General features: G+C 36.5%; 5 protein-coding genes across 11 annotated transcripts; 2 read left to right on the forward strand and 3 right to left on the reverse strand.

Moving 5' to 3' along the window:
- Window positions 1-1,403: 1,403 nt before the first annotated feature.
- FRZB (frizzled related protein) lies at window positions 1,404-36,413 on the reverse strand. 2 transcript variants are annotated; one of them, XM_007190374.3, is made up of 7 exons: window positions 36,027-36,413; window positions 34,502-35,274; window positions 27,485-27,532; window positions 11,133-11,198; window positions 6,826-7,030; window positions 6,414-6,477; window positions 1,404-2,688 (listed from the first exon to the last, which is right to left on the reverse strand). In XM_007190374.3, exons 2-7 carry the CDS (start codon window positions 34,977-34,979, stop codon window positions 2,572-2,574), a joined length of 978 nt encoding a protein of 325 aa, XP_007190436.2. In that variant the 5' UTR covers window positions 34,980-35,274; window positions 36,027-36,413; the 3' UTR covers window positions 1,404-2,571. The 2 variants fall into 2 exon arrangements, with proteins under 2 accessions (XP_007190436.2, XP_057406639.1); XM_057550656.1 differs by lacking the exon at window positions 36,027-36,413 and having other exon boundaries at window positions 34,502-35,615.
- Window positions 36,414-69,761: 33,348 nt separating this feature from the next.
- CUZD1 (CUB and zona pellucida like domains 1) lies at window positions 69,762-89,319 on the reverse strand. The gene is given in 7 exon segments (XM_057551340.1): window positions 69,762-69,903; window positions 69,905-70,015; window positions 70,017-70,064; window positions 70,066-70,135; window positions 70,138-70,324; window positions 81,639-81,734; window positions 89,278-89,319. Coding segments are annotated over 7 exon segments (696 nt in total).
- A 4,798-nt stretch (window positions 89,320-94,117) lies between these two features.
- On the reverse strand, window positions 94,118-189,858 carry NCKAP1 (NCK associated protein 1). 2 transcript variants are annotated; one of them, XM_057551081.1, is made up of 31 exons: window positions 189,491-189,858; window positions 173,693-173,803; window positions 154,142-154,234; window positions 153,885-153,941; window positions 153,013-153,155; window positions 152,835-152,925; window positions 150,112-150,249; window positions 149,250-149,298; window positions 145,262-145,418; window positions 142,569-142,625; window positions 139,693-139,789; window positions 139,201-139,307; window positions 138,320-138,452; window positions 135,767-135,848; window positions 134,057-134,115; window positions 128,080-128,225; window positions 125,892-126,024; window positions 121,284-121,403; window positions 120,496-120,635; window positions 119,494-119,625; window positions 116,957-117,175; window positions 116,638-116,768; window positions 116,304-116,401; window positions 108,111-108,204; window positions 102,517-102,599; window positions 101,984-102,064; window positions 99,867-99,960; window positions 97,275-97,391; window positions 96,580-96,689; window positions 95,400-95,489; window positions 94,118-94,359 (listed from the first exon to the last, which is right to left on the reverse strand). In XM_057551081.1, exons 1-31 carry the CDS (start codon window positions 189,596-189,598, stop codon window positions 94,243-94,245), a joined length of 3,387 nt encoding a protein of 1,128 aa, XP_057407064.1. In that variant the 5' UTR covers window positions 189,599-189,858; the 3' UTR covers window positions 94,118-94,242. The 2 variants fall into 2 exon arrangements, with proteins under 2 accessions (XP_057407064.1, XP_007190434.1); XM_007190372.2 differs by lacking the exon at window positions 189,491-189,858 and adding an exon at window positions 174,852-174,911.
- Window positions 189,859-214,981: 25,123 nt separating this feature from the next.
- DUSP19 (dual specificity phosphatase 19) lies at window positions 214,982-236,257 on the forward strand. Its single transcript, XM_007190371.2, has 4 exons — window positions 214,982-215,374; window positions 220,294-220,340; window positions 228,229-228,381; window positions 233,534-236,257. Exons 1-4 carry the CDS (start codon window positions 215,149-215,151, stop codon window positions 233,786-233,788), a joined length of 681 nt encoding a protein of 226 aa, XP_007190433.2. The 5' UTR covers window positions 214,982-215,148; the 3' UTR covers window positions 233,789-236,257.
- Window positions 236,258-247,454: 11,197 nt separating this feature from the next.
- On the forward strand, window positions 247,455-284,882 carry NUP35 (nucleoporin 35). 5 transcript variants are annotated; one of them, XM_007190369.2, is made up of 11 exons: window positions 247,761-247,807; window positions 248,000-248,096; window positions 249,420-249,525; window positions 250,637-250,807; window positions 252,563-252,690; window positions 255,239-255,299; window positions 277,013-277,154; window positions 279,760-279,829; window positions 280,585-280,713; window positions 281,775-281,939; window positions 284,231-284,882. In XM_007190369.2, exons 4-11 carry the CDS (start codon window positions 250,648-250,650, stop codon window positions 284,306-284,308), a joined length of 933 nt encoding a protein of 310 aa, XP_007190431.1. In that variant the 5' UTR covers window positions 247,761-247,807; window positions 248,000-248,096; window positions 249,420-249,525; window positions 250,637-250,647; the 3' UTR covers window positions 284,309-284,882. The 5 variants fall into 5 exon arrangements, with proteins under 5 accessions (XP_007190429.1, XP_007190430.1, XP_057407900.1 ...); XM_057551918.1 differs by having other exon boundaries at window positions 247,766-247,893; XM_007190368.2 differs by lacking the exons at window positions 247,761-247,807; window positions 248,000-248,096 and adding an exon at window positions 247,467-247,562.
- The last annotated feature ends 3,476 nt before the right edge of the window (window positions 284,883-288,358 follow it).

Consider the following 288,358-nt stretch of genomic DNA (forward strand, 5'->3'; position numbering starts at 1 on the left):
AAATCCTGAAAGTGAACAAAATTTTCCAAAGAAATGTTAAATTAATTTTGTAGATCTCAAGCTTACTGACAAGGAGGCATATATATTAAATTTTTAGTGGCTTTGAAAGTTAATGCTTGTCAGAAAAGCCTGTAGAGGGGCATTAATTAGACGTATTTGTATTATGGCAATTACAGGGTAGAAATGATTCTGCAGTCTGGTTGGAAACGTGACCATTAAGATAAAAAAAATCATGTCATCCTCCAAAATAGGCCTATACAGAATTTATTAATGGAGATATTGCAACTATCAAACTGAAAAAGCAAATGTACTTTATTCAGGGACCTTATACCATTAGAAACTGCAGCTGACAGAGGCTTGTACTGATGAGCAAAATGGAAGGTGGAAAAAAACACAGCTGAATCTAAAACTCTGGTCATCTTTTGCTTATAAATATCACAATTGTATATGTATTGAACATAAATTGTGTCAAATCTCTACACAAATATTATTGCCCTCCCCCCAGAAAAAGAAACCTGCAGGAGCTGCAAACAGCTGTGGGTTTCATTGTACCTCAAAAGATTTTGCTACTTAAAATTCCTCTTACTATGGTTTGGAAGAGTTGATGACATTTTGTGGATTTGAGAAACCAATTCCTTTAAATCTCCTGCAGCCGGTTCTTGCCCTTCTTCCCTCATGAACATGAAAAAGGCATGAGAGAAACAGGAAGAGGCAGAAGTGCTAGTTTCCAGTCCTCAGTCCTTGAAGCTCAAGTTGAGGTCAGGACGAGAGATACTGAGGTGCAGTTCATCCACTGTGGGACTTCACTACTACCCCGTGACACCCAAACTCCCCTTTGTGGGCTACAACAGCAGCATCTGGAAAGAAATGACCCTGTCTTAGCCATCTGAGAGTAAAGCCCAAAGGGCAGATGGTGAAAATACCTGAAAGCAACCATATGGCAGCTCAAAGACTATGTGGTCCTGATGTAGGCAAAGGTGAGAACTCCTTCTTCTGGGATTGTGGAAATGGTTAGGGTTTGGGGGTCAGTCAGGAGGCAGGGATGTTCTCTTACTTCCAAAAGAGGGAATTTAGATGAATTGTTATTTACCATTTTAGGGAACTTTTGTTCAGGAATGAATTTCTTTCTTGAATGTTTGTCCTTGTAGAAGGAAACAGCACCATTTGCTTCATAAGTGTTTTCTTTTCAGCATACCACAGCTTAGAAATTTGGTTCTATTAATACTAATATCAAAAATGTAAATTTAAGAGAATGAGACTGTCAAGTGATGGGCACAGGCTCTAAAGAACTCCTGCTGGAGGAAGAAGTGAGAGCATGATTTGTTCCCCATGGTCCCCGGAGGGACCCCACTGCAGCTTGGGTAATGAGAATGAGCATTTGTTTCAAAAGTCAGAGTCACCTCTCTCCTGACAACCGTAATTCCTTTTATTAAGCATATTTTACTGAGCATTAAACAGCACAAATCCAAATGATAAAGTGCAGGCCACTGCACAGGCCTGTAATTCAGTTCAGCTTGGGTGTGAGTGTACGGACACACACCCCACGCTAACACACACAGACACACCCACACCCAGAATCTTGCACGTTTTACCATCCTGCAACTACAGCATTTTAGAGAGCCCCATATCTTTAAAAAAATAACACCCTGGTGCATATGCTTACACACTTTCTTTTCCTGGTCAAATGCAGCAAGTGAGACTTATTTTAAAAGAAGAAGAAAAAAAAGACTTACACCAATGGGTTTATCTAAAAGGAAGCAAATTAAACAGAGCCATGCTGATAACAGCTGATGTCTGGTTATAATTCACTTCCCTAATGCTGATTAATATATTCACAAACAAATCGAATGTGTTGCCAAAAGAGAAACGCTGCTGTTAACACCCCAACCAGCTACTGGTTTCAGTTATGCTTCTCGATCAGGCAAAATGCTCTTTCCCCAGCTCCTAACACTATTTATTTTGCTTCCTGCCAATCTTGCAAATAATTCTTCTTGCGTGTCGTTTCCTCATAAATGCTTCCTGGTGCTTGATCGCTTTGCCTGTGTGGCATTTGATTTCAAACTGCCATTTTACCTTTATAAACATTTAGAACTTTCTAAGCGTGAGGAGAATGCCCAAAAGGCATGCAAAAATGAGGCTGTAATTAGATCAGCAAAGTATGCTTTACAGCCTATCTAGCTTTCTGTGTATACCAGAAATCTCTCTTTGCATCCAATATTGCATTCCCAATCTGGGTGCAGAACAGTAAATTAACATTTACTCCAGCAAAGAGGCCCTGGTATCAACATGTTTAATTTATTATTATTGCAAAGAACAGTTTTCCCATGATTAGTGAAATAGAATACATATAATATATTTAAGGATCTGCACCCAGACCACAAAAAAGGGGGGTAGGGATGGAGGGAAGGAGAAAAGCAGAAAACAAAGAAAAAATAGAAGTAATATCAGTTACCACCTGATTTTTGTGGTTAAAAAATAGAATATGACGTGCAATAGTGCAATTTTCCTTTGCTAGTCCAGCAACGCAAGTCTTAATAGGAAGTCCAGTGAGGATTTTCTGCATTTCAGGATTTAGTTGCGTGCTTGCCGGGGGTTAGCGTTCCTACCAGACTTCTGACTCTGAGTGGAATCACTATGGCTAGAATCACTTTTATTCAGTCCAAGATGACGGAGCTTCAGATCCCAGCGCTGTGAAATTTAAAACAGAAAATGGTCACAAGCACATATTACCAGGGTCATCACTTCTATTATTCTAACAACTGAGTAAGACTGCAAAATCAGATCTCAAAAGCATTTTACTACTTTTCCAAAAGTATAAAATCTATATCCCAGGGTAACAATGAGATGGACGCTATATAAACATAATTCTTTGATTTGAAAAAGCACAAAATTGGCCACTTGTAATGTATCAGTAATGCTTTCATATCAAATCTTAAACTTAAAATCTCCAATAAATGGTGACACAAATATACATTGATATCTGTGGGTATTTCCTGAGGTAACATATACAAGTCTAGTACTTACTTCATGGGTGACCAACCAATGGAAGATTTACATAGAGAATTTGAAGAAAGGGCTACTTTTTATTTTCCTCTCTTATGACTCGTAAAAACACAGCCTTTTAAACCTGTGTGATTTGAGCAGTGAAAAAAATGAAAATGGGGGGAGGGGGTAGAGTCCCTTAAAAATATTTCCTAAATAATATCTACCAAGTGCAACAAAACAGAACAAAGTTCTGCCCCATTCTACGTTTTACAAAGCAGACATCACCAATGTTTCTAATAACTACAATCAAGTTTATTAATATTTCATATTAACAATTTCAATAATGTCTACATTATTGAATATAATAATTTAAAAAGAAGTTATATTATGGTATTACAGGTAGTAAATAAGAATAAGGGCTATAGCAGTACTTCTTTTTTTTTTTTTTTTTTTTTTAAATTTATTATTTATTTATTATTTTTATTTTTGGCTGTGTTGGGTCTTCGTTTCTGTGCGAGGGCTTTCTCCAGTTGCGGCAAGTGGGGGCCACTCTTCATCGCGGTGCGCGGGCCTCTCACTATCGCGGCCTCTCTTGTTGCGGAGCAGAGGCTCCAGACGCTCAGGCTCAGTAGTTGTGGCTCACGGGCCCAGTTGCTCCGCGGCATGTGGGATCTTCCCAGACCAGGGCTCGAACCCGTGTCCCCTGCATTGGCAGGCAGATTCTCAACCACTGCGCCACCAGGGAAGCCCAGCAGTACTTCTTAAACTTCAGTGAATATAGAAATAACTTGGGGATCTTGTTAAAATTGCAGATCCTCATTCAGTGGGTCTGGGACGGGGCCCAAGATTTTCATACCTAACAAGCTCCCAGGTGATGCCAATGTTGCTGGCCCAGGGACCACACTTTGAGCAGCAAGGAGCTAATGTCAGATGGCCCAAGTTCAAATTCTGACTCCATCAGTTACCATTCGAAGATTCTTGGACTTACTAGACCTTATCATTTACATATTAGAATTAATTCTAGCATCTGCTTAGTGTTCTGAAGATTCACAGATGAAAAATGTATAAAATTCTTAGTAGATAACAAATTCTCTATTTTCAATTACTGAAATTACTGAAAGTAATTCTTCATTTTAGCACACTTAACTCCACAATCTTACTGGATTTTCATATTTTAAAAAAGTCTGAATTTCAGCTCCCCAAGGCAGGCAAAATATCTTGATTTGAACAACCTGCTATTACAGAGACTTAGGTTTAAAAAAAAAAATTTGCATTGCAAAACCATAAAAAAGTCTTTATCTTGATCTATCCCTGAGAGCAAAAAAAATCAGCTGAAAAGGACAACTCTTATTTAAAAAAAAAAAAACAGTATCCTCCCTAAAACTCTTTTTTACATCTTCAGAACTGACTGGAAAACTACAGTAAGAATCTCAGTGATTCTAGCCAAAAGAGGTTTCCCATTTATGGTCTTTAACCCTGAGCTCTGCGTGTGAATTAAAAATTGTTCAAGTTATTTCTTCCCTTCAGCATGTTTAAATCCAGACTGAAAATATAAATGAGTTCACAATAATAACTGTGAGTTCCCTGTCGAAAGCAATGGAAAATATCTTTGCCTTACTAGGAAAAAGGACAAACACGCCATGTGTCCTGGGTCTTTACACGATGATAATTGTTTTGGTACCAAAAGAGAAGCAGCAAGCCGTGTTATATGCTTTGCAGCAATGATGTTGAAAGCTCTTCCAACTGGTACAGGAATTTAGGACAAATTCCTGTTCTGCATTAGCAAGCAGAAAACGGAATTAAAAGGACAGTAAGAGATTCCAACACACTGAAGAAGAGTTACTTTTTAACAGACACCAAACAAATTGAAGAGAGATACAAATAGAGGATTCTCATGAGTCTGAACTTGAAATACATCTCACTTTTGACAAAATACTGGGGTGGCGGTGGGGGGAGAGCTTTCCGGAGGGTATTTTCTCCCTGCAAAATAATGCCCTCTACATTTCTTGTAGGTCACTTAAACTGAAATGTGTCTGCTGTGTCAAGTGCCAGGTGTATAAGATAAACTGCCTGGGGTTGTTTAACTTACCCTTGTAAATGTTTCCCAAGCCTTCAGACTCAAAGAGGGAAGAGGATGTATTATGTTTGGTACAATTCCCACTCTCCCCTCCCCCCCTTTCTGCCCACTACACACACACACACACACACACCGTTTTTGATTCTTTGCCCTTCTGTGCATACTCCCCACATTCCTTTTGTTGAAACAGATTTGCTTAGTAAGGGGAAATGGAACCTTCTATAATAAAGTGATTTACTGTGATTTTTTTTTTAAATGCATCACTTACAGAATCTAAGAGTCATTGGCTTAAAAATCAAGCTACGTGGGGCTTCCCTGGTGGCGCAGTGGTTGAGAATCTGCCTGCCAATGCAGGGGACACGGGTTCGAGCCCTGGTCTGGGAAGATCCCACATGCCGCAGAGCGGCTGGGCCCGTGAGCCACAATTACTGAGCCTGCGCGTCTGGAGCCTGTGCTCCGCAACAAGAGAGGCCGTGACAGTGAGAGGCCCGCGCACCGTGATGAAGAGTGGCTCCCGCTTGCCACAACTAGAGAAAGCCCTCGCACAGAAACGAAGACCCAACACAGCAATCAATCAATCAATCAATTAATCAATAAAAAAATAAAATCTTTAAAAAAAAAAAAAAAAAATCAAGCTACGTTTCTGCTCTAAGGACCTAATTTGGTCAGATGTCTTACATACAGATGAATGCGGCTGCACCTTGTACATAGGAACTGGTGTCTATGCATTGGGACAATATTGGCCGTTTTGTACCCAAGCTTTATTCTCCCCTTCTTCTCTGACTCACGGAACTGCAGTTGTTCAAGGAACCAACATATTCAGCTAAAAAAACTACATTTTCCAGCTTCTCTTGCAGCTAGGGATGGACAGGAGACCCAGTCCTAAGTAAAATTGCTAGGTAGGATGCTTGGAATCTATTTTTACCTCCCTTTTCTTTCTCCCTGAAATGTAGGTGTGATGTGGAGGTAGGGCAGCCATCCTGTGACGTCCAGCTAACCTTGAATATGGAAGCAATATCTTTAAAAATGACAGATCCGTAAGCTAGATGGAGCCCGGAGCCCTAATGATAATGCGGAGCCACCAGAGCAGGGCTGGACTAACTACAGCTAGACTTCCCATGGTGAGAAGTTAGGCAGCTGTAGTTAGATCTCTGATACACACACAGAGAATTTGCTCCTTAAATGAAACAGACACTACAGACAAACTCAGTTCTTGGAATATTAAATATATATGTATCAGGTTTTAATATTTCTCATGACGTTGAGGGCAGCTATTTTGTTTAAATGACAAATGACTGTCTTTCTACTTTTATTTTCTGTTTATCATTTTGAACATAAAATTTAGGCTTACCTTAACTTTTTTACCAAGTCGATCCTTCCATTTCTCAGCAATAGAACCTTCCACCAACAGTAATCTATATTTTTAAAGAAGCAACCATTTTTGAAACATTAAAATATATTACTGAAAAGTACAAGGAATCATTGTCAGAAAGACTTAACTGTTTATACCAGACTAGGACAGCCAAGTTTTAGAACAGTAATTCTAACTAATTGGGAGTCATGGACCCCTTTAAGAACAAATGAAGTTATAATCCCTCTCCCCAGAAAAATGCACACCCACAAATTTCCCACATATACTTTTGTATCCAATACATGAAATTGAAGGATCCAACTAAAACTGATCTTTAATCCCCCAGAAGGTAGACAGATCCCAAAGTAAGAACCCAGGAGTCATTATTCTGAATCCTTAAGGAGTGAATTACCTGGAGCGTTCCTCATCTTCATAGCCCATGATGAGATACTCCTCATTGACGTTAAGTGGAGGACACAGGCAACCGGAGCTGGTGTAAAGGTTAACAGTGTCCCTTGGAATGTTTACCAGAGAAGCCTTTAAAATCTCCTTCACCTCCACTACTGCAGTCACATCATGGCACTTGATCTTTACTTCTTTAACTTTAGCCCGAATGACTGGATAAAAGACAATAAAGCTGATGTGGTAATATGATACACAACAGGCACCCCATTCAAAAAAGATACATAGGCTTCTTTCTAGTCAATTCATATCCACTTAATGCTCAAAGAATAGAGAGGAAAAGTCAACCATATATTTTCACCTTAGACAGTAGTGAGTGACACACTACACAACACACCTGCCCCCTTAATGTTCAGCCCTGATCCCCTTTGCATGTAAGTTTATATTTGTGTGTATATAAGCATACATGTGTGCATGTATTTCATGGTGAGAAACCATTTAGATAAGCAAAGATTGAATCTGGATGTAATTTTCCTTCAAAATTTCTTTTTGGTTGTGTGTATATGTATATGTGCAGTTTCAGTTGTGCCAAGAAGAATTTAAACTATATTAATTTCACTATATGTAAAGACCTAGTACTTAAATATTCTTTGTTGCTTTGTCAGCATTCTTCTATAGGGTCTATTAATAGATTTTCTAAAGAGTTGGGGTTTTCTTTAGTGTCGTAAAGCTGTTCTGTTCTACGGTGTTCCCAAGCTTGTTCTTCAATCTTTCCACCTTCCTCATCTTAGCTCACTGTTCAGACATCGGCTCCTTTCTTCCTTTGTTTCAGTATAGATTATCTTTCATACCCTCCTTTAGGTATACTGCATTTTCTTTTTGAATAAAAACTGTCGCCACTCATGTGCTATGGAATGTGGTCTACTATGTCAATTGCATTAATTTACCTCTCTCAAGGGATATTCTAGCACCCAACTTATAAGACTCAGCTTGACTTCTCAATATAAAGACAAACTGCCTTAAAAATAATTCAGTTGCAAAGTCAAAGTATTTGACTCAGAATCTAGAAAGTACAGTTCTCCTTCTTTTCTGTATTTCTCTCCTTTGGAAGAGCCAAATTCTTTAGATTCCTACTTCTGGTAAATGAGCTTTTTACTTTTTTTTTTCCTACAGGGGGAGTTTGAAAAAGCCTAAGAAGAAGCAAAAATGTCAATTAGTAGGAAGCCAGTGGCTTTTGACCAGGCAGCCTCATTGCTCTAGTTCAATATCCATGGATGTTATACAGAGGAAAACACAACATATCTAAATGAATGTACTTTTTGAAAGCCTCTTAGGCATATATCTGTAAACTACTTTCATCTGAGTCCCTTCCCATGTATATTAGGGGTTTAGAACTACAAAGAAAAAAGTAATCCGTGAAAATATAAAGCCAGCTAATAAGCCATTGCCTCCCGTCAATGCCCCAATTCCATACAGAAACTTATTCAATAACATTCCACCAGTACAAGACACATACAATAAAATTTAAGCTACTAATTCTAAAAACTTTAGGACAAAACCTCATTTTTGCTTCACAGGTATTTCAATCTTCAGAGAATTAGTTGTCTCAAGTATGAGAGCTTATACTAAGCAAAATGTAACTGCCCAGCTGTCCCTGCTTGGTGTGATTTGTGAGTGAAGGAGTCCCTTTTTATTAGTGTTCTACTCTTATTTTAACAAAAGATAAGATTGCCCTTGTTGAAATGTCATTTGGGAGAATCAGATGATAGATTCACAACCCCAGATAGCAGACATTTTTGTGCGTCCTGGCTTATGTGAATGTGCTTCATAGCATTCATCAACTATCACAGATTAGTGAACTGTGCAAACCTTCTCAGACTAATGATTTATTTACCCGGTGTGTCTACTATTTTCATTAGAAATTTTTAGCACATGTACCCACTCCAAAATAAATATCTCTCTACAAGACTTACTTTATTATTCAAGCAATTTTGTTAAAGCTCAAGAGCTTTTAACTGAATTAATCTGAATGAAGCAGAGGTTTTATCTGAATTATCAAATGCTCCCACCCCCACTTTGTTTTCTCAGTAGACACATGTAGATATTTAAGAAAGACAAAAATCAACATATTTTGGAATTTAAAATGTATTTTCTTTGCAGGGTTTTTCCTTCTATTTAATCATTTCAGTGCCTGCCTTCCCTAAAGAAGCTCTGAGTAAGCCTCAGACAAGTGAAAATCCTTAAACTATGAGCAATCTAGTTATTGTTTGGCTATGAGAAATAAATTATCTTTTTTCCATTAACTGTGCTCTGTATCCCATTTTCGGTTGTAATTTTCACTCAGCTACCTCGTTGCTGATTTTCTCTTCCCATGACTTGTAACCAGTAGTATTTTATCGTTTAACAAAAATAGCAGCACTAACCACTGCAGCACTAAGAAGGTTGGGTATAGTAAAAATTAATAAGTAAAATAAATATAAATTCAACTAAAATTCCCCAATATAAAATTTCTATCATGTTTTTGTTTTTAATATAACCGTACTTAAAAGTTCATATAGCATTTTTCAGTCTTACAAAGCTAACCTCCTAAAAATTAAGACTTCCCTTTTCTTGTGATATTTCATATCACTTTGTAGAGGAGAGGGTCCTCAGGTGAGCAGCCAGGATCATCTTAGGTAAACATTTCAACCTTGGAAAGTGTGTCTACCATTGGCTAAGAGAAACTATAGATTCCTCTAAAGATGTTAGTAAACAAAAAATAAAAATTGATTCCATTGAAGAAAAACTTGAGAAACTAGGTATATTTATTTTAAAGAGATTTAACTACACTGAATCTTTTACTCGATACCTTTCAATACACAGTATTCTCAAAGATATCAAAGATTACTCTTACAGAGATTTACTCATTTCTCTCCATACAATTCCCAAAATTATAAAAGTAGGATAAGTCTGCTATGTATGTCCTATATTCTCTAAAGTAAGGCATGTAAACTCAGTAATAAAGCACTCATTTTAATAATGTAGGTGCCTTTAAAAATCTATTTAATTGCCATGTTTATTCATTTACTCAGCATCGACAGAGACAGTAACATGGACTTTATTAATCTCATAAATGCCGGGGGGGGTGAAATCATAATAAAATGCCTATGGAATACAGCAAATACTGATTTGTTCCTTATTTTATCAACTGGAAAACTCTATTAATTGACCCTTTGAAATATAACGGTAATTGATATTTGTGACTCTGAAGCATCCCAGTACCCAAAAGTAATTCTGAATAATCAAAGGAAAGACAACTTAGGTTCAATAATCATTGATAAAATAAGGATAATAGAATGTCTCATGGCGCAGTTGAGAAAATCACATAAGATAGTGTATGGAAACCACCTAACACAGTACTTGGCACAGAGGCAGCAGGCTTTTTCCTCTTCCAGTTAAATTTGTCAGCTACATTTAGAATGGTAGCTCTTCAATTAATATTTTGTTTATCAGAATACCAGATATCTAGGTCAGGCTAGATAACAAAACATTTCCTTAATTGAATACTAACAACTTTTGTGTTACTTTTCAATTCTGTCAATGTTTTCCCTGAGTTAGACTGAAGAAACCCAGGGTGATTCTTTTAACCACTCATAAGCATTGAAGTGCTCCTCTGTTTACCCCACTTACTGTTCACCCCCGTAAATCACAACTGATGACCCACTGCAGCTCCAAATCCTCCCTGGCCTGTCAGAAAGGGAAGAGTCCCTCCCATCTGTTTTGAAATGTATCTCTGTGTACTTAATTGCATGGTTCTAAGATGCCAGCAATGTTGCCTGATATGCTTCAAAAAAATCAAGCATTTGTTGAGAATGGTCCCCTTATGAGACCGTTTAGTTGTTTGGAACAGGGAGAGTTTGCTCTTAAAAGTTGTCCCTGTTGGGGCTTCCCTGGTGGTGCGGTGGTTAAGAAACCACCTGCCAATGCAGGGGACACGGGTTTGAGCCCTGGTCTGGGAAGATTCCCACATGCCGCAGAGTAACTAAGCCAGTGCACCACAACTACTGAGCCCATGTGCCTAGAGCCTGTGCTCCATGACAAGAGAAGCCACGGCAACGAGAAGCCTGCGCACCCCACCCGAGCCCCTACTCGAGGCAACCAGAGAAAGCCCACGCACAGCAATGAAGACCCAATGCAGCCAAAAATAAATCAATTAAATCAATCAATCAAAAAAAAAAAGTTGTCCTTGTTTGTTTTTAAGCCTCATTCTTATTTACACACACATACACATCCTTTCTTAACTCAGCAGTTTATAAATCAGTCATGAGTTAGCCTTACCATAGTTGTAATTGTTTCGGAAATAGGTCTTCTGTGTGGCTCTGATAGGTTTACATTTGCAGCGTTCTAAAAAAATAACATTTTATCTATTATAAGCAAAACTTCAACATCAGCTTTCTTTTGTTTATGCACATTTTTTGGTAATATTAGATCCAAGTTCGGCAGCAAGGAGGCTCTTAGCAATTCTACGTGTCTGGTCTCTTTCTCCTGGAACTACATTCACGTTTGTTCTAGCTACATAGCCTCTTATTCAATGTCAAATGCTCATAAGATCCCACTCTCCAACAAACCACCCAGATCCTGAGGAAACACTTCACCACCATGCAGGAGGAGAGCATGACTCCAGAGTCCTGAAAGAGACATGCTTAGTGCTTGTGGCAGAAGAATCAATGCTAACTGAGAGGCAATTTATGCTTATGCTCAGGTAACTGGTTTACCCCTGTGCAAGACCACTTGCATTCATAGACATTTTACAGATTACACAGCACCCCTCCAAATATTAGTTTCCGGATCTAAAAGCAACTCAGTGAGATAAGCAGGTAGTGTTATAACCCAGTGAACTTATTGAAGAGGCATGAGTTCCTTCTTTTTTATTTAATTTTTTTAATTTTTACTGTTTAAATTTTTAACTGAAGTATAAATGAGTTACAATATTATACTTGTTTCAGGTGTACACCATAGTGATTATCATGACTACCTTCTACAGGCAGAATAACTGCCATTAAACTCAATGGTATTTTTATGTGTATTGGCAGAAATTACTAGATACATATTTCAAAATGAGAAGTTCTGTGCTTTTTAAATATCTGGTGAGTGGTGACCAGAACACATATTCTATGTGACATAATACAGGTGTATGTAATAAACATAGTTATCTCAAAATGTTTCATGTATTGGATAAATCATTTAACATCTTGGAGAGTAGATTACTATACTGTTTATAGATGACTTAGCTAAGAAATATACAACATATATACATCATACATCATAATATGTATACATCATAGTAAATTCTTAGTCATTAAAGTCAATATAAAAATAGGAAATAATACACAATTACCTTAGAAAGCATTTTAGTTTATGTAAAGATTTCTTTAAAATAGTACCCCTGAGAAAGCTTCATTTAAGATGAAATGGTATGTGTTTCTTCTATTTTCACACAGAAAAAGGAAAAACGAACACAGGAAACACAGAAAAGAAGCCAACAAAAAATTTTTGTTTAAAAAGTGTTTTATGTTAGCATGTAGACTAATAAAAGGCAGAAGCTTTCCTTGACCATTTGACATTGTGTTTTCTAATCAAAATAAATGTTATTTCCGGTTGAACTCACAGATAACATGCCTTGAAGTAGTAGTCCCAAGGGATGTAACACCTCACTACCCGCTTTTCAGTTCTAGAAATAAGCGTCTCTACTGGGGACAGGTGCTGGTCTCCAAAGCAGGAGCAGCACTGCTATTGTTCTCACCCAGGAGAGAAGTGAGGGTGTCCTCAGTGCTACACACAGCAATTCTCTTGCTCTGCAGGTCATTTTTAACACTATTTTTGTGGAAGAACAATCTCAGCCCAATAAACCATACGTAACATCAGTGCTGGTTGCTAGTTTGAAGAAGACTCTTCAAAAAATAACTTTCTTATTAGCAAAACATTTGTATTCCCATTTAAAACAGAATAGAAAGTGATCTAGTTCTACTGTTTTATTTTGTACCAAAATATTACACATTTTTAAAAGAGAGATATTCTTGAGATTGACATTATTTCTGAAGAAATATATGTTATGGTCTTTGACTTACAAATTATCCTCACCCATATATAGATATGGATTTATGCTTTTCTATCTCTTTATATTTTTTTTAATTAAAAAGCATTTTTTTATTGGGGTATAGTTGTTTTACAATGCTGTGTTAGTTTCTACTATACAGCGAAGTGGAGTTCCCTGTGCTATACAGCAGGTTCTTATTAGTTATCTATTTTATACATATTAGTGTATATATGTCAATCCCAATCTCCCAATTCACTTATGCTTTTCTATCTCTTTAAAAATAGATATTTATTCATTAAAAATAATGAATGTAGATAAATTATCTACATGTTTGTAATTCTTCAGAAAATTGCACATGTTCTAATAAAAAATTCTTGGCAAAAATACACCAGCTGTTACTGGATTGCATCTAATATGATGTTGTTACCATATAACTTTGCTTGAAGCATAAAAAATGGATTCCAAAACACTTTCCAGGCAGAGATTTTTCAAAAAAATTATATCATAAAAAAATTTAGGAAGATTTCAAGTAGGTGTTTCCACAACCATATGTACAACTACATGTATTAGCTAGTCTGTTTCCTAATAGCTAATGACCTAAGCAATTATTTTCTTGGGACTAAATTTTGTTCCTCCTCAATGCACTTGTTTCTCCTGCTGGCCTCAGAGGTGGCGATGCCATACTATATGTTTGAAAACTTTCCTATGCTCCAAACCTTAGCTCTTGCTATCAGCAAATATCTGTCTGGTTGAAGTAACTAGTAGCTCAAAAAATAACAGAGTAATAAGGAGGAGTGGAATTTTATATCCACAAGGCTCAAATACAGAAGAACTTTCACTTATTTATGCTAACTCAACTCAAACATTCATATTTGAAGGTTTTCATGAAAAGTGTCTCTTAGATTAACATATCTGGAAGATTATCCCTTTTCTAAAGTATTTCTACCCACATCTACATATATGTCTCCAAAAGCCCAAGAACTGGGAAATGGCCAAAAAAAAAAATCATAGAGGAATACACCGCATGCATTATTTACTACATTTTTTTGTACCAGCCACCCTAAATCAGACTGCAACAGCTTCTTTTTATTTTACTACCAATAGTTGACTTCTCAGACTTTTTATTGGGCCAGTAGCATTATCATCATATCTACTGTAATTCATCAATAATTTTGTCACTAGTCTCCCTCCCCCAGCTTCCCAATGGCACAAGGTCTTATTTTTTCCCTAAGTGGCAAAGTAAAATCTATTATTTTACTGAGCTTTGCACAAAAGACCACTAGGTATTGATTTGCTTGCATTCCACTGTTGAGAAGAAAAACGTGTAAAGGAACTGCCTTGGTGCTCTTATCTAAGGAAAAAATACGGCAAAATTTAAAGGAGTTGGCTGTGACACAGTAAAAGAAGTGACAAGGAGTTCTTCAAGTGTGGGGAAAGTTTTAATATTAGCAATTCATTCACCTCGAAGTCTAGAATTAAATACAACCTGAATCACAGAACAACATGCAGTCCTATATCTCACAAGCATCCGTGGAGCACAACCAGGAAACTGTCTTGGGCAGCTTTCCCTCATATTCTCTAGCTAGATTCTCTCAGCTACTCTTCTAGAATCCAAGATCTCCTACTCCTCTGCTAATGAAACTGAAAACTGTTTATTATCCTAGTATGAACATGAGTTTACCACCCTAGAACAGATAGGAGTTTGTAAGATTAACATGCCCAGTGCTGCACAGAACCTGGTCTGCAATTCAGGGGAGCTGCCCTACGGTGCACTGCAGTGCCTGAGCCGGGAACAGCTTCACTGTCTCAACACTGGGGCTTCTTAGAAACATAGTTCCGGGTGGAAAGTCATCACATCCTTCTTTATTCATTTTTTTACACATAAAAATAAGAATCAGCTCATTTATTGAAAATACATAAAGACAAGAGTCTTTTTTAAAGGGTTCCATGATTTTACAAGTCTAAAATTTATAAGTACCTGACAATTATGAAATTTGATACTCACCGGACCTTAACTATTTAAGGCAACCTTGTTTGAGTTCAAGCTTAAGTGTGATATGACTTTCTAACTAACCCTGACCTTTGTTTGAAATTGACTTCTCTTGGGTCTTCTCCAGAGCTGTAAGACTATAATTAACTTTGGCAGATTCCAAAACCCCTATAACCTTTCATGTACCATGACTTTGGAATACTACCATCTGTGAGTGAGTACTTTTCTGCTTTTTTTTTAGGAAAAGGCCTTAGATCTGTGCTCAAGATTTATTTTCAAAAAGTAGGGGGAAAAAAGAAAATACAATTCTATTTGCATTACAATTTCTATTATAATTCTTTCAAGACTGACTCTAATCAGATCAGAGTTTAAATAATTTTAATTTGTACCAAATGAACTGTATGTTTTATATTTGACCCTGGAAGCCCACTTGTCCACCTTCGCTCCATTTTAAGACACATAGAAGACCACAACAATTTTTAAAACAGATGTAAAATATAAAATGTTATGATCCTTAACTATGACTTCTTTACTGAGATCCAGATCTATATTTTCAATTGCCTATAAATGGAGTCAATGGGCAAGGCTTGAGTAATTTTAAACATATGTCAATGTCCATCACACCATAAACTTGTCTTTCTTCTATAGAAATAGCGTTTTCTGACTCTACAACCCTGGGATTAACTATGCTTCTCTAAATATAAGATGGAAAAGGAAAAGAGAACTAACATTTGTTGAACCCTTTGAGTCACTTACATATTAATTCATTCATTCTACAAATATTTATTGGGTGTCTATTACATGCCAAACTCTGTGCCAGGCATGTAGGACACCTGATGAGCAATACAGACAATTCAGAATAGGATACAGACATTGAACAAATAATTACACATGAAATAATTTATTTTCATATGTAATACATCCTATGAAAGAAAAGTACAACGTGCAGTGAGAACATACAAATTGATGACCTAAACTAGTCTGGTCTTCAAAGTCCTCTGAGGAAATGACATTAAAGCTTGAAACCTGAAAGATCAGCTGTAGCTATCTAGGCAGGAACTACATCTTCATACATAAGATAGTGACAAAGAAGACCATAAAGGAGACTGAGAAGGAGCATCCAAAGATGGAGAAGAAATACAGGAGAGTATAGAGTCAAAAAGCTGAAAGAAGATGGTGTTTCAAGAGAAAAGGAGAGCTCTCTTTGAGGAGAGCACCCTCAAAGCTCAGATGACTTAAGAGAGAAAGGGGTCCATTAAATTCAGTTGGCAAGGGGACTTCCCTGGCAGTCCAGTGGTTAAGACTCCGCACTTCCACTGCAGGGGGCATGGGTTTGATCTTGGGGAACTAAGATTGCGCATGCTGGGGGGCCAAAAAAAAAAATTTAGTTGGCAAGGAAAAGATGGGTGAAAGCCAGAGGGACACTCTAGGACTGCACAAGAAGAAAAACGAGAGAGGGGTACTGATGTTGACAGCTTCTAAATCTGTTGCTGGGATGATGAGAGTTCATTCTGATGGCTTTTACTTTCTCATTGAAGGATGAAGTCATCAGCTGTGGGGAAGGAGAGGCTAAGAGAAGCAGGGTATGGAAGAGTAAGGAGAGAAGAGAAAGTATAAAACAGTTATTTTATTGAGTGGAAAGGCAAACTTTCTAGAGAAACAAGATAGGATTGCTAGGCAATGTTGATCATGTATTTGAATTTTGTCTTGAACTTAAAGTAAAACCAGTCACCCTACCTAAGTAATCTTCTCCAGCATCAGGAGTTGAGAGTTTGCCAGGTGACTAAGGCAGAAGAAAAGATAGGCAAGGGAATTGAGGGTATTTTCAAGGGAATGATTATTACAATAGACCATGAAATCTCAGGTAGACAAGGAGGTTAAGGTTGAACAATAATAGTAAGTGGTATATGATGAATAGGTCGTCCCAGTGGAGTAACATTTTAGCAGTGATGATACTAAAGCAAATCTGCTGGAATGAAAAGAGATGGTAGGCAAAGAAGTGGATACTTGAAATTAAGATTACAGAGCTGGCACCACTGCTAAATGGCAAGGTACAGAATGCGCCCATGGAAGTGGATGGCTGGGGTAGAACAAACAGGTTAGTGAAGTGAAGGAGTCAATGCACTAGATGGATGATCTACTTTATCATCAAAGTCATCAAAATGGCAACAGGGATGGGTGCCATTATGGAACATGTACAGATAGAGCTTAGTGCAGGGTGGGCAATGTATCATTTGGCCTTCTGGAAGTCAGTTTCACTACCCTTCTAGAAAAAAAGAGATGGTGAAACATCCCTAGATGCCACCCCTAGGACCACCTTCCCTCTTCCCAAAATTACAAGTCATGAAATGGACACTGTATTGAAAATCTAGAGGATATTATTATTCCTGGTGCAGTAAAAAAAAAAAACTAAAACAAACAAAAAAACAGAACCCTAATGTCCTGATCTCAATAATGAAGGAAAAATTTTAAAAAGAACAGCAATGCATCTCTTACAGAATCAGGAACCATGTTGATCTATACCACTAAGAAGATCTATACCACTCAGGCAGAGTCCAGGAAACACCATGGTTAAAAGGATGGACTTTTATTGTGAGACACAGCTGGGTTTGAATGTAGGCTCCATCTCTTACTATTTTTGTAACTTTTAATATCTAAAAGGTGGTATCTTGCAGAATAACTGAGAGAATTAAATGAGATAATACACATAAAACACCTTTCACAGTACCTAGCACACCACGGCCCATAAATGTCAGATTTATTTTTGTGCAAGATTCACTGGGAATCCTAATCCCTCATTTGTAAAGACCATTTAATGAGTAAGATAAGCAATATTTTCCCAAGGCTCCTTGCCACCTACAGAACTGTGGTGCCTACCAAAAGTAAGCAAAGCGATCAGATTTTTTTCAGTAGTGCCTGACTCTGCTATTTTGATTCAGGTACACCAAGCTCATTTCTTTCCTGACGTAGGAAGTCCATTTGAACTATTATGTACGCATCCAAAATTTGAAGGATCAAACTTAGCGAGCCAAAGTGATCATATATGTGGCCATTCTAATAAACATTAGTGCTAAAGAGTATGGCAAAATTAAGGGCACATGAGTTTAAATCCCATCTCTGTCCCTTCCTACTTATGTGCCCTTGGGCAAGTTACAAAACCCATTTCTAAACTAATGCTGGCTACCTCATAGGGTTATTGTAAGAATCTAAAGAGTAATTCACATAAAGAATTTGGCACAGAGCCTGGTACTTAATCACTCATTGGAGGTTAGCTAGTAGTAGTAGTAATATATAAGCAAACCAAAAAGATTGGAAGGAAGATACTTATGCAAATTCAAGAGCAGTTTATGAAACAGAAGAGATAATTTTCTAACAAAAAAATGATCTATAAGTTTGAGGATAAAAATTTGCTAATTTTTTTCCTAGAGATAGAAACTTAATTTAGATTATTACATTTTGTTTTGGGGGAACTGTATAAAAAGAATAGAATTTAGAAATCATATTGGTATTATGCTCACACAAAGGCATACTATTTCACAATAAAATGATACACAGAACTAAATGGGTAAATCTCAAAAGCATTATACAAAAACAAAAGCAGCCAGTCACAAAAGAGTATGTACTGTATGATTCCACTTCCATGAAGCCGAAGAACAAACATTAATTTATGGTAATAAAAATCAGACCTATGCTCACCTCACGGTGGGGTAGGTGATTGACTCGGCACAAGGGAATTCTCAGGGGTGATGGAAATGTTCTTTATCTTGATCTGGGTGACAGCTACACGGGTATATACATTTGTCAAAAGTCAATGTGCCATAGACTTAAGAATTGTGCATTTTACTGTAAGTACCATTGACATAAAAATTCATACTTATATGAATTCCTTTCATTTTTCCATAAATTAAAGTGTCATGACTTAGCAGCTGTTCATTACATGTTTAAAATAATATTTATTTCCTAAACATATACATTGGGCAAAGAATATCATATTAGATTCTATTTTGGATTAGAGCAGTATGTGTAAAATGCAGTGAAGTTGATTGGTGAACTCAGGTAATATAATCAGGCTTTAAAAAGCAAAACTAACATCTGCTTAATTTAGCTCAAAAAACAAACCTCGAACATTGTAATAAAGGTCTCAATTCATAGTAATTTGCACTTTGTAAAAGGGAATTGCTTAAGATTGAGGGAACTAACACTATATTAATATGAAAAGGAAATTTTTTTTTTTTTTTTTCCCACACACACACACTGTATTTTATTTTTACAAGAGATAAATAGACTGACACCAAGCATTGTACATGGATGACCACAACAAAAGCAACAATGATTGCAATTACCAAACATGAAACACAGTTATACTATGTCATAATATTGACATTCAGTCCAGTAATCCTCCACTGTAACAGCTCCTTTACTTTGCAGTGAAAATTGATTTGTATATTCTTTTCCTCTGAGTCCTTGTGGGATTTTTTTTTTTTTTAATTCAGACAGAAAGTCACAAAAATTATACTCATCCTCATCAGTTCACTCAGTCCCATGTAATTAATTTCTTTTTTTTTTCATCTTGATCTTTTGTTAGCACTTTTATGAGTTCATCAGTTTTTCATTAGAGTTCTGAAAATGCTTATTCATTCAGTTCAGCAGTACAGTCAGTTACCAGAAACCTGTACTTGTCAGAGTCTTTTCCATGAATTTCTTGAAGATGAAACCCTTTTATAGGAACATATTTGCAAAATCATCAGAGTACACCCAGAATGAAAAGGAAATTTAGTTTTATTCCTTTAGGATTTATATCACTGGAAATTTTAAAATGAACTGTCTTTCAGAAGGTTTCTGGATCCACAAGTCATTCAGGATATACAAAATGTAGAGAACCAATGTGATATGCCTGTTTTCTCCTGTGAGATCTGAAGTGTTAGTTTTGTGATATATAAAAGCGGTCAATTAAGAGGGAATTCCCTGGCAGTCCAGTGGTTAGGACACTGCACTTTCACTGCCGAGGGCCCTGGTTCAATCCCTAGTCGGGGAAATAAGATCCCCGCAAGCCACTTGGTATGGCTAAAAAAAAAAAAGGTCAACTAAGAGAAAAGCAAAGTGGGTCTTTCAGAACATCATGCATCCACTCAATGTCAACCACACAGAAAAGAGATGGGAGAAAAGGGTAGTGCAGTCAACTGTGCACTCCTTCACTCCCTCCCTGTTCTTGGCATCAAGTATGCCTGGTACAAGGGGTGGTCATTAAATTTTTGATGAATGGTGGGTGGATGGACTAATAAGTTTATCGGTAGATGGACTATGAAGTTTCAGTACCCTTTTAATGAAAAGAAAATTATTAAATAATGTAGTATGTGAAGTACAAATAGGCTGCCCAGGTAGAAGTGTTCCCTGGAGGAGAAATGTGGAACTCTATCTGCGAGAGTGATCAGAGCTGTCACAAGAGTGATCATTAGGCCTATGTGGCTGAATGACTTCCAGCAGGAAGAACTCATTGCAAGGAGGAGCAGAGGCCAAGCACAGTCCTGGGGAATGCCCATAGCTGGTGGACAGGAGGAAAAGAGCTAGGACAATTTGGGTAATAGCTCAGGGAGAAGAATACTTAGGAATAAGTATTAATCAAAAGTGTCCAGGGACTTTCTTGGTGGTGCAGCGGTTAAGAATCTGCCTGCCAATGCATGGGACACGGGTTCGATCCCTGGTCCAGGAAGATCCCACATGCCATGGAGCAACTAAGCCCATACGCCACAACTACTGAGCCTGCACTCTAGAGCCTGTGAGCCACAACTACTGAAGCCCACGTGCCCTAGATCCTATGCGCGGCAACTACTGAGCCCACGCACCGCAACTGCTGAAGCCCACACCCTCTAGGGCCTGCGTGCCACAACTATGGAGCCCATGTGCTGCAACTACTGAAGCCCTCGTTACCTAGAGCCCGTGTTCCACAACAAGAGAAGCCACCGCAATGAGAAGCCTGTGTACCGCAAGGAAGAGTAGCCCCAGCGCAACTAGAGAAAGCCTGCTTGCAGCAACAAAGACCCAACACAGCCAAAAAAAAAGTGTCCAATACTGGAAAGCAGTGAAAAAAGCATATATTTGTAAGCTACTATATAATTACAAAATATGATTTTTATCTATCCTAATTTTATTTTCAAATAAAGGGTAGAAGTTGCCACAAGTTAAGTCAGTCTCTATAGTCAGTATACATTCGCACCAAAGGAAAAAAAAAAATTGGACTCCTTCCCAAAATTAGTAGAAGCCAAAGGGGAGGAAATAAATTTGGAGAAGGAAAGAGAGAGAATGGGTCTGTACTACCCAAGCTAGGCATTGGTCATCCCAATAAAAGGGGGGGGGGATTGTTGCCGGGGCAGGTCTGGCAGGTGCAGGCAATCAAGAATCACCAGTTACTCAGCTGCTCAGAGGAGTTTCTCAGAAGCAACTTTGAAAAAGGGTCAGGAAGGTGTTAGTGAAAACTGGGAGAGTACCCAACTTAACACCAGCAGATATTACTCATGTTTCCCTAATTTGAAAATATATCAGATATGGGACTTCCCTGGCGGTCCAGTGGTTAAGACTTCGCCTTCCAACGCAGGGGGTGCAGGTTCGATCCCTGGTCGGGGAGCTGGGATCCTATGTGCCTCGTGGCCAGAAAACCAAAACGTAAAACAGAAGCAATATTGTAACAAATTCAATAAAGAGCTTAAAAATGGTCCACATCAAAAAAAAAATCTTAAAAAAAAATTTTTTTAGAAAGAAAATATATCAGATATATATCAGAATTCAGCAGTCAATATGATCTGATTTTATATTAAAAAAACAGACCCAGAATAACAGGTTAAGTAATTTGGTCATGCTTATACAGTTAATTAGTGTCAGAATTTACTAACTATATCACCTCTTTGGGGAAATTTGTGTTTTTCAAATACAAAAGCTCATAAATTGGTCACCATCACCAAGTAGAAAACTGGGGCGGGGGGGGGGGGGTGGATTCTTTTTCAGAATTGTTTTAATAAACAACATATCTTTTCATTGCACCATTTGAATACCTGTCTTAATTTTCTGTGTTGATTTGACAGACGAAGTGACTCAGCAGAACAGAACTAAAATTGTTTTTCTCCATATTCCATGTTATGGAAACTAGAGAGAATGTACCCTTTATTATGATAGTGGATTTACAACAGCAAAACACACTCACAAACTGGAAGCTGTTCAGACAGTCACTGTCTCCCAAAAAAGAAGACTGTTAGGCTTTGAGGCAAAGGATAAGTTAACCAGAGAGAAAGAATTTCATTTCCAAATTCCAGACAGAAACAGCTTGACACTTTTTTGAAAGAGGGGTTATGAGGGTTACAATGTTTTTGTGTCTTCCTCATTTCCTGCTTTATCATAATCAACCTCAGCTGTTGCATAACTCCAAAGCACAAAATTTTGAGTGTGAACAAATTTTCTTTTCTTTTGGAACATGTGACTATGTCAGTGTGTTTCTTCACAAGCAAATGAGCTTGGTTTTGCCTCCCTGCTAATTTGTTTTCATCACTCCCATTGTACCAGGGGACAGGAAAACATTTATAAAAGAGAAACAGTAAACACTGAACCCTGGAACACTGTATTCATTCGAGGTAGTTTTACACATTGAACTATCTTTGTGTATGAATTTATAGTGTCATTAATGTCTTCTCTCTTTCACACACTGAAGTGCTATATTATTATAACCATAAATTCTGGACAAATTGATGGCACATGCATGTGCTTGGCCTGAAATTTTGACTCACTAATTGTACTATATACTAATGAGGTTTTCGGTTTGTTTTCAGCAAACATGAACATAGCAGGAGTGATCCTTAAAATAGCACCACTACTGGGCACCAGTGATTTCCAGCTAATTTTATGACACTATAAGAACACTCAATTACATTAAAAAGGTAACAACATAATTCTAAATAAATCATTTTAATTCACTTGTGTTTTTAAAAAGATAAATGTTTGTTTGGTGCACACTGCCTCATGTCAAATACTTGTCACTCTGATAAGATTCAGTGGAAATCAACAGTGAAAACTCTTCCAATCTAATGAAAATTGATGTTTCAAACTTATTTACAACTTAATAAAGATTCTACTTCCACCTATAAGACACCTTACAAGGCAGTACATACAGACCCAAATCAGTGCACATTACTATTTCCAGAAAGTAAAAAAGAAGTATACAGTAACTAATTGTAGTTGTAATGTTCCTGCAGAAACAAATGCAGCATTAGTCATAGTAAAAAAACAAAACAAAACTAGAAACAGAGCAAACGTCCAGGAACATTAGAATGAATAAATGAAGTGCGGTATACTCATATGATAGAATACTATATAGCAATGAAAATTTAGAAGTTCTGCTATACACAGCATAATGAAGAACAAAGGAAGCCCCACACACGCACACACATATGCACACACACTATATATATATTAGGATTCCATTCATAAAAGTTGAAAATCAGGCAGAATTAATCTATGCTGTTAGAATTTCTGCTAGTGGTTACCTCTGGGAAGAAAGGTGGAAGTAGTGGTTTGGAAGAGGCACAAGGAAGTGTTTCTGGAGTGCTGGTAATGGTATACATCTTGATCTGTGCAGTGGTTACATACGAGTGTTTACTTTGTGAAAAGGCACTGGGCTGCATGCTTATGATTTGTGCCTTTTCTGCACGTATGCCATACTTCACTTAAGGGTTTACTTTATGGAAAGATGGGGTAAGTAGACTCCATCATGTATCTCCCACTGAACACAGTTATAAAACAGAACGCAAGATGTTGCTACTTAAGGACTCTGAAAAGTAAACAGTAGCAGGAAGTTTGAGGAGAAGCTCCGTACCATCAGACTGATAGTGGGTTCATCATTCTTTCCACCTCTGGTACCTCCCAGCCTGGTTTCAACACAGCCAGGAAGTAGTCATCATGCAGAGAGTCCTCCAGGAAAAGCCCCCTGGTTCTGACTCAGGAAGTCAGAAAGGGTCTCCTAACACTCCATTCTCTTCTATCCCCATCTCTGAAGGAATCCTGGGACAGTGATGGCAGCAACAGCTGCTGCAAGGGAGGTCCCTGGAAGCCTAAAATGCCGATGGAGGGGAACCTTCCTTTCTGATTGGATGACATGTGGTGTCAAGAGACTGGGACAAACCCCCATTGCTTTGTCCTCCACCACTTGGCCCCTGATACAGAAGAAGTCACAGGAAGTATATCACAGAGTGGGATAAATAAAGCTCCAGCTTTCTGGCCAAAGGACAAAAAGGGGGAGCCCCCAAGGAACAGAAAAGTACTAAGGCAATCACAGAGAGGGAGGAGCTTGGGAAATGATCCCATAAAAATATTTATGAACTGCTGGGCTCACCCCTGGGTATGTGTGAATCTGACACTAAACAGTATACTATAGACTTTGAAAACTCGACTATGGTATAAATCACAGCCTTGATCTCACACTGGCCACTGAGTAGTGTACACATGGGATAGATCTGAAAGGCACCGCAAATGCCTTTGGACGTGGAACTGATATTGAAATCACAACCCACAGAAGACTAGTCAGAATTTGCAGCCTAACCCAGTTAGGTAGACTGCTGCTAGAGCAAAAATATCACCATTCTCCATATGATTTTAAAGACCCAGAGTCTTAGAACATAATATGCAAAATGTCCAGAATCTAATAAAAAATTACTCCACCCATGAGAACCAGGAAAATCTCAATCTGTATGGGAAAAAACAATCAGATGACACAAATGTTGAAATTATCCAACCATGATTTTAAGGCAGTTTTATAAAAATTCCCCAGAAAGTCATGGTGAACACCCTTGAAATGAAGGGAAAGATAGAAATTCTCAACAATGAAATTCAGGATATAATAAAAAACCAAGAGGAAATCTTAATTTTGAAAATTACAATAATGGAAATTTAAGAGTTCAGTGGATGGGCTCAACAGCAGAATGGAGAGGACTAAGGCAGGAGTCAGTAAACTTGAAGACAGGCCGATAGAAATTATCCAACGTAAAGAACAGAGGAAGGCTGGGAGGGAATGAACAGAGCCTCTGGGACCTGTGGGAAATATCAAAAGGTCTAAAATTCATATCATCATCAACTCTCAAGTAGAAGAGAATGTGGTATAAAATATTTTTTGAAGAAATAATTGCTGAAAGCTTCCCAAATCTGAGAAAAGGTATAAACTTATAGATACAAGAAACTCAATTAACCCTAAACAGGATAAACCCAAAGAAATCAATGTCCAGACATACTGTAATCAAACTGCTAAAAAGTAAAAACAAAGAAAACATTATTGAAAGCAACCAGAGAAATCTGATGCATTACTTACAGGAGAACAACGATCTGAATGACAACCAATGTCCCATGAGAAACAATGAGGACAGAAGTAAATGAAATAGCATTTCTTAAGGACTGAATGAACTGCCAACCCAGAATTCTATATCCAATGAAAATATCCTTCAGGAATGAATATGAGATGAATTTTTAGATGAAGGAAAACTGATAGAATCTGCTGCCACCAGAACTGCTCTAAAAGAAGCATAAAGGAAGTTCTTCAGACACAAGGGAAATGATACTAGAACATCAGGGAAGAAGGAAGAACAATAGAAATTATAAACATCTGTAGAAATACAGTAGGCTATTTTTCTCCTCTTGAGCTGTTTAAAACATATTTAATGTTTGAAAGAAACATGAATGGTTCAAAGAGAAAATACTACATTGTCTCATGGAAAGATAGATATATATATATCACACAGACACATACATGGGTGTGTCTGTGTGTGTGTGTACACACACATGCACATGAAACAGAGAGAGAGAGAGAATGAGAGAGAGATTCATTCAAATAACCCAAGAGAAAGCTAGGAAATTGGAAACAGGAATGAAAAAGAGAGGGAACAAACATAAAACAAATAAAATAGTGGCTCTAAATACAAAGATATTAATAATTACAACAGATGTAAATGATCTAAATATACTAATCAAAAGACAAAGGTTGACAGAATGGATAGAAAACCAACACCAACAAAAAAACCAACTATATGATGTCTAGAAGAAATTTATTTAAAACATAATGATGTAGGTAAGTTAAAAGTAAAAGGATAGAAAAAGATACACCTTGCAAACACTAATCAAAAGAAAACTGGAGGAGCTACATTAACATAAAACAAAATAGACTTTAGAGAAAAGAAAATTACCAGAGATAAAGAGGAACATTACATCATGAAAAGGGTCAATTCACCAATAAGACATAAAAATATTAAATGTGTACACACCAAATAATATCACCTTTGACTTCATGGAACAAAACTGACAGAACTGAAAAAAGAAACAGAAAAATCCACGATATTTGGAGACTTAAACATTTCTCTCACAGTGATTGATAGATGTAGTAGATAGAAAACCAGCAAGAATATAAAAGAAGTAAAAAAAAGTATCAATCAATAAATCTAATTGACATTTAAAGAACATTCCATCCAGTAACACCAGAATATATATTTCCAAAGTACACATGAAACATTCACCAGGATAGATCATATCCTGGGTCATGTAATAAATCTTAACAAATTTAAAAGATTAAAATCATACAAATTATATTCTTTCACCATAATGGAATTAGAATAAAAAATTAATAGCATAAGAAGAACAGAAAAACCTCCAAACAGCACCAGATTTAACAACACAATCCTAAGTAAGGCATGAGTCACAGAGGTAATCTCAAGGGAAATTATAAAACATTCTGAACTGAAGAAAAATCAAAATAAAACCTATCAAAATTTGCAGGATGCAACTAAAGCCATTCTTAGATGCAGAGCACCTAGAACTCTTAAGTATTGCTAGTGCAAAATTGAACAGTCATTTTGGAAACAGTTTGGCAGTTTTTTATGAAGTTAAACATACCTTTATCATTTAGCCCAGTAATCATATTCCTAGATATTTACCCTAGAGAAATGAAAGCTTACATTTACACAAAAACCTATACACAAATGTTTATAATAGCTCTGTCTATGATAGCCAAAAAGTGGAAACACCCCAAATATCCTTCAAGACATAAATGGATAAACAAATGGTAATACATCCAAGTAATAAAATATTCAGCAGCAAAATGGAATGGACTATTGATACATGCAAAAACTTAGATGAATCTCAAAGGCATTTTGTGTGTGAGAGAAGCCAATGTCCAAAGGTTACATACTCTTATTATCCCACATATGGCAATCTCAAAAAGACAAAAGTATAGCAATGAAGAACAGATCAGGGATTGCCAGTGGTTAAGGGTGGGAGAAGCTCAAGGGAACTGGGGTTTTCTTGTTTGTTTGTTTTGAGGTTATGGAACTGTTACGTATACTGACTGTGGTGGTAGTTACACAAATCTAAACATGCATTAAAATTCATAGACCTATACACAAAAACAAAAGATCAAATTTTACCATGTTAATTTAAAAACTAAAATTAATACAAATAAATATTTTTATAAGTTTACTTTGAAAATATAAGACACAAACTTCCCCAAATAAGATGTGAATATCTAGGTAACATCAAGACTAATCTGACCACAAAAGAAAACCAGGAAGATAGTGATATACTCACCACTGCTTGCCCCTCTACAGTTTCCATTACTAGAATCCATAGGAAAATCTGAAAGGAGGTGATAGAATAAAGTAAGAATCATAACATATTCATTATTATTTCAAGAATTCCCGTATTAAAATCTAATTCAGTCACAAGTTGATTTGGGTAAGAACCCAGGTGTCTCAAGGAAATTGATTCTTGTTAGTGTTGTGAGGTTGACACACTATCATTTGTGGGTCAAATAAGGACACGATGTATTCTTTCATGTGATTGAAAGTTGATATACTCTTTTGAATCTTCATCAACTGTGCATACTATTTCAGTATGTAATAAAAAAAGTTTCTGAGTTTCACAAAAACTTCCTGTAACTTTAAAGCCCATGAATATATTAGGTATTCACCCAACACATTTCTTGATGGCTAAAAGAACTAAATACACCTCTTCGATAAATAGATGTATCACACTTCACTGGCATACATTTTAATTCTTAGTGCTTAAGGAAAGCATGCAGAAAGCATTCTTGTGCTTTGGGTTAACTGCAGACTAAACAGTTCGTTAGCAGAAAGGAAGCCTACCATCCAGAGACTACTCAAGCCAGTGCAATTAACAGACACAGTAATAATTGGAAAGTGCCATCGACTCTTTTCATGATCCCCAAATCCCGGAAAATGATAAAATGATAAATGGTAATGAAAATGGTAATTATGTAAAATTCTTCTTTGTTCTAGTTTAGAAATCAGCCTCTAATGAATAACACTGAGTGCCCCAGCAAAGCACTATGCTGTACCTAATTATATGTTCTTACTGACACTTCAACTCAGTACACTTACACGAGCATTTTACATTTGTATTAACACTTTATGTTAAGTGAGTTTAATGCCTCTGTTTATCCTAATAGAAAATAATGTTCTTCCTCTGTCCTTTTTCTTCACAGGTCATATTATGAATAAACTAAACAAGGAGGGGTAATACCATTTTAGAACAATAATACCCAAAATTATAACTAATGAATTACTTTCCCAGGCTTAGTAATCATTAGCTGGTATTTTAAAAGTTATATCCTAGGGAGTTTCCTGGTGGCCTAGCGGTTAGGATTCTGGGCTTTCACTGCTGTGGCCAGGGTTCAATCCCTGGTTGGGGAACTTAGATCCCGCAAGCCTGAGGTGTGGCCAAAAAAATTAATAAAAAATAAGAAAAAAAGCTATATCCTAGGAAAGATGGCAGTCATCAAATAAAAATATAGATAATTAGGCAACAAATACTTGATCCTAAAATGTTTGGTTCCACTCAGGTCAGATTCTATGAATTCTACTCTTGAATAAGTCTAATCATCATGTGATAATATGCATATGATTTATACAAAGATGATCTCTCCATAAATTAAAAAAAATATTGATCCACATTTAAAATAATTGTTTAATGTCAAAAGATTGAAATAAAACTGAAAAATAAAATTCTTCTCTTGGAAAAAGAAAACCCCTTTGAAGCAGCTGAACCTGGGAGATTGGTTTTCTTCTTTTACTCTTATTCATAGGAAAATGTTTCTACACTTTTTAAAGTGCTAAGACATCAGTTGTTAGAATTATAAGAGAGAAAACCAAAGTTTTCTGGTCATAAATAATGCAAAAAAATGTTTTCAGAAGGGTAAACTTAGGAATTCTAACAAAATTATCCTAAATTAAAATAGTGGGTATTATTAGTAGGTTTTAATGCCCCAAGGATTTCAGGTAGGGGTCATAGAGGTTTCCAGGAGAAGAGTTCTAAATAAGAGCTGGAGAAGGAAAGGAGGGTTTTCCAAATAGAGAATAGCACATGCAAAGGTCTGGGGTGAGAAACCACAGGACTCATCAAAGGACCTGCAAGTCTTCCAGTGGGGCTAATAGAGTGGTGTAAGCAGAGAGAAAGGAAACTAGAGAGGTAAGAAGGCATGAGATCATGAAGACTAGAGGCAGATATCAAAGGATTTTAAACAACAGATTTGTATTTCAGAAAGATCACCATGTTGGAATAGGGAGGCATCATACTGGAGGTCAGCAAGCCAATTATCATTCTAGCTCCATAATCCATGGAAGAAATGGTGAGGCCAAAACAAAGAAAGTACCATTAGGGAAGAAGGGGAGCGAACTGGATTCAGAGTAGATCTCATAGCACTTGATACCTACTGAATGTGGGGGATAAAGAAAAGGGTGGAAGCAAAGCTGACTCCCAGGCCTGGAGTATGGGTGTGGTGGTGTCTCTTAACAATATAGAAAATACTAGAAGAGAATAGGCGTATGAAGGTAAGGAGATGATGAGTTCACTCTGGGGCCTGCAGAGACTGAGGGGCTCAGTGTTAGACAGGAGAGTCTGCAATGTATGTCTCCTGCTGTCTCAGAAGTTCAGAGAAGTACTTATCTCTTATCTCTTGGAATCCATTGTCCAGGACTGTCTTCTATTCTCTTAGGCCATATATAAATGGGCTTTTGAAATGCAATGAAGAAAACTTGTTCCTTTAACTGAAATCTGATGGTCGAAAGACACAGATTCTCTGTACAGTTAGTATCACCTATTTCTTCATAAGAGAGGACGTATAGCTTAGAACAGGTCCTGGTTTGAATCTTCTTTCTATTAATAGCTTTATGGACTTGGTGCACTTAACTTCTCTAGATGCTTCAGCTTCCCTTTCTGCAGATAAGAGTAATAGTATTATACCTACTGTGCAGTTATTATGAGAATTAAATAAATTAATATGCATTGCCCACTTAGAACAGCACCTGGAACACACTAAGTGTTGTTAGTTCTTATTCTGTGGCCGCTAATGATTCCTGTTCCTCTTCCCAATCACATTAATGTTGATTTACCATTTATCATTCACTTCACATGAATATTTCTTTTTGTTCTTCACAATCCCAATGTTAAGGTCAGATGACTTGCTCAAGGTACAACATTAATGGCAAATCTGGGATTCCAACTAAGGGCCCGTAACTTTTAAACTGGTGTTCTTTAAACTGAGGATATATAACCAATTCTTCATCATTTAAAACTCTATATGGTGGTTCTTGGTCTCCTCTTTTGATACACCTAGTAGGAGGAGAAAGGACAAATATAACTTAGTCATTTTTGCTATTTATAGCAAACAACTATTTAGAATTTTGTGGGAATAAGATAAAAGTGAGTTACTGAAATACAGTTTGGAAACTACATGAGATTCCATTACCACTAATAATTGTGTTAGCTATAAATAGAATTTAATATCACCGAATTCTAAAATACTCTTCCCTACCCCATCCAGAGTGCCTTTCAATATTTTACATTATGAAGAAGCTTTAGAATCATGTTTTCTCTCTAGTCTTAATCTAAAATGTCCATTTCTCCTTTCCATTCCATTTTCCTCCTCATATCACACTAAATAATTCTCCCTTCTTGGTATTTGGCCCCTCAAATATTTGTAGAACAGGGCTAAAGAAAAGGCTGCCTGTTCCCCAGAAAGTGGAGAAATGATTAAACAGCAGTGCATGCATGTGAAAGTTGGCACAGCTCTGCCAGGCGAGAGAGGGCTGGGAGAAATGTGCTGGGCAAGAGCTGGGGTGACAACAAAAAGCAGCAATGACTGAGGAGCGATTATAAAGCCCTTGGCATGGCAAACCAGGAGGCTGTATAAACACCAGTTAACTATCAGACCATAAATTTTCTTAAACACTCAACATCTACATTTCTCAGATAAACTATTTGTAACTAACAGACATCCATCAGACTCATTCTTTATACCTATTGCTCCCAAAGGGATTTGTTCTTGAGCCTGAGGTCCAGGTCCATTTGTGTACAATGAAATACTAAGTTTATATTCAGGAGAAATAAGATCCGCTTTCCCAGTTTGTTCTCAGTGTGAAGCTTGTTTCCCAGAGTTGAACTGATAAAAGTTCTAGGCCGTATCTACATTTACCAACAGACCATGTTTGTCCAAAAAAACAAACAAAAAATCAATTTGAATAACAATGATAATAATGGTAAAATAGCAATAGCAACAGCAGCAATTTGTTGAGGACTTACTATGTACCAGACGTCCATGGGGTGTAGGCAGTATGTCCCCATGTTACAGATTAGAAAACTTTGAATTGGAGTAGTTATATCATTTCCCTATAGTAACAGTTGGTATGAGGCCAGAGTCAAGATTCAATACCTACCTAGTCTGCCCCATTCCAAGCACATACCCTTTACTCACTATACGATATTAAAGATTTGACTAATGTCTTAATTAACTGGCTGAATGACTAAATTGAACTGAATTCTCAGATAAAGCAGGTGTACATGCAGTCTCAACTCTCTAGTAAATATAAAATGTGGAAAAAGAATAAATTTCATGTGAATTTCTTGGTAATAATCAGGAAGATATGATCTTTTCTTTATAAAAATATGTTTGCCCCTAATATTTCAAAACAAAAAGTAGTTTGAAGCAATATCTCATTTCAATAAGATTTTGCTTTGTAAAATGTCCTTAAACTTGTTGGTGGAGTCATAATGTACTACAAGGGAACAGATCTGTGTGAATGGTAGGATTTGAAAATCCTCTTGACATTGAAGGAACGTAAAAGGTGGTTCCATTTTGTTCAGGGAGACCTCATTTTTATCTTCTGCTAGATTCTAGGCATAAGACATAGGAACTCTGTTTATACCTAGAGGAAGGAAAAAAAAAAACAACCCTGCTTTGTGAACTAGCATATCCCACTGAACCAAGGAGCATATTGCATCGTAAATTAAACTGGCCACATGTGGTAGTTCCTAAGTAATTCCAGGTGCCTGACAGTTTGACCCAGGATAGGGAATGTAATTTTCAGCAAGCTGGCCTTGGAATCCACCATTCCATTCCCCTTCCCTGCCTCCCCTTCAGCTCCCTCCTGCCACCACAGTCTCTGATTCACACTGAGGGTTATGGTAAAGGGAAGGGGAAGGGAGACCATCACTAAAATACAGTTCCAACTGCCACCTACCCCTACTTCTTTTTCTAGCAAGGATGCTGTCAGCAAAGCACATTATGGCATTTTAAAGCAGCTTAGCAATCAGGTTCCATGGACTGACAAATTGTTTACATGCATGTCCTATTTGAGGGCTTCAATGAGGCAATTGTTCTACATTTGGTCCACGATGATAGGTAACTTAAGGGACACTTAAGGAAACTGCTTTCCATTCATATTGACCATGGCTTTTGAGAGCCATTAACCTTGCCAAACCTCTCTCATTTGAGGTGCATCTCTTAAGAGAGGTTTCAGAGCAAGAAGAGGAATGTATTTCAGTGTGAACCGTGGCCACCTCGTTCCTAGCCCTTGGCCTGAGAAGAGCACCAGCATTTAACTAATCTAAGTGCCTGGCAGGCCAGGGCAGCAACTGAGCTCTCCCAGTGTCTGCACAGCCTTTAAGGTTAATGAGTACAAAAGCTCAAGAGTGCTCTTTTAGACCAAAGATTAATAAGAAATACATTTCTTTTTGATTATTTTAAACAACCAGTCGTTGGTTCGTCATTAAAATCAAGACGACAATAGGGGTAGTCAAAGGTGATAAACTGAGGTAACCATCAAAAAGCTCTTGAAATCTTTCTGTTCAGTTTGGTTTTGCAGCTATTTGTACAAGTACTTTTCCCCTCCCCACTCACTGTATGTTAAGTGGGTCAATGCAATGTGCACAGAAAGCAATTTTTCCAAATCAATTCCCGGACCACCAAGAACTATTTTACCTAGAAATGGACTAAGGACATGAGCTTAGGCTGAGCAAGTTGAGAGGCAGAAGAAAAAGTTGATGCCCGAAAAATGAACAGAGAAGGAGGTATAAAGACATCACATCTAAGGGCAGAGTTGATCTGGGGAGGGTGTGAAAGAGGACCAATCATAAAAGATTGGGTTTATATTTAAAGTATATGAAGGGTGAAATTTTCGAGTTTTGGGTAGTTGGGAGGAATGATTTTGAGTTAGAATTAAATGGACCATAATGAACTAGGTTTAGCTGGGGTCTTAAGAGTTATGACTGCCCTAATTAGACCAAACACTAGTGAGAAAACAACTTGTGATCGATTCCATTTACTGTAGAACTGCAATAAAGTTTTACAGTAGGGAAAGATTGAAATGAACCGGTGCTTGATGCACACAGAGAAAGAGCATAAAATAAAGTATCGAAGACAAATTATTTGCAGAGCTTAAGAGTGGGATAAGGGGTGAGATTAAAAATAACATTACATGAGTGTATGATGATAACACGCCTTAAATATAACTCCTTTCATCCATATGTCATTTACAAAATGACTTGAAGGCATGTGGGAATGTGAAAGGAGCCCAGCAATTTCACTCCGCCAGCTCTGTGGCTGCAGGAAGTCTCAGGAGCTAATTAGCAGTGCATGGCAATGTTTCCCAGCTATGTCAGTCTGGAATGGAAGAACAATTTATCTCATTGAAAGGAAGGGGAAATTTAAGGTGAAGGTAATTGCTCAAACTGGATGTTGAGCAAACACATACCACTAACATCTGTGGGTTGGAGTAAGGTTACTGGAATTATCTTGGCATTTTTAACGATTAGAAGAAAACAGTTCTTCAGCTCTCTGTTTTCACCATACAATCTTGACAAGTAGCTAAACACGAGGAATATAGAAAACTGATGACTGAGAATGCAAGAGAATCAGGCAAGAAAGTTAAGTGATTCTAAACAAATTAAGAAAGTAAGAAAAAAGCATCACTCTAGGAGATGTGGTTACTTGGACATGGAAAGAAGAAGTGAAGGGGCAGTGTTGAGTAGAAGTGTAATGGGAGTGGAAGGAACTGAGTGTTTTAGAAAGACAGATCGCCTATTGGAATAGAGTGCATCCGTTTGGAAGGGTGATGAGGTGAGAGAGAAAAAGGCATGGTGCTCGATAGAGCAGTAATTGAGAGAGACATTAAGAGAAGTGATCCACAGAGAAGAGACAGAAATCAGAGAGTAAAGGCGAGTAACAAGGACTCCAGGAAGTGAGCGGCTGGAGGACACGCTTGGGCCGGGGGTTGGGGGGGGCGCAGGTTGTGCAGTGTCAGGACTCACCGGCTCCGTCTGCAGTGACGATGGCCTCGGGAGAGATGCACACGCCGCGGTCATAAACCGGCAGCTCCTCACAGGCCAGGCTTTCCGGCCACGAGTGGCGGTACTTGATGAGGATGGGCTCGCAGCCCTGCCGGGCCCGCTCGCACACAGACTTGCAGGGCTTGATGGGCTCGTGCTGGAAGTCAATGGTGCAGATGGGCGCGTACATGGCGCAGAGGAAGAAGAGCAGATCCGGGCTGCAGTGGGTGCCCAGCAGACCTTCGAACTGCTCGATGGCCAGGATGGCGTTGGCCTGGGTGCTGTGGTGCAGGTGGTTGGGCATCTTGGTCATGTTCCAGGGCAGGGACTTGCACAGCGGGATGCGGACGGGCTCACAGGCTGCCGCCCGAGCTCCGGGCACGCGGAGCAGGCAGAGCGCAGCCAGGGCGAGCAGCCCGGCCCGCAGCAGCAGCATCCCTCCCGGGCTACCGCAGACCATGATCCCGGCGGGACGGGGCAGGGTGCAGCAGTGCCGAGGACGCCAAGAGGCCGGCTCCGCCGTCTCCTCCTCCCCCCCTGGAAGTGGACACAATGATCTGGGAGCTTCTCCTCCCCCGGCAATCTCACAGCTTCCTTGGATCAAATTCCCCCAATGGGGTACCACGAGCTTCGCCGAGCTCCAGCCGCCGCCGCCCCTGCCGCTCCTGCAGCTCTGGCTGCTCTTTCCCGACGTCTAAGCCTTCTGGGGCCGCAGCATCTATTTATTCCTCGCTCCCTCTGGCAGAAGCATCGGACTTCGCAGATGAAATCAGATGAGAGGAAAACAAGAGGAAGCGAGGGAGAAATGAAAACAAAAGTAGAATTCAGCTGAGGTAGTTGGAGTTCTGGGGTGTCACCTCCCCTGGATTACAAAAAGGTGCTAAAAGAAGCATGAAATTCTCCCAAGTGAGGAGGAGGACCGGAGGGGGGTTGGGGAAGCGGGCAACCAGAGGGCAAAGACTCCTAATGCGGGAGGAGGGTGCAGGAAGAGTTTGCAAGTCTTGCAGGCTGAGCAGAAGATCCAATTTTTGGTGTGAGCTGCGGCCAGCCAGCCACAGGCAGGAGGGGACCAGCAGGAGGAGCCTCGACGGGAGGTCTATGGCTGCGACCCTCTGCTCTTCGCTTTCCTACCTACCGACCCGACAGGCAGCTCCGCCCCGGTGCAGTCCCAGCCCTCCAGCGCTCGCTCCCCTTCCCGGGAAGGGAGTGAGGGGTCCGGAGAGAGGTCTGTGGGTTGGAGGCGGAGGAAAAGGAAGCCTGGAGAAGCAGTGAGGATGCGAGAACCCAAGACAGATCGGACTTGAGACGACCACCTCTTCCCCACCCACACACGGGGGAGCACCCCCTCAGCCCCCCCAACCCCCGGTTCCAAAGGAGAGCCCCCGGCCTCTCACTGAAGAGCCCACCCCAAATCCCCACGAAGGAGCGCCCCCAGTTCCCCACTTGGGAACCCACCCGAGCCCCACGCTCCCTGGAGATATTTCCTTTAAGCAAATTATAGCCTCACCTCTGTGATCACCGGCTCTGCAGAAAGTCAGACCTGAGGGGGAAAGACTTAAGCAACGTCACTCAATGTCCAAGTCGCAGGAAGCAGGGACCCCTGCAGCGGTGTTGGAGCCTTATCAACCCAGAGCTCCCGACTACAGAGGTCTGCATTTTGAATAACTAGGTGGAGGGAAATCGCCTTTCATAAAAGGAGAAGAAACGCTATATAATTACAAATAGGCCACCAGAAGCAAGATACGGGTGGGTTTTTTGTTGTTGTTGTTGTTGTTATTTTGTTTTTCCTTTGCCCTGCAGAATTAAAACTTTTGAGTTTTGCTTTTTAAGTTTCAAATTGAAAACTGCTTTAAAGTACTTGGGCATTTTTTTCCCCCGATTTTACTCACTAAAATAAAATGGCATTTATTAACTCTTCTCACCAATAATTTCACCTAACACTGGAGAGATGTATAGGACAATTACACCACACTGGTAATGATAATGATGATAATGACAACAATAAAACCCTTTTCATCCAAATGAGCTCAATCTAGAAAAGAAAATGGAAAACAGATCCCCTCCTGGTCTGCTCCTTCCACTAATGAGCCGCCTCTTTTCCTCCCTCTCCCCCTTCCTCCCTTTTCAGGGCAAATTGTAAATGAATGACCTGCAGAGGCACTCCTACCCTGCCCTTTCAATGGGAAATCGCTGAGCAAAAGGATTGCAGAATGTCAGAAAACACAGCCTTCATTGAGAAGAGAAGGAAACAAACCCTAAAACAAAACAGGAAGTCACCTTTGCTCTGCATCACTGAAACATTTCGCTGCTTTAATCCAGCCATTTCTCACAGTCAATAATAAGCAGACAAAAGATGCTTCCACTTTAGAGCACCAAGTAAGCTGGTTTCCATTCCCCAGCATTGACTCGACAGCACTTATAAAATGTCAGTGCTAACCTGAGTTTATGGAATTTTATCTCTAAAATGACCATAAACAGCCATTTGGGACTGCAGTAAATTATTTCAGAAGGAAGTTTCTTCCACTTAGGAGAAAAGAAAAAACAACAGATGGCAGATAGGGAGTCATTTAAGTGAGTATACCAACTTTGCCTGGTCTACAATTATTTAGTGTTATTTAACAAAAGAAAGCCAAAAATTGTATAAATGAATTAGATGAAAAATGATTTAGCAAGTAAAATTTAGGGGAAAAAACAAATATAAAAACAGTTAATAATAGAGCCTTTGGGGGGCTCTGTAAAGAAAATGTAGGTGGAATTTTCAATAAACTAGAAGGAAGAAGTGAGGAGTAGATATAATAGATTGTTTGATAAATATATTTTCCTGTTCATCTTAAATCTTAACAGCATGAGGGGAAAAAAATGAGCCAGTTGTTTTAATGGTTCTACAATTATCTGAAATAAAGTGTGTTTGCCTTCCCCTGCACATAAGTCAAATATCCCCTTTGTCTAACATGTACCCTCACAACTTTTCTCTAATCCAAATTTCTCTTTATCAAAACCCAAAATAAATTTCACTGCCTCCCAGAAGCCTTTTTGGGTTTTGGGGTTTTTTTAATTTATTTCTTTATTGAACTATAGTTGATTTACAATGTTGTGTTAGTTTCTGGTATACAGCAAAGTGATACCGTCATATATATATATATATATTATTTTTCATATTCTTTTCCATTATGATTTATTACAGGATATTGAATATAGTTCCCAGTGCTATACAGTAGGACCTTGTTATTTATCCATGCTATATATAATAGTTTGCATCTGCTAATCCCAAACTCCCAGTCCATACCTCCCACAAGCCCCCTCCTCTTGGCAACAAGTCTGTTCACTATGTCTGTGAGTCTGTTTCTGTTTTGTAAATAAGTTCATTTGGGTCATATTTTAGATTCCACATATAAGTGATATCATATGGTATTTGTCCTTCTCTTTCTGACTTACTTCACTTAGTATGATAATATCTAGGTCTATCCATGTTGCTGCAAATGGCATTATTTCATTCTTTTGTATGGCTGAGTAGTATTCCATTGTATATATGTACCACATCTTCTTTATTCACTCATCTGTTGATGAACATTTAGGTTGCTTCCATGTCTTGGCTATTGTAAATAGTGCTGCTATAAACATAGGGGTTTGTGTATCTTTTCAAATTATAGGTTTTTTTCCAGATATATATATGACCAGGAGTGGGATTGCTGGATCATATGGTAACTCTAATTTTAGTTTTTTAAGTAACCTCCATACTGTTTTCCTAGTGGCTGCACCAGTTTACATTCCACCAATAGTGTAGGACGGTTCCCTTTTCTCCACACCCTATCCAGCATTTGTTATTTGTAGACCTTTTAATAATGGCTATTCTGACCTGTGTGAGGTGGTACCTCATTGTAGTTTTGATTAGTGTTTCTCTAATAACTAATGATGTTGAGCATCTTTTCATGTGCCTATTGGCCACCAGAAGCCTTTTTGAGTACCCTGCCTGGTTCTGATCATTTTTCTACTTAGTTCCCCTTGGACATCATTCATTTTTGCAAATTATTCTTTAGCACTTGCCAACTTACTGCTTCAAAAAAATTTCTTCATTATTTCATCTGGGTGGGCTGTGCCTTCCTAAATAGCATGTATGATTTTTTTTTTTTTAAAGAAGAGACTTCATCTTCTATTTCTTTTGAAATAGTCATTTGAGAAATGTTGGCTGATGGAACTTGGAATGCAATATTTTAAACATTAAAATATACATATCTTAAAGAGAAGTAAAATACAAACTGAGTAAATTATGATAGCCAAGTTTGAAAAGTATGCTATACAATCATGAAGGAAACACAAATGAGATATGGCATAGTTTCCACTAGTAGATGAGATGTACCCTCAAAACTGCGGGCCTTCAAACAGGCCCACACTAGAGAAAATTAAGGGAAGGCTGAAACCGGGTGCCCCAGAAGAAATAGGTCATTGGTAATTTGTTTCTCTTATGTTCTATTTTACACCACTTTATTTAACCAGCGTTTAACTGACAGAACACTGATCTTTTTGTAAAACTGCACCTTGGCTACATGAAAGACAGCTGATTGCTTTAGACATTTCTCCCTATCTGGTGAAGAAATTTCAAAGTAGATAATCTGTAGGCCACACAGAAGGGGCTGGAGAATTGGAGCTTTTAAATGATATTTTGATGGGCATAGCTATAGTGATCTTTTAGAACTCACATTTTGGAACTAAGGATGAAAATCAAAGAGTTTTATGCAGTGGATTTTATATTTGAGAAAGTTATCAAGGCAGCAAATGCAACTTATTGATGTACCAGTACCTTACTGAAAAACATTTTATGAAAACCAGTTTCCAGGACTTTGAAGGGCTCCTCAAGGCTCATCCGGTGAGTTTCTTCCAGGGATGAAGGCACTTCAGAGTAACCACATGGCACCTGGCTCTGCAAGAGCTGCAGCCTAGCAGCCCCCTTGAACTTAGTTGGGACTGTGGGTCAATTCTGAGCTCGACGGCTGCTTAGGAACTACACCCAGACCCAGTCATGGCCAATCAGTCTTCTTATAATGCCTCATGGCATCATGGTAAGTACCATTCCATTTAAGTACCCGATAAGTGTTCCTGTGGAGACATCAAAAAAAGATCTTGCTAGAGGTTATCACTGTGAAATAGCCATATTTCCGAAATTTAAGTTTGACCAATTAAAAAGAATTTTGCAATGTCTTGTTTTGTCAATAATTTAAACATTAACATAATTTTCATCTGTTAAATACACTTTAAACTTACCCCAGCTGTGGTTTGTAAGACTGTCCACATCTGTCCTGTAAGGAAATGTGCGGGGCTGACGTGTGAAGTAACTAACAACTAGGGCGGCTCAGACACTGACCAGTCAGAGTGACTGCAGCCAATCTCATTCTGCACCAACTGAGCATCAGCCCTAAGTACCCGGGGAGCAAGGGGACTAGTGTTTATTCAATACCTACTATGTGTGAGGCACATAAACCGCACCACGCTTTGCCAGAGGTATTGGTTACAAAGATGAAGAAACTGAGGCTCAGAGAAATGAAGTCATTTCCCAAAGCTCTCACAGCTGGCTAAGGACCTGTCAGAAGTGGGACTTGAATCCATGCTCTTTTCACAATTACAACAATCACACTTCTTCCTGGGCAGAAAGGAGCTGGGAAATGGGAGAAACAGGGCTTTCTGTGAGACTGGGTCTCTGAACACGGCCACACTGGCGGTCAGCCTCTGGCTCTGCTACCCAGGAATAGAATGCAAAGCTTTGCCCTCCAAACAGGGACACCTTCCTGCTTCATGGCCCCTGCCCAAGCTATTCTGCAGACCTAGTAATTCCTCTTTAGGAAGATCTCACGTTTCCAGTCTCCAAGCAATCCAACAAAAGCTTCCCACCTGTTAGCTACAACAGCATTAGGGCAGTGACAAACTGTAATGTGTAGCAGAATCCCCTGCAGGGTTTCTGAAAACACAGATTGCTGGGCCTCGTCCAGAGTTTCTAATGTAATGGGTCTGCGGTAGGGCATGAGAATTTGCATTTCTAATGAGTTCCCAAGTGACGCTGATACTGCTGTCCAGGGACACTTTGAGTATCACCGTTTTGAACTAGATATTAAGCTCTGATTTACCTTTAGTAAACTCTTTACATGCTATAAAGATTTCATGATTTTTGTCTCCTGGTTATCTTCTCTTACTTGAAACAAAATTTCAGTAAAGCAGTCTAACAGCTAAATGACACTCTGAAAGGGGTAGGAAAAAAGAGAGGACTAGATGCCTCTGTTAGTTATTCAAAGGTCATCCTCAGAGCCCCATTGAGGCATGACAATAAAATCAGCTGGCTCTCTGACCCTAATGTACTTTTCTAAAGGAAAACAGCACCACTCCACCCCCATTGCAACAAAAGAACAATAGAGCCAGCTTCAAAGAAGTTCCAGAAGGAACCATAGTATCTTAGTAAAGACATGAACCACAGCAATATAGCCCACCCACCTGTTCCCCCTCCCTCACCTCCCAGCCTTCCATATCTTAATTTGAAGAGAAAACTCAGAATTAAAATCACTTATGTAAAGTCATGAAGTCAGTTAATGGTAGTTAAAGGTTCCCGGTTCAATATTCTTTCTATTTACACCATCCTTCTCTGTTGAAGGTGTGTGTTTTTCATCCATTTGGAAACACCAAGTGCCTATATAAAGTTTATATGATAATTAAACATAATGGTATTCAGTTTACACAATCCCTTAAAATCTTGCAAACCTTCCAAACAGCTTAAAAGGATTTGGGAATCCAGAAGAGAAGGTATGGGACACATCCAAGGAAACCTCGCCCTGTGGCACTTCCTGTATCTAATGTCAATTGAAACCTAGATGATCCTGGATTTCTTTCTAATCTCCCTTTGAGAAGATTTAACTGCAGATGATTTCTGGAATACCCTTTCTATCATCTTACTCTAGAATAGACCTCCATGTTTTGCTACATCTTTCATCTTATCATATGTGTGGAAGTCTTGATTTACTCCTCAGTTCCCCCTCTTATGGTGCCAGAGGAGAAGTCAAGTAACACACAGGTCATCCCAACCTGAGTTACGATGTAAACAACTGAGCAACTGACGGTGGCCATCAAGGCCACATTAGAAAATGGCATTAAAATGATCCCCACAAGATTAGAAATCCTGCAAAAAAAAATCAATAAGAAGCAATAACCCGGGAATTCCCTGGCAGTCCAGTGGTTAGGACTCCTTGCTTTCACTGCCAAGGGCGCGGGTTCAATTCGTGGTAAGATAACCCAGCTAGTCTTCTGTCATCTGTGATTTGTTAAATGTGAGTCGCACATACCATATTTAACCTGGAAGATGATTCGGTCTCTTCCATGGTTATATAAATAACGAGAACATGAATCTGCCAACTTGGCAACTATATCAATTACTAAAGGCAATGAATTTAAAAAATTTTTTTTCAGTTTTGAAGAGTAATAATGCTCATCAGAATATCAGAAGTAGGTATTGAAAGATTTCTACATTCAAAGTGAGAGACTTCAGGGACCTACCTGGCAGTCCAGTGGTTAAGACCCTGTGCTCCCAGTGCAGGGGACATGGGCTCAATCCCTGGTTGGGGAACTAGGATCCTGCATGCCACACAGCACAGCCAAATAAATGAATAAATAAATACTCATCTGCTTTATCCCACAGCATACATATAACGTTCTTAGAATAAAAATAACAGCACAATCAGCAACATGATTACTGTAAACACTAAAAAAAAAAAAAAAAAAAAAAAGTGAGAGACTTCAAAATAAATTACCCAGTGTAAAGATCCTAAATCTTAACATGGATCCTCTTAGTGCTAACAGGATCTTTCCTGGGACTAGGCTTATTACCCTTATATCACTGATCAACTAATTTGCCCCGTGTGAGAATCCTGACCTGCTGAACTTCTTGCTAATCCAAGACCATTAATTACTCTGTGCCATTTTCCTCCATGATCCTTTCTAATTGAGGCCCTTGACCCTCAGGTTGGCCCTCAGCTATCTTACTCTTCCCATCACCTGTTAATAACTCCACCTCTGACTAATACTCTTTCAATCTTTCTCTCCATTCTTCCATCATAAAAACTGGATCATTATAGTGCAGCTCAGGCCAGAATCGTGGGAACCACCCAGTGCTAACAACTTTAGTAACTCAGTAGTTGAGTTAGTAGTTAGAGAGTTTTCTAATTGCAGCTCTCAAAAGGTAAATGCAGACATTTTGCCTCTTTCTTGAGATATATTTAATCACATTTCACAGAAACAAGGTATTATTTCTTAGAATGTAGCAACATGAGGAGGCAAATGCCGATGTTGTTTTCCTTTTCCTCTGTGTTTTTATTGTTGTTGTTGTTGTTATTATCTTTCTGAAATCTGTCCCTTAGAAATCCATTTTTCCTTACTCCAACTTTGGCTCCTTTTTTCATACGTTTACTCACTAAGTTGGAAGCAGAAAGAGTTGGAATTCAGTCAGCACCAAAAAGTTATGTTTTGAAGTTTGTGGACTATATATAATAATAATAAATATTTATATAGCATTTACTATGATTTACTATGTGCCAGGCACCATAAAAACATCTAATTCATTCAGTCATCACAACAACTTGATAACATGGTAACATTATTCTCACTTAGGAATGAGGAAGCTGAGTCACAGAGTAAATAAATAATTTCCCAAGACCCCACGACTTAATAAGAGGTCACGTCAGGATTCAAATCCAGACAATCCAGCTGTAAGACCTGTGCTCTTCCTCTTGGCCCTGCATTGCCTCCACATAAAAACTTACTCCTGCAGTCTTGGCACAGTGCTCATTAGGACAGTGGGGTGTGCTTTAATATAAATACCTTACCTACTAAGTATCATGCCAATCCCCCAGATTTTTTTTATAACATCTATATTGACATATAATTTGCATAAATGATATAAACTTCGTTCTTCTAAAGTATATTATGCAGTGGGCCTTAGATTATTCAGAGTTGAGCAACCACCATCACAACCAATTTTAGAACATTTTCATCATCCGCAAAAAGAAACCCATTCCAGTTAGCAGTCACTCCCCATTTCCCCCAAGCCTTCTAGCCCTAGACAACCACTAATCGATCTTCTCTCTCTATAGTTTGCCTATTCTGGACTTACATATACCTTTTCATATAAATGCAATCATACAATATATGGTCATTGTGACTGGCTTCTTTCACCTTTCATAATGTTTTTGGGTTCATCTATGTTGTAGTATACATCAGTACTTCACTTCTTTTTGTTGCTGAATAATATTCCGTTTTATGGATATACCACATTTTGCTTATCCATTTACCAGTTGATGAACATTTCAGAAGTTTCCACTCTTTGGCTATTATAAATAATGCTGCTATGACGTTTCTGTAAAAGTTTTTATGTGAACATATGTTTTCATTTCTCTTGGCTATATACCTAGGAGTGCAATTGCTGGATCACATGGTAACTCTATGGTTAACCTTTGGGGAACTGCCAAACTGTGTTCAAAGTGGCTGCACCATCTTCCATTCTTACCAGCAACATATAAGGGTTTCCAGTTCCTCTACATCCTTCCCAACACTTAATATCATCTGTCTTTTTTATTACAGCCATCCTAGTGGCTGTGAAGTGGCATCTCATTGTGGTTTTGATGTGTATTTTCTTAATGACCAATGATGTTGAGCATATCTTCAAGTGCTTATTGGCTGTGTATTTGTATATCTTCTGTGGAGAAATCTCTCTTTGGATCCTTTGCACTTTTTAATTGGGTTGTTTGTCATTGTTGGTTTGGTTTGTTTGCTTTGTTTTATGTTGTTTTGATTTGTAAGAGTTTTTAATACAGTCTAGGTACAAGTTCCTTATCAGATATATAATTTGCAAATACCTTTTCTCATTCTATGGTTTGTCCTCTTATTTTCTTAATTGTGTTCTTTGAAGCAGAAAAGTTTGTAATGTTGAAGTTCAATATTTCTTTTGTCTTTTGTGCTTTTAGCGTCAAATCTAAGAAGGACTGGAGTAACCCAAGGTCACAAAGATTTACTCCTGTTTTCTTCTAAGAACTTTTGCTCTTGTATTTTGGTCTATGGTCTATTTTGAGTTAGTTTTTATGCATGGTGTAAGGAAGAGGTCCAACTTCATTCATTTGCATGTGGCTATCTAGTTGTCTCAGCACTGTTTATTGAAAAGATTATTCTTGCCCCATTTAATTGTCTTGGCATTCTTGTCGAATATCAGTTAAACATAAATGTAAAGGTTTATTCTGGACTCTCAATTCTATTCCATTGATTCCCCTGATATCTTGATTCATTCAGATGATAATTAGTGAAGATGTTAACACCAAGATTGGTTTTATCTTAGGAAATTTGTCTTGTAAAACCTGTCTCCTTTGAGGAATCTCTCAGAAATGATAAAGAAAGACAGGAAGATTGTAATTTCCAAATCCTACGCTGAATGTATGACTGATCGATACAATATTATTAACTGAACACAAGAGTAAATAATTTCTTTTTGTTTTTTTATTCGGAGAGTCACAAAAATTATAACCATCCTCATCAGTTCACTCAGTCCCATGTAATTAATTTTTTTTCATCTTGATCTTTTGTTAGCACTTTTATGAATTCATCAGTTTTCCATTAGAGTTCTGAAAATGCTTATTCATTCAGTTCAGCAGTATAGTCAGTTACCAGAAACCTGTACTTGTCAGAGTCTTTTCCATGAATTCCTTGAAGATGAAACCATTTTATAGGAACATTTTTGCAAAAGCATCAGAGTACACCCAGGACTGTCTGTAAATGACAAAAGACTTAAAAATGACCATGGTTAAAGATTTGATGAAAGTTCATAATAATGCAATTGACAAGGAAATTTAGTTATTTCTGAGATACACATTTTAAAGTAATAACTACAATTATGACTTATAACATTATACCAGAACATATAAGATTTTTAGAAATTTCATGTAATGTCTGAAACATTTATGTTAACATATTTCCATACAAATAACCCAAAGAAAGTTTAGTGTTAGTTGTGTTTTTTGGTTTGTTTGTTTGTTTGTTTATACTGCAGTTTCTTATTAGTCATCAATTTTATACACATCAGTGTATACATATCAATCCCAATCGCCCAATTCAGCACACCACCATCCCCACCCCACTGCGGTTTTCCCCCCTTGGTGTCCATACATTTGTTCTCTACATCTGTGTCTCAACTTCTGCCCTGCAAGCCGGTTCATCTGTACCATTTTTCTAGGTTCCACATACATGCGTTAATATACGATATTTGTTTTTCTCTTTCTGGCTTACTTCACTCTGTATGACAGTCTCTAGATCCATCCACGTCTCAACAAATGACTCAATTTCGTTCCTTCTTATGGCTGAGTAATATTCCATTGTATATATGTACCACATCTTCTTTATCCATTCGTCTGTCGATGGGCATTTAGGTTGCTTCCATGACCCGGCTATTGTAAATAGTGTTGCAGTGAACATTGAGGTGCATGTGTCTTTTTGAATTATGGTTTTCTCTGGGTATATGCCCAGTAGTGGGATTGCTGGATCATATGGTAATTCTATTTTTAGTTTTTTAAGGAACCTCCATAATGTTCTCCATAGTGGCTGTATCAATTGACATTCCCACCAACAGTGCAAGAGGGTTCCCTTTTCTCCACACCCTCTCCAGCATTTGTTGTTTGTAGATTTTCTGATGATGCCCATTCTAACTGGTGTGAGGTGATACCTCATTGTAGTTTTGATTTGCTTTTCTCTAATAATTAGCGATGTTGAGCAGCTTTTCATGTGCTTCTTGGCCATCTGTATGTCTTCTTTGGAGAAATGTCTATTTAGGTCTTCTGCCCATTTTTGGATTGGGTTGTTTGTTTCTTTAATATTGAGCTGCATGAGCTGTTTATATATTTTGGAGATTAATCCTTTGTCCGTTGATTCGTTTGCAAATATTTTCTCCCATTCTGAGGGTTGTCTTTTTGTCTTTTTTATGGTTTCCTTTGCTGTGAAAAAGCTTTGAAGTTTCATTAGGTCCCATTTGTTTATTTTTGTTTTTATTTCCATTACTCTAGGAGGTGGATCAAAAAAGATCTTGCTGTGATTTATGTCAAAGACTGTTCTTCCTATGTTTTCCTCTAAGAGTTTTATAGTGTCTGGTCTTACATTTAGGTCTCAAATCCATTTTGAGTATATTTTTGTGTATGGTGTTAGGGAGTGTTCTAATTTCATTCTTTTACATGTAGCTGTCCAGTTTTCCCAGCACCACTTATTGAAGAGACTGTCTTTTCTCCATTGTATATCTTTGCCCCTTTGTCATAGAGTAGTTGACCATAGCTGTGTGAGTTTATCTCTGGGCTTTCTATCTTGTTCCATTGATCTATGTTTCTGTTTTTGTGCCAGTACCATAGTGTCTTGATTACTGTAGCTTTCTAGTATAGTCTGAAGTCAGGGAGTCTGATTCCTCCAGCTCCGTTTTTTTCCCTCAAGACTGCTTTGGCTATTCGGGGTCTTTTGTGTCTCCATACAAATTTTAAGATTCTTTGTTCTAGTTCCGTAAAAAATGCCATTGGTAATTTGATAGGGATTGCAATGAATCTGTAGATTGCTTTGGGTAGTATAGTCATTTTCACAATATTGATTCTTCCAATCCAAGAGCATGGTATATCTCTCCATCTGTTGGTATCATCTTTAATTTCTTTCATCAGTGTCTTATGGTTTTCTGCATACAGGTCTTTTGTCTCCTTAGGTAGGTTTATTCCTAGGTATTTTATTCTTTTTGTTGCAATGGTAAATGGGAGTGTTTCCATAATTTCTCTTTCAGATTTTTCATCATTAGTGTATAGGAATGCAAGAGATTTCTGTGCATTAATTTTGTATCCTGCAACTTTACCAAATTCATTGATTAGCTCTAGCAGTTTTCTGGTGGCAGTTTTAGGATTCTCTATGTATAGTATCATGTCATCTGCAAACAGTGACAGTTTTACTTCTTCTTTTCCAATTTGTATTCCTTTTGTTTCTTTTTCTTCTCTGATTGCCGTGGCTAGGACTTCCAAAACTATGTTGAATAATAGTGGTGAGAGTGGGCATCCTTGTCTTGTTCCTGATCTTAGAGGAAATGTTTTCAGTTTTCACCACTGAGAATGATGTTTGCTGTGGGTTTGTTGTATATGGCCTTTATTATGTTAAGGTAGGTTCCCTTTATGCCCACTTTCTGGAGAGTTTTTATCATAAATGGGTGTTAAATTTTGTGAAAAGCTTTTTCTGTATCTATTGAGATGATCATATGGTTTTTATTGTTCAATTTGTTAATATGGTGTATCACATTGATTGGTTTGCGTATATTGAAGAATCCTTGCATCCCTGGGATAAATCCCACTTGATCGTGGTGTATGATCATTTTAATGTGTTGTTGGATTCTGTTTGCTAGTATTTTCTTGAGGATTTTTGCATCTATATTCATCAGTGATATTGGTCTGTAATTTTCTTTTTTTGTAGTATCTTTGTCTGGTTTTGGTATCAGGGTGATGGTGGCCTCATAGAATGAGTTTGGGAGTGTTCCTTCCTCTGCAATTTTTTGGAAGAGTTTGAGAAGGATGGGTGTCAGGTCTTCTCTAAATGTTTGATAGAATTCACCTGTGAAGCCATCGGGTCCTGGACTTTTGTTTGCTGGAAGATTTTTAATCACAGTTTCAATTTCATTACTTGTGTTCTGTCTGTTCATATTTTCTGTTTCTTCCTGGTTCAGTCTTGGAAGGTTATACCTTTCTAAGAATTTGTCCATTTCTTCTAGGTTGTCCATTTTAGAGGCATAGAGTTGCTTGTAGTAGTCTCTTAGGATGCTTTGTATTTCTGCGGTGTCTGTTGTAACTTCTCCGTTTTCATTTCTAATTTTATTGATTTGAGTCCTCTCCCTCTTTTTCTTGATGGGTCTGGCTAATGGTTTATCAATTTTGTTTATCTTCTCAAAGAACCAGCTTTTAGTTTTATTCATCTTTGCTATTGCTTTCTTTGTTTCTATTTCATTTATTTCTGCTCTGAGCTTTATGATTTCTTTCCTTCTGCTAACTTTGGGTTTTGTTTGTTGTTCTTCCTCTAGTACCTTTAGGTGTAAGGTTAGATTGTTTACTTGAGATTTTTCTTGTTTCTTGAGGTAGGCTTGTATTGCTATAAACTTCTCTCTTAGAACTGCTTTTGCTGCATCCCATAGGTTTTGGATCGTCGTGTTTTCATTGTCATTTGTCTCTAGGTATTTTTTGATTTCCTCTTTGATTTCTTCAGTGATCTCTTGGTTATTTAGTAACGTATTGTTTAGCCTCCATGTGTTTGTGTTTTTTACGTTTTTTCCCCTGTAATTCATTTCTAATCTCATAGCGTTGTGGTCAGAAAAGATGCTTGATATGATTTCAATTTTCTTAACTTTACTGAGGCTTGATTTGTGACCCAAGATGTGATCTATCCTGGAGGATGTTCTGTGCGCACTTGAGAAGAAAGTGTAATCTGCTGTTTTTGGATGGAATGTCCGATAAATATCAATTAAATCTATCTGGTCTATTGTGTCATTTAAAGCTTCTGTTTCCTTATTTATTTTCATTTTGGATGATCTGTCCATTGGTGTGAGGTGTTAAAATCCCCCACTATTATTGTGTTACTGTCGATTTCCTCTTTTATAGCTGTTAGCAGTTGCCTTATGTATTGAGGTGCTCCTATGTTGGGTGCATATATATTTATAATTGTTATATCTTCTTCTTGGATTGATCCCTTCATCATTATGTAGTGTCCTTCCTTGTCTCTTGTAACATTCTGTATTTTAAAGTCTATTTTATCTGATATGAGTATTGCTACTCCAGCTTTCTTTTCATTTCCATTTGCATGGAATATCTTTTTCTATCCCCTCACTTTCAGTCTGTATGTGTCCCTAGGTCTGAAGTGGGTCTGTTGTAGGCAACATATATATGGGTCTTGTTTTTGTATCCATTCAGCCAGTCTATGTCTTTTGGTTGGAGGATTTAATCCATTCACGTTTAAGGTAATTATCGATATGTATGTTCCTATGACCATTTTGTTAATTGTTTTGGGTTTGTTTTTGTAGGTCCTTTTCTTCTCTTGTGTTTCCCACTTAGAGAAGTTCCTTTAGAATTTGTTGTAGAGCTGGTTTGGTGGTGCTGAATTCTCTTAGCTTTTGCTTGTCTGTAAAGCTTTTGATTTCTCCATCGAATCTGAATGAGATCCTTGCTGGGTAGAGTAATCTTGGTTGTAGGTTCTTCCCTTTCATCACTTTAAGTATATCATGCCACTCCCTTCTGGCTTGTAGAGTTTCTGCTGAGAAATCAGCTGTTAACCTTATGGGAATTCCCTTGTATGTTATTTGTCATTTTTCCCTTGCTGCTTTCAATAATTTTTCTTTGTCTTTAATTTTTGCCACTTTGATTACTATGTGTCTCGGTGTGTTTCTCCTTGGGTTTATCCTGTATGGGACTCTCTGTGCTTCCTGGACTTGGGTGGCTATTTGCTTTCCCATGTTAGGGAAATTTTCGACTATAATCTCTTCAAATATTTTCTCATGTCCTTTCTGTCTCTCTTCTCCTTCTGGGACCCCTGTAGTGCGAATGCTGTTGCATTTAATGTTGTCCCAGAGGTCTCTTAGGCTGTCTTCATTTCTTTTCATTGTTTTTTCTTTAGTCTGTTCCACAGCAGTGAATTCCACCATTGTGTCTTTCAGGTCACTTATCCGTTCTTTTGCCTCAGTTATTCTGCTATTGTTTCCTTCTAGTGTAGTTTTCATTTTAGTTATTGTATTGTTCATCTCTGTTTGTTTGCTCTTTAATTCTTCTAGGTCTTTGTTTCACTATCATTATTCTGAATTCTTTTTCTGGAAGGTTGCCTATCTCCACTTCATTTAGTTGTTTTTCTGGGGTTTTATCTTGTTCCTTCATCTGGTATATAGCCCTCTGCCTTTTCATCTTGTCTATCTTTCTGTGAATGTGGTTTTTGCTCCACAGGCTGCAGGATTGTAGTTCTTCTTGCTTCTGTTGTCTGCCCTCTGGTGGATGAGGCTATCTAAGAGGCTTGATGGGAGGGACTGGTGGTGGGTAGAGCTGCCTGTTGCTCTGGTGGGCAGAGCTAAGTAAAACTTTAATCCACTTGACTGTTGATGGGTGGGGCTGGGTTCCCTCCCTGTTGGTTGTTTGGCCTGAGGCACTGGAGCCTACCTGGGTTCTTTGGTGGGGCTAATGACAGACTTTGGGAGGGCTCACACCAAGGAGTACTTCCCAGAACTTCTGCTGCCAGTGCCCTTGTCCCCACGGTGAAAGAGCCACCCCCCACCTCTGCAGGAGACCCCCAACACTAGCAGGTAGGTCTGATTCAGTCCCCTCCGGGTTCACTGCTCCTTCCCCTGGGTCCCGATGCGCACACTACTTTGTGTGTGCCTTTCAAGAGTGGAGTCTCTGTTTCCCCCAGTCCTGTCAAAGTCCTGCAATCAATTCCCACTAGGCTTCAAAGTCTGATTCTCTAGGAATTCCTCCTCCCATTGCCGGACCCGCAGGCTGGGAAGCTTGACATGGGGCTCAGAACCTTCACTCTAGTGGGTGGACTTCTGTGGTATAAGTGTTCTCCAGTCTGTGAGTCACCCACCCAGCAGTTATGGGATTTGATTTTACTGTGATTGCGCCCCTCCTACCGTCTCATTGTGTCTTCTCCTTTGTCTTTGGATGTGGGGTATCTTTTTTGGTGAGTTCCAGTGTCTTCCTGTCGATGATTGTCCAGCAGCTAGTTGTGATTCTGGTGTTTTCGCAAGAGGGAGTGAGAGCACGTCCTTCTACTCCGCCATCTTGGTTCCTCCTCAAGAGTAAATAATTTCTTGAAACCAAAGGAAAAACATCTGGTCAAACCTGTTAATTACAATGACATTATGAAACATGACAGTGTCTGGAATAATTCTAGTGGAGAATTATATCTTCTATCTCCGAATAAAACCTTGTTTTTGTTTATTTTTTTCATAAGAAATAAATTCCAAGACTATTCAGAAATGATTATAATTTACAAAAAATAATATTTGTTTTGATTCTGTTTATTAGCTGCCAGTCTGATCATTATTAAAGGATTGTTATTAAAGTATATTATTAAAAGGAAAAAGAAGTGAGTCTCTCCAATTCCTTGCTTGACCTAATGTGGTTCAAAATTTGATAGGACTTTGCACATAGATCATCTGGGAAAACCACGCCCTCCCCCCTAGTTACACGTCATGTCAAAGGTAACACATTGCATGGGAAGGATTCCCAGAGAGAGAATTAGGGAAAGATGTTATATAGAGTGACATCACTGAATTATTCCATCCGAAGTGGAAAGAGAGATAGGAACAGAAAATCAGCCGTTGTTTCCCTTGGCCGATAAGGATAAAAACCTGACAAAGTTATGAAAACAACACACATGAAGATCAGTTCAGGTCATTCAGATACTTTTAAGCATAGACTTTTTATAAATCCTTCATCTCCTCTCTTGATAGACATTCAGATTTTGACTTCTTACTAGTAATTGCCAGACAAAAACAATTTGAATTCTTTAAATATTTTGTAAGAGTGAGAAATAGCATCCCTTTTCTTAGATTTCCTTTCTTCCCAATTTTGAAACAAAAACCATTTAAATTTGTAAGATTGGAATGAAAACAAGTAAGTCTTTAAAGAGGACCTTTTAGTAGAGTGCCCATTGGAGTCCATTTATACTGTTTTATAAACAATATTAATGTTTTTGATTATGATGATAGTGATGGTTATTAACACAATGACAACATAGCTATCAAGGTCTAGAATATTATGTCTAATAGCACCAAAGTGAAGAAGATACAGAGGAAACAATGAAACTTCTCTTTGGCGGAGGTGAGGTGGTGGAATATAATCTCTGAAGAGAGTTTAAAAGAATATTGTTATCCTGGAAAAGATCATTCATCCATTCATTCATTGAACACATATTGCTATCTTCTAAGTGCCAGTTTTAGGTTGTGGAGATGACACAACAAACAAAGTCTGAGCCATCATAAAACTTACATTGTTATAATTTTTCTCTACAAAATGGAAAGAACTGTATAATGGTTGGTCCTATATTTTAACTGAGAAAAGACTAAGTTACAACATTATGTTACAGCAAAGAAGATTTACACTAGATCTGAAGGATGTTCTCTGTTGAGGTTGATAAATTCCTGAAATTGGTCCCTTAAAAACTAAATTAGTGTAGAAAGAGAGAACACCTTTTTCTTCCAAGGGTTTAGATGACACCACCCTACAAGCACGGTCACAAACATCACTGTTTTCTTCAGATGGGCCCCAAACTTAAAGTGGAAGGAGGAGGCCCTGGGAGGTGAGGCTTTGAAAGAATTGGCAGGTGGAAAATGGTTAAGCTGGCATTTTTGATAGTACCTCTAAACTGCTCTTGAAAAACTGCTTACATTTCCCTAACATATTTTCACCTCGGTATATATTTATTTAGTCACTTTTCATATAATAAGAGCCTAAGTGTGTACATTTGAAATGATTCTTTGTCATACAGGTGACATGTTTCATTTCACCAAATTATAGGTCCATATTTTCCTTTTATTTTTGCTTCTTCCCCACATCACCCATGGACATGCTTTTTGCAGAAGATTGCATTTCCTCTTCTAGGTATGAAAAAATTTTAACTAGAAGTATCTGTAAGACCACAATAGCCAGGGTGGTGCAGCCCTCAAGGAACCCTGTCACACTGCACCACATCAGCCACTCAGTGGGTGCTGCCTAGTGTTAAAAATATCATTTATGGTGAAGGATAGTTGGGGAACTTTGCAGTGCTTTACATCTGCTATGCATTTTGTTTCAGAGCTCACTTTTCTCGGAAGAATGTGGTCAGGCCAACAACATGCTAAGATTTTCCCTAAAGTATTTAAGAACAACCAAATAGAAAACCATGAAGTTGTAACACTTGATTCATAGTAAGACTTTGACTAAGGCAATCAAGAAACTACTTTACTAGAAAAGAGTTCAATCACATTTAGAATAGAAAAAAGTATCCAAATAGACAGCCAGTCCATTGTTTCTATCTAGCTATTTTTGCCTCCAGGGAAACACAAATTTGTAGGTTCTTCTTATGAATGAACTTATTCTATATTTTAACAAATGTAAGGTATTCACGCATTCCATGTTTTCAACCTCAGTAAAAATTTACATTTTCTTTCCTGACTATAGAGAATTAATATTTGCATCATTTCATATATAGATCTCAAAATATACAAAGTATATGTTTCCATTTTTGCATTTATAAATAGGTATAACAAATAGTATATATCCCTAAGGCCATGATATATGATTGAAATAAATTATTAGGACAAAAAAATGTTTGATGGCTGCTCATGAAGTCCCCCTCGCCCACCCCAGGAAGGGAAGGAGAACAAAGGAGAGAACAAAGGAAATGAAAAGAGGTGCAGCAAAAACAGGTTGGAAGGATGCGAGGGATGAACTTAATGCTAGTGGGGAAACAAGAGATAATTCCACAGGGAGGTGATGTCCACTCCTCCCCAGGACTAAATACATGGGAGGAACCTGACTGGAAGAGCCACTTTTCCGGCCTGTGAACTTGAGCACAGAAAGCTACTGGGCTTTTCCCTCTCCTTTGGAGATCTTCAAGCCCTCTTTGGTGCCCACTGTGGTCACTTCTAGAGGTAGTGCAGCCACTGCAAGGAAGGCCTATGATGGCCCAGCACTCCTGTGACTGGGTACTTAATTCTCAGTCCTGGGGTCAAAAGTTAGCAAGTCCTGTTAGCCATATATCTAAAGCCACTTTCTCCAATCAACTTTGTTAGATTACTAACAAAGTAATCATACCCATCAGTTGGTCTGCTATAACTTTTTTTCTAACTGGAATCCTAATTTGGATTGGTAAGAGAGGTCTTTGTTTACTAAACCCCTTCAAGGTTTACCAGGAGTCTAATTTCATCCCACTGGCCTCGGGGATGACTATGTCCCTGGGGTCTAGTTCCCCTTATAATAGGGATAGTAATGAGACCTCTGTGCAGTGCCTCAGCACTACATCACCACAAAGGATACAATTTCAAAAAGACGATTCGATGCCAAAGTACTACTCTTATTAATAATATTGTTTATTTTTATAAAAACAATTACAAAGAACAAATAGGTCACAGATGATAAGTATAAAGGAATATTTACCAGGACTTCAACTCTCACCATTTTAACTTTTCTCATGTGTGCCACGACCCCCAACCAATTTTCCTCTCATATTGCCTGTTCTTTGCCTATCTATAAACAAAAATGCCCTGGAGATTAAGTGCTACAGAAATATAAGATGGAACAGATGTTGTGCTGAATAACCCTTTCCCTGCCCCTTCGAGAAAACCCAGGACTAAAGGTGCTTTTGACATACTGTATGTTTTTATAAGGCCAAAACTGTGTTACATCTTTTTACGATAAGAGTAGTGTTCGGGAATCTGATCTGTACTGTGGCTAAAGCCATAAAATATTATAACATTCTGGGGTAAGATCCATGAAAACCGCTGAGCTTCTGTGTAAATCTGCTTGTAATTCAACATATATCCCACCAAGTTTATCATTTACTGTCACCAAGACTCTCCTGCTCCTTTTATTTGCAACTCCCCACTGATAAAAGTAATGAATTCCAAGCATGTTCACATGGGTCTGTGAACTAAGACTCAACTCAAGACATAATGGTTACAAAATATTTATGCCTGAGAGGTAACAGTTTCTATACAGTTTCACTATTAATTAGTTTATAAATTGCTTATAAAAAATGCACATCTGTTGAATCCTTAACTAATCTCCCCCAATTTCTTTTTTTTTTTTAAAGAATGTCCACCCATAGATACTTATTTACTAGATAACAATAGCATGTAATTCCAAAGGGAGTGGTAAGTACTGCTAAGATATTCCAAAATCTTTTATCATTTGGAAGGATACTTTGATTGTCTAATTATTAATATTAGACTGTGTTAGGTTAAATGTATCCCTTAAAGCATCTCAGGTAACCACTACAAAAATAGCAACAGGGCATATAACTTTCAAACTAATGAAGGGGAAAACACAAGAGAAGCAGAGATGAAAATGAAACTAAAAACCTCAAAATGGATCGCTGTACCTGAGACCAGACATGGTCTGAAATTGTTTACATTTACAAATATTCCAGAGGATACATAACTTCTCCACCTTGCAACCTTCAAACCCCGCTTTCTCACCAAACCCAAGGTTCTTCTCTCTTCTCTCTCCCTCTCTCTCCCTCCCTTTCCCTTTCTTTCTCTCATTGTACATACACATACTTATATTTGTATACTTATATTTGTATACTTAATTCTTATGTTCTCTATTTATTTTTAGATCAATCTTATGTCTAAATTTTAAGCCCTTAGATTGAACCTACATATTAATAAAGAAATTTGACTAATTAAGAACAAAGAGCCAGGTTGAATATAATTGAATTTTGACTTATCTGGTTGTTTGGTGGTGGTGGTAGGGCTTTTTGAACCTATTTTTCAATGATAAACCAGCTCTCAATTAAATTTATATAGCTTAAATTGTTCCATTAGCTCCAAAGTATATATTAATTGTTTCAATGATAATGATAATTTAGGGGAGAAGGAGGAAGGGGGAAAAAACAGGTCATTGAGACACGCAGAGAAACCATCCAGGGTTGGGAATCAGTTGCACTAGCAGATAGAGGGTAAGAAACTTCCTGGCCAATTTCATCAGCCATTTATCAATACCATCTCTTTCCCTCTTTCCAGCTCTGATGAGATGGCTCTGATTTGACAAGTGAAGCACCATAAGGTTAGAATTAGATTCAGTGTCTCATTACTGTGGCCTCTAGAAAAAACAAGACAGTGTCTACTTGTGAATAATGCCACCAACTATAGCTAAGAGCTGCCCAGAGCCTTGATCTCTGCATCAAGACAGGAGGCCTTGAAATTGGATTAAACATGAACAAAATATAACTCTTTAGAAAGGCATTCTATCCTATTTTAAAGAATAGAATTTTCAATGTGTAATTTATACAGCTCTTCAAACCAGCAACAAATTTTAAATCCATTTGATTTAAAGTAAACTAATTAGAAAAACTTTAAATTAGTTAGACTTTCCATTACAGTTTGGTTAATATGCCAATCTAAAATTGAAGCCTCTATAGTAACTTATTTACATTAAACATTTTCTAGAAACCCATAAAATGTTACATTGACTTGAAAATTCTCCTAGACTGCCGTTTTGTTTCAAGACGGCATATTGAACTACAAATTTAACTTACTTTGTGTATTTGATGGTAGACGCATGTTAGGGAGTCTTTTTCAGACAAACAGGAACTGTCAAATGGCCAAGCTTAAACAAAACCTTATTGCTACCATTTAAAGTTTCCTTAGTGTAACGTTTTGAAAATGTTTCAGAAATCTCAATTTAGAAAAAAAAAAAGAATGAGCTTTTGCCAAAGTCAGGGTCACTGCATTTACCCCCTCCTAAATGGACAATATAGGAGTTATGGCCCTGAGTTTTAAGAAAGCAAACAAAAAACATTTTAGATGAACTATGCCAAAAGTTCTGGAGCTCATTTATTCCCTTTTGTCTTTGTTGGGTGGCAAAGACATGAAGTGAACATTGAAATTTATGAAATGGTCACAGTGCTTATCTTTTTTTCATTAGAGCAAATACAGCACTTAAAATACATTCTGAAGTTCAACGTGGTCTTTCCAAAAGAAGGCTTTCAGAAGAAAATCTGATGTTGTTAATCATGGAACAAAAATGCTCTGACTAGAAAAGTCTTGAAACCACCTATCCCACCAAATAAATGCCTTATGCATCTTTCCCACTCAGTGGAAAACATCCCTTGTTATTGGAATAAAATTATAAAACTAAATCAGTTTAGCACTAGGTTTTTCTGTAGGCCATTAACTTTCAGGGTGAGCACATGGGCAATCTCAGCCCTGTGACTGACTGCATCAAAAAGAACAGTTTGGCTTTATTCAACAGAATGTTTGGTCATTACTTTTTCCTTTGAGGCACACAGGTGCAGGGAGTAGGTGAATTAAACTGAACCCCTGTTTAAGGTTATGAAGAGTGGATGTGATGGGGCACATATGCAAATGAGGTTTTTTCTACCAGAAAGTATTCCAACCATAACATAACATGACGTGAGCCTAAGTCAGGGACCTCCAGAGAAGGCAGGGAATTGTGCTCCGTCCATCGCGTGTGTGCTCAGCACGGTATCTTGCATAGTAGATGTTCAATAAATGTAGGTTGTGAGAGTGAGTAAATAAAAATAAATAAGTAAACAAAAGAATATGTGTCATTTTGTCTAGTATAGCAATCTTTTATCCTTCAAAAATGTTTTGATATAAAAAATCATGTTTTTTTAAATTTAAGGACACATTTTCCTAGCGAGGTTAAATCTAACACAAGTGGGGGTGAAGGGATGAAATAAAGCAGTCCTTGGACATCACCCTCTGTGCCCCTCACGCTGAGGTTTAGGGAGGACCCAGGAGGTCAGTGGGCCTACTCAGCCTCCATGTTCAGCATGAGAAGCTTCCCAGAGTCCTGTTGTCCAGCCTTCCCCAAACTCATGCCTCTTCAGAGTGGCATAAGAAGAGAGCTGGAGCTGAGGCTTACCTTTGGAAGTTTTTGTCAAAACTTACTTTTGGAACCTGGCCTAGGATAGCCAGACCCTTGACATTCTCCCCCAACTCAGGCTGCACTCCCATCACCAACCACCACCACCCCAAGGCTCCCTTGATCCTGGCCTCTTCATGTCCCTTACATAGACCTTATCCCACTCCTCCATCCAAGCCAACACACAGCTGTTTCTCAATATATACTCTCTGCTCCAGGCAGGCTGTTGGATAAGCATGACCTTTATGACCTCTTACCCAATCTTGGCAGGCTGCAGTGACTACACTTATTCACCACTATATCGCTTAATCAGAATACCCCTTGTTATAGAGGCATGTTACAACTTGTGATGCCTCAAGGTTGAGGGCCATATCGTAACTCCTGTGTGCCCCACTATACCTTGTAGTATGCTGGTCCCATAGTAGATGATTAGAATTTGTAATCTAATTGAGAATAGATTCTTTTTCTATTAGCTTCTTTATTTGAGGCATGTTAATCCAGAGCAAAGCCCTTTCTGGACCAACACATGATAGTAGTACAATAAGAGGCGTCCCTCGTTATGTGAATGACAGTTAAGGAATTTCTCTACCCAGCAAATTTACCACTCTCCTGGATATGCAAAGAGGTGAGATGTAGACTTGCTCTGCATAGCACTGCTATGGCAGATCCAGTTCACATAATCGACATCATGTAACAGTTACATGGTCATGGAAGTGATGATGGTGTGGGGCGTGGTGGTGGTGGGGTCACAGACTATTTGGACACTTAAGAGAGTCCTGGTGTATTTTCTACTTAAAAAATGATCCTTGAAATCCTCATCTCCTTCATTTCCTTAATGTTGGAGGGCCTCAGGGCTCAGTCCTTGATCCTCTTCTTTCCTCTGTATTTACTCCCTTGGCGATTTCATTCAATCTCACAACTTTTATGTTCTATCTCGAAACTGATGACTCCCAGATTTATGTCTTTTAGCTCAGACTTTGACCTTGAAATGTACTCAACTTCCTACTCAACATTTCCACTTTGATATCTAATAAACACCTCAAATTTAGCATGCCCCAAATTGTGCTCCTGATCTTTTACCACCACCATGCCAAAAAAAAAAAAAAAAAAAGAAAGAAAGAAAAGGAAAGAATAAAAAGTTTAAAACCTGGCCTACTTGCAGTCTTTCCAATCTCCGTTAATGATAGTTCCATCCTTCCAGTTGCTCAAGCCAAAATCCTGGGGGATCATTCTACTTTTTGGCTCCACCTTCCAAATATATGAAGAAACTGACCATATCTCATCACCTCAACTGTTAAAACAGTGGAACAAGTCTGATATCACAATAGCCTCATGACCAGTGCCCCTGCTTCCATTTGCAGTCCCTTACAGTCTAATCACAACACATCAGTGAAAGTGATCCTTTATAAATATGTCAGATTACGTTACTCCTCCAGTGCCCTTCATTTTCACTTAAAGCAAACATCGAAGTCTTTACAAGATCCACAAGACCCGGCTGAATCTACCTTCCCCTTTCCTCTATGACTTCATCTCCTACTTTTCTTCCCCTCCTTCACTCCACTCCACCACATACATTCCTTTGCTAGCTCTTGAACATACTGGGAGTGGAAATGCTCCTAACTCATGGATTTTGCCCTTGCTGATTCCTCTGTCTGGAGTGCTCTTTCTCCAGATGTCCATACGACTCAGTACTGTACCTCTTTCAAATTTTTGCTCAAATGTTAACTTCTTAATGAAGACTTCCCTGATGACCCTATTTAAAAAGGCAAATGCCCAATCCTGTGTCCCTCTTTATCCCTCCTCTTCCACTGCTTTATTTTTCTCCCTAACTCAGCACCTTGTAGTATACTCTATATGTATTTATTTTATTATGTATCTTCTTTCCCTAGAATGTAAGCTCAATGCAGATAGTGATTTGACCATTTGCTCTAGCGCCTAAAACAGGCAACTAGAAGGCACTCAAAAATATTTGTTGCATGAATTAATGAATGAGTGACTGTGAAGAAGAGTCTTTACTGATGGTTATAGGAAGGAACAGCAACACTGAGAAGTTATTCATTATGACAACCTCACCAAATATGAAGACTAGCAAGGCACAATTGGTTTGAGTCCTAGTTCCATCTCACACTAATATTTTGACCTTGTGTAAGTCACTGAACTTCTCTGACCCTCAGTATCCTGATCTGTAAAATGGGCATAATAGTTCCTTCTCATTTGACATCAAAAGGCAGTTTTAGGGTAAAATAAGATAATGTCTACAAAAAACATCCATGTCTCTGAAGAAACAAGTTGGAAAGGATAAGCAAGGTATACTTTCCCCTGGAGAGCAGAATTAAATGTGTGTGTAAGCAGAGGGAGGAGGAATTTAGCCACTTACTTTACACCATGATGATAAAAAAGATGGGATAAGTGGTGTTTATGTTGTATTCCCATCATTTTTCAAATAAAATTTTTTTTTAAAATTTATTTATTTATATGTATTTTTTGGCTGCGTTGGGTTTTCCTTGCTGCGCGCAGGCTTTCTCTAGTTGCCGCGAGCGGGGGCCCCTCTTCATTGCGGTGCGCGAGCTTCTCATTGCAGTGGCTTCTCTTGTTGAGGAACACTGGCTCTAGGTGCGCGGGCTTCAGTAGTTGTGGCACGCGGCCTCAGTAGTTGTGGCTCGCGGGCTCTAGAGCGCAGGCTCAGTAGTTGTGGCGCACAGGCTTAGTTGCTCCATGGCATGTGGGATCTTCCCAGACAAGAGATCGAACCCGTGTCCCCTGCATTGGCAGGCAGATTCTTAACCACTGCGCCATCAGGGAAGTCCCCAAATAAAATTTTTAATAAAAAAATTACTTGTTTCCACAGCTCTTCAAGCACTCTTAGCAATGCTTCAGAAGTGAGTCTAGGGGAAGCAGCCTCCTAGGTCTGATTTGTTGGCAAGGGTGGGGGACAGAGAATATTTCAGATGCTGTGGCCAGGACACAGGAGACCATGTCTCCTTTTTAGTGATAATATAAAAACAGATCTAGAAAACAAGCCCCAAATCTAAACACCTTCAGAAAAGAATATTCCACAACCTCTCTCAATGATGCCTGAGTCTGCTTTCACAATTTACATATCCTGGAATTATCTGCTCATCTCCAAGGACTCTTTACATGCCTGAGCCAGTGGTTTCCTTTTTCCAACAGACTCCAGGGACCCAGCCACTATCCCTGACCTGTCTCTTGGTCCCACACTCAATTTTCCTTACTGCTCCCAGGTATAAGCACTCCATTTCATTTCACTTAAAATTGTAAAATGAATTTTGACAGGGAATGAGAGGAATGACAAAGATAGCCAACATCAGAAGTTACAAAGTTGGCAACTGCTAAGAGTCGTGCTACCAGGTTTATGCTTGCCAACTTACTTCTGGAATAGAAGCGGAAGCCCCTAAGATTTTTGCCCTTCATTTTAATTTTTCTGGGGTTGGAGATTACCAAGTTGGCTATTTCCCCCATCCATCATTAGAGGAGGTCACCAACTTTCTGTGTAATCTTGAGCAAGTGTCTCAACACTTCTCAGCCTCAGTTCTCCCTCTGTCAAGTGGAATGATAACAGTACTGGACCTCATGAGGTTGCTGTGAGGATTAAATGAGATAATATGTGTAAACAATTAGAACAGTGCCTGGCCTGATCAGTGTTAGCTGTTGTTACTATTATTAGTAGTATTAGTATTAGTATTATCTGTGAAAGCATCTCTCCCCATCCTAAAAATTTCCCACCCCTTTGTCAGGTGGGCACATTACCTATCCGAGCATCTCTCTTTTAATGGTACCTGCTCTTCCTACATATAACCTGGACATTTCCCCCACCTTCCCCATTCTGAACTCATTACTTGTATTTTCTCATCAAAGGAAATACGTAATTAATAATTGCTCATCCTTATCTGTGTAAGAGCTTATTATCTCTATAGAAGCTTAGGGACTAACAACAGATTTTTTTCCATGTAATAACAGTTCCAATGCTTGTCAATGAGGCGATTTCTGGCTTTGGATGAGTCACCTCACCCAATGGTACCCTTTGTGGCTAAGGAGGCCACCTTCATGATTTCTACAAAGGGTGTGTGGAGGGATTTGCACAGCTAAATTGGAAATTCTCACTCTAAAACTTTCTGCTGTTTGTTTCTCCTGGACTGGAAAGGGTAAATGGGTCTGTGATCTGTGTCCCCTCTAGGTGGAGCCCAGGCTGGTCCCAGCTACCCTTCCTGGTTTGGGATTCCTGAAAAGTTAGGTCAGCTCAGTCCTTGCTTGTGGACCTTTTAGTCACAAGTTAGCATGCTGGATGAAAATAACTTTATTTTAAATATGGGAAACAAAGAGAAACTGATCTTTCTTTAGGAAAATAATGAGTTTGTTCATTCGACAAATATTTATGAAGTATCTGCTCAATTCTAGGCACTGTTCTAGGTCCTGAGTTTACAGTGATGAACAGATCAGACATAACAGCTGGCTCCGTGGCCCTCGGAATCCAGTGAAGCAATGCCATAATTAGAAAGTGTCTGGCAAAAGGTACAAACTTTCAGTTACAAAATGAGTAAATCATGGGGCTGTAGTGTACAGCATGGTACTACAGTTAATGATACTGTATTGCATATTTGAAAGCTGCTAAAAGAAAGTTCTCATCACAAGAAAAAAAATCTTGACTATGGTGACAGATGTTAACTAGACATTGTGGTGACCATTTTGTAATATATACAAATATCAAATTATTATGTTGTACACCTGAAACTAATATAATGTTATATGTCAATTATACCTCAACCAAAAAAAAAAAAAAAAGAAAGTGAGCAGATATCTGATCCCCTTCCACTCCCAGACCTACTCTCTCCACAGTGAAAACTGAGTAAATTCATAGCAGGCCTTAGAATCCCTCCACAACATACCTCTTTCCCTTCCTTCTTCCTTGTTTTCCTCCTTGTCTCCTTTCCTCCCTTCTTCCCTTCTTTCCATGTTCTCTCCTTGACTTTCCTCCTCATCAGTGCTGTTTTTTGCTCTACCTTACTAAACACCACACTAATAACTTGCCCCTCATTCTACTTTTTTTCCAGCCAGTTCTAAATGGAACAGACTTTTTCAGCTCTAGTGTAAATACCTGAGCTGATGAGCTCTGCCCAGGTAGGGTGTAGGTGGCATGGGGTGGGGCTGCCCTTGCATCCTAGAGATGTTGGTCTTCAATAAACACTACGAGATTACAGTTTATTAAGTTAATAAATATCATTCATTTTCCTCCTTCCTTTCAACGAAGGTGAAATACAGCAATATCTCAGGCAACATCAGGAAAAGCAGAATAGGTGTCAAATCCCTGGTTTTTGCAGATGATAAAGATTAATCTTTGAGTTCTAAGAATTATGTAAATGTCCTCTTTCATATAAAATGTCCTAAACTGTGTTAGGCCTGAGGTTGATAGGGTACTTACAAGATTTTTTAAATGCCAAAGGCATCCAAAGCTGTCCAACAATGGCTCAGCTGGACACAAGGATGAAAAGAGAACCACCCCCCACCCCGCCTCCTCAACACCCATCCGGCCCCCTGCTGCTGCACATCACATACAGATACACCCATCCACACAGACTCACACAACCAGACATGTGCACACACACTGCAAACCTTGTAGACCACTTGTTCCCACACAGGTCTCTTTAGCACCTATACTGCTGGGAGCTGAGCCGCAGTGAGGCATTCGCAGAATGCCCTCTGCAGGTGGGCTCAGCGGGGGCAGACTGGTGGTCTCTCTGCATAATCATCTTCACCTCTTCCGCTCCTTCTGTGAGAGAAGGATTAAATTAAAACTCTCCACGCTATCTTAAAAAAAATTGCTGGGGGCTTCCTGGTGGCACAGTGGTTAAGAATCCACCTGCCAATGCACGGAACACGGGTTCGAGCCCTGGTTTGGGAAGATCCCACATGCCGCGGAGCAATGAAGCCTGTGCGCCACAACTACAGAGCCTGCGCTCTAGAGCCCGCGAGCCACAACTACTGAGCCCGTGTGCCACAACTACTGAAGCCCAAGTGCCTAGAGCCCATGCTCCACAGCAGGAGAAGCCACAGCAATAAGAAGCCTGCACACTGCAAAGAAGAGTAGCCCCCGCTCGCCGCACTAGAGAAAGCCCACGCGCAGCAACAATGACCCAATGCAGCCAAAAAAAAAAAAAAATAGAAACAAAAAAAATTGCTGGCTCTTTTTAAAAATACTTTTCTTGGGCTTCTCTGGTGGCGCGGTGGTTAAGAATCCGCCTGCCAATGCAGGGGAAACGGGTTCGACCCCTGGTCCGGGAAGATCCCACATGCCACGGAGCAACTGGGCCCGTGGGCCACAATTACTGAGACTGCGAGCCACAACTACTGAGCTCGTGTGCCACAACTACTGAAGCCCGTGCACTGCAATAAGAGAAGCCACTGCAATTAGAAGCCCACGCACCGCAACAGAGACCCAGTGCAGCCAAAAATAAATTAAAAATAAATAAATTTAAAAAATACTTTTCTTCCTTGGAATTGAATATACTCAATATTGTTCCATCTATTATTCAATCAGCTATCGTTTTTAAAACAAAAGGTCTCACATATTTATTGCTGAACCAACCTATTAGTGCAGAAGCATAAAGAAAAAAAATATTTTCCCAATAAAATATGTCCAACTGGACAGGTAGTGGCAATTTTTCAGCTTGATAGGGTAAAATGCTAGTGACCTTTATACAGCATAAATGTGAGCCTCGGATGTGCGATTCCTTATAGACACAGCCTGGTTCCTTGCCAGTGTCTCCTCTTGGAGCTGTACCTGACTGTATTGTGAATTTTCATTTGAAGTCTTTGGGGAATGAAATGACTCTGCTTTTGTTTCTTAGCCAGATATCACCTGATCCTGAAAGTCTTGTAGAAGACATGACAAGGAAAGGAGTCAACCGCACATACCACGATGGTGGAGAAAGGAGTCGATCAGTTATTATTTATTACACCCACTACATGAAAGTCTCTGGGTCAAATCAAAATGTGTCAGACACAATCTTGCCATCAAAGACTATACACTCTTGTACAAAGATAAGAAACACTATTGGGTCAATAAATAAACCGGGTAGTTCGTAGGTATAAATTGTTTAAAGAAACAGGGATTAATCTGATCTCAGTATGAGATACATCTGGAACCTACCTCCCTAAATAAATTTATATGCTTAAAATATATAAGCAGTAGGGGAAAAAGTTGCCAACACGTTTTATCTTAACAGCTAGCAGCAGAATTCTCCTTAGAAAGGACACTATCTCAGTTTAGGAAATGTTTTCATAAACACCTTGGATGAATGCCAGAGCTAAAGGTCAGCAGCCGCCAAGACAACAAACAGAAATGTGGGTGGCAGAAGAAAGAGAAGAGATAAAGAAGGGAGGGGAGCGCCAGGTCACATAGCGCAGGGCAGATAACAATAAGAGCGATAATGATAGTAAGAGTAGACGGAATGGCTAACCACTTCATGCCAGGCATTGTTCTAAGTGTTTTTCATGGTTTACATTATTCAACCCTCACAACAATCCTATGACTTAGGTATTGCTATTTATCACCATTTTATAGAAACTAGAGCCCTCTTTTCAAAAATAGCCAAGGCACTTTCAAAATCAAGAATATCCAACATTTAATTTGTAAGTTAACATGTCTGTAAAATAAATTCCTCTACCTGAAACTTCAGTCAAGTTTTCTACATACAAATAAATATCTTTTGTGAGTACTTTTTGTGTATGTATGCAAAATAAAATCACTGGGTGACATGCCAGGGTCAAAGTGGCACGAAACATGGACACATTCATGGCATGGTGAGACAGTCCCTTAACAAATAATTTGGCAGAAGCAGGAGACGGGAGCCATAGGTGACCATGACCATAAGCTCCTCAGGAATTCACGGATATTTGTTGGGAAAACACTGGATTTTCTGCAGTTAGTGGAATGGTGTTCAACACTTAAGAGGGCAAAGTAACCCCCAGTAACACCTAGTGGAGCCAACATACTTTAATAGAGTCCCAAATGATTGTTTATCTCACCTCCTAAAAAATGTTTTTCTGTAGGCCAAGCTTGTGCTAAATGCTGGAGCTACGTTATCTCATTTAATCCTAAGACACTGTGAGTTTTTAGGTCAGTCCAATAGCAAAGAGCTGGTGAGTAGTAGATTTGGATTTGAACCCAGGGCTTTCAGACCCCTGACCCAGTCCATTTAATATCACCAATTCCAGGACAGTATTCTCTTTTTACCACCTATAGCTGAAGGATGATGCCGCAGGCTAAATGGCACTAAGGGTCCATTCCATTATATGTTTACCTGTTTTATATTAGAGAAACACGCAGGGATGTTCCATTGGAGATAAAGGGAGTCAATATAAAGAATCACAATTAGAAGCAGATTCTCTCTTCTTCCTCTACTGGACAAGGCTATGGAAACCTTGATAACCTAAAATAAAAGGAGAATATAAAAGAGCAAGAAAAGATTGAAATATATAGAAAAGGGGAAATAAAAGAAAGAAGTCAGAGATGAGTGTGAAAGAAGACAAAGTGAATAGAGATAGGTGCATATGGGAAAATGGCAGATGCTACACAGGGGCAGTAGAGTCTTGGGACACCTACCTCTACCCAGACCGTGCCTACCTCTATCATTAAATACTTTCTTCCCAAATTGCATTTTCATGTGTTTTTGTTGATATTCTGCATGAATCCAATGCAGATTATCCCATTTTACAGTAACTCCTAGAGTACATCTATCCTTAAGTATGCAGCATTGGTATTATACATTTTATATAGCAGCCCCTTAGAGCTAGTTCCTCTTAGTTTGTGAAGATGCTCTTAAATACCACAGGTTAATATCTGAAAATGCAACAAAAACTAGGGTTGAATAAATTCTGACATATTGTAGACTTCGCAAAAACTTTTTTCAAATATTTTGTTTTAGCAAAATGTATTTTCCAACCAGTATAATTTTCTTAAGTCAATGAGTATTGTCAGAAAATTTAATCTATTTTTTAAATTTATACTTTACTCACCAATTCTATTTAAAGGATATTTTGATATCCAGGAATTTACTTTAGTTTCTTTTTACAAGTCTCTTTTGTTTTTTAGGAACTCTAAACACATTTTATTAATTATTTTTTTAACATTTTTATTGGAGTATAATTGCTTTACAATGTTGTGTTAGTTTCTGCTGTATAAGAAAGTGAATCAGCTATATGTATACATATATCCCCATATCCCTCCCTCCTGAGTCTCCCTCCCACCCTCCCTATCCCACCCCTCTAGGTGGTCACAAAGCACAGAGCTGATCTCCCTTTTACAGATCTCTTTAAAACCTATTTTGTCCTGAAGTTGCCCTGAATTAAACTCTCACATATTAGAATTCATTTTGAAACTCTGAACTGAAAAAAATGTATTACTATTACAAAATGAACCATGCCACTCAACTAAAATAACAGTTCTTTGAACATATAGTTAAATGAAATTCTGGCAATATACCTTAAAAAAAGAAATATAACTGGGAACTCAGCTGACCAGGAGTCTGTTCTTGGTCTTTGCTTGACCTAATCTTAGTTTCCTACTTCAGCCAAATATTGAATGTTTTTCACTAAACCAAGTATAACAACCCTTTTCACTCCCCTGCCTAGTAGAGAAGAAATTGTTAAGTGGATGTCTGCGTGACACTTTGAGCTGTTCTGATAAAGAATACCCTATAAGAGTTTAAAGTAATGTTTGGTAATGAGGCAGGGAAGCAGGCCCTCTCAAACCCTGCAGGTGGAAGTAGAGATAGGAACAGACCATCTGGAAGACAGTGATGTTGAATAGCAGAAGCCTTACAATTTTGGCTCATAATTCTACTTCTACGAATGTATCTTAATAAACAATAGGGGACTGGTAAAAGTATGGCACATGGAATACTATGCATTAAGCCATTAAAAAATGATTTAGTAGACTATACTGTAGTAGAAGAAAATGACACGGAAAAATGCTCATGATATACGTTAAGTTTTAAAAAGTTATCAAACAGTGGGTACTGTATGATCTCAAGTAAGTGTATATAGATATAGATGCTGAAATAGATAAGTAGATCAACAGATCAATAGAGATGTACGGGGTAGATGTAGATATAAATGTAAATATAGAAATGCATATAGCTCTAGAATGTATATATGTATGTATGTATACATATCTATATTTATAGATATATCTAGATATACATCTTTTTTTGTTTTGATTGTTTTTCAAAGAATGATTTTTTTTTTCAAGATTTACAAGAACTGGTATTTATTACCATGAGGTTCAAAGTATATACCTTTATAACTCATTAGTTATCTCTTTTATACATAGTATCAATAGTGTATGTATGTCAATCTCAATCTCTACAGATACCTTTTTACCTGTATCTAGATAAAATGTTAATAAAGATGGGATTTGGGGTGATTTAACATTTGTGTTTTTTCCTTGTCTGTATTTTTCCTGAAAAAACATGGATTTTCTTCAGTAAATATATGTTTCCTTCAATAAACAAGTATTACTTTATAAAATGGAAAAATTATTTAAGTGGATGACACTAGAAGAAAAAATCATATATTAACCAATTAAAAGACTACATCATACTCAAAGAAAAAAAATGCATATTTTTATGTGTTTACACTTTCCAAGCCCAAATTCTATCAATGTAGTCTCATGCCCTTTAGGCTTTGTGGCAGGCAGAGCTGATCTCCTGTGCTGTAGGGCCTGGTGACATGGGAACCAAGTCACAGTTGCCATCCCAGGCCTTGGGTTGGGAACACTTGCACTGACAGCTTTTGAACTCCTAGGACCTCCTGAGGCAACTGACTTTTCACACAAATTTGAGGGCAGTGAGCCTCCCATAATCTGAAACATGATAAAAGGGCATTTAATGGTTGCTTAATGTACTCTAAATTCATCTGGGAAACATCTTCAGATTTTTGAAGTGAAGATGAACCTAATTCCACACAGTACCTTTACATGGCAAGCAAAATGGTAGCTAACCTGTCAACCTAAGTACTGATGGCTGGGGAGTACAGGGAAAATTGTTTCAGCATCCAATTCCTTCTTGTTTTATCCATCTAAGACTGCCTCCCCAGTTTAATAACAAAGGAAGAAATGTGGTTACCTCCACAAGGAAATATCACCTTAGCGTCCAGTAGTCCTAGTATAATATCCTCTCTGTAGAATGCCGGCTCTTAAGATGAATGCATTAAAGAAATAAATATGGAAATGTTATTTTTCAGCTACAGAAGATTGGGATTCAACCTGATGATGACAGAGGCCTAGGTGTTGTACACGTAAAATATGGGAATCATTAGTGAATCCATTTTTGCATTATTATTTAAGCTATGGTACACTCCAGAAAATAGCACATAGAGTAGAAATGAATATATCCTAAAAGGTTCAGTGTAAAGGTCTCATGGAAGGAGATTCTTTATTTTTTAATTTTCTTGAATGTGGTTTATAGGTTTTCCCCCCTCTTTTATGGGGCCCTCTTTAATCTATTCCTAATGTATCTAGCCACAAGGTAGCACTTCTTCAACACTCAGGAGAAATGCATTTCACTTAAGTCTGAAGCCTTTAGTTAATAGTCCTGCAGCTTCTGGACTTTGTACTCTGACTCACAAACATGCCTTGCTAGAATTGTAGCCACAATCACAATATTCAGAACAAGGACCATGAATGAAAAAAGATGCAGATTGTTAAAAGGTTGAATCTGAGTTTCAATGCGTTTGATACTGAAATTCTGAATTTCCACTTGCCCGTCAATCCCTTTTCAGATGAATGCATCCTATGACAGAATTAGTCTTCTATTTGTATGAAGAAATGTCTCTTTTCCTTCAGAAAAACAGTCTGGTGGCAGTGAGACTGACTACTACTACCACTATGAAACCTTACACTCGAGATACACGGAGCCCAGACAACTCAAGAATTCAAAGGAGTTAAACTGGAATCTTGCACCTTACAAGTCTCATCTCAATTACATCCACTCTTGCTGAGGTCACAAAGTCAGTCGGGAGTGGTGCTGCAGGTATCCTGGAACACCACCAAATTTGGATCTGAGGTGCATAGACTTACTTGAACAAAAAGTTTGGTTCAAACCCACATATATGGTGACTCCAGCATAGGCTTTCCAAATGAACTGGACTCAAAAAAATACAATTGTTTCTCCTTTTCTTTCTTTTTTAAAGGTTAGTTTTCTGGTGACAGTAATTAAAGAATAACTATGTTGAACTTCTCGTGAATGGGCTAAAAGAAAGGGCGTGGGTATCATTCAGGTTCATAAATAATGACTCCTTGAAAAAATATATTGAGCCAATAAACCATGTGCTTGACATATTTCCTAGTTTTTAAGTCACCTTTTTTCTATTCAAACTAATAAAATGTAGTATAACTTTTTTGGTCTAATTTTTAAAATTAATTAATTATTTATTTTTGTCTGCGTTGTCTTCATTGCTGCACGCGGGCTTCCTCTAGTTGCGGCGAGTGGGGGCTACTCTTCATTGCGGTGCGCAGGCTTCTCATTGCGGTGGCTTCTCTTGTTGCGGAGCACAGGCTCTAGGTGCAGGGGCTTCAGTAGTTGTGGCTCACAGGCTTAGCTGCTCTGTGGCATGTGGGATCTTCCCGGACCAGGGCTCGAACCTGTGTCCCTTGCACTGGCAGGCGGATTCTTAACCATTGTGCCGCCAGGGAAGTCCTTGGTCTACTTTGCTCATGGGAAATGCCATTACATATAACCTTTCACAAACCCAGCGTCAAATGCCTCTTTTCTCTTCATTTCAATATCAGAGTTGATTATGTGCTACCTACAGTGCAGACACAAGCTACTATTACAAAGAGGTGGCAAATATACAAAACAGGTTATTATTCAGCAGAGGCTATTTAGCAATACATAACTTACAATGTAATTTACTTGTTTCGCCCACAAAGTTACATGACTATTGCGAACACCATAAACTATGTTCAAGTCAGTCATAAAAAGAGGATTTATTTTATGTTTTCTGCTTCAGCTGAGATCTTATTATACCTCCCACAGGTAGTCAAAACACAAGAGAATTTTAACTTCCTTCAATAATTGCTCAAACTTGAATGTAGCTAATATGGAAGGAAATAAGAATGGGCTATAGGTCTATCGTATCCTCTGGGTATTTGAGAATCTCTGGTTTGTATTTCTAAATTGATATGTAATCATTTTGCCTTTTTAAAAAATTAATTTTAAGAGTTTTTTCCTTAAGAAAAAAAATCAACTAGCTTGTTAAATTTTACATAGTATATTGGACTATATCATCAAAGCTAGATTTCCTCAGCCACATTTTAGGCCCTTCCTCAGCAATATACACTTGCTTCTTAAAAAATAATAAATAATAAAAATCATTTTCCCAAGCACCTCAGTCTAAAGTTACAGCTGTATCTGGTTACTCTTTGGATGGGAAATAGGCCGGTTGCTTTTCTTCTTGGTCCTCCAAGCCTTGCTCCTGAATCCTTTCCACACACACGACTCTTATTTCAAAGAGAAACCCCACTGGGAGGGTGGAAGACCTGACTGTGAGAGAAGGAAGTTATGCTAATTTCCCACCCCAAAGACGCCACTGAGCATTTCAAATACTTGCAGTTTAGGAGGGAAAAAAGGTTTCATTCTAGATCAATTCAAAGTTAGGTGATCACAACTGCAAGTTTTCAGGCTATGCCATCTCCTTCCTCACCTCTCACCAGTGCCGTCCTCAGCCCAAGAAACAGCGTTGCAGCCTGAGGAACCGAGCCAGGCAGAATGGGATGCGGTGTCCCCACGAGAGCCGGGCCCTGTGCTAATTGAAGACATGGAAGGCTGTGTTGTTTCTGGCTGCACCACAGCCAGGACTTTATATTTGGAGGAACAAATGGCTCCCAAGTGTTCGGGTCACAACTTGTCTGTGTAGCTTCTCTGACGTTCAGGAGTACTTTGCCTCTCAAATATGAAAGATTCCAGAAAAGGGGAGCAGGGAACTCTGGGAAAGGAAACAATTTTTTTAAAATGTTTACTCATTTACCTTTGTTAGTTGAGGAGTTTCTAAAGGAGATATTGTTCAAGAAGAAATGGTACATATTAAAAGAAATCTTTCAAGAAGAAATACAGTCCAATGCAAGCATTCATGTAACAAATATTTTATATATGTCATATGGTGCAATTATTCTTAACCTTTTCCCTAGCCTCTTTGAAAATCTGATGAACAATATGAATTACTTCCCTAGGAAAAAGCATACACACATGTAAGTACAGAGCCTTTGTCACAAACTCCCTGAAGTGGAGGCAGGAGTGATATTACCAAAACAGTGATGGAGAAAACCCTGCCCTCCATCCCCCAGTAAAGATCAGCAATTAGACAGCTCTCCATGAATAAGAACAACTCTGGAGAGCTCTCGAGTCCACTTAAGAAACTTCAGCAACACAGTGGAACAAAAATCTGAGAATAACCTCATGAGAAGAGAAGGAAGAAAGCTTCATTTTGCCTGCATTATCCCATTCCTCAAGCCAGCACTGCTCAGGGTCAAGAGAGAACTTCCCAGCTAGAAAGAGCTCCCCTAGCCAGGAAAGGAGGAGTGGATGGAGTGAGCAACCAGCTTCCCCAGCCTTTGGGGCACCATATGAAGGTCCCATTACAGTTTCACCCCACTCATTGACTGGCAAAGCTGAGACACATAGAGACAGAAACAAGGAAGAAAAGCAGGAGTTACCAATAACAATCATGGTTTGTAGTGACTTGTGACTTGCTCTGCAGACAAATCCAGAAGATTTTGCCACTGAAGAAACTAACACCAGCACAGTTGCCAAAGACCCCCTGGGGATTTCACCAGCTTTTGCCCCACAGGTATTTGTATTTACTGACACCAGCCACCTGAGTCCTTCCCTGCTACCTCCTTCTTCACCCATGCCACAGCCCAGGAACTGCACTGGTGGCCAGCCCAGGCCTCTGTGGCTACATGAGTGCTAGATGCCAGCCTAGACCCCCACAGCTGACATCCACTTCCTAGTGTGTACTTGACATAGCCCCTCCAGATGTGCATTTGCATGCCGCTAGCCTGATACCTGCCACCAGTGTCCACTGCAGTGTGCACACCCAGGGGAAGACAATACAGCCACTGAAGAGCATGCTGACAGCCAAGGTCTCCATAACTGCCTGTGGGCTTGGATCAGGCCTTGTCTTCTGTCACTGGCTTGCACCACTGCACCACACTACCTGCAGTTAAGCCCTCCAGCTGTGCACCTGCATACTCCTGGCCTGACCCCCATTACTGGCCTCCCCTGCAGTGTGCACACAGAGGGAGATGATGCAGTCATAGGAGAGCACACCAACAGCCAGGGCCCCCACATCTGCCTGTGAGCCCACAACTGGCCCAGCCCTTACTGCCTACCCTGGCCCCCACCACTGTGTATGTGTCTGCAGCTGATCCAAGCTACTACACAGGCACCTGCAGCAGGCCCCATAGCCAAGTGTATGTACACTACTGGCTCTAGCCACCATCGTTGTCTGGCCTGGTCACTAGTTGCTGGACCTAGAGGCATAACTGAGGACCCCAATAGCCCTTACAGCCACTGTAGACCCCCACAGTGCTCCCAAGGACCACACAGTTGTTGATGTTGTGGACCTCAGCAGCATGAGCCAAAGAGACATCATGCACCCCTGGACCCAGTGCCACCATATGTCCCCACACTTGGTACCTTCCTCCACTAGAACCAGGGTCACAGCACATTCCAGCATGTCCCAAACCACAGGTGAAAGTCTTTCCTTGCTGAGATCAGTCCATGAAGTCCAGAAGAGGTGACTAGTTATTTAAATGTAGAGACATCTATGCAAGGCTACAAGGGATCATGAAGAACCAGGGAATCATGACTCTCCTGAAGGAATACAGGAAGCCATCAGTAATGATCCCCAAAGAAATGGAGATGCAGGAATTGCCCAACAAAGTGTTCAAAATAATTGTTCTAAAGATGCTCAGAGAACTACAAAGAACACAGATAAATAATTTAACAATATTAGGAACACAACAGAAAAACAAAATGAGAAGTTCAACAGAAAGATAGAAAACATAAAAATGAACCAAACAAATTCTGGAGCTGAAGAATACACTGAGTGAACTGAAGAATTCAATAGAGAAATACATAACAAAGAAACCTCCATAAGGCTAAGAGCAAATTCTCAGCACAGACCTTACAGATCAGGAGAGAATGAAATGATATATCCAAAGTACTAAAAGAAACAAACTGCCAATCAAGAATAATTTACCCAGAAAAACTGCCCTTCAGAAGTGAAGGTGAGACAGTTTCCCTAACAAACAAAAGCTGAGGGTGTTCTTCACCACTATACCTATTTCACAAGATATGCTGAAAGGAATTCTTCAAGCTGAAATGAAAGGATGATAATTAGTAACATGAAACGTATGAAAATATATATCACACTGGTTAAATTTGGCATATAGTCAAATTCAGAATACTCTAATACTGTAATATAGTGGTATGTTAACTACTTAACCTTAGTATAAAAGTTAAAGGACAAAAGTATTTTTAAAAAGCTATAGCTACAATAATTTCTTAACGGACACACAAAATAAAAAGATGTAAATTGTGACATCAAAAATATAAAAGGGGGAGTAAAAGGTAGAGTTTTTGTAGGTAATCGAAGTTAAATTGTTATCAATGTAAAGTAGATTGTTGTATGTATAAGATGTTTTATGTAAGCCTCATGATAGCCACAAAGCAAAAACCCACAGCAGATTCACAAAAGATAGAGGGGGGAGTTCCCTGGTGGCCTAGTGGTTAGGATTCTGGGCTTTCACTGCCGTGGCCTGGGTTAAATCCCTGGTCAGGGAACTGAGATCCTGCAAACCACATGGTGCAGCCAAAAAAAAAAAAAAAGAAAAAGAAAAAGAAGGGAATCAAAGCATACCCACTATGGAAAATAACTATTTTACAACAGAAGACAGCAAGAGAGAGGAAGAAAGGAACAAGGGAACTACAAAAGAGCCAGAAAACAATTCATAAGGTAGCATTAGTAAAGCCTTACTTACAATAATTAATCTAAATGTAAACAGATTGAACTCTCCAATCAAAAGACATGGAGTGGCTGGATGGATTAAAAAAAAATAAGACCTGACTACATGCTGCCTACAAGAGGTTCACTTCAGCTTTAAGGACACAGGAAGGCTCAAAGTGAAGGGATGAAAAAATATATTCCATGCAAGGTAGAAACCAAAAGAGAGAAAGGGTAGCTATACTTGTATCAGATAAAATAGACTTTAAGCCAAAAATGGTAACAAGAGAAAAATAAGGTCATTATATAATGATAAAGCAGTGGATTCATCAAAAAGATATAACAGGGGCTTCCCTGGTGGCGCAGTGGTTGAGAATCTGCCTGCCAACGCAGGGGACACGGGTTCGAGCCCTGGTCTGGGAAGATCCCACATGCCGTGGAGCAGCTGGGCCCGTGAGCCACAATTACTGAGCCTGCGCTCCGCAACAAGAGAGGCCGCGAAAGTGAGAGGCCCGCGCACTGCGATGAAGAGTGGTCCCCACTTGCCACAATTAGAGAAAGCCCTCGCACAGAAACGAAGACCCAACACAGCCATAAATAAATAAATATTTAAAAAAAAAAGATATAACAGTTATAAATACATATGCACCCAACAATGAGGCACTTATAGTAAGCAAATACTAACTAGATGTAAAGGGAGAAATAGACAATACAGTAAGTCCCTTACATACGAACCTTCAAGTTGCGAACTTTCAAAGATTCGAACGTGCTTTTGCATGTCCAATCACATAAGTTAGTTCACGTGTCTGGCATATATTGTCACGTGTGTGCATCCTCTACAAGTGGTTGTGCAGGAAATGGCAAGGGGCTTTTCTTTATTTGAGGACGCAGTGTTAGTTTTTGAGGCACAGGACCCGAATGCAGAATGGTACACAAAGGGTGCAGCAGCAATTCAGAATGCAATCTAGTGCTACCATGTCATCTATGATGAGAAAAGAAGAGCTACTACCCAGACATCACTGGATCCTTTTTTTAAGAGGGTAGATAGAATTGAATCCAGTAAGGAACCAGAACCTGTGCCATCAATATCAGGTGTGAGTGAAATTGCAGCTTGCCTTCCGTCGCCTATCGCTGACAATCCTTCGGCTCTACTATCTCCCACCTCCTTTCCCTCCTCCAGTCAGTAACTCTTCTTGCCTGTTCACTCAATGCCAGTCCCTGTATGCCAGCTGTTGTACTGTACTACTGTACTTTTCAAAGTACTGTACTGTAAGTTAAAAAATGTTTTATTTTTTGTTGTTTGTTTTTTATGTATTACTTGTGTGAAAAGTATTATAAACCTATTACAGTACAGTACTATATAGCTGATTGTGTTAGTTGGGTACCTAGGCTAACTCTGACTTATGAACAAATTGGACTTACGAACGCACACTCAGAACTGAACTCGTTTGTTTGTAGGGGACTTACTGTACAATACTAGACTTCAAAACCCTACTTTCAACAATAGATCATCCAGACAGAAAATTAACAAGGAAACGTGGGATTTGGCACATACTTCAAACCAAATGGACCTAACAGACATGCAGAAAAGATTCCATCCAACATCAACAGAATATATATTATTCTCAAGTGCACAGAAAGCATTCTCCAGGACAGATCATATGATAGGTCATGAAACAAGTCTTAGCAAATGTAAGAAGACTGAAATCATACCAAGTATCTTTTCTAACCACAATGGTATGAAACTAGAAATCAATAACAGGAGGAAAGCTGGAAATTTCACAAATAGCGGAAATTAAACAACACACTTCAGAACAACCAGTGAGTCACAGAATTAATCAAAAGGGAAAAAATTATCTTGAAACAAATGAAAATGGAAACACAACAATATAAAAGCCATGGGATGCTGCAAAAGCAGTTCTAAGAGGGAAGTGTATAGTGATAAACACCTACACTAAGAAAAAAGATTTCAAATAACCAGCTTTATACCTAAAGAAACTAGAAAAAGAAGAACAAACTAAGCCCAAAATTAGGAGAAGAAAGGAAATAACAAAGATCAGAGCAGAAATACATGAAATAGAGTCCAGAAAAACACTAGAAAAGATTAATGTAAATAAGAGCTAGTTTTTTGGAAAGATAAACAAAATTGACAAACCTTTAGCTAGACTAAGAAAAAAGAGAGAAGACTCAAATAAGAGATTACTGTGAATAATTATATGCCAACAAATTGACTAACCTAGAAGAAATGGATAAATTTTTAGAAACATACGTCTACCAAGACTGAATTGTAAAAAAATAGAAAATCTAAACAGACCCATAATTGCTAAGAAGATTGAACCAGTAGTCATACACCTCCCAATAAAGAAAAGCCTAGGACCAGATGGTTTCACTGTGAATTCTACCAAACATTTAAAGAAGGCTTAAGACCAAGCTTTCTCTCAAATTCTTCTAAAACACTGAAGAGGACGGGAGACTCCTAAACTCATTTTACAAGTCCAGCATTACTCTGACACCAAAGCCAGATAAGGATACTATAATAAAAGAAAACTACAGACCATGTCCCCAATGAATGTAGATGCAAAAATCCTCAACAAAATACTAGCAAACCGAATTGAACACATTAAAAGCATCATACACCATAATCAAGTGGGATTTACCCCTTGGATGCAAGGATGGTTCACATATGAAAGTCAATAAATGTGACACACATTAATAGAATAAAAGATAAAAATCATATGATCATCTCAATAGATGCAGAAAAAGAATTTGACAAAATACTATAATCCTTTCACAATAAAAATGCTCAACGAATTGGGTACAGAAGGAAAATACCTCAACATAGTAAAGGCCACATGTAGCAAGCACACAGCTAACAGCAGACTCAGTGGTGAAAGGTTGAAAGCTTTTTCTCTAAGATCAAGAACAAGACAAGGGTGCCCACTCTTGCAATATATTTGACACAGATAGTACTGGAAGTCTTAGCCAGAGTAATCAGGCAAGAAAAAAAAGTAAAAGACAACCAAATTGGCAAAAAAAAAAAATTAAAATTGTCTCTGTTTGCTGATGTAGAAAATCCCAAAGACTCTACCAAAAAACTTCCAGAATTAATCAATGGATTCAGTACAATTGCAGGATACAAAATCAACACACAGAAATCAGCTACATTTCTATATACTAACAATGAAAAACAAAGAAAACAATATCATTCACAATAGAATCAAAACCAATAAAATACTTAGGAATAAATTTAACCAAGAAGGTGAAAAATCTGTACACTGAAAACCATAAGACATTGATGAAATTAAAGAAAATGCAGGGCTTCCCTGGTGGCGCAGTGGTTGAGAATCTGCCTGCTAATGCAGGGGACACGGGTTCGAGCCCTGGTCTGGGAAGATCCCACATGCCACGGAGCGGCTGGGCCCGTGTGCCACAACTGCTGAGCCTGAGCGTCTGGAGCCTGTGCCCCGCAACGGGAGGGGCCGCGATAGTGAAAGGCCCGCGCACCGCGATGAAGAGCGGTCCCCGTACCGCGATGAAGAGTGGCCCCCACTTGCCGCAACTGGAGAAAGCCCTCGCACGAACTGAAGACCTAACACAGCCAAAAATAAAAAATAAATAAAAATGAAGTAGCTATAAGTACCCTAACCCTAATGCATACCCTAACCCTAACCCCTACCCTAACCCTAACACGTACCCAAAAAAAAAAAAAAAAAAAAAAAAAAAAAAAAAAAAGAAAATGCAAATAAATGGAAAGATATCCTGTGTTTATGCATTGGAAGAATTAAAATTAACTTGTTCATACCACCCACGGTCATCTATAGATTCAATGCAATCCTTATTAAACTTCCAATGGCATTTTTCACAGAAACAGAAAAACAATCCTAAAATTTGAATGGAACTACAAAAGATGTCAAATAGCCAAAGCACCAATTAAAAGAAGAACAAAGCTGGAGGCATCACACTTCCTGATTTCAAACTATACTACAAAGCTATTATAATCAAAACAGTATGTATTGACATAAATTCCAATGGAACAGATTGCACTGGAATCTGTTCCAATGGAACAGAAGAGCACAAAAATAAACCCATGTGTATATGGTCAGCTAATATTTGACAAGGGAGCCAAAAACACTCAATGAGGAAAAAATAGTCTCTTCAATAATGGTGCTGGGAAGACTGCATAACCACACGAAGAATGGAACTGGACCCCTATCTTATGCCATTCACAAATACAGGAGACCTGAAACCATAAAAGTTCTGGAAGAAAACAAGGAGAAAGCTCCTTGACATTGATCTTTGCAATGATTTTTTGGATATGATACCTAAAGCACAATCAACAAAAATAAAAATTAATAAGTGGGACTATATCAAGCTAAAAAGCTTCTGCACAGCAAAAGAGACAATCAACAAAATGAAAAAGCAATCTACAGAATGGGAGAAAATATTTGCAAATCTTATATCTGATATGTGATTAATATTCAAAATATATAAAGATCTCATACAACTCAACAGCAAAAACAAAACAAAACAAAACAAAACCAAAACCAAAACAAAAACCCCACACAATCCAATTAAAAATGAGCTAAGAAAATGACATTTTTCTAAAGAAGACAGACAATTGGCCAACACGTGCATGAAAAAGTGCTCTACACTACTAATCATTAGGGAACTGCAAATCAAAACGATAATGACATATTACCTCATACCTATTGGAAGGGCTATTGTGAAAAAGATGAGGGAAACAAGTGTAGGTGAGGATGTAGAGAAAAGGGAACCTTTGTGCACTGTTGTTGGGAATAGATATGGATACAGCCACTATGGAACAGTATGAAGGTATCTTAAAAATTAAAAATAGAACTACCATATGATCCAGCAATCCCACTTCTGGGTATATATCCAAGGGAAATGAAAACAGGATCTGGAAGCGGTATCTGCACTCCCATGTTCACTGCAGCATATTCACAATAGCCAAGATAGGGAAACAACTAAGTGTCCATCAACAGATAAATAGATAAGATGTGGTATATATGTACAATGGAATATTATTCAGCCATGAGAAAGAAGAAAGTTCTGCCATTTGTGACAACATGGATGAAGCTTGAGGGCATTATGCTAAGTAAAACACGTCAGACAAAGAAAGACAAATACTGTACATCACTTACATGTGGAATCTAAAAAAGCCAAAGTCATAGACACAGAGATTAGAATAGTGATTACCAGGCAATGGTGGGGGTGGGGGAAATGGGAGCTGTTGATCAAATGGTACAAACTTCCAGTTATAAGATGAATAAATTCTGGGGATCAAATGATTATAGTTAATAATGCTGTATTACATACTTGGAAGTTGCTAAGAGAGTAGATCTTAAATGTTCTCGCCACAGAAAAGAAGTAGTAATTATGTGACATGATGGAGGTGTTAGCTAATGTTAATGTGCTGGTGGTAATCATTTTGCAATATATATATTTGCAATATATAAGTGTATCAAACCAATACTTTGTATACCTTAAACTTACATGTTATATGTCAACTATACCTCAATAAAGCTGGGGGAAAAAGACTTCATTAGATTAAAAGAACATTTTAGGGGAAACCTTCCCTTACGTACTCTTTTATAACTGCCTTGACAAATTTGAGATGGTTATACTTTTTTCAATTTAAGTTTTTCATAATTGTATTAGAAAGCAATAACTGCTTTTGTACCCTTTCTGATAGCCCACTTGAGGCTGACTTTTGTGATATTTATGTATTTTTCACAATAGACTTTTCATGTCTTTGAATTCTTTTAGCTGGAGTAGGAAATGCAAACAAATCAACAAATGCATTTAGCCCTTGAAAGCTGGAGTCCAGCTGAGTAGTTACAATATCAATTACATCATGAACAATTCCTTTTACCTAAAAAACTGCTAAAACTCAGAGGGTTGCAGTATTATTTCTCAACATAGGACCAACTGGAAAAGAAAATGTAGACCTCTTTTTTTTTTTTTTAAATATTTCTGTAACACAGAAGCTAATCATTCTATTTATTTATTTATTTATTTATTTATTTATTTATTTATTTATTTATTTATTTATTTATGGTTGTGTTGGGCCTTCGTTTCTGTGCAAGGGCTTTCTCCAGTTGCGGCGAGCTGGGGCCACTCTTCATCGCTGTGCACAGGCCTCTCACTATCGCGGCCTCTCTTGTTGCGGAGCACAGGCTCCAGACGCGCAGGCTCAGTAGTTGTGGCTCACGGGCTTAGTTGCTCCGTGGCATGTGGGATCTTCCCAGACCAGGGCTCGAACCCGTGTCCCCTGCATTGGCAGGCAGATTCTCAACCACTGAGCCACCAGGGAAGCCCGAGACCTCTTTTAAATATCTCTGAATGTTGGCAAACCTGGGGAATTTTTTGATATGAGAAAAATATGCATTTGCTTTTAAGGCAACATATTGCCTATTATGTATTAATCAACTGACTTCAACAAAGACTATCTTATCTGTTGCTAAAAATCGACCAACAGCCACTAGAGTGCTATCTTTGCCAGTGCCAAAAAGATTTCCAAATCTTTTCAGCTAAAAAGCCAACAAAGATCAAAAAGAGGTTTCACATGAGCTCTCTACGTGCCAATGAGATACAAGTGCCATTTTTAGCACATTATAATAATCCTGCTGTACAGCATTCTTTTCCAGTGACCTGTAAAAATTATATATTTGAGAGAGGTACTTTTTTTTCAGCATAAGAAAGTATGAATTAGGAAAGGTACATTTAATAAGTTCAATGATCTATTGCTACAAGTTAATACACTTTTTTCCCATTCTATGGAGTTACAAATTCTTGGCCAATTAGCCATAACAGAGATGAAACTTGACTGCTACAGTGCAACTTGACAAAATGATTTATTACTCCTTAGTCACTGGAATAAATACGTGCTCTCTAACATTTATAGCTTTTCACTTATTTTGTTATGCACGCCTTCCACCAAATTAAAATATGTGCACTAGCATAATATTGTAGCCAGATTTCAAAAAGAAAGGAAGAGAGAGAGAAAGGAAAGAAGAAAGAAAGGAAGAAAGGAAGGAAGGAAAGAAGGGAGGGAAGGAGGGAGGGAGGGAGAGACGGAAGCCCAGCCCAGGTTGAATTCTAGTTAAGTGCAATTTATTTTATTTGCTAATGATATCACACTAATTTTCTAATGCATTCACATATCCATAATCACAGAAGAAGGGAGCCCCCATTAGGAATATCTCTCCAAGATGAAGCTGTGAGTAGGACAGGTCACCACAGACTAGTTAAACTGTATTTTTAGTTTTATCATTCTGCCCCTAGTATCTGGCACATAGTAGGTAAAGAACATTTGTTGAACTGCTGCTAGGATATGACATAACACACTGTTTCTTTTAATTTTAGAATTATGTGGCATTGAGAAGGAAAATGGAGGGAGATGAAATAATAGTTGCTGAGGTTTGGGACTCTGGAAAGATATATAATGCTCCAAGGAGGAGTAGAATTAAAGCTGGAAATTTGTTTCTTTAATTTCCTGACTCAAGCATTACTTTTAAAATGAAAACTCTTATCAAATTAATCTTTGAAAAATCAATTAAAACAGCTAACACAGAAAACGAGACTCTCAGAAACCCGTTGTCCACAATAACCATTGTTGACGATACTGCACATTTAAAAAGTGTCACAGTATTCTCTCTTTTGATTCTCTTTAGAACTTAAGCTATTTAGAATTACACGAAGGGCTCTATTAATTTCAAGACTGAAAAGGTAAGGAAACAAACCCCTCTAATAAATTTCTCTCTCAGAAAATACGCTGTGAGGAGGAAAAGGCTGATGGCTAGACAAATGTTACAGAAATCCACTGGTAAAGATGTCCTTTGCTTCATGTTGGGAACAAGTAGTTATGTCAGAGCATGTGCTGAGCACCTCTACCTGGGTGCTCCCCCAAGAACACAGGTGCTCTCACGGTGTCCTCCTTCTCACACGCAAGAGAGTTAAACTCATTATTTTAACAGGGTTCACCCTGTGTACACTTTTTTAGGAATCTCTACCTCAATGGTACAATGAGGTTAATATATGAAGCAAAGCAAAATTCCTATGATAGGTTTACATAGGGTGGCCTGAGGGATTCATAAGCTGTTCTTGAAACACCACACCTATCTATCTTCCAACTGTCACAGGCTGTATAGAATCAATATGCAGACTGCTTTTCTAGAAGCCTGGATGGCTTAGGGCTGAAGAGAATATAGTTGAGTTGTGTGGTCTATCTTTCAGACGGGAGTCATGGTATTGGTCCACTTGCCAGCAACCCTTGGACTTGGGCTTGGATATGACAGGAATAGCAGAACTCACTAGAGAGGTCATCAGCTGCTTCCTCTAATCACTTTCTGGGTGCCGTGACCTCCAGTGGCAGAGGCATTTATTCTTCAAGGGTGTTCGGCTGTCTTGGAAGCCTATGAGCCTGGTCGGTCCTCACTGTGTGATCAGCTGCCAAGGGAATTAATTGCCAGTGCAATCTTGAGAATAAATGTGAAGTTATACTGATAGGATAACATTTCAGGGTCTGCTAATCCTTGTGCCTAGTGACATGAGAAGACCATCAAACCTGCTTGAGTATGGGAGGTATTTCTGCAAAGGGATAAGATTACAATTAAGTGTCTCAAAGCTCCTGCCTCTTTTATGAAGTACAGACTCTAGCTAGAGGTAAGTCACCAGAATGAAAGGATCATTTCTCTATTTCAGAACAGTGACCTGAGCAGTCACTCTGTAATTTCTCTGATGGTCCTTCTTCTTTGCCCTTGGCATTTCACTTAATTTCCAAATTAAAAAAATCATTTTCCTATAACATGGAACACCTTTTTGATCTCCCGCCAATGCTCCCATCCTTATGCCTATTTATCGATATATAAGAAGCTCAGATCCCTCATCTTTTCCCCCCAATACTCCAGACATGTGAATCACCTCATCAGGAGAAATCACAGAAACCACTTCTTTGTATCACCAATGAGCTACGCCCATTCCAGGTGCTAGAAACCCCACCTACCTGTAACTAATAATGCCCTGCTCCTCCACAAGAACAAAGAGAAAAATAACCACTTGTTCCCATCATGAAGCAATGGGTATCATTAGCAATGGAGTTCTATAGTATCTGTCTAGCCATCAGTCTTTTCCACCTCACAGCATATTTTCTGAGGGCTGTGCAGGGTTGGGGGGATGACTAAACTGAAAGGCAAAATAAACATGGACCCTGACCTTAAGGCATTCCCAGACTTGAAGAAGACACAGACACGTAACAAATACACTGTGATTCAGTAAGTACTATAATAAAGCTACCTAAAAGGTTCAAAAGAAACAGGATGATGTGCTAAGGAAAAGGGAGGTGATGATTTGCCAGCCAGAATATAAAAGAACATTCTATTTCCAGAGGTAGGAAACAACATGAGGAAAAGTACAGAGGCTTCCAATGAGGAATTGTTGAAACTGTTCTGGATGCTGCAATGATATCTGAAAATACAAGCTTTACCTCTGTTGTATGTAGTATATAAAAATCAGTATAAAGTAATACAGTACAGAGCAGTCTTTTAAAAAAAAACTTCCACATTTAAGACAACGTAACGACTTTCAAACCAGAGCTAGAATATAGACTGACACGAAGATGTTCCATTCTCACGAATGTAAATTGTGATGTTATACTATTCATAAAAACATGATGGAACTCTCAGAAGGCAATTTTATAAGCAAAACCAAATAGCTGAATAATATCAGAAAAACAACCACCATTAACTGAATGCCATGTGGCAGGCCCCAATCTCACTGATTTATATATATAATCTCCTTTACTTTAATTCTCACAATAGTCCTTGAGGTAGGTATTATCCCTATTCTACACTTAAGGAAACAAACTCTGAAGAGTCAAGCAAATCATCCCTAAGTGACAGAGTTGGATTCAAATCCCAGATTAATTTGATGACATGGCATCATACCTCACATCCACCCCCGAAATCCTACCAAGAACCAGTGAAAGCTCATTATGATTAAGACTTTATGACTATGTAACTACAAGCATATATGCAGCAGCATTGCACAGCACAAAGAGCACTATACCAAGAATCATGAAGACAGTATTCTAATCCCATAGTCTTTTTCTAAGTAACTTTGGTTTAATTACTTAACCCTTGAGTAAGGTGAAGCAGATAATTCCTAAGGCTCTATCCAGCTGTAAAAGACTAAAACGTTCCTTTATTACAATCACTGCTGCATAATGGGTTTTTCATTCAAGTATTAGCCATTATCTTAAAAATAAGGTCATCTTTCAAAAACACAGAATCTTTTAATCAGTCATGTTTACAGAGCTCCCTACACTAAGTCTAATGCTAGGCCAAGTGTTGAATATTCCAAAGTAGGATCTCACTTCAACAGCTGGGTTAGCTTTGGGACTTCCCTGGTGGCGTAGTGGTTAAGAATCTGCCTGCCAATGCAGGGGACACAGTTTCAAGCCCTGGTCCAGGAAGATCCCACATGCTGCGGAGCGACTAAGCCCGTGCGCCACAACTACTGAGCCTGTGCTCTAGAGCGCTTGTGCCTAGAACCTGTGCTCCACAACAGGAGAAGCCACCGCAATGAGAAGCCCGCGTACCACAACAAAGAGCTGCCCCCACTCGCCACAATTAGAGAAAGCCCGCGCGCAGCAATGAAGACCCAACGCAGCCAAAAAAAACACAAAAAAACAGCTGGGTTAGCTTCTCACTGTTATTTACCCAGGGAATGTTTTTCAGTGTTTTGGGAAAGAGCACAATACAGTAGTAGTATGGGCTAGAAATCCAACAGCTGTAGATTTTAACCTCAGTGCTGTCACTCAATAATTCTGTGACACTGGGGCAAGGGATTTAAGGCTGTAAATCAGTTTCCCATTCACTTATGAAAATTGAAAAAATAATCCTTACTAAGTAATTTGGTTTAAGAGATTAAATGAGATAAGGGACATGAAAATGCCTAGTACCGAGAGTGGCACAATATAAGCACTGAGTAAGGGTTATTCTTCTGCTCCTTGAGCTGCAGTTAAATTAGTGCAAAGCAGCTTTAAATACTATTGGATTAAAAAAAAAGCCTACATTCATATCTGAGAGACAAAGTACTGTTAAGAGTACAGTTCTAGGCCAGATTTAAATCTTGGCCCTGCTACTTCCTCGCAGTGTGAGTCTGAACAGATTACTTACCTTCCCTGAGTTTCTGTTTACACATTGGTAATGAGGATAACCATCACACACAGTTATTGTGAGAACGAAATGAGCAATAGAGAAATAAATTAGATAAAACTTACCTTATACCACAGTGTCTAGTACACAGTGAACTCTCAATAAACATTAGCTCTCATTATTACTCTAGCCAACATTTTCAGTTTGGACAAAACCCCTATTAACAGTCAAGGTCAAATTTTCTCTTCATTGCCACCTCAAGTTCTGCCAGCTGGGCCTTGCTTCATGCTGCATACAAGGATCCTTGTACGTTTTGCCTGAAGGTAAGAACTAGGAATGAACTGAAGTTCAGCTTCAGCCTGGGAACTTGTACATTATCTGCTCCTCAACTTCAGCCTTTGCAAGGTTTAACAGTTGAATGCCTACTTCAGATTGCTTTCTGGCACCCATAGCTTGTGTATAATCAATGACTATGTGATTACATAGGTTATGGTCATACCTAATTAGTATGGCATCTTGATTTATAATTAATCATTGAATGTTCACTTTCAAATAAACATTTTAGATGTAACTTGGGAGTGAAAATCTCCCTATGTGCTTTACATGTTGAATTCTATCCACCAGTTTAAGTGTGAATGTGCCTTTAGAATGCAAGTATTTCTTACATGATGCTTGCTGTAAAGATTCTCCTTCTACTGCAGGGAAGATGCTGAAATTGGTGTGCATACACGCAACTAAAGATGATATGCAACTTGAAATTCAGAAGCAATATTTTTATCTTGAGAGCCAGTAACATCACTCCAGTGCCAGATTTCTAGAACCAACATTTACTGACAACTGTTTTCTCAAGCAAATGTGTGATGCAGTAAATCTCTGCAAAAACATTAGAAAAAAAAATAAGGGCAACATATCTTAGGTTTCTGAAAACTTTATCCAATTGTGCATAAAGTTTCAGTTTGTGAGAATACTTTAATAAAATTGTATCATCACCACTGACCCCCAAAACTTTAAATCCAGGAGTTAAAGAGGAAATACCTTTTAACTTACTAATGGAGAAAAAGCAAATAATAATTTGATAGAAACTTCATCATGAGTTGGTCTCTGCTCTACACTTGAAAGTAACTATTTAGTACCTGAAATAAGTAGTTTAACATGAGTGTGGGAGCAATTGAGCAGCTGACAAAAGTGAGAAATTAATGATTCTGAACTACATTAAAAGTTTAAAATATAATTGATGTAATAAAATTATAATTTTTGAATAAAATTTATTCATGTATTTTAGAACTTGTATACTATGATGGTACTTTTCAACTTAGGCCTTGGCCAAATATTAATTTCAAGAATCAACCATTGTCTACAGAATGCTAACACATATATATATGGAATCTAAGGGGAAAAAAAGGTCATGAAGAACCTAGTGGCAAGATGGGAATAAAGACACAGACCTACTAGAGAATGGACTTGAGGTTATGGGGAGGGGGAGGGGTGAGATGTGACAGGGTGAGGAGAGTGTCATGGACATATATACACTACCAAATGTAAAATAGATAGCTAGTGGGAAGCAGCCGCATAGCACAGGGAGATCAGCTCGGTGCTTTGTGACCACCTAGAGGGGTGGGATAGGGAGGGTGGGAGGGAGGGAGATGCAAGAGGGAAGAGATATGGGAACATATGTATATGTATAACTGATTCACTTTGTTATAAAGCAGAAACTAACACACCATTGTAAAGCAATTATACTCCAATAAAGATGTTTAAAAAAAAAAAAAGAATCAACCATTGAGCATTTGGTCAATATGTGCACTATAAATGTGACTCAGCCATATACCACAGTTAAGACATGGCAGTCAGCAAGGTTGCATATCCCATCTCCAGCTCACCCACTTTCCAGGTTTGTGAACCTCATGTAAGAGGTTGACCAGAACCTACACCAAGACTTGTCCATCCATCTTACTTCCGAAGAGAAAGAAGTAGAAAGGTAAGGGTCAAGTGGGTGCACTTAACCAGAAATGAGATATGGCCCTCTATGGCTAGGTTCCTGACTTTAGATTGCTAATTTATCTTATTTTGTTATTTTCAGGTCAAAATGAAATGAAAACTTTTCTTGGAAATGAAACATTTCAGTTAGACATGCTTGAAATGTTAACTACACCAACGTGTATGGAAAGTTCGGTTCATACAAGAAAGAATGCAATTTTAATACATTTAAAGCAATTTTCCACTCTAAAAATAACACCAGAGCAGAGTCGATAAATGTTTTTCCTTTCAACAGGACCAAATAACTCAAAAATCATTTCTCACTAAAGATTAAAACATTTAAAATTTCAAACCGATTCTTTTCCCAAAGACAGAAGTCATGGTATACCTTTAGAAAAAGAGGGCAAGTTGTCTATCTGGAAATTCAGGCCAAGACCATCAAATGAAATGATGGTTCATGCTCAAGTGGCTATAAAAGAGATGAAGAACAGATATAAGGAGTTACACTACTTTAAGGATTATTCATTCACAAGTCTTTACAAATAGCACAGCTGAAATCTCCCAAAGGCAAGTCATTATAATAGAAGGGTGGGCATGATTTCATGTAATTTAACAAGAAGGTTAAGGTTCACTGCCTGACAGAACTTGGGCTTGGTTTAGAAAACCTGATGGTGTGTAATAGACCTTACCATTCTCAGATCAATGCCACAGCATCAGTGAATTCAGTTCATTTCCTTCTTTATAACCAACCTACCTTGACTGGATCTGTGAACTCTTAATATACAATCAAAGAACAAAGGAAGACAGGCAAACCAGAAAAAGGAAAAGCGCTAGCTAGCCAAATGAGGCTCTGTCAAGTGCTCCTTCTGACAGAAATGCTAATTTGTGTTCTTCTACTTCTCATATATGCCAAGTTTGTTTTTGTCTTCTGGGCCTTTACCTTCACTGTTCTGTCCATTTCTGGTTCCTTCTCATCCTTCATGTTTCTCTTACAGAGGCCTTCCCAGATGACACTTTCTAAAGTACTACCCCCAAGCAACTCTCTCTTCCACTCCTCAGTTCATCATCCTGGATATTTCCCCATCACTATCAGAAGTTTGCTCCTTTACTGTCTACTATCATTAAAATGTGAACTTAAGTGTAAAGGGGAACCTTCTTTATTTTGCTCACCCTTATACCCAAGCATCTATAAGTATTTGTTGAATCAATGAATGAACGGAAAAGAAGAAAATGATTAGTAAGAGTGACAATGACTATAACTCGAAGATCCAGAATGGAAGTCATGGGAAGTACGTGTGTCAAGTTCCGTGGTTACCTCTGGAAAAGAGGATGGAAAAATTAAGAGATAAGTTGGAGAAACAAAAGGAATGAGAGTCTAGCAGAAAGGAAGGAACAACTCATTTTTAACTCTTGAGGTACTGTTTTAGCAACTGGGGAAACACAAAGACTTGGTAGGGGTACTGCTAGCTTAAACTACATTGATCTCACCCAGCCAATACTTGCACAACTGCATCTCACAGCTATCAGCACAGCACTGTGCCAATTATAACCCATAAAGCCAGGCTCTGAGTTTTTTTTCTGGACTCAACCTTCTCTTGCCTCTAAGTTCCCAACTGTCTTTTCTCCTGAATAGATACCAGAGCCCTAGTCCTATGGCAGTGAACTTCTAATATTTTCCTATGGGGGAGGGGCGGGGGGGGTAGTTTAAGAAACTGGCAACACTGGCACAACAGAATAAACAACAGATTAAATTATGACTTAAAACAGTACAAGGCTCACTCTAAGCTCCAGGAAGGCAGGGGCAAGATCTTACACATCTTTTTCATCCCCAACAGTTCAGACATCTGCTCTCAAATTGACTGAACAGAGGACACTTTATGACCAGAGATCCTGCACTAGTTCAATCTATTAAATAGGTAATGATTACAGTAAATAAAGATGGATTAATGACCAGTAGGGCAGTGATTTCCTTTCTTAATTACATTTAAAATAATATATGGTATAGATTTCTATTTCCTCTGTATATTTAATAACAAAAAGGCAACTTTACCTAGGTTCCAAAACATTTTGTAAAATGGGAAAACTTTCCAAAAAATGAAGTCTGGGCTGGAATGAGTAATAGAAACGTAATTTTAGCAAGCATATTAAAATATAAAGAGCTTTACAAATTAACTTTAGAGGGTGTAATTTAACTGGCTATTTTATTGGTAATTTAAAAGGTTAGTATTAATTACATCAATTTAGGGGGAAAATGATTTTTTTCTTTTTTGAAAATTATGTATACCAGGCTATTAGTATGAAAGGCAAGGAAAGGCTTACAACTTTTTACCTTCTGATTGGCAGATGTTTTTACTTGAGAAAGATAAAGCTTTCAAAATGACATCTCTGAGAAATGAGGTTAAAATTGGTATATAGTTTCCTACATACAGTATCTAAACACACAAAGAGCAGCTTTTGGAATTAGCTTATTATGTCATTTACAACACACTTATTTAATAGTATAAATTTAGAATTAAGGAATTAGAAGTTTGGTATAATTTCAATCTACTCTGTAGTTCATATATTTAAACTGGACATCTTTTCAGTCTTTAACAGGTATATACCCTTTTTATATCAATGCTGTTCTTAACTTGGATTTGGAAATAAATGTTTTATACCTCTAAAAGTCAATTAAAATTCAGTAATCAAAGTAGCTGTGCACTAACTTTAATTACTATGCACTATTAGTATATTTTAATAGTCATATCACTATACTCTACATTGTATGGGGGTGTTTTCAATCCTAAATACATGCACTAAAAAATCTTATACATGCAAATGTGTTCAGTTAGTATTTTAAGAGAAAATCTTTTGACCACTCCACTTGAAAACAACAAAAAGAATGAAAATGAATAATTCACTAAATAAAAATCAGTAAACATAAAAAAAGATATTCTACTTTACTAATAAGCAAATGTATGCAAATTAAAACAAGATTTATGTTTCATCTTTTAAGGAGGAAAAGATGCATCAACAATAGTAAAACTGGTATATAGTTTACTTATAGGAGGAAATTATCCTCACACAATTGCAGGACTAAAACTGATATAATCTTATTGGAGGGAAATTTAATAGGTATCAAAGTTTAAAATGTATATACCCTTCCACCAAGCAATTTTACTGGTGAGAAATTATCCTAAGGAGATAATAATCCAAGTTCACTAAGATACAATATATTTATAATACAAGAATATTTCATTTTATTGCGCTTTGCTGTACTGCACTTCACAAATACTGCATTTTTTGTATATTGAATGCTGGTAGCAACCCCACATTATCAGATGATGATTAGCATTATTTTAGCAATGAAACATTTTAAACTTAGGTATGTACATTTTTTAAGACATAAGACTATTTCACAGTTAACGTACTACAGTACAGTGTAAACATAACTTTTATATGCACCAAGAAACCAAAAAATTCGTGTGACTTGCTTTATTGTGGTATGCACTTTATTGTAGTGGTCTGGAACTGAATCCACAATATCTCCAAGGTATGCCTGTAATGAAAAAGAAGAAATCTGTCTAAATGTTCATCCAGATGAATCTGTTAAAACTAGTTATGGTATATATGAAGGCTTTAAAAAGAATATAAATATCAAAGACCCTTTTCTACTTGAGTGAAATAAGTAGATTACAGGCAAGCATACATGGTATGATGACATCACTGTTAAGAAAACAATAAAAACAGTATGTTGTAGTATAAATTCAGAAGAAAATAAGTTAAGAAAAACAAGATGTTAAAAATAGTAGTCAATTTACTTTTAACTTTATTTTTTAAAATGTTAAATTTATTTTTTGGAGGTAGAAAGGCTCTGCAAAAAGCAATCACACAGGACACCAGTCAGTCAGTCAGTTTGAATATATGAGAAAAAACTGGGGCAAGGTAAACTTCACACGACTATAAAAGAACGATTTTTTTCTTGGCCTGAAGAGGGGTAAATTATGTCTTATGTACCTCCTTATACCCTTCAACATATCACTCCAATCAAAGTGTACATACTCAAATGCCTACTATACCTCCGAGGATATCATTACCGACAAGTTATTACCACTCTAGGATCCTAATATTTCAAAGCAAACAGCACTTAATCTTAGTTTCAACTGTTACCTGTGTATTTAGGCTATTTCAAGTTTAAAACATTCCATTTAAAAATTCCTTCCCTTTTAGAAAATCCTCATGGAACCACTGGAAATTTTCAACAGATAGTGACAACTATTCCCTGCTTTAAATACAGACTGGAGAAATCATACACAAAATAGAAATATGATAATCTTGCGGCACTTCAATTTCATCCCAGTATCTGAACAACAGAAAATTGTAACTAAGTTCACAGGAGTTTTCTTTTATCTTAACACGAGTTACCAGGGCGTATACATAAGAAGCTGTGAACAACAGAAGCTCTATACGATATCCAGATACACAGCTGTTGAGAAACAGTCTTTACAATGCCAATCAAAGAGCAAAACATCTGGTTAGTTTTCAAACTAAATGAGCTGCTCTGCCCTCCGTGACAACTCCCAAGCAATAGGCCCTTTACGTCTTTCCCATTCATTACTGACTGATGCAGTAGTTCTCAACATTTTCACTAATTCTATGCTCATTCCATTTTTCCCCCCAATCTTTCAAATATATCTGTCCACTTGCTCACACATAAAATTAGCAAGTTGATGGCACACAAGTTTCCTTTTAGCTCTTAATTTTAAAAAAATGTTATGGAAGGACTTCCCTGGCGGTCCAGTGGTTGGGACTCCACACTTTCACTGCAGGGGGCGCGGGTTTGATCCCTGGTCAGAGAACTAAGATCTGGGGAGCACACCCGCACCCCCCACAAAAAAAAAGCTATGGAATTTTATTTTCTAATTTTAACATTTTTTCTAGAGGAATGTTTTTCAAAACATTTAAACAAATCTTATAATAGGTGACCTGGTATCAACATGCTACTTAGACATTCCTAGAATAAATTAAAGTTTATTTTAAACTAAGTTTAAATGAAAACTTTCATATTACTGAGTAAATTTCTGAGGATCCCAAATTAAAGAAATCATTCAAAATGTGATACAGTCTAGTGTTTATTTTATGTTATGGCAGGTACACTTGAATTTCAAAAATTTAAAACATATAAAAAGTGGTTAGGGACTAACATTTGTATCAACAGTTGATAAATGTCTAAGATTGTTTATTATACAGCAGGGTTCAATGGTAGTGCTAATGCCAACAGGGCACCATGGAAATTAGTCTAAAAATTATCATTAGGCTTTATACAAGCAACAACATTTGCTGCTGTTTTAGAATTTTGGGACACAGTCTGCTTCTAATGCTAAGCAGTCCTTTAACATTTTTAATGTTATACAGTGTTATAGTAATTAGTTTGGCAAATGTTTCAAAATAAAGTAGAAATGTATTCATAACATCACAGAAATGCACATCCAGTTTTGTTTTCAATAAGAACCATAATAGGTACAGGTCAGAACTCTTCCCTATATGAAATAATTTACACACAGATGAATGCTATATCACTATCTAAAATAATCACTAAATACAATTCTTTTTCAGAAATAAACAAGCAAAGGTTTTTTTTTCTATTATCAAATATCAAAAACATAGAGAATGCATGTTTTTCAAACAAATGATACTCTAAATTGAAATAATTTCAGTGAATTCAGTGAATGTGCAACCTAAATCAACCAAGTATACTGAAGTACAACGGTATTAAGAAACCAATGATCAGAAAACACAACTGTATGAAAGAAATTTATTATAATCCACAAAACTGTTTTTCAGGCCTTAAGGTAAAATAGTTCCACAGTTTACAGGTAAAACCGAGGCAACAAAAATGCGTGCTTGTCTTCAATAAGTAGATATTTTATGCAGAAGATGTAACACTTTGCTTGTAGACAGCATGGTATGCATTTCTCAGCAAGACATAAGGAAAACAAGATTCCAAAAGATCCATTGTCAGGAATGGGGATTCCTGCACAATCTGAAAAATTCCAAAAATGCATCAATTCAACTTACTTATAATGGGAACATTTACTGACAACTAGTAAAGCATAATTTTATATTGCTGTTATTGGGAATAGACATAAATTTTCCTTTCACTTTAAAATCTGAAATGCGAATGTGCCACAGTGTATGCTATCAAAACATTTTAAATCACTACTTTTCAATTAAATCAATTAATCAACAGGAAATACTGAGCACTTGCATTGCCCTCAACAATATATCACATTTAAAATGTGGTCCATATCATCAAGTCTAACTGGAACCCAACACTAAGCTAAAAAGCCAAATCAAACATGAGACCATCTACGATTAAGTGGAAAGCTGTTAAGTTCCAGAGAGTTCAAAAGAGAAGAAAAATTAACATAGGCCAAAGTAATCAAGAAAGTCTATCTGAAAAAAGAGTCGAGCTACGAGGTACGCTGAATCATTATTAGGATAGACACAGACCTCTGCAGATAAAGGAAATTATTCTAAGTGAGGAAAGAATCACATGGTAGAAACAAGCACAGGTGGTTTCATGGCAGTAAAGAGAAGGCACTAAAGAGGCACAGAAAATTACAGGAAATGTCATTAGATGGGTGGGATGAAGTCAAAAAACAGAAAATTTGGAAAAGAGTTCAAACTGATACACTAGGAAAATATAAAGCCTGAGTGTTTCCCAATAGGTTGAAAAACTATTCATAAAAGAATACTCTATAGGTAATGGTGATCTTTTATTCTGTTGTTTTCTGATGTGATTACCATATGGTAAAATACAAGTGATATCAGTCTATTTAGCAATTATTAGAAAGTGTGTGGCTTGGGTGGAGTGAATATAAATGGTCAAAAAAATACATCATTGTTATAAAGCAGAAACTAACATACCATTGTAAAGCAATTATACCCCAATAAAGATGTTTAAAAAAAATATATATCAGCTCTTATTATAATTTAATGACTGAAATATCAAGAAAAGACTATCAGGAATGACTGGAACTTTTTTGTTGTTAGCAAAAATTAAAATAAGATAAGACTTACCATATCTAGCAGTAAATAAACAGATTCTCTATTTCTTGTTGTTGTTTTATCTGTCTCCTGGCCAATTTTCAGTAGACTGGAGGATGCAAGCTTAAAAGTATACATACATTTTAAATAAATAAGTTTTTTAAAATAAAATGTTCACCACTTATTTTCAGTATGCTTCAACTTGCAACACATTTCCATCATAAGGTGAGCTTAAGTTCTTTACATTCAAGCAACAATTTAAGAGCTATTAAGGTATAAACAGATACAAAGATAATAAATATAATCAAATATTCTTATTGGTCTTTAAAACTGATTTTTTTCAGAACAGGTCTTTTTTAAAAAACGATTTAAATTGCTTTTTCTCTTCCCAGTAACTGTATTAACTATATTTTTTAATTCCCAAATAAGAAGAAAATTTCACGTTGAGTTTGAATTAATAGGACCACAATGAGATTAAGACATTAAGTCTTAAATAAAGGAAATAAAGAAAATGAAAAGAAAAATTTTAACTCTTAATACTGTTTTCTTTGAAATAGATGTTATTTTGTCCTCAAGTTAGTTTGCTAGTACGTTTACTTTAAAAATAAAAAAAAAATATTTTTAAAGCTAACAGGATTTATAACTTAAAAAGAAGCAAATATTCTAGTGTTCTTTATATCACAGTGCATCTTTCTTTTAATTAAAATATGAAAAAGGTAAGTTGATAAAGGGAAGAAAGAGCTACACTACCATAGAAACTAAAAGCTATACTTCATGAGGCTAGAGTTAGCACTACTACCCTCTTTTGGCAGTGAATAGTATTCTTACTTTTGAGTTTGTTTCCATTAACAGTCTTCCTCCAAATAAATGGAAATAAGTAAAATACATCCTTTTAGAGGGATACATTCATCCTTTGCCTCAATTTTCCTTTGTTTTGTTTTTTCCTCTTTCAAACTCTAGGCAAAATTCTAGGGCAGTCCAACCATCAGCTTAGAAAAAAAAGTCACATTGCAGAGCTCTAGAAATGAGAGACTTCTAAGTCAAAGGAAAAAATGCTAAACTAACTGCTCCTTGACTTTAATGCCCTATCTTTACTTATTCCTTATTCCAAAAATAAATTAATTAATTAAGAGAATTTATTTTGTTACACTTCATAGTTACGATTTTTTATTTTCTCTAAAAATTGTCATGAGTTTTGTTTGATTATACACACCGCCAGAAATTCTTTAAGCCGATCTTCAATGCTTCCCTTGTGAATTGTAAACAAAGCTGCAGCGATCTGGTTGATGGCTTTGGCCAAGCAGTGTATGTTGTTGCAGTGCCCTGAGAAAGCGCAAATAGGGTTTGTAGTTTGTGTGATTCCAAAATATCAAATCTTTAATGACTTCATAATCTACATAAATAGTGGCATGATTAAAAACAGAGCTGAAGCATAACCTGCCTTGCTTGCTCTCCCTTCACTTTCATGAGAACTAGTGCTTTTAAAAACAGTGTAGAAGAGAACGACAAATAATTATATCTGTATTAAACAGGCACATTTTCAAACCCCTAAAAGAAACCATATATCAGTTTTATATTGTCTTGGAAACTTAAAAAATAAGTGCTTAGCTGCTTTACAAACATTTCCTCATTCAATCCTTAAAATAATCCTAAGAGTTGGATACTCCCTTCACTATCCCCTTCCACACACACATTCAGGCACCCACAGGCTCACATATACACATTCCATATGTGTATACGAAACTGGGGCTTAGAAAAAGAAAAACTGACTATTCAAGGTTATACAACTAGTAAGCGGCAGAACTTAACCCACTTTTTATTATTAAAAAAATCAATTACTTGAAAAGTACCTACTATGTCAAAACTCATAACTTTTCCAGTGCCAAAACAATTTTAAACCACTATTACCTTCTATAGCAGGGCTATACTGAGACATCACATTACTGGCCAGTGTTGGCAAAGAAACTGCCACAAAGACCATTAGGAGGCAGGCAATTTTATATTCTTCTTCTGGACTTATGTTTTCTAAGGGATAAAAATTAAAAATAAAGTCAAGGTATTTCTGTCAAGATTAGTTAAGAGTTGATCATCTAAACCAGAAAAAGCACATTTTAATTTTTGTGTATTTTACTGAGTCTCTATAGAACTGATTACAATTTTGTTACAAGAAATACAGAATGAATAGAAATAAAACACATTACTATTGGCTATTATCAAGTCCTCAGGCATATTTCAAGGACCTCTAATAAAACAATGAAGCAAAAAAAATTTTTTTTAAACTGTAAGGTTTAAAAATATTAGTCCTGTAACTAAATACAGTTTTAGTTACAGGACTAAAAATACGTTTAGAATAACTGGAATCCTAAAATTTCCTAATTGAAAACTAATAATAAATTACTTTATAGGAAAATTCTATGTTTCAGCATAGAAAATTATGTCATAACTTACTCTGCAAAATCATCCAAAAAACTCTTAAGTTTTTTTTCTAAAATAGATATAAGTGAAATGTACCATTAAAAAGAGATAAATGTGGAAAGACTGGATTTCTAACCTCTCCATTTTAGAAGACAGGAGAAACCAGTCATAAATGAATATAACTAGTATTGTCCTAAGGTTTTAAATATTTATTGTAAAATAATTTATCTAAAATATTTATTGTATCCATATACTAAAATTGTGGGTTATCTATGTACTTCACTTATCTGGTACCTGGGAACGTCTAGTCACCTTACTATTTATCAACACATATAACTAAGAATTGAACATAAGAAAAGAGCCAGAATATATTTTAAAAATCTGGCTGGTCATGACTATTCACAATAGCTAAGACATGGAAACAACCTAAATGTCCATCAACAGATAATGGATAAAGAAGATGTGGTACATATATACAATGGAATACTACTCAGCCATAAAAAAGAACGAAATGATGCCACTTGCAACAACACAGATGTAACTAGAGATTATTATACTAAGTGAAGTCAGTCAGGAAGAGAAAGACAAATACCTTATGATATCACTTATATGTGGAATCTAAAATATGGCACAAATCAACCTATCCACAAAACAGAAATAGACTCACAGACATAGAAAACAGACTTCCGGTTGCCAAGGGGGAGGTGGGTGGGGAAGGGAAGGACTGGGAGTGTGGGATTAGCAGATGTAAACTATTATATACAGGATGGATGAACAACAAGGTCTTACTGTATAACACAGGGAACTATATTCAATGTCCTGTGATAAACCACAATGGAAAAGAATATAAAAAAAAGAATGTCTGTATGTATATAACTGAGTCACTTTGCTGTACAGCAGAGATTGGCACAACACTATAAATCAACTATATTTCAGGAAAAAAAAAATCTGGCTGATTATGAAAAATATAGCTGTGGCAAATCAAGTAATTATAGTAATTATCCATGTGACTATAATTAACATACTGCATGAATGATGAAACAAAAGTAATGTCAAATCAAAAAAGAACTGATGAACTCAGTCAGACACCATGTTACATCCAAGGAAGTAGGGGAAGGTATTTTAGTACCAGAAGCAGATGAAATGTTTTTACTTTGTAGAAAAATCTAGAAATATCTAGAGAATTCTGTGTACCACATTTCAAAGGGCTGATTTTAAAATATTTTGAATGTTTAATATTACATAATAATGCACAGACTCTTTATGGTAAGTAGCTCTAGTCCAATTAATATAGGACACCCTTTTCTATTTTTCTATACATTTTACTTATTTGTTTGTTTGGCTGCATAGCAGCTTGCGGGATCTTAGTTTCCCAAGCAGGGATTGAACCCTGGCCCTGGCAGTGAAACAGCTGAGTCCTAACCACTAGACTGCCAGGGAATTCCCAGGACACCCTTTTCTAGATAACAATGCTTCTATCTATTAGACCATCTCCATCAGCATACAAATGCTATTATTTCCCCATCTGAAAAATATCCTTCTCTTGATTTTACTCTTGCCTCCCGCTACTATAATTTTATTTCTTCACTCCCCTTTTTACAGTAAAACTCTGTAAGAGAGTTGTTTTATACTCATTATCTCTAATTTGTTTTCTCCTAAGCCCTCTTTAATGAGCCTTTTGCCTCTAAGACTCCACTGACACTGCTCTTGTCACACGTATTAATTCTACATAGCTGATCATTCCCTTTCCACTCTCCTCGAAGCGATTCTTTCCTGGTTTTTCTTCTCCTTCACAGATCCTTCCTTCTCAAGTTTCTCTTTTAGTAGTTCTTCCTCTTCTCCCTGAACTCTTAAACTTGAGAGTGTACCAGGAGTCAGACTCTGATCCTCTTCATTTCTGCACACTAAATGGGCTTAATAACCTCATACAGTCTTATGACTTAAATATCTAATCTGTATGTACAACAAACAAAGAAAACCCTTGATATAAAGCAGGAAGTTGAACAAATAGGTAAGTATCACACCTATATCTGTGTTGTCCTGGTTATTTACTAAGACTACTACATAATTACTAATGCATTTTACCTGATTTTTGTGAGGAAAGAGCTACCACCAAGGCAGGATCAATCTCACAAGGTAATCCAGCAGCTGATGACAATTCATATACATTCATTGCAACCTAAAAAATATAAGAATTATAGAGTAAGAAATATTCTAACAAATTTCTGAGAAATCTCACTTTAGTAAGAAAAGGTATAGTGTTTAAATTAGAGTCTGCCTACAAGAACACTGGAGAATTTCAGAAAATTGGCTGTAGAAGGAACTACAGCACAACTAACTTCACTAAACAAGCTGATTTAGTATTTTGTGTGTGTGCACTGCTGATTATAACTTGACACTACTAAGCCAAACAAAACTTGTATACTTTCTGTGGGAATTCCAACAGAATCATTCTAAAGCTATTATTTTTCTTGGAAGCATAAGTGTAAGATCAAGATCAAACCAACAGATATGAAAAAAAGAACAAAAGTGAATCAAAATTACTGGCCTTACGTTTTATGTCCATACTTGTTTAATTAAAAATTATAGTGGCTCAATGCCTAATCATATTGTATCTATAAATACAGTAAATTACTTATTATAATAGATTTTTAAAGGAGTACTAATTTAAAACCTGATAAAGCAATTTCAAATGACTAATTTTTTTTGGTATCATATATGGATTTCACGGATACTCTGCTCAATAACTCAGTTAAAAACTACCTACATGGGACTTCCCTGGTGGCACAGTGGTTAAGAATCCACCTGCCAATGCAGGGGACACAGGTTTGATCCCTGGTCTGGGAAGATCCCACATGCCGCAGAGCAACTAAGCCGGTGCGCCACAACTACTGAAGCCCGTGCGCCTAGAGCCCGTGCTCCGCAACAAGAGAAGCCACTGCAGTGAGAAGCTCTTGCACCGCAACGAAGAGTAGCCCCTGCTCACCGCAATCAGAGAAAGCCCGCACACAGCAACGAAGACCCAACGCAGCCAAAACTTAAAAAAAAAACAAAACAAAAAACAACAAAAAACTACCTACATAATTGGTTAGCCTGGATGTTACAACAACAAAAGTTTACAATCTAGTATAAATTTAAGTGTAAAAACACAACTATAATACAAGGCAGAATATATTTAATTCCACAATGAACACACAAAAAGTTCTCTGATAATACTAAAAAAAAAGAAGAAAGAAGAGATGAAATGATCACTTGGGGATCCAGCAATATTTCTTAGAAGATGGCAATTGAATCAGGCATTAACAGATGAGCAGGATTTCAAAAGGCAAAAATAGAAGAAGCCAGGATTTTCAGGAAGAATAAATTAGAGAACAAAGTAGAAAATGTGAGAATGCACACAACAAGATTTGGTCATCTTACAGGACCCAATGGAAGAGAGGGATAGAGTAAGAAAGTGAAGAGAGCAAGAGAAGGATGGAACAAGTAATGGAAGATAAGCCTCAAAAATAAATTTGAGACTTGAACGCCATACAAAAAGTTTAGAAATAACTTTTTCAAGTCAGAGCTTTTCAAAATATGCAAAACAGAAAATAATCTTTCCAAGAAACATGAAAGTTTAGAAAATATAGATATGATAGGTCACTTACTAGATGTGTAACCACTGGTAAATCTTTGCTGGGATTAAATCAGTGGCTGTATTTCATGATCAATAAATTTACAAAACAAACAAAACCTGTGGACTCTGGTAAGGCTACCAACCTTCTTATATTTATTTGTTTAAAACAGGATACTAATTTTAAAAATTATAGCCTATAATTAACATCCTTTTATAAGACTTTTTAACATCAATTTTTAAAAACTGAAATTAGCTTTATTTAAAACAAAACAACTCTCATTTCACTGGCTTACCTTTTTCATTCTGCTTATGACCATGTATAAATAGCTATCAGTTTAAGGAAAAGGTGATTGATATTAACCCATTTTACATTGCTATAGGTGATCAAGGAAGATTGACTTTCAAAATGCCTATATAGTATTTTGGTGCTGAGCTCTCTAAGACGCATTTTCAAAGGCAAGCATGCTAACCCATCACTCTAAAATATAAACTTTATAGTAGCTTAGGATTTATTAAATTTTACTTCATATGTAAGTTAAATATGTCATTTTTAGAAACTGTAAAATCCAAATAGAAGTTTTATTACCTTCATATCAGTTTCCCTTGGAATGTGATCCTTGAAATCTTCAATTGAACTGACAAGAAAAGGAATGTGGTAGGACAAGACCTAGGCAGGAAAACAAATTAAGAATGCAGAATTATTTTTAAAAAGCAACCTCTAAACTTATGAGATATTATCATTCAATTACTTCTAGTTTGCATAAAATTATTTTACTTTGTCTATTTTCAAGTGATTTTCTAAAGTACTACAATACACATAAACAGAATGTATTTGATGCCAAACCAAGTATAATCAAAATGGAAAATGTTCTAATGAAGAAAAAGGTTGAAAAAGTAGCACAATATTCAGGCAAGTTATATCCCCTAAATTTCAATACCAAAACAAAAAATGAGTTTAAGTAACTATAATTTTTATATGCTTTATTTCATATAAACTATGAAAACTGGAATTTTAATTATATTACTGCCAACTATAAATTTTTAAAGTTACTTTTAAATTTCTGGGAAATTAAAAAGGATTATTTGGCTATAGGATATGTACTCATAATGGTTTCTTACATCTCTAAGTGCTTCTTGTGCCAATGATCGGAAGGATAAAATTACACCAATTATTGTCATCCTCTTCAAGACACTGTCAACAGCTAAATTTGAAGGAAGGGGAGAAAAGAAGAGAGTGAATTGGATTCTTTCTTAACCATGGAGAAAACTCTTAGTCATAAAATCCCCATGATAAAAGGCACAATTAAAAATAATTTGATTACAACCAATGATTAAAGAGGCAAGGGTACTGAAAACTGATATTAAAATTAGGAAATTATAGTTTACTTCCAGTGGAGTACACTCTGTTCTTTAAAATGGTTTAGATGGTTCATCAGAATCCTGAAACAATCATGCAAGTAGCCACCTGTATAATCCTATCACATTAATGGTAGTGATAGGAGGAAGGAGAGAGAGACTAGGGGAAAAAGAAGAAGCTGATCAGAGTGGATCCTCAAAAATCAACTGGCGGGACTTCCCTGGTGGTCCAGTGGTAGAGAATCCACCTTCCAATGCAGGGGATGAGGGCTCAATCCTTGGTCAGGGAACTAAGATCCCACACGCCTCCGGGGAACTAAGATCCCACACGCCTCCGGGCAACTAAGCCCGTGCACCACAACTACTGAGCTCACACACCTCAATGAAAGAGCCCACACGCCACAAACTACACAGCCCGCGTGCTCTGCAGACCACGTGCCACAACTAGAGAGAAAAAACCTGCATGCCACAACTAGAGAGAAGCCCACGTGACACAATGAGGAGCCAGCGCACCGCAACAAAAGATGCCACATGACTCAACGAAGATCCCGTGTGCCGCAACTAAGACCCGACGCAGCCAAAAAAAAAAAAAAAATCAACTGGCCCTGGAACTTGGAGATGCTAAATTAAGTTGTTGAGGTCTAGAGAGTCCAGAAACAAAAAATGACTATTGAGATCATAAGCAGTAAGACCAGGTTTCTGAAGACTATGAATGGATTTGATCACTTACATTTTGGTTAGAGAACATTGTTCTGAAATTTATTGCTATTATATTCAATATCAAAACTTGGTTAAATAAAATCAAGAGAGATTAGAATTAGAAGGATCAATACCTTTGTATTTTAAAAAGCCAAAATTTATTGAATTACTCCCTATATACAAGTCATTGTACTATATAATAAGAAAGCAAACATAAACAAAATAATAATCTAGACCTTAATAACAGTCTAAATGGATGGTCAAGAAAACTAAGAAAATATGATCTTATTTATATGAGAGAAGGTATATATGTATACACATATATACACACACACACATATTTGTATATACATAATAAATTTCTTGACAGATGTATAGAAAACTGTTAACTGTAGCTACACCTTTGAGAAGTAGGAATGGAGAGAATTTTGTTTTGACTTTCTACCTCCTGTGTGGTTTGTTTAAACCTTTACCATAAGCATCTTTTATTAATACACATGGAAAGGCATAAATATAAGCCAAATGTGATGAGAATTAAAACAGAGTGTTAACAAAATGATGTAAGGCACAAATATGTTATAAATTCCACAGGAGCAAAGTCTTATTAATCTTTTTATCTATCTATGGCACTCAGCAGAGTGCTTAAGACCCAGAAGACTAGAAGATGTTCAATAAAATGGTTATTCAAGAAATGAGACTAGAAAGTTGTTACTATCCAGATAAGGAGAGAAGAAATGAGGGTAAAAGAAAATATTTCTCTGAGAATATGTCATCCAATTTATGGGCATAAAGGAGGAGTGAGAACAAAAGGGCATTCCAGTCCAAAAAACAAGACAGCAAACCCAGAAAAAAGAATGCAGAGAATAAGGTGAACAATCAGAAAATAAGTAGTGTGATATAATCATATACTTCCCAAAGGATGTTACTCAGAATTTAATGAAGTTTGCAAAGACTGTATCTATAACCTCCTCTTGAATATGCACAATAACAATATATTAAAAGTTCTGAGAAACTTCACATTAAGAAATCTTGTTTAACTTATTGTTTTAATACATAAAATAAATTTGCTCAAGTCACATAGTCAGAAATTCCGAAAAATTAAAAATTAATTTCAGATTGTCTCCCAATTCAGAGCTACTTTTCTTTTTTTTTGGCCGCACCACGTGTCTTGCAAGATCTGAGTTCCCCAAGCAGGGACTGAATCCGGGCCATGGCAGTGAAAGTACCTAACTACTGGACCTCCAGGGAATTCCCCAGAGCTACTTTTAATAAATTATATTGCTTTCTCTTTTTTAGGGTATTTAAAAGAATGTGTTTGTTGACTATGAAAATCAAACTGCTACAAAAGTAAATCAATTTCTGTATGTGGGATAAAGGCAGCACAAAGGTAAAGAAGAGATCAGAGACAAAAGAGAGTATTCTGGAAAACAGTTCAACTCAAAGCATAGCTTTCTCTATTCCCCTAGATAAGTCACTCTCAAGCAGATCTTTTCTTTTTCCAAATCACAAAAAAGATTTTGTTTCAAATCCACGAGTAGAAGAGTTAAAGTAACAGTAAACATGCATTGAACACTGCAGTGGATTAGTTGCTTCTAACCAGATGACACAGTCAAAATGTTGTTTATTAGCATGAAATTAAGTAGGGTTAAGGCCAGTTGGGTGATCAAATGAGTATTTAAAAATTAAAGAAATGTGAAAAATAATAAAAATAATAATAAAGTAAAACATACTAGAAAACATAAGTATATAGTATAACAATGAACAGAAGATTGCCAACAAACACATGAAAGGATGCTCAACATCACTAATCATTAGAGAAATGCAAATCAAAACTACAATGAGGTATCACCTCACACCAGTCAGAATGGCCATCATCAAAAAGTCTACAAACAATAAATGCTGGAGAGGGTGTGAAGAAAACGGAGCCCTCTTGCACTGCTGGTGGGAATGTAAATTGATACAGCCACTATGGAGAACAGTATGGAGGTTCCTTAAAAAACTAAAAATAGAACTACCATACACCCAGCAATCCCACTACCGGGCATATACCCTGAGAAAACCATAATTCAAAAAGAGTCATGTACCACAATGTTCATTGCAGAACTATTTACAACAGCCAGGACATGGAAGCAACCTAAGTGTCCATTGACAGATGGATAAAGAAGATGTGGCACATATATACAATGGAATATTACTCAGCCATAAAAAGAAACGAAATTGCGTTATTTGTAGTGAGGCGGATGGACCTAGAGTCTGTCATACAGAGTGAAGTAAGTCAGAAAGAGAAAAACAAATACCCGTATGCTAACACATATATATGGAATCCAAAAAAAAAAAAGGAAAAAAAATGGTTCTGAAGAACCTAGGGGCAGGACAGGAATAAAGACGCAGACGTAGAGAATGAACTCGAGGATGCCGGGAGGGGGAAGGGTAAGCTGGGATGAAGTGAGAGAGTGTCATGGACATATATACACTACCAAATGTAAAATAGATAGCTAGTGGGAAGCAGCCACATAGCACAGGGAGATCAGCTCGGTGCTTTGTGACCACCTAGAGGGGTGGGATAGGGAGGGTAGGAGGGAGACGCAAGAGGGAGGGGATATGGGGATATATGTATATGTATAGCTGATTCACTTTGTTATAAAGCAGAAACTAACACACCATTGTAAAGCAATTATACTCCAATAAAGATGTTAAAAAGAAAAACAATGAACAAAAGAGATCAGATAGGGATTTAAAAAATAATATCCTACTAAGATTTGAAAAAAATTTTTTTTTAATTTATTTTTGGCTGCGTTGGGTCTTCGTTGCCGTGCATGGGCTTTCTCTAGTTGTGGTGCACAGGCTTCTCATTGCAGTGGCTTCTCTTGTTGCATAGCATGGGCTCTAGGCACACAGGCTTCAGCAGTTGCAGCATGCGGGCTCAGTAGTTGCAGCACGCGGGCTTCAGTAGTTGTGGTGTACAGGCTCAGTAGTTGTGGTGCATGGGCTTAGTTGATCCGCGGCATGTGGGATCTTCCTGGACCAGGGATAGAACCTGGGTTCCCTGCATTGGCAGGTGGATTCCTAAGCGCCACCAGGGAAGTCCCCTTACTAAGTATTTATTCACACTCCTCCTCCCTATAATGCTACCAAGTCAATCTTTCCTTTTTCATTTTTTTAATTTCATTTTTTAAAGTTCCATACAGTAAACTTGACTTTTCCCCCTTTCAGTGTAATTTTTATTAAATAATTTTGTATTTTTTTATTCATTTATTTTTTGGCTGCGTTGGGTCATTGTTGCTGCGTGTGGGCTTTCTCTAGTTGCGGTGCACAGTCTTCAGTACTTGTGGCACAAGGGCTCAGTAGTTGTGGCTCATGGGCTCTAGAGTGCAGGCTCAGTATTTGTGGCACACAGACTTGCTCCATGTCATGTGGAATCTTCCCGGACCAGGGCTCAAACCCGTGTCCTCTGCATTGGCAGGCGGATTCTTAACCACTGCACCATCAGGGAAGTCCCAAAGTTTGTATTTTTAAAAGCAGGATAAGATGGCCTAATAAAGCGATTCTCTAAATCATTTTATAGTTTTATAAAATTTGATATAGCTGCAAAACATTTAAAAGAAAAACATCAAAGGGGAAGTATATAAAATATATGCATCTTTAATTTACTTCAGGGTTATTTTTTATTTGGGAAAATAAACTCTGGTTTTCTCAAATACAGAGAATATTTAATTTAGAATTTCACTAAATTTTTAATGTTGTAAAGGCTTTTGAATGAATCAGTAAGTATGACTTTAAAATAATTTTTAATTATAACTTTGAGTTCAAGGACAAAAATCAAATGAAATTAATTCAAGTACATCTAAAATAGGTACTTGGCTAAACATACTTTAATAAACACTTAAGATTCACTGCTATTTCACATATCTCCCACAAAGAATCAGTATCAAGAAGACATTTTTTTAAGTTGTAGGCTCAGGTTTTCATGCAATGAATACTAGTTAGCAATACAAAGGAACAAACTACTGATTCACTTAACACAGAGGGGTGAATCTCAACAATATATACGAAAGAGTATATACTGTGTGATTCTGTTTATATGAAGTTTTAGAACAGGCAAATTTAATCTACAGTGATAGAAATCAGACCAGTCACTGTCTAGGGGTGTGAAACTGACTACAAAGAGTCATGAGAAGCTTTCTGAGGTGATGGGACTGCTCTGCCTCTTGACTGTGGTAATGGTTATGTGGATGTATACAACATTTGTCAAAATCCATCACACCATTCACTTAAACGTGTGCATTTTACTTACATAAGCAATACCTCGATAAAGTTGATTTTCAGAAAATTACAGACTCAAAAGTTAAATCTCCTTTAGTCTAAATTAATATAGATTTATTGTATTTAATTTAATGGGTTCATGAACTAATTGATAATGATATCAAATATTTGACACATGGTACTAAGAGTATGGAAAAGAAAAAAAAATTATGAAACAGGTAAGCCATTCACTTAAAAGATCCTTTCACTGCAAAAATTTTCCAGTTCTCCTCATTACTGAAGAGTACTTTTCATAACTTACTACTTATATTTATATTTATAAAATTTGAGCAAAAGCTAAATACTGAGTGTCAAGGTGTTCGTAATGCTTATAAAAAGTATCATGAGTTACCCACACGATAATCTTTTAAAGAGTGCAGCCATCTGGTCGGGTTTGTCAAAGCTGGTCCTCATTTGTGTTAGCACATCAACATTCTCCACCACAAGTTTCTAAAGAAAAGAAAAGAAAGATCCTAGGTCAGGCATAGACCTCCTTATGTTGATGAGATAAGAACATGCTTGGAAATTACAATCTAGCAAGTAGGAAAAATAATACATGAAATCTAGATGCTCTATGCTATGTTTTTGTTATTGTTTTCACAAAAGAATTTTAAAATTATTTATATAAAATTAATGTTTTCCTTCAGTTTGCAAATTCAAGAAGGGAGGAGTTCAGGAAAAAGCAATAAAGATAAGTAGTAGGATAAAGGATTATCTTCTGCTTAGACACAGAACAGCACCAATAATAAAAAGCAGACACTGAAGTGGATATAGAGAGCAATAAATTCCAACGAAAATAAAAAGAACTTGCTAAAGTTAAAGCTGGCTAAAGATAGCCTAGAATTCATCATTGGATATATATATATATATAAAATCAGAGGGAGAAAAACTTGTAGGGATATGGTACCACTTCACAGAGAACAGAGCAATGTTCCCTAGCACAAAATAGAAATGTCAACTATCTACCTCCTTTTTCAGGGACCAGTGAGAAAAGGGAAGAGAAGAGAGGGAAGAGAGTGAAGGATAGCTAATTAAGAAAAGTATAACTCATTAAACAATGCTTTTCTTAAAAGGAGTACTGGAAAAGTAATTTCATTTAAAAATTATAACTCAAACAAATATAATTAATTTTATTCTGACAGAGATAGTGGATATATGTATTTGGAAAGCCTGGATATCTCAATTCAGCAGGTCTGGGTGTGGAGATGTATGTAGCAAGCATATTGTTAAAGTGCCATAGTGGTTGTGTTACAAGCCAAAGGCTGATGACAACTGATTTAAGGGGAGCATGGAAAACTACATGGAAAATCTATAAAAGTAATTTTTCCTATACTAGTATGAATTTTGCTTATGTTCCACTTGAGATCATTTCTGTTTATGCTCTCATTCAGATGTTCAGCTCCAGTCACATTTATTTGCTAAATTCAACTTCTACAGTGTCTAATTAGACTACCTGCTCTCTCTGAGACCAATTCAATACTTGTCCCATCAATTAATATACACTCAAATATATGCTCAACCTTGACTGTGCTCACGCACCTTGAACATAATATCATGTTATCAGTGAATCAAAGACAGCAATGAATTTTAAATGTACCATTATCTAATGTGCCATTAAGAAAAAAACTCTGGCTTCCCTGGTGGCACAGTGGTTAAGAATCCGCCTGCCAATGCAGGGGACGTGGGTTCGAGCCCTGGTCCGGGAAGATCCCACATGCCGCGGAGCAACTAAGCCAGTGCACCACAACTACTGAGCCTGCACTCTAGAGCCTGCAAGCCACAACTACTGAGCCCGCGTGTCGCAACTACTGAAGCCTGCACGCTGCAACTACTGAAGCCCGCGCGTGTAGAGCCTGTGCTCCGCAACAAGAGAAGCTACCGCAATGAGAAGCCAGCGCACCGCAACAAAGAGTAGCCCCCACTCGCCGCAACTAGAGAAAGCCTGGGCACAGCAACGAAGACCCAATGCAGCCAAAAATAAATAAATTAAATAAATAAATTTTTTAAAAAAAGAAAAAAACTCTACTAATTAAAACTGACACAATGTTTTCTAATCATATAAGACGTATAACTTCAGAAATGCTAATATAGGATAATTGTTTTAGAATCAATAAATTATTGTATATGTTTAATAGTAAGATTCTGTAATCATTTTTAAGCTCCTCTACTAGGCAATTTACAAACAATCCCATTTACCCTGATCCAAATGAGGGAGGTGACAGTCCAATTTTACAACTGAGAAAACTAAGGCTCAGAGAAGTTAGATAACTTGCCCAAAGTTATAGATATTAACAGTGGAATTTGGAATTTGAATTCAGGTATGCTTGATTTTAAAATCCACGCTCTTAATCCCTAAAGAAATGGTTGTTAATCTTCAGTGTGCATCAGAATGATCTGGAGGACTTGTTGGGCTCTAGCTCCACAGGTTCTGATTCAGCAGGTCTTAGGTAGAACCAAAACTTGTGCATTTTTATTAAGATCCAAGGCAAGGCTGCCACTGCTGATCTGGGGACCATGCTTTAAGAACGATTACCCCGAAGTATCTGTTTGCACATTACTCTTAAAAAAAAAGTTAATGATGTCTCCTCTTAAAAGTACAGTTTATATACATTTCTTTTCTCCCTCGATTGCACCCTGAAACAGAGCTTTCTATACATTTAAAGCCATTGATTAATATCTCTGACAAATGGCCCAAATGCTGGAACTAGGAATTATAACTAAATAGTCTGAAACAAACTGAGACTAATCAAGTGAAACGAATCAAGACCACTAAAAAAACTGTTGGTTTTCTGTTAGAAAGTGTTAAATTCTTGGCACAATTCATATTTAAATTTCTTACTTCATCCTTCTAGGACTCTGAAGAACTAGAAGAACTGAAAGAACTGGCAAGACTGGAAGAAGTTGACTCGATGGGCACAACTCCAAAGGAAACACCCCAAGAATTTTAGTAGGAATGGAGACACTGGTTGTTTTCTTCTCCAGAAAGTAATAAGCACGTTTTATCATTAGTACATGTGCATAGTGTTGACTATGTCTGACACCCGATTTACTCACAACCATTAAATATAAAGAAGCTTTCCTTTTTTTTAATTGGCCCACAAATTTACTCTAAAATAAAAAGGTCCTCAGCTAAAACAGGAACTGAAACAATCAATTAAGGTAATTTTTAAGATAAAAAGAAGATGCAGCCACATAATATTTAGTTTATGTCAGTTTAGGTTAAATATAAAAAATAAAAATAGAGAAAATTAAAAGCTAAGATATTACAGAACTATCTTAAATATACTGTAATTCCTCCCAAAACACTGTATTCACTAATTTCATAAAGATTAAAATGCTATATCAGCATCATCATGCTCTAATATGGAGAGTGTGAGTTATAATCTTTACTGAGGGATATTTGACAATATCAGAAAAAAATGTAAATGTACATATTCTTTGATCCACTTTCAGAAATTTGTCCTATAGAAATGTTCAAACAAGTATGTAGACTACATGGAAGTGCTGGCTAAATGTAGAGAACTCTATATGCATGTCTAAACTCTGCTTCTTCCAGAAATACACTGAAGTGATAGGAAAAAAATAAAAAGGCATAAATCTTTGGTAACAAAGGAAACAACAGAAGAAAGAAGACCTAATGAGAGATGCCAACAAAATTCTAGAAGATGAAAACTGGAGCAAAGAATAAGTGGGGAAGAGAAATTTGAGCAGTTAAGTTCCTGCAGGGGAGATACTATGCAGAAGGCAAGCTAATGGAAGCCTCAGGGCCTAGGTAGGACTCAGAAATTGTAGGCAGTGGCATAGAAAGGAAGACTTGGGCTTGATAACAAGAGGGTTATTACATGTCTGTAATGTGGGGGGGGGGGGTAGTTGTTACACACCCAACTTCTCCTCACCGTCTTAAGAAGTGATGCTGACAAGGAGGACTCTACATTCAGGAACATCAGGAACAGAAGGTGGCCGGAGAGAAAGGGAGAACGACCTAAGAATCACTGTAGCCAGCCAGATGTATTAGACCTCGTCCCTCCTCCCTCCCCTAATCTCCAACAGACTTCCACTCTTCAGCTGGAGCTGACTGCATGTGAAAAATTATTTGCAGGAATCATTTGAATCCTAGGATGAAGATACCTTTCTCCAGAGAGGATTTTTATTGGCTTCTGCCAAGCACCTTGGGGCACTACTAATCTAGGACCACTTTTAATCCACATTCAAGACTTGAGATTCAAGACAAAGAGAGTAACACAAACAGGGCTGCAAATCCTGGGGGGTGGGGGGTGAATCATTTCCAGTTCACTGTTACCCTGAAGGTATAACTCTTTGGGGTATCTATGTAAAGAGGGTGAAAGGGAATTTAAGCAGAATTCCTTTCCACTCCTACTTTGGGCAGTCTTTGGGTTTTGATTACGGAGCCCCTTGCTCCCCACAAGACCACCAAGACTCAGCTGAATCTTAACAAATGTTACTTCTGGATCAGCGAATGTCCTCACATCAGCACAGTGGCTTCCAGTGCTTTCCTTGATTTTAGCCTAGAAATAAACACCTCACTGCCTTTTTAGCTCTTCTTTAGAAAAATTTTTCTTTATATACATATATATATATATATATATATATATATATATATATATATGTATATGTATATATATACATTTCAAAAAAAGTTGTCCTTAAGCGAAAAGTTGATCTAAATAACCTAGCCTACCAGAATTGGAAGCAGCAATCTGTATGTTATTTTACTTCTGTAATTTCATAAATTTGATTATTCTAAGGAAAGTAATTTTATAGGACACTGAAAAATGCAAAGCAATTAGCATCAGCACCGATAGACACGTACTTCGGGAGATTTATCTCAATGAGATATAAAACACACTGAACCGTATAAAACACACTGAAGTTGTCTATATGAAACACCATTATATTATGATCGTAAGATTTCTTATGGAATAAATTATCAGAATACACGTTGAAGTATGCCTCAGTACACAGAGGCTGAGAATACAAAAGTCATAAATAACACCTCCAGTTCTTAATAATATACAAATAGTTAAATTCAGAGGGACTTCCCTGGTGGCTCAGTGGTTACGAATCTGCTTGCCAATGCAGGGGACATGGGTTCGATCCCTGGTCAGGAAAGTTCCCACATGCCGCGGAGCAACTAAGCCCGCGAGCCACAACTACTGAAGCCCGCGTGCCTAGAGCCCATGCTCTGCAATAAGAGAAGCCACGACAACGAGAAGCCCGTGCACTGCAACAAAGAGTAGCCCGCGCACTGCAATGAAGAGTAGCCCCCCGCTCGCCACAACTAGAGAAAGCCCACGCATAGCAATGAAGATCCAACGCAGCCAAAATAAATAAATTAATTAATTTAAAAAAAATAAAATAAATTCAGAGAAATCTGAACTACAACTTGGGATTATTAAGAAGGATATCTAAGAAAACCACTGTAAAGCACTGTGCAATTCCAGAAAACTAAATCCTCAGGACTAGCTTTGTTTTGCAGAAATCTAAATGATAATGGGCACAATGCTAGAAATGTAAAGCTTTCATATTTATCGTTGACCCCATGAAGAAGCCTTCTGAAAAATACTCAACTAAATCAGGATTTAGTGTTTGAGAAGCAAAAAAATAAAAATAAAAAGCCCCTAAATACCAAAACATAATCATGTGATTTTCTAAAAGCCTTACAAGTAACATTAAATCATTAATAAAATAGGCAAGTTTTTATGAAGGTAAAAAGAAAAGTTAAGTAAGGAAAATCACACAGATTACTAAAATCAAAAGTTTTAGAGAAAAAAAAGTTTTAGTATCCTAAACCATCTTGGTTTTGGGGTATACTACATTCAATGAGAAACCCAAGCTAATTCACACCCATATATCTCCAAAGATAATAAATCTAAGCTCCTACACAAAAAGTTTCTTTTGTCTAGCTTTTTAACTCAGGTTTAATATTACCAAATATTTGAAAAAGAATCCAGCCAAGAAATAACACTAGAGTCAGAAAACTCATAGTATTAAAAAAGAAGTCAACACTATACTATTATCACATCAACTTTAAATTAAATTTTAATATCTGAGAAAGAAAATATGGTCACTCCAAGATACAAAAGAGAAATGTTAAAACATAAGCTCCTTCCATTTCTTTTAAAGAACAGGAATGTATTTGATAACATTGATACTTAAGGACATAGCTAAGACAGTTAAGTTTATAAAAGGATTACTGAAAAACTATGACAAAATCTGAACTAAAAAAATATCCAGAAATAATGAACAATATCTAACAAGATAAATTATTAAAGGAACAACAATAAAGGTCTAAAAAACGAAATCACACAAAATATAAGATGTAGAAAGCCTGGTTCAAGTCTGTATATGAAAACAAAAGAGGGGGGGGGAAGAAGGAAGGGGAAAGGATGAAAGGAGAAGGAGGAAGGGGGAAGGGAAAAAAAGGCACCTGATTCCAAGTTGAAAACAGCATGGTATAGCTATGTAAAGTGCTGATGCTATCTTAAACTGTATCAGTAAGTATGGTGTCCAGGGTAAGTAGGTACACCCTCACTACTCAGATCTCTAGCTGAAGTTTATTCTCAGTTCAGGGCACCAGCCTCTAAAAGTGACACCAATAAGATAGAATTTGTAACAGAAGAGAGTGAGACTAAATATGAATATACTTCACCTAGGGAAGAGAAAGGTAATACCAACGAAAGTTTTTAAATATGTGAAGGGTCATCTTGTTAGAGGCTGTCTCTACCTCTTGATGTAAGAATGAGGACCAATCAAAAATTAGTATTTAGGGGCTTCCCTGGTGGCGCAGTGGTTGAGAATCTGCCTGCTAATGCAGGGAACACGTGTTCGAGCCCTGGTCTGGGAAGATCCCACATGCCGCGGAGCAACTGGGCCCGTGAGCCACAACTACTGAGCCTGCGCATCTGGAGCCTGTGCCCTGCAACGGGAGGGGCCGCGATAGTGAAAGGCCCGCGCACAGCGATGAGGAGTGGCCCCCGCTTGCCACAACTAGAGAAAGCCCTCGCACAGAAACGAAGACCCAACACAGCCATAAATAAATAAATAAATTAAATAAATAAAGTAGCTATTAATTTAAAAAAAAAAAATTAGTATTTAGATATTAACATAACTAGAGATATGCAGTAATTGATAACACTGTCTCATTTTCAAGAAGACCAAATCATCCACCTAGAAAAATGTGTATTCCGGCATCAGATAAGGGTGGGTTAGCTGACTGCTAAGATCTCTTGCATTTCTCAAGACAGTGTAGTAGGGTACTAGTATAAGCTCTGGAGCCAGATAGACTATACAGATTCAAATTAAAAGTTTCACCACTTATTAGCATGTGAGCCTGGACAAGTTACTTAACCTTTCCTGGTCTCACTTTTTTTTTTTCAAGTTTTTTCCCTTTTTTTTTCAATTTTTATTTTATTTATTTATTTATTTATTTATGGCTGTGTTGGGTCTTCGTTTCTGTGCAAGGGCTTTCTCTAGTTGTGGCAAGCGGGGGCCACCCCTCATCGCGGTGCGTGGGCCTCTCACTATCACTGCCTCTCGCTGCGGAGCACAGGCTCCAGACGTGCAGGCTCAGCAATTGTGGCTCACGGGCCCAGCCGCTCCGCAGTATGTGGGATCCTCCCAGACCAGGGCTCGAACCCGCGTCCCCTGCATTGGCAGGCAGATTCTCAACCACTGCGCCACCAGGGAAGCCCCTGGTCTCACTTTTCTAATTTGTAAAATAGGGACAATACCAGTCTTAAGGATTTAAAGGAGTTAATAAAAAATACATAAAGAGCTTAGAAAAGTCCTAGAACAAAGTAAAGAGTAAGGAAAGCTACCTATTTTTATTTTTGAATCCAACAGATATTTACCAAGCACTACTATGTGCTGGATACTAATTTAGCATCAAGGTTTTAAGAGAGTTTATAATTGAGTTTTTATTCTTGTGAGTGACATAAGATGCATGATATGGAAGGTCACCAGTAAAATACAAATAAAGCTGGATAAAAAGAATAAAAAGTAATGGTTGCTATTTTTAAAAGTGTGGTCAAGGAGGGATATTCTGATAATTGAAAATACATGAATGTCATGAGAAGACAAGCTAAGACAGTATCTTAGTGAAGAGTATTTTGAGATGACACAATAGCAAGTAGGCCAGCCAGGATGGAGGAGTGTAAAAGGTGAGAAAAAGTGGAAGGCCAGATCCTCTAGGGGCCTTGCAGCACTGTTAAGGACATCAGATACCTTGAATTCTCATAGATATGAATAGACTAGTTTTTATTATCACATCATAGTACTCAACCCACCATATTAAATGGCAAAGAAGCACTAAAAATACAAACAGTTCTAGAAGAATCTGCTTATTCAGTCTGAAATAAAAAATAGTTGGCAAAAGCTAAATTACTGGACCATAATTCTTCTATTATCTCTTACTGAAAGGAACACAAGAAAGTAAATTAAAGATGAGAAATTTGTTCCCTGAGGCTTCTAGGCTTGCTGCTCATATTCTTGAAATGTTTTAAAGCTAAAATCAATAAAGACTATATTACCTTAAGTTCAGCAACTTGTGATGAAATATGCCACATAAGGCTTTCACTTAGGAACTTCATACCATATGGGCCTAGCAGTTCTGATAACGACCTCATTTCTGAAAGGAAATGGAATTAATTTTATACTTTGACAGAGCAAACATTTTAAGAAGCAAATTATTAATGGAAAACCCTAAGAAAAGTCAGTAGAATAAATAAGAACACAAATGCAAAGCTAAGTCTAAGATACAATGTATGATTATCCATATAATTGAATGAAAATAGTAATAACAGAAGCAAAACCAAAAGAATCAAGCTTTCTTCATTCTCTAAAACATGTCAGAGTATTATTCACCTGATATGTCAGAATATTCCTCTGCGTTAAATGTTAATTCATTTTCCGTAGGTAAGTTCACAAATGCTTTCATTGCAGGGAAATAAGCTATATGACCATTGCTGACTTGTCTTAACAAAGTTTCCAGATACCTAAGGCGAAAAGTAAATTTACAAATGGAGATATTAATTCAAAATTTATTATGGTATACATTCCTGCATATAATTTTAAAGTTGACTAATAATATGAATGAGCAATTATCCATTAAAAAAAAACTTTCATAACTCATTCATTACAAAGAAACTTTATATCACTCCAAATTTCTAAATATGTTCCTTACCAATTTGTGTACAGACTTGTAATGGTTGGCTCTCCATGACTGTCTAAATGTTGTGTTTGTTGAAGAAGCACATTATTAAATACTCTTGTAATATCAATTTGCACATAGTTTTCTATTGACTGGAGTACAGTCATGTATGCTCTTACGCTTGTTAGAAGCTCTGATGGTTTTGCAATTTCCTGTGTGGCTTGATTATACATAGTCATTCCAACAATTGACCTGGGGTGGGGGGCGGGTAAAAAACGAATTAAAAAGTTCTAATTGTTGTATCTATATAAACAGGCCATTCAATCTACTGATCTCTAATATTAAATAAGCAATGAAATTTTAAATACACTTTGTTACAAATTCATGAAATTACTACTACGTTTATCTCACAGAAACAACTTTAAAAAAGAATATATACCTAAAAGGTATAATGAAATGGGAATGCAAGTGATTAAAAAAAAATACTAAGGGCATCAGTAATAAAAATGATTTAAGAATAAAGAGGTTTAAAAAATTCCTTTAACATGATATGTTGTCTCCAGCAAGTACAGTGGACTATTTAGTCCATAGCCTGAATTCCTTTGGCACTGTTATGTGCCAGTAGTTTTTTAGGCTTTATATATATTACCTACAGTCTTCATATTTAATAACCCTACTATGCAGTTATCACCACCATTGCATAGAGGGGGAAAAAAAACCACTAAGGTGCAGAATTCAAGTAAACTGCTCAAGGTCACTTTGTTTGGAAGTGGTGGGTCTAGGATTTGACCCCACATCTGCATGACTTAGTGCTACCTCTCAACAAAATGCATGACAAAGCATGGCAACAACAACAAAAGCTTTATTGTACAATAATCACTCACACCACATAAAACACAGATCTGTTTGGTTTATATCCCAAGAAACTGTATAAGCCTAAAAGGAAACAAATATTGAAAATACTTTCCTAAACGATCTTTTCCCACATTAGCCACCTTCTTTAAAACTCCCTGAGCATTAGATTTACAAAGATCTTAGACTTGTATTTGTAAGGATGAATCCTTAAAGACACCAGACAAACCCCATCACTAGTAACAGTCCCAGAAGAACAACTCAAGACAAAAACTGCTATCCTTGTACACAGCCCCTAAGTCCTAAGATTGTGCTCAAGTGATCAGCAAAAATCAACAAACTAATACTCACAAGCTATTTGTCCTGGCATAAAAATCTTTCCCAGGTAAACAAGTTTATATAGCCTTGCCTTGATCCTGATCACTAAGTAGATGTTTGGTAAAAAGAACATCTGCTTCTCCTTGGATTAACGGACCAGACTGTTTACAGAAGGAAAACAAGGGAGCTGTAAACTGAACCCTACCTTCCACCCACCACTCCCTACCCCACCCAGTTGAGAGCCATAAATACCAAAAGGCATAATGTCCCTTCGGTCTAAATACTGGAGCAGTCTGGGTTTCACTCTCAGGATGCCTACCTTACTAAAGAAGAGCAAAAAATAGTCTTTGCTCAACACCGGACTCTTCTCAGCTGATGACTTAACACTCAATTTACTGCCCATTTAAATATTCTATTTTGTTCTATAATTGTCGAAGCTCTAAGCTTTATACCGTTTCATTACTACTCATAGTACTTAACAAACACAATGTTATGCATATGGCACAAACACTTGTTAGTGACTACAACCTTTTGCCAAACTTTTTGAAAAACCTTTTGCAAAATTTTGTTTCATAAATTGCCTTAAGGCCTTCAAGAAAAACATGTTGAATCAATATTTTCTTTAATAAATAAGTGTGTAATTTTAGAAAAAGGCTGAAGCAATATTTACAAAATTAAAAGATTTCTGACTTGTTACATAAAATATCATTTCAAGAAACATATATATAACTTATAAAAGTAATTAGAATTGAGCGCCTTAAGAGTCTAGAATTCTACTGGCATAACAGCATACGTTGGAATTCACAAGACTTAAGTGTTCATCTAGTCCTGAGGTTTTCACACATTTGACTGTGATCCACTATAAGATATGTATCTAGCATCACAACACACTACACACATATATAAACAGTTTCATGAAGCAGTATTTCTACTTACTACATGCAATGCACTGATTTTTTTTCCTATTTCTTCTTCCTTCTTTACTTCCCTCCCTCTTCTTTCTTCCTTCAAATATTGATTACAACCTTCTAAACTGATTTCATGATCCTACTGGGTTGCCACCTGCCCACTGAAGTACACTGATTTGCTCCAATCTTCTCCCTTTTTCTTACAAGGAAGTTAAGACTCACATAGATTAACTGGCTTGTCCAGTGTTGCAACTAGTTAATAAATATGGGATAAGAATCTGGGTAATTTAAGTAATTCCCAGTTCACTATTCTTTATACTTCCCAGTTCATTATTTTTTGTACTACCGTTTCTACTAATTTATATACCATTTATATACGATTTCTACTAATGCTTTCCCTCATAAAAGTAAACATTGCATAGATATGAAGAATAAATATAACAAACTCATTAACTAAACCAACAAACAAAAACAGTTTATACTCTTTCTTACTTAGTAAAGCGGATTTCCAGATGAGAAGTCAAATATTCTCGTGGGGTAAAGGTATGTTCCCAAACCACCATGTTTGGTACATAATTTATAGAGAAACACAACTCAGAAAGTGCAGTGTGCAATTTATCAAGGCTGAAAAAATATTATTGAACAGTAAATTAAAAATTTTTTTTAGCATTTCATCACAGCAATACAAAATTAATTTTATAAACATATCAGACTTTATTTGGGAATAATAACTGCAAAATTGATTTTTTCTCTCTTAAGATCTGAACTGACAAGTTCAAAATCTCTAAGGGTATCACTAACCTTTGAGAGCAATTTTCTAAGGATAGCATCATTCATTTGTTTCTTCATTCAGATGATGACTATATTGACTTAATATACAAGAAAGAGCTTATTCTGCACTCATAAAGAATCATTTCCAACTCCTGCTGTACTTTCTGTTCTGGAGGAAGAAAGCTGTCTACAAAATGGCCAATAGCTTGCTCAACATAGGAAGCAAGGAAGTAGGCAATTTACTTTAAACAAAAAATATTCACCTATTATTGCTCATCTATACCTCCCCTACAAACAAACAAACAGCACTGAATGCTATCTAGTCTAATATACCCATTAAAAAAAAAGGACATCAAGTATTTTCTAATATATGACAAGATGCCAAAGTAGTGTCAGACATCTGATTTTAAATAAACTGAAAATCATAGACTGCTTATAGTATACCCCCCCAAATCTTTAGACAGATTCTTGGCCTTCAATATTCAACATATAAAGACAAATGACATCTATTACATGTATTTTCTTCAAAAATCCAAAATATGTATTTTGAGATGAAATAAGCACTAACTGGCTAATCAAGTTCACAAAGGTCAAAATAATTAACAACTGGGAAATGAAGAATTTACAATTACCAGCATTTCCTCAGTACTAATGCCATACAAAAAAATGAAAAAAAACTCCTCTACCTGTAACAAAAAGATACAATAATAGTGGATGGCTTACTTGGTCACTACCAGCCTGTTTTTCCTCATGCTCTCAACTCCTGGTTTTTCCCTTTCAGGTTCCCCTTTCTTACCAGTCTGTTTTTTTGACTTCTTATTCACTGCTTGACTGATGGTTTTGGCACAATGCTTGGGCAGCAACTGAATTTAAAAAGAAATGAAATCATACAAACCAATTACTTTGAAAACATTAACTACTGAAACAAACCTTAGCTAAATCCAGACTATGTGGCAAATATCATGCTAGCACTAAGAAGAGAGGTAATAAGTGAGATATAGAGTTTACCTAGCCAGCTTGGAGAGCCCACTCAGCTTGGTGAAAAACAGAAACGGGTAAATCTTGTGTGAAGAAACACTTCATAGAGGTAGTTATAATCAAAGCTACAGTTAAAGGACAAGTTAAAAAATACCAGGCAAATGAGGCATAAGAAAGAACATTTTACTGAAAGGAAAATGGCCTATGAAGACCAAGACTATGATAGGACATGATGTGTTCAGAATCTAGTTAGAATGACTAGGTAGTGGAGTATAAAGTACAGGTTAGAGCGGTTTGAGCTACCTTAGGAAGGGACTTGAATGCCAAGCTAGAAGCTCAATTTTAAACTGTAATCCTAAGGACGGAGGGAATTTTTAAAAAAACCTAATAATGGAGCTTCACAACGTAATGAGATTTACTGAGAGTGTGAGAATAAAATTTAAAAAAGGAAAAAAAAAAAAACTAGCTAAGAGATCATTTTCTTGCCTTCCTACACAATTTTCCTATCTGTAAGGAAACATTTAAATTATCACCTGGTCACTAAGAGTACACTGTTCCGTGCAAATATCAGTGATGAGATTTCTAGCTTGTTTGGCCATTTCATCGAGGAACATATTACATAAGGAAAGACTGCGATCTCCAATATGATGTCTCTGTTAAAGCAAAACAGTAACAACAATAATAAAAACTATAAGAAAGTAGTTTGAATTAAAACACTTTTTAAATAAACATGGAAAATAAGGTTCAAGTCTATTCTACAATAAGGAGTGAGGATGGGAGATGTTATAGATTTCTTTTATCTCTTTTAACAACTAACCTACCATATTGTATTTGCACACAACTGACATAAAATAAGTACCTGGTGATTATACAATTATGATTTCAAGGAATCTGAAAGGACCAGTGTCTTCCTTAACATGAAAAACTGTTAATTTTCAAATTCCAATGTCCTATATCCAGTTCTTAAATAATAAAATATCAAACACACAATATGAAAGATCAGATTTAGAGTTATATTTTCTGATCTCACCTGATTATACACACACACATGTGTGTGTGTGTGTGTATATATATATATATATATATATATACATAAAAATCTTGAAAACATAGAATTTTGTAGTGTATAAACAGAAAAGAAATGTTAAAATATTTAAATAAAATCATTAGAAATCAACTCAGTAAAACAAACAAATTCACAAGGCATTCAACTCTCTAAAATCAAACTCCCTATCCCAGAAGAGAAAAAAAAGCTGACCATGAATGCATTTTCTGAACACAACAGGGGAAAAAAAGAATATTATATCTAACGTTTGGGAGATTATATACGTATATGTAGATACATACACTCACTCAAATCAATCTATCTCTAGCTACAGAATTCTGTATCATTTGAGTTTTGGTGGGTGTTGCAATAGTTTAATGGGTTTTTCTTGTCAATGGTAACTGGAATGTTGAGTATATAATGCTGTACAACTTTGCACTATACATGTGCAATACTTACAAAGAGACAGCTTTTTAAAAAATTTCTATTGGAGTATAGTTGATTTAAAATGTTGTGTTAGTTTTTGGAGACAGATTTTTATAAGTGTTCTTTCCCTGATCTTCCATAATTATATAACAAACATATGCAGACATTACAAACATTATTTCTATGCTGAAATAAATGTAAGATAATATAAAAGAATATAAAAATACTTAAACATGTAAAATAACTTTCTAGATGTACCATGCTACCTTATAATGTATTTTATTTAAAATGCCCTTTAAAACTTGAATAGGACGCAAAACCTAAAGGGATCTACAGACCAGATACAATTAAATAATGGTTCACTTTATTTAAGGAAAAATTTCAAATTATAAACATTTGTGTTTTATTTAACCAGACTCTGACTCCTGAAAGATAAAACATATCCCTTGCTATCCCTTCTTCCGGAAAAAAAGAACACTGAACTAGCATTGCTTCAAACTTACTAGACTAACTTATTTAAAATACAGATCTGATTTCACTACTTCTCTTCAATGGCTCAAAAATGCTAAGACTGGAAAGAAAACAGTACTAAGATTTCTTAACTCTGGCTCTGTGCTGAGAACAGAGGATAATGGCAGAAGCAAAGAGACCACTTAGGAGACAATAACAATCATCCAGGCAAAAGATGATGTGGCTTGTTCAAGGGTGAGAAGAGGCAGGAGTCTGAATACATAAACATATATAAAGGCAGAGCCAAAAACAGAAAGGTTTCAAGTTGGGGTGTATGTGGAAAATCAGTATTTCTATTCTGGACATGTTACACTTCAGATGGTTAAAAATACCTAAGTTGCAGCAGGATACAGAGAAAATCTAACTCGAAGGGAAAGGTGTGAGCTGCAGATATAGATTTAGGAGACATTAGCATATGGAAGATTTTTAAACAATGAAACTGGAAAAGATGAGTGAACTACTCTACTGGATGGTACAGTTATAGCAACACGATAATTAGTTTCTCATTAGTACTGGCTACCATTATCTGGGAATCCTGCTGACCCAGGAGGGTGTGAATTTCAAATCTAGTTCAAAAGGTACCATCTTTCTTCAAATTCACTGTAAGAACTACAGCTTAAAATAAAGCCTCAGCATTAAGAAGTTGTTCTAGAGGCCTTTTCTATAACCTTTCTGATCTAAATGAGATGAATGGCTAAAACTAAAATTACAAAGCAAGATTGCACTGAGAACTATTAACTGTGCACACCAACTTACTCTATCCTCACCCTTAGGTGAATTCCCTCATCACCCTTAGATGAATTCCCTCAACGTTCCCAGAGTGCCCCATGTATATTTCTACCACAACACAGATCATCAGATCACGGATTTGTCTAGGGTAAAGACTGTGTCTTTGCATCCTTTCAATCACAGGTTTAAGAAGGCACAGCTGGAATATAACAGGCTTTAACAAGTTAGCTAAATGAAAAACAGAATAGTACCACTTACTAGCTATATGAATATAGGGAGAAAAAAAACATCAGTCCACCAGAAATTATCAGTAGTTCTGATTATGCTGTTACTTTGTTGTAATAATCAAATGCAACATAAGATGAGAAATGCTGTATAAATTCTATGGTTCTATATAAATATAAACACACTATTAATTACCTGTTGTAATTATTTGGTAAGAATTGAGTCTTACCCCATTAGGGAACCATAACTTTACCAACAAAATGAGGTAGAAACATTAAAATAAATGCTACGGGTTAGATGACGATAGATAAAATAATGATGAAAGTGCTATGAAAATATGGTAAAGGAGGGACAGATTTTACCTGGAGCAATGCTGAAAACCTTTTTGGAGGAGGTGGATTTAAGCTGATCATTGAAGAAAAAGTAAGAGTACGACAGGTAGAGGTGTAGTGAAATGAATTTTACGTATGAGGAAAAAGCCTCTAAGATGCCAAAAAGTAGACTAGTAAATTAGTACAGTTTACCTAAGGTGGGATAGTTACAGTAGGGAGTGGAAAGCAGAAGACTGTGAGTATATAGTGGATAAACAAAATGTGATATATACATACAATGGATTATTATCATTCATAAAAAGAAAGTTCTGATATATCTATAACACGGATGAGACTTGAAACAGTACATTAAATGAAATAGGCCAGACACAAAGGGACAAACACTGTATGATTCCACTTATATGAACTCTCTAGAAGAGGCAAATTCATAGAGACAGAAAGCAGACTGGAGTATACCATTCCAATGGAATGCTGAAGGATGGGGAGCTATTGCTTAAGGGTATACAGAGTCTCTGGTTGGGGTGATGAAAGTTTTAGAAATGAACAGTGGTGAGGTTGCACAACAATGTAAAGGTAATTAATGTCACTGAACTATACATTTTAAAATACTTAAAATGACATTTTTATGTTTATATATGTATTTTTCTTAAAGAAAAAAAAACAAAAGAAAAAAAAGAATGGGGGTAGAGATCAAATTGTTGACAATTTTAAATTTTTACTTTCTCCATATGCAATGGAGAACCACTGATGGTTCTTTAAGAAGGAAAGAGGCACTCTGGTGGCATTGTGTTAGTCTTTAAGGCAGATATTGAAGGAAGAAAAATTATTTAGCAGTACAGATGAAAAACATTGAAAAGCTGAACTACAATATACCACACAAATAAAATTAAGAGGACTTGATGTGTAATTAATGGGAAGGATGATGGTGAGGAAAAACTGACAGTATATCTTAGGTGTCATGATTGGGGGGAAAAATCTTTTAATTGTAAAAAATCTACAAATCTATTAAAATTGGTGGTATTATATCCTCACAGGTATTAATCTTAAAAGCACTCCCTAATAAACTTCCTGCAGGCTAATTTCTGTCTGAGTCTGCTTCCAATGGAATGCTGAAAAACAATCTGCAATAGATACTACCTAATGCTTAAAGATAATAATAATGCTGCTATTTGTAAGTTTCTTTTCTACAAGTTCTGCAGCTCTAAGTAAAGGGATTCAAGACTAAGTTAAATTATTTTTTAAAATACTATTTAATTTTAATATATATTCTTACCATACTCACAAAGTGATATTTCTTCTTGAAAGATTAGAAGAAATACTGAGTACATTTTTGATAGATACTTGGTATCTGTAAAACTGAGTAGTTCAATTACTCAGTAACTGTGTGTGCCTATATGTGAATATATTACAAATACCAGCAAATCTGGATTTTGCTTACTGTATCAATTATATTGACAAGTCAGTGAAATTCCTCTTTGAAATGTTTATGTTTAGTCAGTAATCTCTACAACTTTCAAGTCTTTTCAATGAGCGTTTCAGAGGAAAACTAAGCATTCAAAAATCAATCACTATATAACTTTACCATAAATATTAATACCTGACTCACTATTTATTTTAATAAAGGTAATTCCAAGTGACTTTATGATATGTTCTTATAAACATGTATGTATATTTATCTGATCATTCAAATAGATATTATGTCTATATCATATATCTATTCAAGCATTCTTCTGATTCTGCATAGAGATGCATTAAGTGGGCAGCTAGATTAGATAATTAGAACTTTGTGAGTCTTTGTGAACATTTGGTCAGCTTTATGTTTAGAGTAGTTTATTCTGCATACCATATAAATCGCAATACTACTCTGAAATTACCTCTTCTGGACACAGTTCATGTGTGCAACTCATAAAATGAGTGCAAAGTAGTGGGAATGCAATTGAGTATCTTGACTGAGAGGGTAATTCCAAACATTGTTGAAACATCTTCTCAAAAGCACGACTATAAAAACTATAAGGAAACAAAAATTAGAATCACATTTTTTATAGTTAAAATTTTATGAAACAGTACCTTATAATTAATTTAATTTGATTCAAGTGAGCAAAAATTACCAACTGTAGCATTTATTCTCTTAGGAAGAGAAAAGTTATTTTTCCAAAGAGTTGTCTCTTACACACCAATAATCATTTCAGAGTAATAAAAATACTATTTATATAACATTAACACATTTTTAAATAAAAAAATTAAAAGAGAAGATAAACCATATCCATGGCATATGAATATACGATATTCAAATCTTACATCATCAAATTTTATCAAAGCTAAGTCACTATCAATTTTAAGAAACACCATTATTTTATGTACCACTAAGAAAGAAAAACATTGTCAATTAAACAATGACACACCATCAATTTTAAATTACTTCCGGATTTAAGAGATGTTAAATCTAAAAGAATGTGAGGTGATAAAATATAGTACATCTTGGAATAATGAAGACAAACAGAAGTAGTAAACATGTCTTTACCTTAGATATGACAAAGTAAGAATGTGGTTAAGAGAAAATATGGATAAAAATTAATTAAATGACTGAAAATTTGCAAATTTTAAACATTATTCAAAGTGCCTTTATTTCCCAGAAAGAGAAGAGGAATTTCTGATTGCTGTATCCTTCTTTTGCAATAGGAACCTTTCTGTAGCTCAAAAATACCTAAACGTAAAATGTTCCGTTTTCTTTCCAAGGTAGCCTTTGTGTCAGACAATAGGATAGGGTACCAAATAATCCTTAAAATTCTTACAAACTTGTTATGTGATAATTGTGTTTCATGAGTTGCATTAAGAGATCCCTATGTCTTCCCCGCCTGGCGATTTGGATTTCTTCTGTAACACTGCTAATTAAAGCCATACTACAAACTGCAAAAATCATTGTAGATTGATTTTTTTCCCCAAAAATAAAAGCAACGAGAAGCTTTTCATAATGATCGTTATTCAATACAAAGAAACAATCACTATCCACTGAGACTATCTCAGCATTTTAGAATTAAAGGAATCTACTAGACTATTCCCATCAGCTTCCCTAAAGGAAAAAAGGTTAGGAAGCAGAAACAGAGTTGTTACTGTACAGCTCTGAAGTAAGAATACTTAAGTTTGAGTCCTGACACCACTGTTTATTAATTTTATTACAATCAAGCTCACTTATTCATTTAAATATTTATTAAGTACCTACTATATTAGACATTAAGGAAACAAAAACATGACCATCTTCAAGAACCATATTATGGGGATTCCCTGGTGGCACAGTGGTTAAGAATCCACCTGCCAATGCTGAGGACACGGGTTCGAGCCCTGGTCTGGGAGGATCCCACATGCTGCGGAGCAACTAAGCCCATGCGCCACAACTACTGAAGCCCGCGCACCCAAAGTGCGTGCTCCGCAACAAGAGAAGCCACCGCAATGGAAAGCCCACGCACCACAACGAAGAGTAGCCCCTGCTCGCCCCAACTAGAGAAAGCCCGCGCACAGCAACAAAGACCCAATGCAGCCAAAAATAAATAAATAAATTTTAAAAAGAACCATATTATGTGGGGGAGAAAAAGAGTTGTAAAGTACTAAGTATAACAAAAGAGCTATATGATAGAAGCAAAGGAGAGTGGAGCACAATGGAGGCAATAGTCACCACATCATCATAATACTAATGTCTTAACTTAATACTGCAGAGTGAAATTATGTGCTATTTAATTTCCAATGTTTGCTCTATTTGACCCTGATCCAAAACTTTTTCCCTTTAATCTAATGACACAATCTGAAGTGACTGCTTTTCACCTCCTCAAAGAAAGTGTAAAAAATAAATTCACATCAGTAAGAGTTGCTCTTATAGAGAATTAAAAATAGATACAAAATCCCAACTTGGTAAACTTCATTCTATTGGCAAGTTGTCCACTATTCCGTTTATTCTTAAGAGTCTACTACTGAACTGTACTAAGCACAACACTAACATAAAATAATCAAGAAACATACCTTTGGATAATAAAAATTTCAAATTCTGATTTAAAGAAAATTACAACATACCAAAATATGGAGAGATCTGATGTTTCCACCAACATTTCCACCAAGGAATCTACCATTTTTGTGTGAAAAATTATTGTATTCATCATCTTTCCAAGTTCTCTGTGATCTGAAAGACTAAGTGAAGCCTTAGAGACACTAGTATATGCCTGTAAAAGTAAAGCAAAAAACAAAAGTAGTTTAGGTAATGACTTTAGGTATAGAGCAAGTCTACAGGGGGGAAAGAAAAAAAAAAAAAACACCCACTACTGAAAAATACTTAAAGTTTATTGTGAGCAACATCACCTTTTAAAAATTGTCTACAGTGACCCAAACTTGAAATTCCTATCAAGAATTTCTTTAAATAAACTGAAATACTGTCCATAAAACAGAATCTAATACATGGGTCATTCATCTTGAATGCCCAAAATAAGTGAAGTTACAATATCAAAAGTATAAAACAACGAATTGTCATGGTGTTCCTACCAAAAGAGGTTTTCAATCTATTTCAAGAGAAAACATACATAGGAAACAGTAAGATGAAAGTAGGTATTGCACATGTTGATTCAGGGAGCTTTTAGATTATACTGAATCATTAAAAACTGGATAACATAACACACTGTATTAACTGATGGATTCTAGAAAACCACTGTGAAGATGGTAAAATTAGTGTAGGTTGACCAAAAAGGCGATAGGTCTTAACCGAAACCATCAGGATAGGTTGTGAGGAAAAGAAATTCCACTAAAGAGGTACCAACTCACAGAAAGTGAAACCTGCCCACGGACGGTGGACATTTCAGAAGGGTGGAGAACAAGAATAGGAGGGGTGCCTACAGGACAAAACACTGCTCACTATGGCTGCGGTTAGAGTGCAGAGAAGAGAAAGGAAATGGTGAAAGAAGAGATTCAACCAGATCCTGCAGATCCTTGAATATCATGTTAAAGAATTTAAACTTTTCGGTGAACCACCGAAGGTTCTGTGTGATGGCTAATTATTGTTTAGAAAGATTATTCTTTGTGGAGGGGGAAACAGAGAGGGGTGGGCAGAAAGGGAACAGAAGGCAGAGATCTTTTAGGAGGAAGTGGTGGCAATAATCCAGACAGGATTATGCTATGGTCTAGGGTCGTACAGTTCAAAAGTGTTTAATCTGGGAATGACTAGATGTGATAGGCAACAGAGAATTATGGATGATGGCCAGGGTTCTGGCTTTTGGGAGACATTCCTTCATAAATCTCATATGTGTGCCTACAAACGCAAGGCCCAGACCACTCACTATCCAGGCCATTTCTGGGGGTTATATTTGCATCTACCAAACTTGAGAAATAAAGAAATGTGTCCCTCTGGAACAAAGAGCAAGTATGCTTACTGTTGATGACAAAACAGAGGGTTCCTCAAACTCAGTCCTCCTTAGCTGCAAGACATGACCAATGCATAGCATTCATCTGGGCCTCTCTGTACTACCCACACGAGACAAGGAAGCAAGGGAAAAATGATGTATATATACTGATGTTCATGCCACTTCCTGTGCAGTGAATTAAGTCCTTTGTCTCTGATCCAAGACCCCCATGTCTTCTGCTAGTACCCATGAAACATTAAGAGACTAAATAATTATTGCCTTTTGAGTAGGATAAAAATCAAACCTCAGCTTCTACAATGGGAAACCTCAGCTTCTACGTGGAGGAAATTACCATTCACTGAGGCAGGCACATCACAAAGCAGAGTTTTATATTTTGTTGTTTGTGTCTGCCAGTAAAGGGGGGAGAATGAGGAATATGATGGCAATACTCTAATGGCAAGATATATTCTGGACATTCATCACAAACTAAGTCTAATGGAAGTTTAATTTACCTTTCATCAGATTTAAAGTATAAAGAGAAACCAGTAGTGGCCATGAGTTCAATAAAGACTTCCATTAACTGAGCCTCATTTTAAAAATTCTGAATTAAAATATCACTGTGAAAATAAATTCAGATGAAATAGATGGTGACAAAATGAGATAATTTGATTTAAAACACTCATTTGAAATGCCTGACAACAATGGAAGAAGAAACACACATTACTAAAAAAGAATTGGTTTAAATAAAAGTCTAAGATTTGAACAACCCAAGTAAATTAGAAGGCAGAAGAGAAGAAGCTAAATGAAAGAGTGACTGAAGATGCTTAGGGGACTAATGAGACACAGTGGAATGAGATGCCTTAGGAAGCAGAAAAAAATGGCAGAGAATACATGTAGAGAAGGAGAACTCTTCTTTTAAGACTACAAAGACTCCAGTGAAGGCACAAAGCATATTATAACATTCTCCCAAATGTTTATCCTTCTAGCCCTGCTCCACTCAAGAAGTGATATCTACAGAGCTCTACATCTCTCTCTGGCCATATGCTTATACCTAATAACTCTTGTCCTTCTACCACATCACTGATCAAACTCAGATCATTCATATCTTTTGTGAAGATATTGATATTTTCCTTCTTGTAGTAATACTTTACACTAAAAAGTTTCTTTACTTGCCCTTTCCTGTGTAAGCTATTTTCCTATTCAAATTCTACCTATCTTTCAATGTCTGGGTTAAAACATTGCTTTCTCTATAAAGCCATTACTAGCAACTCCAACTTGAAAAAAACTTTCTCCTTCCTAAGAAAACTATAATTAATTGTTAATCATACTCTGTCGGTGGCATATTTTAACATTAAGCTTTTAGATTTTTAAACTGCTATTTAATTTTTCATGTTTTGTGCCTTGTCTTCATAGCCAGGTTTATAAAATACCCAAAAGAGGATTTGTACTCTTCTACAGATTATATAATACTACTGTCAATATTTTATTTCCTGCATCCTATGGCCTAGTCTGTAGTCTTAGAACCCTCACTGTTGACCTGCTCTTAATAATCTCTGCAAACCTCCTAGATTCTGGACACTGCCTCCCACCTCACACTTCTGCCCCCTTTTCCTAGTTAAGACTTCTCTGGCTTAGTTTTATGTCCCATTATTTCCCTCCTTGGTATGTTCTGACCTATTATCACTAAAAAATAAGAATCTATTATGCAATAGAAAGGGGTTGAGTGACTGTATGTCACAATCCTGGTTAAGAGCAATGTTACGGGTTGAATTATGTCCCCCAAAATTATAATTCCTAATACCCCAGAATGTAAAGAGTCTTTATAGAGGTAATCAAGTTAAAATGAGGTCATTAAAGTGGACCCTAATCCAATATGATCAGTGTCCTTATAAAAAGAAGAAATTTGGATACAGAGATAAACAAAGAAGGAAGACTATGTGAAGAGAGATAGCAATGTCATTACAGTGTTGCATTTATAAGCTAAGGAAAATTTAAAAATCTCACAGAGGGATATATCAATTCTATATCTCTAATGCTCACTCAAATGCTTTATATTCTGCTGTATGACTGCACTGGACAAAGGTACAATTCTCAAGTAAATTTTTCAAATGAATAAGTTTAAGAATCCTGGAAGTATTTAATAAGGGTAAATTTGAAATGCACCTAAATCTCTAAAATTCTCTGAACCTAAATGTTGGTTTAGGCACTCCCACAAACTACGAGTAAGAGACTGAAAGCAGTTCAAACTTTGTGACAATGACTCTTTAAATTTTTGATGTGTATATCCTTTGGCAGAGTAATTCCACTTCTATTTTCATTCATTCTATAAGCACTGCTTATGTATTGTTTCATAGCACTTTTTAAAACAAGAAAATGTTAATTTCTAAACTTTATTTTTAACTGGAAGAAAATAACCTATAATATATACACATTAAACATTTTGGGATGGTGGTATCTCAAGTATTCTTTCCCTGATCTCCCACTAACCAGCTCTACAGTCTCAGGCAAGTTACTTAAAACTGTGGCTTAATTTATAAAATCTTAATTTCTAAAAATATGCTGCTGTAGAACACAGAGCAAGAGACAGAAAAGTGCCTATATATTTTGACATTGGAAGGAAAGAACCTAACAAAAGCAAAAGCACCTCAGGGAACTAAGCAGACTGCCAGAAAAGTACGCTCTTTCTGTGAGTCCTTCCTGAGACTGTATTCATCTAGAAATCTCTTCCTCAAACACATAGTGGTTATATTTTCACTTTTAATTAAAACACTTTTAAATTTTTTTATGTTGCAGAACAGTATACAGTATAACCTCATCTATAGGTTTGAACACCTAAAAGGATACTGCATAGGCCAATTATTAGAAGTTAATATTTCTGGGGAATGAAACTGGGAAAAGCGTGAATTTTCCTTTTCTACTTTACCTTTGGATACTTTGACTTTTTATAATGAGAACATATTATTATTATTTTTAAATATACAGTTATTGAAAATACCATGCCACAGTTTCCCCATAATTACTAGAAATATTTAAGGGGCAATTAAATTCTATCATTAAATTTACAGTACATACAAAAATTTCAGGCTTGAATTTTAAAAAGTCCTTAAAAACTATTTATGTGATGGTTATATATTGAATAAAAACTTTTTAAGTCTAGTATCATTTATTTCTGCATTTCAGAAAAATGAAGCTTTTAGCACTAGATCAGGGGATGGTAAACTATGGTCTGTGAGCCAGCTGCTTGCTTTTATAAATAGTTTTATTGAAACACAGCTATGCCCATTTGTTTACATATTAAATAAAGCTGCTCTCACACTACAATGGCAGAGTAGTTCTAACAAAGACTACGTGGCCCAAAAAGCTAGTTATGTAAAAATTATGATACTGTATTCAAAAACTTTTATATTGGTATAAGTGAGAAATATATTTATCCAAATTTAACAACTAGTACAAAATGTGTCTTCTATATATACAACTCAATAGCAAAAAACCAAACAAATCAATTAAAAAAGTGCAGAGGATATGAATAGATCTTTTCCCAAAGAAGACATACAGATGGCCAACAGGTACATAAAAAGATGTTCAACATTACTAATAATCAACTCACACCTGTTACAATGGCTATTATCAAAAAGACAATAAATAACAAGTGTTGGTGAGGATGTGGAGAAAAGGAAATCCGTGTGCATCATTGGTAGGAATGGAAATGGGTGCAGCCATTATGGAAAACAGTATGGAGGTTCCTGAAAAAATTGAAAATAGAACTAACATATGATCTAGCAATTCCATATCTGGGTATTTACCTGAAGAAAATGAAAACACTACTGCAAAAAGATATCTACACCCCTTTGTTCACTGAAGCATCATTTACAATAGCCACAACATGGAAACAACCTAAGTGTCCACTGATGGATGAATGGATAAAAAAGTTGTGGGACACACACACACACACACACACACACAATGGAATATTATTCAGCCATGAGAAAAGGAAGGAAATCCTGCTATTTGTGACAACATGGATGGACCTTGAAGGCACTGTGCTAAGTGAAAGAAGTCAGACAGAGAAAGACAAATACCATATGATCTCACTTATATGTGGAATCTAAAATAACAAAAAACAAAATAAAATGAACCAAAAAAACCCCAAACTCACAGATACAGACAACAGATTGGTGGTTGCCAGAGGCAGGGAGTCAGGAGTAGGTGAAATGGGTGAAGGTAGTCAAAAGATATAAACTTCCAGTTACAAAATAAATAAGTCCTGGGTATGTAATGTATAGGATGGTGGCTATCGTTAATAACACTGTATTATATATTTGAAAGTTGCTATGAGAGTAAATCCTAAAAGTTCTCATCACAAGAAAAAATAAACTTTGTAACTACATGTGGTAATGGATATTAACTAGACTTACTGTGATCATTTCAAAATACACTTATATATTGAATCATTATGTTGTATACCTGAAACTAACAGAACGCTTCATGTCAATTATACCTCAATATAAAAGTTTCTTCCATGAAGTAAAGACTATGTTAGTTATACAAAAGAAGTCTTTTCAATAGGTGTACAATAATGAATATTTTTTTCATACTAAGTTATGTTTTCATGTTAACTAAGGTATTCAATAACAAAACAGAATGACAATGAAAATTATTCTTACCTGTAATCTAAACCAGTCTAATCTCATTCCTCTGAAATCAAATACTTCCCCATCTTCAACTACAATAGGAAAAAGATTACAAAGCAAATTAATCTAATTAATTTGTAATTAATATAATTTGTAATAATGTAATTATACATACCTATATTCACATTTTAAAATTTAAGAGCTAAGACAATTCCACTTCTGGACATATATACAAAAGAATAAAGGCAGGGTCTGGAAGATATGTGTACACCAATGTTTACAGCAGCATTATTCACAACAGCCAAAAGGTGGAAGTACCAAAAAGTCCATCAACAGATGAATGGATAAACAAAATGTGATATAAACACAAAATGGCACATTATTTAGCCTTAAAAAGGGAACAAATTCTGTCACATACTACAACATGGATCACATGTTGAGGACATTATGCTAAGTAAAATAAGTTAGTGACAAAAAAAGACAAATACTGTACAATTCAGTTATGTGAAGTATCTAGAATAGTCGAACTCATAGAAACATAAAGTAGAATAGTGGATCCAGGGGCTGGAGGGAAAGGAAAACAGGGAATTGTTATTTTATAGAGTTTTAGTTTTGCAAGATGAAAGGTTCTGAATATTTATTGCACAACTATGTGAGTATACTTAACACTACTGAACTGTACACTTAAAAATGATAAGGTAGTAAATTTCATACTATGTTTATTTTACTACAATTTAAAAATAAAAATAATTTAACAGGTAAGAGCGAAATAATTTTCATATCCTATAAAGATGATGATAAAGGAGGCAGTTATGCTAAGAGAAGTGTAAAGTACAGACTTCTCTCCTAAACCCTGTGACTCTCATTTTGCTTACATGTCAATTTAAAGGACCTAAAATAGAGCATGAGGAATCCTGTGAATAGAAACTTTGGATAGCACGCTGCAGTTCCACAAAATAACTTTATATAAACCAAACACCACCAGGCAAGGTTACAGTAGATTCATTACTTAAGTGTGATAACTATAAAGATTAATAAAACTAAAATAAATTTATTACTCAGAAATTTTCAAGGTTTCTGATACCTTTTACTTAAATATTATAAAACTAAAACATCTTATCAGTCTACTGGAATAGAGTATTCAACTAATGGAGAGGCAGTCTATTATAGGACATCAAGTTTTGAGATGGACAGACCTGAACTTAACATCCTACTGTACTATTTAACATCTGTTAGAGTGTGGGCAAACCATGTTAAATAATTGAGAGGTTAACCCTCAAACCTTAAGTTTCCAAATCTGTCAAATAAAAGTAATAACAGCTTTTTAACACTGATGAGGATTAAATAGGATAATACATATAAAGTGCCTGCCCAGATTAACCATTTTATTGATGGTATCCATTATTGTCATAGGTAATGCTTGGACCAAATATGCACTTTGTTATGATGTGGGGTGCTCATTTTTCTTTATTTTTTTTTTTTATATTACAAAATGCTTTTTCCCCCCTGCTGAATAATAAGAAATGTTAAGCTATATGTCTCATGATTTTTATAATCATCACACATCCATTTTGGAAACCTTTGCTTCAGAATGAACAAAGTTAAAACAAAAGAGAACAGGTTAAACATGCCCAAAAATAAGGTAAGTAATTCTGTAAAAACTAACTGCTAAATCCTCTCTTTAATAATCGAATTTGAAACCTGATTACAAGAAAATATGTTTTTATTTAAAAGACTTATTACCTTGTTTTACACTTAGAGAAGTCATAGTGTTCACAAAAGAGGACATGATGATTGATTCATCTTCAGGGCAAACAGAAAGATTCTGAAAAACAAAAAATAATGATAAAAACATCTAGCTGGGAAAAAGCTCATAGGTCCATCAACTGGTAGATGGATAAACAAACTGGCATATCCATAGCATGGAATATTTTTCAGCAATAAACATTCCTTTCTGGAATGGAAGGTTGATACACACAATAACATGGATGAATCTCAAAAACATTATGCTAATTGAAAGAAATGAAAAACAAAAAATTATATCATGACAATTTCATTTATAGGAAAAACTTTTTTAAAAGGCAAAAGGTGACAAAAAGCAGACAAGGGGTTGCTGGGGGTCTAGAGAGGGAATCAACTACAAAGGTGCAGAAGAAAACTTGTAGTGTTGGAAATGCTCTACATCTTGACTGGTGATGTTACATGAATGAATACAGTTGCCCAAATTCAAACAGTACACTAAAAATGGATGATTTTTATCATATATAAATTTTACCTCAACAAAATTAGGGCCAAAAAAAAGCCCTCTCAAACTGGCTAAAAAAAGTGAATATTTGATAACTGCATGTAAAGTAGATGCTAAATGATAAACTTTTTAAAAAGTGGATGCTTAACTCACAAAAAGCATAAACAATTTTCAAAACATTAAGACTTATACAACAATGTAAATATACACAATGTCCTATACTGTACACTTAAAAATGGTTAAAATGGTAACTTTTATGTTATGTATATTTTACCACAATTTAAAAAAAACTGATACCTATTACAATGAACTACTTTAACAGGTTAATTTTAGTTCTAAATTTAAATTGTAACAAATGGTTAAAAACACTATGCATATACTTTACAACAGAAGTGGGTGGTAAAAAGCTCAGACATTTGAGTTAAGACTTGAGTTCAAATAGTGGCTCTATTACTCATGAACTGTGAAATACTGATCAAGTTACATAAGGTCTTTTTTCTTCACTATACCTACCGTCACAGAGTTGTTGTACAGAAGTAATATACTATCAATAAATTTGCCAATTATTAATATTAGTATTATTATTGCTGCTGCTACTACTACTATTACTATAATCCCAGAAAAAATAAAAAATTAATTTTCTCAGTATTGTTAAAATCCAGTTTATATAAAAGACATGGGGTGACTTAAAAATTCTAACACTTTAACATAAATCTGTAAAATTTATTAATAAATATCCAACTAGTCATAGTAAGTTTCAAAATGCCATGAAACCAGGAGTCTGGTTTACTTTTTAGATTGTGATAGCACAGTAGCCTTTGGTTTATCTGGTAAGTAATAACTATTCAAAAAAAACCTGCAGCAAAGCAATAACACTCTAAGGATAAAATCAGCTTTTCTATTCCCCCTTTTAATAGACATTATTAAAGGAAGCATATGAGCTCCATCTAGTGGATAAAAGAAATAAAGTAGTTTAGGATAGTAAACTATAAGCTGTCTAAAATCCAGGGCAAACAATTACATGAACAATTTTTTTTTAATTTGCATTTTTAGGTAAGTTTGAAAGAAAATTCGGATTTCAAAGTACGGTTATTTATGTGGAAAATGAGTAGTTTTAGAGTAGTCTTAATATAAAGAGAATTCGTGCTGCTCTTCCTCTCTTAGCTTACATATGTTAGCTTATAGACATCTGTGATTTTTTAAAATGAAAACACTGAAATATTATTTTCCTTACAGTCAATTTATTTGGAATAAAAATAAAAAGAAATCTATATTAAGATTAAAAAGATTGAATCAAGAAACTATGGAAAGCAAAAAAATGAAAAAAAGCTAAGACTAAAAATCAATAGAGGAAAATCCAATTTGAAAATAAAATTAGGACATTTTATTAAACTATGACATCTAGATGAATTTTTTACTGGCCATTCTCTAACACACTATGCAAAAAGATTTATCTTCTGTTTTCCTCTAATACTTAATTATCAATTATAATGTCTCCATCAACTCTTCTTTATCTCCATAGCCACTGCCCAAGTTCAGGCTCCCAATAGCTCTCACTTAGCCTACTACAGTAATTTTTCTTCTGATCTCTCTGCACCCTCACTTGGCCCCCAGCAATCTATCACCAACACTGAGTCAGGGTGATCTTCCTAAGTATTAAATCTGATTTATGACTAACCTCCTCTTTTGCAAGACCCTCTATAATTTGGTTACTGTACACCTCCACCCCCAAGATAAAGAATTATTCCTTGCATGTGTTCACTATGAGCTGTACACCTCCACCCCCAAGATAAAGAATTATTCCTTGCATGTGTTCACTATGAGCTTTATACACACGTAAGCATAATGCCCATCACACTGGACTACAACAAAATGTTTTTGCCCCTCTAGACGATGATCCCCTTGACAAAATATGACCATGACTTATTTACATTTGTATCTTCACCACTTGGTAAAAGATTAATTTCGTAAATGTTTACTGAGCAAACAAATCAGTTATTAGAGAGGCGGGAAATAAGGAACAAAAGGGAGAATATGACATAATTTTTTACCTGCACAAGTTCATTGAGGACAACAGCATCAAAGCCAGAAAGGTACTGCACGTAATACCTCTGCATTACAGGTCCATATTTCCTTACATGTGCTCTAAGCTCTTCCATGTAAAATATTAATTCAGCAATGTGCCTTTTTTAAAAAATTCAAGAAAAATATTGCAAAAATTAAATTCACTGTCATCAAGGAAAATATGAAATGCCTTTGATATTGCTACATTAAGTTTTCTCCTTAGAAAAAGCATTGTTAAATACTTAATGTCAACTAATTTCTTTTTATATTATTTCATATAAATAAAGAAATCATGGAAAGCAAAAAAAAAGCTAAGAATAAAAAACTGATAAAGGAAAATACAAAATAAATATAAAATGAGGACATCTCATAAATACATCATTAAAAAATCATAAATGAAAGAAGATTACAGTATTAGGGAGAAGTAAGATTTTTCTGTATGCTCTTATTTCTCTGATTCATTTATCTAACTTGTATTGAGGGACCGTGGACAAAAATGAGAGAAAGATATTACAAACGACACAGTTGCAACTCTGTTAGGATTCTTATTCAAATTTCTGTGTAGTACATAATTTTGAAACATGAATTCCATAAGAAATACTATACTATAGCAAGAAAACAAACAAGACTTCTATGACCACCTAGAGTACTAAAGAGAAAACATTTAAAGCCCTAATTCTAAGCTAAAGTTGACTTTGCATTGTAATTCATACCACCTAACGATATATTATAAATATTCCCTCCATTATGACAAATATGAAAAGCCTTAAAAAAAGTTTTTAAAAATAATGTCACTTTAGTCCCCAAATTCTATAGCCCATAAATCAAAATATACAAAAAATATTTTTTTTAAATGCTGCTAACTTACTTATCTATAAAGTCATCTGCACTCTTCTTTGGCATGTTATCTGCATGACGAAGTAGCCAGATAATTTCATCACGGGCAAAGGATAATGCCATAAAAACAAAAAGTGCCTGATAGATATTAAAAAAATAATAATAACATTATTTACTCTCATGCAAGGATTAAAAACAAAACGTATTCATAATCTTTCTCCAAGTGAAAAGTCATTAGCAAAACTGATAATACCAACTTTAAAAGACAGAAATGAGAAAACAGAAGAAAACTTCAAAGTATGTATCAGGGAAAGCATGCACATAAGCAAGATGTGAGGAAAATGCAGGAAGGTCTGATTTACGAGTGCCAAGTCAGCAAATCCACTCTCAGCTAAATATAAAATCCTCTTATGTAGCCCCTGACTCAAAGTTTAGTAAAATTTCACAGAGAGAGAAGAAAAAATTTTTTTAAATTTTAATATGACACACTTGTTGTAGCTGAAATAAGAATTAAATCAATTACCTTGGGACCTAGCAAGCCAGGTTGATCAGAGAGGACAGTAGCCAATTCTTTCAGTGCAGACCTTAAAAACTTGCGTCTTTCTCTGTGCATTGAACCACTACAGGGAAAGACACCCACCATTACAGTTTATCTGTTTCTAGTAAACTTATTATTGGCAATTAAATAACATCATTTCAGGGTCAACTTCCAAAGTTTTCTTAAGAAACAGAAGCCCTTACAAATATCTTCTATGTGTTTGTCATTAAGTGACTTTCCAATCTCATCTTTATCCCTGCCTTACTTGTGCTGCTTTTTTAACTATGTTTATTTTCTTCTGTCTAGCTATCAAAATCCTACCCAAACTTCAAGACCAGTCCTTCAAGAAGTATTTCCCAATATACAGATGTCTATTTCTGAATAATTTCTGCCAGTTTAGTACCATATAGACTAGCACTCTATAAACTAGACTGTGAAATCCTCAAAAGTAAGCACTGTTCTACTGTATACATTTGTCACCCCCACATAGAATCAATAAATATAACTTAATAAATATCTGACAATCTATATCCTCCTTTATTAAGTATATTCCTATTAAATATATAAAACTGACTAAATAAAAGCTATATTCAATTAAGGTATTGGGATGAAATGTATTTCGTGCTACTGTTCAAAAACAGAAAGATGAGGAAAGGATAATCATAAATATTCATGTACTAAGTATCTTAAAAATAAAATACAAATTAGAAAAATTTATTCTCACACATTAACAAGGAAAAAGAAATCATAGAATATTCTAAAAATTCCAACTCCTCATACTATTCAAAATATACACCATTCCAAAAAAGTTTTAAAATTTAGATAGTTGCAAAAAATAAATGGCCACACACACACCATATGCCAACAAACTAAGTATTGATAGAAGAAATATGCAACACCAGAAATTAAGCTGTGACACAACAGATTAATTTTAGAAGACACATTAAAACCCAATCTTTGCCTATGTGACCTTAGGTTCCACCTCTCTAAGTTTCAGCTTCTCATCTATAAAGCAGGGATGATGACACCTGACTCAAAAAATACATCTTTCATGATGCCTAATATATAGTACCTTTACAATGTCAGTATAATTCTAACGACAAGCTCTCTTTTAACTGACAATAATAAACTCATCTGGTGTAATATCTAAGAAGAAAGTGGGCAAATGTTTTGATTATTTTACTACACAGGGTCGCTGCAAGGAATATTAACATCGAGAGAAAATATGGAGTACTATGGCACGTGTTAATGAAGGATAAGAATTACTACTCCTTACTATTTATAACTGTTTTATATAATAAATAAAGGGAATAAAAATGCCTTACTTTTTTTTTTAAACATCTTTATTGAAGTATAATTGCTTTACAATGGTGTTAGTTTCTGCTTTATAACAAAGTGAATCAGTTATACATATACATATGTTCCCACATCTCTTCCCTCTTGCATCTCCCTCCCTCCCACCCTCCCTATCCCACCCCTCTAGGTGGTCACAAAGCACCGAGCTGATCTCCCTGTGCTATGCGGCTGCTTCCCACTAGCTATCTATTTTACATTTGGTAGTGTATATATGTCCATGACACTCTCCTCACCCTGTCACATTTCACCCCTCCCCCTCCCCATATCCTCGAGTCCATTCTCTAATAGGTCTGTGTCTTTATTCCCATCTTGCCACTAGGTTCTTCATGACCTTTATTTTTTTTCCCTTAGATTCCATATATATGTGTTAGCATACTGTATTTGTTTTTCTCTTTCTGACTTACTTCACTCTGTATGACAGACTCTAACTCCATCCACCTCATTACAAATACCTCCATTTCATTTCTTTTTATGGCTGAGTAATATTCCATCATATATATGTGCCACATCTTCTTTATCCAAAATGCCTTACTTTTAAAAGATCTTTATAAAAGATAGCTGAGACACCATATATCTGCCTAGGGTCTAACACATGAATAAGTCATAATCATATTTTATGTAGGTCAGGAAAGAAATTCTAACACGCTCCAAAGTATGTTATTTGTACTAGAGAATGATTTTATAATAATATAAGCACTTTATTCAAGTGAAAAAAATGCATGGGAAATAATATACTACAGTTAGCAATGAATAAAGATGATTTAAATTCCCTTCCCAATATCCATTTTACAGCCTAAACCTAAATTCTAAAACTTCTTGTGGTTTTATATTTTTACCTGTGACAATGGTGCTTATCTTTTCTCTGCCTTATAGAAATACTGATGGATCAGATGTTATCTCTACATTACCTAGACTTACAGGAGAAACTATTCTATATATCATATATAACAATTAAATGAAATATCAAATTATTCATGAGAAAATTGAAAAGTTGTTCAAACATCTTAAATACACTAATTTCTAATTTAAGTTATCTATATATTTACTAATAAAATATATTTACTAAAATTTGGGAAAGGTATGGGATTAACATACTTTGAAAAGTAAATATTATTTGGGAGAGTGTAAAGATATGTCAATTTTCATGAAGTATCATAAAAATCATCATAACTTGCAAAATACTGGCACCAAAGCATAGTGGCAATAAGAGAACTGAATGATACCAAAATAAAGTCCTCTGTATGGTATTCCTTAGAGCATTTTTAAAAACAATTCAAAAATATTTAAAATCTGTCTGCATTAACACCAATACAGAGGTGTTGGTATTAATACACTGTACTCTGGTACAGATACAGAGGTTATAAACTTACTCCTCATTGGTTGAAAGTCCTTCACTTCTATGACCATATCTTACACACCATTAATCTGCACTCACTTCAACAAAATAATGCTTTAATAAAGGAATTCTTGATTAAAAGTTCCACAGGTAAGTTAGAACTACTTACGCATGTGACACGGCTGCCTCTTTGCATTCTCTTATGTCATTAATACGCTTATTATAGCTATGAGCAAAAAAAAAAAAAAAAGGAAATATGTTAATCTTAATTTGGTCAATAACAGTAAAAATAAGTTAGTCAGATACTAGTCAATTAAAAATGTCTTATTATCAACAAGAAAAACTGGCCTTCAAACTGGAAATACATGGAAGAAGTCTATCCACATCCTTTTCTAGCACCTTAAGTATCCAATCAACTCTTCCTAGAAAAATCTCATATTATATTAAAATCCAGTAATAAAATTAAAATTTACCATGCAGATTTTTATTTTATTAAATACACTTCCTTAAACCCCCAATAGAGACATTAAAATTATACTTCTAATATAATTAGCAGTGATTTCCAAAAATTGGAAGTGCTGACAAAGCTACTACTTCTGGCTTTTTATCACTTTTGACTTTTTATGCCATCTCGTAAGCATAAAAAAATTTCTCAAAGGACATATACTAGTGATCAATACTAGTGACTGTTTGGGAATACGGCTTTTGTGGTGGAGAAAACTGGGGCAGGAAAGCATTTGACTACTTTAAATCATTTTAAGGAACAGAATTATGGGTGATTTTTACTCACCATTTTTAAAAAAACACTTTTTTTTTCAAATTAAAAACATTTAAATAAAAGGAACCGAACACCAACATCAAACAGTTTAAAGGTGCCATCTGAAAAATAAACGCTAATAAATACATGTTAATTTCCTTACTAGTAAACGCAAAAACTCAAAATTCCTAAAATGTTAAAGAAAAATTATCTTCCTGACAACCTGGCTAAAACCACTTAGACCAAGAACTTCAACTTCAAAATTAAGTACGCTAAGATTTCTGTGTTCTTTAGGGAAATGTCCAAAATACACTAATTCTGTAATCACTGACCTGTATAAATAATGAGCTTTTATACTTGTGGTCTGACTTGTAATTACTATAATAATTCACATTTTAAGTTGGATCGATCACTCATGATTTAATAAAAAATTAAAACTTTTCAACTTTAAATACAGAGATTCTTAAATGGTAAATTTAACAAAAATTTGCGTAACAAGGGAATTCCCGGGCAGTCCAGTGGTTAGGACGCAGTGATTTCACCGCCGTGGGCCCAGGTTCAATCCCTGGTCAGGAAACTAAGATCCTGAAAGCCGTGTGGCATGGACAAAAAAAAAGCCGTAACAAAAAGACAATCAGTTTCATGATGCCATTAAACTTATCTGTACCACATATACCATATGCTCACTCAATATATGGAGACTGTCTGGTTCTAAATGTTTACATATATTTAAATATAATTCCACAGAGAGGATGTCAGTATGCTAAGACATCACATAAGTTTCAGGATTTTTGAACTGAATCAATCAGAAAATGACAAAGCCCACAACGACACAGGATATTTCCAGGTACTCCACCATATAAAATAAAAGGTGAACTAAGAGTTGAAAAATACAGAGGGTACTGTTTCTCGTACTATGACTGAGAGACTACCTGCATGAGAATGTCGGAATCACTTATGGTGACAGAAATCAAAACAGTGATCACTTGAGAAGGCTAGAGGGAGAGGGATCAGGGGTGGCAGTACTGATCAGAAAGAGGCACAAGAGAATTTTCTGGGGATAATGGAAATATTCTGTATCTTCATCTAAGTGGTCACCAAGAGTATTCATACGCAAACTTGTTGAGCTGTACACCTAAAATTTATGCATTCTTCTGTTCGTAAATTTACCTCAATAAACTACTGGGGGGGGAGGAAGGGCATTTCTTTAATCTCTCTAAGATACAGATAAAGGAGATATAGAAGGTTAGAGGTGATGCCCAGGAACCTGGATTTTAATTCGCATCCCAGGGTACTTCACATGCACACTAAAATTTGAGACAGTATAGTGGCTTAAACTGTCAGTACTAGACATAGCTTTACATTTTAATAACTAATAGATTTTTTAAAATCTCAATTTCTTTAGGACATTACTGAATTGGATATGAAATAAATGTAGGTAAATTTCACTTCTATGAAGCTGACAAACCCAACACAATTATTCAATATTTTCAGGTTCAGGGGACCCCAGGATATTTTAGATGCTCCTAATTTCAAAGGATTTTATAACCAAGTCTGAGTTCAACAAATGCAGGCATTAAAAATTCCAAGAAAACAAATTTGAGGATCATTTGTGTTACAGGGAATGAATCACTTAGAATACTTCCTTATTATAAGGAAACATGATTTCCTTTTTGCAGTGTCTGACTTCTGTACTTGTTATAATTAATTTAATGAAGTGTTTTTGATTGATTCATATACTTTTCTAAATGCAAGATATTCTAAAAATACACTTCTAAAATAGCACTTCTAAAAATTTCAACTCTTAAAATGTACATTGTGCTTTTAGTAATGTCTAAAACCATATTACAATATGCAAAACAGTACATATTTTCTTTCTCCTAGAATGTACATTTTGAAAGGGCAGGAACACTAGATTTTTTAACCTGTGAAATTACCTGTAAAAAATATCAGGATCATTGCTAAAAACAAATTGGTGTGACTGGTAAGTTGGTACAGGCTATATATTCTTGTGTAATATGATCCTTCTCTATCCCCAAAACTTTAATAGATATTCCACTCACTACTCTTCCCCAAAAAAGACAAAATAATTGAAAATGCCATACCCTCGTATGTTTACGAATAAGTCTTCCGCAGCTTTGTGAATGTGGAAAACTTCATCCCGAAAGAGAGAGAGGCAAGAGCTACTTTGAAGAGCTAGCTTCCAAAGGTTCAGTGCTGTTGCATCAGTATTTAGGATCCCATGGCACAAAATAAAGCCAACTTTAAACAAATGAAAAAGAAGTGCAAATATAAAAGTATTCCAAAGTTAGATTATTTCAGTTACAGGGTAGCTTTTTAAAAGTAAAGAAACATTAACAAATCACTAAACCGAGGCTTTTAAGTGACAGTTAATAATACATATACACATAAGATGCCAGCAATATTTCTCTTTTTCAATAATAATTTTCTGTACTCTGCAAAACCAGTGCTTTGAACCTATACTGATGAAATGGGGAAAAATGTCACTTCTGGGTTGAGAAGGAAGTGGTTTTAAAAAATGAGTAAAAGATACTTTAAGCCAGAGATCAGAAGCTACCAATTTACACGTAATACAGTAATCATTACAGTTGTTACAAAAACTGATAAAGAAAGCTAATCTACTCTTCTAAATCTCTAGAAGAAATTAAATAGCATCTCACATTTTCATAGCAAATTATAGTTTTTACTAAATAAGTCCTTTGACATGATTATCCTATAGTGTAGAAAGAACCAGTGGTATCCTTTTCTTATAATTGAAGAAATGAAGGTCAATGACTTGCCTAAAGTTATACTAATAAAGTATTAGAGCTAGACTTTGCCTCAAGCAGTTACCCTTAAAGTCCAATATTCTTTCAATATATTACGCTACTCTCTATCATATGAATTTGAGTATCTTTTACCTTCTGTCATCTAATTTAGAAATCCTACACAAATGTGTAATCCTGTATGTTTGTTGATGTCTTCCCTAGCGCTCTATATTCTAGGGCATAAAACCTCATCTTTCATTCCTTCAACATTTACTGAGTGCATATTATAAAGTAGGTACCGTACTGGCCAGTTACAAATTCAATCCTATTTTCTGTGAGATTTCCCTCTGATTCTCAATAGTCACTCCCATCTTAAACTCCTGAATCGTTAACATTGAACTTGCCACTTGTCTTTTATTCTTAGCTCAACCTTCCTTTTAAAGGGTCACTATACAAGCAAGCTAACTCTTAAGCATATATTGAGTCATACATACAGAAGTACATTGAACTTCCTTAAATTTCCTGAAATATATTAAGATGTTTTTCATACAACAGGGTCCCTAAATGCAAGCCTAATTATTTGATCTAGTACGTAACCAAAGAAATAGAACATACTGTATGAAAATTTTAAAAATCCTCAAGAGAAGCTTTGTAAAAATTTTTGCCTCGTGTACTGACTTTTTTTTAAAAAAATAAATTTATTTATTTATTTTTGGCTGCGTTGGGTCTTCATTGCTGTGCATGGGCTTTCTCTAGTTGCAGCGAGTGGGGGGCTACTCTTCGTTGCGGTGCGTGGGCTTCTCACTGCAGTGGCTTCTCTTATTGCAGAGCATGGACTCTAGGCACACAGGCTTCAGTAGTTGCAGCACGCGGGCTCAGTAGTTGTGGCTCACGGGCTCTAGAGCGCAGGCTCAGTAGTTGTGGCGCACAGGCTTAGTTGCTCCGTGGCATGTGGGAATCTTCCTGGACCAGGGCTCGAACCCATGTCCCCTGCATTAGCAGGCGGATTCTTAACCACTGTACCACCAGGGAAGTCCCATGTACTGACTTTTTATACTCTAATCCCCTTAGTACAATGAAATTTCACTTAGTGCCTTGTACCTCAATGTATACTTAGATTCACAAGATCGTTGTTGATAATAAAATTTCTCTGAGAATATTATCAGTTTCATTATGGGTTACTGTATATTTTACTTTTTTAAGATATGGGTCACATTATACATTAAGATATATTCATTTGTTTATGATAAGATCAATAAAAGGTAAATTAATTTAAAATAGCCCAAGATTAGGAAGACAATTTATTAATTGAAGCACACATTAACCTCCTTTCCCCACTAAGGTCCCAAAAAAAGGACAGAAAAAGAAGTTTTTTTAAGCCATAAAAATATTAGAAAACAAGATAGAAGACCAATACTAGACAAGAAAGTTGGAGAAAATCTTTGAAGAAAGAAAGACTGTACTATCAATTTTAAAAGAGGTCTTTCCCAAGGAGTCCTCTTAGTGTAATTAATAGAGTAAGAACGGACCCTGAAAAGAATATCAGGATAAGTTATGGTGTAACTGCATTCAAAAGAGCGGGGTCCTCAACATTCCAGACCCTCAACAATGCTTGGTTCTAGGCTATAATCTAGACCAGTGACTCTGAAACTTTAGCTTTCTAGCAGGATCACTGGGAAGGCGTATTAAATCACAGGTTGCTGGGATCCATTCAGAGTTTCTCATTCAGTAGGTCTAGGGTAGAGATCAATATTCTGCATATCTAACAAGTTCCTAGGTGATGCTGCTAGCCTTTGAACTAATGTAGAGCAAAGCTCTAAAGAAAGTAGACCATCTTCTATAGAAAGTCCTAGTGTGGGAATTGGTGTCAAAAAGAGAAGTGCACAGTTTGACCTAATTCTATTAATTCTACTCAAGGCTCAAATAAATGAAAGCAGCAAAACTGAGTAAACATTCCTTACTTTTGGCAATTGTGGTTATCCCAAATCTGTTTGCCTTTTCCATGCCCAGGTATCCTCCCCTTAGGGTAGTCTGCCTTCTGACTCACATCCCTGCTCATTACACAAAGCCTGCATTCAGCATTCCCTTTTAAGGTAAAGACTGGGGGGAAACAGTCCTATTTAACGCTAGAGGTCACTCATGCCACCTAACTCTACTAATCACACTAGTTCTTTATCCACACATCCATAAACATAAAATAGTCAAGGATCACCACACTTTTGAGCAAAATCAATACTCTGAAAGTTGTGTTTTTAAATCAACAAAGCACGAAAACCTTAACTACCATTATAAAAGAAAATATAAACATCCAAACCTGATCAACATAAAAATTATAATTAATAAAAATGGCTAAGGGCAGGGAGTGTGTGCTAAATTCTTCCTCTTTCATACTAATAACAGTGCTACTCAAACTGCCAGTGCATATTGAGATTAAGTAGAGAACTGAGAGTATTTAGAAACTTTCATTTAGAAAACTTTTCATTGACAGCAATTTATAAGTAGAAACAATAACAATCAAATTGTTAGATTAAATTGAATCTAATAATTAAAATGTGGGCTTTTATTTTGTCTTTGCTTATTACTTTATTTCTGATAGTTCCAGTAATTCAGTTCCACTGTATTTTATAAAAGTATCAATCTAAAAATCACTAAAAAAGAAAAATTGGTCCTTCACCAGTTTTAGAAACAGTATAATAAAAAGTCATCAAATAGTACCTAAATATTAATAAATTAAGAGACAAATTTATTTTATTTTATTAAAATCTTATTTTATAAGAACTAAAAAGCACAAACTGCTCAAAATTATTCCCCTCTGCCAGTGGACCTGGGGTGGTAGAAAAAATTATATTATAGCAATTCTCATTTATATTATATCTGTGTGTCTATTTCTCCCATAGTTTGTGGACTTCCTAGGAGTGCAAACAAGTAATTTTATCTCCCATATGAGTCATCTATTACATATACTAAAGTAAATTAAGACCAAAAACTTTAACTGAATAAATGCAATATGAAGAAAATCATTAAAAGTAAAATAAAAATTTAGTTTGGATGGCCGCGTTGAGAGGGAATATAATGTAGACCATCAGCCTTGGATTTAGTGTGGGTTCTTTGTCTTTGTCACTTACTAGCTGTGTGGACTAAACTTTAGATTCCTCATCTATAAAAAAGACCATCTACCCTAACAGGGTGAGTATAAGGATTGAATGAGGTAATGTACATAGAAGGCTTAGCACAGTGCTTGGCACAAAAGTAATACATGTTATTTGTTATTTTTCTCTAAAACTTAAACGTGAGGGGTAATCAAAAACTAACCAATTTTACTTACAGATAATCCATTTTTCCATGGCATCCAAAGAGAGATATTCGCAAGGCATCTTAAAAAGAGAAAATATAAATTTGTGGCTTAAAGAAATTCTTAAAAAAATATTCTGTACTGAGTCACTCCTCCTGAGAAGTCTGACTACTCAACTCTTGGTTCATATACCACCACAACATATTTGAAAAGTTGGATGAAAGTTTTATAACCTATATTTATACTTGCAGTCCATAAAGGACAATGAAAGCTGTGCCTCTTTCACATTTACACACCCTGAAACCTCTCTTTAAAAAACACTGTTGCTAAATTGTGTTCAATCTGGTAAATGATTACTTCCAAATTTCCCAAGTCTATTGCAGAGTTTGCAGTATTCCAAAGGATAAAATTTTAGTCAAGTTAAAGAAAAGATTTATGTACCTCGATGTTCACTGTCTCACCCAAATCAGTAATTATGTGTGTATATTCTCCATATGCATAACATCTATGTTCATATACACAGAAAAAAGCTTGAAAAGAAACGTAACAGAATACAATAGCAATTTTCTCTAGTTGGTGAGATTTGGGATGATTTTTGTTTTCTTCTTTATAATTTTCTGAATCTTCCAAATTTTCTACCATAATAAGGCAAAGCAAATTTTTAAATCTTAAAAGAAAATACTCATACTACTAATTTTACTAACTTAGCATCAGAATCTAGAAATACAAAAACTAAATGGTATGATTTAAATACTGAGCATTTTACAATAAATAAACTTCACTGACAGGCTAATACTAATTAGAAGAAAAACTGCAATAGCACTGCTTAACTGATATTTTTTTAAAAAAATCAACTTTACTATTTTCATTCAAAAAAGAAAATACAGAACCATACAGTGTCAGACTGTGCTGGGTTAAGCATTGTACTGGGTGCACTGATGAGACTCAATAATTGAGCATTTCTCCACTGGTCAGCTGAAAGATTCCTTCGTGGATATACCATCTGAAGAGAAATCAGTGCATCTGAAAGAGACTAATTAAATAGAAAAAAAGAAAGTTGAGGAATAAAATGGTTTTTTTTTTCAATTTCCATTTAAATTCCAGCTACAACTGCTGTGTGTTTCTAACTGTATCATCGTAAAACAACAAGAGCCTAATTACAACTACGCTGCATATAATATTTGAGGTGGGTTCCAGTTATCCTCCTCTAGATTTTTTTTTTTTTTAACTTCATGAAGCTACATAGATTCTGCATTCCTCAGCAAAAGCTTAGCTCAAGAAATCATGTTACTTTCTTAAGGTGAAAATGTTTGGCAATCTTGAGATCTTTATTTCAAAAAGGGTAGAGAGTCTAGAGTCATCATTTTGTGCATCACTTTCTACTTAATAGCTCTCACTGAAAGAAAAAGACATTAAGGTTACATGACTAAGTGTTAATACAGCTCAACATGTTTCATATTTCTTCAAAGAATGCGTTCTAAAAATAACCCATTGTACTTTATCTTAATAAATTACTTCTATTTGTCATTTGGTCTATTAATTACAGCTTTATCATCAAGGTATTTAATTTTTCATCTCATCTGATTCTTGCTTGCTTTTAACTATTCTTTGCTATTCATCCCTCCTTCCTAAAAATTCTGTACGAGTGGTTCTTTAATCTGGCTGCACATAAATTGCCAGGGAAGTTTGTTCAGAAAAAGAGAATCCAGGGCTCTGCCTGAACCAGAACCTCTGGGAGTAAAGCCCAGGAATCTGTTCTTATCACACTCCACCAAGTTATTCAGAATAGCTTTTTAAATTAAATTAACTGAATTTTAACAAATCCTAGCAAATACATGATGGCCTTTCTATCAAAACCCTGAGATATCACAGAACATTGGAAAAATCAAGATTAGGAGAAAACTGGTCTAATCCAAATGGACAATTCTCCTCAAGTAATTATTAATTGTCTAATATATGCTAATGGCTATGGAGAACTTAAATAGAGATCCAACAGCCTTTAAAAGAAATTTTCATCATCTAACTGGGAAAAGAACCAAATTTGAAGTGGCTAACTAAAAACAAGGCCATACATGATTGGCAAGAAGTTAGAAACAGATCCAGAGAAAAGATAGGAAAGGAGTAGGGAAGACATTTCTAGGTGAGGAAAAAGGACTATCAAAATCAGAGAGACAGACAACAATGATCTGCTCAGCACTTTGAGGAATCCTGACACTTTCATCTACAATGCTGATTTTTACTTCAAAACTGATGTCATCTACTAGCCTCTTTCAAACTAATGATTCAACTAACTCCAAGACATTAAACCTACATAAATTTGTAGGTATAATACAGCTATGCAAAGAAATTAAACCGGAAATGCATCTTCAGAATTTTCATGGGAGTAAGAAAACTGAAGGAAAATTCTTGCTGTCAGCTGTATGTCAAAAAAAAAAAGCATAGATTCATAAAAAATACTGTATTACTAAGAAGTCTGACTCTGGGCTTCCCTGGTGGCACAATGGTTAAGAATCCTCCTGCCAAGACAGGGGACATGGGTTCGAGCCCTGGTCCGGGAAGATCCCACATGCCATGGAACAACTAAGCCTGTGCGCCACAACTACTGAGCCTGTGCTCTAGAGCCCGCGAGCCACAACTACTGAGCCCGCGTGCCACAACTACTGAAGCCCGTGTGCCTAGAGCCTGTGCTCCGCAACAAGAGAAGCCACCACAATGAGAAGCCTGCACACCGCAACGAAGAGTAGCCCCCACTCGCCGCAACTAGAGAAAGCCCGCGCACAGCAACAAAGACCCAGTGCAGCCAAAAATAAAACAAATAAATAAATTAAAAAAAAAAAATGTCTAACTCTCATCATTCAAAGAGAACAATGGGCCAAGATTCTAATATCCTGGGTTTTAGCTCTAGTTTTGCCACTGTCGCTACCAAATGGCTTACTTCATCATATCACTTCTCCAGCCCTCAATTTCCTTATCTATAAATAATGAGGATACCTGTAAATTTCCTTGATGTGCTTAGGAACTAGCCCTCCCTCAGAGAAGCCATAAAGGCAAGACTCTAAACCAAAACTATTTCATTAAGAACTATTTTTTTAATATACCATAAAAGACAGACATGCCAAATTATCACAAAACTCCTGTAATATTTCTCTCATTAAGAGGCTGTATTATAATAATATAGCTAAAATTTATTAAATACTATGTACCTAAATACTCTTTACAAAGTAACTCATTTAATACTGCACTTTTACAGGTAAGAAAACTGAGGTACACTGAAGTTGGTTAAGTAACTTGCCCAATATTACACTGTAATTGGCAGAGTTGGGATTAGAACCCAAGCAATCTGATACAAGTATAGACATTCTCAAATACTGAACTTCACTATCTCTATACACTATACTGAACCTAAAAACTACAATGGATCAATATATTCCTGAGTCTCTATTCACTATTCTGAACCTAATTAATGAGTTCTCTGGTTCACAATTAGATAAAACCATGCATAACTATTATTCACATCTCATTATAATTTTCTTTCTTAAAAGTAGTTTATCACTCTAACTATCCACCCTTAAGCTATCTCATATGCCTTTTGAAGCACCCCTAACAACCAGCTCTTACCTTGCTATGGGGTACAAATTCTTCCATCATCTTCTTTAAAGGGTTTTCATAATCCACAATCATCTGACCAAGACGTGGGTATTCTCGGTCACTTAAAACAGACATATCAAATATCACTGAGTTGTAAGCCATAAAATTAATTGGGAATTTGACATAGATTTTTATAATGCAGGTTTACCTTGCTCCATGGGTCATTTCATGAGCATAGTTGTATAATCCAATGATTGCCTTCCTTTCTTCAATTCGAGACAGCAGTATCATTAGTGTTGTATATGTTATGATCAAATCTAAGTAGTTCTTTGTTAAATCAAAGTTTACAGTCTAGGAAAAAAAAAACATTAAGTTCAACTCCTTCCTATTTCACAAACTTTTAAGCACACACACAAAAATCTTCATGGCAGCTACTGAAAGCTAATAATTTTCTATAGTTATTTGTTTTATCCCCATTTCTGAAATTCTATCTAATTCCTTTCACCAAAAACATGCCTAAAATTTGGGAGTTATAGATAATAGTTTTTGTGTTTGTGACACAATTTTATGGATGAAAAAGAGTCTGTGATCACCCTATTCAAACCGCTAACAGTTTAAAAGAATAACCAAAACCAGAAAAATAATAAATATGAAAGCAAATCTCACCAAGCAAGAAAAAAGGAGTATTAAATAGATAAATAGGTTCACCATTAAGTCAGTGGAGACGTTTTTCACTTTGACTTCCTATATCTAGAAATTGACTTAAGAAAGATTTTATCAAGTATGCTTTTTAGAGAGAAAAGGATTACTTGTGTAACCTTTTAAAATTAGGCCTATTAAAATAAATACTAAAATTAACAACTATTTCCAAATATGTACAAGATTTATATTCCATGACAATCAAATAAACAAGTGAAAATACAGTATAACTCCTTACCTTAAAAAATACAAGCCAAATTAACAATGCTGAAACTTTATATACTAATCATTTAAATTTTCTCTAAAGAAAAGCATTTGATCCCCTTGGTTCTACTAGAAACAGACAGAAAAATTGGAAATTTTTCTGAAAATAATACTTACAATATCAAAGAAGACTTGGCAAACATCAATAGTATTCAGCAATTCACAAACATGGTCCTGAAAATAAAAGTTTATTTAAACCTTTTACCTATACGAATACTACTAAATTCAGAAAACACACACAAATAAAATGTATTTTGAATTTTTGTTCTAGAAGAATTCTAATTTTATTATCTACAAGTGACAGAACAATTTATATGATTAACAAATATCAATCTATCTCTGAAATGTTAAATTCTATACATTAAAATACATACCTTAAATTCCATAACATCTACAAATGTGAAGTAATATAATGCCAGATTTTTCAGAATCTCTGATTTTTCTTTCTGTAGTTGTGCAAGCTGTTGCTGTGAAAACAAAATTAGAATGCATTTGTTTACTGAGAACAAAATTATTTAGTTTTACTACAAACTATCTTCTTTTATGATTGCTAAATGGAAGCACAAGCTTTTAGGACAATATTTCTAGATGATTAAGGCTCTTTTAAAAAACCAAAATACTTGAGACAGCAACTGCTAATAGGGACCAGCAACTGACATTGTGAGGCTATAAAACAAATCAAAGCAGATTAGTACCAAAGTGCACTACTATTAAGGAAAATTGGAAAGTGTTAGGAAAAAATAATTATCAAATGAACTCTTTAAAAAAACTAAAAACAACTCATGAGCATGACCACACTACTAGAAGTGGTAGAAAAGAAGGTGAAAAACATTATAACTTACACTACAAAAAACAATATGCTTTTATAAATTTGGAACTTACCAAAAAGAACATCCAGGCAAAGCCACGTTACGCATGCAAAATAAAATGTAGATACAAACATAAAATACAGTAACGGTTCCCTGACCAGATCCACAAAACACAATAATACATTAAAGAAAAGCAAAAACCAAAACAACAAAAAAGAAATGAGAAAGAAGCAAAACTAGAGTTAAGACACTGGTAAACGTATGAAGAAGGAAATGTGAATAAAAAAGACAAATATTGTTTCAATCAACTGTATTATTAAATTTACAAAAGTCCTAAGTTTTCTCTTTAAAACAGCTATTAATATAATTTCTGAAAGAATCCAGCCATATTTAACATCATCTGCCAGAATTCCAGAAAAGCATCTAGAACCTATCTGATACTCTGAATGTAGTCTACAGAATAGAAACTTCCACATCTTCCACTTCTGTTAGAAGAGCAGAATCTCAGGCCCACCTCAAACCTACCAAATCAGAATCTGCCATTTAACAAGATACCCAGGTGATCTGAATGCACATTAAATATAAAATAATTCACCTAGAACATGAGAAAACCAGAAAATATGAGGAAGTGCTTCAAAATATCAAACTTGCTATCAAAGCCCATACAGTTTTGAGGCCCTCATTCAGTTCGTACTTACACCTACACAGGAGTGTTGGGGGAGAGGTGCCTCTACACATAATTGTATTGAACTATTATGATAAGTCAGAAAATTTATAATAGTGAGCATAATATCAGGAGATTAAAAAAACTATTAAAAGACTATTTAAAAAACAGCAAGCACAGCATTCTGGTAGACCCAACTATTATAAAGTGCCCTAGACACGGCAGTCCCTGAGGACATTAAAAAAAGCATAAACGAAGTATCTCTACTTCCCCTATACGCCAGGCAAACTGAGATATATACTTATAGTGACGTATGTAACTGTTCTAGCTTTATCTGTGGGAGTAGGTGACTTTATTTTGAACAATATATGTTTCAAAACAATTCTATGTTTATATGCACACTTTTAATCATTACCACTCACAACATCAAGCAGACACATTTTTAAATGATTCTATTTCCTCAGATTATACTACCTTTACCTTGTTCAATAACATTAGACATTTACAATTGATGTCTTAATCCTTTCCCCTACTTTTCAGTACTTTAAATTTGAACTTTGCAAGGTAACAGGTGAAAGTAAACTCATAATATAACAGGATAAAAAGCAAAAGTATAATTTGGTTGCTACTGGGTTAATTATTAATAGCGCCTCCTTTCAATTTCAGTGTCCTAGTTTGGATAAAAAATGACACAGTCACCATCTTATTATGGGCCTTAAGGATCTTTTATACAAATTCTCGGACTTCCCTGGTGGCGCAGTGGTTGAGAATCTGCCTGCCAATGCAGGGGACACGGGTTCGAGCCCCGGTCTGGGAAGATCCCACATGCCGCGGAGCAACTGGGCCCGTGAGCCACAACTACTGAGCCTGCGCGTCTGGAGCCTGTGCTCCGCAACAAGAGAGGCCGCGATAGTGAGAGGCCCTCGCACCGCGATGAAGAGTGGCCCCTACTCGCCACAACTAGAGAAAGCCCTCGCACAGAAACGAAGACCCAACACAGCCAAAAATAAATAAATAAATAAATACATTTATTAAAAAAAAAAAAAAAAAAAAAACAACAAATTCTCATTTTGCGGGACTTCCCTGGTGGCGCAGTGGTTAAGAATCTGCCTGCCAATGCAGGGGACACGGGTTCGAGCCCTGGTCCGGGAAGATCCCACATGCCACGGAGCAACTAAGCCCATGCGCCACAACTACTGAGCCCGCGTGCCTAGAGCCGGTGCTCCGCAACAAGAGAAGCCACCGCAATGAGAAGCCCGCGCACTGCAACGAAGAGTAGCCACCGCTCACCGCAACTAGAGAAAGCCCACACTCAGCCACAAAAACCCAACGCAACCAAAAACAAATAAATAAATAAATAAAATTTAAAAAAAAAATTCTCATTTTGCATATTAAGAAGCTAATGCTCACAGAACTTAAAAGAATCTTCCCAAGGTTATATAACTACTTAACATGACAAGGCCAGGATTAGAAATTTCATATCCATGCTCCTAATAAAGTGTTCTTTCTACCATTCCCCATGCCTCCCATCTTCCTTTTTAATAGCAAAATCTCATTATGGTCTCAATTTCTCATTCAATTTTATTTCCCCCCAAATTGTATGTAACTAGCCTCTACACTGGATAAAACAAATTTACTGAACTAATGGATATCTGAATTCAAAATAACTACTCAAGTTTTTAAGACCCTACATAATTTGGTCCTAATTTACCATTCCAATCTAAATTTCCCCTACATCCATTCACACACTACACACAGTACCCAAAACAAACTATTCACTATTTTCTATACACATCTCATGTTTTCTTTACTGTTTCTTCTCTTGAGATGTCCAAATTCCACCACTCATGTATGTCCAAATCCGACTACTCCTAAACTACTCAATTTAAATGTTGACTTTCAAGAAAACATCCCTGATTGAACTTTTTCCCTCAAGGCAAGTAACATCTCCCTCCTCTAAATGTGTATAATTTATAATAATATCACTTTCTACCTTATATCAGTTACCTCCAACACTATGAGACAGTGTATCAAACTCCACAGCCCATATCATACAGCTCTGCACATAAAGAAGTACACAATATAAACATCTATCAGATCAGTGATTAGGACAATTTTAAAAGACCTTTATATGTCAGCATCAGATGACATGTTTTAGCAAGTGACACCCACCTCTTACTGTGAAATCACGGCTAAATGACTCAACCTCTCAGAGTCTAATACCCTCATTATCAAAATGGGAGCTAATGTGGGCAGTTTAGCCAAGATAATATACATGAGAACACTTTACAGTGCCTGGCACCCAGAAGCTGCTCATTAAATATTAAGTGAATAACAGGAGATGCTCACAGACCACTTCTCCAAAATAAGCAAAAATAAAGCTGTTTTAAATAATCCCAATACTACTCATAGTACTTCTAATAAGAGCTGATATTAACTGAGCATGCTCTCTTTGCCAGGCAGTGTTCCAAATAACATACAAGTATTTCACAAAATCCCCTCAACGTCTCTACATATAGTTACAATTATGTTTCCTATTTAATGAAAATAAATTCCATAAAGCTCTGCATGAAAGTTCAACTATAACAACAAAGAATAAAAGTGTCTACAACTCCTGGGCTTCAACTGCAAAAAATGCTCCATTTTAGTTTTTAAAGTGAAGTAGAGCAGACACTACCAAAAAGTATTTAACTTCTAGGTTCAACATCCAGAACAAGTTTTTTTTCCCCATTATCTCTTTGTTTTATAGTAAATAAAAAGTAGGAAATGGTTTAAGAATACAGATCAGTAATAGATTTTTTGATGCTATAGAACAGAACATTAGAAAAGTACAATTTTGAGAAATGATTCTATCAATATTCGCTAACACTTTAAAAACATATAATGGATACATGGGTTAACTATATGAGCAAAATATCTGTACAATGCTTTCATTGAAGCTTCTAACTGTGGATCATTATTCTTAAAATTTAAGTAAAATGTGTAGAAACAAAATAAACAGGATAAATAGCCATGCAGATCACAAAATAAGATCATATCTTTGCAATGAAAAATCTTGGTAATTAATCTCTGTACAATTAAGAAGCATTTTCTACACAAAATGTTAAGTATCTAAAAAACTGATTGAAATTTAGTATTTACTAGCTTTAATTCTTTCAAAGAAAAGATACTAGCAAATTACAATAAGGAACCAATGACTAAGAGAGCTAACTCACAGATTTTCAACATAAAGGAAAGTGACTGAAGTCCTTTATTCACCCATTTCAAATATTCTTTCATCATCGAAACTGCTTATGCATAATAAATTATTTTTCTTGACCTAAACTATGCTAGTATTTTGTTCCTCTTAAAAAACAACCAAGTACAGAAGTTTGGTTCAGGGAAGGCTTTGTTCAATTTCTTAGTATGATATTCTAAATCAGGCTTTTCTTTCTTTTTTTTTTAAATTTTATTATTATTTACTTATTTATTTTGGGGGTGCTAAGTTGGGTCTTCATTGCTGCACGCAGGCTTTCCCTAGCTGCAGCGAGCAGGGGCTACTCTTTGTTGTGGTGCGCAGGCTTCTCATTGTGGTGGCTTCTCTTGTTGCGGAGCACGGGCTCTAGGCCTGCGGGCTTCAGCAATTGCAGTGCAAGGGCTCAGTAGCTGTGGCTTGTGTGCTCTAGAGCGCAGGCTCAGTAGTCGTGGCACATGGTCTTAGTTGCTCCATGGCATGTGGGATCCTCCCGGACCAGGGCTTGAACCCGTGTCCCCTGCATTGGCAGGCGGATTCCCAACCACTGCGCCACCAGGGAAGTCCCTAAACCAGGCTTTTTAAAATAAGAGTGCTGAGAGGCTATTTGCGTAAACCTCTTTTAAGGAACTGTCCAGCCACCACTCTACTCATCAAGACTCATGTGGAATACTATAGTATAGAAGCCTCCTAACTGATCTCTGTACTTCTGCTCTTGCCTCTTCAGTCTTCTCCATATAGTAGCAGGAGAGTGGACATTATAAGGTAACACACTACCCTGAAGAGATGATTCCAATGTAGGTTATACAAGATATTAACACTGGGTGAAGAGTATACGTGAACTCACTGTATTATTTTTGTTTAAGTCTAATATTATTTCAAAATAAAGGGTTTTAAAAAAATTTTAATAGTTTCCCATCACACTTAAAATACAAAGTCCTTACCAATGTCTCAGAATAGAATCTGAATAGGACCCCTGCCTGTCTCTACAACTTCATCTCCCCTCATGCTCCTCCAGCCTCTCTCAGTAGTTGTCATACTGGTCTGCGTGCTATGTTCATCAAATAAATTCACCAAGGTTGGTCCCACTTCTGAGCCTTTGCACTTGCTCTTTATCATGTCTGGAATGCTCTTCTCTACTTCTTCACATAGCTCAATCCTTCACTTCTCTTCAGAGAAGCCACTGTTGTGCACTTACCTAAAATAGTCTTCTCACCCACGTTACTCTCTTACTCCTCATCCTGCTTTCTATTTCTTCCTACCACTTATCTCCAAATAAAAGTACGTATTTATTCACTTCAGTTGTTTGTTGTCTAACATCCTAATTTGAATTGAAATTCCACAGAGGCAAGGAGGTTTGTATTATTTCATGCTATTATTGTATCCAAGGTCTAGAATACTAGCACACAGTAGATGCACTTTAAATGAATAAATAAATGATCTTCAAGTTTCTCAACGTAAGTCATAGAATCAACTTTTAAATTGCACTAATTATCAATGAATGCAATATCAGGTATCAATTCATGTCTCAAATGAGTTTATGTATCCTAACACAGAGTGGTGATTTAATCCCCTGAATAAATCCCTGTTGGGTAAAATACTTCATTATGTCCTTACAGGATAAGAAATGAGAAACATTTAAAGAGAATGACATATTCATATCAAATATAAGCAAATCTCCTAAGATTATATGAAAATCCAAATTAACACAAAGATTAGTCATTTTAAAAAAGGTTCATGGGACCTTGTCGAACTTTCATTTTATTATATACAAATGATTCCATTGGCATTCAATATTTCATAAATGCACTTTTCTGAGCAAAAGGTAGTAAATAAATTTTAGGGAAAGTTATCCTAACACTTGCCTAGTAAATAAGCATTACTGAGTGTTTAATATTTGTTACTAAACTTAATCCTCATAACAACTTTGCAAGGTTCATTTTTTAAATTGTGGTAAAACATAACAAAGTCTACCACTATAGCCATACTTTATAAGTGTGCAGTTCACACTTACAAATATATCTGCATTGCTGTGCAACCATCACCCCACCTATCTCCAGAATTTTTTTCATCTTCCCAGTCATGGTATATTTTTATCCTCATTTTCCAGATATAGAAACAGACTAGAAAAGGGTAAGATGTTAATCCAGGTCAATCAGATTTCAAAGTTCAAAACACCTCTTCAATACACTTTAAAATTCAAGTTGCCACACCATGACAAAAGTAGTATAGGGATAAGCAAAGCTAAGGCTATTTTCTTCTCAGAAAATACTCCTATTTAATTTGTAGCTTCATCAATCTCACAGATTGAAGCTTCTAAGAACTCTAATTCAACCTCTTCATTTTATATACTAAAGTGATCTTTTTCAAGTTTATATTGCTGTCATCTGTTTAAATTAATTCTGAAAAGCAAAGAGTTTTGTTTTTTAAAGAACAGAAAGGCAAAAAAAATTAAAGGTTTTATGCATGCCTCTTTGCAATAGGACTTTACTGTTCCTCTCATCAAGAGATGTAGTTTATTTTCCCACCCTTACAATCTCAGCTGGCCTTGTGACTTGCTTTGACCAAGAGAAAGCAGCGGAAGTGATACTCTTAACTTACAAGGCCTTATAGCTTCACATTTTGTTCTTTTTTGGAACACTGTCCTAAAGTGTCATGTGTGGGAAAGCTAACATATCCCACGGAAAGAAAGGTTCCACATCCTCTATCCCAACAGGCCCCATGCCCCAACCACCCACCAGATGAACACAGCTGTGACCTAAGGCTGGTGAGACCAGCAGAGGAACTGCCCAATCAACCCCAGAATATGAAATAAGTTGTTGTTGTTTTAAGTCCATTAAGATTTGGGGTGGTCTGTTATGCAGCACTAGGTAACTGAAACAAAGATTAATATAAAGTTCAATAAAGAAATTAAAATAATCTCTATTTCACCACCTGAGCACATTAACTTGCACCAGGAAAAATCTTGGAAGTTTAAGATTTCTGGTCACAAGATGGTTAAATTAATGCAAACTGATGAAACTAATTTTATCATTAGTACTAGAAAAGCACTAAATATATGCCCCAGTATAGTGTGGTCGGTCAGATCTAACATCTTTGTATAAAAGATACCACACTGTGTTAATGAAAATACAATTTACCTCATATAATGGTACCATTTTCCATTATGAATGAAAATGTAAATGAAGCTAGTCCCTTTACACTCAATTTTAATAATATTTTTTAAAAGTCTTTCAAATATGTGATTAGCTTGCTTTCACAACCTGGGTACAGAGAAATAAGTCAGGCTTTTCTTACTGATTAGATATCATAATTGTAATCAATAATTATACTGAGCTAATTAAGTCAAGATGGCCTCAGGTGCTACTGACATGTGCAAGGTAACATGCCAACATTAAACAGTCCTTGCTGGCTATACTTTTTAGTTTTTAAAGTTTTTATTTCTCTTCCTATCAATTATCATTTGCTCCTGATGAGAATACCCTTTAAGGTACAATGCATTGGAAAATATACGTGTTACAATTTTACCTAAGCAAACTCAACAAGCTTGGGCAGAGTGAGAACCAAAAAGCTTATTTCTGAATAAACTTCATTTTTTATAAACTACCATTTCTGGTTGCTCAAAATCATTTGTTTTTTACAGGTCTACTGAGGTATAATTTATATATCATAAAATTCATCCATCATAAGTGAACAATTAAATAATTTTAGTAAATTTACAGAGTTGTGCAACCACCAACCCTACCCAGTTTTAGAACATTTCCATTATCCCAAAAGGTTCCCTTGTGCCTATTTGCAGTTAATCCCATTCTTACCCCCATCCCTAGTAATTACTGATTTGCTTTCTGCCTCGATAAATTTGCTTTTTCCAGACATTCCCTATAAAATGAAATCAAATAATATATAAGCTTTCTACATCTAGCTTCTTTCATTTAGCCTAATGTTTCTGGAGTTCATCCATGCTATAACATGTATTGGTAGCTTGTTTCTTTTAATTGCTAAATAGTACTCCATTAAATGCATATACTACCAATTTACTTTATTCATCAGTTGATGGGCATTTGAATTATTTCCAGTTTTAAGCTACTATGAACAATGAATGCTGCTATAAACATATCTATATGTGGACATGTAATGTACTTTCATTTTTCTTGAGCAGATTCCTACGAGTGGTATTGCTTCCTAGTTCCCAGATGTGATTCAGAGAGGCTTGTGATATGAAAAGTAACCTCTAATAGGAGACAAGTTACTGTAATAATATTATTCATTCATTTAGTTAACAATTATTTAGTTAACAATTATATTATTCATTTAGTCAACAAATACCCCAACCTGATATTATATTGTCAGACACTGCTGGAAGAGCTGGGGATAAAACTATGAATAAAATGATGACACTGCCCCTAAATGAGCATACAATCTAGTGAGGACTGTATATCTAGATATACAGGTAACTCTCACTTTTTTTAGATAAATATCCAGCTTTAGAATCTGGTTACACCACACTAACGTCTAAGTGTAAGGTTCAAAGATGGTGAAAAACTACAATGATTAATTCCCACCTTCCCTTCAAGACAAAGACCCTCACCAATTTGTAATAACATGAAAGAGGTTTATAAAAAAAAAAACAAAAAACCCACACACAAAATAGTATGAGAAAGACAATAACAAGAAAGGTCAGAGCTTCTAAGGGTGGTGAAGATGAGAAACAAGATGGGGAAAATTAGAGGGCCTAAAACTCAGAGAGCACTCAGGGATTATTTTTGTTAATTGATTACATACTGACAAGAGAGTGGTGGCTCATATTAAATTGCCTCCATCAGTAGGCCTGTAAAGAGGAATAAAGTTTATGCTTAAGCTGTCTTGACTCCTTTCTGGCCTTTTTGAACATCTGTTGTTCTTGGGAGATTTGGAGATAAGGTGAAGTGGCATCAATGGAAGAATACTTCCCACTTGATATCTCTAATACCCTCTTAATACCCTACCTTCATCAATTCTTTGAGCTCGGAGGGAGCTCCTATTCATTCACCGTACTATCTTTTTATTGAAACACACCCTCTCGTGTTCGGTTTCCTCTTTTATCCATCTTAAGATTAAATGGCCCATCATTATATTACTCCCTTGTCCCTCTTTCCCTCTATTATAATTACCTGATAAAACCCACAGCAGGAGAAAGCCTATGTCTATGCTGACTCCATCTCAACCTGAATTCACGATCATTAAACGTAACTGAGTAGCAACATTATGCCATTTTCACCATCAATTCACTCTCCCACTCTCCTCAGTGATTATTCCACTCCTCCTCTCTCAGTAATTCCTCTTCAACTTGATTCTCAGCTTAATGCTAGCCTGAGCCCTAGGCTTATATATACAATTGGCTACTCAACATCTCCACTCAGACTTCTAGTAGGCCTCTCAAACTTAACATATCTAATACCAAGCTACTGAGTACTATCCCTTCTATACTCCCACCCCAAACCAGTTCCTCCTGCTTCTTCACTCCAGTAAATCTTGATATTTCCTCAATCCAAAAACCTTGGGGTCTTAAATTTCTCATTGTCTTATATACCCCATACCCAATACATTGGCAAATACCGTAGGCTCTGTCTTCAAAACATCCAGAATCTGAACATTTCTCACCTCTACCACCCTAGACCAAGCGAATATCAGCTCTCCTCTCAATGACTGCAAATTTCCTAACCAGTTTGTTTTTACTCCTGTTCCCCTGCAGACTATTTCTCAACCCAGCAACCACAGTGATCATAGGTATATCATTTCATTGCTCTACCACTCTTATCCAATAACATCTCAACTCAAGAGTAATTAGCCAAAGTCCTTACTATGTCCTAGAAAGCCCTATCTCATCTGTCTACCCCTTCAATCACTGTCCTCATCTCCTACCACTATCTCCCAGCCCCTTTCCCCAATCACTCTGGTCTATTCATAATGGCCTACTTCCTGTTCCATGAACAAGACAGGCATGCTCCCACCTGAGCCTTTGCCACTGCTGCCCCCTCAGCACAGAAGGCTCCTCCCCCAGCTCACCTCACTCCCTCCTATCTTTAAATCTTTTGCTATACTGCCTCCTCCTCAGTAAGGCCTTCCCCAGGTCAAGTAAATTAGCATCTTCCCACTATCACTCTTTGTTCTTTTTAGAACTCAACTCTACGTGGCATTATGTGTTTTTTCGTTTGTTTGTTTGGGGTTTTTTTTGGTCTATCTCTGTCCAGCAGAATGTAAGCTCTACAAAGCCCAGTGACTTGTTTATTTACTGCTGGATTCCCTCTCCCAGAACAGGACTTAGCTAATAGAAGGCACCCAGTAAATGTTTTAAATAAATAAATGAATAATAGAGAGGACTATGAGAACATACACAAGCAGCACTTAACCTAATTTGAAAGAGTTAGAAAAAGCTTCTCTGGAATGGTGACATCTAAGGATAGACCTGAAAGACAAGTAGAAATTATCCTAGTGAAAGAATATGGGAGAGAAAGATCGTTCTAAATAGTAGAAACAGCATAAACAAAAGACCCAGAGGCAAGAGAAAGAATGGCCATTTGTGCCATGAAAGTGTATACTCTCCCAAAATAAAATATTTCTTTAAAAAATAAAACAATTAAATCTATTTCCCCATTTTCTACATTCTATCCTACACCAGACAATGAGGACTAACACAGTATACTATCCTATATGTTCTTGGCCAAAGACCATTACTGTACATATTTAAAACATTTTTAGCCAAGATGAGTGAGTGCTAGGAAGAACAAAAGAAAATAAGTATTTTACAACACCTGTTATTCATTCCCTTATAGTTTCCTTTGCTGTCTTCGATTTTGGATCTTGGCAAATAACTTTTGATTTGACAACAGGTAAAAACGGACTGGCCATGAAAAACAATAATAAGACACCATGTCAAAGGTACTCAAAGGATACCAGGTTAAAAGTGGCTGAAGGCCCCTTCAAAGAAATGACCAAGAAAACAAAACCTGAAGATCAACAGGTGATTAGGTACTGGTAACATCCTTTGCTATTATGAAGGAAATCATAATCACCATTGCAGCCAAAGGGACTGGCTAACAACATTTGGAAGATAGCTGAAAAACTGGCAAGATATAACTTCAGGAAATTTGAAGAAAATGGATAAATGATTGCAAATGGCAGGAATGCATCTCCTTGGGGACTATGCTATGAAACCCCAGTATAATGCTCATTGGCCATTTCATTTGCAGAAAAACTGACAGCATCCTTGAGCTGAAGAAGGTATTACTGCAGTTTAGCATGATTAGAATATAGAGTGGGCAAGATTCACAACATAAGGTGATTTTAAAACAGATGTGTTTTGGGATCATAAGAACCACCCTTGGGAACATGACAAAAGCTGAAAAATACATTCACACAAGAACTCCATACACAATTTCAGGGGATTTCCAAACTCTATGAAACTCAATGTGAAAGTTCAGGTGAAAACCATTACACTCAGGACAATAAAGAGAAATATGTCCCAGGACGAGAGCTATGCAGCAGGCTTATGCAAATTGTCCAGAGGGAAGTTAGAAGACAGAGGGTTATAGGAAAGTGGGCCCCAGGGAAAAAAAAAAGCTTACAGAAAGGTGGTACGATTATTAGACTGGATAAATTTTAGAATTCTATAAAGGCACTTAACTAATTCAAGAAAGTCAATGTATCTATGCAACAAATTTAACTGTGAAATATTCTGGAAGAGAGAATCCATTTCACTTTGATAATAAATATATGACATTATGTATATAAAAATACATATAATGTAAACATATTATATTATTTGAACTTATAAGAAAGTGCAAAGTGTGATAATGGAGTGCAGCAATGCAAACCGAACACTCAGGTCTTTATTAATTTTAATTTTTAGAATCAGCATATAATTCAATCTCAGAACACTTTATGGTTACAGAACCAAAGGAAAGCATTAACAATTTTGACAACATAAAAGTATAAATGACCAAGGGTAAGGGTACAAATATAAAGAACTATACTATTTAAAATTTAAAAAGGAAGTAACCAATGATCCAAAAATGTTAACAAAAAAACTATCAAACATCAGGGAGAGGGGAGAGGGTAAATGAGGGGAGGAAACTTAATGAGCTAAATCTTCATATTTTGTAGCAAAGAATTAATAGATCCTGTCTAGAGTTGGCAAATGAATATATAAAAGAATTAGCATATTCCTTATAATTCTGGAGTTAACCTCCAGATATACTAAAAGCAGAAGTTCCCCCTGAGAAATATGAGCAGGGTGGGAGAGAGTGGGGTAGGATTACATACACTCGCTTTTCATCCTAAATTCTTTTAGACTATTCAATTCACTATCATGTATTCATGTTAGTATGGTAAAAATTAAAAATAAAAATAAAAAGATTTAAACCAGTTTAGGTAGGTCATTAGTGCTGATGCAATTCCCTGCCATCACTTGACCTATTTCAAATACTTTTCAAATATATCAAAGCAAGGCTTAGCTGTTTCTTCTAATGAGGGGTTCATTCTTATATTTACTTTCTTTATTCAAGCCAGAATTAAAGACTATTACATGTAGAAGAGATATTAACTAAATGTTGAAGATATATTTTTAAAAGAATATTGACACAAGTTAGTTCTCACTGTATTGGAATTCTTTGAATTTTGGTAAAGTTTAATTGGTCAAAACCAATATTTCTTTAAGTTGCCATTAGGATACACACACATACTTCTTCACAAAAGTACATCATCAAAATTCTGTTACAGGGCTTTGCTGGTGGTGCAGTGGTTAAGAATCCACCTGCCAGTGCAGGGGACACGGGTTCAAGCCCTGGTCCGGGAAGATCCCACATGCTGCGGAGCAACTAAGCCCACATGCCACAACTACCGAGGCCACGTGCCTAGAGCCCGTGCTCTGCAACAAGAGAAGCCACTGCAATGAGAAGCCCACGCACTGCAATGAAGAGTAGCCCCCACTTGCTGCAACTAGAGAAAGCCCACGCGCAGCAACAAAGACCCAACGCAGCCAAAAATACATAAATAAAATAAAATAAATTTATATAAAAAAAAGTTAAAGGGGTTTCGGAAGGTTCTAGTTTAGGTAACCAAGTGAATGATGATGGCTCAAAACAGAGAACACGGAAGAGAAACAAAATGGAGGATAATCATGTATTCAACACTGGATACAATGTTTGATATTTAGCTTGAGGAGCTGTCCAAAGGGTAACTACAGATAGTACATTACTAGATAGTATAGTATCTAGTATATTACTTAGTTGATAGTATATTACTTGGTTGAAGCCATGGAAGTAAAATGTTTTCATACATATATACTGCAGGGTGTGAAAAAAAAGGTCATTTAGAAATACCCACATTGAAAGAGCTGCTAGAAGAAAGGCCAGTAAAGTAGACCAAAAAGTCAGAGAAGTAATATAAATAACAGCTTCCATTTTTCAAAAGCAATTTGTTACACAAATCTGCTAAGTGCTTTAGGAGATATTAAACTGCTTCTTAAGATTGGAATTATCACCATTTATTTATTTATTTATTATTTTTAATCTATTTTTTAATTAAATTAAATTAATTAATCAATTTATTTAATTTTTGGCTGCGCTGGGTCTTCGTTGCTGCGCGCGGGGGCTACTCTTCGTTGTGGTGCGCAGGCTTCTCATTGCGGTGGCTTCTCTTGTTGTAGAGCACGGGCTCTAGGCACACGGGCTTCAGTAGTTGTGGCATGTGGGCTCAGTAGTTGTGGCTCACAGGCTCTAGAGCGCAAGGTCAGTCATTCTGGCACACGGGCTTAGTTGCTCCGCGGCATGTGGGATCTTCTTGTACCAGGACTCGAACCCGTGTCCCCTGCATTGGCAGGCAGATTCTTAACCACTGTCCACCAGGAAAGTCCCTATCACCACTTTAGAGATAAGAACAAAGAGACCTTAAGATGCTGAATGATCTGCCCAAAATTATTCAGCTAATAAGTGGAAACACCAAAATTCAAATTCTGGTTTGTTGTCCATCATCTTAACTAGTATACTACCATCATAATGGAAGCCATGATAAGACAAGTAATGCCCATTTAGAGACTAGGAACGAGCAAGTTTTCTTACCCTTTCCTTCTAACTCCTGACTAAACCACAGTGCATGTGTCAAGAGCCTCCCCATCCCCATCCCCAATACCACCACCCTACCCCCAGAACACATTTATGTTTTCAGGAAGCTGGGACTCCACTAAAAATAAAAAGTACAGTTATTTTTATAGCTAATAACATAATGAAGTTTTTTTAAAAAGTGTTGGTAAGTTTGAATCCTGACATAGTTCTAAGACAATGTTTGAATAAATGAAAGCTAGCTAAATTAAAGCATATCAGTTAGATTCATTCACTCATCGTTTTTTAGTGCCTCTTATCTGCCAAGCACTAGGGATAAAATGGTGTCTAAAAACAGACTCTAATGCTGTATCTCTGAACAAACCTTACTGCAATGACGACACCTTTAGAGTTGCTTTATTTTGTCTTGCCTTGAGTGACATTTGTAAGCTACTTAAATAAAAAATATAATTTATTACATAGCATCTTGTAATACTGTGCTCCTTGAGAGAGGAAATAAACAATATCTATAACACAAAATATTCCTCTAAGTCTGAAAGCTTAATTTCAAATTATTTCAATAATGGCCTGTATCTAAGTCTAGAATCCCTATATTATTATTGTGCCACTCTACTCACAATGTCTTCATTCTTAGGGTGTTAAGATCTAATTTAACATATACAGGACAGTATATCATTTCCCCCTTAATTTGGGAATCAAGTCCAAAACTTTGTACTAAAATGGACAACAAAGAGGAAAATCCCATAACGACACTTTTGTGCCAGATGCTTTTACTGTTTTAAAAACACAAACTAGCTTTTCGATGTAAATACAACATAGGAAGAAAGGGGAAGGGGGATTAAGTTTCTTAAATTTTAGAAAAAAAAATTTCTTAAGAAAAGTTTTAACATACACCTGAACATTAGCTTTTAGGATTTCTTGGGCAAAACAATTTTTACCTGTTGATAAAATAAGGAGTTTCTACTATTTTCTCCATCCAGGGGAATAACAGATTTCCCTCTATATACTCATAAGAAACCTATGAGAAACAAATCATAAATCCATTTGACAGTTACACTTTCAAAATAATGGAAGATATCATGTTATAGACAAATTAAATAATCTCTCAGCTCAGAAATGCTTTCCTTAATCTAAACTAAATAAGAAAATCTATAAAGTCTATTAAAATATATAGCCTGGCACATATTAGACCCTCAATTAAGTGTCTGTTATAATTATAAAACTGGATGGCTTTTATTCATATGAATTTTACTTAATCAACCTGCTTTGAAGCATATAGGGCATTTAGTTCAACACCATGACCCAGGAAAAAAGCAAAATCACATTCCTTGGTACAGACTCTCCCTAAGTCCAGAATTGGGGGGAAAAGTTTGTAAGTTTATAACTGGTCACAAAGGGGCCTAAGCAAGACAGTAAAAGTGACTCAACAGAGTCCAACATCATCACTTATTGAAGCCATGTTAGGAACCAATTCTGCTATTAGTTGGCACTGCCTTCCTTCATTGTATACTAGATATCTATGTGTTCCCAGCTTCTACTGGATTTAAAAGTATAGGAGCTGGAAGCAGGAGCAGTTACTAAAGAAACAATCAAAAATCAACAATTTTTTGGCTGCAAAATAAGACTGGCTTTTTGGTAAGAATCTATTTTAGAAACTTGAAAGCAAAAATTTTGCTGAATTTTTCACTGAAACAATCTTAATTTTCGTGACTGCCTTTTCTGAAACTGGGGACAAGTGGTGCTTGTATAGCATAAATCAAAACAAAAAAGTGCTAACCAGTAATCTCCTTCATCCCTGAGATAAAGTAAGCATGGTCTGAAGCATGTATTTATACAATGGCCCAAAGAATAAGAAAAGAGTAAGGAATAAGAAAGAAAAAGACCAACTGTGATATCATTGATATCATACCATTTCTTCAGTGTGCTTTAGTAGCCAGAAATCTGCAAGCTCCTATCAATACAAGATGCTACTGTCATTCCCTGCCCTTAAGCTTCTATTAACTATTTCTCTAGAATTAAAAATAACAATAAAACTAAACTCCTCACTTCTCATTTCCTAACCCAAACTGGCTAGGAACTTCTCAAAGGATTTTAGCAGTCCCAAATCAAAACTAAGATCACAAAACTTCACAAATACTCAAAAACTACACAGTACTTCAGCAGGTTAAAAAAAAAAAAAAAAGAATAGCATTACATAGAATAGTTGTAAAGACCATATGACAGAACTCAGACTTTGCAAACAAAACAACCAGAGTACATTCTACAAGTAGTCATAACATTCAACAACGTTGTATAATTGATTTTATAGGTTAAACATAGAATTATCACATGACCCAGCAATTCCACTCCTAGGTATATATCCAAGAGAAATAAAAAACATATGTCCACATAACTTTTACACAAATATTCATAGCAGCATTATTCATAATAGTCAAAAAAGCAGAAACAACTCAAGCATCCATCAACTGATGAATGGATAAATAAAATGTGATATACCCACACAATGGAATATTTTTTGGCAATAAAAAGAAATGAAGTACTGATACAAGCTACAACTTGAATAAACTGAAAACATTACACTAAGTGAAAGAAGCCAGTCAAAAAAGACATGTTATTTGACTCTATATAAAATCTCCAGGATAGGCAGGCATACAGAAAGCAGATTCGTGTTTGCCTAGGGTTGGGGGCGGGGGAGGGTGGATGTTGGCAGGAGTGACTGCTATTGGGTCTGGGCTTTCTTTGGGGGATGATGAAAATGTTCTAAAATTGATTGTGGCATTGGATGCACAACTCTGTGGAGGTACTAAAAACCACTGAATTGTATACTTTAAATGGGTGAACTGCGTGCTATGTAAATCATATTGCAATAAAGCTGTTATTTAAAAAATCAATTTTGTACTGCAAAAGTTGAAAAGGTGGGGCTTCCCTGGTGGCGCAGTGGTTGAGAATCTGCCTGCTAATGCAGGAGACACAGGTTCGAGCCCTGGTCTGGGAGGATCCCACGTGCCGCGGAGCAACTAGGCCCGTGAGCCACAACTACTGAGCCTGCGCATCTGGAGCCTGTGCTCCGCAATAAGAGAGGCCACGACAGTGAAAGGCCTGCGCACCGCGATGAAGAGTGGCCCCCACTTGCCACAACTAGAGAAAGCCCTCGCACAGAAATGAAGACCCAACACAGCCATAAATAAATAAATTAAAAAAAAAAAAAAAAAAAGACAAAAAGAATTAAAAAAAAAAAAAGTTGAAAAGGCAAGTAAAACTATTAAAAAACAAACAAGCAAAAAAAACCCAACAGCATTATTGTAAACAGCTTGCCCAGCAAATCAAGAACAAAGATTCTCCATTTATTCTTTAACAAAAAATTTTACTGTTATGAAACAGTGAATATATATTTAATCAGATCTTGCTAATTTTCTAAGAAAATGCTCATTCTCACACAGAAATTTATATATATATGTATACAAATTAAACTGAAAAGATTCTCTGAAGAGCTCATATCACAGAGATTTTGAGCCATGAGAAAGAGAAGTGTACACAAAATTAAATGTAAGACAGATTTTATTATAAAATCTCTTTAATTTAGAGTGAGTATATAATCTCTCAGATGAGTTAGCTAATTAATGTCAATAACTAAAAAAAGAGTTCTCCACACAAATAACAGTGTTCTTAAGGATGTGTGCTTTGAATCACTCACTTGTAATCAGGAACTAATTGTGATACCTTAATATACCAATGATAAAACACAATCTTCTGTGAAACAAAGAAAGACTTCTATTAACCCATACTCACAAAAAACATAAAAACTTTAAAATTAATTCTTTAAAAAGCACTTTATCAGATGTATTTTGTTAATTCTGACTGGTATTTTTCCTCTACATTAAAATATTTTTAAGTGAAAGATGAATCAACAGGCTAATACAAATCTTCAATGAACATACATGATTTGAGGAAACCAAAAGATGACAAAATATTTCTTAAGCAGAGCTTCTTAAAAGTAGGGAAATCACATGTAAGAGGAAATTTCTAGACTAAGTTTGTACATTAAGAAAAAGAGATAGCAAGAATTATAACATAAGACCATCAAAGAAAAAAATAAAGAAAAAGAGAAGACATGCAGAAAGATTCCAAGTCAACAAAATTTAAATGAAAAGGCCACAGCAAGGTGAAAAATAACCTCGATTTCCTAAAATTAGTTATTCATAGCAGTTATTATAAGTAATTACCAAAAGATATGTGAACATATTGGGAAGACTCTAAATATTTCAATAGAGTACTATGAAAAATTTTCCCATCTGAGAAAAGTAATATGGGATAATAAAGATCCTTAACACCATCAGCTTGTTATATTATTTTTCAAAAATGTTTTTCTCAATTATAGAAAAAACTAGAGAAACAAATACATTTTAAAGCTAAACACAGCTAATTACTAAAAACAATACAAGCCCTATGAAGACATTTTCTAACTTCAAGACAAAGTTAAGTCTATGACTATAAGAAAAAACTCCCCAACTAGTCATGCAAATATTTGAAATACACATGTATCTATTACCTTACTCTTTGTTGCAATTTGAAAGGTAATAAGTGTATATAAGAAATTAAGGGCTTCCCTGGTGGCACAGTGGTTGAGAATCTGCCTGCCAATGCAGGGAACATGGGTTCGAGCCCTGGTCTGGGAAGATCCCACATGCCACGGAGCAACTGGGCCCGTGAGCCACAACTACTTAGCCTGCGCGCCTGGAGCCTGTGCTCCGCAACAAGAGAGGCCACGATAATAAGAGGCCCGCGCACCGCGATGAAGAGTGGCCCCCACTTGCCGCAACTGGAGAAAGCCCTCGCCCAGAAACGAAGACCCAACACAGTCAAAAATCAATAAATTTAAAAAAAAAAAAAAAAAAAAAAAAAGAAATTAAGATCATATGTTTTCTATAATAAAATGGCAATGTAGCTCAGTCATTTTTTTTCCAGTTTCAGAGATAAGAATATTATCTCTAAAAGCCCTTAATCAATGTATGCAATTTGTATGTCTAAATATAAAGAAGTAGATAAATAACAGCTACTTCAAGCATTATACTGACCACTACAGATGGCTAAAATCAAGTAATATAAAAATTTAAATGACTTACATTGTTGTTGCGGGTTTCTACAGCTGGGAATTTTCTGACTATGAATTTCACAGCAGATTCCAGGTTTTTGTCAATAAGGTAGGATGGTTTTGCCTTGGGGTCTCCACAAGCCTATAAAACAACAGTAATAAAAGTGAAATGCATCCTTCTTCTAAAACCAAGGAATAATAGCAAATCTGTAATCAGAAATTAAGGAGATATTTGTTTTTGGTGAGCAGGTGACAAAATGAATAGGCAAAGTGCAGGGACTGTCACAGCTGAAATATGCAATGGGAGACAGTACAGAGATGTTCTTCTACTGAAAAAAATGCATGGAAAGTTTCAAAGCAGTTAGCGCAGAACAGCAGTGAAGGAAAAAGCTCAAACCTAAAAAAAAAGAAAAAGAAAAAAAAATTCTTGGTTTGAGGTAGGATTGTATTCATTTGAAGCTATTAAAATATTACAAAATTAAATATTCAGTAGAGTACTGGAAATGTTTCTTTCTACGTGTTATATAATAAAAACTTATGTTTAAATGTCTCTTCCAAAATGTTTTCCTCATTCACTTTAAACATTTTAATACAAGAGCCCTAGTTCAAAAGAAGTGGAAGCTGCTAAAATTGTCTTTACAGCACTAAAGCTGTGTTGCCTGTTCCTCCGAACATCTGAGTTACATTGTTTTCCATCATACCAGCAGCACTTCAAACAATGAAATCTACATCTATTCTATATCTCTTAAGCACAGAACAAATGGAAATGTTTACATTTTGACCACATCAGCAGTACAGCATTCTCTCTAGTGAACTGTAAAGCATTGTACAAATGTAAGGTATTATTATTAGAAAGAACTTTTTATCTGAACTATTAGCAATACAGAATAATCTTCAATACTGTTCAGTTTCATTCTGTGACATTTAATTAACTGCTTTCTAGTGAGATGCTATTTCTTAGGGAATTACTAAAATTATAACATTCTTACTTAACTTCTTTTTATTGCATTTTAAAGAGGATGTGTCCTTTGAAAAGTTAACTATTGTGTGAAGAAATACAGTTTTGCAATTTAATGTTTTTTATCATTTACTATGGCTATGTTGTGGATTGCAGAAAGAGAAGTTATGAAACATGAAACTGGTCTGAAAGCGGGCAAGCGGGCAGAGGGAAGGTGAAAAGCTTTGCAAACCTTCCAAACTTGTCCTTGCTGGGGAAGCATTGTAATAAAAAGAGAGAAAATTACTTGTAAACAATGATTGTCAAACTATGACATACGTTTCAGTAGAGAACTTATGCACTGCAGACTATGAATAACAAAACAAGATGAGAACTATATGGTGCTATAATTTTAAAGGTATTTTAAGTAGCAAGTTTTAGTATACAATAGATTTATAAAGTTTATATTATTTATATATATTTAAATACTACTGTGTAGGTGTACAACCATGTCAGTTTCTTGGTGCTCTTTCTAAATCAACTTAAAATAATACTAGAAGGAAAAATAAAGACTACATGCAACTATAAAAACAGGAGCAAAACCATCAGTGAAATTTTACATACCTTAAAAAGAAACGGTAGCCAAGAATAAAAATAAATCGTTATTGGATGACTTTTGCACTTCAGCTCAAATTAAAACTATTTTTCTAATATCAACTAACTCCTTTCCAAGCCAAAGTATAAAAATCAATGCAAACATTCCTATATTTTCCAAATGGAAATAGGAATGCAATAAGAATTATCTTAATTCTCAAACATAATTAGATAAGAAATTTAGAACTTTGTAATCCTTCACCACACCGATAAAAGGCTATTTTGTAAATTCCATTTCAACATCATAAATATTAAAATATATCTGACTTTTCCTCAGAGTAGACTATCATTTGCTTAAAATATTATTTCTCATAAATTAATCTTCCAATTAATCTACTTCCCCAAAAATATTATACTATAAAATAAGAATAACTAAGAACCACATAACTAAGAATTTGTCCCAATAGAAATAGTTACATATTAGCATTTCCTTATATCAATGATAAAATGAAAAGCAAGTTTCATAAACATGCCTGAGGCAGTGCAGAATCCCAAAGTGATTCCAAATTCTTTTTAAATGATACGTATTGTCTTTCATACTCTAATTACTTAAAAATTCAGTTATCCATCCTAACAATATTAGTGCAATCAACAAATGAAAATATGATAGACTATCATACCCATTTCCAATGATCACAAATTTTATTATTTAAGAATTTAATCAAGTAATTAAACATATATCTATATATGAATGGCTCTTATTACACTGAAAACATAAAGAATGGAATTTCATTTCAGTGGAAAAATAAATGGTTATATTGTCTTTCCTTGGAATTAATTTATCTTTTTCCACACTACTCAGTGGGCCATATCTAAACAAACTACACTGGGAGGCAGTATGCCATAAAGATTAAGAATACAGACTCTGGAATAAGACTGGCTGAATTTCAATTTTCATCACTTACTATCCATCGAACCTTGACTATATTACGTAACATCTCCTAATCTCAGTTTCTTCACGTGTAAATGGGGAAATCAGTACTTACCTCATAGAGTAATTATGAGGATTAGAAGAGAGATAGATAAGCCATGTACAGTATTTAGCAAAAGGACTGGCACATAGTGCTCTAAAAATGTTAACTGTTGTGAACAATAGCTATAATTATAATTACCTAAAAGTCTCATATGAATAGTAACCACAGAATAGTCTTTATCAGAGTATACAGAACTAGTAATAATGACTACAACTCCTTCCCCCAATCACTTATTTCTTTAATTACTCCAAGTCTAGACATACCAAATTTGTTTTACTTATAGAAAAAGATTAGCCTAGTAGTTAAAAACATGGATATAGGCTGTCCATGTTCAAATCCTGGCTCCTAACTGTAACATAACCAAGTGATTTTCTGTGCCTCAGGTTCTTCATCTGTTAATTAGGTGATAATAATTACAATGTACCCAAAAAGGTTTTCAGCCCATTACATGAGTGTCTGTATGTGTGTACATGAGCAGAATTCTTAAAGGTATCTGGTATACCACAAGCATTCAAAAAATGCCAATAAAAAATATAAGGTTAATAGACACTATACAGAAGTGTGAAGAAGTTATGAAACGTCTTTTTTATAGGTTTTATTTTTTCTGAAATCAACCTACTTGATTTATTTACTTAACACCAATACAGACACTTGCAAATACTCAGGCCAAGAAAAAAAAAAAAAGTGCAAGAAAAAAGTAAAACCTAACTAAAAGTACTTAGGTAATAATAGTATCCTCAGTTTTTGGGTTAGAGTACTGAGGCTTAGGTTAAGCAACTTGCCTAAGGTCATCTAGGTAAGTACATCTTGGCAAAGAGCCATACTGAATAATTCAGTTAAGAAGAATGTCCTACTATACTGAAAGAGTACAGCAAAATTCCAACTAACCAGATGTCTCATTTTATAAAGATTAATCTTCTTTCCCACTCTAACTCAAAAATTTCATTTTGATGACATTGAGGACAAAGAAATCATAAGATAACAACATATTTTAAGAACACAGCCTGCAGTTGATACACCTAAAACCCTATCCTACTGCAGTAACAATATTACACAAAATTAATCTTTCATTCTTAAAAGTATCGCCCTTTGAAATACCACATTTAAGAAAATGATATAGACTACTATATTTAGTTATCAATACATTTTAGACTAATACATTCCAGAAATGCTACCAAAAAGATTGAATCAAAAGGTTTAACAAATTACCAATTCAATTAAATAAAACTCTTCAGTACTTCTAACCTGCAAACCGCCACCCCCGCCCCCGAAAAAAAGAAAAGGTGAGTAGAGGGCAAAACTGTGTCTAAACCCCTGAATCTTAAAAGCCCTACAATAAAAGGTTTTTTGCATAATTGGCTAAAAGGGCTATTTCACCAGACAAAAAGGAAACTATATCTGAACTACAGAATTTTTTTAAAAAGCACCACACTAAAACCTTATGTTTTACTTTATCTTGACTCAGCATGATTTCATAATGCGTAAAACACTATAATTTAAAATCCCAGAAGATCTAAGCAAATTTAAATATATATATACTTAAATTTCCAGTTTTCAGAATTGGAACTTTATTTCCCATGAATATTCTAATTATCTTAAAATTCAACAAAGTTAAGACTACTGTGGCAGATAAAATTACACAAGTGTTAAAGGAAATACTGTTAAACATAATAATTAACAACTCTTGTCTCTAAGTGGATCACAGCCCATATGACCTTAGGCAAGTTGCTTAACCTAAGCCTCAGTACTCTAACCCATAAACTGAGGATACTATTATTACCTACTTCATAGGGTAGATTGTTCAGATTTTTAAAAGACAAAATGCACATAAAGTGCTTATTTCAGGTGCCTGGCACACAAGTACTTATAAGTTTTAAACAATTACCTTCTATTTTTTTAAATAAAACTTTTCAAAACACCTGGATATCTATAGTGAGTTCCCAATTATCAAAATAAGATTTTCCATTTAACCAATTCAATGTCAGTATTGTCAATTCAGTATTTCCTAATTCGTTTTTTCACAAAACACAAATATAACGTTTTTACCCAAAATAAAGAACAAAGATGTTTCAGAAAACCACATAATAATTTATTCAGGGCACAAAATAAACATCTTTGATTAGAAACCTCAAAATCAGATTTCATGTAATTTTAAATATGACTTTAAAACAAATCTTTCTGCCAATCTACCACCAAAATTCCTTCCCAAGGCCTTTCCTCAGTTGTCACAATATAGATTACGTACCACAGCTTAACTTCATATGGTTAATGTTACGTATTTTTTCAAAAACTGCCTTACCACAATGTTAAAAAAATATATAGATAGAAATAGTCCTCTCTCTATTCATAAGAGATTAAGCAACAATCATGAAAAAGGAAAACAATAAAGACACAAGAGTAGAGAGTAAAAGGAACATTTACTGGGCAGCTGTTGCGTGCAAAACACCTTTGTTTAGAAATTATCTAAACCATCACTCAACAGAGAAGAAAGGAGCATCCGAAATTCAGTGACTTGCTCAGGGTTTTACAGTTACTAACTTTGAGTACCCAAAGATCCCAAAACACTAAAAACACTTATTTAAAAACATATGCTCGGGCTTCCCTGGTGGCGCAGTGGTTGAGAATCTGCCTGCCAATGCAGGGGACACGGGTTCGAGCCCTGGTCTGGGAAGATCCCACATGCCACGGAGCAACTAGGCCCGTGAGCGACAACTACTGAGCCCGCGCGTCTGGAGCTTGTGCTCCGCAACAAGAGAGGCCGCGACAGTGAGAGGCCCGCGCACCGCGATGAAGAGTGGCCCCCACTTGCCACAACTTGAGAAAGCCCATGCACAGAAACGAAGACCCAACACAGCCAAAAATAAATAAATAAATAATTTTAAAAAAATAAATAAATAAATAAATAAAAAATAAAAACATATGCTCCAACTTCCCTGGTGGCGCAGTGGTTAAGAATCCGCCTGCCAATGCAGGGGACACGGGTTCAAACCCTGGTCCGGGAAGATCCCACATGCCGCAGAGCAACTAAGCCCGTGCGCAACAACTACTGAGCCCGTGCACCACAACTACTGAAGCCGCACACCTAGAGCCCATGCTCCGCAACAAGAGAAGCCACCACAATGAGAAGCCCATGCACCGCAACGAAGAGCAGTCCCTGCTCGCCGCAACTAGAGAAAGCCCACGCACAGCAACGAAGACCCAACATGGCCAAAGATATAAATAAATAAAATTTTCAAGAAATAAAAATAAAAACATATGCTCCCAGCTCAATATCAAAAAAACAAACCCCAATCAAAAAATGGGCAGGAGATCGAAATAGACATTTCTCCAAAGAAGACATACAGATGGCCAAAAAGCACCCGAAAAGATGCTCAACATCACTAATTATTAGAGAAACGCAAATCAAAACTACAATGAGGTATCACCTCACACCGGTCAGAATGGCCACCATCAAAAAATCTACAAACAATAAATGCTGGAGAGGGTGTGGAAAAAAGGGAACCCTCCTACACTGTTGGTGGGAATGTCAATTGGTACAGCCACTATGGAGAACAGTATGCAGGTTCCTTAAAAAACTAAAAACAGAGCTACCATATGATCTAGCAATCCCACTCCTGCGCATATATCCGGAGAAAACCATAATTCAAAAAGATACATGTACCTCAATGTTCACTGCAGCACTACTCACAATAGCCAAGGCATGGAAGCAACCTAAATGTCCATCAACAGTGGAATGGATAAAGAAGAAGTGGTACATATATATGATGGAATATTACTCAGTCATAAAAAAGAACAAAATAATGCCATTTGCAGCGACATGGATGGACCTAGAGACTGTCATACTGAGTGAAGTAAGACAAAGATATGATATCATATCATATGATATCAAATATCGTATATCACTTATATGTGGAATCTAAAAAAATGGTACAAATGAACCTATTTACAAAACAGAAATAAAGTCACAGATGTAGAAAACAAACTTATGGTTACCAAGGGGGAAGGGAGGGAGGGATAAATTGGGAGACTGGGATTGACATATATACACTACTATATATAAAATAAATAACTAAAAAGAACCTACTGTATAGCACAGGGAACTTTACTCAATACTCTGCAATAACCTATATGGGAAAAGAATCTAAAAAAGAGTGGATATATGTGTATGTAAAACTGATTCACTTTGCTGTACAGCAGAAACTAACACAATATTGTAAATCAACTATACTCCAATAAAATTAATTAAAAATACATAAGTAAATTTAAAAAATAAAAATATATGCTCCCAAAAATGTATATAAAAATAGTTCCATTCTTTCAATACCTCAGCTGCTCAAAACTTTTATTGGAGTAATCACTATTAAAGGAAAATTCCGATTATTTCGGTAAGTTTTATTTTTTAATTTCTAGTCTAACTCAGCAATAAAACACATTCCTTTGCCAAAATACTATAGAACAAAACGATTTCTTTTAATACAATAACTTAATTGAAAAGACCATGAACAAAATCCCAGGGATCAGAGTGAGAATGCTATTTTTGAGAGCACAGGAAAGAAATCAACCTCATCTGAATATCAGGAAAGAGGAGAAAAATACAAAATGTGACCAATTTATGCTAGAAAGAGGAATTTAACTTTTACTCAATAAACAAGAAATAATAAACCTGTTTTAAAGCAGGTTTTGCAAAACTGAAGGCATAAAGGGACAAAGATTCTCCCTTGAGTCTTCAGCAAATTGAAATTAATGCCTAGAGGAAAAATGGACATCACCCAATAAGATTATGGACCGTAAAAGGAACTTGCGTATAATTCTTTTATTTTCTAATTTTAAAAATAATGAAATACAGTGTGAAATTTTCCAGTAAGTACTGGAAAATCTATCAAGACCAAAACAAGCTTCAAATTCTATTATTACTGATTAATTTTCCATTTTTTCCCCTCATTCGTATCACCTATGCTTTGGCCAACCAATCTGCTTTCAGTTTCTCCCTTGAGCTGGGGTAGGTGGAAAAAAAAAAGGAAGGAAAAAAAAGTAACCCACTTCTACAGTTTGGATTAAGAAGCTTGATAGGAAAGTATACTGAAATTATTAGAAATGCTTTAAAATTAATGTAATTTTATACATTATCTCTTAATTAGAGTCAACAGTAGCAGATTTAAAGGTATATAAATTATGATTACTGTTTCCTAAGCACAGGTTCTGGGAAAACCATAAACTTAAGAAATATTTCAATGCATTATATATTTCAAAATTCATTGTTAAAAATTTTAATGACTCAAGTAAAAGTTACTAATTACCATTCAATTCTCAAGAAGATGTCTATGCCCTTGTTGTTCTCATTTTTCAGCTTCTCATATACAGAAACATTTCAGTTTATAAAACAAAGGCATTCTGTTACAGTTTTTTTAAAGTGTTATATGTGGTCACATTTTTACTACTCTAAAGAAGTTCTTTAAAGGACTGCTGAGAAACATACTTTTGAAGTACAAATAGTTATTTTGTATTAGCAGTAAGTAGATATCAAACTATAATATCAGACAGTAAAAAGGAATAATTAAGAAATGTTTCCTAAAGGTGGTCTTGAGCTGGATTAATAGGAAAAAATGAACACTTAGTAAATGTCCACTATGTTTCAAGCCCCAGAAATAGAACTAATAGCTAACATTTATTCACTTCTTACTCTTGTGCCAGGCACTACAACTAGCACTTTATGTGAATTAACTCATTTAATTGTCAACCTTATAAGGCTAATTAAAGAGTATTCCACAAATGTGGGAAAACTGGAATATCTATCTAAGATTGCAAGAATTAGAATCAATAAGACTAATACGGCTTAGAAAACCAAAAAATATAACTTGAAGCATAAGAGAAGCTGAGAGCAAATAAGTACCCTATAGATGGTTTTGCTAGTATAGGGTCTACGTGCAGCTTAGCATTACAGAAATTTAGTTATCCCCAAAAAACAAAATTAAATCATTATAGCGAACGATTATCAGAAAAAGAAATCAGAAGTATTAAGAAGTTACACTTTACTTATTTTAGTAGTTCTTAACATCAGAACCACTTCAGGGGCTTTTTCTTATTCAGTAGGTTTGGGTCATGACCCAGATGTATGTATTTTTAAAAACCTTCTAAAATGATTATATTGTGTATCCCTGACTAAGAACCACTGGTCCCCTCAATTTCTAAATAAAGAAACCCTAATTCAGAAAGACTAAACAACTTGTCCAAAGTAAAAAAAAAAAAAGGATCAGAGCTTTACCTAGAATCTAGCCCTCTCAACCCACAAAATATGCTACAAGTATGAGAAAATAACAGAGAAGTTTAGAGGCTATATGCCAGCAAGAAGGACATTAGATATTACCAGGGAATTTTATAACTTTATATTTTGTATCTTTATATACTCCACTGAAAAAATGTCTGAAATCTTGAATAATGACTGGCTGGCTACTCCTTGTCACTGCCCAGCTAAAGTTCCTATTCATACTTCAAAACCAAGCACAAAAGTCACTAACTCTTGTTCCCATCTCTCCCAGACAGGAATCTTTAATTCCCTTCTCAAGACACCCACAACCACACTTAAACACTGCATTTTAGTTAGTTATCTATACATCTCTCTCACCCACTACAATATGAATTTCTTGGCCTTGGAAACTGTATCTTAATGTATCTGTTTCCCCAGTGTCCAGGAAGACATTCAATAAATGAAGAGTAAATGAATGAATGAAAAGGAAACTCTCAGTTTTTGGTACTAACTAAAAGAATAGTTCATGTGACTTATAAAATAGTTTTAAAGACACAGGTTCATTACTGTCAAGTACCTAAAATAATCAACTATGCAATAAGAAAGTATTTTCCAGTACAGGCTCTTTTACTTAAAACAAGAGATTCCTTTGAAACCTTTAACCCATTATACATTTCAAAATTCATTATTAAAAATGTTAAAGATTCAAATAAAAGTTACTAATTACCATTCAATTCTCAAGAAGATGTTTATGTCGCTGCAAATGGAGTTGAACAACATAGACAAACTAACAATTCAAGAGCTTATTAAGTTTAACTTATTTAAGTAAAACATTTCAGTACAATAGTATGTGACAAAATGATTAAGGAGGAGATTCTCTCATCACTGTCAGATTAAGTAAATCAAAATCTAATAATTACAGTACTGCAAACTCCTAATAGGATCAAAATTAAGAAGATTTTACTACATTTACTAATAAAGACAATATTAAAAACAGTCAACAGAAAAACATGCCTTGGGAATAGAAAAGAATATTGCTATTTTTGTAAACTCCAAGACAGAAAGAAACACACTTACTGGTTACACTTTCTTAATTGCATTTCTTATAATTCATGCAGGGTTTTTCAATGAAAAAAGTGTTACCATTTGACTTCAGGAATCAAAATGTAAAATGAAAAAAGTATATTTAAAATCTCAAAATTAAAGATAGAATATCTTCAGTGAGGAAATGATTGTATGCGTCCTTAAAATTAAGGAAGATAAATGCTATTTCACTGTTTCTTTGAGTTTACACCCTCCTTCCTGCTTTTTATATATTCTACCCCCAGTTTAAAGCAAAATTTCCTGTTAGTTTTCTTAGTATTACTTGTATGGTCAGTTCTTTCAGTTTGTATATTTTAATATGTCATGAACTAAATATTAGAAATAATCACAAAGGAAAAATGCATATAATATGAAAAGTAAATACAAAATACATGTCCTCAAAAATGCTAATAAACTGAATTTTAAATTTCCTAATTCTAAACTATTTCTCATTTTAATACATTACGAAGCTAAACAGAAGTCTTTAATAATCACTGGTATACTGATAATTATGATCTCAATGATCTTTTCATAACAAATCCGTACAAAGTTCATACAAAAGTAGTCTAAGAGGAAAATTATTTCTGTAATATAACTGCATATTTCTTTAAGGTTACTGTGTGTTAAAAATCTAATTATATCTACCATGAAAATTTCACTAATGACTATAAATCTAATGGCAAAAATAAATTAAGAGCTCAGACTTAGGGGTTAAGAAAGAAAGGTGCCAATCCAAATTCTTATTTTTTAAGAGTAAAGGTTGGGCAAATTTAATTCTCTAAATTCAATTGCTTTATCTATAGAATAGGTACCTACATCACAGATCTATGAAGAAATAAAAAAAAATTTTTTTAATTTAGCATATAATAGAGTCTCAATAAATAGCAGCTAGCATTACTTTTATTACACATTATTTTTGTTGAACAATAAAGAGATAAAACTATTTAGTTCTAACATATAAAATGTACGTCTACTGAACGTGATCTGAAATTATTGTTAGAATTTTACTTAACAGTAACACTGCTAGTAAATTATCAAAGAATACAAATTAAATTTTTAATCATCCTAGCCAGTTAAGGACAAGAATTTTCAACACTGACACACTTTCTCATCTGGCTCCCCTCATTTTTAACATATTGGATGTAGCTAGCTAAATATGTCCATCCCTGTAATTTTCTTAAAATATAAGTATACAAGCAATAGATTAAGAACCCTAATTTCATTGATATATAAAACTGTACCATGCTACTTTTTCAATTTTATTTTTGGAAAGAACTTAATTTAATCATAATACAAAATATGCACGCACATATGTCAGCATTTGTACAGAAAATTGTTTAACTATATACAGCTTATTTTTAAAAGTGGGAGATGAGCAGGCAGAGAATTTCTGAAGTCATGTTTGAGTTTTTGATAATAAACATGTATTCCTTTTATAATCATTAAAAAAATTAATATTTAAGTCATCTAACAATTCCACAAAGGAAACACAAGATGGGTAATCTACCACTGCCACTTAAAAAAATAAAAATAATTATTTTTCCCATGCAATTTTTCAGTGACCTTAATCTCCTCAGCCTACCATCCAGCATAACAAGAAACAGAATTATCAAATCTTCATTTTTACAGGCAGCTTCCTTTAAAGTTACAAACAGATATAGTAGGATTTGTTTATGTAAATATATATATTATTTAAATACAGATTTATAAAGAGACTGTTTTCTTCTTAACACGTTTAAGGATCTTGATAATGAAATCTCCCTAGGGAAAAAAAACCTTATGCATACTAACAATGTTTATTAGTCTACAACTTGCCAGAATCCCAATCTTTGGAACATGCTTCTGCTCCTGATCAACCAACACAGAAAATAAGGCCCTAAATGAAGAGAAACGTAACACTGAAAGGGAAGACTAAATCTGATTCCCCTTGCTTTACCTCGACTGCATCCTTCACATACATTTTTTTTTCCTCCATTAGATAAGCAGATACCAGCTAAAGACTTGCAATTTTACACTGCTATTCTATTAATTTCTTTACTCATGAAATAGATTCATCCAAAATCACGGGGAAAAGACTGTGGGAAAAGAAGTACTCCTCAAATAAAGAAGTAAAAGTACACTGAAACCTGCAAAAATACTCCATTAAAAAGAAGTTTGCAAAAGTAGGGTAGGTCTTTTCTCCTTTTCTATCCTTTAAAATTGAAGTAATAATTTAACAAGATGAAAAATATGAAAGTATTAACTGATACCTTTTGTTATCAGTTGTTACCAAGTTCATGTTGGTGATGGTGTAGGAAAAAATAGAAAAAACAAGAAAGAGTAAACAAGAAAAAAATATTTTTAAGGTCAGCTAAAACGTCTTCTGTTGGAATTTCGGCATATGTGTTTGCTAAGCAGCAGCAAAATTTCAGAAAAACAAATGTTGCCCCAAAAAGTTACTGAGACTCCTAAACAAATACTATCTTACATTCATAGAAGTTTTCAACTGTTTTCACATTATTATCTTTGATCTTCACAAAAACAATTCTGTGAAGTAGGCAGAGCACACATTACCATCCCTGTATTAAGGAAAACTAAACTGAGCTCAGTTACTGTTTAAAATAGGCCTTAACATCTACTTGTAAAGATAACATCATCAGAGCTGGAACAGACCTTAGTGTTCCTTTCACAGTTAATTTTCCCCCATTTTACAGATGAGGAAAAATGAAGCTCAGGGAAGTCAAGACACCTACCCAATATTACAAATCTCTCAGAGACAGACTGAAACATTGGAAGGCAGGTCTCCTAACTTCTGGCCCAGTACACTTTATTTCCACCACCACACTGCCTGCCATGCCACAGTAGCAGATATAAAAGTAGCCTGAAAATGTTAAAAATCACTATATAAGTGAGTAGCATTATTAGCTTCCAGAAAAGGGAAGACATATTTTTAATTTTAAAAAAATTAAGGAATTATGCAATAAATAAATTTAAATGTGAAACTACCTACCACCTTCACCTCTTTTCCCTAAAATCCTCCTTTATGTGTTCTTCCATCCCTGATTAGACTACAAATTCCTTAAAATTTTCATAACCTGTACATATAAGGATCTCAAAAATTTTTCAATTGATGAAATTTTATTTAAAACAGCAAAACATTTTCCAGAAACCATGTTACATTCCCCTAATAAGCATTAAAGCCTATTACTCTTGATTACAGTAACTTAAAAAGTTATTTTACTTAGGTCACTGAAGTATTTTTCACTGTGTATGCTCACTAAAATATTGCCATTGCAGACTTTCAATTGAAACAGAGCAATCAGATCTGATAGACAATCTAATGCACACATGCATTAATAAAAATGTGATAATTGACTGGCAGGCACGTATTATGCGGTAGAAGTTTTTTTTGAGGTATAAGAGATAGAGATTGAAAAGATTATGTGGTTTATACTGTCATAAAAATGTAAACAGCAGGAACCTTATAAACACATGGTAAACAGATCTCACTCACTTTTTTGGCAAGATTTTTGAACAAATGTTTCAATCCTAGCCAGCCAGGAAGCTATGCCAGCCTTTACAGACAACTCTATACAGGCCAAAAGATTCAAAATCCATCTGATGTATTTGTATGCAAAATCACACAAGGAGAGCAGAGCAAAAGCTATTATTATTAAAAATAGAGCAAGATTATACACATATTCATATATATGTTGCATATATATAAAATACACTATACATAATGTATTCATCCTTTTCAACAAGTCCTAACTGAAGGCCTCATGGACCAGGTAAGACCCTAAGTACCAGTAATTCAAAAATAAGTAACACTGTCTCCACCCAGAGAGAACTCACAATCAATCAAGCAAGGTAGAAAAATATTTCTCAAGAAATTATAAATGCGTTAAGTGCTGAAATATAACATTTCAATAATTCAAAATATTAGCCACTTGGATATAATGATCACATTCAACTCATTTTAAATTTTACTAGTTTAATAATACAAGAGCCTGGAGTTTCTCAAAACAGGAAGTGAAAAAAAATATGCTTTTGAGAAAAGGCAGTGAACTGGAATTATAAGCATTCAAATGCTTAGAATTTAGTCCAACCTTATTTCATTTATGAAGATGAAACATGTAAAGTCTGATTGTATTTATGCCATAAAAATGTTCAATGAATTCTTTAAAAAGAGGTATTTTGCCCAAATACCCAAATCACTTTTGATGTTACTCTCACTTCCTCTTCTGGAAACCATCATAACCATTTCCTTTAACCACAATACCACATGTCTAGAAACTTTTAGTAATGTTTGACTTGCTCGTTTTTTGCACAAAGGGCATATAGGAACCAATTTCCAAGTTTGTTAAGGAGCATAATTTCACAAAAAAGTTCAGGTCAATGAAACCTATAAGTAATACTATCTAAAATTAAATTATTCCTAATTTACATAAATTTATAACCAAGGCTCTTTGGTAAATGCAGAGGGCTTCTTTATAATGACCCCGAGCTCCTGCCACATAAAATGTAACAAAGTGAACAGGCATGTTGCAGTTACTATCCAGATTGCACTGCGTATAAAGTCAACCAATCCTCACATCCAGGTAAGCGACTGGAACATAGCTATCTTTACACAAAATTTATCACTATTAAGCCAGGATAGTTTTCTCCTTTAGAATTCAGTGTCTACATCAAATTGTTCAAATAAGTCAGTTTTACACTGAACCCCATGATATGAATTTTTTAAAAATATTCTTTCTTCAGGAGTCCTAATTCACAAGGGCTACAACTCTACTGCTATGATTAAACTAAAAGGAAACATTCAGCATGCAATAAAAAGCCAACAAAAATAATTACGAAGATATAACATCAAATACACATTGGAAACTGTCAGGATCTAGATTGTAACAAAAAAAATCTTAACTTTCTCTTTATCAAATTATTTAAAACTTACTAACTCTGTCTTAAAAGAAAGAGGATTTTGGTCTTTCTTTCCTAAGATAAATTAATATTTGTTCTATCTTTACATCTATTTTTCTTAACTCCAACTCAGCCCCTCATTCCTTAATCTGCTGAAGCCACGTAAAGACTTTCAATGGGCCTATTAGCTAGAGCTACTCAAATTATCAGAATACGCGATAAAATCAGCAGTAATAGCAACATATTCACAGTTTTTATTTTGTATAGACACCGAACTTTAAGAAATGATGTTTTGGTATTATCAGACATGGCTGGAAAAACTAAGATGAGGAGGAGTAAAGAGGGAAGGGAGAGAAGGTTGTTATTCCTGTTCTAGTGACTCACAACCCAGAAGTATTTCAGGAGAAAACTGGTTCCACCCTCACTTCCCCCTCCTCTCCACCTTCAAAATGAAATAATTCCAAATCGTCAACACGCTCTCAAATGGCTTTTATTTGGCAATCTAAAATAAAATGGCAAAAGTGGAGGGGATGCGGGGTTCATCCTGATTAGCCATTCCCTTCCCACATTCCCACACTTACAAACCCCAAACAGAAAACAACTGCTTCCATCTCCGCCAGGTTCCTACCATCCGACCTCAGTTATGGAACAGCCAAGTTTTCCTATCCCCCTCCTAGACTCTCGCCCACCCACCCTCCTCTCTTTCCCGTAGAGCTCGTTCCGGGAGCCGGGGCGCCGAGGAGGGGGCGCCAGCGGCGGCAGCGCCCCTCACCCCGCGCCGGGCCGGCCGGATCTGGCCGCTGGGAGCGGGGAAATGGCTCCTCTCCGCCCCTGGCCTGCCCGCGAGCCAGCGGGAGAGGCGCCGGGACTCCGCATTAGGCCGCGGCGCATCCCGGCGACCCCGGCCGGGCCTGCAGCCGCGAGGCGGTGATTTCTGTCCCGGGCGCCGCCCGCCGCCCCCACCGCCCGGGCCTCCCCCGCTCTCCATCCCTCCTCAGCCCGCCCGCCGCCCCCGCCGCGGCCTCGCCGGCCCGTGCGCACCTTCTTGATGTTGTAGAGGCGGGTGAGCATGCCGACGCCCCGGTCGTTGAGGATGGTGAGCTTCTCCGCCAGCTTCTGCTGACTGGGCTGCAGCACGGAGCGCGACATGGTGGAGGTGCTGGTGGTGCTGGTGGTGGTGCCGCCGCCGCCGCCGGCCGCCTGGCGCCCAGTCACCGGCCCGCGGCCTCCGCAGCTACCTCTGTCGGGCCTCCTCCCCTCCCGCCCGCGACCTCCGCCTCAGGGGAGCGCGCCCATGGCCCTCGCGCCCTTAACCCGCGCCGGTGACAGAGCGAGCCGCGGCGGACACCTCGGGGTCCCTTTCCCCTCAGCAGCCCGCACCCCGGCAACCTCCTGCCTTCCGCCCGCCGCCCTTCCGTCCCCACCCCCGGCGCTCTCCGCCCCAGCCCCCACCAAGCCGCCTTCCCGGGCTCCTCCACTAGGTGTGGCGGCGGCGGCGGCGTCTCCGGCGGCTGAGAACGAGGCCGCTTCCCGCAGCCCGGGACGAGCGCTCGGTCACCTGATCGGCCGCGCCGGCGCCCCCGCGAGGCCGGACAGGGAACTGCGCCTGGGGGCCCTCGCCCGCCCCGCCCGGCCTCGCTGCTGCCGCCGCTCGGGACGCTGCCCCGGCCCCACACCCGTCCCGACCCGGCCTGGCCCGCCCACTGCCCCTGATCCCGGCAGCGGAGTCTAAGCCGGAACCCGATGAGGTCACGTTTCTCTGTTCGCCACACACCCCTCTCCTTCAAGTTCCCAAAAGTTGCCTTTCCGCACCACCTCCCTAAAGAAACCAGCAGAAGCCCGCGGGGAGGAGTGGGGCGGGGGCAGGGCGGGTGTTTTTCTGGCGAGTTTCTCCCGGGAGTGGGCTGGTGGCTCCATGCGCTTCTCCCTCCCACTGCTTGACAGACGTTCCCGGCTGAACACAGCAGATGTGCTCTGCGAGGCGGGCCTCGCCTCTCTTTCCCTCCCCATCCCATCCTGACTCCCCCGCCTCAAGGCAGTTCGTGAGAGAGGAGGTCGGAAGTGAGGGCAACTCAAGTTCCTGAGATAATCAGAATCTGGAATTTGTCGACGAGGATCACCCTTCCGGAGAAGACGCCAATAGAAGAGGCCCTGGCATGTGGGAGGCAGAAATAAATGTTTGTTCAATGAATGAAGGAATGGTCCCATTTTTTTTTTTTCTGGCCTCCACCCCAAATCCCACCCCTTCTTGGCAACATTCTACTTTTCCATCTCTCTTTCTTTTCTTTTTCCTGATCAATTTCCTCCCAGTCACACCCGAAGGCTACTCTCTCTGGTCAAATATATTAGATATGGTTCCAAAAGTGAGCAAAATTAAGGATTTATGTCATTGACTGGGGTGAGGAATTCCAGCAAATAGGAGTCAAGCTGTTCTGATGGGTTTTTTCGCCCTAATTTCCTCTGATGTATTAATCTTTTATATTATATTCATTAATTTTAAGTGAATGACAAAATATTCTGCCACCTTCAATAAACGACATTGTAAGAGTAAATATCATTGTATTGATCAAAACACTTTAGGGAAAGGAAATTTTGACGAATATCTTTTGAAACATTTTTTAAGCTAGTATATGTACAGTTCCTACAGAAATCTTCGTTTTAATATGCCAAGGAGAGAAAAGCAGTAGACGGACTGAATTTGATTTAAGAAGCTTTAAATAGAGTCCTAAGTCCACCAAGAAGTCCTACCTGCCTTTGTGCTTGGAATCCTGTACACAGAACTTAACTTGAAGGTTTTTAATGCAAACACCTCAGAGAGATCACCTATTGAGCTATGATTAGTCATTAGCACGTTGGGGGGATTTAATTTATCTGGTTACATTCCAGCCTGATAGTTTAAATATTAATTTAGAGGAGGTAAGAGTCTGGAACCTGAGATAGTGAGAGCAGACCTGGGAAGGAGAGGGTCCAGGGAGGGGGTTGGAGAGTAAAAATGTGCTCTTTTCAGGGACCACAGACAAATTTAATCAGAGGCAGAATTACAGAATCACACCAAAGAAAGTTTATATCATTTTCTAGTTTTTCAAAACTGCTGTATAGAGAGAACAAGAAAATAGTGCCATATTAAAATTTGAACACAATTATCACTCAAGAAAAGCCACTGTCATGTTTCCATATGAACTTGAACATTTGTAGCTGCTTATAACTCAGAGTACCCAATAGAGGGAGAACTCTGTGGATTCTAGTCTCATTATTGAATTTTTATTATAACCAACTTTTAGACATATTGGCCCTAGATTGAATGGAACATGTCTATTCGAGTAAAAGATATTAGGTCTAGATGAAGTATTCACAATTCTTGCATTTCTCTACATTTTCCATCAAAAAGCATTTTGTTGTTAAGAGCCAACCCTTTGGAAGTTTGACTGTATGTGTAGTAAAACTATACTGTCAGTGCTAAGGTAATAATCATATATTTTCCCATGCATGTATGATTTTATGGCAAGTGTAATTAGTATGTGTCATTTTATATTTCCTCTCAGTTTTCATACCATGTGAATCAGTCTATAAAGTTATTAAAAGAATTGCCCCTCTTGTAGATTTTTTTCCTGCTATAGTTTTCTGGAAAAGCATAACATTTTAAGAGTGATTAGGAAAGTTAAAAAAAAGACATTAGGAAAGTAAGTTTTAAAAAGCATGATTGAAGATTTTATTTCCCTCATCGTATCAAGCACGCTCTTCACAGTTCCTTTGGTACTAAAGATTTTCAAATAGTTTCTCTTCAGTTAAGAGATTTCTGCTGTTTGTCTCAGAACATAAGACTTCAGAGAGATTTAGAAAGTAGATGATAGCTTCATATTTGTAGTAATCATAGAAAGTTACCTAGTATAGACCAGTATACCTTAAAACATGTGAATTTTACTGTACATAAAGTATATCTTAATAAATCTGACTAAAAGTTATATATCTATGTTTGAAAATTTATTTTTTTATTGAGAGAAGTATAATGGTACCCACTCTAAGGAAAGTAAACATTTGAAAATCCTAATTGGAAAATGTTCAATCATTCATAGTAACAATCCTGGATGGATTTAAAGAATATTTTTCTATTCTATATAATAATCAAACTTATGTGTTTGATTGAACAATAAATACTTAAATTGTGCAAAGTGCTGTTGTTCTAGGAGGAGATATAAAGATATCTATAAGATATCTATAAGATATAGATTTTAAAATCTATATCATATAGATTTTAATCTCCTTGAGCTCACATTCTCGGTGAGAATAGAAATATACGTAAGGAAGTCTAATATAACTCAGCCTGAGATACAGGGCTACAAGGGAAACCTAGGGAGAAGAGTTCCAACCTGAAGTTCCTAAGAGTTATTCTAAAACTTACATTTGGACTTTGAATGAGAAATAAGTCTTGGACTTAAAAACTTATAGAAAAGGGCATTCTAAGCAGAAGGTTCAACTTTAATAAATGCAAAATAATTTTTTTTGAAGTGCAGGAAAGTAATAGGAATGCTCATTATGTACATGAAAGAAGCAATGGGAAATAAAGCTGGAGGTAGAACAGAAAATATGTAGGCCTATGACTGCTAAAGCAGGAGAAAAAAATTCAGTGGAGAAGAAGAAATATCCAAAACAAATGGAAGAACTAAAGGTAACTTTTGGGAACTTAAGGTTAATAAAGAAAATTTGAAATAGTTGCTGACTGTGACAAGGATTCCTAATTATCGTTCAGTATATTTCTTTCTTCCTTAGAATAAAGACTACATCTCCCAGTCTCCCTTGCAGCCTAGTATGGCCATATGACTAATGTTCTGGCCATTAGGATGTAAGCTTTCAGGAACCTTCCTTAAGAGACTGCTGTGCTCTTTTTGCCAGTCTTCCCTTCTTCGTTCTTCCACATGAAACAAGGATGCAATGACCACTATCTTAGGCCATGAAGACAATGGCCACTCACTAAGGATGGCAGAACATAGAAATAGAAGGTATAAGCGGGCTTCTTAGAGCAGAACTACCATGCTAAACCTGCCCTTTCTACATCTGGATTTTGTTTGAAAGAGAAAGTTTTATTTAAGCTTCTTTTATCTGGGACATTTTTTTTTTTTAATTACTCACAGCCAAACCTGATCCTAAATGATAACAGTTTTTGAGGTCAACATTATAGTATCACTACTAGGAATAAAACAAGGACTAATAATCAGATTTAATATTGACTAAGTGTTTTTGCACTGTGTCAGGTGCTACTATTTGAGTTTTCTCATCACCTCTCTCAACAATCCTTTGAGCTATTATCATCCTCATTTTATAGGTGAGGAAACTGAAATACAGATAGTTTTTTCGTTTTTAATTACTGAAGGTCACACTTATAGGAAGTGATAAATCTGGTACTAGATTCTTTATCAGTCTGACTCCAAAGTTCATGCATATTCTTAACCACTGTGATGTAACTGACAACAAGTTGGATGGCATAAATTTGGCATGCATAAGTGAACATGATTCTGTAGTTTCTGCTAGAGTTCCTTAACTCTGCCCAGACCTTCATAAACAGTCCCTTCATTAAATTTTTTTCAGTTAACAGCTAGACTCTGCCATATTCTTCCCAGACTGGTATACCAGTCTTTTATGTGGTTTTCTTTAGCTTTGCCTCCTCCAGAAACTAGAATGGGAATTATTTCTGTAACACTTTTTGCTAATCATGAAGTATATTTCAGTTTGCCTTTTTAAATCACCCAGCCTTCTGTTGCTTCCCTATTTAAGACAAAAAGAAAGAAAAATTGAGGAAGAGCTTCTTCCTGGGTTCTTAGGGTAAAGCCCTTTGATTAGGATATCTCCTGTCAAAGTTAATGTTCCACTAATTTTTTTTTCTCTTTCTCTCCACTAATTCTTTTTTTTTTTTTTTTAAAGGAATGTAGTTTATTTATTTATTTATTTTTGGCTGTGTTGGGTCTTCGTTTCTGTGCGAGGGCTTTCTCCAGTTGCGGAAAGCGGGGGCCACTCTTCATCGCGGTGCACGGGCCTCTCACTATCGCGGCCTCTCTTGTTGCGGAGCACAGGCTCCAGACGCGCAGGCTCAGTAGTTGTGGCTCACGGGCCTAATCGCTCCGCAGCACGTGGGACCTTCCCAGACCAGGGCTCGAACCCGTGTCCCCTGCATTGGCAGGCAGATTCTCAACCACTGCGCCACCAGGGAAGCCCTCTCCACTAATTCTTAAAGGCAAATGCAACATTTTTCCTCACATCAGATTTCAAACCAGGTAGCTATGTATGACTAGAAAAGTATGACGAAATTTCTCTGAAAAATAGCCTAGAAATAGTGCAGTAGACATATATTGGTTTTGTCTGTCCTCCATCCCTTCCTTTTGTGAAACTGCTACCTTCTGACAAAATTGAGTGCAGAAAGCAAAAAATGGGTCAGGCTGTGGGCAAAACGATCAGGCATATGTAAACAAGAAATCAATGGAGTGTTGCAAGGAATTTTTACTTTTTAAATTGTTTTGAAGACTGCATGGACTTCCCTGGTGGTGCAGTGGTTAAGAATCCACCTGCCAATGCAGGGGACACGGGTTTGATCCCTGGTCTGGGAAGATCCCACATGCCGCGGAGCCACTAAGCCCATGCGCCACAACTACTGAGCCTGCGCTCTGGAGCCCGTAGCCATGGCTACTGAGTCCATGTGCCACAACTACTGAAGCCTGCGCACCTAGAGCCTGTGCTCGGCAACAACAGAAGCCACCACAATGAGAAGCACGCGCACCGCAATGAAGAGTAGCCCCTGCTCGCTGCAACTAGAAAAAGCCCATGCACAGAAATGAAGACCCAACGCAGCCAAAAATAAGTGAATGAATGAATGAATGAATAAATAAATAAAATAAAAAATAAAGACTGCATATAGTTGGACCATACCGAAGACAGAGGAACCGACTTTGGGTGAAGAACTGTGGAAAAGGACAATAGGAGATATCACTGTAGTTTAACTGTGGTCATAAAAAGGATAGACAGTAAGATATATGCTAAATCCATACTTAAACTTCTGTTCTCCTACATATCCAAAGACCACAGGGTATGAAAATTTACTCAACTAAAAACGATTAAGAAAATGAATAGGGAAAAGATGGAGCAACAGTATCCCAGTATCTGTAGTAAATGAATAAGGAGTTAAGGCTTAGCCAGAGATTGCAACTTGGTATTGCAAAGGAGTAACCAAGACAGGTCTAAATGAAACATAAGATGTCTCCAGTAGTCAACAGAAGACATGCCAGAAATAGAACTGATCCAAAAAGTTCAAAAAGAAAACAATGAAAAATTCATTACAGCCTTGATCTTGACCATTCACATCCAATGAAATTCATCTTACAGCCTGCCAGATCTTGATAATGTACTTCACACATGTTTATTTGCTTCTGCTCTGCAAACTGAAGATAGATTTATCTTTCCTTTTAAAGTCACTCAAAGAACTTCAGTTTTTTCTGTGGAAAAACTCTAATGTAATGAACAATTTCAGTTTATGATTGGTTTTAAACTTTCTTGGTTCTTTTCTCAGTACAAAGGACTTGTGAGTTTTGGGGTTTTTATTAAAGAAATTTATTGTGCTTAGACTTATACCTAAATAGTAGATGACGTATCAGTGTATACATACACTTATTGGTTGATCTTTGGAGTTTGATCTTAAGTATTTTTAAAATATTAGAATGCTACATGTAAAACTGGCAAAAACAATGGTAGAAAAAAATTTGAGTTAGAGTACAGGCTAAGCTTATGATGATAATCAACTTCCAGCTGAACATAAAATCCATTTATATTTTTACATTTAGTCTACCTTAAAGATGAACAGTTTTTCAAAAATTGGGAAGGATATTGAACATACTGAACTGGACCTCCAAGAAGAGCTCTAGACTAGAGATGTAAATTTAGGATCATCAGAATGTGGGTGGTATTTGGAATCATGGCAATAGATGAGATCACTTTTGGAGAGAGTATTTTAAAAAGGAAACTAGGGCCTAGTCCAAAGCCCTGAAGAACTCTGACTTTTAGGAATCAGATACAAGAAGAGTAGTCAGCAAATAAGACTGAACAGGAGTGTGAAGAGAACCAGAGACTAGGGCAATAGCTGGAGGGGTCAAGGGAGGGTTCTTTGTCTATTTTCAGTGGTAGTTGTCAGATTATCCTGTAGAGAGGGAGAGATGTATAACCCAGTACAGAGAGAAAGCATCATCAAAGGTACAGAAGCCTTGACAGAACAGGAAGGAAAGAGATGAAGGGGAAGCAGATGATAAACAGCCAAACTAATGTTGACTGGGTGTTTCAGGAAAAGACAGGATAATGATACTAGCTAACATTTATTGAGTACTCGCAATGTGTCATGCTCTGTTCCAACTGTCTTGCATGTATTAATGTGTTTTTATCTTCATAACAAACTCTGAAATAGGAACACTAAATCATTCCTATTAAACAGATGAAGAAGTTGTACCTAAGGTCACAACTGGTAAGGGGAGGAGCTCAGGCTATTAACCACTTGATGTGTACACTGATGTACGTCAGTAGAACTGGTTTGTGGAAGATCAGAAAGTTTTCTCATATCTTGTATTTTCTCAATAAATTAGAACTAGTTCATCAGCCTAAACAGGAGGTCATGTGTCAGAAATTGTTGAATGTTCATTTGAGTTTGATGTTATATATTTAAATGGTTAACAGAGGTAAGCCTAGGCTCTGGGGTCAGACTAACAGGGTTGGAATCCTGGTTTTGCCACTTACAGTGGACCTTGGATATGTGACCAAAGCACTCTAAACCTCAGTTTTTCACCTTAAATGGAAATGATTGTACTTACCTCACTACATTGTTTGAGGAATGTATGGGATAATTTTTAGGACTGTACCTTGTGTAATTCAGTGAGTATAAATGTTTGTTGTTACTACTATTATGGTGATTATTATTACTGCCTCAGTCTGCCCAGTTGTGTGATTTTCTACATTGGTACATGGCACAAAAGAGATGGAGGGTTGTAGATTTTTCTTTTTTTAGTTGAGTGCCATGGAGAGGGAGAGTGGCAAAGGAGTTGAGAGTAGTGGTTAGGGAAAAATATAGCTAACTCTGTATTTTAGCACTTAACCAAAAAAATTTAAAAACCTACCTAATTATATTAACATTGCTTTGCTTGACAAATTCTATTTCAAAGTAATAATTTCTGAAAACGACATTTTCTCTATTTCATGTTAGACACACAGCATAATCATTAAGCTTCTAAGTGTTGATTATGTGCAAATGTTAGGGACATTAAATAATTTCTTATTATAAAATATACATTATGCTAAAATATTATAAACTCATTATAAGATAATTTCCCTCCATTAAAACACCACTGAAGTCTAAATGTTTACAATAAGTCAAGTGTTCACTGATACTTAAATTCAACTTTCTATTCCCACTTAAATTCAAATCCAGTGTTACTTAACCACCATCATACAAAACTGCTACTGTTTCTCTGCTTTAAAACTATGAACATTCACTGTCCCACCCAGATTATTTGCATGTTACATTTTTACCATTTCTTCCATTATTTCTAATTAGTTCAACTGATTACTCTTTTCCCAACAAAACTTTAGAATCAGAATTTATTCAGATTTTCCACAATTACTTTGTGAATTTCTCCCATTCCCAATGGTCTTTATTTGTGCTGTATTTGAACAGTTAACTTTCAGTTTGTGAAGAGAGGAAAGCCATGTTTCCCAGCTAGTATCAAATTTTTTACTTATTTCATATCATAGATTCCACATTTACAATATTAGGAGCATGTTAAAACAAACTTTAGCATATACATATATGCGTATAAATAATTTCTTGTGTCAGCTTTTAATTATAGAATGGTTTGATATTTGTAAGTCGATTTAAATAGAAAATATTTATGTTATCTAATATATTAGCTTTAAAAATGGTAGTCATTCTGTTATCTAATAGATTAGCTAAAAATGCAACCACTAATTTACAAACTACAGTACTTCCAAACACCAGAAGGGAAGGTTGGTAGTCAATCAATTCTGGAAATAACAAAGTTAGCCTAACTCACTCTCTTGTTTTAGGAGAGGGTGTGATAGACTTAAAGCTCATGAATTGAATCAGAAGAAAGGAATGAAGCGAACAACTCATCTTTACTCATTTCCCCCAAGGAGTTGAAGCAGAAACAAAAACAAAGCTGCAATCATTTTTTCCTTACATGTTGGTCTTTATAGGCCAAATTAATTCTTGGTTCTAACTAAGGTTCCTAATTAGCTTTGGCTCATGGACCTTATATAAGTCTAGTAAAACTAGGCATCCTATCCATAAAAATATACAAAATTTTAGTGCAATTTTAAAGAGTTCATGGTCTCACTAAAGCCAATATAAAGACCCATGGACATAAGATTCAGAGCCATTCTGGATTGTAACGCGTCCATCCAAAAAGGTACAGTAGGAGCAATTGTATACCCAAAGTAATCATGTGTTAAATGTCCAGGTTTAACCTGACATAACTGTTGAAAAACAAATTTTTAGCCCATCATCCAGAGATGCAAAAAGTATCTCTTTCCTGATCAGTTCAATGCATTACAACCAACTCTATGGAAATCTTTCCACAGAAGTGATAGAGTAGACTTTGTAATCTACATTCTATCAGGACAAAATATCTCACCACAGTTAGATTACTCAAGTTCCCTCTTTATCTGCCTCGGTCTGGCTGCCAGACCTTTGTCACCTCCAACAGAAGGTAGGAAGGAGAGCCGAAAGCATGCAACCCAAGTTGTTTTATTTTCAATTGAATACCTTGACTAAACAGTTTAGTGCAAAGGAAACTGCTATTTGGCACTAAATTTTTGAATTGCATGCAAGTTATCATTTGCCTACGTAGCCCTTTCTCTTACTGCTATGTGTAATTCAGGGTTGGCTGCCTCCTTAATGAAACGTACAGTACTTTAAAGAGATTCTATGGCTTCTGCACATTACATAAGCCATAGTTAGTCTGCCTCAGAATGACTGCAGAAAAAATTGTAAATTTAGTCTCAGAAGTCTGGTGCTAAAGCAGAGCCAGCCAGCTTTTCAGCTTTCAAAGCTGCTTTGTATAAAGCAGCACATTTGGAAATCTGTTGCTGGTACACTGTATTCATACTGGACTTACAACAAGTAAAACTTAACATGAAGAAGAAAGGGACATAGAATATATGAAAGGATCACAAAAATGCAAAAAGCAATAAATTCTAAGAAAATCCAGTACTGGTTAGGTTTTCAAATACCTAGACATTTATATGTCTTTGAATGTTGACAATATACTCTTGTTAGTGAAATGTCCCTTCTCTTGACCTCGATGCCTGGTGGCAACTTCCCCCTTTACACTGTACAGTATGCCCTAAGTTTCATACTGCTATTGCTTTTTCAGGTAGGCAAAAAGTAAATATATAGTAAAGACCACCACCATCATTTAACATTAAATAACTGTTTGACACAAAACAATGGACTTGACTACAATTATCAGAGTTAGGTGAGGTGGCTCAAATTCTTTGTGGAATGAGATCATGTGAAAAAGATAATCAAAAACTAGGATTAAGGGGTAGTTTTTCTTCCCTCCATGGGAGACAGATTAGTAATTTATGTGAAAGATTTCTTTTTCTTTTATGTCTCTTTTATTTCAAGAGGTGTTCCTACCTTTAGTGGGAAGATTTTTTTTATTTTAGGTTTTTGTTACAAATTGTTTCAAACATAAAAAAATAGAGTATAATGACCTCCCGTGTACTCATTACTCAGCTTTGACACTTAACATTTTCCCAAACTTGACTGTAAAGGGTTTTAATGTGTCTGTAATCAAAACTAGAATTCTTTTATTTATGCAATAAATAATATATAATTAGAATATAAATAATATAAATGATAAATAATTAGAAACTCTTGGAAGAGATCATTTTGAATTATTTTAAAAAGACAACTATTGTTTCTTCAGAAAGGAACTGGACTTATTAACAGAATTCTTAACAGAAGTTAATTTTATTTTCATGGTGCTTGATGGTAATTTTTAGAAACATTTTTAAAAGAGGAAACTGTAAGAATAAATATCAAAGTAGCATGCTTAGCAATAGCCAAACCAAGTGGTCAAACTTACTAAGATCAGTTAAATACATATCTCTCTATCAAACTGAAGCTAAGCTAATAGCATGTGATACACCACTGTGTGAGTTGGGCTTCCTAAATCTTGATATCTTCGAGAAGCAAGTGAAGAATGCACTCAGTGTATTCATTGTGCTGAGTCACTGGATTGAAAGAGAGGAAGATAAACCACCTACTGAACAATCACATTTTTTTCTTCTAGGTGATTCAATTCTTTGAAGACTGGCAGGCATGAAGCCACCAGGCATTGTGCTACCTGTCCTGTCTACAATAATACTCACCCAGTGCTTGTTTCATATATTTTGCTCTCAGGCAACTTTGATTATGGGAAGTTGATTATGTAAAAAGCTCTCTGACTGGTATGTAGGTGTAAACAGAAACAATTTTTAAAAGATTAGATAATTTTCAGAATCATAGTGTTTTATTTATTAAAACCTTTTCCAGCTAGTATTAAACATTTACTAGATATTTGCCTAATTGACAAGAAAAATTACAAAATCATTTTGATTGATTCAGTCAAAGAATAGTTTATCCTTTTTTTATTTTCAAAGAATCATAGAAGAGCATTTTTGCTGGCAGTATTGGTTATAGCTTTGGGATATTTAACTTATTATATTGATAAGCTTGATTAATATACTCTTCATTTAATTTTTGTTTATTAAATTTTAAATTAAGCCTAAGAGCCATTGTAAGAAAAAAAGCTGTAATAAAATAGAGAAATATTAGTCTTTATAATTTTGTATTGTTTGTGATATCAAGTGCCTTTTTCTCTCTATAACATACAAAACTCCAAACTGTATTTTCTTCATGAATTTACAATGTGGGAAAAAAAGAAGTCTCTAAACTTTAGAGCAGCAAGACTCCATACTTTGGAAAACAAGAAAAAATAAGTTTAAAACTAAACTGGGGGCTTCCCTGGTGGCGCAGTGGTTGAGAATCTGCCTGCCAACGCAGGGGACACGGGTTTGAGACCTGGTCTGGGAAGATCCCACATGCCACGGAGCGCCTGGGCCCGTGAGCCACAATTGCTGAGCCTGCGCATCTGGAGCCTGTGCTCCGCAACAAGAGAGGCCGCGATAGTGAGAGGCCCGCGCACCGCGATGAAGAGTGGCCCCCGCTTGCCGCAACTAGAGAAAGCCCTCGCACAGAAACGAAGACCCAACACAGCCATAAATAAATAAATAAATAAATAAAAGAAAAACACACTAGAAATCTTACTTTAAAAAAAAAACAAAAAATCTAAACTGCTTTTGTAGTGAAAAGAGCACTTTCAAACCCCATTGAAGATTAATCTGGGCATATGTATAAAGAACATTCAAAATATCCAGCCTTCTAAATATGAATACATACTAATATATTCAGCTCCTGAAATATTCCCTAAGGAAAAAAAAATCCTAAATAAAAAAAAATTGTGCACAAGGATATTTTTATAATAAAATAGATGAGACACAACCTAAATTCTCATGGTAAGGAATAGTTACAGGAGTTATAGAACAACCACACCAAGAAAATTCTAAGCAATTCCATGTCAATGAAAGAAAACATGGATATCCATGTCTTAACCAAAACCTGTTGTAGACCTCCTGCTAGCTGGGGCTTTTGATAAAAGTTCCTGGTCTTCTATTAGCTTCTGAGAACTAAAAGTTATGTCTTTATAGGTAGAGTAGGCCCTATACTGAAACCAAGTACATCACCAACTTGATGTGATATGAGTAACACAATAAGCTCTCGGTACTCAAGGTATTATAGTGGTACTTTTCCTCAGCTCAGATTCTACAGCAGAAGGGAGAAAGTGAGTGAAATACTAAACTATCTTTCAGTCCCCTTTAAAGGTCGTAATCCAAGATTAAGTTATTCAGACAAATAGGCCTTCAGATAAGGGAATCTGAAACCTTGGTAGTCTAACAAGGGGTCAGGACAAGGCAGGCACAGCAGCTTTAAGAGCCACTTGGACTTTGGACAATGGCTGATAGAGGTGGACTTTTGAAGCCTAAAATCCACTAACCTCTGAGGACCAAAATGAAGTTTGCACTCTGGATTCTTTGTATCTTCTGTGGTACCCACAAAGCCCAATGCCAAAACCACCCCTTTCATAGACTGAAAAGGCCATTGTCAAAACTCTCCCTTTCATAGGCATTCCATGGTGTTGCTCTACCCTTTTAAAATCCCCATCATCCTTTAGTTTAGCCCAAAAATGTAGCCGCACTGACCACAAAGAGCTACCTTTAAAATGTACTTATATCAAAAGGTAAATGCACATTCTCCAGTCCCTCTTTTTCCTTTGTGAAGCATGGATTAGGTCAGGAGGCAGCTTCATACTGAGGGTAAGACAGAAGAGAACGTAGTATATTTACTAAGGGGAAAAATGACAATGATACTCTTGGTGGTCTGGCCAGGTTGTGCTGTAAGGAGTCTGTCTTCCCTGATAAGAGAAAGAGGAAGTTTCCCTTCTCTAAAGAGAGTCCGCATTCAAGAATGCTGTGGGAGTAGATGTGGAACTCCAAAGACAGGAAGCAATTTAAAAGGAATTTGCCTGTAGAGTTGGGCTTAAAGTAAGGACTGCTCTCAAAGGAAATGTGTGATGCCATAATTCTGCCTAAAGCTGCCTGAATAACGGTTTAGGACACCTGCCTCCTCCTTCTTCCTCTAAATCTTGGAGCAGAGAGAATTTAATGTCACTGGAGATTGTGATGGGAGGGGAAGTAGTAGAGATACCAAAACCCAGGGAGTCAGCTTTCCATTTCCCTGGAACTGAAAAGAGTTGGGTAGAACCAACGCCTGCTTTTTACCGTTCTCTCCATTGGCACAGGCTCTGGCCCAGCCCATCTGAGGATCATCAACACTCTCCCAATTCCTTGGAGGGCTCTGACTCTGAAACTCCATCAGAGGAGATGTGGAGGGGTGAGTGCAAAATGAGCATCTTTAAAGCTACAGAATATTCTAATGCAAAGAAAATGTAGCCAATTTTCATAGGAAAAGCAAGACTGAAATATTTAGGATTTGTAGGAATGGCAATCCAGTCATTATGGTAGTTTAAAAACTCTCCTTTATCTAACCTAGTAAGGGGAAAAGATCGCCTGACTTAGGTTTCAATTGTTTTTATTTCCTGGGCTCATGTTCTCGTCATGGTTCAAATTGAGTAGAGAAATAAGAAAATCGTAAAATTTGAGAGCTAAATAGACCTGGGAGATCAGTTTTTCCTTTTCATTTTATAGCACAGAAATTTCAGAAAGGATAAATGGCTCAAATGTAGGAAGCCAAAAAGTTGCAAGAGAAGCAGTAAGTATAGATAATCCATAAAATGAAAATCAGACCAAATGAAATCTTGAGTAACTTCCTGGCAGAAAGAATAACTTCCCGGCAGAAATTGTCATTACACTTAAACATATTTTCTCTGCAGTTTTGGGTATATGTTTGTTGTCTCTCTTTTTGTTGGTTAGAAATGGAACAAAGTTTTTCAAAATTGTTTTTTGCTGCTACGATGGAAATCTACAAAAATGGGTAATAGACTATTTTGGGACAATTGTTCAGAAGTGCATTTGTCTTAGAAATGGTTACCATGGAGATGAGCACATGTTGTATGACTCTATAGCTTTCCAGTTAGAGTCTTCTATGCTACTAAGACATAAATAGCCATATATACACATAGATGCACAGGAGCCCAGGCACACGTGCACACTGAAGTTACCTTGTTCCCCTCTTTTTGTAATATAATAATAATAAAATTCCATGCAGTGCTGATCTCCAGTGATGGAAGAACCTGTAAATTCTAGACATTTTAAAAAGTAATATTGTACAATTATATAAAAATTACTTTTTGGGGTTTCCCTGGTGGCGCAGTGGTTAGGAATCCGCCTGCCAATGCAGGGGACACGGGTTCGTGTCCCGGTCCGGGAAGATCCCACATGCCATGGAGCGGCTAGGCCCGTGAGCCACAACTACTGAGCCTGCGCGTCTGGAGCCTGTGCTCCGCAACAAGAGAGGCTGCGACAGTGAAAGGCCTGCGCACCGCGATGAAGAGTGGCCGCCGCTCGCCACAACTAGAGAAAGCCCTCGCACAGAAACGAAGACCCAACACAGCCAAAAAAAAAAAAAAAAAATTACTTTTTAAGAACATTGTAAAGTAGTCTAAACCAAGCTTAAAGACTAATAACATACTTAACTTGTAAAATAAACAGTGTGAATATACTTCTTAGATGTCACTGCTCTTTCAAGTGGAAATATAAAAATAAGAACATTAAAAAAAACCCAGAGTATATTACAGAAAGTTTCTTGAGTTACTTTCCCAAAGCTTTCAATAATACTAGGCAAAATTATTTGCCTAGTGTTTTTGTCTCCAACTTGTTGGCTATGTCATTTCTTTTTTTTTTTTTCTTTTGTTTCCTTTCCTTTTTTTGCCTTCTCTTTTCCTTCAATAAATATATATATATATATATATATATATATATATTTAAAAATAAATTTATTTATTTTTGGCTGTGTTGGGTCTTCGTTGCTGCACGCAGGCTTTCGCTAGTTGTGGCGAGCGGGGGCTACTCTTTGTTGTGGTGCACAGGCTTCTCATTGTGGTGGCTTCTCTTGCTGCAGAGCACAGTCTCTAGGCACACGGGCTTCAGTAGTTGTGGCACACAGGCTCAGTAGTTGTGGCTCGTGGGCTCTAGAGCACAGGCTCAGCAGTTGTGGTACACGGACTTAGCTGCTCCGCAGCATGTGGGATCTTCCCGGACCAGGGCTTGAACCCGTGTCCCCTGCATTGGAAGGCAGATTCTTAACCACTGTGCCGCCAGGGAAGCCCAATAAATATATTTTTTAAGATGCTTAAATTCCTGAGAGACTGACCACTTTCAGGGGATTACGAAGGCATATGTTTTGATTAAAAGTTTGTTTGTTTTTTTTACTTTTTTGTTTATTTTTTATAGTGGACATTTTCAAATTTTCAAACACACCCCCCCCCATGTATCCATCACCCAGCTTCAATACCTGTAACCATTAGGCCAGTTCTGTTGGTTATCTGCTTTCCCCCATCATTTTAAATCTAATCCAAAACATCATGATAGAGATTATTTTGAATAATTACAGTAGCCAATAAAAAACCTTTTTTTCCTCCATAATTTGGATTTTTTTCTACTTTTCTTGGAAATTTCAAAGGTTTCATTGTGTCTAGGGTGCAACATGAAGCACTAAATTCAGTAGTGTAATAATGACTAGAGCTAGAATAATAACAATAATAATCTTGTTTCCTCAAACATTCAAGGAATTTAATACACTGATGATTTAGCCACATTTAGCTTTGAAACTACACAGCATCATTTGTGTTTCTTTTCTTATAACAGAGTTAATTTTTTTCAAAGCTAATTAGTACATATGTATTTAGAAGTATATTTAAAGGAAGCCATGCACCTTGACTTGTTTTATAGAAACATAAGAAATGTACATCAAATAAACAAACTCAGTATATGTTTTTGCTTTTTTCCCCCAAGACAACTATTTTAACATATTTGATTTGTAAACAAATACTCTATAGTTGCTAAAAAGTACCAAAAAAATACAACTATAAAACAGCACATATTCCTTCACAGTCTTTTCATAAAAATAGTCATGTAAAGCTTCTTAATTTTTTTTTAAAAAATGCTGCCATTTTCCAACTGAAGCATCATGTAGTTTTAGAGCTGGGATAAATTCTTCAGCTGAAAAGCAACAAAATCAAAAACTGATATCAGCAAAAAAGCTGGTAATATAATCTTTATTCCCTGACTTTCACTTTAGTACTCTTCTCACACTGCTTTCTTGAATTTCAGTACTGAAAGATTTGTGAAATTTGTATTTTCCCCTCAAATTCATCAATTGAATATGCCTTACTGTTCATGTTAAATACTTATTTAATAATGTATTTATATTAAATCCAAGTCTTTAAATATCTAAAGTCTTTACATCTTGATCTTTTAAACCAAAAAGTAACAGGACTTAACTATCATAGAATGAGATACCTCTCCAAGATCAGAAAAAAATCCTTTCACTCTATGTAGTCTCATCCTAAAGTAATTAATATAATTTTAAATACACATTTACAAAGAATGAGCGCTTTCTCCTATATGCATAGGTGTAGTGATTCTAGTTTCTACTATTCATCATCATAGAATATCTATAGGGATATTCCCCGAGAAATATTTATTCTTTTTTTATATAAATTGATTGATTGATTGATTGATTGATTTTTGGCTGCGTTTGGTCTTCGTTGCTGCACGCGGGCTAATTGATTAGTGGCGAGCAGGGGCTACTCTTGGTTGCGGAGCTTCTCATTGCAGCGGCTTCTCTTCTTGCGGAGCACGGACTCTACGCCCATTGGCTTCAGTAGTTGTGGCACGTGGGCTCAGTAGTTGTGGCTCATGGGCTTAGTTGCTCTGCGGCATGTGGGATCATCCTGGACCAGGGCTCGAACCTGTGTCTCCTGCATTGGCAGGCAGATTCTTAACCACTGCGCCACCAGGGAAGTCCCCAGAGAAATATTTATTCTTTAGGAGTATTTCTAGGGGAAAAAAAGTTACGTGGAACTCCTGACTCGATTGAGAGAGAATTGAAGATAAAAATATGACATGTCATTTTGCTTTGGACCAATTCGTCGTCCAGCTAAATGTTGACACTAAGATACATTTTGAGGGGAAGTACTATGGTTTTCTAATTCATCCATCTAAAAATCCAGAAAAATAGATGGTTTCCTTAATAAACTGGATCATGTAACGTAAGATCCAAATGTTTTATAAACTTCTTGACCATTTTTCTGTTGTTTGCTTATTCCAGTGCTTTAGACAACATATTCAGTTAGCTTTACCACTGATCATGTTTTTTTGGTTGACATAAATTTACTTATTTCATTTTATTTTATTTATTTACTTTTTTGGCCATGCTATGTGGCTTGTGGGATCTTAGTTCCCCTACCAGAGATCAAACCCAGGCCCTGGCAGTGAAAGTTCCAAGTCCTAACCACTGGACCACCAGGGAGTTCTCAAAGTTACTTCTTTCAAATTTCAAGATGCACTCTTTAGTACTTTTATTTTTGCAAATATTTATTTATTTCATTATTTATTTCTTTAGGCTGCTCTGGGTCTTAGTTGCGGCATGCAGGCTCTTAGTTGTGGCATGCAGGTGGGATCTAGCTCCCCGACCAGAGATGGAACCCGGGCCCCCTACATTGGAAGCGCAGCGTCTTACCCACTGGACCACCAGGGAAGTCCCTTTAGTATTTTAAATGTTCTAGGATTTTATTAACTTAGTTGACATGATCCATATTATTCCTGATTTAAAATTATTTGGTCATATTTCTCAGTTTTTTTTATCATTTTACATAAAATATCACATATATTTTATTTCCCCCCTTTTTTATAATTAATGTAATTAAAGATGTTTAAAGAAGAATAACTTCCTGACAGAAAGTGAGGAGGTCAACATTCCTTGAGGTTACACCCTGGAATGGAATTTTCTGTCATTGACAATCTAGCACTTTCTGAATATGACCTCTGTCTGCCCCCACTTCCAATCTATTAAATCCCTTTAATCTCTCTAATTTGACACCTGTCCCTACCACTTTATTGAGGCTTTTCTATGCAAAATCATCAGTTGATTTCATTTTATTGTGTCAAGTTATCTCTTCTTGTTTCTCTGTATCCTGGCTTCTCTGTAGTTTTTTATACAACATTTTTTTTTAACTCTATTTAGCCTTTGATTACATGGCCCAGGTTTTCTATAGGTTCCTATAACTTCTTCTTATGTGTTATTTTTTTTCATGTTTCACTTGCTTTTTAGGTCCCCAAGATTTGTCCCCCAGGATGTTGTCCTTGGCTGGGCTTTCTCTAAACTGACTCCTTTGAGAAATTCATTTCTTCTCTTTAAGCCATCACCTCTACATGAATGATCTCAACTCAGCTCAGATATTCTGGCTTCACTCACTCACTCACTCATCCATCTGTGAAATATTTATTAAATTCTTACATTGTGGCAGGCACTAAGTAAATAAATTGTGTTCCTCAACACTCTGTAAAAATACAACTCATACCCTCTAGAGAGGTTATGAGCCTAACTAGAAACTGTGACTAGCTAGAAGACTAGCTAGAAACTGTGAAGTCATCTTTGATGAGCCTCTTTCTTCAATTCCTATATTCATTCTTTCAATAACTTTCATTTATTTTTAAAAAGTACCTTTTGAGTGATCAGTTTTTCTTACGGGCTTCAACATAATCCAAGTTGCCACGTCCCTTATACCTTGGTTATTATCTTTGCTTCCTAATTGGTCCCCTATTTTCTTCAGTTTGTACAGTAATATTTCTTTTTTTTTTTTTAAACATCTTTATTGGAGTATAATTGCTTTACAATGGTGTTTTAGTTTCTGCTTTATAACAAAGTGAATCAGTTATACATATACATATGTTCCCATATCTCTTCCCTCTTGCATCTCCCTCCCTCCCACCCTCCCTATCCCACCCCTCTAGGTGGTCACAAAGCACCGAGCTGATCTCCCTGTGCTATGCGGCTGCTCCCCACTAGCTATCTGTTTTACATTTGGTAGTGTATATATGTCCATGACACTCTCTCACCCTGTCACATCTCACCCCTCCCCCTCCCCATATCCTCAAGTCCATTCTTTAGTAGGTCTGTGTCTTTATTCCCATCTTGCCACTAGGTTCTTCATGACCTTTTTTTCCCCTTAGATTCCATATCAGTAATATTTCTTATTGTGTCACTCTTACTGTTCATAAACATTACAAGCCCAAACATCTCCACCTGGTTTTTGAGGCTTACGTAATCTAGACCTAGCATACCGTGTAAATTGTATTCCCAAGAAGCACCTTTCTTAATCAGCCAGAAAGTTTCCCCCCAAACATGTATTATTTTCACTTCCATGTTTTTGCTAATACTGGTTTTCTTATTCTGTGATTTATTTTTTTTCTCTGTTGTTGTTTTTCCCCTCCCAAATGGAACTATAAGCTCTTAGAAATCAGGATCTATTTTTGTTATTGAATTTTATCTATTCCAAAATGCACATTTTTTCATACTATTAACTTTCCTGAAGTCAAGATGCATCTTAATTAACATCAATGATGTCAAACATTGTAACAATGTAATTGGCAGTACTTCCTGTTTCCTGGTGTTACATAAAATAATGGTGTGCCTTATAATCAATGGTATCTTAAATTTAATAAAATACCATTTTTTGGTAACTTCACAGCTGTTGGTGAAGTATTAAGCTCATTGCAGATACTCCATAAATGGTTGTTGGTTAATTTAGTTCCTGGTTATGTGGTTTTGAACCACAGACGTGGCTGCAATAAAGATAACCTTCATATCCAGCATGTTACTAATTTCAAAAATGAAAACAAAAATGGTTTTTTTTTTTTTGGAGTGGAGGTAGAAAATATAAAAAGGAATTAGACAAGTGTGTGGCACCTACTTTTTAAAAAATGTATATCACAAAAGATTGAACTTTGAATTTCTGAATTATATCCTAAGCTCTTTTGCTCCAGACTTTGGAAAAGACCTCACTTGTTTTGGGCTATATGAATCCTTAAATATCACCACAGACATACAAATAATTAATATTTGGAAGGAAATACAGAAAGTTCCTGCTTCTGTTTTGTTGTTTCTTTTGTATTATTACTATAACCATGCATTTATAAGCAAACTATGTTTTGTAATCAAAATGCTCCAGTAACAAATTCATATGAGGCATTGTATTCATAAAGAAAATTTGCATTCAGACTTGTTTTAACTGAGCTAATTTTTTTAAAAAAATGTCTTTAAAAAGATTGCAAAGGGAGCAGTGTTATAACCATGCAAGGAATTTGGTTTTTTTCTGTATTCATTTCAGGCTGTGTCTGTGTTCTAAGTGAAATGCAGAATTGAGACTATTAGCTCAGCCAAAAATTGTAATGCAAAATGGATTTTTGATTATTTATAAATATTTTTTACCCATATAAATCATATCTGAGATGATAAAGATTAAATATTTCCAGGGTGATTTTATTATGTGATATGTCAGAATGTGTAAATGTAGTGGGATGAACGTGGACCTTGGGATCCAACAGATCTGAGATTGAGTACAAGAGTCACTGCTTACTAGCTCTTTGCATTTCAATTACAGTTGACCCTTGAACAATGCAAGGTTAGGGGCACTGAGTCACCAAGTAGTCAATAATCTGAGTGTAACTTTACAGTTGGCCCTCCATATCCATAGTTCCATATCCGGGGATTCAACCAACCTTGAATTGTGTAGTACTATAATACAGTATTCACTGACAAAAATCTGTGTATAAGGGGGCCCTTGTAGTTCAAACCTGTATTGTTCAACGGTCAACTGTACTTTATCCAAATGTGAGATTCTTGTGATACTTAGAGATAATACTAGGAAAATGCATAGCATTTGGCATAGACACTTTAAATCTGTTAGGAGAGAGAAATTATATGGTGGGAATGGGAACAAATTCCAGGATATATTCAATTCACACGTTCCCCTTTTCCCCAGACCCCTTAGTCCTTGTAAGGATGTGCTCCCTCTTCCAGGACAATCTTTTACCAAACCTGTCCCAGGATAAGCAATGCCTCTCCCATGGGTGGGCTCCTACTCTCTTCCTCTGGCCTGGGTCTCCTAACAGTTTGTTTCTTCTTTTTCTCCTGCCAGAACTCCAACTCTTCTGCGCTCAGGCTAGCTTAATGAAAAGGAATTTTTCCCTTAAAGGACTTTTTAGATAACCATATAATGCAGTAGAACAAGCATTAGATACTAAGTTAAGAGACCAGGGACAATGAATGATGTGACATTGGGCAAATCAGTTTACTTCTCTGGACTTTGGCTCCTCTTCTGTAAAATGAACAGCTAAGTGGGATAGAGTCTAAGAATGTTAGTATCCAATGCTATTGCAGGCATAGTAGTATTATGGTCTTATAAGCAGGGACTGCAGCTACCAATCTGTAATCAACAATTCTACTCATCCATTACAGAATGATGTGGTGCAAAGAATATGGCTTTTTGAGTAAGATGGAACTGTGTTCAACCATCTTTGCTACTAGAACCTAACAAACAAATACAAACTCTGTGTCCAAAAACTAGACTAAATTGCACATTAAATGCCCTGCTCTGTAAAAATGTGGTAGATATTACTTCCCTCACTGGGTTGTCATGAAGATTGAATCAAATAATGTTTGTTTAGTGCTGGGACATAGCACCTGGTCTTGCTGAGGAGGCCTTTACTCTAGTGTAAGAGCTCGGTCTCCATCTCACCCATCACTATCAGCAGCATATGACACAGCTGATCACACTGTCCTTCTTGAAACACTTTATTTATACCCTCCAACCTCTCTCTCTTTCTTTTCCTCCTACTTCCGAGATCTCTCCTTCTTCGTCTCCTTTGCTGGATCCTTCTCACCTTCTTGACCCCTAAACGAGGTCACATATCAGGCTTCTCTATCAACCTTCACTACTAGATCATCTCATTCAGCGTCATGGCTTTAAATGGCATCTTTAAGCTGATTACTCCAAAACTTACATCTCCAGCAGAGATCTCTTCTATGAAGTCCAGATTCCTAAGTATAGCTTCCCACTTGACATTTCCATTTGGTAGACTAATAGGCATATTAAACTTAACATGTCCCAAACTGAACTTTTCATCTTCACACCATCCCTTTCTTGGCAAATGGAAAGTCTACTTTTCAGTGGCTCAGGCCAAAAAACTTTGGAATTATCCTAATTTTTCCCACATCTGTCTACTAATCCTCTTGGCTTGGCTCTCATATATATCTAGCACCTGACTATGTCTTCCCTCCCCCTCTACAGCCATTCTAGCCCAAGTAACTGTTGCCTTCCATCTGGGCCAATGTAATAGCCTCCTAACAAATCTCCCTGCTTCCATTTTGCCCCCTCTCCTCACAGCAGCCAGGAAGATCCTTTTGCAGCATAAGCATAGTACCATGTCACTTATCACAGATTGGGTATCTCTGGAAGTGACTGAGGTAGTGTTTAGCATGCAAGACTTTTTTAAGGAGTGCTTTTGGGATCAACATTTGTAGAAGGGAATGGAAAGGTCAGGAGTGGACAGAAGTCAAGAGGTTATGCAGGCCCAATGACAGTCTTGGCCAACCACATGTTGGCCTTTGAAGCTAGAAGGGCCTTTTAAAGTTGTCTCAAGTTGGGCTAAGATAGCCAGGCCTTTATATTCCCTCATCAATCAGTCTTGGTTATGGTCTGTTCCATGAAGGGTACTACCTCAGGCAAGGCAGCCCTCTGTAGCTGAGGCAGTCCCTGAAGGGGTCATTTCCAGTCAGCCAGCCGCACTCCCAGACAGCAGTTATTCATTGAAGGGGGAAATGGGTAGCACAACACAGGATCCACCACTCCTCTGTTCTCTCTGGTGGCTTCCCATCTCACTCAGAATAAAATCCAAAGTCTTTATCATTTCTCTCTGACCTCCTCCTCTCCTACTACTCTTCCCTTCAATCACCCTCTGAAGCCACGTTTGCCACGTGGCAGTTTCTTAAACCTCCCCAACTCTTACCTCTCACCAGTATACTCCTGTCTTAGCACTTGTTGTTCCTTCCACTTGCAAAGCTCTTCTCCCAGGTATCTACAGAGCTGGCTCCTGCACTTCATTCAAGTCTCTGTTCAAATTTCACTTTATCAGAGGAGCCTTCTCGCACCAACCTATAGCAAATAGCACACTGCCCTTTCACTCTGTTACCTTATTTCACTTAGTTTTTCTTTTTAGCTCTTATTTCATGACTTAACATAGTTATAGTTGATTTATTTATTGACTGTCCATGTCCTCCCTCCATTTGGATATAAGTTCCAGAAAAGAAGGGACTTTATTTTTATTCATTTTTGTATCCCCAGGGCCTATAACAGTGCCTGGCACATGGTAGATGCTCAATAAATATTTGTTAACTACAACTATCGCGGGGGCAGGGAGTATTCCATAGTAAACAAGAGCTAAGGTATTGGATGGAAACAAACCTAAATTTTACCTGTGGGTCTAAACTTATGATCTGTGAAATGTAGGATATGTTATTTGCACTCTTTGCATTTGAGTTCCCTCAGTTGTAAAATGTAGATGATTTAATACTATATACATAATAAATTTGTGGTAAGAGCAAGTGGGATAATGTGTGTAAAACATCATTAAGCACATGACATAACACTAAGAATCTAAAAACTGCTTATAAGCACAGGACCTAGCATGTAGTATGTGCTCAATAGCTGGTAAATTTTTTGATCATTTTATGATCAAAATTTATCATTTTGTGATAAATACATGGAATGATATATGAGAGTTAGAGTTGTTTTTGATGAACACATGATGGTTTAAATGATGCAAAAAAGTTCTTCAGTTCTTCATTTTAGAATGCCCTGTAGCTAGTCTGGGCTGATTTATCACTCTTTTCAATATGGAGAAATTTGGTTTATTTTAAGTCAGTTTCAACAACAACAAAAATTTTAATAAATTGTTGTGAATAAGTGTTCTCTAAGTGCAGCTTCACTTTATACATGTGTTTATACATTGTGTCTAAGCCCATATAAAATTGCATTTTATTTTAAGTGGGGTAAGAAAATTTTCTATTTAAAGGAATCTTGTGATTTCTTTGGTAAAACACTTCATTCTTTTCTAATCAAAATCGTTCTATAATTGATCTGTTTTGTAAACTTGGATGTTTGCAGCCCCAATTTCTGAAACTATGTATGAAAAGACTTGCGGCCAATGCCTCTCATAAACAGAGTGTATGTTTATTGCATGAAGACTTCTTCTGCAGTTTTACTGATAATGAAAATGTAGGCGAGAAGTCAGGGGAAAAAATGTATTAAGCTCTTATTAACCTGCAATATAGAAACATAATTAGAAAATTACTTTTGCAGGTTTCATTTAAATTGTTACCTTACAAGTCTGCACAACAGTTTTTTGTTTTTAATCTAGTAAATGTTCCTCTTGGCAGTAACATCAGAAAGAAAGAGTGTGAAACACATAGGAAGCGAGGAATAACTTTCAACGTCTGCTGTAGCCCCCCGGATTAGCCTAAAAGCAGGCGGGCAGGCACGGTTCTGCACAGTAGGAAGGTTTGCACTGTGACTCCGCAGCTGTACCAGAGCGGGAGGGATACCCAGGTCACCACAAGCAACACCGATCGAACATATCCAGAAAACCACTGCTTTTAAGTAGCGAGGAAATATCAGCCTTCTCTCCCATTAAGTCTTATATTTTATCATTGGGTGTGAATAATAAAGTTAGCTTTAAATAGCAACAGTAAGAAAACTCTTTGAGGGGTAATTAATTTTCGGCCAACCGGAAGGAGAAACAGCATCCAATCGGCGCCCGTTTCTCAGTGGCCAATCAGAGTTCCCTTTACATTGCGGCGCTGGGAAAACCGAGCTGGAACATCGTGACTCCCAGCGTGTGACTGATACAGTTACCTGCAGGACAGTGAACCACTGAGGCTGCGTTTGTTACTTGAACATTAAGGGACTAGCAGTTCGGTCCTTCACCGTGCTGGCTGGATTTGCTTGTGTTTGTTCTTAGCCACTGCTCATGTAATGCACTCCCTTAACCAGGAAATTAAGGCATTCTCCCGGAATAATCTCAGGAAGCAATGTACCAGGGTGACAACGCTAACTGGAAAGAAGATTATAGAAACATGGAAAGATGCCAGAATTCATGTTGTGGAGGAAGTAGAGCCGAGCCCTGGGGAAGGTTGTGGTTATGTGCAGGACCTTAGCTTGGACCTGCAAGTTGGTGTTATTAAGCCATGGTTGCTCCTGGGTGAGTATATTGATTTGCCACTAAGTTATTGAGTTCATTTAACTATATTAGTTAACGTTTTCCTCCCTAATAATAATAGTCTGTACTATCAGCTAAACTGCTGGAAAATTGAAATGTTTCCTTTTTTGGATATGGAACTTGCACTAGCTAGCTACACCAGCTAGTCAGGGATGTTTCTGCCCCACTATATACATAAGAGGCATAGATACTAATAACACATAGCACCTGGTATTTGAACTTTCTAAAAGCTTTCTTTCTGTTTTCCTAACTTCTCTGGAGGATAACACATTGATGTTGTATTTTCTTGGATAATAAAAGGATATAGCCTTAAAGATTATCGAAGTAAAAAGAATGCTTTTATTAGGCAAAAGTACAAGTGACAAGGGTTGAAGTTATAGAAAAGTTAATACTTCAAAAGACAAGTGCTTTTTTTGCCTGCTCTGGGGTTGCAAACCATATGGAGTGCATGCCTCCTGTGACCACATCTGTTCATGGTGTCTGTTCTTGGAGTGTTAAGGAGAAGGTGGACTGATGTTTTATAGCTATGAATCTGATGGTTTATGATTTCTGTATTATGGAAAATACAGATTCTCTATACAAAGCGTAATCCACAAATAACAAATGAAGCACAGTTATAGAAGTACAAACTTGTTAGCTTGGCAAGAATATGATACTGATATAGTCAACAATGTTTTAAGTAGGTTTGAATTATTTTTCATTTGTGAATAGAGAAATTAAGACTTGGAAAAATCAATGAATTGTTAGTATTTATACAGCCAAGCCCCTCTTGAGTAAAAAGAGCACTGAATTGGGTGTCAGAAATGGCCAGGTATTATGTGGAGTGCGCATAGCATCTCACTCCTTTTAAAAACTCTGTGAAGCAGGGATCATCAGCTCCATTTTACAGATGGGAACTGGACTTAAGATTGGTTAAGTAACTTGCACAAGCTCAAGTCTGATACACTCCTGCTCTCCATTGTTACATAGACTGACTCAGAGAGTCCAGGCTTGTAGCCATGCTCTACGTATAACTAGATGAGCTAGTGAAAGTCATTTATTCTCTTTGGTCCTCCAAAAAAACCATCTGTAAAGCTGAAGTAACAGTATGTGCTTATCTTATAGGGTTGTCCTGAAGTTGGAAAAGGTTTTTGAAACATATCAATTGCAGTATACGTATGAGTTGTTATTGTATTATGTATTATATGAATTGTTACATGACCTGTCTTTTCACCAAATAAATATATCCAATCAGTTTCTGCAGCCCCGTGAAAAATGAAGTAGGTCATTTAGCTAGTCTGGAAGGTGCACCCAGGATTTGCACACCATTTCTAGGAGAGGAAATATATCAAGGCACATGTTTTGGTTATTTGGCTTCCATTGTAGTAATAATGGCTTAAAATAATTATGGTAGAATTTAAAAATATCATTCACCCTTTCAGAGTTTTCATGAACTTCGCTTATTTTTTTATCTAGACTTATGCAAAGTGAGCTGATCAAGGTAGTGTTCTCAGATTGGCATTGGAACCCTTCCAGGATCTTGAGCGAGTGCTGGGAGGGACTTCTGAAACTAGTCCTTATATGGTCGCCTCTTTGGACCAGGAAATGGGATAATTTCATCAGGTACAACCTCCTTTCTTCTGAGAGGTAGCTAGACCTTCTTCTGCCTAGTTACAAGCGACTTATTCCAAGGGACCTATGGATGGTTACATCTAAAGTTCTTCCACGTGAATGATGCAAGGGTTGTTTCTAGGTTGCTTCAAAGAGCTTTCTTCATCTATTCAAAGCAACACAGCTCCCACCTAGCACTACATGAAATTAAATTTTGTGGGTGGGAAATAAAGAAAATAGAAAGCTGTCAAAATATAATCTGTCTTTTTTAGTTAGCTCATAAATTCACCCAAGTTTCTGCATTTCAAAAATCTTACATAGGCTCTTGAACTACCTAACAAGTTGATAAAAGATCTTAGTCAGTGAATATTTTTGTCCTAGGTTTTTCAAATTATATTTTTACAACAAAAATCACTAGGACTTTTCATTTATATCCAACTTGATCTGTAAAAGTGAAAAATTCCATTTCTCTTGGGTAGTTAAAAAGGTACAATTATTTCTTGTTATATCCATCCTGTTAAGAAGTCCCAACTGGTGATATTTTGAGATCTTTGCTTCAATTCTAGGTGAAAATCTTGGGATCCTTTATAAGGTTGTAGAGGATTTCTGATATCCTGGAAGCCCAGTATTTTTAGGAGGCAAATAATACATTAAATTTGTAAAGCTCTTTATTTTGTAAAATTCTTTCACAAATGTTATTTTACCTTATCCTTATAGGAATTTATGCTCCTATTTCTATCCATTTATGAATGTTCACTCCTACAAATTTTCTCAAAACATTTCTCTTTGGAATATTATTTATTTCCCTTTTCAGTAATGTAATAATATCTTTTTGGCTTATTTCAGTAATAATTTTTTTGTTTAATTTTTTGATGCTGAAAATAGAGATTTGTAAATCAAGACATGCTGCACCAGAATTTATGCAGTATTTAGTATTTTCATAAAAAAAGATCTCTTAAAAATAGAAACAGGATTCTGGAGATCTTACGTAGCCTATTTTTTATGATACATATATTACGATTGCAACACACTGAACTTGTTAGAAGTCCCAACTCCAGTAGCACGTAATATACTTTCTAAATCAGTTACTTCATCTGTAATATTTCCTTAATAATTCTTGGGCCAAGGTCATGAATATTAGTGGTTTGTAAGTGTCAATGTAAAATATAACTGTAAGTTATTATTATTATTATTAGACTTCTTTCTTTAGTTGTAGTCCTATTCATCAACTTCTTTTTCTGTTATTTAAAAAATTGCCATACTGTTAAAATTGATTTGCTATTCAGTTCTATTAAGTTTAACACAATTATAGATTCATGTTGCCACTGTTAAAATCATAAAATTATTAAAATTGATATTTGTTTTAAAATCTCGATTAAGATAGTTTATAAAAGAATAACATTCTACTTTTTCAAAACAAAGGTTTAAATAACACATTGTTATAATGATTTATAGTGTTTATTTCTTTTAATGATAAGTGTTTTTCCAACAAAATTTTAACGCAAGACTGCAAGACAAAGCAATCATTTAAAATTGGAGAAAAGCTGATGTTTATATCTAGAATTTAGAGAGAATTAATGTGAACTGAATACTACCAAGTATTAGATGAAACATACAAGCCAATTACCTGAAGTCCATTTGTGCTGACTAAAATTATTCCCCCACACTATTAACACTCATGTAATTTTCCTATTGTTTGAAAAGGCAGTGATACAAGTTGATTTTTGGTCTCAAGAACACTACATTTGTATCAATGTATTCATATTCTGGAAGTCATTTTCAAAATATAGCAGCCAACTCTGGAATATAACCGACCTGTTCTGTTTGGTGTGTGTGTGTATTTAATGGAAATAATGAAAGTATACAGGTTTGATAAATATAATAATGACAGTTTTGGGTAAAAAAAAGAAAGAATTTCATTCATGCATTTTTTTTTTGCTATTTTAAGAAATAGGTAGTGTAGAATTATTATTTAAAAGATAACATGCATATTAAACCACCAAATTTCAGTTAACTTATTTGAACCCATTTCTCCCCCTGGAGATGAAAACTGTTTTCTTCCTATAGAAAACTGAGAAATTATTTTTAAATTATGAAGTATTTCAAATGTGTAAAAAATTACAGACTATACTATAACAGACAATTACATATCCACCATCCAGCTTTAACAAATGTTAATATTTTGATAGGCTAACTTTTAAATAAAGTTGAATGTAGACTCAGTAAGGAGACTGTGAGCTTCGTATTACCAAGAGAATATTGGCCAACCAGCATACTTGCTGGCCTTGCAGCTACCTAAAATCACATAATAGAAGCTGGCAGATTTCCCAGGTGGATAAGGTGAGAAAAATGTTGTTTATAGAAATGGAACCTAATTCAGGAAAGTAAAATACTTGAAATCTTAATATAATAAATGCCCTATTTTTTCAGTGTGTCACTCACTTATTTTAACTAGTTGTTCTCATGTATAACCTTGCTTATTACCTAGAGTCATTTTCCAAGTGTGAGAGATCTAGAAAGCCAGCTTTGACTGGAAGAAACTGGAAAAGGATACAGCCCTAGTGGTACACAGAACATGGGTGGAATTCTATAGACCAGCAGTGTTTGCTCTAAGCTACTGGGTGTTCCCAGACCAGCTGGCACTAAATCATTTTGTGGGTGTCTTTTTTAAAATATCCTTTTTTAAGTTACAAAAGAAATAGATATTTATTGTAAAAAGTACACATGAGCATAAAGAAAAAAATCACTTATAATCCTACTGTTAACATTTTATTCTGTATATTTCCTGTCCATTTTGAAGCATATACATAGTTTTTGTTTTTACAAAAATGGTTGATGTTTTGTAACCTGCTTTTATCACATAATATATTGAGAATATATTTCCATGTCATAAATATTTTTCTACATTTCTCATTTCAAAGGGCTGTATATATTTTCACTACATAATTGTACTATCTTTAATATAACCCAACCCCCATCATTGGGTTTGGTTGGTGTTTTTGTTTGTTTTGTTTTTGTGGAGTTTATTTTGTATTACAACACTGTGAAGAACATCCTGATAGCTAATCTTTGCAATATCCAGGACTTTTAGGAAGAATTCCTAGAAGTGGGATTTCAGAGTCTAAGAGTATATACAAGATGAATATTTTTTGATGAACATTCCTGAATTATCTTTCAGAAAGTTGGACTGAGGTCCTCCCAAGTTGCATTTCTTAAAATAAATGAATAGCTAACAGAGTTGTTGCAAAAATTAGATTAAAAGTCAGGATGATTATTTTCATGTTCAAGGTGATGTGATTTATTTCTTATAGGGTCACAAGATGCTGCTCATGATCTGGATACACTGAAAAAGCACAAGGTAAAAAGAAATGCTTCAGGTCTGGCACTGTGTATAGGAAGTATTTTAATTGTTACATTTATTTAGGAAAAACTGCATAGGTCCATTTCAGAGTTGGATTGGTGAGATTTGGCTATCATTTTAATAAAGTTACAAAAATTATTGCACTTAATTCAAATATGTGAATTTGTAATCCATCTTTCCAGTTTTATTTTCTCTCAGTCTCCCTTTACGTATCCTCATGAACCTGACTTTGGAGGCACTTCTTCCTGCCTCTGCTTATGTAGTTCCTCTGTGTGGAATAGACCTTTCCCTCTTCTCTTCTTGTCCAAGATCTACCCATGGCTTGAGTCCCAACTCACATACCACTTCTTCCCCAATGCTATCTCTTCCCACCTTCCCCCACACAACTGATGTGATTTATTACTTATTTCAATACTTACTGAAAAAAAAATTCAACCATCTGCTATTTTGTTAAGCACAATTTCAGGGTCATGGAATTGCTATGGTTTGAGGAATGCAAAAGGCTCTTGTTCACATGAAGTTTACGATTTGAGGGGCAGAGCGGGAAGAAAGACAAATAAGCAGCTACAGTACAGTGTGTTGTATGTGTTGATGGGGATGTGCAGGTGCTGTTGGAGAGCATAGGAGATGATGCCCTTAACCCATGTTTGTTTGGTTTGGGTTGGGGATAGTAAGGTCAGGGAAGTCTTCTTGGAGGAAATAATATTGAAGTTTTGCTCTGAAGGGGGTGAGGAGGGAGCAGATAGAAAAGTGTTCAGATAGAAGAAATGGCTCTGTGAAGGCCCAGAGACAAGAGAAAGGCTGATGCTTTCAGGAACAGAAAAGAAGTTTAGAAACCCTAGAATAGAGAGTGTGAGAAAGAAGGGTACCAAGAGACAGTGCCAGAGAAGTAAGCGTGAGTCAGATCACAAAAGTCCATGTAAGCCAGAGTAAACTGTTTGGAATTGATACAAAAGACAGTGGAAAGCCTTTGAAAGGCTTTATGGAGGGAAGTAACAGGATCAAATTTGCATTTTAGAAAGATGGCTGGTTAGAGGCAGTGTGGAAAATAGGTTGGAGGGTTGCTCAAGCTAGAGATGGGAAGACTAGTTTTGAGGCTGTTGCAGCAATCGGAAAAAAGATGATGGTGGCTTAGATTAGGATTCAGTGGGGGTAGAGAGAAGTGGATGGATTTGAGGGTTTTTTAAGAGGGTAGAATTCTCAAAAGTTAATGATTGACTACTTGCAGGACAGAGTAGAAGGGAGGGTGAAGTTGAGAAAGGAGGAGGAGTCAGAGGTGATATTCAGTTTTCTTGGGTTACTAAGTGGGGTTGGTGTCATCCCATGAGATAGGGAACAAGGTAGGGAGGAGCAGGTTTTGCAGGAAAAATAATGAGCTCAATTTTGAATAATTTAAATTTCAGATGTCGTGGATAATCTCAGTAAAGTTATTCAATAGACAGTGTGGGTATATGGGGTCTGAAGTTCAGGAGAGAGGTAAAAATAGAGATTCAGGAATCTTCAGCTTGTAAGTAGTGATTTAAATTATTGGAGTAGATGAAATCACCTGGGGCAAGGTGAGCAGAGAAGAAGGCCTACACCAGAACCCTGAGTAATACCAACCTATAGGGAATAGTCAAAGGAAGAAGAATCTGCAGTGGGAAAAGAGGTACTGTAAGAGTTTGTAGGAAAGTAAAAAAATTGTGGTGTCATGGAAGCCAAAGCAGAGAGTTCTATGGAGGATAGAGTCAGCGGTGTCAGATGCTGCCGAAAGTTTAAGTATTGTTGGGACTGAATTACAACAGTTGGACTTTAAAACAAAGAAGTTGTTAGTGACTTTAGTGGGAACAGTTTCATTTGAATTGGAGGCCCAAGCCAGATTTCAAAAGATTGAGAAGTGGAGGAAATGATCACACCAAAAAAGGGGAGAAGAGAGCAGGAAGACCCATAGGTGATGAGATCAAAAGAGGGAGATGGGAGAGTTTTGAGCGTGTATAAAGCTGATGGTAGAGAAAGGAATTGAAAATACAGGAAAGCAAGAATTGTGGCTAGAGGGCCAAGAAAGTAGGAGGCACTGTGACCCCAAACACAGGTGCCAGAATGAGCCTCATAAAGGATGTGGGAGCACATCATGCTCTGTATTAAGAAGGTAGAAGGAAAGGGTGAATGCAGGTGTAGGCAAAGTTGTTAAATTTGATGGTAAGATTTGATGGTAAGGGTTCCTATGTGATGACTTGTCTTTTTACTGTAAAATGGTAAGTGAGGTGATCTCCTGGGAGTCGGGAAGAGATGGTAGGGTTGAAAGTTATTAGGAGAGTAGGGAAAGTTTGAAAGAGCTGATATGGGGAATGAGGGAGAGAGCCTACTAGGGAAATATAGTTGCTAAGCATCACTAAGTTTCTGGAGAGGTTGGCTCTCATGAACTAATGGTGGCATGAACTGCAGTATTGTGTGAATTTTTTCCAGCAGTGCTTAGCAGTCTGGGTATAGAGGGGACTTTTACCAGTCAGGTGCAGGGGAGGTAGACCATGGACTCTAAGCTGAATAACAAAGGAAGTGAAGGCAAGAGGGGGCTGATAGATAAAATAGAAAGATCAAGGAGTTGATGGTTTTTGTGAGGTGTAGAGGGAATAACTGAGTGGAAGATGGAAAGATAAGAGTGGGATACCTGAGTTAATGTATCAGAGCTGGAGCAGTCCTGGGCATTGGTCTTGCAGAGGTGGTGAAGGAGAGTGGTGATGAAGGTCATTGGCGATGAGGTCGTCAGGGACCTGTTAAACCCAAGTGGAAATTGATGTCACCCAGGATAATGGTAGGACATGGGGTAGGACTCAGAAAACTGAGGGTCAGGTGCCCAAGGAATGCAGGGTATAAGATGGAATAATCAGCTTGTATGAATCTCAAAGAGCAAGGATTTTTACTGGAGGGTGGAAAAGAAGTGATTTGAAAGAGGCAGGGAGTAGCCAAAAGAATGCAACCCTGCCTCTCACCCACGATGTAAGTGGGGTGCTAGGCCCCTTTCTAGCTGCAGGAGACATAGAAATGAACAAGAAGTAAGGTCCTTGGGCTTCCCTGGTGGCGCAGTGGTTGAGAATCTGCCTGCTAATGCAGGGGACACGGGTTCGAGCCCTGGTCTGGGAAGATCCCACATGCCACGGAGCAGCTGGGCCCGTGAGCCACAATTGCTGAGCCTGCGCGTCTGGAGCCTGTGCCCCGCAACGGGAGGGGCCGCGATAGAGAAAGGCCCGCGCACCGCGATGAAGAGCGGTCCCCGCACCGCGATGAAGAGTGGCCCCCGCTTGCCGCAACTGGAGAAAGCCCTCGCACGAACCGAAGACCCAACACAGCCAAAAATAAATAAATAAATAAATAAATAAATAAAAAAAAAAGAAAAATCCTTTCATTGCCTTTCCAGGCTTGCAATTTAAAAAAAAAAAAAAAAAAAAAAAAGAAGTAAGGTCCTTGATTTTAAAATATATTTTCAGATGAGAATAAATTCTCTGAAAGAATTGAAACAAGGCAGTGAGAGGAGTGGCAGGGGGATAGGCCTCTCTGAGGGTGTTATATTTCAACTGAGACCTTAGGACAGAGTCAGCTGTGCTTAAATCAGGGAAAGAGCACTTAAGGCTGAGAGAACAGCAAACGTGGAGGCTCTTGGAAGGAACAAATTCAGTATGTGTTCCTCCCTTCTGGTCTCATAACACTTTGTTCTTCTCCTGTAGCTCTTAGCACCTCTACTTTTTATTATTACTGTCGGTGAACATGTTTTCCCCTCTATTATTCAGCAGACTTCTAGAGGATTAGAGACCCTGTCCTACTCATCTTTCATCCCACAGCTCTGAGAAAAAAATTTGATTAAATTGAGGCTGAAAATTTTATGTGATAAACACTTGCAATTAATTTCTTCAAGGAAATAAATACTAACGAATTCATTAACTAATTTGATATCTTTACTTATCAGTGTACTTATTTGTGTTTAAACTGGACTCCCCTTGTTTTATTATAATAATAACTGCCTGACAATAAGAGACAATGGCCTGGAATTGCATAAGGATATGAGAATGACTGTATATCCTGATAGGAGCCCTCTTAGATCAATATTTCAACATAAGTAGAACATGTTTTAGAGTCTTGCTCACATGAATAAATTAATATTTCTCCGGGTAAAAATGAAAATTAGAAAAACTGATAAATTTTTTCATTGGCAAGTGTTTTATTATGTAGCCCCTGTTATGATACACTAGTTCAAATTCACTTTCATCCTGGTGATGTGAATCAAGCTGCTGTTTAAAAGATCATTCTGTCTCTGTATAAAAGATCCTGTTAGATGCCTGGAAGAAGCAAAACTAAGCTAAGCAGCTGAATAGAGGGTTTCTACAAAAACTTAAGGATGCTGCAAAACCAAATTATTGATTTAAATGCATGACACATTTCAAAGGGATTTCTTAGGGTTTAAGTAGAGTGCAGTAACTAATAGAAATTCTCTTGTGGCAGATCATTTCAGAAATTTCTATAGGAATTTCATTATAATGTTTAGATATGGTAATAATAGTTGTTTTATTAGTAAGGTACTCATTGAGTGCCTGGTGTATGCCCAATAAAGCATGAAGGATAGAAAACTAAGTGTAACATAAAATGTTCCAAGTTGTTCACTGCAGCACTGTTTATAATAGTAGGGAATTGGTTAAATGACCAATTTAACCATTTTTGGTTAAAAATGGAATTGGTTAAATGACCAATAGTTTTTTCCATCAGTAGGGAATTGGTTAAATGACCAATAGTCCACCCACATGATGGAATACTATATAGCTTTTTAAAAGAACACAAAAAAAGGGTCTCTAGATACTGATATGAAAAGATCTCTAGGACATTTTTTAAAAATTAATTAATTAATTAATTAATTAATTAATTTACTTATGGCTGTGTTGGGCCTTCATTGTTGTGCGCGGGCTTTCTCTAGTTGTGGAGAGTGGGGGCTACTCTTCGTTGCGGTGTGCAGGCTTCTCATTGCTGTGGCTTCTCTTGTTGCGGAGCATGGGCTCTAGGCACATAGGCTTCAGTAGTTGTGGCACGTGGGCTCAGTAGTTGTGGCTCGCAGGCTCTAGAGTGCAGGCTCAGTAGTTGTGGCACACGGCCTTAGTTGCTCCGAGGCATGTGGGATCTTCCCGGACCAAGGCTTGAACCCATGTCCCCTGCATTGGCAGGTCCAGGACATTTTTAAATAGGGGGAAAAAACCCAAGGTATTGCCTTTGTGTAAGAAAGGGAGTACATAAAATATTTGCATAAAGATACTCTAAAAGAATATACAAGAAACCAACAAAGATGGTTACCATATGGGTGGGAGATGATGGAGTGGAAAGAGACAGGGTGAGAGCAAGACTTCTTAATGTTTCTTTTTTTTTTTTATAATGTTGTGATTTTTGAATTAGTTCAAAAGATAATTTTTTGATAATGCCTAAATGTGAGGATTAAGTGAGTTAACCTGTATGCCTAGCACATACTACGTACACAATAAAGGGGCTATTCTTATTATCCCTATTATAAAGGACATCACAAGGTCAACCATTGTTAGGACCTCTGTAACTGCATTTTGGAAATATGCTTGATTACTAGAAGGGTTTTAGGCTAGGTCCCCATCACCACCACCACCATGACCTGAGACTCAGTACAGTTCTTTTCAAGCATGATCATTCAATCAATATATATGTAAGTTGCATTTCCAAGCAGCTAAACTACCTAGACATTGGGTAGTTTAATGATCCACAATATTTGTAAAGCACTTTTACCTTTCAACAAGTTTTCCCAAGATTCTCATTGGGTCGTCTCCATAATCCTGTGATGTATAGGGAAGCTATATAGATACAAATATATTCTGTAAGTGGTCAGACCTCATTTTTGGTCTTTTGGGAATGCAGAATATAGTTCTAAAGGTAAGGCAAACACATCAATATTATAAAACATTGGCACATCTATTAATTCAGGGCAGAATCATGTAGTCCTGACCAGAAGTCCACTTGGAGTGAGAGAGTAGCTTGGCACAGTCAGGTGGGACTTCACTGGGGAAAGCAGAAGGACATTTCAGACTGTATCTTCTAAAACTGTTCTTCCCTTCTTTCTAGGTTCTTCCATCTCCTCTCTATTTAAGAGTCTCTCTTGAGTAGATTTGAGGGTTTTTTCTGTTGTCTTCTTTCCACAAGGCTGTTAAGTTAGTAAATAGCCTATGGCCTTCTCTTCATGAGGCCTAGTTCCCTGAGTGTCTTAATCAATACTCTTTCGATTGTGGACCACAGAAACCTGAGCAAGGAAAGAGAATGTGTATGATGATTTAGGGGTCTCTCTGGAACCCGAGGGAAGAGAGTGGCCATGCCAGAGAATAGAAGGCCATCCAGGACAGCCTCTCTCTCCCGCTGGCACATGGCCCCTATCTGCACATCTGTGTTGTTCTTCTCATTTGGGAGCAGAGATCTTTCAGCTTCCCTGAGCACTTAATAGAAAACGGCTGTTCTTAAATCTCCCGAGTTTGTGGATCATTCTAGCTGTCTCACACACCTATTTTTTAAATTCCTTGAGATAATCTGCTCAGTCTAGCTTAAAGTCAGGCGTCCACCCGAAACCAATTAGCTGTGCCGAGGGAAGGAGTGGGACACGGCCCGAGTCATAGCTGGGAGGGTAGTGGGGGCAAGAGAGGCAGGCTGGACAAGTACTCTAAAATATGATGAGATACAAGAAAATACCAAGATCAGGCAAAACCTAAGATCCAAACGAAGAGAGAGAATAAGTACAGTGAGAAGCATGTCCTGATAAGAAACAGGGACTCATATTTCTGGTCTATTTAGCCTTTGGATTCTCTTAATAGACTTTCCACATTGCTCCTTCCATTTGCTTGGTGGACTCCAGGAAAGGAGCCTGAATGCATAGATGGATGAGGAGGTTTCTTATGTGTACCATTTTTAAAAGAAAATCTTTGATGACCATCCCACCTTTCAACCAGACTAATTCATCAGAATTTCCGGGTTTGAGACCCTGTGGCATTGATTTTTTTTTTTTTTAATTAATTAATTAATTAATTTATTTATTTATTTTTGGCTGTGTTGGGTCTTCGGTTCGTGCGAGGGCTTTCTCCAGTTGCGGCAAGCGGGGGCCACTCTTCATCGCGGTGCGGGGACCGCTCTTCATCGCGGTGCGCGGGCCTTTCTCTATCGCGGCCCCTCCCGTCGCGGGGCACAGGCTCCAGACGCGCAGGCTCAGCAATTGTGGCTCACGGGCCCAGCTGCTCCGTGGCATGTGGGATCTTCCCAGACCAGGGCTCGAACCCGTGTCCCCTGCATTAGCAGGCAGATTCTCAACCACTGCGCCACCAGGGAAGCCCGGCATTGATATTTTTAAAAAGCTTACTGGTGGTTCTAATGTGCGGCAACACTTGAGAACGATTGTACTTACAAAGAATACAAGAGGAAAATAGGGAAATAATTATTGAAATGGAAGTTGTGTGCTACTGATGCACTTCCCTTATGTAAGTTTTTATATGGACATTAATTGATTTATTCAATAAATATTTTAAGTACTTTCTGTGCTAAGGTCACTGCTCACTCACAATGCTTACTTACAATAGTGAGTAAGCTAAACCTGGTCCCTGCCCTCATGGAGTTTCTAGTACAGTGAGGGAGATAAACAGTCTCTCAGTGGTAAGGGCTATAATGAGGCAAGTAGAGGGTGCTTTGGGGGTATATAGAAATAGCACTTCTGGTAAGGGATGAGGCAGTCAGAAAAGGCTTCCTGAAGGAAGTGTTATTGAGTCATGCTTAAATTGTTTATTCTTGTTACAGCTCTCAACATCTCAGTCTCTGTTTAATTAACCTAATTCATGAGAATTTTTAAAAAATCATCCTTTTTTTTCTCTTTAAGGTGACTCATATTCTCAATGTTGCATATGGAGTTGAAAATGCTTTCCTCAGTGACTTTGTATATAAGAGTATTTCTATATTGGATCTACCTGAGACCAATATCCTGTCTTATTTTCCAGAATGTTTTGAATTTATTGAACAAGCAAAAATGAAGGTAAGTTTTGTTTTGATCCACGGTTCTTCAAAAGCAGATATTTAAAAATATGGGTCCATTATCCAATATTTATTCTTTCTGTAATGAATATGTAGAGAACCATTATGAAATTTCCCCTTCAACAATATTTCATTAACTCCTACAACTAATTAGTTTTCCAGTTGCTCTTTTTTCAGTGAGATATTTACTTTTAACTTTAATTTCTCATCTTCCTATGCCTTCCTGAGAAATATTCGGATTTAAAATTTTCTGCTTACTGAATTTTCCTGTGTACATAGGTACTGCTTTGGCCCAAAAGTTCTTTCCAGTTTTTTGTAAGATGTTATGGAAAAACCCAAATGAACTTTTTGGCCAACCCAATACTCAGGTTTCCTTTGATAGTTTCTAACCACCTGCCCTCTGACCACTTTGCAAGGTAATCAGGTGGACTGTGGGATAGAGGCTGCTCTAGTCCTGTTAGTGTATTTATGAAGATTAATATTCCTGAGATTGTATAAAAATGCTGATCAGAAGCTGTCCATTGGTTCTCTGACTTTAGAAGACCAACAGAAAATACAGTACTTCAATCTTGGTACTGATCCAAGGCAGGGCTTCTAGGCTGGCTGTTACCAATAATTATACCTTGAAATGACATCATTTTTAGTCAATATATAATTCTTACAAAATTTATGTGAGATAAATAGATGGGAATGTAGAAGCACTTACAGAGGAAAGTGAACTGTCCTGGAGCACCCGACAATTAATGACAGTTAATAGAATCCAGCTTAATTAAATTCTGATGATCTCCCTTCTACCTTATCTCTTTCCCGCTCTCTCTTCCTTCCTTTCATTTAGTAATATTTATTGAGTGCCTTAGGTGCCCAGCACTCTTCTCGATACCTTCCTCTAGATTACCGGAAAAATGTGACACTATTCTACTTTATTTAATAGCAGATATTTGGATGAAAGAAAAGGAGGAGGTTTTCTAATTCAGAGCCTAGTATTGGCCAGTCTGTTCTCTTGTGAAAAATTTTACAGACTCTAGATTGTCACATTCCAGTGTGCCAGCTAACAGTGTTAGAAATAAAAGTGACAGTGTTTCTGCATTAGCTGCTTTCCTAAGGAAATGTAGAATATACGTCAGATGGTAAAGGAAAAATGTAGACATCATCCATATTCATATTAGAAGATATGCACATGTTGCAAGTAAAAAGTGAAATGGGTAATAGTTAATAAAAATGGTCCTTAGTTTGGGTTTCCCAAAAAACAGAACCTGAGCCAAGGATTAAGAGCTGATGCTTCATTTGAGAGGTGCAATCCCTAGGCAGTGAGACTCAGGTAAGGATGAGAAGCAATGTAAGATGATGTGTTTACCTTGCTGAGCACAACTTCACAATGAGTTGACAGTGAAATAGCTGGGTACTTGGTAGGGTGGTGCCCAAGACATCCCCAGGCAGGGAGTCCAAAGAAACTGCACCTCAGTACAGATTTTGGGAGGGAGGGAAGAGAGAGAATTTATCTGCCTGGCCATCTGTCAGCTCCTATTTCCCATTGGTCAAAGTTTACCTATGGAGAGGTAACCAACCTCACAATTCCAGGTTGTAGCACCCCACCCCTTCAGCAGCCACCTTGAAACCAAACCCAGTGCCCTGTGGTGTGACTTGCCATCCAAGTTCAGAAGCAGCAAGAGAATGCAGAACTCAGGGTGTACCTGTCTATGCAGAGACTGCCATCGGGGAAGAGCCAGGTGTTCTTAGGCAAGCAAAACTTAATAGGCTTCAAGGCACAATAGGCAGTCAGCCACAGAGGTTGTAGTTGAGGTGGAGCAAGGTGAGGGTGAGATGATGGCATTAAAGGAATCCGAAGAGATGCATAAAACGTTTCTGCTACAAGATGTATTTGAATTCTGTAATAGGTTCTAATTTCTCAAGCCTTATGTTTTTTACTGAAATCTTAGCCTCAGCCAATATTTCCTTACCCTGAAAACTCTTTATTGTTTAGATAAATACATATTTAGTTTTAGCAACAGAATTCTTGAATTTTCTTCATTCATGTTTTTCTAGAAGAGATCTCTTCATGATTTTGCCTATTGTATATGCAAGTATTATTAAATGTGATTACTCAGTGAATTGCATATTTCAAAACTACCTTTCTAGGTCCTAGTTTGTTGTTTTCATCGTTTTACATACAGCTGCCAGATGGAATGTCTTCCATTTTCCCATGTCTTTCCTCATTTCTCTCTGTACTTATAAAACCCTGTTTGTTTGGTTTCTCTGTCCTTCCTGTATCTCTGCCTAATGCATTATTTGTCAGGTTTATGCCCAAAGGGACAGAAATACACATGAGAGGGAAGTAGTAAGGTAACCTCCATAGCCTCAAGAGTTCTCTTAGGAATATTTACTTGACCCCCTTTTCTTATGTGTAAAAGGTTTTGTTTGTTAGTATGAAAATGTGTATTTGATATGCCACGTTTACTTTATTATTTATAAGATGTGATTTTAAAAACATGTAATTTATAACATTGTAGAAAAATTGGAAAATATAGATAGGTAAAAATTAAGGTCACCCACTTCCACCATATAGATATAACCACTGTTAGTATTTTAATATATTTTTCTATATATGAAAAGACCTGAACTTGACTCAGTTCATCTGTCAAAAAATATGAATTACTTACTCTGATAAGATACAAGGGATGTATATTGCTGCCCTTAAGGAGCTGGCAATCTAATTGAAAGGCTATTCATAACAACACGGGAACAAAGCAAGCTGCATAAAATGGAAATACTATAACATAATTCCTATCTGCCCATAGCAAAATGGTGATTTGATTTTTTTAAGAGAATGTTTTCTCAGAAATGCAGAACAAAATTAATTTGTTTGCTTAGCAAACATTTTTGGAATACCTGCTATGTGCCCAAAATTGTACTAAGTATTAGGCATGCAAAGATGGCTTGGATATTCCTCCTGCCCTCCTCTCATGCAGAGAGAGACAGCCTTCTTAGAACAGAAGCCAAAGTTAGCTGGACCAAGAGAGGAGCAAAGGCCTTTCAAGCAGAGGACAACAGCAAGTGCAAAAGAAAAAATTGCTTTATAAATTATTTAATTGTCACTACTTTGAGTTCTGGAAAGGGGATATGAAGCTAGTAATTTGTTTGGAAATACTCTCAAGGGCAATATGATACCCAAGGAATAATAAAAGGTAAATAGGTAAATTCAAAGGCTGTAGAAACTAACAGAAAAGTAGCTGTTACATAAAGAATGTAAGAGGGAAGAAAATGCTAACATTATTAAACATTAGCTAAAACTGATTGCACAGTGTATAAGATTGAAAATAAAGCTACTTTCATTTTCAAAAGTATATGTATGGATCATAAAATAGAGATAACTAGTATACAGTCAGGAAACATTAAAAATGACATGAGGGTACCTCTTATTAAGCCTATGATTCCAAGTTTCTTTGGAATATCTAATTTGTTTTGAGTTAAAAGAAGTTCATTAATAGTTTTCATTGGTTACTGTAATATGATTTTAAAATGTCTTAAGTCTCATAAAAAAGCCATTGTACAAAGTGAGAAAAATTCTGTATATGTAGAGTGAATGTTTGAGTTTTGCTTTTCTTGTACAGAAAGTTAATATCTGGAAATGACTCTGAAATATATAAATATAAATAGACAATCTTATTTACAAAGCAGAAATAGAGACAGATGCAGAGAACAAACGTATGGATACCAAGGGGGAAGCGGGGGGTGGGATGAATTGGGAGATTGGTGTTGACATATATAAACTATTGATACTATGTATAAAATAGATAACTAATGAGAACCTACTGTATAGCACAGGGAACTCTACTCAGTGCTCTGTGGTGACCTAAATGTGAAGGAAATCCAAAAAAGAGGGGATATATGTATACATATAGCTGATTCACTTTGCTGTGCAGTAGAAACTAACACAACACTGTAAAGCAACTATACTCCAATAAAATTTTTTTTAAAAAAGGAAAAAAGAAAAAAATATATATATAAACAATTGAAATTGTCTTTTTGATATGAGGATTTAAAATATTAACTAATTTTCTTGTGAATCATCTGTGTTTCTTGAAATGAGTTACACTTGCAAATTTGTTACAATAGACCTAGGAAAGGAATTTTGCAATAGATTTATGCATCTAAGAAAACTGCCTTGTAAAAGTAAAATAATCCAATAAGCCATAAACATAGCATTGTTAATGTGTGCTTTGGGCAGAAAATTTTCAGTTGTAAGGTTTTTTCCCTGTTCCCATCTTTCCTGTGTTGTAAGAAAAGAAGAATCAAGAAATGAAGTAATTAAAATATCTGGTTCTGTTGGGTGTGCTCACTGTTCACTACGTTTCATTTAGATCATTAACTTTTTAAAGGCCTGAGATAAGCTAACCTGTATCAATGCTGATCCATCAGATCTATCACATTCATTATTAATGCAATATTACCCCCATCAGCACTGGCCTTGCACTGTGTCCCTTTTCACTTGTAAAGTATCATTTGCAAGTTACCTGAAACGTTTTTCATTTATTGACCTCATGCTGGTGTCTAATTACCTTTTCCACTTCACATTGTTGTGAGCTATTTCTGTCATCATTTTACTACCTCATAAGTTTAACTATTTTTTAAGTCACTTCCCTCCAGAACAAAATATATCCAAGGGAAGAAAATTTTTTCTTTACTGATCATTTTACACATAGATTTCTAAGCCAGTGATACTAGTTTCTTCATGGGAGCACTATGTGTACCTAGAATGTCCCGAGCTTTCTGTTTAGTTTATGATTATGGTTTTATTTATATTTCTACATATATTTCCTGTGATTTTTCTCTTATTTATAGACTTGTGGCTACTAAGTTACTAGGCTTTTATGTGTACTTTACTAGATTACTTCAGCTTAATAAAAGGTAGTTTCAGAATTCCAAATATATCATCACAGCATTTCAATTCTGGGAGGTGGGAAGAGAAGGTGTTGGTTAATTGATTGATTTTTCCCATTCATTCCCTACAATGAATTGTATTTTGATGATTGAATAGATTGAATCAAATAAATTGATAAAGTGAATATTTTTATTTTATAATTTTAAGTAGTATAAGATTATATTATAGTCTTTCTTAAATGAATAATGAAGATTTTTGTTTGGTTTTATTATAGGATGGAGTGGTTCTTGTTCACTGTAATGCAGGAGTTTCCAGGGCTGCTGCAATTATAATAGGCTTCCTAATGAATTCTGAAGAAATTTCATTTACCAGTGCTTTTTCTTTGGTGAAAAATGCAAGACCTTCCATATGTCCAAATGCTGGTTTTGTGGAGCAGCTTCGTACATATCAAGAGGGCAAAGAAAGCAATAAGTGTGACAAAATACAGGAATTAGAAGAAACAACAGTTCCTGAGTTACATTCTAGCTGATGATGGACAACTGTAATTTCTGAGTTGGTCTCTAGAGCCACCTTTCCCCTTTTTGAGAGTAAACTAGTAGAAACTTCCTTTTCTCATGCTTTTTTCAAGTGGAAATAGAGGTCAATTGATTGTCCTAAGTTAGGGTATAAACAAATTTTTTAAATTATATCATGTTTTCTTTAGTATTATAATGTGTGATTAAATGCTTCTTTGATTTGCTAAGGGAAAATAACAATGTATTACCAATAATTGATTTCTGTAGAAAGAAAAGGTTTAAATTTAAAATCTATATTAAAGCATGAAAGATTAAATTAGTTGATTAAAACTTTTGGTAGTTTTCTATTCCAGCAACTGTTTCCATGAAGGAAAAAACTTGAAGTGCTACTTGACTTACTATTTCAGAGGGAGGTAAATTTCTTTGTGAAGAATTTAAGATTAAAAAACAATACGTTAAACCTCCCAAAAGAGTTAACCAAAATCTGAAGGTTTACACAATATTTATGTAGTTGTTATGATATTCACAAAATTTTTGTCCTTTTATGAAAATGTACCCACTTTTCATTTTGATTCTTTAATTTAACTGTATTCCCTGAGTTTATTTTTAAAGTTTTTTGTATAGCTATTCTCTCTTACTTTATTGTGAGCTTATGGTTCTTTTATTAGGTGATCTGGTCTCTTACATTGTATGCTTTTTATTCTGGGTCCCTAGCATTCTGTTTTTGGGTCTGACGTCATAATTTTCTGATCTCCTTGGATCTGTGGGAAAGTGTTTTATACTAAAAAATCATTTTTAAAATGTGATTTGATTAATGGTCTGTTTTCTAGTTCAGTATTCTACTAGGGAACATATTTTTAAGGAAAGAACAGTTATGGTTTTGTAAGAAATTTTACATACATTTTTAAAAAGCCCAAAATCATTTACAATTTTATTTCTGGCCAGAGGCTTTGATTAGTTTTTTTTTTTTATTAAGTCTCCATATTAGCAAGGCTGAACTCTGTACGTTATGAATTTGCTTAAAGATATTCTTTTAATTATTCAAAATAAAATGTACTTAAAATTAATTATAATAATTAAGATAGAACTTATTTAATAGCTTTCAAGTAGACTTTCAAGGCTTAGAAAATATCATTGCCCTCTAGATTTTTATTAAGCAAGTCCTGAGCTCTTCTTAATTGCACATTATAGAGAGCAAGCATTTTCCTATACATAATTTGGAAAGTGCACATTGAGCACATCTGTGCATTTGAGAAAGGAGGCTTTCTTAATGCTGCCAGGAGCAAAAAGTGGAGGTGATAAATGCAAATTATGTTTCAGGATTGCTTATAGCCTGACAAGATGCCATCATATGCAAAGCTATGAACTTTGCTTCTATTAAGAAGCAGCATAAATGTAATCAACCTTCTGTGAGCTGTTTGAAGCCTAACAAGGCAGACAGAATCCTCTTAAATATGAGACTGGTGTATAATACTGTCTTTATGGTCAATATTGCTGAGGGTTTGCTGGGTGAACCTTTCCCTTCACATGAAAGCATTTATTTAAATACATTTTCCTTTGTTATTGCTATTTGGTTTTCAGCCATTAAATGTTGTAAATATGAAGCCTTAAATTGAACTTATTCCTTATGGATAGTTTATTATTTTTGTCTGTAGTTTGTGTAGTTTTTTCCTGTAGTGATCTGGTTACGGTGCAAACATGTATCTTCTGTATCATCTACAGAAGTGCTTTGAGCATCAATTTTGTTTTCTCTTAAATGATAATAGTTTGCTGTATGCAAAATAAATCAGTAAAGGTAATTCAGTCTTTTAAATTAGGGGTACTATGTAAGGCAATGATGGGTCATACATGGAGCATGTTTATTGGGCTTCTCATGGATATGTCACTGTGTCATGCCTAGTTATTTATAAAAAGGAACTTTATCATTATGATTCTCTGTCTCACATATTATAAACAGATCTCAAATATACATCTGTTTCAAGGGAGTGGAAAAAGTATTTCAAGGATTTTTGGCCTCTGTTTTAAAATAGATTTTCCTATTTTAGGAAGTCCCCCTCAAAGGTAATTTCTCCAAAGATTCTGGAATGTAACAAGTATAAATCAGAGTATTGTCTTAAAACCTTATCCAGTGAATTAACTCAATGAATTAGCACCTTTATAAGCAAAACCACAGTACATTAAAAAAACAAACAAACAAATGTAGCACAGTGAATTAATTGATTTTGCCAGGTGACTTTAACTAGTTGCTTTTTCTGCCCAAAGCATCCTGAACATATTTAGTCACCCTGTAGTTACTTAAGAATTTAAACGAGAAGATTTTAAAGTTTTATATTCTTGTGATACATACAATGGCATTTTATGATTAACACATTTATGGTTCGTTTCCTTTGATATACTTTTAAAAAAGCTTATAGTTAAGCTTTTCTACTTCAAGTGAAACTTTGACTTACCGTTTTGTATCCATATTTATAATGTGCCCCTTATTGTTTCTAGGTATTGATATACTTTAATAAAAATAATAAATTTACTATTTCTCCCATTAATATCTTTAATTCTTTGAGGTTATTTGTTTTAAAAGACTTAACAATTATTTGCTGTCAAACCCTGGATTAAACAAATCTGTTGGCAAAACACAAAATTATACATTTTGGAATATGAATTAGTTTAAGGTCTGTGGAGATTTGATCCTCCAGCCACCTCAAGAAGTGAAAAGCTAAAGTCAGATCTTGTAATTGGCATTACTGTGGATAAATTGGCAGTGAAAATTCAATAGACTATTCAAGTAGTTTAAGTCAAGAGATACTGAATTACTCTCAGATTAAACTGAGATTTACTATCTTAGTAAAGCCTTCCCTGACCACCTTATTTCAAATTGCTCCCATCCCTAACACTTATATCTACCTTTCCTGTTTTATTTACTGCATATCCCTAATTATCACCAAAATTATATATTTTATTTATTTTGTTGCTTTTCCCATCAAAACTTGGGCTCCCCATGAGGGCAGAGATTTTTACTATGTTGTTTATCTATACTAGTGTGTACCCCATCACAGGCATTCAAAAATTGCTTGTTAGAAGGAAGGGAGGGAGGGGGGAAGGAAGGGAAAAACATTGATGCATGTTGTGCCAGCTTAATGGTACCTACTGCAGATCACAGTTCATGCTCCAGCAAATGAACCACAACGTACATCTGTAGCCATGTCTGACAGTGCATGAGGGTGACAGCAGGGAATGTTAGGTGTGAAAAAGGATCCACATAGGACCCTACGCAGCAGAAAACATGAGTACCCTTTTTAATTTCTGAATAATTTTCTTCCTTCCTTCCTTCCTTCTTTCCTTCCTTCCTTTCTTTCTTTCTTTTTTTTTTTTGCAACACCGCACGGCTTGCAGGATCTTACTTCCCCGACTAGGGATTGAACCTGTGCCCCTGGCAGTGGAAGCGTGGAGTCCTAACCACTGCACCACTAGGGAAGTCCTTGGAATGGTTAAAATGAAAAATTGTGACCACACCAAATGTTGGTAAGGATGTGGAGAAACTGAATCACTTATGTGTTGCTGGTGGGATTTTAAAATGGTACAGCCACTCTGGAAAACAGTTTGGCAGTTTCTTTAAAAAGTAACCATGCAACAACCATATGACCAAGTAACTGAAATCCTGGGCATTTTCCCCAGGAAACAGATGATGTATATTAATACAAAAACCTGTGAATCGATATTAATAGCAGTTTTATTTGTAGTATCCCAAACTGGAAACAACCCAGATGTTCTTCCATGGAGGTATGTTTAACCAAACTGTGGTGCATCCATACCATGGAATATTTATTACTCAGCAATAAAAAGGAATGAACTATTGATACCTGCAAAAGCCTGGATGAATCTCCAGAAAATTATGCTGAGTGAAAAAGCCAATCCCCAAATATTAACACTGTGTTATTCCATTAATACAGCATTCTGATATGTTGTATTACATATGTATCACAAAATTATAGAAATGGAGAACAGATTAGTGGTTGTCAGGGGTTAAGAAGGTGGTTGCAACAGAGAGGAAGTGGGCGTGGTTATAAAAAGGCAACAGGAGAGATCCTTGTGAAAATAGAAATATCCTGTATCTTGATGTATCAATATTCAGTATCCTGGTTGTGACATTGTACTATATAGTTTGGCAAGATGGTACCATTTGGGGAAAGCCAGGTAAGGGGTATATAGCATCTCTCTGCATTATCTTTTACTTCTTGTGAATCTACAAATATCACAAGATAACAAAGTTTAATTTAATAAAAACCTTAACAAAAACCTCCAAGTACCTGACTTCATGAAGCTTACAAGCAGGGGGGGATAGATAATAATTTTAAAATTACAGAAGTATATAATTCAAATCGTAACCTTGTCTAGTTATAAGGGAAAACTTTCCTGACTTTTGAGTGACGTTTGAGATCAGTGCTGAAAGATAAGTAGGAGTTAACTAAGCATGGGGGAATGGGTTGTTGAAGATCTTCCAGAACTGAGGGAAGAACACATGTAAAGACCCAGGGGTGGGAAAGAGCATGACACGTTGGAGTAATGGGAAGAAGGCTGAGAGGCTGGAGCAGTGAACAAGAGGATGTGAGGTGGTGTCAGATGAGACCGAGTGGTTAGTCCAGATCAAGCAAAGGCTTGTGGGCAGTTTCAGGATTTTGGTCTTTTAGAGCAGTGGAAGAAATGGAAAGATTTTAAGCAGGAGAGCAATTTGCTCAGAATGTTATTTTTAAAGGATAACTCTAGCTATGCTTTGGGGCGTGGATTAGGGAGGGGGAGTAAGACTAACCAGGAAGCTAATTCCGGGTATCAGATGGTAAAGCTGGGATTTGGTTAAAGCAGTAAAAGTGGAAAGAAGTGGATGCACTTGAAAGGTATTTAGGAGGTAGAATTCACAGGACTGGATTGCTGTTGAAAGAAGGTTTTAAAGACCGTCTCAAGATTTCATTCTTTAAAAGCTAGATAGCTGGTGGTGCCATTCTCTGAGATAAATATTCAGGTTTTACATAAAAGACCACAAGTTTGGCTTTTTATTTTTTATTTTGAAGTGCCTTTGAGATATCCAAGTGGAGATGTCCCATAGACAATTGGATATATAAATTTAGACCTCAGAGAATGATTTGGGTTGGTGGTACGAATTGAGAGTCATTAGGGCAATGGATGTGAATGCCATCATACAGAGAAAGAGTTTAGAGTAAGACCAGATCATAAGACTGAGCCTTGGGAACAACATTTCTAGGCTAGGTAGGGGAGGATAAGCCAAGAAAAGAGACTTAGCCACATGGTCAGAGAGGTAGGAGGGAAACCAAGAGAGTCAAAGAAATTAGGGAGAATTTCAAAGAGTGTTTACTGTGAACTAATGCTACTGTGAACTAATGCTGAAAATCTTGGATTTAGCCTTATGGAGGTCTTTGGTGACCTTGGCAAGAGCTGTCTGGTGAATTAATTGGGGAAGAAGACAAGTCAGTTTGTTAAAAGCTATGTAGTAAGCTGAATGACATATAGGAGCATTAGGATAAGTTTCAGTTATTGAATATATATTATATATAATATATATCACTAGGTGAATAAGTCAATGCATTGTAGCTACTATTATTTCCACTATTCGGATTAAAAAACTAAGTCCTAGAGATATTAATGTCATATAACTATTAAGTATTTAAAGTCAAGATTTGCACCTGTCCTCAGCAAAATGCTACTTCTCTAAATGAAGACATTATCAAGTAAGAAAAGATGAATTTTTTCATTGATTTTTCACTCTCCTTTTTTCACATAAGCTGGGACAGAATGTATGACCTTTGAATACCCTAGAATTTAGGCTTATTGATTTAAAAAAAGAATTTAATTATGGAAAATGTCAAAATACACAAAATTATAAAGAATACCATAATCAATTAGCCATCAACAATTATCAATTCATGGCTTTTCTTGTTTAAAGGATACCCTCAGCTATCATGCTGCTCCCCTGCTCCTGCCCTCCCTTATCCCAGTAGATTATTTCAAGGAAAAGAAGAAATAATCTTCTTTCTTTAGAAAAAGACAAAGCTTTTTCTAAAGTCAGTCCTATTTTTTTTTCAGTGTTGCCCATTTTTCCTGCTGAAACTTCCATGGGGCTTTCAAATATCTGATTAAGCCTATCTGATAGTTCAAATATGAAAGCAGAAAATAAAATTTTATATAACATATTTATACTTATAAAATATAATATAGAACACCTGAAAGTTATGTTTTTTAGAGCAGTTTTACATTCATAGCAAAATTGAACAATAGGTACAGAGATTTCCCATAAACCTCTGCCCCCACACGTGGTTAGCCTCCTCCTTTATCAACAAACAATGGTGCACTTGTTACAAGTGGTGAAACTGAAATATCATTATCACCCCAAATCCGTAGTTTACATTAGTTTGTATTCACTCTTGGTGTTCTACATTCTATGGGTTGGAACAAATTTATAATGACATGTATCCACCATTACAGTATCATACAGAATAGTCTCACTTCCCTAAAAATCCTCCATGTTCTGCCTATTCATCCCTCCCTCCCAAAGTTATGCAAGTTGTGATGTTACCTTTTTACTTCCAACCGGTGATAAAAACCATTTAATTGATTAAAAGACAACAAGTGAGTCAGCTAAACTGACGTATCTTATGATGTTTCATACACCCTTTCTGCCAGCTGTTTATTGTAATGAAATGATCAGAAAAAACTCGTAAGTTTCCAAATGTATTATTTATTTTAATTTATAAAGACACAGCTTTGGTCATCACTACTTATAGCGGTGAGATAATGCTAATAACAAACAATGGATTTGTATTTTTCTGGGTACAATCCCTACATCTTAAACACCACGAAGCTCTTTTGGAGATCACTTGTCCGTGGGCCCTAGGAAATCATGGTTCCTCTGTGTGCTTTGTGTGACATCACAGTCTATGTGATGGACAGCCCATGCTACACCAGCTGCCAAAGGCTGAAATGATCAGAACATGAGTGAGAAGATGTGGCTCTCCTCGCTCTCTTTACAAAGGTGACAAACTCTATTCTTTCTCTAAATTCTTACCAAAGGTGGATACCATTTTTCTTCACTTCAATTAAAAAAATTCTTTGCTTTTATTTTTAAAATAGTCTAGGAGTGGGATTTAAGAATTTAGGTTTATATACAAATACTGCATATTAATAGACATTTATAAATAGGTTGATGAGTATTCAGTATGTATGATAGATATACAGCGGTTTGACTGAAAACATATCAAATATATTGAAAATAAATAAATTTTGAGATTTCACATATTTCTCACTTTTAAAAAATTTGTTTTGTGTTTAGAAGAAAGTTGAAATATATATAGCCCAGAGCTAATTTTCAGGTTGTACTCTCTATAGCCATAGATACTTTACCCAAGTGTTTCAGGGGTTACTTGGAGGCGACAGTCGACAGTTTGGGGGTAAGAATACTGAATTAGTGGGGCTTGCATTTTTCCTGTTTTTTTTCCCCCCCAACCAGAGTGGTTCTATTGTATGTATTAAGTATCTGCGCAATACCTTGTTAAGTGAAAGCGTTCTCCATCTAAGCTTGAAAATCAGTGGTCTACAAAAATAGCACTTTGATGGAATCATATGTCACTGGAAGGCAGCATTCAGGGAACCACAAATCCAGAATAGAAATAGGGAACAGGTGTTCCACTTTATGTGACATTTTATTTACTATGTTCAGAAAAGAAAGTAGGAAAACAAGTATTGCAGTTAAGACAATAGTATTCATGTACAGAAGACTATGATGAACGTGCAATATTTCTAAAGAGTGTAGTTTAACAAGAAACACAAAAAAGTAAAATGGTGCCGTACAATGTTACTCAGTCAAGATAATCCAAGTTATAAAAATCTCATTTTACCAGAAAAAGGATAAACAGAACTACAAATAGGTCTTCATTTTATAATATATATAATAAGCCCTTCTAATAGAATTAATGTGCAAATTGTTATTTTAAACATCTGAAAACATGCAACATTGCATCAAATATGTTATATCAGATAATTACATTTTATTCAATGTTTATTATTATTTATTTAGACCTTATCATTAATTTGTTCATTTATTTACTTTTTCAACATAGATTTATTGTAAAGTGATAGAAATACAGAATAGAAAAAGTTATGATCCTGTCCTCAAGAAAATTCATCTAACGGGGCTGAAAAGAAAACTTACAAAACAAATATCTTGGAGCAAATGAGTTGCAGAAATGTGTTGTACATTTTGAAATGAAATGATGATTGAGGGCTGGCAGGGCTGGGGCAAGTTTCATGGTGGAAGAGAGCTGCTACTTGTGAGAAGGACAGGGATTTGCAAATTGTGGTGGAAAGCAAAGGGATGCTAGGCAGGGAGATTGCTGTGAGCAAGGAATACAATGTGAAGATCTTTCACAAAAGGGTGAAGGCTTGCAAGGGGGAATGATGGGAGAATTGATTGGAGCAGAAGGTTAGGGTGAGAGGGTGAAGAGACTATTTTCGAAGCCATGGTTCTCAACCTCCCTTGGTGAAGGCAGGGTGACAATGTATGTTCCTTTTAGGGTGCCTATTGAAATCACTAAAAAAGATGCTCCTACCCTCCTGTCTCAGTTTGTTTGGGCTGTTATAACAGAATACCATAGACTGGGGGACTTATAAACAACAGAAATTTATTTCTTCACAGTTCTGGGAGCTGGGAAGTTCAAGATCGAGGCACCAGCAGATTTGGTGTCTGGTGAGAGGCTGCTTCCCGGCTTACAGACAGCATCTTCTTGCTATATCCTTACATGGCCAAAGGGGATGGGGAGCTCTCTGGGAACTCCTTTTTAAAAAAAATTTATTTATTTATTTATTTTTGGCTGCGTTGGGTCTTCGTTGCTGCACGCAGGCTTTCTCTAGTTGTGGCGAGCGGGGGCTACTCTTCGTTGTGGTGCACGGGCTTCTCATTGCGGTGGCTTCTCTTGTGGAGTATGGGCTCTAGGCGCGTGGGCTTCAGTAGTTGTGGCATGCGGGCTCAGTAGTGTGGCTCACGGGGTCTAGAGCACAAGCTCAGTAGCTGTGGCGAACGGGGTTAGTTGCTCCGCGGCATGTGGGATCTTCCCGGACGAGGGCTTGAACCCGTGTTCCCTCCATTGGCAGGAGAATCCTTAACCACTGTGCCACCAGGGAAGCCCATGGGAACTCTTTTATAAGGGCACTAATATCATTCATGAGGACTCCACCCTCATGACCTAACCACTTCCCAAAGTCCCCACCCCCAAATAACATCATACTGGGGGTTAGGATTTCCAACCTATGAACTTTGGGGGACACAAATATTCAGTCTATAGCACTTTCCACCCCAAGGGATTCTTTATTTTTAAAAAAAAATTTTTTTGGCTGCAGCCGGTCTTAGTTGTGGCACATGGGATCTTCGTTGAGGCATGGAGGATCTTTCATTGCAGCACGTGGGCTCTTGGTTGCAGCACCCGGGCTTCTCTCTGGTTGTGGTGTGTGGGTTTTTCTTTCTCTATTTGTGGCGTGCGGGCTCCAGGGCGCCTGGGCTCTGTAGTTTGTGGCACTCAGGCTCTCTCGTTGAGGCACGCGAGCTCAGTAGTTGTGGCATGCCAGCTCAGTTGCCCCGCGCGCGGCATGTGGGATCTTAGTTCCCTGACCAGGGATCGAACCTGCATCCCCTGCGTTGGAAGGCGGATTCTTTATCACTGGACCACCGGGTAAGTCCTCCCATCCCCACCCCCAAGAGATTCTGATTTTCCTCTTCCGTTGCTGCCTGCATGAGAATGTATACAGAGTAATGGAGGACACTATTGGTTGGCATGTGCTGCACACGTGAAGTTTGTGGCATTGAAGAAAATGAGGCTGCTGTAGGGAATAGGAAGTCAGTGAGGGTTTTGGACAGCTGACTAATGTGTACGAGGAGGGGAGCATTGGCTAGTGGTGTGTTAGATTTGGTGGGAGAGACTGAAGGCAGGGAGATGTTAAGAGTTGACTGCAATTGTCTAGGCATTGAGGAGAGAGAAAAAATAGGACTTGGTATTTGAATGTTTGATGGAAGGGAAGGTGGAAGCCAGGAAAAGCAAAGTGGACCAGGCACTGTACTAAGCATAACTACCTTTCAAAGTAGGTATTGTTTCTATTTTACACAAAATAAAATCTATAGAGATGTAATACAAATTGAAGTAATACAGGATTTAAGTGGGAAAGTCAGGCTTTGAATTCAGGTCCGTCTTACTTTAGATTCTGCTCTAACATACTGTGCTTTTAATTTTGGATTTCTGAGACTAATGGAAAAAGGGACAACTGGAATGGGGCTGATTTTAGGGATAAGATGAGTTTGTTTTTGAGGTTTGATATGCTGGTAGATTGTTCATCAAGCATCTGGAAAAGTATCATTTGGTTTAGAGACAGCTGGGGCATACAATATTGGGGATTTTTTTCATAGATGTGACAATTGATGAGGACTCCAAGAGAGCCTATAAAAAATTGAAGAAGAGAGAGAGGACAAAGGCTTGACTACTAATAATTAATGTGTCCAGGTTAGAATGAAGTAGGATCAGGTATAGAAAAGCCAGAAAAAGAATAGAAAGTTATGAGGTGAAACAGGAAGTGTAGTACCACCAAAAACAAGGAAAACACTGTATAGAGGAAAAGACTGTCAAAGCTGTTGAATACTGCAGATGTCAAGGAGACAGGCTTAATCTAGCCATTAGGAGAAAATTAGTTGGGGTCAGTAGTTTCAGAAGAGGATTCACACAAGAGCCAGTGTGTAATGAATTAAACAATAAGATGGTGAAGTTAGGGAAATAGACCATCTACTAAAGTCTGTAGTCTCTTATTTTGAGATCTTGAGAAAAAGAGAGAAAATGTGAGAGGAATTAGTGTATGGTCGCTAGAAAAAAGAGCAGTGTCTAGGGAAGGGTTTTTGATAGGGAAAACTGGGCATCTTTATAACTTGGTAAAGAAAGAGACAATTGAAAGAGTAGAAGTTTGAAAGGCAAGTGAAGAAAGGAAAATGACTTTCTTAAAGGAAAAAAATGTTTTAATTTGAAGAATACTAAAAATAGTAACTCCTATAATCAACCACTAAAAATTATATAAGGTAAATTGAAGGCCCTTCTTAAGTCCTCTAATTTACAAACCCCTCTCCAATTTTACCTTCCCTGTTAATAGTTTGGCAGAAATGTATTCTAGGTTTTTCCTTTATTTAAACAAGCATCTCTCTTTCTCTTTGCATCTGTTCCCAAAAGTACACTTTTTGTTAAATTAAAATAGAATGATGCGGTATAATGTTTTCAAATTGCTTCTTTCATATCAATCATGGAGATTTTTCTAGGTCAATACACACAGTCACATATCAAATCCATCTTATTCTTTTTAACAGGTGCATAATGTTCTTTTGTTTGGCTAGACCATAATTTATATCAAAATTCCTTCACTGATGAACATTTTTTGGTACACTATTTCTAGAAAGCGGGTTGCTGGGTGTGGTGGGCTGAATGGAGCCTCCAAAGATATCCACACTCTAATCTCAGGAATGTATGAATGTTACTTTGCAGATGTGATTATTAACTTAATCACTGCAACTGGATATTGCAGTGGGGAGATTATCCTGGATTATTTGCGTAGGCCCTAAATGTAATTACAAATGTCCTTATAAGAGGGAGGCAGAGGGAGATTTTACTATAGAAGAAAAAGGCCATGTAATGACAGAAGCAGAGAGAAGCAGTGTCAGAGAGATAGAAGATACTATACCACTGGCTTTGAAGCAGGAGAAAAAGAACAAAAGCCAAGTAATATAGTTAGCCTTCAGAAGATAGAAAAGGCAAGGAAACAGATTCTCTCCGGAGCCTCCTGAAGAAACCAGCCTTGCTGAAACCTTGATTTTAGTCCTATAATACTCATTTCAGATTTCTGGCCACCAGAGCTATAAAAGATAAATTTGTGTTGGTTTAAGCCACCAATTTTGTAGTAATTCAGTATGACTTCATGTGAACTTGATTACATCTGCAAAGACCCTATTTCCAAATAAGGTCATATTCATATGTATTAGAGGTTAGGACTTTAACATATATTTGGGGGGACACAGTTCAACCCATACACCTGTTAAAAAAAAGTCACTTCATCTGTAAGTGGTTTTACATTTTGATTTCTGGGAACTTGTCATTTAAAGCTGGAATTATTATTGCCTCACAGAAATTACAAAATTCTTGGCTGGATTTGGGATTTCAGGAAATCCCACAGGGAATAGGGAGGATGGGTGGGTATTTTGAGGATAATGAGTTTGGTATGGATCAGAGAGCGTCTCAGAATATATACATGTAGCACATCACTTTTATAAAATTAGTGAGCAAAACAAAACAACATATTTTTTCCTTTCATTTATTCTTGTTTGTTTTTTAATTTTTATTCTATATTGGAGTATAGTTGATTAACAATATTGTGTTAGTTTCAGGCGTACAGCAAAGTGATTCAGTTATACATATACATGTATAAATTCTTTTTCAAATTCTTTTCCCATTTAGGTTATTACAGAGTACTGAGCAGAGTTCCCTGTGCTATACAGTAGGTCCTTGTTGGTTATCTATTTTGTTTTATTTTATTTTATTTTTGGCCGCCCCACACAGCTTGTGGGATCTTAATTGCCCGACCAGGGATTGAACCTGTGCCCTCCGCAGTGAAAGCGCAGAGTCCTAACCACTGGACGGCTCGGGAATTCCCTATCTATTTTAAATATAGCAGTGTGTACATGTCAATCCCAAATTCCCAGTCTATCCCTGCCCCCCACCCTTTACCCCCCGGTAACCATAAATTTGTTCTCTAAGCCTGTTTCTGTTTTTTAAATAAGTTCATTTTTATCATTTTTTTTGATTCCGCATATAAGTGATATCATATGATACTTGTCTTTCTCTGTCTGATTTACTTCGCTTAGTATGATAATCTTCAGGTCCATCCATGTTGCTGCAAATAGTGAAATAACATATTTTCACACACACACATATATAGAATATGTGTGTGATATTTGAATACGCTCTAAAGAAAAGCAGCAAAATAGGGGGAGGAGGACAGCAGGGATGGCAGAGGGAGGAACACAGAGGATTCTGCAGTGTGGTGAGTTCACGGGTGTTTATTATTAGCCTTCATTATTTAATACCTTTTGCATGTATTAATATATAATAAAACAGCAAGTATGAGTTACGCTTTAATGTAAAATTGTGCCTATATAACACAAAATTTTAAAAAATGGCATAGAGATGGTAGAAAATATGTTTTGAGAATTGAGTTTCATGCAACTAAGGCCTGAAATCTACATTGGAAAGCGGCCCCCTCTGTTTCTTCAGGCCAACTTTTCCAGGTGGTACTTGGAAAAGCTGACGGATGACAGAGCACTGGGTAAACTCACGCTAATTATGAAATCGTGAGTAAGATAACTTGTGCTTCTATAAAACTCAAGCACCAACAAATCATAAGGCTCACAAGGTGAGCAGAAGAATTCCTAGAATCGCAGTTTCCACATTGTTTCATCACCCTACCAGTAAAGACCCTCTCTGAGACGTTGCGTCTCCGAAAAGACTGTTTTCCCATTCCAAAATGGCGGCTCCGGCGCCGCAACTTAGGTATAGCGCATGTCCGGAAGTTACGCAACCCCATAAGGCAGCGCGCCCCTACCCGTGGGGAGAATTTCCGCCATTTTTGAAAATCGGGGAGGTGCGGGGCTAAGTGTCGGCGCTGCTGGGATGGCAGCCTTTGCCGTGGAACCCCAGGTGCCCACGTTAGGTGAGTAAAAAACTGCTTTTCCTCCCTAGCACTGCGATGCACACCGTAATCTTGGAAGCGGGCAAGCCTGAAAGGCAGTAGTCATAGGGCTCTCGTCTGCTAATTTCAGCCGCAGAGGGGCAGGCTCTGGCTCGTACCCAACTTCTTAGTCCGCCCCCTACTCGAGGAGTCTCCACCCAGCCGCTACCAAGGCGGCTCCGGGAAAATGCGGGCCCCGAGGAGGGCGAAGAAACGGCGGTCTTGTGGTGACTAAGCTGTTTTGTTCCCCCATACGCCGGAGCCAGACCTATCCATACCTGGGATTCCGCCAGCGCGGGAGATGCGATGCTAGGTTCAGGGATCCTGGGAAGCGTTGGTGGGAAGGAACTCACCTGTGAACACCTGGGTGGGCAGTGCCCTGGGGTGTGGTTACCTTTCACCTCTGTTTGGTCATCTAGGCTTTTAGTTCCTGTTTGATTCCTTCCTTCTCTCGGGCTTTGCAGAAGAAATCTGTTTTTGAAGGAAGCTTGAATCGTGCGACATTTAATTAACCAGGTGATGGCAGCCATTGAGATATTAGCCTTAATAGGAAGCCAGGAGTTCGCTCGATTTCCCCCGCCTTTATCTTGGGAAAATGACTAAGTATTGTAGGCGATCTTTTCCTCTAATCGGTCACGTCATGATTTTTTTAAAAAAATTCATTACCATTATTTAATGGGGAGGGGCATTGCTGAGATGTGTTGTCTTCAGAAAATCTTGCCAAGTTAGCAGGATGTCGATTTTGTGTGTGTGTGTCTGCTGAGTTTTGGGATTTGTGAGAACCGTCGAATATCTTAGAACAGAAAATAAATCGTCTACTGTCATAGAGATGTATTTGAAAGTTCGGTTACAACTTTCTGAGTTTGAAAGGAGAGCAAACAGGATATGTATCTGTAGAATGAGTTTTATTAGAGTTGAAGGATATATAATGCTTGCCATGTTTTGTGCAAAATAAGTTTCTTTTGAGAATAACTTGTTTTAGCATTAGTTATAAAAAACTAAATGCGTAATATCAACAGAGATACTCAGCTACATTTAAAGTTGGTCTAGGTATTATGTCTTGTATTATTTTAGAGGTCAAAAACTTTTCATTCCAGTTCCAAAGTTTTCTACTCAACAAAAACATTTTGGAGTGTATGTTTTTTGGGGTTACAAATATGAATAAACCTCTGGTCAGAAATCTGACATTAGTTGTATTAATTGTTCAAGTCCACATATTGCAGATATTCCAGATGAGGAATAAACATTTTCCCAGCACCTAATGGTATAGTAAAACTAATGGTTACTTCAACAAACAATGTTAGCCGAGTAAGACAGCGTACTTAACATGTTAGGAGTACAAGACTGAAATGGAATTTAAGACTTGCCAGATCCATTGGTATGGCTCTCTAAGTGAAAGGGTTGGGTGGTAAGTGACAGTTCAGTTAAGAGCCCTTTGTGCCCTTCTCACTCTGCTGCTTTCTACTGTATCACAATATACATTCGGATGTGTCAGAAATTTTCTTGACTTCATTATTGCTATACTTGCCATATATGTATTTTTTTTTTTCTTTTGGGGCTGGGAGAGTGAAGGTAGTTGGTGGTACCTAAAGCTTTGTAATACATTTATTACTATGGGTTTATAAATATATGTTCATAATATGCTTTTATTTAGACTTTTGGTTTGATTTTAGTGTTCTTTGGAAATATGTAATAGTACTGTGGTAACATCGTAACTAGCACTTTGAAGTAATTACAATGTAATATAGCTCGTCAACCTTATTTCAGTATTTGCTTTATTCTTTTCCTGAATTTCTTTTCCTTTTTCCTTTTTTTATGTGTTTGCATTTTAATATCTAGGTCTACTATGATTAGAAATAAGAGGAAGAGTAAATAATTGACAGCATTTGGATAGCAAGAAACACATTTTTGAGGCTGTTTAGAAGTTAAGGAGTAGTTAATAAAGGTAATATAAATAACATACCAAATGTTTGACCTTTCTGAGTGCCATGAATCACATTCAGGCTTGTCAGATAGTTGAAAAATTAAATTTTCGTAAGCAGAAATTGCAAATTCTACATATACACATCAGTCCCTCAGTTTTGGCTATTGTAAGATACTATTAGAATAATAATAATAACTAATATTTGGTGAATACTTACTGTATATTAGGCACTTGAGGTAAGTGCTTTACTTGCTGTTAAGTCTAATCAAAGCTCTGTGGGTGGGTGCTACAATTATGTCCATTTTGCTGAGACTGGAACCGAGGTCTCTTCACTCCAGAGCCCATGTTTTCCTTACTGGGCTATTTTGTCCTGAAATTAGAGGAAGTTATAGCTTCCTTATTTTCATAGTTGGAATAATAATAATACCTACCCTGTAAATTGTGAAAAATAATTTTGAATTGATGATCCTGAAGTATCAGTTCTTAAATTGGTTTTTTGTTAGGGAGACTTTTATTGGTTATTCCTCACTTTAAAAAATGACCCAAAAGGTAACCTTTCCAAATCTTTTCAATATAATTCTTAGTTGGTATGTTAATCATCACATTATTTCATATGTGCTTTAATGTGTGCATGATTACACTTTTATTACAAAAATGACTGACAGTTGTATATGGGGAAAGAAAAGCGGGACATAACAGCACGCTAAACCTATTGTGTTTGATTTCCTTAGACTTTGTGTAACTAGTGCACCTTGTTCTTGTTTTCGGTTGTTACATAGTAGAAGCTGATCCAGAAATGGAAAGAAATTATTCTGTATGTATTAGGGATTTTTTTTTTAGATAATAAGCTAAAATGTAAAAGTTTTTAAATAAATGTTGATTCTTAAATCTATGAAGTAATGTAAACAAAAACAGCTGTCAAATATTATTTGGTTAATACAAAATATTTCACATTTTTCTAGAAATAATTTTTATTGTTTTTTAAAATAATAAAATTAACTATGGTTCTGTAGTACTTAACAGTTTTGATTAAATTCTCAAAATTGTTTATGCTGGATTCTTGCATCTTTTTGTTAGATATTGTTACATTAAAGTCCTTTCTTTGTATTATTTTATTTTCTGATTCATTTAGGATCTGAACCAATGATGCTGGGTTCACCCACGTCTCCAAAGCCAGGGGTTAATGCCCAGTTCCTACCTGGATTTTTAATGGGGGATTTGCCAGCTCCAGTGACTCCACAACCTCGATCAATTAGTGGCCCTTCAGTAGGAGTAATGGAAATGAGATCACCTTTACTTGCAGGTAGGTAAATTGCTTAAAATAGTTTTATAGTACTATCAATACATGTACTAGAATTTTAAAAAGGGTAGTTGTGCAACGTTCACCCTCAAACCACATTTATTTAAAAAAATTAAGCAGTGTCTCTATTTTTTATTTTAAGATTATTGGAATAGAGGTGTAAGCAATATAAGTTACTATAATTCCAAGAACCACTCACTAAAAATATGTATACTACATTTTATTCAATCTAAGAGGCCATTGATTGTAAAACTCACCATTATTTTAAGTACCACTAAGAAAGAAAAACACTAAATATGATAGAACACCATTTGCCAATTTTTGTAAATTATCCGTTTCAGAGATGTTAAAGTGTGTGTGGGTGGGGGGAGGGGAATATGGTCGTTTAACTTCAGCTGAATTCAATTTAAATAATTCATCTTAAATATGATAATAGCAAATAGTCAAAAGAAGTGTAATTTGAAAATCTGTAGATATGAATTCTACTTCTAGTCATAGTGAATTAAGAGTCTCACTTATTGTGTGTTTAGTGAAAGGACTTACTCCACAAACTATGATTTGCAGTTGCCAGCCCAAAATGTTATGTAAATGAAACGTATCTTTTACAGGACTCTTTTAGCAAACAAATATTGTAAAAGATAACTTGAAAGTTTTGACTGTGAATAGTGAGAGCTACAAAAATGGTTGAATTCCAAATGTGAGCTAATATCCTTTTAATAGATGTTTAAATGAAAATTCTTCTTACTTTAATTGTCCTTAAGGTATTATTTTGGTTAAAGTGGTTTATTATCTTTTTTTTTTTTTTTTTTAGGGTTGATCAGGGAGAATTATAAGTTATATTCTGGACAGATTTTTGTTTTTTACATATTTCAAGTGTATTATTTTATTACTGTAGCTACCATATATTGCGTGTTTATGAGCCAGGCAGTATGCTAAGCATTTTATATGTTATTTTCATTCTTTTATCAGTCCTAAAGGATGGTTAGTAGTATCCTCCATAAGAGGAAACTGAGGCTAAATGCAGTATAGAACTTGCTGAAGCTCACTGGTTAGTGACAGCAGGAGGTTAAAGGCCAGGTCAGTCTTGTTCTATAGCCTGTGCTCTAATCTAAATACCTTATGCCGTACTGTCTAGGCTCAGACATTAGTCTTACAGAGGGCCTGGACTGCTTCGCTACTTGGCATTGTTGATTCTCTGACTTAACGAAGATCCCTTTGTATCCCCCAAAGTTGGTCCTTTTCCTGTATGTTTATTATGTACTTAAATATATTTCTACTGTGAGAAACACGAATAGGAATTTGACAGTCAAATTCCACATTAGGAGATTATATTCAAGTGTATACAAACTGCAGCTGTTTAATACCTACTTTCAAGTGAGAAATAGGATCAAATTTTGTATTGAAATGTTAAGCATCTTGTAGAGAAAACAAAAGTTGCATGTGTTTACTAAAAACTAAAATTTCTATTTACTTATTCTGGAACCTTTTATTCAAAGTGCAGTCTATGGATCACCAACATTGGCATCACTGGGAGCTTGTTAGAAATTCATAGTCTCAGGCTCCATCTCACATGATCTGAGACATAACCTGAATTTTAACAAGATGCCTAGGTGATTCTTATGTGTATTAAGGTTTGAGAAGCGCTGGGAGACAGGAGTTGAAGTCATTATTTTAAAAATATTAATTTAAAAGATCTTACCAGAAAGATGGAGGATTTCTTTATTTTCTCATCTGTCTATATTTTTTGTACATTGTTAGGTGGGTCACCACCACAGCCAGTTGTACCAGCTCATAAAGATAAAAGTGGAGCTCCACCAGTTAGAAGTATATATGATGACATTTCCAGCCCAGGACTTGGATCAACACCTTTAACTTCAAGAAGACAGGTGATATACATATCCTCATTCATGACTATACATATCCTCGTTCATGACCATACATATCCTTATTTCATGTTTTTATGTGGTTATACAGGGAGGGTCAGTAATTTGAAGTGTTTGTCTGAGGTCTGTTTTAGTGTAACTTTATTGCACAGAATAAGCATTAGGGACAGTTATCATAGAGTCTAATTAAATTGTGTTTATCATGAAATGTACTTAAAAATGTAATAGAACTTAGATAATTGTCTCGTATAGGTAATTCTGTGGCTTTTAAAGGTGTGCCTCTTCACCTGTCCATGCCCCCAACCTCGTTAATAAACATGTAGAAATGATTATCATTTAAATTGTTCATTGTTTAAAAAGTTCAATATTTATACATAATTTTGTGAAAGAACAAGTGAAGATTCAGGGTTTATCCAGATCTAAGGCACCTTGTAATGATTTGAGGTCTTTATTTTAGGGATAGTTTTATTAATATAAGACCAATATCCTTTTAGAGCTGTGTTCACTGTTTACTTATTTTACTAAAAACGCTTCCTCCTGCATGTTTATGAGCTGATGGTTTAATGTGTTCCTGGTGTAGGTGTTCTGATGGTGATGTTAAGTTTTGGTTGGTGTAGATGTAGGTGTTCTGATGGTGTTATTTTCAGTCAGATTATACAAGTTAGGGAGTCTCTGTTTTAATGGTACTGATAGCACAAAAAAGTATGTAATACTTATGAAGTACCTACAGTGTACATGGCCTAATCTTATAACTTCTCATGTATTGTCTCATTTAATCCTCACAATGAATCTGTGAGGTAGCCCTTACGAGCTTTATTTTATCATTGAGGAAACTAGGACACCGAAAGCCTAAGTAATTTGTCAAGGGTAAGTCAGCTAGTCTAGTAGAGCCAGATTTTAAACCTAGCAATCTTGAATCTAGAGCCAGTGTTTACAAGAGCAGTGTTCTGCTAATACATACTACTGTGATTACTCTTGATTGTCAGTTGAAAGGTAGTGTGGATTTTTCTTTTAAGTAGGAAGTTTAGTAGCTTTTATAGTCAAAAGTTTTCTCTCCTATTACTATTATGCCTAGAAGGATATATAAACAAAGTGTATCAGCTAAACTGGTAAGTTCTTTATATAACAACATTTCTGCTGTTTGATTTGGAGAAATATTTTATGGCCTTTCCCTAAATCAAATATAGCATGTTTGTTGGCAAGTTTAAGAAAAGTAGAAAAATCTTTCAGTAAACTTTGATTATAGGCTTGATATGCATGGCATACTAGGCCTGTTTGTCAAGCAAGGCAAAATTAATTCATTGTGTTAAACAGATTACTTTCTTTTTCCAACACTTCTACACGTGCCCTCCTGTCGAGTGTAGTAGCTACTAGCCAAGTGTGGCTGTTGACACTTGAAATGTGGCTAGTCCTATACTGAATTGAGATATACATGCGTACTAGAAAATTAACAACTACTTGTGTGGTTTGTGTTATATGTGGACAGTGGTGTTATAAACTTAACTATGTCCAGAATATTCTGGTCTGGAGTATTTTTCTAGAGGTTGATAGATAAATCTGATGTTTAGTTTGATATGAGGATCTCTGGCTTATAAGTTTATGCCAGTTTTCATTACTTCTCTCATAATACATGAAAAGAAAGGTAGTTTATAGTTATTGCTATGTTCAAAATGTTTAAAAATCTTGTGGGTCATAATTTGTAGAGAAAATTTTTGATTTGGAGGTTGGTAAGAATATTATTAAAGTCCAAATTAGTTTTGCCGCCTGACACTTCAGTCAACCTTTCTCTAATCAGGAAAGAAGTTATCATTAAGAATTGAACAATGCATTTTGTATCCCTCCTAACAATCTCTCAGCATTTGGTCTGGTTGCTGGATAATAGCCAGATTTTAGATTTTCTTAGTTCAGTCAGAATCTGTTAAAAAAATTTCTCTCTATATGTTTACTTCTAGAGAAAGAGTCTGTTTCTCATTCTGGATTAGATATTTTTGTTTTTGTTTATAGAAGGACTTTTAACTACTTTAATCTCTAATTTTCTCACATTTAAAGGAATTAGTCTTTGTTACTTTCTACTAGTAAAGGCAGAGATATGCTGTCTTTTACTGTGTAGACTGATTTGAATCTATAGTATTTCATGGTTTGTAAATGTCAATTTAGAAATATAGTTTTGCCATCTTTCTATTTTTCAATGTGAACTTGATTTGAGGAATCACCATTATCTCTGTTATTTCAAATATTGTATCTTAGGAAGTAAAAACAAATAGCAGTGTTACTGTTTACTAAAAATAATGTCTTTTTACCTAATGCAACTTTTCTTATATTAAACATATAATATGCTAACAAGTCTGGCATTTTAGATTAATACTGTTCAGCTTAAAAAAAAAAAACAAAACTTAGAGAGTACTCTTCAATTGTGAGCTAATAGGCATTTCCAATACCTGGTAGACATTCAGTTGTCTGTTGAATGTAGTTTTTCAACACTTATTGTGTTTGTGTTTTGGTTAGAACTTTGCATTAAAATACCTTAACACTTTCTTCTGTTTTCATGTAGGCAAACATTTCAGTAATGCAGAGTCCTCTTGTCGGAGTTATGACAACTACTCCTGGAACAGGTAAGCAATGCCTTTTAACACCAATGACTATTCTTTACTCTTTGAATGAAGATAATATAAGACCTTTGTTGGTCATTGCCAAAATTTTGTCTTTTATATTTCAAACTTGGAGACTTTCTCAAATGTCAGTAACTTCCTTCAGCAAGGAAATATTTATTTGTATAGTATTCTTTTCTGAACTTATAGATAAGATGTGATATTTTACTGAAAAATATTAAGAATTTTAAAAATTATGTATTTAATAGTGTCTCCTGAATTGTTAAAAACTGTAATTTTAAAAAAAGTGGTTGCAATTGAGAAGAAGAAGAATACAGAGACTGAATAATAAAGATGTTTTGAGAGATATTAGTGCATAGCTATAAATCTAAATGTCATTGACTACAAACAGCCACTGATTATATCTCATTTTTCTTTAAGATTAATGGTTTTTTTTATCACGGTTAGCATCATCATAAGCACAGCTCTTCTAACATATTTGTATATTTATAATCTATCAAATGTTCACTCAGTAAATACTTGAGCATGTAACCAAGTATCAGGCCTTGAGAAACTGAACAAAATAGATAATCTTTGCCTTTATGGAGCTTACATTTATTTATAGAATTCACATTTATAAATAAAATAGTTTGTTAGAAGGTAATATATTTTATGGATGAAAATTAAGCAGCAAAGGGAAGTAGGGAGTGAGGGCTTATATTAACTAAGGTAGTGTATTAGTTTTCTTTTGCTGCCATAACGTATTACCACAAACTTAAAAATGGTTTAAACAGTTCAGTGTACTGTTTTACAGTTCTGGAGGTGGGAAATCTGAAATGGGTCTCAATGGGCTAAAATCAGGGCATTGGTAGGCTGTATTAATTTATGGAGGCTCTAGGGGAGAATCTGTTTTCTGCCTTTTCCATCTTCTAGAGACTGCCCACATTTGTTTGTGGTCCCTTCCTCCATCTTTAAAGCCAGCAACATTGTATCTCTGACCATTCTTCTGCAGTCAAGTCTCCCTCTCTCTCTTTTAAGGACTCTTGTGAATACTTGGAGCCCTTCTGGATAATCCAGGATAATCTCCCTATTTTAAGGTCAGCTGATTAGCAATCTTAACATCTGCAACGTTAATTCTCCTTTGCCATGTAATATAACACTCCCAGGTTCCAGGGATAAGGACATGGACATCTGGGGGTGAGGGGAAGCATTATTCTGCTTACTACAAATAGTTATAGGAAAAGTAACATTTGCTCAAAAACATTTAGGGCAAGTTTTCTAAACAGAGGAAATAGCAAGTACAAAGGCACTGAGGTGGGATTGTGTCTGGGGTGTTCAAACAAGTATAAAGAAGTTACTGTGAAATGGAGTGAGTGAGGGGGCGAATAATAGGAGATGAGGTCAGAGAGATAATGTGGGCTGATGCAACAAGGCCTTGTAGGTCATCGTAACAGTCGGTCTTTACCCAGAAAAGGTGGAAAAAAATAGGATGAGACTGGTCCTGTGATGTGAATAGACTTTGAAATAAGGAACAGGGTGGAAGCAAGGAGACCATACAGTTGGCTACTGCATTAGTCCAGGTGAGAGATGGTGGTGGCTTAGACATAAAGGAAGGCAGGAAAGAAGGAAAGGAGGAACAACAGCAAAAACAGACGGAACAAAAGAAACAGTAGCAAGACAGTAGGGTTAAATGAACCAAGTGGACAATTATATAAAATGAAATGTGCTAAACACTCCTGTTTAAAGGCAAGCTGGTAACAAAAGTAATACCCGATGACAAGTTAGATCTTTTTATCTTCCAAATCTTGATTTCTTCAAGCAGTCTGAGTCATCATGGCAGTGTTCTTAAAGTCTAGATTTCTACTACTGGTTTGTTCAAGGCTATTTCTATTATGTTCCTCAAGTTTCTTCCAGCCTCCACCCACTGCCCTATTCGAAAGTCATTTCCACACTTTTAGGTATTTGTTACAGCAGCATCCCTTTTGGTACCAAAATCTGTATTAGTTTTAAATTGTTGCCATAACAAATTACCACAAACTTAGTGGCTTAAACCAACACACATTTACTACATCATAGTTTCTAAAGGTCAGATGTCTGGGCACAGCTTGGTTCTTTGCTTTAGAGGTCAGGTGTTAGCAGGGCTCTGTTCTTTTCTGGAAGCTCTGTGAATGAATCTGCATCCAGGTCGTTGGCCAAATTCAGTTCCATGTCATTGTAGGAATGAGGTCTCTGTTTCTTTGCTGGCTGTCACCTGTAGATTGTTTTCAGCTTCTAGAGGCTGCCCTCATTCCTTGGCTTATGGTTCCCCGTCTGTCTTCAAAGACAGCAATGGCAGATCAAATCCTTTTCTATGATTTGAATCTCTCTGATCTCTCTCTTCTATTGTATCTCTGATTTGACTTTTCTGCCATCTGCTGCTGTTAAGAGCTCATTTGATTACTTTGGGCTCACTGGACTAATCCAGGGTAATTCTTTAAGATCAGCTGATAAATAACCTAATTCTGTCTGTAAAGTCCCTTCACAGCAATACCTGGCTTAGAGTTTGATTGAAATTACCAATCAATCAAACCAGGGGACAGAAGATTTGGGGTGATGTCTTTAGATTTCTGTCTGCCACATATATATAATGGTGAAAAATCTAGGATGTCATCTCTGTCTCAGTTACATACTTGAGGTGAAATATTCTAGGGGAATTAGTTCAGGTTTTAACAATCCTAATTTGATCAAATAGGCAGATGACAGTGCTTTGTTATGTGATAATGCTTTGCTACGTGGCTATTTGTTATAATATTGACTATTCGGTTGAGTCAGTAAGTGATCCCAGAGACATTGAAGATGCAAAAGCACATAATGTTAAGTAATGTATTTTATGCTTTAAAGGATCTCTTAGTTGCCTGAAAAGCATGCATTGTAATATTCTGATTGCTGTCAAGTGGAAGAGTACAGGATTAAAGTTAATTAAACCTCCTTTTGTGTTAATTTATTTTTTCTAATACTGTAACTTCTATGAGGTTCTTGTAATTTTAGAAATCATATGTGAAAATATAAGAACTATGATAGCAAAAGATAACTGTCATAAATTGGCCACTGGGAGCCACTGCTGCTTCTTATTTGAGTTTAAGGAATTTATGTAAAGTCTTAATGGGGCATAAGTGAAAAAGAATACTTTCTTTTTTTTAAGAATACTTTTGAAAAGATGTGATAGACAAGAGGACTGTCATGCATGGTCAATACTAAAGAAGACATGGAAGAAAGGAGTTGAGAAAATTGAGGTGGAAAATGAAGACTTTTCACTTACAGCTATTTTTTAAACTCTTATATTTAGTGTTAAATAAATGAAAATTTCTTGTATGATTTGTAAATTTTAACTTTCTGAGATTGGCACCTTTTATAAAGAGACGTCACGGGATTTAATGGCATGAATTGCTATTTTATGCTTAGGTCCTTGTATCCAAAGGTGACTTTGGTTAGTTTTTAATTCTGAAACTGAGGTTAAAAATCTCTTTTAGAATCTTATTTCTGGTGTAGAAAAACCTTGGTCATATAACAAAGTGGGAAATCTAGATTAAAGAATTTCAAAAACTTTTTTCAACCATTATGGCTTCTGATAAACAATACTGAATGTTTGCCCTCTCTGATAAACAATACTCAATGTTTGCCCTCTCTTTCCCCATCCTCACCCCTCAATTTTCTTCTGTTACTATTTAAATATTCCTCTACTTTTCATCCTATTTTTATTTAAAAAAATTTATGTTTATTTTTTTCTTAAGGTTTTTTTTTTTAAACATCTTTACTGGAATATAATTGCTTTACAATGTTGTGTTAGTTTCTGCTGTATAACACAGTGAATCAGCTATACGTATACATATATCCCCATATCCCTCCCTCTTGCATCTCCCTCCCATCCTCCCTATCCCACCCCTCTAGGTGGTCACAAAGCACCGAGCTGATCTCCCCGTGCGATGCAGCTGCTTCCCACTAGCTATCTGTTTGCCACTCTCTCACTTCATCCCAGCTTACCCTCCCCCACCCCCGTGTCCTCAAATCCATTCTCTGTGTCTGCATCTCTATTCCACTCCTGCCCCTAGGTTCATCAGAAACATTTTTTTTTCTTTTTAGATTCCATATATATGTGTTGGCATATGGTATTTGTTTTTCTCTTTCTGACTTACTTCACGCTGTATGACAGACTCTAGGTCCATCCACCTCATTACAAATAACTCAATTTTGTTTCTTTTTATGGCTGAGTAATATTCCATTGTATATATGTGCTACATCTTCTTTATCCATTCATCTGTTGATGGACACTTAGGTTGCTTCCATGTCCTGGCTATTGTAAATAGTGCTTCAGTGAACATTTTGGTACATGTCTCTTTTTGAATTACGGTTTTCTCAGGGTATATGCCCAGTAGTGGGATTGCTGGGTCACATGGTAGTTCTAATTTTAGTTTTTTTTTTTTTTTTTTAAACATCTTTATTGGAGTATAATTGCTTTACAATGGTGTGTTAGTTTCTGCTTTATAACAAAGTGAATCAGTTATACATATACATATGTTCCCATATCTCTTCCCTCTTGCATCTCCCTCCCTCCCACCCTCCCTATCCCACCCCTCTAGGTGGTCACAAAGCACCGAGCTGATCTCCCTGTGCTATGCGGCTGCTTCCCACTAGCTATCTATTTTACATTTGGTAGTGTATATATGTCCATGACACTCTCTCACCCTGTCACATCTTACCCCTCCCCCTCCCCATATCCTCAAGTCCATTCTCTAGTAGGTCTGTGTCTTTATTCCCGTCTTGCCACTAGGTTCTTCATGACCTTTTTTTCCCTTTAGATTCCATATATATGTTAGCATACTGTATTTGTTTTTCTCTTTCTGACTTACTTCACTCTGTATGACAGACTCTAACTCCATCCACCTCACTACAAATACCTTCATTTCATTTCTTTTTATGGCTGAATAATATTCCATTGTATATATGTGCCACATGTTCTTTATCCATTCATCCGATGATGGACACTTAGGTTGCTTCCATGTCCTGGCTATTGTAAATAGAGCTACAATGAACATTTTGGTACATGACTCTTTTTGAATTATGGTTTTCTCAGGGTATATGCCCAGTAGTGGGATTGCTGGGTCGTATGGTAGTTCTATTTGTAGTTTTTTAAGGAACCTCCATACTGTTCTCCATAGTGGCTGTATCAATTTACATTCCCACCCACAGTGCAAGAGGGTTCCCTTTTCTCCACACCCTCTCCAGCATTTATTGTTTGCAGATTTTTTGATGATGGCCATTCTGACAGGTGTGAGGTGATACCTCATTTTAGTTTTGATCTGCATTTCTCTAATGATTAGTGATGTTGAGCATCCTTTCATGTGTTTGTTGGCAGTCTGTATATTTAATTTGGAGAAAAGTCTATTTAGATCTTCTGCCCATCTTTGGACTGGGTTGTTTGTTTTTTTGATATTGAGCTGCATGAGCTGCTTGTATATTTTGGAGATTAATCCTTTGTCAGTTGCTTCATTTGCAGATATTTTCTCCCATTCTGAGGGTTGTCTTTTCGTCTTGTTTATGGTTTACTTTGCTCTGCAAAAGCTTTGAAGTTTCATTAAGTCCCATTTGTTTATTTTTGTTTTTATTTCCATTTCTCTAGGAGGTGGGTCAAAAAGGATCTTGCTGTGATTTATGTCAAAGAGTGTTCTTCCTATGTTTTCCTCTAAGAGTTTTATGTGTCTGACCTTACATTTAGGTCTTTAATCCATTTTGAGGTTTTTTTTGTGTATGGTGTTAGGAAGTGTTCTAATTTCATTCTTTTACATGTAGCTGTCCAGTTTTCCCAGCACCACTTATTGAAGAGGCTGTCTTTTCTCCATTGTATATTCTTGCCTCCTTTATCAAAGATAAGGTGACCATGTGTGTGTGGGTTTATCTCTGGGCTTTCTATCCTGTTCCATTGATCTATATTTGTTTGTGTGCCAGTACCATATTGTCTTGATTATTGTAGCTTTGTAGTATAGTCTCAATAACAGAGCCTGATTCCTCCAGCTCTGTTTTTTCTTTCTCAAGATTGCTTTGGCTATTGAGGGTCTTTTGTGTTTCCATACACATTGTGAAATTTTTTGTTCTAGTTCTGTGAAAAATGCCATTGGTAGTTTGATAGGGATTGCATTGAATATGTAGATTGCTTTGGGTAGTATAGTCATTTTCAAAATGTTGATTCTTCCAACCCAAGAACATGATATATCTCTCCATCTATTTGTATCATCTTTCATTTCTTTCATCAGTGTCTTGTAGTTTTCTGCATACAGGTGTTTTGTCTCCTTAAGTAGGTTTATTCCTAGGTATTTTATTCTTTTTGTTACAGTGGTAAATGGGAGTGTTTCCTTAATTTCTCTTTCAGGTTTTTCATCATTAGTGTATAGGAATGCAAGAGATTTCTGTGCATTGATTTTGTATCCTGCAACTTTACCAAATTCATTGATTAGCTCTAGTAGTTTTCTAGTACCATCTTTAGGATTCTCTGTGTATAGTATCATGTCACCTGCAAACAGTGACAGCTTTACTTCTTTTCTGATTTGGTCTCCTTTTATTTCTTTGTCTTCTCTGATTGCTGTGGCTAAAACTTCCAAAACTATGTTGAATAATAGTGGTGAGAGTGGGCATCCTTGTCTTGTTCCTGATTTTAGAGGAAATGGTTTCAGTTTTTCACCATTGAGAACCATGCTGTCTGTGGGTTTGTCATATATGGCCTTTATTATGTTGAGGTAAGTACTCTATGTGCCTAGTTTCTGAAGAGTTTTTATCATAAATGGGTGTTGAATTTTGTCGAAAGCTTTTTCTGCATCTATTGAGATTATCATATGGTTTTTATCTTTCAGTTTGTTAATATGGTGTATCACATTGATTTACGTATATTGAAGAATGCTTACATTCCTAGGATAAGCTCCACTTGATCATGGTGTATGATCTTTTTAATGTGCTGTTGGATTCTGTTTGCTACTGTTTTGTTGAGGATTTTTGCATCTGTGTTCATCAGTGATATTGGTCTGTAGTGGTTTTGGTATCAGGGTGATGGTGGCCTCATAGAATGAGTTTGGGAGTGTTCCTCCTTCTGCTATATTTTTTAAGAGTTTCAGAAGGATAAGTGTTAGCTCTTCTCTAAATGTGTGATAGAATTTGCCTGTGAAGCCATCTGGTCCTGGCCTTTTGTTTGTGGGAAGATTTTTAATCAGTTTCCATTTCAGTGCTTGTGATTGGTCTGTTTATATTTTCTGTTTCTTCCAGGTTCAGCCTCGGAAGTTTGTGCATTTCTAAGAATTTGTCCATTTCTTCCAGGTTGTCCATTTTATTGGTGTATAGTTGCTTGTAATCTCTCATGATCCTTTGTATTTCTGCAGTGTCAGTTGTTACTTGTACTTTTTCATTTCTAATTCTGTTGAATCTATTTGAGTCTTCTCTTTTTTTTTTTTCTTGATGAGTCTGGCTAGTGGTTTATCAATTTTGTGTATCTTCTCAAAGAACCAGCTTTTAGTTTTATTGATCTTTGCTATTGTTTCCTTCATTTCTTTTTCATTTATTTCTGATCTGATCTTTATGATTTCTTTCCTCCTGCTGACTTTGGGTTTTTTTTTTGTTCTTCTTTCTCTAATTGCTTTAAGTGTAAGGTTAGGTTATTTATTTGAGATGTTTCTTGTTTCTTGAGGTAGGATTGTATTGCTATAAACTTCCCTCTTAGAACTGCTTTTGCTGTATCCCATAGGTTTTGGGTCGTCGTGTTTTCATTGTCATTTGTTTATAGGTATTTTTTGATTTCCTCTTTGATTTCTTCAGTGATCTCTTGGTTATTTAGTAGTGTATTGTTTAGTCTCCATGTGTTTGTATTTCTAATAGTTTTCTTCCTGTAATTGATATCTAGTCTCATAGCGTTGTGGTCGGAAAAGATACTTGATATGATTTCAATTTTCTTGAATTTACCTAGGCTTGATTTGTGGCCCAAGATATGATCTATCCTGGAGAATGTTCCATGAGCACTTGAGAAGAAAGTGTGTTCTATTGTTTTTGGATGGAATGTCCTATAAATATCAATTAAGTCCATCTTGTTTAATGTGTCATTTAAAGCTTGTGTTTCCTTATTTATTTTCATTTTGTATTATCTGTCTATTGGTGAAAGTGGGGTGTTAAAGTTCCCTACTATGATTGTGTTACTGTCGATTTCCCCTTTATGGCTGTTAGCGTTTGCCTTATGTATTGTGGTGCTCCTATGTTGGGTGCATAAATATTTACAATTATAATATCTTCTTCTTGGATTGATCCTTTGGTCATTATGTAGTGCCATTCTTTGTCTCTTGTAATGGTCTTTATTTTAAAGTCTATTTTGTCTGATATGAGAATTGCTACTCCAGCTTTGTTTTGATTTCCATTTGCATGGAATACTTTTTCCATTCCCTCACTTTCAGTCTGTATATGTCCCTTGGTCTGAAGTGGGTCTCTTGTAGACAGCATATATACGGGTCTTGTTTTTGTATCCATTCAGCCAGTCTGTGTCTTTTGGTTGGAGCACTTAATCCATTTACATTTAAGGTAATTATTGATATGTATGTTCCTATTACCATTTTCTTAATTGTTTTGGGTTTGTTATTGTAGGTCTTTTCCTTCTCTTGTGTTTCCTGCCTAGAGAAGTTTCTTTAGCATTTGTTGTAAAGCTGGTTTGGTGATGCTGGATTCTCTTAGCTTTTGCTTGTCTGTAAAGGTTTTAATGTCTCCATCGAATCTGAATGAGATCCTTGCTGGGTAGAGTAATCTTGGTGGTAGGTTTTTCCCTTTTATCACTTTAAATATGTCCTGCCACTCCGTTCTGGCTTGCAGAGTTTCTGCTGAAAGATCAGCTGTTAACCTTATGGGGATTCCCTTGTATGTTAGTTTTTGCTTTTCCCTTGCTGCTTTTAGTATTTTTTCTTTGTATTTAATTTTTGATAGTTTGATTAATATGTGTCTTGGCATGTTTTTCCTTGGATTTATCCTGTATGGAACTCTCTGCACTTCCTGGAGTTGATTGACTATTTCCTTTCCCATGTTAGGGAAGTTTTCAATTATAATCTCTTCAAATATTTTCTCAGTCCTTTTCTTTTTCTCTTCTTCTTCTGGGACCCCTATAATTCGAATGTTGGTGCATTTAATGTCCCAGAGATCTCTGAGACTGTCCTCAATTCTTTTCATTCTTTTTTCTTTATTCTGCTCTGCAGTAGTTATTTCCACTATTTTATCTTCCAGGTCACTTATCCGTTCTTCTGCCTCAGTTATTCTGCTATTGATTCCTTCTAAAGAATTTTAAATTTCATTTATTGTGTTGTTCATCATTGTTTGTTTGCTCTTTAGTTCTTCTAGGTCCTTGTTAAACGTTTCTTGTAATTTCTCTGTTCTGTTTCCTAGATTTTGGATCATCTTTTCTATCATTACTCTGAATTCTTTTCCAGGTAGACTGCCTATTTCCTGTTTATATGTTCGGTCTTGTGGGTTTTTACCTTGCTCCTTAATCTGCTGCATATTTCTCTGTCTTCCCATTTTGCTTAACTTTCTGTGCTTGGGGTCTCCTTTTCGCAGGCTGTAGGTTCATAGTTCCCGTTTCTGGTGTCTGCCCCCAGTGGGTAAGGTTGGGTCAGTGGCTTGTGTAGGCTTCCTGGTGGAGGGGACTGGTTCCTGTGTTCTGGTGGGTGGGGATGGATCTTGTCTTTCTGGTGGGCAGGACTGCGTCCGGTGGTGTGTTTTGGGATGTCTGTGACCTTATTATGATTTTAGGCAGCCTCTCTGCTAATGGGTGGGGGGTTGTGTTCCTGTCTTGCTAGTTGTTTGTCATGGGGTGTCCAGCACTGGAGCTTGCTGGCCGTTGGGTGGAGCTGGGTCTTAGTGTTGAGACGGAGAGCTCTGGGAGAGCTCTTGCCAATTGATATTACATGGGGCCGGGAGGTCTCTGGTGGTCCAGTATCCTGAACTTGGCTCTCCCACCTCAGAGGCTCAGGTCTGACACCAGGCTGGAGCACCAAGACCCTGTCAGCCACATGGCTCAGAAGAAAAGGGAGAAAAAGAGAAAGAAAATAAATGAATAAATAAATATGTAAATAAAATAAAGTAATTAAAATAAAAAAATTTTTAAAAAGTATTAAAATAAAAAAGTAATTAAAAAAAAGAAGAGAGCAACCAAAGCAATAAAGAAATCCACTAATGATAACAAGAAGTAAAAACTATACTAAGATAAACATAAAAATCAGAAACAAGTCAGTCGCAGACAGCAAACCCCAAGGGTACAGCTGCTCCCGAAGTCCACTGCCTCAATTTTGGGTTGATTCGTTGCCTCTTCAGGTATTCCCCAGATGCAGGGTACCTCAAGTTGATTGTGGGGATTTAATCTGCTGCTCCTGAGGCTGCTGGGAGAAATTTCCTTTTCTCTTCTTTGTTTGCACAGCTCCTGGACTTCAGCTTTGGTTTTGGCCCCACCGCTGCGTGTAGGTTGCCCTCAGGCTTCTGTTCCTCCTCAGACAGGACAGGGTTAAAGCAGGGGCTGATTAGGGGGCTGTTGCTCATTCAGGCCGGGGTCGGGGGGTGTAGGGGTAAGGTAGTTAGTAACAGAGGCCGTAACATTGCCACAGCCTGAGGCGCGCCATGTGTTCTCCCAGGGAAGTTGTCCCTGGATCATGGGACCCTGGCAGTGGCGGGCTGCACAGGCTTCCGAGGGGGTGTGGGTAATGACCTGTGCTTGCACGCAGGCTTCTTGGTGGCTGCAGCAGCAGCATTAGCATTTCATGCCCGTCTCTGGTGTCTGCTCTGATAGCTGTGGCTCATGCAGTCTCTGGAGCTCATTTAGGCGGTGCTCTGAATCCCCTCTCCTTGCAGGCTCCATAACAATGGTCTTTTGCCTCTTAGGCAGCTCCAGACTTTTCCCAGACTCCCTCCCGGCTAGCTGTGGCTCACTGGGCCCCGTTCAGGCTGTGTTCACGCAGCCAACCGCAGTCCTCTCCCTGGGATCTGACCTCCCAAGCCCGAGCCTCAGCTCCCAGCCCCCACCCACCCTGGCTGGTGAGCAGACTAGCCTCTCGGGCTGGTCCGCACCGATCTTCTGTGTGGGAACCTCTCCGCTTTGCCCTCTGCACCCCTGTTGCTGCGCTCTCCTCTGTGGCTCTGAAGCTCCCCTCCACTGCAGTCTCTGCCAGTGAAGGAGCTTCCTAGTGTGTGGAAACCTTTCCTCCTTCACAGCTCCCTCCCCGAGGTGCAGGTCCCATCCCTATTCTTTTGTCTCTGTTTTTTCTTTTTTCTTTTGCCCTACCCAGGTACGTGGGGAGTTTCTTGCCTTTTGGGAGGTCTGAGGTCTTCTGCCAGTGTTCAGTAGGTGTTCTGTAGGAGTTGTTCCACATGTAGATGTATTTTTGATATATTTGTGGGGAGGAAGGTGATCTCCACATCTTACTCCTCTGCCATCTTGAAGGTCCACCTTTCATCGTATTTTTAATTAAAATTTTTTTTTTCTTGAGAAGTTCTTTCATTTATCTATCAGCTCTCTTCTCAGGTGGTATACCACTTATATGTACTGAACTAGAATCCTTATTTGTGTTAGCATATTATTAATGGAGTAAGTTTGATATTTAGATTATAGCAGTTTTTGGCTGCTTTTGTTGATGCCAGGAACTCAGAATTCTGATAGTGTTCCCAGACGGCAGATAAAGAACTAATTTATCTGTGAGGGACCTCTCCCTGACACTTCTTTTTCTGATCTGGGTTAGCTGTTCCTTGTATGTGCTCCTATAAAGCTCTCTCTGCTAGGTTCTTATCTTTCTCCATTACTGGGTTATGATCTAAAGGGCAGAGATTCCTTCTGTATATCTTCATTGTTTACCTGTGACAGAGCTGGGTATAAAGGGACCTCAGTAAATGTTGGTTGACTGAACAGATTGATGGATGTAAGTTGTGAGTTGAATGGTGGCCCCCAAAATGAAATGTTCACATTCTAACTCCTGGAACCTTGAATATTGCTTATGTGGCCAAAACATGATTAAGTTAAGGATCTTGAGAAGGGTAGCTCTCAAGGACAGTTTAGAGAGTTAAGGAGAGGGGAAAAGAGGGGAAGATAATCCTGGTAATTACCTGGATGGGCTCTAAATCCAATCACAAGTGTTCTTAGAGGCACAGGGAAATTTGACACAAACAGGAAAGACACAGAAGAGAAGGTGATATGAAGTGAGGCAAACTTTGGTGTAGTAGCCATAAGCCAATGAACACTAAAACTTACCAGTGTCACCAGAAGCTACAGGGGCCAGCAATGAATTATTTCTTAGTGCCTTCAACAGGCGTTTGACTCTGCTGAAAACTTATTCTTGGACTTCTGGCCTCCAGAACTGTGGGAGAATAAATTTCTGTTGTTTTAAGCCACCCAGTTTGTGGTAGTTTTTCACAATAGAGGAAACTCATGTATGTATATTGTGTTTTGAGGCAATGACATCCCAAAACCAAATGACGATTGGAATATTTGTGTCCAACTTGGCATGGTGTAGTTTTTCTTTGATAATATTGAGTCACCACTAGCCTTAATCTAGATTATATTGGTTTCTTATTGCTGCTGAAACAAATTATCACAGATTATAGTGGCTTAAAACAACTCAAATTTATTATCTTAAAATTCTGGAAGCTGGAAGTCTGGAATGGGTCTCAGTGGGCTAAAATCAAGGTATTAGTAGGACTTCATTCTTTTCTGGAGGCTCTACGGGAGAATCTTGGGTTTTTTCCCTCTTTTCCAGCTTCTAGAAGCTGCCCATATTTCTTGGCTCCTGGCTCCCTACCATCTTCAATGCCTGCGATGGCTAATTGAGTCTTTATTTCACATCATTCTTTTCCCTCCCCATTTATGGATCCTTGTGATTGTGTTGGGTTCACTCTGTGAATCCAGCATAATCTTCTTGTTTAAGATGAGATGATTAGCAATCTTATTCCATAGCATCCTTAATTCTTCTTTACCATGTAATGTAATGTATTCACAGCTTCTGGGTATTAGGACATGGACATCTTTGGGGGACCATTTTCTGCCTACCACATAAAGTTTTTAAAATTAGTCACCAAAATTTATTTAGTTTCATGCCAGACTAGCCATAGTGCCATTTATTGGTCTCTAATTTTGGTGGGATAATATTTTATATTTTAGTCAAAAGAATAAATGCAGATTGTTTTAAAAAATCAAATAGTACTTAAATACTTATAATGAAATGCAGCAGTCTTTAGCTTTATTCCTCACAACTAGCCAGTCCAGATCTTAGAGCTATTCCTTTTGGAATTTACCTCCACTTAACTAAATGAGATGCTGTATTAGCTTTCTGTTGTCACTGTGACATATTACCATGAATTTAGTGGCTTAAAACAACTCGGATTTATTCTCTTATAGTTCTAGAAGTCAGAAGTCCAAAATCAATTTCACTGGGCTAAAGTCAGGTGTTGATAAGACTGGTTCCTTCTGGAGGCCCTAGAGAGAATCCATTTCCCTGCTGTTTTTTGTTTTGTTTTTTCCAGTTCCTAGTGGCTACCTATATTCTTTGGTTTGTGGCCCCTTCTTTCATCTTCAAAGTATATTGAATCACTCCAGTCTCTTTCCATCATCACATCACCCTCTCTTGTAAGGACAGTAGTGGATATCTTGGGGGTCCACCTGAATAATCCTGGTTAATCTTCCCATCTCAGGATCCTTAATCATAAATGCAAAATCTCTTTTGCTATATAAGGTAATATTCATAGGTTCCAGGGATTAGGATGTAGTCATCTTGGAGGGCCATTACTTAGTCAGCTGTATATGATTATATTGCTAATTCTTTTTTTAAAAATTATTTATTTATTTTTATTTATTATTTTTATTTTTGGCTGTGTTGGGTCTTCGTTTCTGTGTGAGGGCTTTCTCCAGTTGCGGCGAGTGGGGGCCACTCTTCATTGCGGCACGCGGGCCTCTCACTATCGCGGCCTCTCTTGTTGAGGAGCAGAGGCTCCAGACGCTCAGGCTCAGTAGTTGTGGCTCACGGGCCCAGTTGCTCCGCGGCATGTGGGATCTTCCCAGACCAGGGCTCGAACCCGTGTCCCCTGCATTGGCAGGCAGATTCTCAACCACTGCGCCACCAGGGAAGCCCCCCCCCTTTTTTTTTTTTTTGGTGTTTTTAAAAAAAATTTATTTTTGTCTGCGTTGGGTCTTCGTTGCTGCACGTGGGCTTTCTCTAGTTGTGGTGATCGGGGGCTACTCTTCATTGTGGTGCGAAGTCTTCTCATTGCAGTGGCTTCTCTTGTTGCGGAGCACGGGCTCTAGGCATGTGGGCTCAGTAGTTGTGGCTCACAGGCTCTAGAGCGCAGGCTCAGTAGTTGTGGCACACGGGCTTAGTGGCTCTGCGGCATGTGGGATCTTCCCGGACCAGGGCTTGAATCGTGTCCCTTGCATTGGCAGGTGGATTCTTAACCACTGAGCCACCAGGGAAGTCCTATTGCTAATTCTTTATTTTCATTTTTAATATTGCTATATTTATCTTAATGTAGGGGAGATAAGATATAATTATCTTCAGTTACCTTATCTGAATATAATTAAAATATATCAAACTTTATTCCTTTGTCAGTGTATTATTATGATTATGTAAGCACTGTTTAGTTTTGCACCAAGTAGTATTATTATAATTTATTCTTCCTGTAAAATTTTAATTTTTTGTTAGTTAATAATTGTTTCTTTTTTCCATTTGTCTAATTTTTCTGTGTGCCATTTGCTCATATTTTAAGCAAATATTCTGCTGCTATGATACATATCTATCTTTTTAAAAATGCTCAAACATAGTTTCAAACACATCTTTGTTCTGTTTTAAACTGAGAACTTCTCATTCTCAGCTTCTTTTTTGGCTGTTTCCTATATCAGCATGATGTACAGCTATCATCTTAGGACTTGCTTTAGCAAGTTTCTAGAGTTGAGATGTTTTTCCTAGTTAACATGTTTTCTTCTTAGTTTATTTCCTGATTTTGGTGAAGAACATATATGAGTAGCTTTCTGAGAAAGCGTGCATGGGAAATTAAATTTAAGACCTTAAGTTTGAAATGCTTTTTATCTCCCTTAAAATGGATTGCTAGTTTAACCAAGTGTAGAGTTCTAGGTGGGAATTTTGGAGGCATTATTTCTTTGCCTTCTAGCTTCTAGTGTTCTGCAGAAGTCATCTGTAGTGATGATTCCTGAGTTGTTGTATGGGGATTGGTTTCAAAAAATTTAAGATCTCTGTAGGGTTAGTGTTTTCAGTTTCACAAATGTGCCTTGGTCTGGGACTTCCATATATTTTTCTGGGGAATTGGTGGATCCTTTAAATCAAGACACTTACCCTGAGTTCTGGGAACCTTCCCTGTATTTGATAATAGCTTTCCCTCTGTTTTGTCTGTTCCCTCTTTCTGGAATTTCTTCTGTTTGTGAGCACTGCAAAGATTTCTAAATTTCTACTTTTTCTCTGTGAAAGTGCCTTTTATATCTGTATTCTACTTTCTGAAAGATGTCCACAATCTCAATTGCAAACACATCTAATAATTTATTTTATTTTAATTTCCAGTAACCTTTTTTGTTGTTGCTCTCTTAATGTACTTAAAATGTAGCATCCTTTTCTTGTTTCATGGGTAAAATAACTTATCAGTGAGGTTCATGTTGGTCTTTTATTCCTGCTCATATTGTCTGTTTCCTTCTAGTTCTTTTTTTTTTTCTCTCTCTCTCTTTTTTTTTTTTCACCTCTTCTGCCTTTCTTGGTGAAATGAGGCACTAAAAAGCTACTTGGAATCCGTGTGTGTACGTGTATTAACAATGGTAGGAAGGGGGAAATTGGTGGAGAGAGGCTGCTTTGTCTTTTTTGGGCTTCACTGTAGGAGGATTGGACAGTTAGGTAGATTTTTGTTTGGAAAAAATCTCTGATTTTAGCATATATAGGTCTTTCTCTTAAGTTTCCCAAAGAAGAATTCTGTAATATTCAGTCTTAATGTCTAAACTGGTGTTCTGAATATAGAAAGGGAGAAGTCTTCTTTTTTTTTTTTAATTTTTAAAATTAAAAAAAATTTTTAATCTTTATTGGAGTATAGTTGCTTTACAATGTTGTGTTAGTTTCTGCTGTGCAGCAAAGTGAATCAGTTATACGTATACATATATCCACTCTTTTTTAGATTTCTTTCCCATTTAGGTCACCACAGAGCATTGAGTAGAGTTCCCTGTGCTATACAGTAGGTTCTCATTAGTTATCTATTTTATACGTAGTAGTGTGTATATGTCAATCACAATCTTCCAATTCATACCACTCCCCCCATTCTCCCCTTGGTAACCATAAGTTTGTTCTCTACATCTGTGACTCTATTCCTGCTTTGCAAATAAGTTCATCTGTACCATTTTTCTAGATTGTAAATGTAAGTGTAAGTGATATTATACAATATTTGTTTTTCTCTTTCTGACTTAACTTCACTTTGTATGACAATCTCTGGGTCCATCCACGTCTCTGTAAATGGCACTATTTCATTCCTTTTTATGGCTGCGTAATATTCCATTGTATATATGTACCACATCTTTTTTATCCATTCCTCTGTCAGTGGGCGTTTAGGTTGCTTCCATGTCTTGGCTATTGTAAATAGTGCTGCAAGGAACATTGGGGTGCATGCATCCTTTTGAATTCTGGGTTTCTCTGGATATATGCCTAAGGGTGGAATTGCTGGGTCATATGGTAACTCTATTTTTAGTTTTTTAAGGAACCTTCATACTTTTCTCCATAGTGGCTGTACCAGTTTACATTCCCACCAACAGTGTAGGAGGGTTCCCTTTTTTCCACACCCTAGGAGAAGTCTTCTTTTCAATATGCAGATTTTCACTTATTCTCTTACATAGTTTTTCTCCACTGTGACTGGGACCCACTGAGTCCTGAGCCATTGAGATTCCTTTTCCTCAGGGACTAAAGCCTTGGTCTCTTGGGGGTGGAGCGGCTGGGTAAGATGAGGAAGGGCTTGCCATTTCATCCCATATTATACACTCTTAAACTAGTTTTCCTTGATTTCAACCGGGAGCCTCTTTCACACCTTTCACAGTTTCTGTGGTCTCCAAAACCTGGGACTTTCTAGATTGACTGTCATTAGGTGTCTGACAGGGATTAGAGATGAATGCAAGTGTTCAGTTCGCCATATTGTTTTGGTTATTGTTGTATTCATTGTTCAATATTATTCTGGGTACAAAGAGTTTGTCAAACTGAAGAGTCTAAGGAAACAGTCCCTACAAGATTGCTCTCTCTTCAGGTGCCAGCTGCAAGTTTGGGGGTCCCCAGGACCACCCTCACTTCAGACCTGCTGGCTGCAAATTCAAGCTTTCCCAAGCCCACTCTAAGGTTAGATAATTCACTGGAAAGACTCAGGACCCCCTGAAAGTGCTATACTTTTGGTTACAGTTTTATTATAGAGAAAGCAGACAAATTAGAACCACCTAAAGAAAGAGATACGTAGGCTGAAAACAAGAACTTCCGTGACGTGTTACCCTCCTGGCATTGATATATGGCACTACGCACAGCGTATTGGCAAGTAGGGAGCTCACTGGAGCCTCCATGTCCTGAGTTTTCATTGGCGTTTCATGACATACAAATGACTGATTGAATCACTGATCAAGCGGCTAAACTCAGTCTCTATCCCTCCTGCTCAGAGGTGACCTTTTTTATAACATGGATGGTCTTCATGGTTGGTCTTTATGGCGTGACCTACCCTCATCAGGAGTCATCTTGTTATCATAAATGATCAGGTGCTCTTGAGGTTGAGGGGGTCTGCCACGAGTAATGAAAACACTCCTGTTGCTGGGGAAATTCCTAGGGTTTAGAGGTTGTCTCCCAGGAACCTGACATCTCTCTGGGCTGAGGCTAAGTTCTTTATTATACATTGTGCTACATTGTTTCATGGTAAGAAGGTAACAACACTGCCAGGAACCTCTTTTTCTCCCAAGTTTCATATGCCATGTATCTGTTTAAAATTCCTACTCTTTTTATCTCTTTTATTTTCATTTAGGTTAGTTTTCTATTTTGAAATAATTGAATCTGGTCTTTAATTGAAGACATTTTCATAAAGGGTAATAAGTTCTTTTGCCCTCCACTTCAGTCTGATCTTAAGAAGACTGAGTAGTGATTTACAAAGGGAGACACATTACAGTTCAATTTGATGTGGTTTGCTAGGCACACTTTATTTTCATCTTATAAAGCATTGCATGTGAGTACCAGAAGTCTGATTGAAAGGGAGTAAAATCAGTGGCGCAATGAAACATTAACAAGGTGGGGGGCAATTATGCTAAAGGTATGTAAATAGTTTTAGATTATGTATAAGTAATTATGTTTTTCAGAGTAGTTGACAGGGCAAAAATTAGATTGCTTATTCGTTTGAGACTTAATTTTGATTTGTTTTATTTTTAAAAGTCATAATGGTAGTCTCATTTTGAGACTTCCATTTAATTTCTTGCTTGAAGGTTATTACATGATGTAGCAGAACTAAATTGTACCTTCTTAATGGTAATGCAGGACATAAAAATTTTGAATTGGCTTTAGGTTTTATACTAGAATGCCTTTTACTATCTTTTTGTGTTAAAGGCATGTCTTTGTAGTAAGAACTAAACTTATTTAAGTTTATCTTTTGTGTGCTTCTCCTTATTTCCTAAAGGGGTAGTTGATAAGTTGGTTGATTAGCAGACACTTGTCAAAGTGGGGTGTTTCATTTTAAATCAGCCTCATTTTAGAAATGTTTTGTACCTATTAAATGCATCCGTGGTGATGAGGAAAAGAAGAATTGCTAGGAAAAAGAAAAATTGCTAGATGTATTATAGCATGTATGCAGTTTGACATTCTTTTCAGTTATTTACTTCGTATCGTCTCTTTTAAGCATGAACTCAATTTTAAAATTAGATAAATCTATAAGACTGGGCCATGTAATGTACTAGGATTCCATGTCCTTCTTGTATATCTTTTTGTTTTCTCTAGAGTTAATAACTGTTACATACTTTATTTTGCTTGATTACTATTGTAAAAATATTTGAATATTTGTTTCTCATTGCTAAATTCTTTTTTGCCTGGTTACTTGACAACTGAACATAAGCAGTCAGTTTTGAGCATCTTTGTTTTCTAGTAGGGTCTAGGATAGTGTTTTGAATTAAATAGATTCTTTAATAAGCCTAGTAGATCTGAGGTGATCTGAAATGTTTTTTTTTTCCCTTAAGGAAAGGCTACATTAATGGGTTAAATTAGATTAATTCTGGTCTCTAAATTTGACTCCAGATGAAGTAAAGGGATTCAAGTTGTATGGCATAAAGAATTAAGAATTTTGAAATCCTTAGATGACCATATTTTTCCTCTTTAGTTAGACTCACATTGTTGCATTGTAGTTTTTACTTGATTGATGCCTTTGGCTTTTAATTCTGTTGAGGGTGTAGTTTTGGTTTGGTACTGTTCGGAGGCAAGAGAATGGACATCATTCCTGGAAGTCTTTTATTTTAGGTTTGACTGAATATATTTGTGCTGTTGATGCAAAAGAATAATTGTACCAAGTGCATCATTTATAGTATTGAAGTTATATATTAAAACAGTTAACTTTTGTGAGTTCTTGTCTACCTAAAGTTTCATTTGATTCTTGGAGTAACATGTAAGTCTTCTGTTACAGGTTAATTTATGGATATAATAAAGGGAAACTAACATTTATTAGAGTTAATGAGATATAATTGACATTGTGACATTGTGTAAGTTTAAAGTATACAGTGTGTTGATTTGATACACACTGTGGTCATTTTGATATTACAAAATGACCATAGTGTCTTAGCTGACATTTTTCATCATGTCACTTAATTACCATTTCTTTTCTTGTGGTGTGAACCTTTAGATCTACTCTCTTAGCAGCTTTTAAGTATATAATACAGTATTATTAGAGGTAATCACCATGCTGTACTTTAGATCCCCAGAACTTATTCATCTTATGACTGGACATTTGTACCCTTTGACCAATAACTCCCCATATCCCCCAGCCTCCAGCCCCTGGTAGCCACAAGTCTACTCCTTCTGTGAGTTCTGCCTTTTTTACATTCCACATATAAGTGAGGTGATAGAGTATTTGTCTTTTTCTGTCTGACTTCTTTCACTTATCATCATGAACATCATGCCCTCAACATCCATCCATACTGTAGGAAATGGCAGGACTTCCTTCTTTTTCATGGCTGAATAACATTCCATTGTATATACGTGCCACATCTTCTTTATCCATTCATCTATTAATGGACCTTTAGATTGTATCCATATCTTGGCTCTTGTGAATAGTGCTGCATTGAATATGGGAGTGCAGATATCTGAGATCCTGTTTTCATTTTCTTTGGATATATGCTCAGAAGTGGGATTGCTGGATCATATGGTAGCTCTACTTTTAATGTTTTTGAGGAACCTCTGTACTATTTTCCATAGTGTGTGCAACAACTTTATAGTCCCACCAACAGTGCACAAGGATTCCTTTTTCTCCAAATCCTCACCAACACTTATCTCTTCCTTTTGTTTTGATGGTAGCTGTTGATGAGGTGATATCTCATTTTGGTTTTGATTTGCATTTTCCTGATGATAGTGATATTGAGCACCCTTTTTTTGTACCTGTTGGCCATTTGTATGTCTTTGGAAAAAAGTGTATTTAGTTCCTCTGCCCAATTTTTTATTGGATTGATTTTGTTTTTGTTTTTTTGTTTGTTTTTTGCTATTGTATGAGTTTCTTATATATTTTGGATATTAACCCTTATGTATATACATGTTCCTTTTCACCCTTCTCTGCTTTGTTATTATTTTTTTCCTGTAAGATTTTCTGTTTTCTAACATACTAGGTATTGACTTGTCTTTCTTCCACTAGAATTTAAGCTCTTTTAGAGATTTTTTTCCCCCTTTGGTCTAACTTGTTCATTACTGTATCTTTAATACCTAGAATAATGCTTGGTGTACATTTAAGTGCTGAAAAAGTATTTCTTGTATGTGAATCATTATTACTACTCCAAAGATGAAAAGAAATAGTCTCTGCTTCTCAGAAATGTGTGGTCTCAGTAGGACAGAGCCTCTGAGATAAAATGAACACGTAAAGTGTTTAACTTGACATGTTGGATGTGAAGTACTCATTAATTGGTAATTATTGTTGAAGAATAAGAAAAGAAAGAACAGAATCAGACATTTCAGATAGAAATGACCTGAATAAAAGAAAACTGCGTTCACATCTTAGGGACTAGGGTAGATACTGTTTAGGGGTATATTGAAAAAATAAGGTTGGAACTATATTGTGGAGACCAACCAAGACATTTGGATTTTGTTTTGTGTGTAATGAGGAGTTACTGAATCTTTTTAAGGCAGAGGTGTCATAGTGAAAGTGGTAGGTTTGGAATATGAGTCCAACAGAAGTCCTTTAGGTTGACTGGAGATCCTTCTGCTGTAGGCTTAACTGGAAATTAATAAAACATTTAGCAAATTTATAATAAATAATAAAACATTTGTAAAATCATAAATTATGCTCAAATTTTAATGACTTCCTCTCAAATTGTGTGGTAGTGTATAATTATCATTTGATTATAGTGTGTATTTTGAATTATTTATGGAATTGCCAACTTTTAGTATACTTTTCCATTTAAAACTAAAGCTTTGATATTTTAAATCAAGATGTTTATATTGGTAACTAACTTACTAAATATACTAATATAGGGCAAAGTATGTTTAGTCCAGCAAACATTGGTCAACCACGAAAGACAACATTATCTCCTGCCCAGTTGGATCCTTTTTATACTCAAGGAGATTCTTTGACATCTGAAGATCACCTCGATGACACTTGGGTGACTGTGTTCGGGTAAGGTTTCTAGATTATTTACTTAAAAAAAAAAAAAGCCCTAACATTTTCTAATGAGTATTATCAAACATATAAAAAAACTAAAACAATTGCACAGCAAACACCCATATATACCCATCACCTAGATTCTGCAGTTGTTAACAGTTAGCTACATTTGTTTTATCTACCATTAATTCATCTTTTTTGTTGTTGGTATATTTCAGAGTAAGTTGCAGACATCAGTACATAACTACCTTGACATTTCAGCATGTATATTATTAAGTAATGTTTGATTTTTAATAGTTTTTCCATCATTTATCTGTATGCCTCTTCTCAGATTATCTTCTCTTCAGCATATTTGCTGGATATTGGAAGAGGGTTGTCCCTTTAGACTTAGGAAGCTCCTTTCTCTCTTTGTTGTGACTGTGTCTATGCTTATATTGGGCTTAACCAGTTTTGAACTAACAGATTGAATTTCATTTGTATATATATGCATACTGTGTCACAGGGTTGATACTTTCTAGCTACAGAATATTGAATATTAATAGAAATTGTGCATGATAGTCCTAGATGCATTTGGATAGATTTTTAGATCTAATAAAGTACTTTAAAGCGTCTTAGAGATCATATTGCATCATTTACATATGAGAAACCTGAGGTATAGACAGATTAAGTGATTTACTCAGAGGCTTACATCTAGTTATTAGTAAAGCTTCATCAAAAACCCAGGTCTTTTATTTTCAGGCTGTGATTGTTTATACTGTACTACATAAGGTTGGTTTCTGAAAGTGTGGTGTCATACTGTTACTGGACCTTACTATATTTAGTTTTGGGGTTTAAAAAAATATAAAAACATATGAGTTCCTTGAAGGAAGAACAATGCACAGTAAATATTAGTGGACTTTATATATTCAATTTATTTAAAATTCAGAAACATGTGTAAGAATATGGTGAAAAGTTTTCTTTCCCACTTTTTCCCCCAGATAGTTTTTCTCCCTTGTAAGGCAGTAATTGCCACCTGTTTTTTGTGTAACCTTTCAGAGAGATTCTTTGTTACTGATTCTGTTTAGGTAATAAGCAGGGTCATTGCTTTCCCTTGTTCTCCAGAAAGCCCATGCTCAGCCATATGTCCATAGCAGTTGGGCTGACTGCTGCTGCTGCTTTTTTTCTTCCCTTTTATGTGTTTAAATTTTTGTATTCTCTTGTGAAGTAAGTGGCTGTATGTTTTTGAATGTGTCTGTCCACTCTCAAGTGTTTTTCAGGTTCAGTAGTAATGGTGTCACTTTTAAGATTCCTCAGTAATTGGATAAATTACTTGAAGTACTTCTGTTAGCCCTTCATTTTTAAGATGTACACTTTCCCAGCTATTTATTTTCTGTTGGTTTTATGTTTCAGTAACCCTGCATATAAGTTTAATTGCAAGAACAGAAACATTTTCTTCTAAGGGATAAAATATTTTATTTTGATTATCTATAGGGAAGTACATCTAAAATACATTATATATCTTCCTTTGATAATTTAACTTTTTCCTGCTGACTCAGGGTCATCATGAAATATCATTTATTGTTGTAGGGTGATTCTTTGACAGGATATTGGACTGCTTCTACTCAGAGTGGTCCTAGACTCTTGGAATTATGTTTTATTTCTCAAGTGCCTGCATCACTTGCAACCATTATTTCTCCCTTTCGTTTTAATTTTTTTTTTAGTTCTGCTTTGTAGGCACCCTGACTCATTTGTTGTTTTTCTTTGGGATTAGAAATCTTATATCCAAATTTACGTAACATAAAATAAATTTCCAATCCTGAATGCAGTGAGTATTTTAGTCACATAGATTTTAACGTGTGGAGTTTCTCATTTATTTTTGTGACTTACATTTTTTCTTTTAGGGTTCTAATCCAAGCTCCAGATAACTGAAGTTACTGGTTAAGGAAACTCCAGATTTTCAAGCTGAAAATAGCTTTATTATTTGGACTATAAAAGTTATATCTCATTGTAATATTCAAAGCATATAGAACTTTATAAAGAAGAAAGTAAAAATCACTTAAAATTTTCCCATACAGAGATATGTCTATTAAAATTTTGATAACCATCCTTTTAATTGATTGTTTACCATTGATATTGGTTCTGACTTTATTTTTGTTTCAGGAATACATTTCTGAATTTTCAGGTAGTGCTCAATATATATTGATATGATTCTATATAATTTAAAGTTCTTTCCCCTTTAATAACCATAGTAGTATATCGCAACATTTCCCTCTCTCTCTCTCATGCATGTGCGCACACGCACGCACACACCCACACCCACCCATGTAAAATAAGTTATGTACAGAACTGTAACTTCATAGTACTTTTCTAAGGATTATGATAATGACAGTGAGAGTAGAAGGTGGAATTTGGGGATGGAGAAAAGTGGCTGAGTCAAAACTAATTTTAACATAATTTGCTTTTGGGTGATGGGCAAATGAATTAGATTTAGCTAATATAGGGGAAAACAGGATGATCAGGGTCTCTTATTAATGTACTGGACAGTTACAGGGAGTTTATCGTGAAACACTTGTAAGGTAATTTGCATTTGTGTTATCGAAGTTGACTTTTCAGACAATTTTTTGTCCCCCCCCAACCCCAGGTTTCCTCAAGCGTCTGCTTCCTATATATTATTACAATTTGCACAGTATGGAAATATCTTAAAACATGTGGTAAGTCTTAATTCTTTTCATTTCAAGATTTAGGCTGAGGAAAGATAACCTGTGAATTGAGGGAAAACTTTGCTGCTGAGTGTTTGGTTTTCTTCCAAACTTAAAAATTTTTCTTTTTTTTTTTAAGGTTTTCATAGGATGTATCTATCTTTTGGAGTTTGGAAGGCTGGTAGTTGCATAGTATTTGATAAAAAGGGATAAAGAGAGAAGCAAGAGAGTGAGAGTTTTCAGGCTTCCCCCTTTTAAAAATATTTCACAGTCTCTTAAAAAAGATCATGCCAAGTTTTCCAATTTGAGCTTGTTTTATTGGGGATAAAGCAAAAGGGAGATGTTTCTGACTTAGAGTTCTTAGAGCTTATTTAGCTTGCAAGTTATAAATAACAAATCTTTTTTTTATTAGTAGAAATTGACTTAACTCCTACACAAAATCAGATTGATGAATACAGTTTTTAAAAAATTTCATAGCAAGTCTTGATAAGATCTTTTTATAAGAAACATTATCTTTTGAGAATTACTTTGCTTTCAGAGAATATTTGTCACATATTTTTTATATAAGAGATTTGAGAACTATTGAAATGTATTGAAATTGTTTAATAGGATTTTTGTTGAATCCTAGTATACAGCTTTTTACAGGGCATCAAATAAAAAGTGGAAGCAGATTTATTTCATATGTTTCTGTTTTCTAATAGAACTCATTAAGTTTAAATTTTATATACTTTGTATTTTAATTTAAGAGAAAACTTCATTTTTTGCAGATGTCTAACACAGGAAATTGGATGCATATTCGTTATCAATCTAAACTGCAGGCCCGGAAAGCTTTAAGCAAAGATGGGAGAATTTTTGGAGAGTCCATCATGATTGGTGTAAAACCATGTATAGATAAAGTAAGTTATTGCTGATGTAAGGAAAATAATTTAATTTATATACAGTGCACAAGTCTGAGTACTAACATTGGTGGTTATGTCACTTTGCTTCACTTTGCCTCTTATTTTTTAAAATGTGATGGATGATGTTACAGCACTCTTTTATGGTAAGTCAAAGATACTTAGTCACAAGACTTTAGAGGTAGTACATCCTAACCCCTTCACTCTACAGATAAAGAGGCCAAGAGGAATTAGGTAACTTTCCCAGAGTTGTTAAGGTGAAGCCTGCATTCTAGGTCTTAACTTTTAACCCATTCCCTTTTTTGTGCAAAGCAACATCAAATTCTTTACCTCAAAGGCGTGGTGCTATTTCAGAATGAAATATTTTATATGAATGGTAACTGAGGGTTAACTTCTAAAAGCTGAAGCTTTTTATTAGTCATTTCTACCTTAAAATATTTAAATATTATTATATATTTGTATACTGATAAAATAATACTGGGCACAATTTAAACTTCGTGGCTTGTAAAATCATGATCATTCTTTAAGTAAATCTATGTGAACTTCTGCTACCTACCAGGCACTGTGCTTGGGACTTATGTATACACACTAGTGCACGAAGCAGACATGGCTCCTGTTATCATAATCTAGGATTACTGAGTAGTTGTGTAATTATTACGTTGTGCTGTAGCAGATGTTTGCAGAGGCTAGAGGAAAATTTGGGTTTACTGGATACTAAAAAACACTGGACTTTGATGCCCCACACCCCTCAGTTTCCCTAAGAATTCTTTTTTTTTTTCTTACTGATTTTCCGTAGTGTTTGTTAGGAGATTCTCACTCTTGATAGTCTATAGTTTTCTTGAGGCTATTTGAGGTCATTCAAGTGAGATTTCTGGTTGAGCATTAGATCTCATATGCTAGCTAAGAAGCACATATTGTTTTATCAAGCCTAAAGTTATTTGAAAGTTTAATTAAATAAAGTACGCTACTTTTAATGACGTTTTCTTTGTAAGTAGGATGTAATAGTGGATGATATGTATTATGTTAATAAACAGGGAAGTTCTTTGTCTTTATTTCTCTAGAGCGTTATGGAAAACAGTGACAGGTGTGCTTTATCATCTCCATCTGTTGCCTTTACACCACCAATCAAAACCTTAGGTACACCAACCCAACCTGGAAGTACTCCTAGGATTTCTACCATGAGACCTCTTGCTACAGCATACAAAGCTTCTACTAGTGACTATCAGGTATTTTAAAGATTGGATAAAAGAATATACTTTAAAGGCTGCAATGCTTAGCATGTTTAACTTTTTCATTGGATTGATTTGTATGCCATTAAATATTTCCTACGGAAGTTGATTGGCTTGATGAAACCTATAAACTTTGCATTTTTAAATTTCCTATTTTAAAAATTAGAATTTTAGCCAGTTGGAAATTTATCTTGAATTTAAAAAAAAATTCTTTGCCATTTTAAAAAACATTTTGAGAGTTAATTAGTTTAGTTTTTTCTAAGGTATGTTGCATACATAAAAAGTTTCTCTTATGGATGTCTCTGGCATGAGGGAATGTTAAATCCCTATTAAACTGATAACTAAATTTGATGGTGTCGCAAATGAAGAACCTCTGTTTGAAAGTAGCTTTGGTTATCAAAAGAAAACATTGACCAGTCCCCATTTCAAAACTTCTCATTTCAAAAAAGCTTAAAGGAAAAGTTCATTATATTCATTGAAGAATGCTAGAAGTATTATGACTGTCATTCCGTATGTTATTGTCGCCTGCTTAATTAGCCAGGAGTTCTGAACTTGCCTAGCTGCAGACACAGGTCCTGAGATTAGCAAATAAAACACTTTAGTAAGGCAGTTTGACTTCCCTTGAAATTTGGGGATCGTTCTAGAACTGGTTTAATTTTTCCCTTTAGTTTTTTTTTTTTTTAAAACCAGTATTTTAAAGTCCTTATCTCTTTTAGCTTTTGTGTTGTTTGTTCAGTTTACTAATTTAAGGAGCAGATGTAATTTGCCTTGCCAAAGGAATACAATTTTGTTATTCTTAAAAGCATAAGGATGTTCTAACTAAGCCTATATTTTAATTTTTAAATATACAGTTTTTTTTTAACATCTTTATTGAAGTATAATTGCTTTACAATGGTGTGTTAGTTTCTGCTTTATAACAAAGTGAATCAGTTATACATATACATATGTTCCCATATCTCTCCCCTCTTGCATCTCCCTCCCTCCCACCCTCCCTATCCCACCCCTCTAGGTGGTCACAAAGTACCGAGCTGATCTCCCTGTGCTATGCGGCTGCTTCCCACTAGCTATCTATTTTACATTTGGTAGTGTATATATGTCCATGACACTCTCTCACCCTGTCACATCTCACCCCTCCCCCTCCCCATATCCTCAAGTCCATTCTTTAGTAGGTCTGTGTCTTTATTCCCATCTTGCCACTAGGTTCTTCATGACCTTTTTTTTTTTTTTTTCCCTTAGATTCCATATATATGTGTTAGCATACTGTATTTGTTTTTCTCTTTCTGACTTACTTCACTCTGTATGACAGACTCTAACTCCACCTCATTACAAATACCTCCATTTCATTTCTTTTTATGGCTGAGTAATATTCCATTGTATATATGTGCCACATCTTCTTTATCCATTCATCCGATGATGGACATTTAGGTTGCTTCCATGTCCTGGCTATTGTAAATAGAGCTACAATGAACATTTTGGTACATGACTCTTTTTGAATTATGGTTTTCTCAGGGTATATGCCCAGTAGTGGGATTGCTGGGTCGTATGGTAGTTCTATTTGTAGTTTTTTAAGGAACCTCCATACTGTTCTCCATAGTGGCTGTATCAATTTACATTCCCACCAACAGTGCAAGAGTGTTCCCTTTCCTCCACACCCTCTCCAGCATTTATTGTTTCTAGATTTTTTGATGATGGCCATTCTGACCGGTGTGAGATGATACCTCATTGTAGTTTTGATTTGCATTTCTCTAATGATTAAGGATGTTGAGCATTCTTTCATGTGTCTGTTGGCCATCTGTATATCTTCTTTGGAGAAATGTCTATTTAGGTCTTCTGCCCATTTTTGGATTGGGTTGTTTGTTTTTTTGTTATTGAGCTGCATGAGCTGCTTGTAAATCTTGGAGATTAATCCTTTGTCAGTTGCTTCATTTGCAAATATTTTCTCCCATTCTGAGGGTTGTCTTTTGGTCTTGTTTATGGTTTCCTTTGCTGTGCAAAAGCTTTTAAGTTTCATTAGGTCCCATTTGTTTATTTGTGTTTTTATTTCCATTTCTCTAGGAGGTGGGTCAAAAAGGATCTTGCTGTGATTTATGTCAAAAAGTGTTCTGCCTATGTTTTCCTCTAAGAGTTTGATAGTGTCTGGCTTTACACTTAGGTCTTTATTAAATATACAATTTATTGCTGCAAATCCACTTTAGTGTTTGGCATTTTTAAATTAGCCGTTAACTGAAGAATTGATTGTGATACTAAAGAAACCATAACCTTACAATTGTGTGTGTTTTTTTTAATAGGTTATTTCTGACAGACAAACGCCAAAAAAAGATGAAAGTCTTGTATCCAAAGCAATGGAATACATGTTTGGCTGGTAATACAGTAAGAGCTAAGAACTCAGCTACAAAGGAGAAGGTTACCACAATAAAACAGACTTAGCAGGGTACTGCTGGGTTTCCTTCGGTTAGTTGTATAACCACTCTTGACAGTATCGTATAGCTGTCTCATACTTCCTTTGGAAGCCTTTTTCTTAAAGGATACAGCATATTTGTAACTCGCACTTTAAACGATGCTTGAGATACATTTTAAAGAAACAAAACATCCCTGTATATAAGATTTTGTGCTTTCTGTGACAGTGCATGCTTAAGTGCAAAAAACTCATTGATTATTGTAAATTATGTAATTGAGTTTGTAGTGAGGCTTTGTAGTCTTCATGAGTTGGTGAGGTGAATATCATGAAGGGTAACTGTACAGCTGATTCTAACAAGACACAAAGATTATAATTAACAATTTGAATTCTGGTCTTTTAATTTAGATGGTATTTAATATTTTAATTATCCTTGTTCATATTTGTCCTGTCATGGATTGTCATCTTTCAGTTTTGTAAAACCAACACAGTCTTTTAAAAAACCTACTGAAATTTCTTGATAATAAACTTGTCAGTGATATGTATTGAGCAGTTTTTGAAAGGGTGGTTTATTAATTAGTACAAGAAGTTTGAAGTCTTCGCAGAAATAGAGAAAATATGTCATGAACCTCCATCCACCTGTAATCCAGCTTTAATAACCATATAACAATCACTATTTTCTTAATTTCTAATATCCGGTCCTTTTAAAAATTTCCCAATTGTTTCCAAAATTTGTTGAATTTTATGTTTGGTTTGTTTGAGTCTCTGTCGAGACTAGGTCTACACAGTGTATTTGGTTTTGTCTTTGGAGTGTCTTGAAGTTTAAATTAGAGTTCCCCTGCTCTTCCCCACTGTTCAGTACACCATGATTTGTTGAAGGAACCATGTGAGTTGCCTCAAGAGTGTCCCACAGACTGAATTTGATCTAAACAAGAATAGCTTTCTTGTTTAACTAGTTCTGTCATTTGTCCCATATCCTAGAAGTTATATCTAGACAAGGTTAATTAGATTCTGCAATCTCATTTTTTTGAGCAAGAATACTTGATAGTAGTATGGTGTACTTTATGTTCAACCATGAGGCATTTAGTTCTGGTTGTCCCACTTTTAATGGTCCTCAGGTTGTTCATTGGGCATGCGGGCAAAAGCCAAACACCATCATTGGAAAGTTCCCCGTAAACTTTTTACATAATGTATTTAAAAGCATGCATTAATGATGCTTGCCTGAATCAGTTATTTCATTAAGATTTGCAAATTGAGGATTTTCCAAACCTATCATTCCTGTTGCATTTATTAGTTGGAATTCTTTCATACAGAAGAACCTTGTTCCATCCATCTATTAGGGCTATTTGGTTATCATGGAATACATTCATACCAGGATAACAGGATAAATATTTAAATCGTTTCCTTTATCAGTTTTCAGAGTTATTTTTGGTGCCCTGGCAACCTCCACTGCTGTCCTGAGTTAAAATTTTTTTTCCTTTGGTATCACTATGCACTTACGGCTTTTTTTTTTTTTTTTTAATTCACTGTTTCAGTCACTTACAGTCATCACTCTTTTATTCAAATTATCCTCCTTGGCCAGTGAGAACCTCATCAAGCTGGCACTTGTATGAAAAGGAGGTTTTAATTGACATGATATTTCACCATAATACATGTACCTAGGTAATCTGCATCTTTCTTTGTCTTTAATACATATTTATAAAGAATAACTAAAATAACACATTGTATAGAAGGTTTTGATATCCTTTTTAAATTACAGCAAACTACCATTGAAGACTTGTTTAGTTCTCTGAGATGAAGTGAAACTGAGGAATGTACTGGCATGGATGAAAATCCATTTATCATTACATTTATAGAGTATTTTTCATCTGAAACTTTTAAAGTTTTTTCCACCTTAAAATAGGAGTATATTTTATATCCTGTATCCTTACATACAGAACTCAATTATTCAAGGTAGATCTGGATACTTTTCCTATTAAACTGTTGGATTTGTATTTGAGTTCTACACATTTTTGTAAAAGGGCTGTGGGTTTTATTTTTGAGAGGGCATTTTATTTCCATAAACCTCTGTGGAGCATGAAGTTTGCTTTCTGGCTAAAAATATTTGTTCGCTATGTTTGGGTTCCTTATTTTTACCCAGTATTGTATCTTACCTGTCTTTTTATCCATCACATCCTTTATTTAAAAAGAACCAGGAAATACATAAATATATCAAACTAACACTTTGTATACCTCAGACTTATACAATGTTATATGTCAGTTGTATCTCAACTTAAAAAATACAATAAAACCAACAAAAATACAAAACAAAAGTAAAAGCCAGGAAAATCTGAGGAAACAAACTGCCACATTTTCCAGTACTACACAAAAACAGTAGAATCTGTGAAGCTGGAAAAGTTACCTTGAAACAAGCATCATTTTAAAGTTCAGAAAAGCTGATTTCACACAAAAATAAGTAAGTAACGTAAAACTGTAGTCATGGGACTTCTCTGTGGTGGCGCAGTGGTTAGGAAGCCGCCTGCCAGTGCAGGGGACACGGGTTTGAGCCCTGGTCTGGGAGGATCCCACATGCCACGGAGCAACTAAGCCCGTGGGCCACAACTACTGAGCCTGTGCTCTAGAGCCTGTGAGCCACAACTACTGAAGCCCACATGCATAGAGCCCGTGCTCCGCAACAAGAGAAGCCACTGCAATGAGAAGCCCATGCACCGCAACAAGAGAAGCCACTGCAATGAGAAGCCCATGCACCGCAACCAAGAGTAGCCCCCGCTCGCCGCAACTAGAGAAAGCCCACGTGCAGCAACAAACACCCAATGCAGCCAAAACTAACTAAATAAAAAAACCAAAAAAAGTATAGTCATGCAAAGTTGTTTAAAAAAAATAACGTGGATAACGAACAAAATTTCCCATAGACATTGAAAGCACACCAGAAAGGCATGCACATAAAATAGATCAAAATTATGACCTGTTATTTAAAAACAGGTTCTAAGATGTTTTGGAAATGCTGCAAAATATGAAAGTATACTAAAAATCAGAATTTGAAGAACTTGGGAAAATACTAGAAATAAAGGGAAAAAATTTAGAAATGAAGACTAAACGAGAATACACACAAAAGTAGATGAACAACAGATAATGCCTTATGGAAATACAATGTAAAAAAGGATGATGGCTTTAGAAATCAGAAAAGGTATAGAAAGGATTTATAGAAAAGTGACATTTTAGAGATTAAAAAAGTATATATACTGAACAAAACTGTATGAAGAATGCTGAAAAAGAATATTTGGAGCTACATATTGAAAGAACATCTTGTCTACCTAAGAATATTTTCCCAGATATAAACTGGGTTTGGCTATCTAAACGAAAACAGTGACTTAGAAAAAGCAAGACTTAAATACAGTACTGTGCCAGGAGAAAATGATACATTTAAGATATTTGTGGGAAAAAAATGTGAGCAGATTTTATATCTAAGAAAACTGATCTTTTAAAAAATTGAGGTAGCAGTGGTTTATAATCTATGTTTTATGTGTACAACATTGTAACTTGACTTCAGTATACACTACAGCATGCTCACCACCAAAAGTCTAGTTTCCATGCAATTGACCCCATTTACACATTTCCCCTTCCCCCACCCCCCTTTCCCCTGTGGTAACCACCAGTCTTTTCTCTGCATCTACATGTATGTTTTTGATGAAACTGATTTTTAAGTATAAAAGTCATTGCTCAGACAATATCAATATGCAAGAATTCAGGAAATGTTTCCTTTGAGCGCTTCCTGAGAAGTGGACTAGAGAATGTGCTCAGACAAGCTAAATAACTAGGAAGATGTTGACATAACGTCTGTGGTGAGCATTAATTTTGACATCACATCACTAGACCAAAGTGCTGACCAGGTTTATTGCTTGAAGCTCAGCCCATTGGGTGGATTTTCCCCTCATCACTGTCATTCAAGTCCACTCTGAATCTAATATGGCAGCAGTCAGGGTTTGGCTTACAGCAACATATCAAGCCGATCTGTCTACAT

This window comes from Balaenoptera acutorostrata, chromosome 8 (assembly GCF_949987535.1).
Source record: "Balaenoptera acutorostrata chromosome 8, mBalAcu1.1, whole genome shotgun sequence".
NCBI classification, from domain to species: domain Eukaryota; kingdom Metazoa; phylum Chordata; class Mammalia; order Artiodactyla; family Balaenopteridae; genus Balaenoptera; species Balaenoptera acutorostrata.

Bases quoted from the DNA above. Each gene is read 5' to 3' on its own strand.
- FRZB (XM_007190374.3), bottom strand. From the start codon at position 34,979: ATGGTCTGCGGTAGCCCGGGAGGGATGCTGCTGCTGCGGGCCGGGCTG. The intron at 11,199-27,484 runs GTGAGTATATCA...TTATTTTTTTAG, and splicing joins CTGTAGAGGGGCAAGCAGTG to AACGCTGCAAATGTAAACCT. The intron at 2,689-6,413 runs GTAAGCCTAAAT...TAAATTTCACAG, and splicing joins GACTTGGTAAAAAAGTTAAG to CGCTGGGATCTGAAGCTCCG.
- NCKAP1 (XM_057551081.1), bottom strand. From the start codon at position 189,598: ATGTCGCGCTCCGTGCTGCAGCCCAGTCAGCAGAAGCTGGCGGAGAAG. The intron at 145,419-149,249 runs GTAAGTAAAATT...ATTTGTTTAAAG, and splicing joins CATGGAAAAATGGATTATCT to TTGGCTTTATTTTGTGCCAT. The intron at 134,116-135,766 runs GTAATAAGTCTT...TTCCTATTGTAG, and splicing joins TTCTCTAAGTGTAAAACAAG to TTGAAGATGGGGAAGTATTT.
- DUSP19 (XM_007190371.2), top strand. From the start codon at position 215,149: ATGCACTCCCTTAACCAGGAAATTAAGGCATTCTCCCGGAATAATCTC. The intron at 215,375-220,293 runs GTGAGTATATTG...TATTTCTTATAG, and splicing joins TAAGCCATGGTTGCTCCTGG to GGTCACAAGATGCTGCTCAT. The intron at 228,382-233,533 runs GTAAGTTTTGTT...GTTTTATTATAG, and splicing joins TTGAACAAGCAAAAATGAAG to GATGGAGTGGTTCTTGTTCA.
- NUP35 (XM_007190367.2), top strand. From the start codon at position 247,523: ATGGCAGCCTTTGCCGTGGAACCCCAGGTGCCCACGTTAG. The intron at 247,563-250,636 runs GTGAGTAAAAAA...TGATTCATTTAG, and splicing joins ACCCCAGGTGCCCACGTTAG to GATCTGAACCAATGATGCTG. The intron at 280,714-281,774 runs GTAAGTTATTGC...TTATTTCTCTAG, and splicing joins TAAAACCATGTATAGATAAA to AGCGTTATGGAAAACAGTGA.